At 39.8% G+C, this 287,346-nt stretch overlaps 2 protein-coding genes and 1 long non-coding RNA gene across 6 annotated transcripts; 1 reads left to right on the top strand and 2 right to left on the bottom strand.

Annotated features, from left to right (window-relative positions):
- Nucleotides 1–142,160: 142,160 nt before the first annotated feature.
- CDYL (chromodomain Y like) lies at nt 142,161–248,664 on the top strand. 3 transcript variants are annotated; one of them, XM_065667430.1, is made up of 7 exons: nt 142,161–142,401; nt 193,227–193,893; nt 238,559–238,815; nt 239,419–239,591; nt 241,183–241,393; nt 245,606–245,749; nt 246,761–248,664. In XM_065667430.1, exons 1-7 carry the CDS (start codon nt 142,378–142,380, stop codon nt 246,917–246,919), a joined length of 1,635 nt encoding a protein of 544 aa, XP_065523502.1. In that variant the 5' UTR covers nt 142,161–142,377; the 3' UTR covers nt 246,920–248,664. The 3 variants fall into 3 exon arrangements, with proteins under 3 accessions (XP_065523502.1, XP_065523505.1, XP_065523503.1); XM_065667433.1 differs by lacking the exons at nt 142,161–142,401; nt 193,227–193,893 and adding an exon at nt 222,372–222,415; XM_065667431.1 differs by lacking the exons at nt 142,161–142,401; nt 193,227–193,893 and adding an exon at nt 228,007–228,026.
- On the bottom strand, nt 245,744–256,330 carry LOC136008340 (uncharacterized). Its single transcript, XR_010610058.1, has 2 exons — nt 251,777–256,330; nt 245,744–250,840 (listed from the first exon to the last, which is right to left on the bottom strand). It is a non-coding gene; the product is annotated as an uncharacterized LOC136008340 (long non-coding RNA).
- Nucleotides 256,331–264,439: 8,109 nt separating this feature from the next.
- On the bottom strand, nt 264,440–281,343 carry RPP40 (ribonuclease P/MRP subunit p40). Of its 2 annotated transcripts, none has more exons than XM_065667428.1 (8): nt 277,041–281,343; nt 275,199–275,343; nt 274,001–274,069; nt 272,526–272,621; nt 271,650–271,775; nt 268,132–268,330; nt 267,051–267,185; nt 264,440–265,170 (listed from the first exon to the last, which is right to left on the bottom strand). In XM_065667428.1, exons 1-8 carry the CDS (start codon nt 277,365–277,367, stop codon nt 264,972–264,974), a joined length of 1,296 nt encoding a protein of 431 aa, XP_065523500.1. In that variant the 5' UTR covers nt 277,368–281,343; the 3' UTR covers nt 264,440–264,971. The 2 variants fall into 2 exon arrangements, with proteins under 2 accessions (XP_065523500.1, XP_065523501.1); XM_065667429.1 differs by lacking the exon at nt 277,041–281,343 and adding an exon at nt 276,090–276,982.
- Nucleotides 281,344–287,346: the final 6,003 nt, after the last annotated feature.

Raw genomic sequence — 287,346 nt, 5'->3', positions numbered from 1 at the left:
AGAATGTTTTGGGTTGGAAGGGACCTTAAAGTTGCAACCTCCCTGCCACTGGCAGGGACACCTTCCACTAGACCAGGTTGCTCAAAGCCCCATCAAGCCTGGCCTTGCACAGTGCCAGGGATGGAGCAGCCACAGCTTCTCTGGAAAACCTGTTCCGATGTCTCACCACCATCATAGTGAAGAGCTTCCGATCTGATATCTGATCTAAATCTACTCTCAGCTTAAAGCCATTCTCCCTTGTCCTATCCTAAATTGGGTTAAAATTTAAACAAGGGAAGTTTAGATTGGATATAAGGAAGAAGTTCTTTACTGTGAGGGTGGTGAGGCACTGGAGTGGGTTGCCCAGGGAGGTTGTGCATGCTCCATCCCTGGTGATGTTCAAGGCCAGGTTGGACAGAGCCTTGGGTGACATGGTTTAGCGTGAGGTGTCCCTGCCCATGGCAGGGGGCTTGGAACTAGATGATCTTAAGGTCCTTTCCAACCCTAACTATTCTACGGTTCTATGATTCTGTCCCTACAGGCCCTTGTAAAAAGCCCTCTCCAGATTTCTCTTTGGCTCCTTTAGGCACTGGAAGTTCCTTTGAAGACTCCCTGAGTTCTGCTTCCTTTGGAACAGTTATCTGCTTCAACAATTACCAATAAGTACCAACTACAAGCAGAAAAAGAAAAAAAAAGACAGAACAAACTACATTCTGATTAATAAAAGGGTCATTCCTACTCTCTATTCATCTTGATAATCTCCAGTGCTATGCAAATAGCAACAGCCATTATCATGATTCATGTGGAAGAAGTTATCAGCTGAACACTGGCTCTGGAGGAATTTTTCCTGAATAAAAGTGACATAATTGGAGGTAATGAGCAGCAGAAATATGGAGGCATTCAGTTTCTGGTTCTATAGTGAACACTCCTACAATATTGCAAATGCACATGTGCATCAATACAAGTACCTGATGTGATCAGACAAGTCTAGTAATGTAAATATAAGCTTTCATTCACCCTCTTACTTTCTCATGGCACTGCTGGTCTCAGTCCAGCTGAGGTTAAAGATATGTGTAATTTTCAGCACGTCTGTAGCTCCATTGCAGTTCTTTGAGGGTAAATCACAACTTGAAGTTGTTTTTCCACGTGCTGTAAATAGTATTGAAGTAACATGAAAACAAATGATTCATATGAAAGTTTTGTGTGTTTCTTGTTTCAGCTCACCATACTATTAAATATCAGTACAGAGGCCTCTTTCTTCCACTTTCCACCTCTGCAGTTGATGCCTGTGTGATTTTAAGTGAGCACTGATGGGGGACACAGTACGAAGTAGTTAGCACACTGTAAACGGAAATGCCAGCTTTATTTTACAGCAACATCCCTGTGGCTCCTTGAAGAGGTAGATATACTCAATACCTGTGGACATGAAAATCTACTGAAAATGTGGAGACAATGTCACCACTCAACAGAATACCCTGCCTGTTGTTCAGAGGTCAGGGTGCATGATCTGAATGCCATTGACAAATGAAACTGAGATGTTGACCAACTGGGCAGTAATTTTCATCTTTAAATCATAATGACTTTTTAACAGTAATATATATGCTAGGTCTCTTTGACAGCATCTGTTAGCCCTGGCTTCTTTTGGTTATTTTACATACTCAGTTATAGAATAGTCATGTAAATAATATTAGTAGTGATGCTGGTATATGCGAATTTGGTCCTATGAAACCTCAACATTGTCAGAGACAGAATCTGGTGCATTTAGACCTCATCTAATTAGGAAATTGTTGTTGTAAGTTGTGAATCACAACCTGCACCTGCAGTTTATATTCTCCTTATGCCATAACAGAACCTGGTTGCAGCAATCTAGCTTCAAGCAATCTGGAAGTATTTTAGGAAGATCACAGCGTAAAACATGGCTGTCAAATGGTAGGATTTTCAACAGTTTGCTGCCAGCAGGGTCTGTGTTTTCTGCTGTCAAAGTGCTACAGTGTAACAGGGCTGACCATATGAGATGTCAGACTATTAGGTGAGTTGAACAAGGGCTAAATAGAGTTTCAAATACAACAGAAGATCAGGCAAGGTTTTGATATATATGACCCTTTTGGATCCAGTGTCTTCAGAATTGAAATGTGATAGAACATTATTAGTCAGGATGGGTAATGCAGAATACTGGATGCAACTCCATGGAGCTGCATGTTGGCTAGTGTAGCATGAGGTGAGGAGGTCAAAGTTGGAAGACCATACTCTTTCTTGAGCAGCAAAGTGATAGCAAATATCTGAAGACTGTGCCTGCTAAGTCTAACAGCTTTGTCACTAGGTTGTTGCAGGTCTTGACATTGACAGCCAGTGTTATCAGATGGACAGGGTAAGTCAGGCATTTATCAAGAGAAACTATGAGATAGACCAGATATGGCCTGTATTCCATTGAGAAACTAAACTTGAAGTACAGGAGAAATTACAACAGCAAAACATTCAACTGTAAATGCCACTTAAGACAGCATTACTGCTGAATCAGGTTTCGAGTTATTTTCAAGGTCAGAAAAGTCCTAAGAATTAATGCGCAAACAAATGTCATCAAGTCAGATGATTTACAAGCTCAAGTTTCAGGCAGATCACTGATATACATGTTTAAAAGAGTTGGCACTATTTCAGAGCCAAGGAGTAGTCCTTGGAGCTAAGGATTGCAGAGTGCCATTCATGAAGACTTCTGAACAGTGGTTGAAAGAGGAAGCTGCAGATTTAGGTGAACTATTTTAGGCAGCCTCACTAGAGAATCAATGCGCTGTGCCATGTTTGTAGGCAGAAATCAGAAGCTGGACAGTATTGCATTTTACGTTTTTCACTAGTTTTCAGTGTGGGCTGTTAGTGTAAGAGCTTGGTCATACATACTGCGATCATAGCAAAAATCATCCAGCTCTGCAACAGGGAAGATGCGTATGTTGACAAGACCTTGAAGGATGAGATAGATCCACTCTTTGTAGCAAACAACCAGCAATGTTACAGCATGGTAATTACCTGTCTGGCATAGATGCTACCTGGTTTTTACAAGCTGGTTATCCTGTGTTTAGCAATCTGGGTCTGAGTGCAAGGACCAAGACATTTCAGGAACTGCCTTGCAGAGTTTTTGAGTCCTTGTATGTTTTCATCTACTCATTACTACATGTAATGCTAATTTATAGACTAACTAGATGGGATCTTAAGCTGAGATTTAGAGGATGCACCAGTAATCTGCACCAGTAAATCTTTTCTGTGGCCTCTTGATGACCAGAAGTTAATGCCCTCTATAGGACTTGTATAGCATTTCTGGTCTGGTTACCAGAGTCCCACAAAGAGAATCTCAACATGTTCATTTTGCTAAAAATAAATGTCATGAGTATGGATAGGGAGAGAGCTGAAAGTAAACAAAATACCAGGGCCAGCATTCATTTTAATTATGTTTGCTTTTCCCCATATGGAAAGAGGTAGCACTCACCATCTATTTAAGTCACTTACTAACTGCATAATTAATAGGGCTGGGTTAACCTTGACTGTGAATTTCCTTTGGAAACTGGGTGCCAAAGTGTTTGAAGTTCTTTTGTTCCCATCTGAATAGCCCTGTAGAGGGAGTGCTTCCAGCTTATTTAATGAGATGATAGGTCCTTTCAATTTATTCTAATTTATTTTATAAACAGAGAATACAGTACAGACTAGACTGATCTGGGATTGTACCAAGTAAGAGGATACCATTTGCATGTAAAAGGATTTTATCTTCTAAACTCTTTTCTTGAGTCCACTTATTCCTTAAGAATATAGTCCTGTCAGAATGAGGTGAAAAGAGACACTCCTGAATAGTTCCTTGGAAAGGCTAAAAAAAAAAGGTAGGAAGGGAAAGAAGTGTTTTTCAGGCTATTATGCTTTGAACTATTTCACACATGGCTGTATATGACCATATATATGTCAGGGATTTTCAGCCCAGGTGCTTTTGAGTGGTCCAAGAAAGGCAACTAAGAATCTCAAGGCTGTTGTCAGTCAGTTTGAATTCGTTCTTCAGGGATCTGCATTTTCATGGGAAAATATTGGTGAGTCCAAAATTGGACAAACGTGCCAGCTACTGGTCTATGTACTATTCAGTGTGCAGCTAGGTCAGTCAATCAAACCCTTCTTCTGTTTAGAGAAAAATGGCTGCATAGGGACCTCTAATGCGGATGGGATGCTTAATGTTAATCAACTGATGGTTGTCTGAACATTTTAGAAAATAAGTCTAACCTGATTAGCCTGAGCCCTATCACTCATGACCTCATCAAACCTCTTACCAAATATAGCCTGAAATAGTTTTATATGAGGAAGACAGGCAAATATCTGCTGTGGTTCTGCACAGATTTTTCCACTTTAAGGACAGATTTAACAGTTTCTCTTCTAGCTGGTTGTAATCTTTCTGTACCTTCTCTAAGTAACTGCCTACACGGTCAAAGCTGAGAGTTTTCTTGAAGATTTGGTGGACCTCTCTAGACACAGTGACAGAGCTAAGGGCTTTGGCTCTGCCCTTTTCCTTCTCTATTTGAGAATAATAGATAAACCACACCTATAGCTCTACTGTGGGAGTCTGCAGTTGTTACAAAGCCACCCATTTCCCCTGTGCTATGTGGTGAATCATTTTTGTAAAGTGCTAGCCAGAATTTCAGAAACTGGCCAGTGATTGTTTTTAAGTTAGTAATTACCTTTGTTCTAATGAAAGCAATGTTGTTTTCAGATCTACTGGGTTCTTACCTTTACTCTGTATGGATTAAGACTGTCTTGCTCAAAACTCTACATGATTGAGTTAAAAAAAAAAGGAGGGGGCAACTTCAGATTGGACTGGGAGAAGCCTATTTACTTCGTGATAGTGCTAAACTGTTTGTGAAAGATTTTGTTGGGAATGCCTGAGAAGTCTGGTATCAAGCATTTCCCAAAATCTATGATCTAATCCCACCAGCCCTCCTCATCCTTACTGAGGACAGAACAGTGCCTAATTCTTGTAAACCATTTTTTGCATATCCCATACATTGACATTTGGTTTAGGGAAAATAAGCCCATATTGCCAAAAGGTTAGTCTTTCAAAAAGAAAGAGCGTTAGTTTCCATCTTCCTACATGCTGGGTTTTTCTGAAAGAGAAAAAAATTACAGGACCTTTGATGCACAGGAAGAGATTATAATTGGCTTTATTTCATGATTGGGTACTGAGGCCATTTCATATTCAGGAATGGTGCAAAAGAAGCTAACTTTTAATAGGTAGAAAAGAGGGGTGGGAAGAAAACCAGGTGTTTGTAAAAGGACACTAACTAACATGCTCAGAGAAAACATTTTATGGCATATAAATATTGTTTTGAACAAGACTTTAGTTTATTGAATCCCCTTGTGAGAAGAGGGTGAACTGAAAGGCTTCTCCAATAGATCAAAACTAGCACTGTATTATTCAGACACGAATTTCCCTATGAGTTTTCATTTCACATAAATAGGGTGCATGTTTCCATATTTACAGTAAACCCAGTGCTAGGAAAATGGTTGAGACAAAGCGAAATCACATGTAGAAAGCTACAGGAAGGGTTGACAGTAGTGTGTAGCTGAATTTAAGATGCCATCAAATACAGAATTCTGCCTCAATTTTCTCTTAATTTTTGCCAGTGCACAGGGATGAAAATAAGGCAGGACCAGTGGAACAGGCAGGCTTTCCAATACGGCTTTGCTGTCAGGAACTGTAAGAGGAAGAAGAGAGAACTCAGGGAAATGTATTCGTGCTGTGGATACTCTGACTCTGTGGGTACTAGCAGCAGCTGCTGAAGCTGGTCCGTGTTTTCTGTCTGGAACAAAGAGCAAAGATCAAAGTTTAATCCGAGTTAGCTCCTTCTCCCTACCCATTTGCTCTTCCACCTGCTCCCTCTGCTGGTAAAGTCAAGGAGACCTAAAGAAAGGAAAAAGAGTTAAAAAGGAAGACAAAATGGTGGGCTTATCCTTACAGTTCGACAATGAACTGAAAATTTTAGTGCAGTAGCAACCCGTCTTTTAAAATACTTCATGTCATCTTGTCTTCATTATTTCTGGGGGAGGGGTCATCTGTTGTAATGCTGGATCTCTTTCAAACCTTTTCATAAAGCAAAGCATCCTGTTCTCCTTTTTAAGTTTAAAAGTTTCAGGAAAGAAAATAGTGTAAACCAGTTCCTGACGTCAGTGATGGTTTTCATGTGTTGAATTTTGTCCTCTTTTCCATCATGTTCTCAAAGCACATCATGGCAAATCACCACCCCTTGTCTTTTCTTTGTCATTATTGAATCTTCAATACTTTTTTTTCCAGTTTGAAATTCTCTTATTGTTTTCTGAAATCTTAAAACCAAATCAAGGTATTTGCTGCAAAGGAACAGTGGCTGCCTGCTTTTCTAAAGACGAATATTCACAGTACAGCCATTACAAAATGGATCAGTCCTGCTTGCACCCTTGTTTCCAACACACTTGTTGCATGTCCCATTCCCTCCTTTACAGGGGCTCTGGCATTCCTCCAGGTGCAGACTGAACTGATTCTTCTTCCTAAACAAGCAAAAATTTTGGTTTGGGTTTTGTTAGCTTCATTTTATCCCATTTTAATGAGGTGAATGAGCTGAGCACAAGGTCAGAAGACAGCCAGAGCCAGCTCCAGAGGTAGGGCAGTGGCATGCAGTGAACCATTAGATCTACTCAAGTAGTATGGTGCAATTTCCATGGCAGGTTCTGGTGGAAAGAGACAGTAAACATTGCTAGTAGATAAGACTAATTGAAGCTTCACTCCATGTAAGCAATTGGTCCTTTAATAGGCTTAGGGTGAAATGTAAGGCTCTTGGAACATTTCAGTTGAAGCTAGTTGCCAGTAGCATTAGCTGATGAGAAGCCTGGCTACAAAAGGCTTAAAGATCTCTTGCCCTCCCTCTCTAGCTGCTTCTGCTAGAGATTATCAGGCTGCATGTTCACTAATGATTCACTATTGTCGTTACCATGCCTTTCCTAATCACCAGCTACCTTCCTGGTGCTCCTTTTTATGCATCCTCTCTGAAAGATAACAGTTCTCAACCTGTTTCTCCCTGATCTTTCCCCAATCTCATTTTGTCTCAATAGTACTCTTTCTGGTTTGTTTCTGAAGTCTGTGATACTTCTTTTCACAAGGAGGTTCTATTTTCAGCTTCCCTTGTTCTCAATGACCAACCATGCATGCTCACTTTATTTAACAATTTTTTACCTCAGCAACATCCTCAGATATTTTGTCAAAGTGATTTTTGTCATGAAGTAACACAAGAGGGTCAGATGCTCCTCATTCAGCTATCTCAATTACAAGGAACTGAATAACAGCCTCTTTTTCTGGTGGTGAATCTGGCAAGTAAAGAACTCCCTTAATAATCTTAACAGAAGAGGGAAGGCTGCAGGGAAGTATTTGATCAGTGGAAGATGAAGAATACATGATTCAACTGTATGGATTTGTATGGATTTTAGGAGGCTGAGAAGGGAGCTCTGGAGCTCTGCAATTACTGTCTGCTTTCTATCAAATTATATGTGATTCCTGAGCATCATGTTAATCTTTGACACAATAACTAGGTGAGCATGGAGAACTCTGGAGAGTTTAATGCACAGCACAGAACAGAGCATGGGGAGACTGCCTTTAAAATTCACTTTCTGCAGACAGTATATCACCTAAATGTTCTTAGACAGCAAACATAAAAGGGCACGAGAACAATCAAAGTTAATTCTCTTTTACATTTAAACAAAATGACTCATGGAAAATATTTTCTATGTGGAATAGAAAGCTGTCTGGAAAAACGATTTTGTGCTGTTAGAAGCCCTGTACAGGATGTGCCTTATTATGGATAAAACTGCCATTCTACATGTTGCCACCTGTGTTAGACACATCCGTAATTTAGTGATAATTAACATCAATCACTTTAAACAAGCATGTAAATTTACATTTCTTTTCTATCTCTTTTGTTTTAAGTAAATGGCTGTATCCTCACAAAGCCAGAACTGCTACTGAATTACAGGGGCTAGTAAGGCAGTATTACTCTGCCACCTAATTTTGGATATTTTCAACACTTTCTCACTTCCACCTCCCAATTGTCTACATATCTTCATTGCTTCAGCAACAGCTGATGATGATTGTGTTGAGTTTCCTTGACCTAATTTTTTTTCTGCCCTTGTATTTCCTGTGTGAACTTCTTACAGTGTGTGTGCTATCTCTGTCCCTGTGAATTCCACCAAGGTGGGATTTCTTGGTTGTTTGTTTTCACCTGAGCAGTTTCCCAACCTTCTTTCAATATGTGTTCATCGTTTCTGCCTTCTTGTTGATCCAACTAAGCTATTTACTGTACACACCATGCAGCAAGTCTTAATTAGTATATGTTTTCTAACTTTGAATTCATGGCGATCACGAAGATGAAAGGATGAACCTAACAAAATTATGACCATCTGAGAAGTGATTAAACAGGAAACTCCCCTGCATTGTGATTGAAAGGAAATGAGTGGGTGTCAGCCTAGTGAGTTGTTCCATATGAATCAAGCTATAATGGGTCTGTTTTTCATGCGTCTTAGAGGAGGACTCAGATTCATCCTTTAAATCTCTTGTCTGTTGACAATTTAGAGGAAACTAAGCTCACACCCCTGCACTCCCAGCCATCCAGTAAAAGTTGACATAAGTGTGGAGCAAACTGATGAAAAAAAAGAGCAAAGTATTTTTTGTGGTCCTTCATACTTCTGCTGAGCGATTGCAGTCTCTGCTTATCAAGTGCACTTTCCTTCCTCTAATTGTCTCATGTAATAGCCTCTTGTCCTAAATTTCTTCTGTAGCTCATCTATTTCAAACCTACAGTCCATTGCTGACTTATTTCTCCTTTTTCAATCTCAGGTGGAGAATATTTTCTTTCAGTAAATTATTTCTTTTCTTTCCTTTTTTTATTTTTTGAGGTTCTCAATAATACAGCCAAGTTTCTCTACAGTCTGAGCATTAGCCTTTTAGTACATTTTCCCCTCATATAATATAGGATCAAATCAATTAATTTGATTGCTTTGTGAGTTACCTTAACATCCGGTATTTAGGGGTTTCCCTGACAAACTGTCTCCACCATTGAAAACAAAATGTCCCTTTTTAAAGATCATAGCAATCTAAAGAAGCCTCTGGAGGACATTTGTGTAGGATAGATTGACTCTTCGGAAACCCATACTCTTTCAAACTGAAATGATTCTTACATGAATGTCCTTACTGTGGATGAACACAGTACGTAAACATATTAGGTTTGAAGAGAGAAGCCATGAACAATCCAAAGACTGCTGGAAAATAATACATTATTATTAAGAGGTTAGCTGTTCAGGTCAGTCTGTCCTGACCTGTGTATCATATGTAACAACTTACTAACTCTTGTCTTCCTTTTATACATCATCAATAGTTTAATCGCAAAGCTCAGTTGTTTTAGCTTTCAATGACCTTATTTAAACATAGCAATTACTATTATGGAGAAAATACAGTAATCCCAACGAAATACGAAATAGATTGTGTGTTGACTACGTAAGCAATATCAAACTGATCTACACATGTACATTTACACAAAGAAAATACTTGTCACTAAAATTCAAATTTCAAAGCTGGACAAAATTTCTTTTCAGATTTCCTTCATCAACAATGACTATGTCTTGTGTAGGCCAATCAAACGAGAAGAACACATATTTGGATCTATTTAGCATTCCACATGTTTAAGTGCTACAGATGTAAAATGAGGTACTGCTTGCTATTGTTTTTAAGCATTGCTTAACTAGACTTTATTTTTGAAAAAGAGCATTTTTTCCATTGTCTATAAAAAGCGTACAAATTGTGAAATCACTCTCCCTCTGAAGGACAGATGGAGAGAACGTAAATAACAGGATAAATGCCAGAGGTTCCAACATCTGCATTTAGTGGAAGATCTGGACAGTGCATTTTAAGCAGTGCTTTTTAAATGGAATTGTGATTGAGATGAGATACATGTTGGCAGGAGCTGATTACCAGGAAAAAAGAATCCTACAGTATTAAGAAAAAAAAGTTTGCCATGACTCTCTCTGGCTTCTCACTTGGAGAACTATCTAAAACATGCCAGTCAAATTCTGTTGTCATATGGTAGGAAAATGTGTGCTTTTATGAAAATGGCCTACATCCAGGTAGGCCACAGTAGACAGTGATTTATAGTCTGAATTTAACCTGAATGTGAGCTGGATATTTTAGTGAAAGCAATCAAGTCATGCCTTTGAAGGCAGGATTTCCCAGGCTGTGCAGAGAACTGGTTCTACTGGTTCCTGCGGCTGGTACTCTCAGCTCATATGCCTCCACCACACCCATTCCAGGCTCCCTGCACCTCTGAAACACAAGCAGGGTAGGTGAGAATTTATTGGCTGAAATATTTTCAAAAGCGCTGGATTTTGGTCCTTCAAGTCACTGGTCTCTATTACTGGGAAAGTAAGGCTTATTTGGACAAATATTGCTGTCTGCAGAAATGTTCACGTTCTCAAAATGACCTCCTCTTTTTGAGCACAGCGATTGTTTTCTCTGAAAATACGGATACATTGTTAAAGCATAATATTCATCTCTAATTTAAAAACTCAGCCTTGAATCACAGAGCAGAAGCAAGGCACTTGAAGGATTTGGTCACAGCCTGCCAAATTTTGTTACACAAAGTCCAAGTTCACCCAAAACACATTTTCATACAGGCCGCCTTCCTGATCAGTCTTGTTGACTCATTCTATGGACTGTCATTGCTCATCAACTGTAAAAGTAACCCAAGCAAGATTCAGTACGATAGGTTATAAACCGAATTAAAAATATTTACTATAAAAGGCAAATCATCATCAGGCAGTTACTGATAAAATCTGCACATCTCACAAACTGGGGGGGAGTGCTGAATTATAATAAGGACAGAACATCAAGACAGTGACATGAATTATTCGGCAAGCCAGCTGCAAGCAAACAGGAAAGTGTTTCAGCACATGCGTCTTAAAGGACATAGGCCATCCTTGCAGAAGGTGGGACAGTAGTAAGGAAAGTAATGCCTGGAAAAATTAAGTGTTGTGAATAATAATAAACTGAACAAATGTCCATGGTATGATTCTGTGGCTAACGGAGTTAGCACTGATGTAACCATTGGTAGACTGTCTACCAAAATGCACTCTATCCAAAATATGCTCTTGAGAAAAATGTTAAATAGTTGCTTTGGAGCTATCACCTTTGCAAAAGGTGAGATAATTGAAGAAAGAGAAGCATGACTTACACTGATAGACGCAAAAAGCTCACTGATGCAGAGGTACAGGGGTGATTTCACTGCTGTCTGTGAAGAACATACACTAGAAGGCAGCTTTTATACTTAATAAGGAAAGTGTAAGATGATCTGATGTTGAAAGTCACAGTGAGAAATAAAATGAATACGTCTTGGGATAAGAAAAATCAGCACTGGAACATCTAAGCAAGAACTGTAAGAGATGTATGACTGGAAATTTTCAAAGCGAGAATGCTCTTGGATTTGAAGTAGGTATTAATTATGAGACTTGTAGCCTTTTGTGGCACAGGGAGTCATTAGTGCAATATTGTGTCTTACAGTATTCCCTTCTGTGTTTAAAATCTATGAAGCTATGCTGTTTCTAGATAGATCTACTCTTAAACATTTTGAATAGCCTGATAAATACATCACCAAGTATTCATTGAAGTAAAAATGTAAGAGGTCTCTAACCACTTTCCTGCAGTCATCATTTATTCTCCATAAGCCTGAGTATATTGAAAAGTGCTTTGAAAACATGTTTTAAAAATTATGACAATACATCTTAAATTGCTCATCAATCACTGTGAATATTTTTTAAATGAAGATAATTTATACATAGAAAGATTCTTAAATATTTGTCTTCTAATGAAATACTACCTCATAAAAAACACTTACATAATGCACCAGTGACATTAACCTGTGTTTACCCAAAACTTACATGATTAAGCAATAGCTTAGAAAGCAAGGTTATGGTCTCAGTATGAGAGCCCAAACAACATAAATTCAGCCGGTTAAGCTTGTCACAAAGACTACAGAGATGATGGAAAAGGCTATATAGTAAAAGAAATCTATGACTAGGTCTGATTAATATTTTTGACACAATGTTCTGTTGAAAAATGAGGCTTTGCTGGAATGAGGTTCTTTGTAAAATCTTTCATATGTGTTATGAACCTGGCATGTAGGCGGCTGCCTTTGCAAAGCTGAAGATTTGGCAACCTTGGCAACCTTGGCAACCTTGATCACAGTGTATTATACCTATAAAATAAGCCAAAAATTTGATAAAAGATGGCTCTTCTCAAGTGACTACAAATTGAGGCCTTATTGACAGAATATATGTACTCCTGTCAATATACTCTCTATCTCCCTTCATTTTTACTTTCTAAGAAACTGGAAAAGGGAAATTGCGCAGATATCTCTGAGTAGTTAGTTTGAATGCAACACTGTATAAAGTGTTGGAAAATATATGAAGGAAAGGATAATTAAAGCCCTGAAGGCAAGTACGAAACGGATAATCCTGGGTTTTGTCAAATGTAGATAGTGTTGGACTAAAATCTTTCTGGGTAAGATAATTAAACTTTTACACAGGACAATGTGATAGCCTGAATTTTCACACAAGTTAGAGCAGCACTTGTTGTAGCGTGAAGGCAAATTATTGCTGAAGTGGAAATTATGAGGATTACCACAAGAACTGATTAGGTCGATAAGGTGCTGACTAGTGTGAAACTGCAATGCAGAAAAAGAGAAGTTCTCAAGATGAAGAAGGTGATCTGTTGACATTTCCTCACAGAACAGTCTGGAGACTTATCCTACCCTGTTTAATCATTTTCAGCTTAAGGACAAGTGGTAAAAACGGTAGCAGGTTCAGTAGCACAAAGTCATGCACAGGTTGGATATTAAGCCAGCCAGAACTTTGCAGTGGATCTGCCTAGCCATCCTTCTCGTAGTGAGCTTTCCAAAGGAGGGGAAAAAAAGGCTTCCAGTCTCAAAAGACCAGGTCTCAGTTGCATACACACTAAAACAGATTCTGTTTTAACTTATGACAGCTCAGTGGCTAAGTGAGATGCGGCAGGAATAAGAATCAATTTATAAACAACTCCCCTCCTGCCCACAGTAACGTTGGCTGGATCCTTCCTTCTCGTTCTGATTTCAGTCCACTGAGTGGCTTTCCGCTTTGCAGAAACTCAGTGTGGTCCTTTCTTGGACCATAAGAAGAAGGTATAGAGCTCTAGCCTTGGCTCTGCTTCCTGCTCCTTAGAGAGCAGTCTCTCTGTCCCTTTGCTGCTCTGCAGGAACTTCTTCCTCTGCCAGCCCCACCCTGATGTCAGGAAGTGTCTCTCCTCCAGGCAGTTGCTCCAGGGTAACAGCAGTCTCCCCTTCTCCACAAAGCCCGTATGACTCAGTTCCTTCTTTCTTAAAGGAATATGACATACCAGCACATGCTAAAAACTACCACCCATCCACAGGGAAGCAAGTGGGAGAAAAAGATCTCAGTGTATTGGTTATTTATTGGAGGGTGACTGCTGATGACCATTCCTAAGCAGCTGTGAAATGCAGTATTAGGATGCATTGGCTTAGGTGTTTGTAGTACACACAGGGATGCTGGAGTTGCATTTGTACAAAGCACCAACAAGGCCTTATCTGCCGTATCACATGCAAGTTTTCACCTGTGTTCACGAAGAGGAGATAAAAATGGAACAGCTTCAGAAGAAGGAAGACCAAAAGAGAATTAAAAGATACTGTAGTAGACACAGAGAAGAGCGAAACACTGAAGATGGCATCATCACAAAATCAAAGAACTTCAGATAAAAAATGAGGAAAAAGTCCTAATGCATTTCTAGGGCATGACTTGAAGTGATCTTGCAAACAACAATAGTGAGGGCGAGAAGCCAATGATGTCTTAAAAATTGAACTTCGCAAACTGGAATGAGGGACTATATGGTGGAATGAGAAAATTCCTGGAGATGGGAATTAAGATGTCCTGAGTACCCCAGGTATTGATATCTCAAAAAATACCTGTTTTGAGGGAAGCTGAATCACTATTTTTCTGTACTACCTTTAAACAGTAAAAATCTGATCTTTTGGCTTCCCCTGGTTGCCTGTAGAGATCAGAAAGTTGTGTGTTCTGCTCATGTACTCAGCTATAAACCAGTGGTCAGATTTAGAGTGGAAACAAAACGTTGTGCTTAGGACAGATCGCCAGGGACCATTTGGTTTGCATTTCTTGCCCTTCTTTTTTGTGAGGGCCATTCTCTGTCTTCTAAGATGCTCTAGGAGTTCTGTTATTACACGGTCATAGCACAGTGGTGGTGGAGTAACATTTTTTTTTTGCAGTACACTATATCTGTGAATTATCGCAAGTTTTACATTTGTCACAAGGTTTTGGGAAGTGTTTGTGGTGCACTGTAGTAATAGAGTTCTGCTACTGTGGAACTTTATAAAATAGGCATGAGTACGTGGTTACGACATGAGTATGGTTACTACAATTGAACATAAATGTGATAGGTGACTGCATGATCCTTAAATTCTTGTTCCTGGGTGATACTCTGATCTGGAAACAAGAATGTTTACACAGAGAGTAAAACTAGAGGAAGGGATATGCTGGCAAGAAGTCATACGCTGGTGAGTCCTCCTGTGTAGACAAGACCTTGGGAGAATTTGAATCAGTGCAGCTTCCAAATTATGGGATATGTATGGATATAAATGAACTCAGTAATCCTCTGTCTGCATGTTTATAATGAAACAGAAATTACATATCTGCGCTTCTTTCTGAAGTGACAATTGCTTTCAACTTGTCTCTCAGCTAAAACAGGGGAATAGAAATAAATCAGAGAATCTAAGGCAGAAAGAAGGAAGTGCTGGAGCCAGAAGCAATAATATTTGGTGCCATATTGGAGGACTAAAAAAATACATGTTTTTAGCTACAGCAATTTAAAAATAATTGGGGCCATCAGCTATTCTCAGGACATCAATTATTAAAACTTACAAGAAATTGAAAGCATAGTAGCTGATACCGTCTAAATTGTTATAAATCTTACTCATGCTCCTTCTTCTATCTGACGCAAACAGCTGATCAGCATGCAGCGAAAAGGATTTCATTGAATTATAGTGAATTTAAGGATAAAATTGCAGTTCTTGAAAATAGGTTGAAAGATGTAAAAAATTATTTCAGTATAATTTTGTAATATTAGGCCCACTTATACACAAAGTTGCATTTGTTTATTCAGATATATGTTTTAAAACTTAATTAAGTTCTTACAAAATCCCGTGTGGATATTCTTGATTACATTTTAATCTAGCTTAAATTCATTAGAATTAAGTGAGGTCCTCGCAGGGTTTGAGGTTTTCAGCCATATGCACAAAGGAATTTGCACCACTGTCACTAAATTAAACCATTGATTGTGGTTTTTGTTGTACCATTGATTGGTACAACATTTATGTAGGGAAAAGCTCTCATTTAATGATCAGCCTGAGCTGCCGATTGTAGATCCAATTCCGAGTTTTAATAAAATACAGGTATGCTGAAATACTGGTCCAGGCCTATGTGTTTCTGTGAGAAAGCATGAAGTCAGTCTCTCTGCTAAGCTCTCCTGCGCATTTTTGCAAACTCCTTCAGTGAAAAGTGTGATTCAGTTCACATCTAGTCTATGGGTAACAGTTTTAAACAAATTCTATAAAATTGTGCAATGAGTCTGAAAGTACACATGTAAATTGCATCTACAGCCATGCCATTGAATTTAATGTGTACTGTACATTGTAGGGAGAAGAGGCTAACAAATCTGACCATAGGATTTTCACAAATCATAGCTCTAAGTTTGTATTAACTGGGATTCATCTAAACAAAAAGCAATGTACAGGTAAAACCATTCAATATTCCTAAAATTATTATCTTTGTATTATGACATATGTTTGCTTCCACAAGGAGATAAAAAACTACTCACCTACTCAGGATTTAGGAGCTACTGGTGTTCATCTATAGATAACTCTAGAACTACACTGTTGGTATATTAAAGGGGTTTATGTATACTATTACTTAGTATACTTTGAAACTGTACCACTCATGACAAACCAAACTCTAAAAGCAGTCAGTCACATAAAAAGTATCACATTGTTTGTAGCAGATGAAGAAATAAAACATGGGCAAAAAGACAATTTACAAGTAAAGAATTACAAGTGTAGTTTTAAATCAACTTCAAGATGACTGTTAAACTACCAGAGAAAACAAGAAGAAATTATCAAATATTACAGTATTATGAAGCATGAGCTTAGAAACTAGATGGAATAGAATATTTTGCTGTTCCAGGGCATATTCTCACAACTGCATATGACTGAGCAGTAACTGGTGACAGACAGATGGTACCATCCAGAAAACCCTTCTCAAAGTAACAGCCAAGGTTAAAAATGGGACTGCATTAGAAGCCAAAAGTAAAAAAAAAAAAAGAAACAAGAAAAAAAAAAGAGAAAGAGTAAGTTACTTAGGAACAGCTATAATGTCAAAGTTAAACATTCAGTATATACTACTTGTGTAAGTGTGTATATAGGAGTAAGGCTTCCTTCTGGGTTCCTGTGGTCACCTGAAGTTTTACTTCTTCTTTGTAATACATTTAGTATTTATTATGCCTGAGCAACTAGCTTACTGGTATTTGCTACAGAGGCTCTCTGTTTGAAAGCAGGGTGATGTGAACTATCCTTTTGGACTAGATTTGCAAAGGTATTTCTTCTTCCAGAAATGCTTAAAGCCAATGGACTTTAAGCTCTTCAGCAGAAATGCTAGATGCCTGTTTGTATTATTTAACACCTAAATACCCTTCTAAATCTGTCCTTAAGAGTAGTCTGGTCTGTAGGTGTACTTCTTTGATTAATCAGGATTCGGGCTTAGTTGCCTTTAAAGAAAATCCCAACTTCAAATATGTTGCACTCTCTGTTAGCAAAAGGCTTTCTTCTCCATCATTCATTCCTTGCAAAAGATTCTGAAGAGATCTTCTGCTGTATGGCACCCAATCTTTGGCAGGGCTTCACTGAACTGGCCAGAGCTTTCCATTACAAATATGAACATACTGTGGTGCATGAACAAAGTCTATCACTGATTGTGTAGAACCATTCTTGTCCTACTCTGAGAAAGTATGCCCTGCTCCAATAATCTGATACATGTAATGATTTTCTATACAGGTCTTTATCCTCATGTGGTTTTGCTTCTGAGAAAACAAAGAAAACCCATAAAACAAAAAACAACTTCCCCCCCCCCCCAAAAAAAAAAAACCCTCCACAAACCAACAACCAAAACCAAATCAAAACCAAAAAACAATGACTTCCTGAGAAAAACTCAGTGCTAATTTTGACCATGAGTTCTCATTCAACTTGACTGAGTGAATTGCTGGCTATCATCTCCAAGCATAGACAAACGCTGCAAACCCCTCACATCACCATTTTGTAGTTTCAGTATCTTGAGCTGTAGCTAAAGCCGTTTCCTGATGCTTTCTAGTTGCTTGTGATTACGTTACATGTCAGCCTCACACACAAAGCTGAACTGATGAAATCATCTCACTTCAAAGAGCACAACCAGTGAAAAACTGGAACTGGATTCAAAAAGGATCAGAAAAATTCATAGGGCAAGGAACTATGAACTGCTATAAGCAAGGATAAGTGCTGTGCTCCGAATGCAACTTTGGCTCTGGAAGCTCCTAAACAGCTGAGAGTCAGAAGGCAGGGGCTTGTCATAAGGGGAAGTTCACTCTTTACATCCTTACAGTGTTCTTTTTCTTAGTCTCCACAAGTAGCTGACAGTGGCTGCTACCAGGCACTCTCCCTCTTTCCGTGGCAAAACCCTGCTAAACTAGCAATTGATTTGGGTATTACCTTTGCATAATATGACCCCAGGTCTCCCTGGAGCTTTGCAGGGTTATCGGTCTTCACAAACAGTGTGTCTTATATTTTCTTTTTCCTTTCAATAGCTCACTTCTTTTTTTTGCTGCATTTTGCTGTATCTTGGCATTGCTTGACAAACGTCATGAAGTTTCATTGACTTCTGGTAGATTATTGTTTCCTTTTGGGAACACAGTTGGTCATTTGGGTTAAGTAATTTTCTCATCTTTTGTTCTAAGTATTTTGGCAAAGTTTCATTTTCCTTGTATCCACACCACCTCACTCACAACTGGTAACATTGCTACAGGTTGTGGGGATGACTTACCCATGTTACTACAGCCATGTTGCATCTGCCTCCACAATTCTGCTACAATCAAACAGGTCACTAATCTCACCTCACAGTTGCAAACAAAGCAACTGAGTGCATGCCATTTGTAGTCCAAAAATGTTGGTGCCTTAAACTTGTGCTACAGAGAGTCTCTTTTTCATAGCAAGTTTGTATATTCCTAGTTGGTGTATGAACTGCTTCTTTTTTATCATCATTATTTTTCCTTTTGTCAGCTACAACACTGATCCTGTTTTCAACATCCATAACATCCTGCCCCTGGTCATGTTTCAGTCTTTCTTCTGTACTACTTTCCATAAGAAGTCTACTGGATTGTTGTCTCTCTTCCTAGCCAGTTTGTTCCTGCTGCCTCCGTCCCTTTGGCTTGAGTTGGCAGCTGTTGTTGATTTCTCCCCTGCAGCAATTTTTTAGATGAATTGGACTTATGTCCCATATACTTTTCCTTTATTAATGGAATATTTTAATGCTTTAGAAAGAAAATGTGAATAAACCACTTTAACACTGAAATACAATGCTTTTGGGGGGTAAAAAGTATGTAACCTCCTACAACAGTCAGCAAACACCTTTTTCTAGCACCTCCATTATACTAGTCAGCTGTCTAACCAGCCAGGCTTCATACCTTTCCCATTACTTTTTCCCAGGGAGACAGAAGTAAGTACATTGCTATTCTTTACTATTCGACATGACTGCAGGCTCCGTTTTTGTACCTGCTGGCAATCCTTCCCCCCTGCAGCCCGAGTGTTTCTCCCCAGTGTGCCAGGCAAGTGCCTACTGGTGAACATGAGACAGAACAGCAAGGGAAGCAGTCAGTAAAATGCACAGATTGGGCAATCGCATGCTGCTCTGCTTCAATGACCTCAGCAAACAGCACTGTGCCAGAGGGCACACCGACTGCAAACACTGTGGACCAGAAGGGCAGGAAAAGGAGAAAACCCAAACATTCCCCCTAAGCCCCAGAGGGGCCCCGGTGCCCTCTCTGCCACAGCCCAGGTGGACAGCTGTAGCTGCCTACATCCTCTCCCTCCCTCTTTTTCACAAGCAAGCCTGTCTGCTAAACTCTTTTTCCTTCCCACTTCATGATGGATTTATTTCTGGTGTGTGCGTCTGTCCTGGCTGGGGTGAGCCTACAGTTGCAACAAGGCTAGTCCAAGAAAACCATTTTCCTCACTGGAATTTTTGAAAAAGTGTGGGTTAGAATTAAAACATAACATTTGTAGTAATGCAATGTGAAAGCTCAAACAAAAACCCTAACTGGGCCTTAAGCCACATAAGTATCACTGTAAATTCTTATTTAACATCTTTGGAATTCACTTGTAGTGCCTCTTCATACTGCTCCAAACAGGACAGATTAAATATAATTAGGATAAAGTGGGATGATTAGATATAATACCAACAAAAAATCGGTAAGAATTTACAGCTGTATAATTCCAGTTGATTTCAATAAGGTGGAACAAGATTTGTGTCAATGCAGAATTGAGATATATAGGTCTTCAGCATCCCATATATCACAAATATGCTTAAAAATTCCAATTTTTCCCAGTGTTTTGTATAAGACTTACTAAATTATATGCGTAACCCTAATTTGAGAGCCTACCAGAGCAGTTAGGATGTAAAAACTGGCTATTTTAACCAAGGGTCAAGTCCAAGTTCCCAAATCCCAGCCGAGTGTTTTTTGCTTAGCCCTGGCAAAGTCCAGCATCAAACACAGAGCTGGCAACAAAACTCCCCTAAGAATATAGGTAATTAACATATATGTCACGGCATTGTTAAAGATCAACTTTGCAGATACCTGGAAAATAAAAACTGGCACGGCTACTAAATTCTAAGTCACTCCATGATAAAATGTTCCCATTACTTAAGTTTTGGAATTTGGAAATATAAAGGTGAGATCAAGTCAATTGCTCTTACTAATGTATTAAGAAAAATGATTCAACCTTTCTGATTTTATTCATTTGTTGTCATATCTCAGTAGGAATATTAATTTTTCTTGTTATAGAAAACAGACCTGTTAGGTGTGCCAGTCAAAATTGGCATTAGTTTTTAATTAGTAATTGTTTCATAAACTCTTCTTATAAGGAAAATATATCTTAGCACTCCAGAAAGAAAGCTTGAATCTAGATCCAGCTGGGAATCTTCTCGCTGTTGACAAGAGTATTGCCTTGCCTTGAAAGAGCAGTTATCTTTAGGCACAAGGGTCACTGACTTTGTTGCAAGGATAGCAGAGACCTTAATTAAAAAATTAGAGGAAAAAAATAACAAAATCTAAGAAAATAAAGATCTTTTCACCCTTTCCTGCCCCACATAAAGTTGTTTTCATTTTTGTCCAATATGGAAATAAACTGAACTCCTTAGTCTGACTTTTGCCAAATGGTTTGGATTTGCAGCCTGTGCAATCCATTGTTTTTTGAGTGATTAACTACAAAAATCTGCCTTATGAATCCTAAAAAATGAAATTGTTGTGGAGGAGTTCTCCCTGCCATTGTATTCATTGCCAAGGTCATGGAAGACAGGAAAAGTTCTGGGTTGTTATTTATGGTGAAGTATAATTTCAGAAGCTCAATCTTTCCCTGACGAAAGTTATACATAGTTGTGAAATTAGATTCAGTTAGTTTTGTGAAAACCAGTTTTCATTTTTTTTCTGAATATTTTTCCGTGTTTTTTCAGAATTCACTTTTCATTAATGTATCATCCTGATAATGGAAGTCTCCATCGTGAGCCTGTTATCTGAGACTGCTCTGGGCAGTGCTTCTGAATAAAACAAAACATCTCCCAGTACTCTCACTTTCTGTTACTACATGCATTTTCAGAGAGCAGGGCCACACACAAAAAAAGTATTATTCATTTCCAGTCCCTTAGCTGTCATGATAAATCGATTAAGTTGTAATAATTTCACCTACATGTGATGCTTAGAGAGTAGAGCCTGAATTCAGAGCCTGCTTTCAACCTGTGGCTCCTACAGACATCACAGGAGGGATGCCTGAAGAAAGGATGGAAGGTTTTTTTCCTTGTGCAGCTGTATTATATAGTACCTCTATCCTGGATCTGAAGACAAACTGTTGTTCATCACTGCAGGAAAATGCACTGAGGGAGACTGCAAGTGACAGTTGTAAAATATGGGGTGGAAGATCTGTTCCCAACATGTACTCAAACAGAAGTGTAAAATTAATAAATAATGAAGTGGCTTGGTTCAAGTTACAGATACAGTTCAAAAGAAAACAAGAAAATGAGCAACCCAGGACTTTCTCTTCAGAAATGCCAGTTACTGGGATTGCTTTTTGAGGATGGTGCAAAGCAAGTCCTGTGCCTTCTCCCCCAGCACTGCTTCTTGCTTTTCAGAGTATCCATTTTCTCCATGAGCAATAATCTCTGTTACCCTGGAGGGGTGGTCTTGCACCACTCTCCTAGTTGGCTTTCACTGTGGTCATTCCAAGTGTACCTGCTGAACAAACCAAGGTTACATCTTGATATTGGTCTTCCTAAGTGAAAAGTCTCATAATGGGAGATACACCTGCTAAGCGAGGAAGCACAGCTGATGTTACTCTCAGCACCATCGTTCATATCTGGCCTGCTTTTTCCCTATCACAGAGATGCTGTTAACCCAGGGCTGCATGAGACTATCTCTTGGCAAACCATGTTGTAATGGTGCCTCCCATATGCTTGTTTATAAGATGTTTTTCCCCTGCATGCGGTGGGTAGACTAAACCTTCATTTTGGAGCATTAGTTGTCACATCTGTCTCTTGGAGGGTTGTTTAGTTTTCATACGCAGTTACAAAAATAGGCAATACAGAGGCATTAGTAATTAGGAATAAGTTCCTAAATCGTATTATTTTCCAGTCTAAGTAAATAGTGCTGAATGATTTGGATTGCCAGGCCTATCTTTCACCAAAGGATTTCTTTCAGGTCTGTCTTGAAGATGAGCTGTGCATAGTACTGACCTGTTATTATGCACTTGAAAAATGAGTATTCTCTAGGGCAAACCTGCCTGTTGTCAAACTCTCCAGCAGCAATAGCATTTTTGGGACAGACTGTTACGTTCCTTGAACTTTCTTTCAGAGGCAGTGCAAGCACTTTTCTAGCCAGCATTTTTACTCACTGTCTAGCAGCAAACCCATCAGCAGTAGAACCGCCATAGCCCTGACCAGGGTGCATTGTCTTGGATTCCATGTGTTGTGGTTTAAACCCAACCACAAACCTCGTCCACTCACTCCCCCCACTTCTTGCCATCCCCCTGCTCCTGGAGGGACGGAGAGGAGAATCAAAAAGAACACAACTCCCACGGGTTGAGATAAGAACAGTTTAGTAACTAAGGTATAACACATATCACTACTGCTACCACCAATAATAATAATGCTAAAGGAAATAACAAGAGGAAAGAATACAACACCTCAACACCAGCCGACCAATAACTCGCCCCACTTCCCTCAGCCGAGCACCGACCGATACCTCCTCCAACCCTGCAGTCCTTCCGGGGTAACTCCCCGTTACATCCTGGGCATGACGTGCTGTGGTATGGAATACCTCTTTGGCTAGTTTGGGTCAGGTGTCCTGTCTCTGCTTCCTCCCGGCCTCCCCTCCTCCCTGGCAGAGCATGAGGCTCAGAAAGTCCTTGGCCAGACCAAACATTCGAGCAGCAACTGAAAACATCGGCGTTATCAGCACTGTTCCAAGGCCAAAAGATCAAAACACAGCACTGTACTAGCTCCTAAGAAGGAGAAAAATGACTGCTGCTGCTCAACCCAGGACACCATGGCAAGTTTATTTGAAGTGATTTTCCTCCATCATCTTTGACCCAGTATAAAAAACCCTGCAGAATGCAAATCTGTGTTGCATATGACTTGAAATGGCTTCACTTTTGATGAGTGCCAGTGGCTAAACTCACTCTTTCAAAAAAATAGACTTTTCATTGGTTTCATCTGGATTTAAATAAAAAGAGTTTGACTGTTCCTTGAAGAAAGCACCTTCAGTTCCTCTTCATATTTATACTGCTGAACATGTCAGATGCCAAGAGTGTTGTATCTCAGTACCTGGAGCTACTGTGTTCTTTTTCAGCAAGAACAGCTCCAGCACATGTGCTGTTTCTGTGCATGGCAAATGACATCTGGCATACAAGAATGATTCACAGCCTCTTAGTTCTGTGACTTATGGCTAAATTCTGCTCTGAAATCCATGCAGCTCTGCTTAATTTTCACTACTGTCACAGGGAACACAGTTTGGTCCTGAACAGTTTTAGGGTGACTGTCTGCTTGTTACTAAGTTTGGTTCTCTGCTGTTCTGTTCATGCTGATCTGTTGAATTGAGTGAAGTTGCCATGTTGTAATACTGTGGATTTGATTATCGGAACCCACAAACTAGAGAATACCTCCTGCTCTGTTTTTCATCTTACACTGTTTATACACCGTTGGCTTCTTAGTGGTTTCTTCACACTTTCACTGAGGTGAGAGGAGAATCAAATCCTCAGACTGAATACAAACTTCTGCTTTTTCATACATAACTCTTTACTCTCTGATATTTTAGTGACAACTCTTAAAATGCTGCTTGCTCTCAGGTTGATTCTGCCTTCAGACTTACTCCCCAGAACGCTGCACTTGGCTGATATTATCTTGCATAAACAGCTCAGTCTTTCCACTGCCCTCCAGAGAGTGCTGGGAGATATGGACTGAGCCAACACAAATAGGGGTCTTTCCACATTTTGAGGATGACAAAAACGCCCTAGGTACCTTCTCCTGCGGGTGGAGGAAGTCTGAGCCAGAGCACATCATAAATCTCAAGTCCAGGTATGTGTGTTGGCTGTATCTCAGCTTCATTTTAGAGTGTAAGCTGTCTATCTAGACAGCATCTCTCCCAACCATTGATTTCCTAATGACAGTGGGAAGTCAATGGGACTGTAATAAGGCAGAATAGAGCATTGATATCCAGCCAAGTCTCTACTGTGGAAAATCGGGGTATCAGGACTCCAGCACATGCACTAACACACTTCTGCTGCTTAGTCTAGACACAGGAAAATGTCTGTTTATTTCCCTAGCACAGAGAGGCAGTGCTTCTGCTTATAAACTCATTTGTGAAGTTCACCTTGCACTTCATTGGATGCCACAGTATGATTATCCCCCTTGTCTCTTCTAAAAGAGGAAGGAAAAGTAAAGTAGAATTATCTTGTCAGGCGACCTCGTGGTGGCTTCTCAAATGGCAAAGATCCTTTATGTCTTCATTCTCCCTCAGACACTCACTTGAGAGTGAGCACATGGAAGTCTATGGGACTTTTTGTGTAGTAAATCTGGCAGGACTGCCCCTGCTGCGACTAGACTGGCATTGCAGGAAGTTGCACGCATCAGCAGTTTCTTGTGTATAAAGATCAGAATCACAGTGAGTCAGCAGCGCTATTCCAGCTTCACTATCCCATCAAGGTATATCTTTCATATGAATTTATGAACTGCAAAGATATACTTCAGTCTATGTCGATGACTTACTAGATCTGGTCAAAGCCCTGCAATTTGTTTCTCTCGGGAAATTCTGACATTTCCTAATTTTCTCTGGTGTGAATCAAAGTGAATCAAAACAGAACAGTCTTTGCAAAATGAAACTTAGAACAAAAAAAAACCCCACCATGTGAGAGGGTCAAAATATTTGGCTTAAAGAAAGCTGGAAAAGTTTGCAGCCAGTTGTGTCACATTGTTTTATATTACAGTAGCATATCAGTACGCAACAGAATTTAGAGAATTCAGGAACTGTCAGAACAGAGTACAGGAGAGGTAAGAATAAGAAATTACACTTTTCTAACTCCAGATATTCAAGTGGCAAGCAAAGCATGCTGATAGCATTGCTACAGCAATAGGCAGCGCTACAATTTCCTCATTGAGCTTAAGCATATTGGTACTGCGTGTTTACAACTAGTACACTGAACTGTGCATAGATGTGATATGCTGGTGCAGACACCAACCAAAGCAGCAGAAGATGCAGAGAAGAAGGATGGATGAAACCACACTCTGGACAAGCTTCCAAAATCTGATATTTGATGGTATGAATGTGAGGGCTGAATTAAAAGCTAAAAAGTCAGAGAATAACTAGGTCGTGAAAGTCACAAATAATGTCTCTTTGGCTCTCTTGTGTACATATATATGCATGAAGTCACACGATGTTCTCTAAATGGACAGACCAAAACACACATTAAACACATTATTTTCAGTCAAAGATATGAACAGTCATGGTGGGATGTTACCTTCTATCGAAGTACACACTGTGGTTGTGAGCATGTTCTGTTCCGTTGCTCTGTTCTGTTGCTCTGTTCTGTTCTGCTTGTTCTGGGAAAAAGTAAGATATAGCCCAGGAAGATGATTGGGTGTTGCTGTCTCTCTGGTCCTTTGTAAGTGCAAAGACAGCTTGGCAAAGGAGACATGCAAGGTGAAGCTGAGAGTGCATTTCAGGCCATTACTCTGGGATGCTGGAGAAATCTCACTGTATCTTGTATGGGAAATAGTTGAAAAAGTGGTACCAAAAACTTCAGAGGAAGTTATTGGAAGTCATAAACAAATAAAGACAAGCTGGACAAACAACAGAATAGAATGTTACAAGAAAAGCATAAACAGGCCACGTTTGCTGGCAAAGCAAGAACATGATCAAAGCAGTGAAGAGATCACAAAGACAGCACAACCAAAGACTTGGGAGAAAGAAGCTCAGCAACTAGAGAATACTACAGACTAGTTAGAAAAACAATTTACATGGTGATTAAATAGTACAGGAAAAGAAACTGAGCTGATATTATTTGTGCTAGGATAGCTAACAGTATCTTGACAAGTCATAAAGACATGCTGCAGGTAAAGAAGTATGTTTCAAAAACATGCATTCCCTTTAGTTGATGACACATGCAGTCTGGGCATGTAGTAGGGAGAAGATAGCTTGCAAGGCAAGATGGTATGGCTGTCAGAACAACAAAAGATCTCGGCACTGAATTTTCATCCATAGAAGAAACAGAGCCAACACTGAGGCAAATGAAGTGCAAATGCTGCTGGAACACATGACATTACCACTAAGGTGGCAGAAACATCTGGAACAAGCATCTGGAAGGTACTGTATTTAGAAAGCACTCATGAGGAAAGAACGTCTTCCCAATCCAAATAATTATATAGATAAAATTTATCATCAATACTAGAAAAAGTAATCTTTATAGTACTTGTGAACAGATTAAGGTCACTTTAAAAAGAAAGAGGAGATGAAAAAAAGTGCAGCATGGCCTAGCCAAGACTGTATTGATTTAATATTTGTGTTTTAAAAGCCGAGTGGAAAAAAAAGCAAGAACGGGGTTTAAAGCCTTATTAAAAGGAAAAATCCAATTCTTTTTTTTTCATTGATTTTATAATGACATTAAGTTCAGCTCAGAAGGTAGCACTATGGAAAGTGACTAAATCAGACTAATAGGGGCCACAGGTAGTGACAACAATGCTAAAAGGTATGTATAAGAACTCTTGCAGTCTCATAAGAACTGATGGGCAACTGAGCAACTGACTCATTCCGAAGGCTGATAGAAGAAAAAGGGCCACAGAGCTGTTCTTCATCTTCATCACTGTCTTTAATTGGCTATGATGAAGCTCAGTGTGTAACATTGGATGAGCAGCATTCTTCAAATATTCTGTTGGAAAAGGCTTTATTCCATCTTATGAGGACTGCATACCCCAATGCCTCCTCTGTCCTGCATCTGCAAGCGTGTCACATCAGTGACCAAAATGGAGATGTCCCTGTGGGTCTGGTCCCTATGGGTCTCTAGTTGCATGGCCAGTCATTTTCCCCAGCATTCATGTGTGCTTTTGTCACAGGTCACACAAATTACGTGTTGCGAAAAACCTTACACTGTTGCTGTGTGGCAAGTACAGTGCAGTTGCTTCAGTATCAAAAGAATTTGAGACAAGAGATTAGGAAGTAACAAACTCAAGACATCTGTCTTTCTCCCAGATTGCATCTGAAGGGCCTAGGATAAGTGAGTAACAGGCAATGCACTTCTAAATTAAAATAGTTCTGAAGGGCTGGACTTGGTCCGTAAAACTTTCTGTTGTTTAAGGCTCTCTGATAGAGAGTTAAGCTTCCTAGCTTGTGTAGATGATGTCATACAATTGGCAGACACACTTGGACATAAAACACTTGGTTTGATAAGAGGTTCTTGGCTATCTATGATCTTAGAAAACTGGTGTAGTTGCCTTGGATTCACAGTAAATGCCTAGAAGATGAAATTGTTGTATCGAGGAAAAGGGAGAATACATTAAGTGTTGGAATGGAGCAGGAATAATCTTATAAAACAGTATCTTCTATACACATCAACAGACCTTGGCGAGTGTTGATTTTCAAGGATGAAGTTAACAGAGCATGTTAACAGAGCACAAGAGCTTCACTGGGATTGTCAGAATTCCACATGGGATAAAACCAGGATGTTGTGAGGAGATGCACTACCTAAAGTTGAAGTCAGAGTTTGGGACACAATAGACATCTGTCATCTCATAAAGCAGGCATTTGGCAACCAAACACAAAGACCTTCTTCCCCAAAGACCACGAAACAAATGGCTGCTCTTTCAGAATCAGACTGTTCTATCCCATGTTCCCTCACAGGATTCACTACATAGTTTTTCTGAGGAAGCCAGTTCCAGCACTGTGTAGTCAGGAAGTCTGCAGAAGCACTATATGCCTGCTTCCGTAGCAATGGGAAGAAGACTGAGAAATACAGGAATACTGGAGACATGAAACCCCTGAGATCTAGATTTAAGCAAAATGTACTGTCTTAGAATCTTTTAACTGCAAATTAAGAGAGCTGGGTCAATTACACTTCTGTGCAGTTGTTGGGGTGATATGATCAGGAAGCTAACTTGTAACCTGAGGATAGATAGAGACAGGTCTTTGCTCCTTTGCAGGACTGTATTCCCAGTGGACGTGGACTAAAGTCAAACCCTGAATGTATATTACAGCTCTGTTGTCTGCTGAAGTGAAAAGTCCAACAGGAGTCTGATGATATAGGACTCATTTGAACTTACAAGTTCAAAGGAAAACACTAAAATTCATTGAACTAAAAACAAATGGCTCCTCTGTAGGAGATCCAGTGCTTTGCTTTGAAATGACATGCACTTCACTTGAAACATGACTTTGCAGATGTGGGAGCTTTACCGTGATGTAAACCACCATCGAAATAAGAGGCCTACAAAGACAGCTGGTAAGCTGCACTGAGAGTCAGGCACTTCAAATGTTAAATATTACACAAATGACACTGGAGAGAACTGAGGGCTTTTTCAAAATTGTTCTTGTTGCACTACAGAAAATAATTTCAATTCATTATTAAAACAACAACTGCAATGAAAATCAACCAGTTTTGGAACTCAGACATACAAAGACCTTCAAAGGACCAGCAGTCCTTTCAGATCACTGAGCAGAAGAAAATAACTCTGGAAAAAAACCAACAGAAGTAAATGGTTTTATGAAAGAGTCTTGCAACTTACACAGATCCGATCTGAAAACTGAAAGCATGAGTCATTTTAGAAAGATTGAGTGGCCAAGGTGAGACGTTGCCTTTTAAGAACATTTAGCTTGGTTTTGGATTTTTTGAATTTACATTTGTTCTCAGCAAGCTACACTTTTTTAAAGTACATGAATGAAATGGCAAAGCCCTAAAAGACCCACACATCAAGTCATTAAATCACCTTGAACAGATCCTCAGAGCAACATTATTTTTTTAAAGCACAAAGGTTGTCTCTTGGAGCTCAAACATTCTCTGAGTGGCTGAATGGGAGAGGATTTTCATCAGCAGAACTGCTGAAGCATTCTTAACATGAGGTTTGTTTTCTCCAGTTTTAGGAGTTAAAAAGCTAGGCATTTCGTCTAACCTACTCATTTAAATTGTCTGAACCTAGTTCAACTTTCAGACTTTAAATATCTTACAGCTAGGGAATCTTTACTGTTAGAGGCTTGATTTTAGTAAATACTTGTTAATAAAGAATGAAATATTGGATGTTTCTCTCACAGTTTTGGTATTTATTTTGAGAAATCTATCAGCATTTCCACATTAGGCTAAGAACTTCACTTGTTCAGAGCTCTTTGTTCAGCAAGAGGTTGAAGGCAGGAGCTTGATTCCTTAACCAAATGAGTATCTTCCCAGAAAGAAAAGTATACCTTCTTAGGGCTAACACACAGCAGGATAAATTCACTTAAGTTCTGAAAGAGAGCATGGAGATTGATAATAGGACAGGGAAAACATACTACTGCATGAATCGAGTATATTTTTTCCTTGCTTTTCACTGCAGGTCGCAGCTGAATAGCTTATACTAAATGTTCAATTGTTTTCTTTTCTTTTCAGTAGATGTGTTTGAGACCTTGTGGGCAATATGTGAATGCAAGTGGGAACAGGTTGTTAGATAGTCCTTTAATTCTTGGGTTCTCAAATAAAAGCCTTCATTTAAGTTCAGAATGTTAAACAGTGCATTGCTACTGTTGGTAACTCTACCCCTCCCACCTCTTCTGTACAAACTTGTTAATATTTCTCTTCAAGAAAAAGAAGGTACAGTCTGATACTATGGTGACAGTTGTCTTCTGCTACTTCTTTTAGAATCCTTTACAGATAGATGGTTCATTTATTAACCTAAGGCAACCATTAGACATAATGCTGATGAAAGAATATTTCAGAAACCATGAGTAGTGAAAAGGTTGTGTTTGGCACTACAGTCATACTATTGGGGGAAACTTTGCAGTCATTTCTGCAGATAAGGAGTGAGGATTCAGGCCTTTAGGCTGCATATTCATGTGAGTTTGGAAGGAAATAATCCATGATTACTGTAGTAATAGGAATAGTAGAGCTATTAATAGAGCCTCTCACACAATTTGACTGTCCGCCTGTCTCAAGCATTCTATGAACAATACCTTAGTGATAGTAGCAGGGAATCAGAGTAGCCGTTTAAAATTCTCCTAAATAAAATGCAAATGTTTATTCATCATTTTTTCTTCCAGTTTTACACTGTTGCATCTCTGCTGAAATCACAGAAGTGTAGAGTATTTGGTTTTTCCAATGACAACAGTTTCCAGAGAGTTTCCGGAGCCACGGAAATATACAGACTCTTCAAGATAGCAGCAGAAGGAAGGCAGAAGAGAAAGAGGTTATAGTAGTAAAGACAACAGATCTGTTAAGACTGGGTAGGGATATTTAACCTCCCGTTGCATTTTTGCAGTATTTGTAGAACACTCACATTGATAATACAATCAACTCTTGAGGGAATAGGCCACTGCATAAACAGAAAATTATTTCTGCCTTAATTTCCTTCATGCTTTATTTCATGCTTTTATCATGTAATGATAATGTTTCAATTTCAAAATACAGGTTAAGGATGGAAAACAACAGAAATACGGAAATTCAGAAATCTTCCTTTGAGATAAATGACCTTTTATTAGTACGAGTCTCTTATGTTCTGGACATAAGTATGTTATAAGTCTGCTGTCCTTAGCAGTGTTTATTATTCTACTCTTGGCTGGTAAGTAAAGATCATGCTACCCTTACTCTCAGCTGTTACCATAAGTGTCATATTGACATGTTGCAAGCTGTGGTGCTGAAGTTGGGGCCATGACAACTGCCGTTACTTCTCAAACCCTTAACTATGACTACTTGTCTTTAATGTTCATGATCAATTGTATCATGGGACATTTTTACCCTGCTATCCAAATGTGTTTCGCTAGCACTCATAAGCAATGACAAGAAATTTAGCCACTCTTTCTCCTTGATGGCTGTCAGTGAATAGACTGTGATTTCACTGCTTGTTCCCATTATTCTAGAGTATTTGATGAATATTAGTGCAGATGTCTTTGACTCTGAGACTGGAATGCAAACAGTCTTCCAGGGATTTTTTTCATATCTGAGTATAGACCGATTAAAAAAATCCCATGCCACTGTTTTCATTCTCTAATTTCATGAATATGAAAGTATTCCAGCAATAATACTTGTGCCTGAGTCTGAAATTCCAATCCCAAGATTACACAGGATTCAACATTTTGAAACGGGTTTCTTCTGAACATTTATGCCAGTGAAAGATGATGAGACTGGCTTAAATACCTTGAGTTAAATTCAAAAAATGATGAATGTTTTCTTTGCTTTTTGTGACAACGATATAGCATTTTTTGATCTATCTTTACCTATCCTTGATTTTTTGCTCCTATTTTTTGATCTATCTTTACCTATCCTTGAAGTATTATAGGTAAGACTGAATATTAATCTGCAGTCTTTGACTATATCTAATCAACATGTAGACTCTGACAACCGTGCCAAAAATTATGTTTGGCATGATTTACATGCAATCTTCCGTCTTTTTCTGCGTGTTTTGCCATACACCTAAACTGCAGTTGTATTTGCTTTCCTCAACTTCATTCCCCAGGTTGTCTCTTCAACCAAGATCAGATTGCCTGAATCTGAGAGGACCAATGCTGCATGTACTGTAGGAATTACTGTGTAGGACAATTGCGAATGTTTTGCTATGTAGTAGGTTGCCTTTTTACATATAATACAAGAAGTTTTTCTGGAAAATATTCTATTAGTTACAAATTTCAATGGCTAATCCCTAGAAGTAGTGGGTTGTAGAACAAGGCCAGATTCAGACTAAAGTAAAGCTGGTAGAAACTAATCCTTGGAAATGCTCAATGGATGTTTTATCAATGGATTTGATAATGACAAGACTGGTGTGAAGAGACAAGCTCCTCATATGATACGGGCAGAAAGGTCATCTATCTGTTGCTCAACACTGAGTTTAATGTACTTACACTCTGTTTCCCACATGTCTGTCATTATCTATGCTGTATTTTCCAGGACTGTAAAGTTTTTATTCGTTGTAGTGGGTTGACCCGGGCCAGCTTCCAGACGCCCACCCAGCTGCTTCCCTGTCCTCTTCTTAATGGGACAGGAGGAGAAACCGAATGCGGGAAAGCTCATGGGGCATAATAAAGACAGGGAGATGACTTACAATTGCCATCAGAAAAACCAGACTCTACTTGGGGGAAAATGATTTAATTTACTGCCACTTACAAACAGAGTAGGATGGTGAGAAACAAAGACAAAAGTTAAACCTCTTTACCCTCACCCCTCCTCTTCCTCGGTTTGAATTCATTCTCTCAGTCCCAACTCCTCTGTGCTCCCCTCTGGCAGCACACGGGGGTGAGGAATGGGGGGCTGTGGTCAGTCCATAACAGCTCCTCTATGCTACTCCTTCCTCCTCACACTTGTCCCCTGCTCCAGTGTGGGCTGTCCTCAGGCTGCAGTCCTTCAGCACAGACCTCCTCCTGAGTGTGCTCCTCTTCATAGGCTGCAGGTCATGCCAGCAGCCTGCTCCAACATGTGCTCTCTGTGGGCTGCAGTTACCTTCAGGACACATCCAACTGCTCCAGTGTGGGTCCTGCAGGGGCTATGGTGTAGGTATCTGGAAAGGCCTGCTCCACTGCGGTCTCTCCCAGAAGCTGCAGGAGGCGACCGGAGCCCCTCCTGCCCTCCTCACTCTCTGCCCTTGGGGCCCGCAGGGTTGTTTCTCCCCCGGTTCCCCTCAGCCCTGGCTGCCGGGCACTGTTTGCCCTTCCTTACCCAGGCTTTGCCAGCGACGCCAGCCCCTGGCTGAGGGGCTCAGCTATGCCTGGCGGTGGGGCCGTTGGAGCCGGCTGGGACCGGCTGTGTCCGGCACCGGGCAGAGCCAGCTGCTCCGCCCGGCAGTCACCCAGCAGCGCCCAGCAGCACCCTCCCTGCGGCCACTCGTAAGTTTATATACTCCATTGCTTGCTAAAGTGGTTTTGTTTTCATATCTGAGTTGTCACAGTGTCCTTCATACTTTCCTCTAGCTTTCGGTCCCTTCTTCCCGAGTTACACAAAGCTGAGAGGAAACTCACCCAAAACTCAACAGGTCTCAGGTGAATTAGATCCAGCCTGTGTGCGAGACTGATTGTAGGTGAGTGTGAAGCACTGAACAGCTCATACAACCTTATCCACTGTCTAGTGGGAATGCCTATAATATTAATAGCAGAAGAAAATTTATTTTTCTTTATACAAAGAAATGAATCATTAAAAATCTTCCTGTCTTACGGGACTCAGGCTCCCTGGCAAAAAATGTGTGAACGCATTTAAGTATCTGCCCTAAATGAAAAGGGGATCCTGGTATGCTGTGAGGATGGTATGTTTTCTCTGTTTAATTGAGGCTTTCTTAATTGGGATTTTCACATGTACTCTATGTTTAGCGGCTAGCAAAACACTGTATTTTATATGTTTTCTTTACATGCTGCTTTGTCTTACTGTAGACAAACAGCAAATTAAACATTAAAATGTACATACTTGGGTAAGTTAGCACACCATTAAGATGAATAGAGCAATTCTGATTCCCTTTGGTACTATGAAAATGCCTCAGCAGTGAACTCGCTGGGAGGCTGGAAAACCTGATTCATGTAACTTACTATAGAAAGAAAGCTGTATAAAATATTCTTAATAGAAGAAATAATAATTAGAAAAACCCCAAATCAACACAAAACTTATAAAATGGTAGAGTGTGGCACAGTCTACTTTATGGTACATAAATGTCATAAATTTGTGGAATTGGAACATTTTCCACAGCTGCAAATTTCTATTGCAATAATAACATGTATTAGCAGTATTTATCGCATGATATTTTTCTCTAAGTACAGTGCCAGTAAATTGTATTTTATCTACAATATCTCCCTGTTGCAGTATTTAAGTTGCAACTCTTGCCTACATAAAGTACAGAAGGATGGAAGGATACTTCAGTAGATGACTAAATTGATGAATCTAATGCAGAGTGCTCCCACTAATAACACACAATTTTGCTCTCGTGTTGTTGGACATCTCTCACTAAAATGGTGCTTTAAAATGCAGGTGACCTCTAATTCTACGGTGAAGAATTAATGATCCACTTGATCTCTCTGCTCTGTGGAACTGACTGATCAGGAAAACACATGCGTGAGTGCTAATGATGCAGTATGTCCAGTCTTAATTGTTTCACTTCACTGCTGCTCTCAGCCTGTCCTTCTGCTACAGAGAACTGCAGAATTTTGCTCCCTGGGCACTTATCTCTGAAGCTATAGCAAATTTTGAAGGGCCCTTCAGAGCCTTGTGGAACTGTGAGAGGACAGATTATATCCTGCCGAGTTGCTAAGGAAATTTTCATCAAGCATTGCCAACTCCTTTTCTTACAACAGAGGCCAGGAAAAATGTTCAGCTTTTACTCTGTGCTTGGTGAGGAACAAAAAGTATCTGCTGGAGTTTCTGTACTGTCAGCTGGAACATCAAACTGATGTGGGGCATTCTGGAAGCATTCACTTAGACCCATGTGAATTCAGCTTTGAAACAGCCCGATCTGTACAGTTCTGTAGGATGGTGACATCTATGGCTTTTTGCCCTGGTCAGACAAACATATTTTCAAGTCCTGAGTTACACAGGGAACGTTTTCCCTGGGAAGAGGAAGAAGACATTTTTGTTACCAGTCCAGACATCCAAGATGAGAGCACTGCTAGATTCCCAATAGACTTCAGCCAGTCTCGCCAATGGTGCTCAATGGGGCAGTACTTCAGCATTTTTAGTTACTGACCTGCTGATATGCAAGAGTGCATGGAAATTACAGTGTGCTGAAGAAACATCCAAAAGTTTTCACAGGTTTCTCAAGAGCTGTTGGTGGAATTCATGTGCTTGTTCTCTTATCCCTTGTTTTTTCCATATAAGCACAGAAATACTCCATTAGGTAAGTCATATTAACTAAGAATCCACACCGTTTCATGTTCTGAGGTGGTAGCCGTGACAGATGCTGTGCACAAATACAGCAAAAGATAATTCTTTCTCTGAAGGGCTCTCAGTATAAATAACAACAGTGATGATGATGTAAGTCTTAGTGAATCATCATAGGAAGCTGTTGACTTACACATAGGGAGGCCAGACAGAGTTCATGTTTTCAATGTTTGCTTCCTTTGGGAAAAGTGGTCTTGGCTTCATGTCTGCCAAAACACTGTCATTCATAATGTCTTCACAGTACTGCAGTTCCAAGTGGCCCTGCATACTTAACGTCTTTTTTTTATGAAGGCATGCCTAGATGACATTGAAAGACAGCTTCAGCCGTATATGAAATAAATACCTGGTAGAATGCAGTTTTGGGCAACTGTGATGTAGGAGGAGTTGTCGGACTGCAGTTGAAATTTAATGATTAATTTGCAGCCCTAATATAAAGCATTTCAAATCATACACTTGAAAGCTATGATGGAATCTGCAGGAGCAGCAATAAGGAAGCAGCAACAATCTGCTGCACAGCCATACAAACAACATGCTGATAACACAGCATGCAAGCAGTTTCTTCCTTGGTTGATAGCTACAACACATACCAGCAGTGAGAATATTGTACATGTTTTCAGAGTGTTTCTTTCTGAGGGAGCTGGGAAATGTTCTGCCTATAGGAGATATGTTGCATTGCTGTTGCCTTTCTCATGCAGGAATTAGTGTAGACTAAGTGTACAACCTTTAAGCCAATTTGTTGTCTCTTTCAGTTTGTGAGCAATTCCCAAGGTGTTGTCTGTCTTAATGTGGAAATGCTGTCTGTGAAATAAGTATTGGTGTTATACTGCTAAGAGAAGAGTTGGGCCATGTGTGGTTTATAGCCACTTCATTTCCAGAACTCAAGTTCATATATAAATAATACAAACTGAATTTATCTGTGGTTGCACATGCATTTTCCCAGCAGTAGTGCTTGTATAAACAGCTCCCATATCTCTGTCACTGGCCTCTGTTCCACCCCATTGCTTATCCCTCATTTATGCCGGAACTGCATGTGAGGTTTGAGCTATGAACTAGATGAGGGGATCCATACAACCAAAAATCTCTTTGCACTTTTCCTGAGTTATTTTTTCTTTTTAGCCAATATTGTTAAATGTGGCACTTCACTCGTAGCAGCATGGAGTCTGAGTATTCTCTGCTTTTGCTGAAGTGGGAGATAGGTCTGCAAGGTCCTCACTGTTACTACTGTGCAGATAGAAAGGGTGAGTATAAGAATGTGAAGGAGTGATATTAAAGATGCTGCGCTCATGCACTCTCAAAATGATGATAGAGAATTACGGAGGGTTCATAGTCATCACTTAAGTTAGCAGCCCCTTTTATTTTTTAGGTAGGGTTTTCTCTATGAATATTTACCTAATCTGTAAGGCAGACGATGTTATTGAATGTAGGACTGGGGGATATCAATGAAGTAGTGATTATTACCAATGCAATGGTGGTATAAAATGTTCTCATGTGTTTTGTTTTTCCACCACACTTTGATTTCATTTATATTTATATTTTTAGTCCTTAAAACTGCTGGAAATGGGAAAACTTCTCATAGAGGCACTTGGGAGATTTGTTCCACTTTCAGTAGGAAATATTAAGATGCTTACCCAGCTGTCTCCGAATTACAGTGCAGTTTGGGGAATTAATTGTTGCATTGACAGCACACAGACTGTCTTTTGAAAGTCTGTCATGAACCTACAGTTGTGCAAGTGCAGTCAGCAATGCATTTCTGCTGGTTCTTCAAGCCTGCTGTCATAGCCCAAAGTGTTTTGATTTGACCTTGCTCAGCTGAATCTCGCTTTATTTGTCTTCCCAGTCGATCACTACTTTTCACATTCCTGATAGTGAAAGAAAAGGAATGAATCAATGCTCCTGCAGCTGAGTGCTATGAAAATAAAGTGTGCCATACTGCTTGCGTAGGCTGTAATGTTCTCTTTGATGGTCAATGGGGGAAGGGATTTTGAGTGTTCATGAGCTGGCAGCACTGCTCCTCCTCCTGTCTCTACAGTTGCAACTAAAAACATGACATGGTTCATCCAGAAACAAAGAAAGATGAGAACTCCATATAGTAAGGAGAGTTTGTGCATGTTATTCTGTGCATTGGTACATACACTTGGGGGCAGAATGGCAGTGAAGCTTTGTATGAGATATTCCTCTATGAGTAGATAAAGCCACTGAGCTGTGAAGGCATATAACCTTTTGGTAGCTGTGTCTATGAATAACCAACACTGGTACTTCCAGGGCTGATATTCTCTACTGTTTGGAGAAGTGATTTGTGAGTGTGGTTTTGAAAGCAGAGTAACATACCTTGCAGCCTAAAGCATGCTCTCATTCTGTGACAAATGAAAGTCATACAGCATTCTTGTCAGCTACATACTAGGTTCAGATTTTTGTGGATAGAAGATCCAGCATGCCTGTGTAGAGAACAAAGGTCAGACAGATGGGAAGTGAATGCTGCAGAACCATGATGAGTCATTTTAAGTCCTGTATTTAATTTATTCATGTGAGAACATCATAAACACTCCTATAACTTCCATCACAATGATTATGCATACTGCAAGAGTTGCTTAATGAGGCTTACCTAAGTCCCTGCCAGCCCTACCATTCTGCAACAAAAGAAATAATGGAGCGTTGTAGTAACTGAGACTAAAGATGTCTGTTCTGTAAACACAGAAAATTTCTGTGAACAGAGATGGTTTCTTTCCACTGGAAGGGCAGTGTAGGCTTACATGTGTGCCTGCTTGCACGTATGTGCGCAAGGCTTTAAGGGGGTGTGTGTGTGTTCACCAGAGAACAAAAAGTGTTTGTGCTTGTAATGTGCAAGTAATTAAAGTTGTTAAAGCATTATTGGTGTTGTACACTGAAGAGAGGCTTACTTGGCAAAAGAAAAGATGTAAAGATCCTGGTGGAAACAAGGATACTTTGATACATGTATCACATCTCACAACAATAATAAAAACAGGACCATAAGAGATCTGGGTCAGGAAACTGCACAAAACTCTGCCTTTTAACTGATGTATGTCAGAACAAAATAATGAGAACAGAGGCCAGTTCTGACTACACTTATCCCTTAACAGCTCCATCATACCTAAAAGCGTATCACAGATGTAACCAAGCAAAAAATTCGGACATAAAGGGAAAAACAAACAAACAAACAAAAAATAATATTCGAACTTAGAAGTTACGAAATTGATGGTGATAAGGATTAAGAAGATTTAAAAAGGCTTAGAAGAATTATGTGTTATCTTCAAAACTACAGGGTTATCAGAGATGGCATTGTGTATCCATCCCTGGCAGTGTTCAGGGCCAGGTTGGACAGAGCCTTGGGCGACGTGGTGTTGGGGTTGGAACTAGGTGATCTTAAGGTCCTTTCCAACCCAAACCAGTCTGTGATTCTATGATTCTGTGATTGTGGAGGAGTCCGTTACTGCTGTAGCTGGTGCCACTGGTTTTAGTTGGCAGAATACTGGGAGCACAGCTAGGCCAGGAAGAGGATATTCAACCACAGCCCACCTGACTGACCAGCTGTGTGTTTAGTGTGTACGGTGCAGAGGTATCTCATAAAGTCATTGGCTTTCTTGAACATAGACTGCAGTGGCAAAAGGCAGTGGCAAGCTAAGGAGAGATGTTCACAACTACAGTAATAACCACCTCAGAAGAGGCAGTCAGCATGCCTCCAGCTGAGGCTTGTGTAGAAACAGCAACAGCTACGTAACTGTAAAGAAGTGCAGAATATATTCTTGCTGCAGCCAGTCCTGGATTCTGTAATTGCCAGCCCCACTTTTATTCTCAGGGGAGCACAAAGAGGACAAACAGTCTTTACTTAAGAGTGTAAGAGGGAAAGACTTCTGAGCCCCCTCCTCATTTGCACAGCAAAGCAACAGAAGCCAGCATCTGTTGACATGTAGTGAGTTAACAGTGCTTATCTTCAGTCTGTTTCTGCTACAATCAGAAATCAGAGGATAACCTCTACTTTGACTAATTTAATGCCTCCTGGGTTCCCTGAGGTTTCCCTTTCAGGATCTATGCAGGCAAATGAGGGGGCAAAAAAGGGGAAGGAGTGGCCAACTTACCGTTAGAGATGCTATCAGCTGCCTGCTGACAACGTCAGAAAGCAATCTATTTTTGCTGATTATTCAGAAAGCTCTGATGGTCTCCATGAGTCTGGCACTGTCATGCATGGCAGGAGTCACTATATACAAGAGCATCAACCAAACTGCTTCCTAGGGATTTACACTGTGAGTAACCCACTGTGAGCATGTTAGCTTCTCTGGAAATTTCTGAAAGGGATGACTGTGTATCAATAAATTGTTCCAGATGACTAAAATGAAGTGTTAGAAAAGCCTCGAGGGACTCACGATACTGTCAAGGAGACTCTTTGTTCTTAAAGGTGGCTTGCAAAGAAAAAAAAAAAAGGGTTTTGGCATTTAATGCTAGTTTTATGAAGGAGGAAGAAGACCTGAAAGTTACATGATTTGGTTTAGCCTATCGCTACCAGGTGTGAGTTTCTTTAATTAAGGAACATCTACTACTTTCTCTATTTCTTCCTGTTTTACAGTAAAGCATAGGGGCATGAAGTGCATGCTTTCTTAGCTTGTAATTGGAACTGAGACTGGGGGACTGGAGCTTGAGGTTTTTTTATGCCTTTGAGCTTTTTATGTAGCTATTGCTCAGATGTTTGAGTTGCATAGGTGTTAACCAAAACAAAGGATTAGATTACATAGCTTTTGCAGTGATTTAATTAAATTGATGCAACCCCAATTCCATTTTGTTAGATCAGCACAAAACTCCATGCATGGGCAAGCCCAAAGAATTTCAGTTAACTAAGTGAAACTTTCTTGCTTTCTCTGCTCCTGTTTTATTTCATTGGTTCTTCTGGAGAGACGAGGATACCAATTCACAACTGGTCAGAGGCTTCTGGGAACTACAGTGTAAACAAGACCTGAGTAAAGAAAAAAAGCTGGAAACCACTCATCAGCTTTATCACTGCCCTTTTCACTTTTTTTGGACAGAGTACTGACCCTGTGGGAGAAAGCTGTGGTGAAAGCCTGAGGCAGGGGTCTGGGTGCCTTGTAATGAGACATAGGGTCTGCTCTGGACCTGGAAATCAATCTGCTCTACAGTGATCCTTCCCACCAGCCATGAAGAACAGCTACTGGCAGCAAAGCCAGTCTGGGAAATGGTACTGAGACTGTGTTTCAAGTTGGCGCATCCTGCCAACATGGCATTTATTTCTTCCCACTATCATTCCATCCCAGGTCTGAAAGGACCAGAAAATGAAAGCTGTAGTTCTGTGACGTACTTTTATCCTTGGACAAGAAAGGGGTGATACTTCTTCAGCATGGGAAGCAAAAGAGGTGTTTCTTAAAATTTTTAGATCTCTCAGGGAAAGAGATGACTACACACAATTGTTCTAGGGGTACGCTACATCTGCATCGATCCATCCTCTTTATTTTGTCAGTTATTCTATTTTATTGTCCATGTGGAAAAGATAAATATGGCCATTTGGCCAAGATATCCAGGCCTCTGGCCTGGATAGGAGAGCATGGATAAATAGCCATATTCAGGCCATCCCTTTTATTGCACAGATGGTATGTACTTGCACAATAACAGTTGCAGCCCAGCTACCTCTCCAGTGTGTCAGACTCACTGTGATGTGTCACACAGTGCACGCTCACACACTTCTGCCTGTGAAATATTAGGAATACAGAAACTCTAATTACCTTAGACTTGTGAGTGTTTTGCATAAGCAAAGCACATGTTTTTGTAGTGAGGCAAAGGCCAGAATGTCTCTCCATAAACATAAGCAATTTTGTGCATACTCTGCAGTGCATCCAAAAGCCATCATAAGCAGTATGGCAGTCCACACTCCTTGCATTAGTGGTGATTGGTGATTGTAAAGGAATTAAAAATAGGAACAATGCAAATGCTGTTATATAATGGAAGTAACTGCTCTGTGCAGAATGTGTAATGTGCTGGCTGTAAGATTTTAGTACACATTTACACTCCTTCCTGAAGTTTGCCATTTGAAAATATTATTTGCTGCTTCCCAGACAAAATCTTTTGCTGACAACTCTCCTTCATAAGATTGTAGGATAATTCAAAATGGAAGGAACCTCAGGAGGTCTTTAGCTCTCCCTCCTCAAGCAGGTTTCCTATGAGATCAAACCAAGGTTTCTCTGGATTTAATCCATTCAAGTCTTGAGAAGTTCAAAGGATGTGGACTGCACTGCCTCTCTGCTAACCAGTTTTTCTGCATGACACATAGAAAAGCTTTTATTCCCACCTTGAAGCTCTCATGTTTCGGTTTACGTCCACTGTCTGCCATTCTCCCACCTCACGCTGGTGTGAAGAGCCTGGTGCCACCTCCTCATTCATACTAGCAGGCTGCTAGTTAGGTCCTTTAAAAGCTGTCTCTTCTTCAGGTCAAACAAGCCCCATTTCAACAGCCTCCCCCTCCCAGACAGGTGCTCCAGACCCTAGAGCATCTTGTTAGCCCTCTGCTGAACTTACTTCAACGTACTGGTGAATTTCTTGTATTGGGGAATCCAGAACTGTACAGAGTAGTTTAGATGTGGTCTAACAAGCACTGAGTAAAAGGGGATTATCACTTTCCTTTTTGTGCTTCTGCTGAAACAGCCCAGGATGCTGTTGGCTTTTCTTGCTGCCAGGCAAGTTGCTGGCTCATGCTGACTGCCCACCATGATTCTCAGGTCCTTCTCAACAGAGCTGCTACCCAGCTACTCAGTACCCAGCCTGAATCATTGTGGGGATTATTCCTTCTCAGGTACAGGACTTCTCATTTCTCCTTGCTGAGTTTCATTAGGCTGACCCATTACTCCAGCCTATATAGGTCACTGTGGAGAGCAGCCCTGCCCTGAAATGCATCAACTGGTATCCTCTGTTTGCTGTCATCTGCAAACTTGATAAGAGTTTACTCCATCACCCCTCCATATTACAATAGAGGTGTTAAAGATGCTAAGAAAGATGTTGGATTTTGAAGATGCTATATATGTTTCCATGCATAAGGAAGCCTCTTGAGGGAAAGCTTATGGCAGTTATACTAACCCACTTGCCTATAATCTAAGGAGGTGATGTGAGTTGTGCATGGTCCTCAGAGGGACGTTTCACACAGGGAGAGGGAAAATGGAGGAAAGAGGCATATGAGTGATAGAAGCTTTATCGATATTTACATAAAATATCATCAGAGAGGAAAAATTAGCGCACAAATTATTTATCAGCAATATAGACATTATTTGGGAAATTCCTCTTCAAAAGCATAACGAGAACTTTATAATATGTGTGTCTAAATTTTATAATGTAGAGGCCGGTAATCTCCTATATAAACCTTAAGCTACAACATGTGTGATAAAAAATTCTATCTGCTATTAGTACAGCAATTTTTGACTAGAGAAATTGATTGTTGTTTATTTAAAAATCACATTCTGCTCTTGCCATATGGGTCAACTTCTCATAGTCACAGCTACACCTGCTTTTAACTTTCATTTCTCATTAAGTATAGAAACAAAGCAAAACAAACTCCTAGTGTTGATCCTGACCCTATGCCCTTTGAAAACAAAGGAAGAACAAGACTCCTGGTAACTTCAGAGGGCATTGCATCCAGCCCATTGTTTTTAAAAGTCAAAAGCTAACACAGATTGTTCATTTCCTGGCATTGGCATCAGCAGTAAATGGGATTGCCTCATAAAACGTTTGCTCAGTCCTCTGGGGACAAAGGATAAGAGCATGTTACATTGCTCAACAATGATCTCCTCAACCAGATACACAGCAGCACTGTTTCATTTCAATAGCTCATTACCTCCTTGGCCAGTAAAATGAGACCATGGAGTTGAAACTATGGAAAGAAGAGTGAAAGCCAGCAAGAAGGGTGGGTCTAAAATACCATTCTTGAACATGCCCTGCTTCCAAATGAAACAAGTAGGAGATAGAGGCAAACATTATTGCAAGGCAGCAAAGTGGTAAATTCTTCATCTGAGGAATCATAGGAGCTGCTTGATGGTCACAGCTTCCAAATATTACTTTTAGGGCAGGAAATATCTCTCTCTTTTGTGCCTCTACAGTGCAGGCACCTATACCGTTGCCAGTTGTCAAGACTCACTCCATAGCAAATGGACAGAAATAGGCCTTTCTATTCTATCAATCACCTAAATGAAGGTGACTTGTTTAATCTGTTTTAGCTATTGGAAATGGGATGAGAGGAGCTCTGCCCTCAGAAGGTCTGTTCCCTTGACTATAAAGAGAGCCTAGACAGTTAACTCAGATACAGACACCTACAATGCAGAATCTATATTTGGACAGATGAATCCAACTGCTGGTGTTTACTATAAATAGGGAAGTGCACAGTATATTTAAAGCAGAAAATCCATTGGGTACTGCTGAGATTATTGTTAATGCTGCTTAAACTGTTAATTAAATAACTAGTCAATCACCCCCTAGTGTAGAGAAGACCAGCCATAGAGCTACCGAAGTCAATAGTAAAATTGATGCAGGCAACTGCAGGCACTGGTCTGTCTCTATGTATAACCACACATTGAAGCAAGAGGAAAATCCAGCCTTGGTTCTAGATGCAGTCCTTTTCATTTTTTTATATTATGACAATCCAAATATTTCATTCTTCTGGCTGTAGCAGAAGGGTCCTGCTGCAAAGCTCAGCTGAACAACTACCGCTCACTGTATGAGTGTTCCTATTCTGCCCAACTGCAAGATACAAGACATGAAAGTAAGCCTGTTTCAAGGATGTTCACCACCCCCAAAATATAACTCTTCAGGCTTGAATTGTCATTTATGACCCATCACTAATAAATTTGGGATAATGGCTTTACAAAATTAAATAGCTGGCATTGACAAGTTGCTGTATCATAAGAGTGACAGCACTGAATGTCATTAGTGTAAATCAAGTCAAATGAATGATTCTGGTACCTAAACTGCAAAATGCAGCGCTTGATGCTGCCCAATCAACTATAGCTATAATGACCATAGTAAGAATGTGTTAATTTACTCCTTCATAAATCAATTTTAAACTGTATTGTGGAAACAGTGCGATAGGCAATGGAGGAATTTTTGTGGATATTTTTATAATTAAAAGGAAAATCCCTTTCATAAGACTGACTGCCAGGTGGCTAACTGCCATCTCTGAGAGAATGTGTTGTGAAACATTGGGCGCATTTGCCATGGAGAAAGACTCAACCTCAGCCTAAAGGGTTGGATGGATTGTTTTGATCTTTATAGTGGTTTGTGAAAATCCTGAAGTCTGTTCCTGGAATGTAAATCAGATTTATCCATGACAGCTAGATCAGGATTCTGGGTTTCCTCCTTGCCTTATTAGGGGATTTATTGCTCTAGTGGAACCTCACATTCCAGTAAGCATCCCTGGCTGAAGTTAAACACAATTTGTTATTTACTTGTTGACTCTTCTTACCTTTCTGATAATTGGATAATCAGTGTCTATTGTAAAATCAACTCTGAGAAATCAGTAAGAGTTCATAAAGTGCTGCAGTTAGTTGTAAGAATTAAAGACAGCGGAAGGGTTAAGAAATTGAGACGACAATCACTTATTCAGAGAGGTCTTCCAGATCCAGTCAAGGGTGGTATGAAGATTTTATTTGACAGATAAGGAAAGGGTGAAGTGAGAAATCAGTGATGCAGATAGGTGAATAAAATAAAGAAGGGATGGCCTGTTTGGTCTCAGATCACCCGCTGAACCTTTAAAAAGCAAAATAGTGGGAACCATTATGGTAAAAGAGGTTTCTGAAGGACGTCTTGAGGAAAGGTCACTGGTTGATTCCTCCCTCCACTGGGCAGCTTCCACCAGACCCAGGCTGTCAAACATGAGAGGGTACCTGCCTGTTCCAAACAAACCAGCAACCTGGCAAAAGCAAGGTCCTGCCTTGCCTTTTCTCCGAGTCTCTTTCTCCTTATTATCTCATTTTTAGTGTCTCTTTTTGTCACTCAGCTTTTATGCTTACAGACCAACTCAGACCTCACTTGAGCTGGTCTGTGTTGCTCTACCAAATGTGAGATGATGAGTAGAAGGGAGGAGATCTGACTTGGCCAAGCAGGGGCTATCACATACGATATCAGACAAGGCAATCAGGCTCCAGGCCAGCTGTTACCAGGGGTGACTGGCTACTCTGAATTATTTTTCAATTGTCTTGTAACCGGAAATGCTCGTCAGCAGCTACACCTCCTCTGCTTTCCACTCTCCTACCCTTTCCCCTTTCCCTATCTATTATCAGAAGAAGCAAATCAGTCTTTACTTCTACAGTCATGAACCAAGAGATGAATAAGAGAATTAAATCTTTCTTGTTGTGTGCTAAGAAGGACTTCTGGATAGCACAATGGATTCTAAATGATTAACCTCTATTTAGGAAAGGGAATCTGACAGATTTTGATTGTTAGTCTTGTTTAACCACTTGACTTCAGTTTCCAAATGCTTTTTGTTTTGTTCTTGTACATACTAATCAATACACTTCCCAGCTTTGGCATGAATTTCTAGTGCAGCTGCCATGTGACTGAGCAGGCTAAGCTCTCTGTACTTAAAACCACAAACCATGTTAAATGATTTAACACTTTACATTGGAAAGATCACATTAACACGTATGACTGAGGTCTCACTCCACTGAAAGTAACACAACATGACTCATTACGTTGGATTGCTGTTGGTACTGATGCCATGCTTCATTAAAGATATATTTGTTCAAAATTTCTGACCCCTCTTTGCACCACTGCATAATTTCTATCTAGATTACCAAGCAGAAAGGAAAAGTTGGGTTCCTTTGTTTTCAGCTTATTTGACCATATGAGTATCAAAGGAAAATGTCATGAAGGAAGAACCAGGTATTGATGCTTTGGCAAGTCACCAGTGTAGGGAAAAAATTAAAGCACTGGAGGTTTTTGTCAGCTACTTTATTTAGCATTAACACATTGTGAAAAAAAATCCTTAAATTAAAACACAATTTGTTACAGAGAGAGCAGAGCATGTGTAACCGGCAATGTTTTACTCAGGATAAATGACTGTGTCCTGTTCTCAATGAAAAGGAGCTTGGGAGCCCATGGAATGGCAGAAGATGAATCTCTGTTTCCTTTTACATGTCCTTTCAAGGTGAAGGAGGTCAAATAAAGCAGTCTCTAAGCTTATAAATCACTCTGCTACACTAGTTTGAAATATCATGCTACAGAAACAGAGGTGACAGATTTTTAAAATGAAGATAAAAGAAGTTGCTGCCAAGCATTTGATTTGTTGAAGGCTTTCAGCAAGGACTTTGGAGAGGAAGGAAAAAAAGAAATTCTGAAGAAAATTGGAAAATCTCTGGTGGGTAGAGTTGTTGAGACTGGAAAACTGAAGAAATCCTGGGATCCCAGTCCGCAGATCTATGATGAAAAGTGGGAATGAATGAAGTGTGTCTAAATCCATGTGCAAGAAAAGTGTAACATATTGCTGAAGAGAAAAACCTTTTCATGAATTTGCAATTTATTCAGAGTTTCTTATAGTCTTCATATGTCTTAACAATTCCTGAGACAAACGCTACAAGGACTTTGACAAAACCTCCTGCAAGTTTCCCATGGCTCAAATATTATTTATATAAACATTATTTGACATGAAGCCAATACAGCATGAAAGACATTAAACTGGGTTGTTTTAATAACAACCTTATTAGAGTCAAGCAACTAATGCGTACGGAACAGACAAGAGACTGTTGTCTGAACATTTCAGACATGAGGCATTTTAGGCTCTTCTCCACAGTGAGAAAGAGCATATGTGTTTTCAACTATGCTACAGTGAAGTTTCAAGTAGGAACAGAAAGGGGAATGGTACTTTTATTCATGTTTCTCTTCAACCACTTCACAGGCTAATTCTGAGCAGCCGATGCAGTTTTAAACATTACTGTTCCTTCCTGCAGTATGAGCAAAGCTGTATTTAACATTGTGTTAGCTGACACGTTTTCTATTGTAATACATTTTCCCAAACCAAATTGGGCAAGAGGGCTTTCATTGTCAAGTCTCCACTGGTCTCACTGAAGCGAAGGCCAGGCTGATATGAGCTAATTTTCTGTTGGTGACTTGTACCAATATATCCTATAATCTTTTTTTCTTCTAAAGCCTTATGACAAAGCAAATGAGTTCTATAAGAGTTCACTTAACCTGTTCACTTAACCCTTCTTAACTTCACAAGGGAAGATACTAGGAAGGATTTAGTTTTCTTAGGGTGGTCATTTTTACTAGCAGGAGGTCATCTCTGCAAGAATGACTGATTGAGGGATAGTGTCATTGGACAGGTACCCTGAAGTGAAATGGGGGTAGGTCTGAAGAAATAACTGAGGCTGTGGACTTCCTGCCTTTGTTGCTAATAGAACACCATAGGTTTTCTGATGTGCTCGTGAAGTAAGTTTGACACATACATTTTCTTCTGGTACACTGCTTTGGGTTTTTATACCTATGTTGTGGTTTAAGCCCAGCTGGTAACTCAGAACTGCACAGCTGCTCACTCATTGTCCTTTCCTCCCCCTCAGCTCCTGGCTGGATGAGTAAGAGAATTGAAAGAATGTAAACCCCATGGGTTGAGATAAGAAGAGTCCAGTAACTAAGGTATAATATAAAGCTACTAATAATAATAATGATAAGTGAAATGATAAGGGGAGAGAATATAAAACTAAAAGGGCAAAGGGAAAAAACCCAATAAACATAAGTGATGCACAATACAATTGTTCACCACCCACCTACCAATAACCAGCCAGACCTGTGCAGTGACCTGGGTCTTCTGGGTAACTTCCCCCAGTTTATACACTGGGCATGACATGCTGTGGTATGGAATACCCCTTTGGTCAGTTTGGGGGAGGTGTCCTGTCTCGGCTTCCTCCCGACTTCGTCTCCTCACTGGTAGAGCATGAGGAATCTTTGATCAGGGTAAGTGCTACTTAGCAACAACTAAAATATCAGTGTGTTGTCAGCATTGTTCTCAGACTAAAACCAAAACATAAGACTGCACCAACTACTAGGAAGGAGAAAAAGAGTATTAGAGCTGAGACAAGGCGACCTATTCCAATTCTCCTATATTTTCTGAAAAACTGAAATAATCCAAAATATTACTGTATGGAGACATATTTATAAGTATACATAGGCATAAAAGTTGAAAAAACTTTGTCTGCCCTCCTTCTTTAGCATGTGTAACTTACCAAAACTTCAGCCATGGTATATATGAATCTGTTGGCATAGGAGATTACAGCTACATTGAGAAGCTGGTTTTCAATGTGAAGGAGTCCCTTCCTTGAGCTTTACTCCCTGCTGTCATCCCATCCCTGTGTTTCTTCTCTCCACAGCTCTGGTGAAAGCAATTTCCTCACCCTTGCACAGCTGCTCTGACCAACCCATTCTTGAAAATTTCCACATTGTTTGCATTATCCATGTCCAAGGACATACTGACCTGTTACTTGGCTCTGAGTAGCGATCATCTTCATTCACACTGAAAGTTTTTACTGCTAGCCATCCCAAGTGTCTTATTCTGTCACTAGCATATATAGATATTTGAATAATATAGACAATGCCTACAGCTATCTCTTAATTCCAACAAGATACATTGTTTTAGGAAGAGTGCATGGATAACAGTAAATATTTTGCTAATTAGGAGATGATCGCTCATGATGAACCTGATGTTCTCAGGTTGATCTCTGCTTGTCACTCAATTTAGTTACATTTTCTAGAGCAGGTTTTACACAAAGCCTCCAGTACCTGAGCAGGACAGTGTTCATGTATTTATGCTAGTGGAGGTGTTCCTTCTTGTCTTGCTCATGGGGTGGTCTAGGGTGATACTTAATGTCTTCAGGAGAAATGCTGATTCTCAGAGTCAGCTACATCACTGATTCTTCACAGGAAACTGCCAACTGCCACAGGCATCAGAAAGAAACAAAAGGCATTTTGACTGAATAAAGGAGGAATATATCCAATGAGTTAAAATTAGGTGGTTTGTTTCTTTTTTTTTTAAGTGAGCAAATGCTGTTTCAGAGCAACAACAAGAACAACAAGAACAACAATAACGAAACCCAGGATAGAAGAGAGAGCCAAGTTTGCACTTCATATTTTTAAGCACTGATGATTTGGAAGCGAACCATGAATGCCAATAGCTGCTTATGCACTGTACATGCTGTACTCCAAAAGCATATCCGCTACGGCAGGCCAACCAGAAGGGAAGGCATGGAATTTTCCTTTGAAACAGAAAAGGTCTCATTGCTCACAGGCGTTTTGCTGTCAAGTTAACTCCTTTGTTTCTTCTTTTCTGTGTATGTTTGATTATCTGCGCAGTCCAGTAACACCTCTGTCATGTCCAAGGGTCTTGAAATAAGTCTCTGATGTTTAGCCACTGCTAGAGTATAGCGTTTCTTACTTAATTTTTCTTTTCTCAGTTAATACTGCCAAGACTTCTCACCTTTGCTGAGGACTTCCACTTTCTTTCTTGTCTGATATTGCTGCTGTTGCTGCTGTTCCATGGTGATAAACAAACTGAAGGCAGACATGAGCTGGTCCATGACCTGATTTGAAGCTCAGGTGCTCTGTCCTTGGGGAGTGCATAGGTGAACATGAAGGAGTTACTGTGGGAAGCTGTGCACAAATTCTGTAACTGAAAAAAAGCATAATCCACATTTAAGGTACCAAAGCAAGTTACATTATCCTGAGAAAATAGCAGCATCTTCATTGTTATATTTACTGCTTTCTGTTGAGAACAGCCAGAGAACAGCAAGAACTTTCATATCTAAGGAACAGGATCCTGTTCTTCTATCACCTCAGGTTGTTTTTGCAGCTCTTTGGAGCTAACTCCTGGATGTGAGGAGAGAAACTGGGGTAGAAAACACAGTCACCCTCACAAAACAGAGGAACACCACAACAACAAAACCACTGTGTTTAGTGAACAGAAACTATAAAGGAGCCTCTGGAAATAATCCAAGCCAGATCTCAGTAGGAAGACGTGGATGCTCAGAAACAGAGCCATTAACAAACATTTGCTTACAAAATGGGATAACCATAAGTACCGACTACTGCATGATTTTGTAATGTGGATATGATTATAGATGAGTTTATTATTTTCTTTTACTATGTAATCTATTTATTACTCATGTTTGCTGCAGGAAACTCGAAATACTTTTTTAGGACAGAGGGAAATCTTTGCAACCTCTCTCATTGTCTCCCTTGTGCTTTTACATACTTTACCATACATTAACTTTGTGACTAAATAGTTTTGTTATGTGCAGGTATTCAGCCACAGCTACTTTGGCATTCTGGAAAAAAATAGGACTTCGTGGAGGAGTGCTACTACTATATATTATGGCATATGTATCATTGTGTATGGTACACAAGCCCCAGCCCTCCAAAATGAAGGAAACCAAATGCTTTCATTACGTGAAAATACAACAAGGTATTATGCCTGTAAAGGTAACACTCCTTCTCCTTGCGTATTTGAGGGCCAGGACACCCACACATTTGGCATGTTGCCACACAGTTAGGTAAGGTAATGTCGCATGCACAGCAGGCTGTTTGTATCCTCCATCTGTTCTAAGTCATGCAGATTCAAGTTGTGTGTCCCTCAAAAGTCCACTTTTCCAGCACCATGCAGTCTGTAGCAAACACAGGGGCAAGGATGCCCCAGCATACAGATTCTTTAACATTCGAGCTGTAACAGCAATGGAGTGAGATGGGCGTTTTTTGCATTAGGCCTCAATTGACATAAAGCAGAGAGCCAGACCTTGGGCTACATTTTAATCTCTTGCACCTGAAAAGTGTGTGTGTGGAGAGTGCTTGTTCAATTTAGTATGTGAGGGGTTCAGCTGTTCTATTTGAACAGTGCTTCATGATTTAGGGAGTCTAGCAGAATGGTCTGTGTTTCTCTGAGCTCATCTAGTTTATGTATGTGCTCTTGAAAGTATTTGTTATGTTCCAAGTCTTTATAACAAATACATACCAGTTACAATAGCTTTTCCACTGGGACTAAGTTACACATAAGTGTGGGTAAGGCTTAATATACAGAACAATAGAAAAAAAATAGACATGGTGTTCTTGACAAAAATACCATTTTCTGTATGTTGTAATAGGGTTTTTTTTAACTGCCAGGACAGTGGACGTTGCTTAGAGATAAAAAATGGTGCAGCATTGCTATCCTTCCAAAGAAAAACAACAAATCAGAGTACACTGAAAGCAACCTCTCTTCTTTCAATGTTCATAGAAGTTGACTGCAAGCTGTTATGTTCAGCGGTCAACTTCTTTTATAACATTTCCATAAAATGTCATGTGTATGTTATGTGATCATAGCATGCTGCTGTGAAGAGCTACTGTATCATAAATAGACAAGGGAGATGAATTAAAATTGCTTTAGGGATCCAAGGCAGATTCTGGTTGTATCGGTATTAATACAGAGTTGCCTAACCTAATCCCAGATTTACAGCACTGTAGCTGAAATAAAAATGACACCCCTGTAGCTGCATTTTCTAACTTCTGTGGAATTCTGGTCTGAATCTTGACAGTGGTTAGCGTACTTGCTTCCATTTATATCTTCAGTATTTCTTTCAGATTTCTATTGTCTTCCCTTTTCTTCACTTTCTGTGCAGCTGTCATCATAGCATTTCAACTCCAGTTAGAAGACCAAGGCAGATGTCTCCCAGCAGAGGCTCTGCCAACATCACTCCAGTGACAGCTGTGGGAACAGTGCTGTGATAACAGCATGACCACCAGCGTCAATGGAGAATGACCACATCACATCTGCAAAGCTTTTCAGCTTCCGCTGGCTTAGGGCCTGCGGTCTCAAATCACTCTTACACTTGAGTCTCTCAGCCTGCAGCACTTAATGCTACTTAGTTCTCTAGTATATTGCATACATTTAGGTTTATTTTGTTGGGTTTGTTTGTTTTGGCTTTTTTTTTAAATCTGAATTATCATAGCGCGTTTTAATCCTGGGGTGAGAAGGAACTTTAAACATGCCTCTTCCTGAGCTGACCTCTATAGAATAATAGATTCATAGAATAGTTAGGGTTGGAAAGGACCTTAAGATCATCTAGTTCCAACCCACCTGCCATGGGCAGGGACACCTCACAATAAACCATGTCACCCAAGGCTCTGTCCAGCCTTGCCTTGAGCACTGCCAGCGATGGAGCATTCACAGCTTCCTTGGGCAACCCATTCCAGTGCCTCACCACCCTTGCAGTAAAGAATTTCCTCCTTATATCATATCTAAACTCCCCCTGTTTAAGTTTTAACCTGTTACCCCTTGTCCTGTCACTACAGTCTCTAATGAAGAGTCCATTAGCCCAGCATCCTTGTAGGCCCTCTCCAGATACTGGAAGGCTGCTATGAGGTCTCCATGCAGCCTTCTCTTCTCCAGGCTGAACAGCCCCAACTTCCTCAGCCTGTCTTCATACGGGAGGTGCTCCAGTCCCCTGATCATCCTCGTGGCCCTCCTCTGGACTTGTTCCAACGGCTCCATTCCTTTTTATGTTGAGGACACCAGAACTGCACACAATACTCCAGGTGAGGTCTCACAAGAGCAGAGTAGAGGGGCAGGATCACCTCCTTCGACCTGCTGGTCATGCTCCTTTTGATGCAGCCCAGGGTACGGCTGGCTTTCTGGGCTACGAGCGCACACTGCCGCCTCATTCATTTTTTCATCGACCAGCACCCCCAAGTCCTTCTCCGCAGGGCTGCTCTGAATCTCTTCTTTGCCCAGTCTGTAGCTGTGCCTGGGATTGCTCTGACCCAGGTGTAGGACCTTGCACTTGTCATGGTTGAACTTCATAAGGTTGGCGTCAGCCCACCTCACAAGCGTGTCAAGGTCCCTCTGGATGGCATCCCTTCCCTCCAGGGTATCAACTGGACCACACAGCTTGGTGTCATCGGCAAACTTGCTGAGGGCTCACTCAATCTCATTGTCCATGTCAGCGACAAAGATGTTGAACAAGATCGGTCCCAACATTGATCCCTGAGGGACACCACTTGTTACTGGTCTCCAGCCAGACATTGAGCCATTGACCACAACTCTTTGTGTGCGGCCATCCAGCCAGTTCTTTATCCACCGAGTGGTCCATCCATCAAATCGATGTCTCTCCAATTTAGAGACAAGGATGTCGTGTGGGACAATGTCAAACACTTTGCACAAGTCCAGGTAGATGACATCAACTGCTCTACCCCTGTCCATCAGTTCTGTGGCCCCATCATAGAAGGCCACCAAATTGGTCAGGCAGGATTTCCCCTTAGCGAAGCCATGCTGGCTGTCACCAAGCACCTTGCTGTTTTTCATGTTCCTTAACGTGCCTTCTGGGAGAACGTGCTCCGAGATTTTGCCAGGCGCAGAGGTGAGACTGACTGGTCTGTAATTCCCTGGGTCTTCCATTTTCCCCTTCTTGAAAATGGGGGTTATATTTCCCTTTTCCCAGTCATCGGGAACTTCACCTGACTGCCATGATTTTTCAAATATGATGGCCAGTGGCTTAGCAACTTCATTTTCCAGCTCCTTCAGGACCTGCGGATGGATTTCATTGGGTCCCATGGACTTGTGCATGTTCAGGTTGTCAAGTTGGTCTCGAACCAGATCCTCTCCTACAGTGGGCCCAACGTCTTCATTCTCACAGTCCCTGCGTCTGCCTTCCAAGTCTCGTGTGGTGCGCTCAGAGCCTTTGCCAGTGAAGACTGAGGCAAAGACGTTATTAAGAACCTCAGCTTTCTCCAAATCCTGTGTAGCCAGTTCTCCCGAGAGCTTCCAGAGAGGGCCCACGTTGTCCCTATTCTGTCTTTTATTTGCAGTGTATCTAGAGAATCCATTCCTGTTATCCTTAACATCCCTAGCCAAGTTTAATTCTAACTGGGCCTTAGCCTTCCTAACCTGGTCCCTAGCTTCCCAGACAACACCCCTGTATTCTTCCCAGGCCCCCTGTCCTTGCTTCCACCTTTTATATGCCTCTTTTTTCCTTTGAATTTTCCTCAGCAGCTCCTTGTCCATCCAAGGAGGTTTCCTGGCCCTCCTGCTGCACTTCCTTCTAGTTGGGATGCAGCACTCCTGAGCTTGTAGCAGGTGATCCTTGAATACCAACCAACAGCCTTGGGGCCCCCTCCCTCTAGGGCTGTATCCCATGGAACCTTACTATGTAGGTTCCTGAAGAAGACAAAGTCTGTTGCATAGCTCTGTTTGAAAATCTAACTGAAAGTACCAAAACATTACCATTAACCACAACTTTTAGCTTTCCAAAATGGAAACTAGAGTGGCAGTAAAAAGAACTACCTCAACATTTACTAAAAAGAAGAGAAAATTTAAAGCTAGGAAATGCCCATAGCTTACAGAAAAGCTGCCTGAAAACAATACTTAGTTTATTAGTGTATGTCGGTGTTGTGCTTAAAGGTTTTTATATATAGTTTTAAAATGTATGAAGGAATATACTCATAAGTGAAAACAAACAGGATTCAAAAAGAATATGCTTGCTGTGGAAGCAGCCATGTAAGTTCAGTGATATTCCCACATGCTCCTTTTATATACCAGGCTTTCTGTAGAGATTTTGTCTGTGATAAAATATGTTGTCAACTGAAATTCTTAGTATCAAAGCTTCATACATCCCTCATACATCAGCAGGTCATACCCTTGCTTGCACAGCCCATGCAGGTGCTCCTGTAGTGTTCTTGCACTATTTGATGGGAAAGTGAGAACTCTACCAAGGGCTTCCTCCTCTCCGTGCCTATAGGCAAAGCCTGCAGATTACTGCAGAGAGTCTTTATTTATTCATTACACTGAAAGTCAAATGGTCACTGACTGTTCAGCAAGCAGATATGTAATTACAGTTGCTTATAAAGTTCCTTACAGTTCCTTATAAAGCAAACATGGCATCCATGGTTCTCCCCGTGGCTGGCAGTGCAGCCCAGGAACATCACAATTCTCTTGAGCTGTTAAATTGAACAGAAAGAGTGTCCCAGTCCCTCTCTCCAGCTAGTTGTGATAGTTGTGATAACCTTTATCAGCCACCAAAGAGACTCATTTCTAAGTTACACCGTGCAAATAGGAAGCAAACTCATTGTTTCCTTGGAGATATCCCTTACTCAGTTTGCTGCAAAGGTGCTTGGTTCCGAATGATTAAAACCACTCATTGCTCTAAGTAAGACAGCCCCCAGTTAATACAGATGATGACACAAACACATCTAAACCCAAGCACATGTTACAAATTGCCGGTTGAGCCTTGACTATGTGGTAATGCTTGTAATTGACTATACTGGAATTTGGCAAATAGTATTGGATTAACCACACACATTGTTTTTACAACAAATGCTGTCATATTTTGAATTGACCAAAGTGTTCAACCCCTTCCCCCTGCCTACAAGGTATTTCCTCCAGCTGTGAAGTTTCATCACTTTTCTGGGCTTGTGGGTCTGTCTGACTCGTTGGAGAAGGCACTGTCCGAGGACTGTCACAGGTGCCTCTTGCAACATTTTCATACTGGAGGTTGTGGGAAGTTGAAACTTGCGTAACTGATAATATCTGATAACAGACATTAGCCCAATTTCAGAAAGTCGTCCCTGTGCGAAGAAACTCATCAGCATATGCTGAAGCTCTGCAGCAGGCTGTGAAAAACGTGCACGTTCTTAAAGTTAAGCATGTGCTTTCTTGAGAATCTTAAAGTGCAACTTCATAAGGCTCCAGGCGTGAGCTGAAGCAAGAAGGTGTTTGCTGAGGCTGGTGAAGATAGGTTGCATCTCCCTGTTACTGCTCTGTGGCGGTTACAGAATTAGGGTTTCCTTCCCCCCACCCCCAGAAAAGAAATTTTAAAGAAGAGCATTTGGGACACTTATGTTTCATGTATTCAAAAGGCAAAGTCTGATCTGCCCTAAAAACCAATTGTGATTTATTCGTAATACAAGTAACCAGGCAAGTGAAATATATGGCACTAAAAAATTAATTAATTTTAAACTACTTCAAATTCTTTTTGCTTCAAATGTATATTCAGCTCAAAAATTTGTATGAAAAGATGCTGTGGTGCAAAATTGAACCCTGTGATTAATGGCCAAAATCTTCCTATCCACACCCATTCATCTAACCCGTCCAAGAAATCTTTCAAAAAAGTAAAGATTTATTTGAGATCTTTAAGTACACAGGAAGCAGAAATAAAGTGTTTTTAAAATACAGATACTTGTAAAGCTTTCATTTCATAAGAAAATGAAAAATAGCTCAAATACATATTTCATCCTTTTCTGCTTACCTATCAACAGAGTGTATTCTGTTATTAGTCCCTCATGGATCTCCCCACTTTGCCATCAGTGATATTTTTAGTGTTATCTGAACTTTCTTCTTAGGTCCGTTTCACTTTTCAGACATTCCAGTTAGAGGAACACTTTGGACTTGGAGTGGTTAGTAGGTCAAGAGAGGTTCTCCTCCCCCTCTACTCAGCCTTGGTGAGGCCGCATCTGGAATATTGCGTCCAGTTCTGGGCCCCTCTGTTCAAGAAGGACAGGGAATTGCTTGAAGGAGTCCAGCGCAGAGCCACAAAGATGATTAAGGGAGTGGAACATCTCCCTTATGAGGAGAGGCTGAGGGAGCTGGGTCTCTTTAGCTTGCAAAAGAGGAGACTGAGGGGTGACCTCATCAATGTTTACAAATATGTGAAGGGTAGGTGTCAGGATGATGGAGCTAGGCTTTTTTCAGTGATATCCAGTGATAGGACAAGGGGCAATGGGTGTAAACTGGAGCATAGGAAGTTCCACGTTAACATCAGGAAGAACTTCTTTACTGTAAGAGTGACAGAGCACTGGAACAGGCTGCCCAGGGGGGTTGTGGAGTCTCCTACACTGGAGATATTCAAGGCCCGCCTGGACAAGTTCCTGTGTGATGTACTGTAGGTTACCCTGCTCTTGCAGGGGGGTTGGACTAGATGATCTTTTTAGGTCCCTTCCAACCCTTGGGATTCTGTGATTCTGTGATTCTGTGACTTCAGACTGTAGGCACTGGCAGTCCAAAGGTGGAGGGCTGCTGGTAGGCCTTCAGGAGCAGCCTTTTTTGATCACTGTACTCAAGACATCTTTTATACATCCCATAAACAGCTAATGCAAAATATCCAAGATAGGAATTTGCCCTTGCTTAAATGCAGAATTTTGACTGTTTGTGAATGCTTTTACTTAAATAATGTTATTTTAAAATCCATGTTATTTCACAATTAAGCACTGTTCTTCTGAAATGATAGCACTTATGAAGACCTGAACTATCATAACTGTAAGCATAATATATAAGCCATTTTGTTATTTTGGTTCCCCTTAACTACGTAGGCAGATCCTTATATTCATGTAAAACTAGATATTTCAGCTTATTTTCTATCTGTGAATTTCCGTGCTGCCCTATTTTCTCACTCAGATGATGGGTTCTTTGTATGGGGGCTGAGCTGATTGGTGCAAAACCAAGGACAGTTGAATAATAGTCCTATGCACTGTCCAAATCTATTTTGAATCAAACCAGAGTTAGGATACAGACTCACTAGCTGTGTCTACCTCATTCTTAAAATAAAAATATCATTTTTTTCAAAGTTCAATAAAAATAGCACTGATTAAACTAGAAGTACACTGATTTTCTGTGGTGGTTCTTGTACAATCACCATGTTGAAGTAGAAAACATCTCTTTTTGTGTAAAAAATTATACCATACCAACTCAAAATTCATAGGCTGGGAGACCATTATGGAATGTGATATACAAACTAAAGCTTCACAAGGAACATCAAAATAATACTAAGTTAAATCACATGGTTGTTCCTAAGTCAATATTACAAGTGCAAAGCAGGGTAATATTATTTTCCTCGAGAACTGAATTAAAGACGGCTACTAACACCTTGGCTTTCAGAAATAATACAACAATATATGGATAGCTTTGAAAGAGAAAATATATTGAAGACAAACAAAGCAAAAAAAAAAAAAAATATGTACCTGTTAGACATTTAAGGTCAAATATTGTGTGTATAGTGGATTTCCAGGAATATTTAGGTGTTTGAATCCCAAATTCAATGGGATTCATTCAATGTCCCTTCAGTGTCCTCACCTACATGCTACTCTACCTGGAGTCATATAAAATCTCTTAAGTCCTTGAGTTCTCATACATGATATTTGTTAAGTGGCTAAATAAATGAACCTGGGAGAGTTGATGCTTGAGCCTTGTATTTCTCGAGGAAGATATTCCATCCCTTAGCTTGCATCTAAAATCCAGTTCAGAAAACACACTGACTACAGATATGTTGGGTTGGGCCATGCAAGACACATGGATGAGGATCTCTCCTCACTCTCCCTGCCCTTTTACTCATCAGCTGAAGAGTTTACCTCAGACATGGCAGATGGTATTTATTTTGTTATTGCCTGTGTCTTTTGAATAGGTATTTCTCACCTTCCAAGATCATTTTAACTTCAGGCATAGTTGGCTTTCCAGAGTGAAGATATTCAACTTCCATTCTTTCCATACTTTTCACTGTACAGAGTAGGAAAATATTTGTTAGAATGGAAAGAATACATGAAGGAAGCAAAGGAATATGAAAACCACTGCGATAATATAGCTCAGAGGTTAGCTCCCTCACCTAAGTAGAGATGACTGAATCCCAGTCCCTGATCTCATGATTACTTAATATGGGATACTTAAAATTTCATTGATGCAGGCACTGAGGCTCTTCTCTTGTAGCTGAGTGCCTCGAGTGCTGGGCAATAAAGTATTGCTCTCTCTTTTGCCTAATGAATATTTAATTATTCTCAGTGAAATAAAGCAGCTCCAACAAGACAAATTATAGGTCTTTTTTCTGTCCTCAAAATAACCACTGAGATATTGAATAAAACTGAGCTTCTGGCTATGCCCGTGTTTGAAAAGTGTGAGCCCAACCATGCGTTCAAGGTATTAACACCAAGAGAAAAGAAGTTTCATGTTATAACCTGAGATTAAGCATTTAAATACTTCTGAGAGCTTGGTTCTCAGTATTCTTGCTAGTTTTTGTTGACTTTGTTGGTTTCCTGCTCAGAGTGCTCTGAGTCTTTGAGCTCTACATTGTAGGCAACTAACTCAAGGCTGGTATGTAACATCTGAAAGTCAGGTACTAGAACATACAATGAGGGGCTGCCTCTGTCACCCAGGGATCTACCTTATCATACCCACACTCCTTCAAAAAGACATAGAGGATATATAAGGGCCATATGCATTCAGAGCAGGCAGTGTTAAATGGGAAAACAAAACCGAGAGGAAACAGAACCATAGGGCAAATTACTTTGGTTAATTTTCTTGCTTCTGTCCCTCAGTGCCTGAAAATCCACAGAAACTTCTCACTAAGATAGTCATCTTGTTGGGAGAGGTGTTTGCGAGTTTGCTGCTACTCATGCAGCCACACTCCTGTTGCCTTCCAGTCTGCAGTGCTGATTAGTTCTCTGTAGTCCCTGGCTGATGATCCTTTGAGACCAGCATCCAGTTTACAGGCATCCTGAATTGCTCTAAGCTAGTGTGCGTCTGTAGTACAAGTAGAGTGCAAATCAGACACCCTGCTGCTCATTCTTTGCAACCACAAGAGATAGTGGCTGGCTCAGAGGGCTGGAGCCAACTTAAGTGGACCCACAGGAAGAGAGAGATCTGGGGATTACCTGTTCTTTTGGGAGAGAGGATTTTGAAATCAAACACTATCTTCTTAAAGGGAAGAATCATATTTTGGGAAAAGATATCAGACTTGATTTTTTCTCAGGAAACTAAAAATGTCTGTACCTGAGCCTAAACACTAATCTTCAAATTCTCAGGGACTAAAATGAAGCTAAAAAGCAGCTTGTCAAAAGAAGGCACTTGGAGGTTACCCACCATTTTTTATTATTCTCAGATGTCAAATAGACACAGCTCTTTCGGAACTGGCTGAACTCCAGGTGTGATATTTTGGCAAGGAATATATCTCCTGGGAATGAGCTGGTGTGGAAAAACTGCGAAGATCAAAGCGCTGACTTTGGCTGACAGCATGAGCTAGGGTCCATGAACCATGAACTGCAAGCAGGGCAGACTCCTAGCCACCTAATTGTTCTGTAGTTGCTATACTTAAATATGCTTTATCAAGTTTCAGACCCTAATCCTTTGCCATACAATCTGATTTCCATAATTACTAATTCTCTGTTAAACTATGTTTACAGAATTGACTTGTTTTATTTCTGTTCAGGTTAGTCAGTACTGCTGGTGTGAAGGGTACCAAACACAGTCACTGGAGGTGATTCCTGTAGATTTGATCCCACAGAAAGATTAATTTATCCATTGTCTTAAAGCTTTGCTCATAAGCCATTGTTCTGAGAAAAAAAATAAGAATTTTGTAAATATAAAATCGCATCTCCTACTGGTTACAATAAGTAGATAGTGATATTGTATCCTATACCTCAAAACATGAGTTAAAATAGGTAAGCATACATAGTAAAAACTGTCTAGGAAAAAGCCCAGCCTGCCATGAAAGATAAAGCATCTAATGTACGGAATCTGCAGAAAGCACAGCAGAAAAATTGCTGAGAAATCACAAGAGATTTAACAAAAGTTAACACAGATCTGTTTGTATTAAGCATGAGCATTTAACTCCTACTGGCATAGCTGTTATGTCTAAACTTCAAAAAAATGTAGGTTCATAATAAGAACCTATCAGTGCTTCATTTCGAAAACTAGTTGTGTCACTGTAAGAAATTGGTGTGTCCAGTGTTTAAAGCTACAAATATTTATATTTACCAGAACTTTTTTATTACACATAAAATCCAGTCTTATTAGCTGAGCTAATATATTTGCTGCACACTGGCCATCATATTTGAAAAATCATGGCAGTCAGGTGAAGTTCCCGACGACTGGAAAAAGGGAAATATAACCCCCATTTTCAAGAAGGGGAAAATGGAAGACCCGGGGAATTACAGACCAGTCAGTCTCACCTCTGAGCCTGGTAAAATCTTGGAGCACATTCTCCTGGAAGGCATGCTAAGGCACATGAAAAACAACAAGGTGCTTGGTGACAGCCAGCATGGCTTCACTAAGGGGAAATCCTGCCTGACCAATTTGGTGGCCTTCTATGATGGGGCTATGGAACTGATGGACAGGGGCAGAGCAGTTGATGTCATCTACCTGGACTTGTGCAAAGCGTTTGACACTGTCCCACACGACATCCTTGTCCCTAAATTGGAGAGACATAAATTTGATGGATGGACCACTCGGTGGATAAAGAACTGGCTGGATGGCCGCACACAAAGAGTTGTGGTCAATGGCTCAATGTCTGGCTGGAGACCAGTAACAAGTGGTGTCCCTCAGGGATCAATGTTGGGACTGGTCTTGTGCAACATCTTTGTCGCTGGCATGGACAATGAGATTGAGTGAGCCCTCAGCAAGTTTGCCGATGACACCAAGCTGTGTGGTTCGGTTGATATGCTGAAGGGAAGGAATGCCATCCAGAGGGACCTTGACACGCTTGTGAGGTGGGCTGATGCCAACCTTATGAAGTTCAACCATGACAAGTGCAAGGTCCTACACCTGGGTCGGAGCAATCCCAGGCACAGCTACAGACTGGGCAAAGAAGAGATTCAGAGCAGCCCTGCAGAGAAGGACTTGGGGGTGCTGGTCGATGAGAAAATGAACATGAGCCGGCTTCAGTGTGCGCTCGTAGTCCAGAAAGCCAACCGTATCCTGGGCTGCATCAAAAGGAGCGTGACCAACAGGTCTAAGGAGGTGATCCTGCCCCTCTAGTCTGCTTTCATGAGACCTTACCTGGAGTATTGTGTGCAGTTCTGGTGTCCTCAACATAAAAAGGAATGGAGCCGTTGGAACAAGTCCAGAGAAGGGCCACGAGGATGATCAGGGGACTGGAGCACCTCCCGTATGAAGACAGGCTGAGGAAGTTGGGGCTGTTCAGCCTGGAGAAGAGAAGACTGTGTGGAGACCTCATAGCAGCCTTCCAGTATCTGAAGGGGGCCTATAGGGATGCTGGGGAGGGACTCCTTGTCCGGGACTGTAGTGACAGGACAAGGGGTAATGGGTTAAAACTTAAGACAGGAGAAGTTTAGATACAATATAAGGAGGAAATTCTTTCCTGCAAGGGTGGTGAGGCGCTGGAATGGGTTGCCCAGGGATGTTGTGAGTGCTCCATCCCTGGCAGCGTTCAAGGCCAGGTTGGATGAAGTCTTGGGTGGGATGGTTTAGTGTGAGGTGTCCCTCCCCATGGCAGGTGGGTTGGAACTAGATGATCTTGAGGTCCTTTTAACCCGAACTATTCTATGATTCTATGTTACTTGTTGAGTGTTCCCAAGAGAGATTGAAGTGCCTGTGACATTTAGGATGCAGTACTTATCCTCTCTGTCGTTAACTATGTGCAGACTTCTCTTAGCAATAGCACAGCCTACAAACCACAGACAGTACTCCTTCCACTCCTCTCACAACTGGCAAGGCCTCAGCTGGACTACAGTGTCCAGCTCTAGGCGTTGCTCTTTAAGAAAGGAGTGCACTACCCTAGATAGTCCGGAGAACAGCAGTGAAAATAGTTGCAAGCCAAAATAAACTACCTTAAATGAGCCAAGACTGAAGGAACTGTTGTTGTGTACCCTAAAGGAGAAAAGAATTTTAGAGAGAAGGGTATTCATTATTCTCCTAGTCCATGGAGACAAGACTTCCTATATGACAAGAAGTAATGGCCTTAAATTACAGAAAGAAAGAATCAAGCTAGTTGTTGGGAAGTCTTTGCTGAAGGCAGGGGTACTGACACTCTGGAGGTGGTTTGCCTCAGGAGCTGGTAGAGTCACTCTCACTGAAGGCTTTAATACAGGTTAAACAAACAATCTTATCAAAACCACAAAAATGTGGTAGTCGATGATGGCTGGAACTTGATGACCATACAGCATGTTTCCTACTCTTTTATTCTGATGGCTCTCTGTTGCTTTTATGATTTCAATTGCCTGTTCAAAGTTGTTGAAAGAGTTTGCTTCAAACTCAGTGAAATAATTCGTGTTTGGACAGAGGCCAACTGTGGGAAGTATCTAGGACAAAGTAACACATTTTTTTGCAAAAGATATAAACAAGATAAAGCAGCCGTGGTCTCTAAAATATAACATTTGTTACTACCAATGCCTTAATTAGATGGGTAAAACTGCACCACAGAAATGTACAGAACATTAATATCATTGGATTTCCTACTCAGAAACGTATGATGTCACCTCCACGCATGATGAGCATCTCTGGTGTGCAGCAAAGCTGCTGGAGCAGCTTTTTGAAGTTGCAGCGTGACAGGCTTTTGGCAACTACTTGGAACAAAGCTGCTCTGATGGTTGTTTGATTAAGCAAATCTGCTGTGGTAAATGTCTGAAGCCAAGCTGTTTCTGCAGCTGTTTCAGCCAGAGCTAGTCCTGCAGTTTTTGAAGAAAGAAGGCATTTACAAAGAATGAAGGAGAGAGGTGGAAACAGAAAGAAGAAAGAAAGAAAAGGTTCTGAAACCTTTTAACTACATAAAGCATTAAAAACAGAAGTATGTTTGTTTTCAACCATCTTTGTAAAACAAAACTATAATGCCATCTTGGGGTTTTGGTGATAGTGGTGATTATAATTAGCAAGATTCCTAGGGCTCTGTATATTTGTATAAAACATATTAAATGATAGGCTTTAAGAATGTCATTAAAGCTGCAAAGTCAAGTAATCCAAAGGCAGAAAATGCCAGAAGTCAGGCTGTATGCAAACTTTACTCATCTCCCTGTGCAAATGCCTTTAGTTACATACCGACATGGGGATTTTTTTCTTCAAGATCCAAGCCTCAGTCAGCACTCAGGAGTGACAGGTAGTTTTTAAATGATATCTGATATTTTGTTTTCTTGTCCTTGTTCAGTATGACTCCCTCTGCCTTGTTTATTTCACAATATTAAAATTTTATCTGACAACAGAATGATTAATCTCCTCTTGATCTTTTCAGTGGTTCTTATCACTGTGTTCTCTGAGTACCTCACAAATAGGAATATGTTTACTTTCATGGTACACCTCTAGCAGTTAAAGTGATAGAGCTACTCCTGTTTTATTCAGAGAGAAGTGTAAAACTGTATAATAGTTTGGGGTGCTTAGTTCAAGGTGCATGATCTTGAGACTTCATACAGCAATTTATTTATTCATTCAAGTTGTGATTCCTGCTGACTTCTCAAGTGTGCAACAGTTCTGTAAGCCGGATCATAGGAACTCAGGTGAGGCACTCAAAAAAAGAGGCACCACGTATGAAAAGCTTTTAATGTAGATGACTTGCTAAGAATTACAGAGGGATTTTGAGAGAGAAGAAGGTGTATAGTGCCGTTGTTAAATAAATTAATCAGATAAATAATTGTACAATTAAGAAATGTGTCCACCTAAACACAAAGGAGCCAATTTACAGTCTCCATGATTGTATAGCTTAATTTTTTCCATTTCCTAACTTATGATCTCTTGGTTTGGAGTCTTAAAATTGTTCCATCGTAGTTTTCTATGTGTAGATAAGCTTCTCTTTTTTGATCCAAACTAGAAAATAAATCTCCCACATGTTCCATCTGTTGTGCCTAAATGTGCAGGTTTTATCAATGGGTGCAGAAAATGTAGGTGCCCCACACAGTCTCCTGCCATTTAAGCTAACAGATTAACTAGGAATAGTATTTTCCGTCCTCTATGTGGGCTACAAAAAATTGATAGAACATTTTGATGGACAGTTTCCAGCGTATTTTCTGACAATCACTGGATTGTTGAAGAAGACATGGGCTTGGGCTCCACTACAAGGTCCAGATTGAATGCACATCCACAGGACACAGATGATTGAATTTATTCCTGAAAAGCATAACTGCTTCTGGCTCTAACAGTCATTGCCTCAATCTTATTTTCTCCTTAATCTCAGTCCTCATTCCAGCTCCAATTCCAATACTCAGTACATTTCAGTTCCTTCCACTAGTTCCTTTCCTTTCTAGCTTTTTAATCTGTTCCGTCTCTCCTGGCCCCTTTTCCTACTCCACCATAGATTTCTCTGTAGACTGGTGTCCAGCATCAATCCCTTCCTGAGTCAGACTGGATCCTTCAGTCTTCCTCACAGTTGCCAACATTTCAACAACTCTTCTTATTTTTATTTTTTTTTTCCTGCTGGCTCTGAATCTCTTCACTTCCTTTTCCATGTGCAGTTTACTGTCTCTGTCACCATAACTATCCCAGTTCCCTCTTCTTGCACTGTCTTTACTTTCTGGTATCCTGGTTCCTGTCTGCTCCTCATCTCTGGGCAGATCAGCTTTTTGAAAGCTCTGCTTTTAAATAGTCCAGCTTCCTCCTTCTTGCTTCCTGTTTGGAGTAGGTGGGAGAAATAGAGCTTCTGCACTCCGTCTTGGACTGTAGCCCAGTATGACGTAGAGCTGTAGTTGCAAGGAAAATCCTGCTCAGCCTCATTTTGGAACATGTTCTGTAATTACAGAATCTCTGAGAAATGCAACTGCTGACACCTGAGACTTCTGCGCTGAGCATGTGTGAACTGCTTTTGCCTTTTTTTCCCCCCCCCAAAGAACTAGAACTTAGCCAAATTTCTGTTAAGAGGTGGAGGGAGGTACATCCTCAAAATACAGGCAAGCCGCTGCCGACATTTCAGCCCATTCTACAAGCTGTGGTAGCCTTAAGACAGCTCAGCAGAATTCTGTTGGGTTTTTCATGAAGAAAATGACGTATTTTCCCTTCGCCTTGATCTCAGAAATGGCTGAGTTATTTGTTTCCAAAAAAAACAAATGCAGCCTGGGGCAGATGCTCAGTGTGGAAAATTTCAGTGCAAATAATTAAACTTTGGCTAAGTTACAAATAACTGAAAACAGTCTTCTAATGGGAAATGTTGGACAACCTTGTGAGGCATGTGTGCATCCATGCCTGTCTATAATATAACACCCATTAAAATTTGAAGAAAAAAGTTATCTTCATGGTCATTAGAGAAAAACTCATGGCTCCTCTGTCATTACTACGTCAAGTTGCATACCAAAGCTGTTGTAGGAGGGTGCAATGAAGCTACTTTGAAAGCTATGTCTTCATTTAAAAGGATGTTATTTTCTTTATGGTGAAATTGCTGCAATTATTGCCATACAGGTAACTCCAGCCATGCAGAGATCCTGAATCAGGTCTCACAAAATCAGGAAAGCGATTGAACATTTGTGAGATTGAAAGAAACTCAGGAAAAACTGGCAATTTCTGCTACAGTTTCTAAACTTTGGAGGTGTTTTTCTACTATAATCAAGTACTTTTCTGTAACTGTAAACAATTCACTTACATGTGAAGGGAACATTTACTTACATCTATACTATGTTACGAAGTTAAACCAGAAGCAGAGACTTTAAGATGAATACCAAATATATTGCCAGTGTCAAGACTTTGGATTCAGAAACCTATACCATTGCTGGTCCCTTTTCCACTGCATTTATTAGGATTTAAGAGTCTGGATACTGAGCGCTCAGCTGATGCACAGCCTCTGCTTGTCAAGGTACAGCGAGTCCCTTATGTATTTGAGCTCTTTTCCCTATTGATGTATCAACTGGGTTTGAATTCTGTATTTTTCATACTACTTTAAAAAAATTAAGACAGTTACAGTGCATATTGTATACATTGACAATTGAAATACTAGCAATATTGAAAATGAAAGAAGCGTGTTGAAGGCTCAGCACAGGGCAAACACAAAGCAGCCCTTGAACTCTTCCTCTTTGGCAATCTTAGAATCATAAAATAGGGTTGGAGAGGACCTCAAGATCATCTAGTTCTAACCCCGCCTGCCATGGGGTTACATAACAGTGTATTAGTGGCTGGTACCAAGAAAAGATTCTAAACCCAAGACAGACTGTAAAAGCTCCAACAGTTATGGATAAATTTCACATAGGTCAAAGAGTCTATGACTGTAAATTAGAAAAAGATGGGTTTTTTTTAACTGAATTAGTTTAAGCTAATTTTCTTTTAAGGAGACCTTTTTCAAAGTAATAATTGTGAGGAAGATTGGCTTGGATCACAAGGAAATATTAAGAGATCCACACAGGTATACCTGAATCACCAAGTAGCAAGCATGGTATAGTAATGGCATAAAATCTTTGGAGCATCTAAGCACCAGGAGAAGGTAAGGATTGTTTACTGTTGTAAAGGAAACTATAACGAGAATGAGCAGATTTATAATAAATTGGAGACTACTACATGTAAACGTTAGGGCAACGTTTCCCTGATGATGAGATTCATGAAGATGCCTAGGAAACCAGTAGACGTTCCGCTTCTTCAAATTTTTAAATTGAACAAAGCAATACACAAGGCAGTTGCAGGGAGGTTACTGAAATTATTTGCTCTGATTCTTAATTAACAAAATTACTGAAATCCAGAAAATGTATTCTTTCTCTTCCTTTACAGTGCGTAGTTAAGGTACATGTCTTTGCCCTGACACATTGTGATTGAGATGACGTTAACTAGGTAGGGAAAACCTCTAATGGAATGGAGTGACAAAAGTAACATGACCAAGTAATTCTGAGTATCACTACATTTACTCCCAAATATTTGAATCATAGTACCGTGTATTTCATCATCTAAAGCTGGACAGAAGGGGACAGCTCCTCAGATGAGATACATCTCATTAAACTTTGGCTGGCTGAAACAGACAGCTGCACCTGAGCTACTCTTCCTAAGTTCCCTTTGCTGTCAAGTGAAAGAAGTAAGCATCTTGTGAAGCACAGTCTATTTCATCTAATGTAGATGTCTGAAGTAAGGTAAAAGAATGACACTTGAGTTGAATATTTCTTGGTGTGGCCTGTAATGGCTTTCTAGGACAGCAGCTAAGGTGAGATGACAAAGGCTTGCTCATTTTTGTCTAGGGTGGACATCACAACAGGTTTCTTTGCCACATGTAAGCCAAACTGCTGAAAAGGTCTATGTTGAGTGGAACTACACTAAACAGGTATTTTGGTGATTCTGTAAAATGTAGTTGTTCAGCTCCCGAATGGGAGGGGAAAGGCAGGATCCTGACATTCTAATTTGAAATATGTTTCTTGTGACAATGCAAAGTGACAATGACTGTTTTTAAACCCCTCAGGTGTTTAGGCCTTGTTTCAGCTGTGTCCTGCTGGTGACTTAATTAGGGCCTCCCAGCCCTTCTCAGTGGTCCACCCCAGTCTGCTTTCAGCATGCCAGATAAGGGTGTACCGGCCCTGTGTTTTGTTTGTCATCTGGTCCACTGCCTTTTTTTGTGCATGAAGAGAAGGATCTCAGCTGTCCTTATACCAGCTTGCACCATACTCTCCAGTTAGGCTGAGGGTAAGTTTTCATGCTATAGCTAAGGGACTTTATTGATGGCAGCTGCTGGAAAGCATGGTCTTGTTTTGCCCTTCTCTCTCCCTGCCGTTGTTACCAGATCTAAGTTGTGCAGCTTCAGTGTGACCTGATGTGGCTGCCTGACCCAGTGAGGAGCTGTTTCTTTTTTTCAGAGTTATTTTTCCACAGGATCAACCAGTTGAACTGGCTCACCTTGCAGGTACACTATTGTTAGGTACGATATGCAGGAAGTAGCGATAGTATCTGGCCATAGGCTAACCGGGGTACAGGACTTCTTCCACCCCTTCAGCTGCATTGCTGCATCATCTTAGCTGCAATATAAAATGAAAATAACTTAAGTATGGACTGTTCATCAGTTATTACTCTGTGTGCACAAAAAGTTTTCAGTGTATATATAGTTTTTCATTGGTATCAATCAGGTTTGGTTTTGCTGCTCTACAAATGAGTTCATATTGTTAAGGAAAGCCTTGAAAACCACATGATATTTGATGTTAGAACATTTTGTTCAATATGTTTTAAAACATCTCGAAATGCTGAGGGAACGGGTGTGATTTATAGCTGTGCTATCAGGTTATGTGGTGCCTTAACAGTGTCAGAGTGTGCAAAGTTTGTTTTTTGTTTTTTGTTTTTTTTTTTTTTTTGTTAAGTAAGAGTGAAAAAACACAAAATGGTGGTTATCACATGAGTTGCAGCACTGTCCTTGCTGGTCTGGGCTAGTTCCAAGCAGTAGGCAAATTCAGAGTGCCTACTGGGACATTCTTTGCTGTTCCAGCTACATGTTGCTTGTCAACTTCCTGCTCTAAAATAGTGAGGAATGTTGCTATCAGCATCTAAACATTACTGCTTCCTTCCCCAGCAGCAAGCGCAATCCACTGACAGGCCTCAAAGTATGGAACCTGCCCCAGAAACTTACAGCACCTCAGTAGGTGAATGGCTTGTAATGATTTCACTGCAACACAGACCCTTTTGGTTACAGGAAGCATGCTAATGTAGTTTACTATTATCTTTCACAACAGGAGTTCCCTTCAGGGAAAGACTGATGTTTATTGTAATACTTGGATTTCATGAGGTGTCTTGAGAAAAGTGAATCATTAGGGATCGGAAAGATGTTAAAATCTCTTTAGAGGAAGCAATTTGACCATGACTGGCAATTACCTGAAAGAACATCTCTTATTGGGATTCCTACTCCATGTAGGATTTTTGAATCTTTTAAAATAATTTTCAGTTTTCCTTCTGGCAGCAGTCTCCAAAAATCAGAGAACTTTAGACATCTCAGTGTTAAGTAGTCAAAATCACTACTTGCTTTTAAAAGGTTTGGCGTTATGGTAATACCACACATATAAGTGGAAATGAAATGCTGTATTCTGCTGCCACATCCTTGTCGTAATGCCAGAACAGCCAGCCACAAATTGATTCCACCAGCACTGAAGGAAGTATTATTTATGAAAAAGGAAATTATGTCCAAAGTTTGTGAACGAGCCTTAACTCAGGATTTCCTGTGCTTTTAGTTTTTGTGTTATTTAGGAATGAGAGTCAGCAACCTTAACACCATCTTAATGCAATTTTGTGTGTGTGCTCTGGAATTTCCCTTGGTTTTTTGGAATGTAAGTGAAATGAAAGCATGAATGCAGATGAAATACAATTGAAAAAAAACACTTTTATGTAAGTAAGTACTGTCAATTATAAATGTTTATATTTTTACTCATGGAAGAGAGATTAATAATACCAAATATGTCAAATACATCCTTCCCTACCTGCCAACAAGGAGTTCAACCTTTTTCTGGCATCATCTATGAAGGGAAAAGAGCAGGGAATTTCCTTTAAGAAACCTCTTTGGTCTAGTCCACCACCAGTTTCTATAGAGACAGTATTCTCAAAAATCATCCTCATTTATAGCTATAAATAACTCCCACAGTTCAGTGCAAAAGTAGAGCTTAGCCATAGAATTTATTGGGATTAAGTTGGGCATTATTTTGGAGAAATTGGAATCCAAGGTAGATCAAATGTTTGTGTGCAGTTCTCAGTGAGAATTTGTATAGCAATTGGAGATGGAAAGGACATGCAGAGGCAGCCTGTTAGTGACACTATTTCATTCTGTGAAGGTTGTACCTATTGCTCACATCACAGGGAAGAATATTACTGCACTATGAATGAGGAGTTACATGGTGGACAAAGCACATTAATAGGAGGACTAGTATGACCTGAACCTCTCTTCCCTGGCTGGTAATACAGCCCCTGCATAGACCAAGAGTCATGCACTTCTTGGTTGGTGTTTTTATGGCTTCTGAGTGCTGCAAAGCCATTGGGGTATTTTTCTCTATAATGGCCATATGAGAAAAGAATTGCAGTCTCTATCTTACTGATGGAGAAACAAGTCCCAGAGCAATAAAGAGCTTGATTTTTAACATACTTTGACTCTTTGTTTAGAACCTTTAAACTGCTTAGATACATAAAGATGTAGGAAGGGCTGCAAGATTGCTTCCCAGTGAGTCAGCTGTGTCAAAGTGTAATCTCTGAGTGAAGCATCCCCCTCTCCGCGCTCTGTGCCTTGGTTTCCATGGGAAGGAAAGCTGTGCACACAAGGCATAGAGCCCTGGAATGCAACTGCTCTACAATCTAGACACGGCTATAGGCACCTACACAGGGATTTTGAATGCACCAGGTGCCTAATTTCTATTGTTCTCTATGGCAAACAGGCACTTAAGTGTCTCTGGAAATCCTACTGACTACTTACTGCATTCTTGAGCAGTCACCTAGAGGCAGAATTGTTAAAGATCACAGAAGTAGCCTCTGGCTACCATGCTAACCACTGGGATATTCTTTCTTCTATGCCAATAAGATTCATTAGAATGAGCTAAACTGATGCAAGTTCCCAGCAGGACTAGACACTTCTCCTGATGGGGCAGAAATGGGATGTGAAACCTCTGTCAGATGTCAGGAGTGGCTGGAGCTCCAAGCAAGGCTTAGTTGCCAGGGAATATTTCCACAACAAGGAATTTGGTATTTTTATAAACCTGGCTCTGTTGTACTATCCTGTCCTGTAAATCTTCACACTGGTGCTAAATACTAGTTGGTTTTGCCGCAACAAAATTATTTAAATGGCTTTGCATATCTACAGAAAAATATTTTCATCGATAAATGCATTAGTGTAAATGAAAAGTTATGCAGGAAATGCAAATAATTGAGGCAACATTAAATTCAATACATATTCTTTATAGTAGACATCATCAATGTATGTGGTTAAGTCTGCAGTTTTTAAGTGTATTAAACTAAAACTAATTGTGAACAACAGAGAAAAAGAAGACTTTTTTTAGATGCCTCTACTTTTTGTAGATAAAAAAATCAGTAGATCTGTATTTTGAATAGGCACAATAAATACATATATATATATATGTATATATACTTCAATAAGCTTCCTGCAGGAAAATGTTAAATGTTACCTCAGTGAAAAGACAAGTCTTGCAGTTCAAAATGAATATAATGACCTCTTTTGCCTAGAGTAGCAAGGGGTGTTAACAACTCTTGATTTGCTGGAGATCGGAAGTGTTTGCTAGATTTCTCTTCCAGACTCCCTAAGGCACAGCACATCCAAGAAGGTTAAGATACAAAGCTGATACTTGAAATAGTTGTACTACCCTATTAGCAATTTTTTAGCAGGACACAGGCAAGACTGTCTATGTGGCAAGCAACACTGTAGCACAGAGAAATCCAAAACAGAGTTAAATTAGCTAACTTGAATATGGCAATAATTTTGGTCGTGGCAATAATTTTGGTCGTAGCAACATGGGGCAATTCATACTGTTTCTTAGCAGGGAAACATAGCCTTCAGGAGCTCCATGCCACTGCAGTTTGTTTGCTTCTGGCCTTCAATGTATCTTCTTTCATACTAGCTTGATAACTGCTTAATTACAAAGTGCAGTTGAGAAAATTCGCAGCGCTGGCATCCAAAGGCAGCTATGTGTCTCCAATTTTCATACCATGTTTTGTAGCCTGAAAAGTTTCCTTTGTTTTGCATAAATTATGTTTTCATAGGGCATGTACATTCTGATGTTCCCCGCAGTATGGTGTAGCTGTCTTGAATGCTGCTTCATTTAGACAGTCATAGTCTTCAGCAACAAAAATAACTATGACAGGAATGGTCATTTTCATTACTAAATTGGAAACAATATTATCGGTACAGTGTGCTGGGGCTGGCTTAGCTGCCTACCAGGGTTTAATCCAAACCACAAAATTATATGCAAATATTGCAGAAGCCATGGCATGAAAAGCAAAGTGTCTGGATTAGCATCTTTAGCAACCAGTTATGTGAATGGTAGACACCTTGTTCCCTGAAGATTCATAAATCATAGAATACCATGTTGTAAGGGACCTCAATGGCCATCTGGTCCAACCTTTCTTGCAAAAAGCACGGTCTAAACAAGATGTCCCAGCATGCTGCCCAGCTGAATCTTAAAAGTGTCCAATGCTGGGGAATCCACCACTTGCCTGAGAAGACTATTCCAATCCAACTAATGACAGGTCACCACTTGGAAAAAGAGTGTGGCCAGTCATCCAGTTCCCCAACCACGGCACAGAATTCTCATCAAGATCATAATGCATCAGTTTATTTAGGATGTGGCTGTGGGAAACTGTATGAAAGCCTTGGAGAAATCCCGGTAGACAATGGCCACCACTCACCCCACATCCACGGAGAAGGTTATTTTGTCATAGGAGACCATCAGGTTTGTCAACCATGATTTGCCCCTGCTGAATCCATGTTGGCTGTTACCAGTCATGTGCTTCATTTGACCTGTGGCAGCCCCCAGGAGGATTTGCTCCATAACCTTCCCAGGACTGAAGCAAGACTGATGAGCCTATAATTTCCTTGGATCCTCCTTTGAGCAAGTATTGTAGATGGGGGTGACATTTGCCTTCTGCCAGTCTTCTAGGACATCCTCTGATCTCCACAACTTCTCAAAGGTTATGGTGAGTGGCCTCACAACAGCGCCAGCCATCTCTCTGAACACTCTCAAGTGGATATTTTCAGGGCACATCAATCTGTAGGGGTCAAGCTCCTGTAACAGTTCACATACCAGCTCTTCTTCACTGATGATGATGGGTCTGTGTGCATCAACCTGGATTTTTGTTCCCAAGGCCTGGGGCCCAACAGTGCTGGTAAAGGCAGAGGTGAAGGAAGTGTTGAGAACCTCTGCCTTTTCAGCATTGTTGGTGACTAATACCCTTCTCCTGCTTAACACAGGACAGTATTTTCCTTCTGTTTCTGCTTGTTATTTATGTACCTGAAGAACCTTTCTTGTAGTTTTGTAGTTTGACAACTCTGGCCAATTTGAATTCAGGCTGAGCTTTTGTTTTTCTAACTGCAACTCTGCGCACCCTGGCATTGCCCTTGTAGGTCTCATTGGTTACTCACCTACTTTTCCATGTCTGGTACTTTTCCCTTCTGGTTTTGAGCAGACTGAGAAGCTTACAGTTCAGCCAAAGGGGTCTCTTGCTCCACCTGCTTCCCTTACCTTTAAAGGGGATGAACTGTTTTTGTGCTTCCAGGAGAGCGTTCTTGAAATTTCCCAGCACTCAGTAGCTCCTTTATCCTCTGTGGAAGGTTCCTATGGAATCCCTTCCAACTGACCTCTAAGCAAGCTGAAGTTTGCTGTTCCAAAATCTAAGGCCTTTGTCTTAGTACTAACCTTCAGTGTGCTCAGCAGGATCCCAAGCTCCACAGTATTGTTATCACTGCAGCCAAGGCTATCACTAACTGAGACATTACAAAGCAGGTTTTCTTGGTTTGTGAGTAGCAAGTCCAGGATGTCTCACCTATGAGTGGCACATCTAACATTTGCATGAGGAAGCAGTCCTGCATACATTCCACAAACTTGGATGCACGTCATGTGAGCTGCTGTATTGTTCTTCCAATGAATGTCTGGATGATGTTGGCATAAGAACCAGGTTCTCTCGACCCAAAGCTTGCTAATGACCCAAATATTGCCGTTTTTGATATATTGTCTTTGTTTGGATGTTGGTATCAGATACTTACTCTCAGATACCCCTTGAAGATGACCCCTCTGATTTTGATCCAGAGGCACTCGATAGAACTTCCAGAATTGCTGTAGTTGACTCTATAGATTCAACATAGAGCGCAACTCCTCCTCTGCCCTGATTGTCTTTATGAAACAGCCTATAGCCATCCATCAAGATCCTCCAGTCATGTGAGTTGTCCTACCATTTCAGTTGTTCCTGTGATATCATAACCTTCTGACTGGGTGCAAAGCTCCACTTCCTCCTTCTTGTTCCCCAGGCTGCATGCATTTGTGCATCATGGTTGGATTTTCCAGTGGCTAAGGTGTGGCCTCTACTTACCTATGTGTGAAGCAATCCTGTCTCTCTCCAATATGTGGATTCTGGAGAGGGATATAGTAAAGCTGAACACATCTTCTGTACTTTCACTTTGCAAGTACTTGTTCAGTTTGCTGGATTTCATGAAAATAAGGTCTTAATTTCTGTGAGGTTACTTTTCTGATGTGTTTGGTTGAAATTAATCAACAAACTCAATATGGACATGGAAAGGAAGAGATGGACACACACTCATACACACCTGTGGGATCTGTGAACCTCTTTCCTTAAGAAACCAGGCTAAAAATAGCAATGAACTGATAGCACTACTTAAAGTCCAGTTTGTTCATGACAGCAAAGGACTGCTATCACTACTTTATAAAGTCAAAGCCAAGTATTAACTAAATAACTAGCATAATCTATGAGTGTACTGAAATATACTGGAAATATTATGGAAATACTGGAATGTACTGGAAACAATACTGGAAATATTTAGTTTTCCTGTAGAAGAATCTTTATCATTTTCAGCTGTTGTCAGAATTTTAAATATTAGCTAGAACTCTGTGGCTTTTTTAATTATACTTTTACAATTGTGATTACTGTACATATAACTGTGGGAGGTCTTTCACCCTCATTTGTTCTTTTCTTTCCGTTTCTAAGAAATGTCTTTCCATCATAGTAGTACTATTGCCAGTTTTTCTTTCACAATAGGATCATTTCCAGAACTGAAGCAGACACATCTCTGATGTAATAACTCTCACAGAGCAAGTCCAGATCTAACTGCCTGCTGGAGTCTTGATCCTGAATAACAAATGGCAGCTATACTGCCTTCCAGCTCTGACCAGGGGAACAGCAGCACTTCTGTTGCTATCCCTATTCACAGGACCAGTAAGGCAAGATGTGGGGTTGTACCAGTTTACTTGCCTTAAATAGGGTTTATGTTTGACATGTGTTACAACACTGACTGCCAGTCGGGTCAGTGAATACATCTTTGGTGCTGTGGTTTGTGGCAGGTGAGCAATGTGGATAGGTAAGAAAGACAGATGACGCTGGCTGTCTCCTTGGTCTAGCTAAATGCACCAGATTTCTCTCTCTGTTGAACCCCTAGAAAGGTGGTAGTGGTATGATTTTTAACCTCCTGAATTTCCAACATTGTATCTTTCATCTAGACAAAATCTCTTTTCTATGCATTATCTGTGGCCTCCTCTTTTATCGGCTGCAAAAGTCTCATGTTGAAACAGAAAGTCCTAGGACAGCTAAGTCGAATTAACAAAAGATACAATGCAGTGAATTAAATTAAACCTGGCAATTATCTTCATGTGTGGATAATCTGTGGCAGAGGTAGAATAGCCTTAAAATAAAATTCACCATCAACTGGAGTCAATCTAGCAGCTCATTGCTGTAACCTGCCGCTGTTAACACACACTCACCACTCCCTTGTGCAAGCCCTGGCACTCGTAAGACATGTACTGAACTAATTCCACTCAATAAGTCAGAAAAAATACCAGAGAAGCAAATTATTTTTCTCTAAGGCCAGTGAGCTGAACCACCCCAACACAAGGACATGACAGGGTGGACAGAAACAGGGGCATGGGAAGGGAAGGACTGCCACTTCCCATAGCAGTGAAACATTAGATTTTCCCAGGCATATTATTGAACTATCTGTTTTAAGGCATCATGAAAGAGGGAGATTTGATCAGAGCAAAGGCTGATCAAGCAACTGGTAGCCCTGTGAGCAGCAGACACAAATGAGGTTTTCTTTGGATTTGCATTTCAAGATTGATCTTGCATGGGTGTTCTGTCTAGTTTACCAAGGTCTGAGCTCTCTTTTGACAGAGGGATTTAAAGAGTCTCTGTCACAAGGTTCTGTCTTTTCTACTTGGTTAAATCTTTTTATAAACTTTGTAGGAATTTAATATCTATCAAACGTCCATCCCTTGCAAAAGTTTACTGAAATTGGCCAACTGGATCTACGTTATTGTAGAAAGAAGCACTTCTACAGACTGAGATAGAAAGTACAATATAGAATTTCTTTTCTTAGTAAAAGAAGGAAAGTATCATATTATTAACTTTCCATTTTTAACAATTGAAATGAAAAAAAAAATCACAAAAATGTCAACAATGGAAAAGAAAAAGGTTATTACCATTTTATAAATAATCATTCAAAATGTGTTGCCAATCTAATAAAACTAGAATCCAACATGTATTTTAGGTCTTTATGGATCCTAGAGCCTCATAGACAGTGCTAGTATGTACTTTATCCATATATAAAGTGCAAGGAACAGAAGTATTCATAATATGCATACCTTTCCAGGAAGACAGCTTAATAAAGACAACCCAAGACTAGAGAGACAATTGCACCATGGACCTGTCATCATATAGGTTGTAATTCTAATTTACAGCAGCAATAGCACAGCCTGCATGACACTTACTTGAGTCAATAACATTCTATTATTTCTAAGAGCCGCAGAGTGAACTTTTATCAATCTCCCAATACTAAATATATCAAGATGTGACAATCACTCCTTTCCTTATGGATTAAATAACAATTTGAGAAGTCATATTTGGATCTACTGAGCAACAGGCCTGCTGCCAGGCATTGACAGCAAACCACAGTAGTTAATTTGACTCTGTGGAACATATGAAAGCAGGCAAGCTTGAAGCATGAGCCTTAAGCATGTTTGAGGTTTTACTTACATATTTCAGCAAATTGATCATATATATCTAATAATATTTTCAGTTATTTTTATTTAAAAGTACCTTCATACATGTTAAAGCACAACAGAAAGAAATGCTTAGAGATCCTGTTGCTAATGAAGTGCCCTCAATTGAAATTCCTCTCACAAATATCCTTACACAGAGGAAATATTTTTCCCCCCATAAACTTCACTCTCATTAGAGAAAATTCTATATGTTGACTACGAAATGGAAGGAAATTCTCAGTCTCACAAGCCTTTCCTGATTAACAATTTAATTACCTACCTGAATCGTTAGTGTGCTTCAGTAGGCTGAGTGACAGGTCTCACTCCTAACAGACTATTTTGCTTGTCTACCTGGCCTAGATCATGTACTATGCTTCAAATTCATGAAAAACAAAAGCCCAATCATTTACGTGCAAATTATCCCTGCCCGTAAAGTAGGAAATAAACTCAGGTTGTCCCATTTATATGACCTCAGTGCAGGAATGTTTTAGAGATCCTTCTTGCTTCGATGTTTTGTTGAGGACCTCAAACAGCAATCATAAAGGTAATATCAGTTCTGGCCTTTGGGTTATCTTAAAGTAGGACACTGTCAGAGGTTAGTTGCATGTACCACCCAAGGTTAGAAGGGATGCGGGTGAGGGCAACAAGGACCCCCACTTGGCAGAAACTGCTAAAAGGTAAGAACAGAGAATCTGGTAGTAAAAATAAATACAATCTATAGTCATAGGTCTTTATGGCAAAAGAGGTGGGCATATGGAAGCCAATGTAGACATGACTTTTGCCCATGCTAACAAAGGTTTCCCTGGTACCTATTGTGTCCTAATTGATTTGGCTTTCTCCACAACCCCTGCCATGGCCAAGCTTCACATTTCTCCCTGTTCACAGCAGAAGTGGCAGCTTTGATTGAAGCTGCACTAGGCCTCTCCTGGTGATTAGTGTGCACATAACAAAGTCAGCAGAAGGGAATGGATTTGCATGTCTCAGCCAGTTTCCTACAAAACCCCATGTAGAGTTAGTAACTTCGAGGAGAGACGCTGAGCAGAGAGCTGGGGGCAGTAATTTCTTAAACTGCAAAAGCAAAAGCTGGTTTTACCAGAGCTTGTCTGACCATGCCCTAACTCCCCCATTCGAAGTGCACAACCAGCCTAAGAAGAGCCAGTGCTGCCCATTAAAAAGTCTTTGAAGATACCTTTAAAAACTGTCAGGTTGACTATATGATTATGCATGTGTGTGAGAAAATAGCTGATTTCATCTCTAAAATTAGAAGGGTATCCGAGCTGTGGGTAGTTTTGTATATCAGGAACAAATGTTAATTTGGCAAAAAAAAAAAAAAAAAAAAAGTCTATAAACTGCTAAGAAAGCTGAAAATGGGAGCTAGGTACTTTACATTATAAATCACCAACTGAAACCCACCATAAGTCAGTAACGGGAGCCCTTAGGAGCTCCAGTTGATCTGATGAAGTTCTATATCCCAATATCAAATAACCTAGGAGTTTCAATCCTGGTTTCAATCTAGGAAACAATCTAGGAGTTTCCCCGATATGCATTATTTCCCAATATGAAATAATCTAGGAGTTTCAATCCTACAGATCCTAGTAAGATGTTACCAGCACCAGCTCCTTGCCTTCAGCCACAAGTAAACAAAAAATAACTGCTGCTATTTTATCAGGGAAGGATAAAACAGTATTTCTCATCTGGACATTTTCTATCGTTTCTTGCGGAGGCCTGTTCATGGAATCAGATGAAAAGATGTCATTGGTACTGCACAGAAAGTTCTTGTTCTGAATAATTCAATTTCTGATGTTGCTAATCCAGTGCCTTTCATAAGCACTAAATTAAGTTTCAATTAAGCATGTCTGAAGTCTTTTGACTGTTTATCTTTTTGTTTTCTACTCTATTAAACCACTCCATCTATGAGAAATGTATAGAAAGAAAAAAATCAGTATGCAAAACCAAACAGGGAGCTCTGTCTTTTGAATTACTGGATAACTCTTTTGTAATAGTGTAAAGAAGGTTTTTATTACACCTGTTATTGTTGGGTTTGAGGTTTTTGGTTGTTGTTTTTTTTTTAATAGAAGGTATTTGGGTTTTTTTTTTTCAGCTTCTTTGCACTATAAATAGGCACCCTTTTTCAAAATCTCTCAAAAGTAGCAGTGTTCTGTGCGTAAATGTTAATCAGCTTATACAGTGTATCAACCTCCTGTCCCTTTAATGAGATTAAGCTCCTCTTGCTGAGTGTGAGATTTCCTGAGGTGTTCTATTCTTCTTGCCATTTCTATCAGAGGAAGACCCCACCCTTCCCATGCCAGTATTTTACACACACGTTATAAAGATAACCCCTGCCCTGACAGAAAAAATCTCTTTATGCACTCTTCTACATTGAAAGCTGAATTTCACAGTACATCTTTTACCAAAGCAGTGACTACCACTGGCCAAAATGGGGAAATGCCCCTCCTGGCCATTCACTCATCTTCTTTTGGGAGCATCACTGACATGCAAATGCTTGTAAACTAAGATGCTAAAGTCACACAATGTGAGTATCTTCAGTTCAGCACAGAAAAGGCTATAGCTGATTCACTTTGTGTTTCTTTGGACCACAGGAGCCATCTTGAGCAGCCCCAGTTGCTTTCTAAGTTATGCCTTTGTAACTGTTTCTGGAGCTGCAAGGTAATCTAGTTTTGAAATTTATTCCAGTTAAAAATAACATTCCTTCTTCTCAAATGTTTTGTTTTTTTTTTTGCCTGGTGGCATCATGTACCACACCACAAGTGAGCATGCAATGCAAGGTAGTGCAAGGTAGTGCAAGGTAGCAGGGACAAGCAGAGGATGCTTAAGCTATTGCTGTGGCTGAAGAAAAGTCAAGTCCCCTCATACTATCACCTAAAACTACCTACCTGTGAATTAAAGCAGAATATCTGGCTCTCAGACTTCTGCCCACTGCATCTTTAGTTAAAACAGGCAATTAGAAGTGACAAATTTTTGTGAGTATAGAAGAAATAAAGAATAAAATTGTGATAAAACAAGCCAGTATTAATTCCACAGTGTATGAATGTGTGTAAGTCTATGTACAAGCACACAACACACATGAAGAAACATTTTTCTCCTTGCAAGAGGTAGTAGTCTAATTCTTAGCCATTAGCTGTTCTCTACTGATTACTTTGAAGGTCCACAACACAAAGAAGCTTCACAGCCACGCTCTAAAGTTTCCTTGTGCCCTTGGGTGTCTTATACCAGGAATGGGAAAAGGGAATGTGGAGAGACTCGAAGTCTTGGTTCTTTGTCTTCCCTGCAGCTGGCTTTTGGCACAAATGAAATAGTTGTTTGAAAAGACTGGAGCCATGGCTCCAAGACCTGCTTCGCCTACAGTTAGGTGCCTTTGGAAAGCTGAGTTCTCTGCTGTTGCTGAGAAGGTTGGGATGTCCATGAATCAGTTACCGTGGTGACGTCTTCCCACAGCAACAGATCTCTCTGTCTCCCTCTCTGTCTGCTTATTCACCTCTAAACCATTTTTAAGCTAATTTCCTTCTTTAGTCCAGAAAAACAGTGACAGCAGATACTTAAACCCTTCACCTAAATAACAATATTTTGGGACCAGCCCTTGGAGGCTAATGATGTCAAGCATGTCTCTGCATATGAAAAAAAGGCCACAACCCAACATTTACAAGAAATCTTGCCCTCATAACTCCTTTAATACACAGGAGTCGGACACACTAGGCACTTTCCTCCTTTTCCTCAGATATTGGGGAATCTTGTACCAGAATAGGGAAGACACTGGAGCCTAAATGAAAGCTATAAAGCACTTTGCCATGTCATCCATCTTCATTGTCCCTTCTGGGAGCCACAGAAACAGAGGAGACACTCAATCTGGGAACCAAAGCCACCTAGCAACTGTAGGCTGAATGAGGGCTTGGAATGCTCTGCCGTTTCATTTATCTTTTCAGTCCCTCCTGGCAACCAGCGAAACAGCAGTTGAAGGCACACCCCATCCGGAAACCAGAGACAACCGGCACCAGCCCCTGAGTAAAAGTCTGAAAGAAAACTATCCCATTCATCTCCCGGTTCCCACATGCTGCACTGTACCTGGCACAGGAATCGGTTAGGTAAACAAATGCTGTCACAGCCCCTGCAACTCTGAAAAATGATGTAAGCTCTCTATGCTGATGAGAAATACAGTCTGCGCCCAAGGCCACAGATCAGCTTGTACTTCCCATTATGGCATGAACCAAGCCTGTTAGGAACTGCCTTCTCTCACTGCAAGCATGTGTCTGTACTAACGCACCCCACTTGTGGTGTATTGAAAATTGAGGTTGTATGCAACTTTGACACCGATGATTGAAGAAAAGGCAACAGACATTTCATTAGGCAGTTTTGGTGGGAGAGTAGAAATGTATTCCCTCCAAACTCTCTATTAAAACCACCTCAGCCTACTCAAGTGTATCGTCAAGTATGAGGTCTAATCACCCAGCACTTTATTTATTCTCAAAATGTGCAGACTGGGAGAATGGAGCTTCTAGAAATTCTCACAGAGGAAATATAAGGTAATGAGCTTTTTTTTCAGGTAATAAAAGCCAAGTCTTGGGCTCATCCAGGGAGTGTGTAGATTAAAGACGCAGCTGTACTTTTTCAGGCAATGAATGTAAGACAGTGGATTTGATGCTAAGGGTTCCTCACCTCACCAAGGCTAATATTTGGAGTAGAAGATAAACTACTTTATGTACAAAGGAATACATTTAAACCACATTATTCAAAATAACTAGTGTCTTATCCTGCAATTGCACTCATTTCATGGACAGTGATTCTGGGTTTGGTTTATTTCAGAAACTATTCTTTTTTCTTTAGTTTACTGAATAATAAACTTGGGTGGGTTTAGTTTCAGTTAATTCATTTTGACTTTATTTTTAAAATTAATTTCTATTTTCTTTTGCTATTTTTGTATATATCTCTAACCTAATGTTAAACTATGAAAATAAATCCTTGTATATTCTTCACTGTACTTATTGGAGCCTTTTTACCTTGAGCTGATAATGCTCTGCAAAAATGAAGAAAGAGGGTGTAAAATCAGACACAGAGCATAACTGTTTTTCAATATTTTAGGTAGGAACAGCAAACCATTTTCAGTTCTGATGGTCTGCAAGCACTAAAACCAAGAATTAATTTGGTGATAGTGAAAGCACAATTTATTTTGTCATGTACTGAAAAGATCTACTAGTCTACATTGTGTAGCTTGCCGATAGGGATCATAGGTTGTCCATCACACCATCTGCCTTTCATTCAGCAGGCTTCCAATTTCCTACAGATAGTAGAACAGCTGGGAGCAAGCCAGCCTTGAGTTGCAGAGCTGGGTGCTGTCAGCATACTGCTGCCATTGTAGCTCAGGGCATTGCACATTCTTTCCCAGAAGTCTTGCTGAAGTGCTCTTGAATAGGAATGGTGAAAGGTCATGAGTAAAAGGAGTAACTGAAGGAATGATCAAAGCCATCTTAAAGTATAGCTGTTCATCCTGGTGAGGATGGTCACAGCCAGGTCTGCAAAACCTCCTCCCTAATCAATGGCATCGAAAGCAGCAAAGATGTGGAGTAGTATTAGTGTGACAGTTCTGACTGGATTAATGACAACAGTAGGAAAGTTCTTGTGTGTCTCCTATTACACCAAGATGCTCATTAAAGCCTCTAATGGAATAATGAAAAGATTTCTCAAAAACTGCCTTTTCAAGCTCCTCTTATCAATACTGGCAAAACAAATCACTTTCTCACCATGGCATATTTAATTTAATTCCCAAGCCAACAGTTCATGAGAGTTTAGAAGACTTGAAAGCTTTTGGTAAGTCTTTCCATGATTTTTGATTAAAAATGCTTAGAAAACTGCAAAATGCAAAACAAGTCCATTTCAAATATTTGCAAACCAAGAACAGAAATGTTTTTAAATTTCTGATAAAATCAGGTTTTCAGCTTCTGATAGATTCAAATATTGATGTAAAGTTTGGTCTCCCAGAAGGGCCTTGCTCTGTGACTGGGCATTTTCTTGACATTTGATTCTCGGGTCAGTGCTTCCATTGTTGCTGCAGCTAGGACAACTGGAAATTGGAAACCCATTCGTCATGTTAAGTTGCTAACTAGAATGAAAATACAAGCAAGCTGCTGTGACCAGCCTTTCCATCTCCCCAGTGAAAGTGAGCTCATTGATTTCTCCATGGAAGTGAATGCCAAAGAACAGCACTATCCAGTGGTTAGGGTACAAGACTGGAAGTGACATTTTCTCCTCACAGGCCTGCCTTAGGTAAGTGAGCAGTGTTGGCATTCCTCAATGTGCCTACCTGCAAAAACTTCAGGATAGCCATATATACCAAGGTGTTTGAAATACCTAAACATGAATGTGAAACTGGTGCCAAGTATTCCTTTGCCTAAGGAAGTAAAGCTTATATAGCTGAGGTGTCTTTAATTTCACAGTTATTTTCTCAATCAGATTAGACAGTCACTAAGAGCATTTGTAGTTATTAAGTTACTGAAATTTCCTGAAAATTGTCAAATGAGCAGAAAGAATCAAGCTGGCATTCCTATTCTCTCCTTACTGCCCCTTCAAGGAAATGCTACAGTGTGATCCCAGCAGTTAACTATCCTTGTCCTGACTCTGCAGCTGTTGTGTACATCACATCTAACCTGTCTGCACACATGGAGCTACAACTCAGCCACTGCCTGTGCTGTTTCTTATCTTATTGAGAGGTATAAGAGAAAGCTATAGATACTGTGAGAGACATATAAGGGAGCTGGGGGTTTTGTCCTTATTTCTTAAAGGGCACATAGGATGCAACTGCATAAGAAAGCAGATTTCCCTGGTTCCTCCCCCTATGGAATAGCCTATTACTAGTAATTGGCCATGACCTATCAATAGCTTTAAATTGAAAATCAATTTCTTCATGTTGCCTTGCTCTTATATAGTAGGACTAGGTGAAAGCCTTCAGGTAGAAGTCATGTCCCCATCAAACATGTGATTTCATTTAGTCTTTTCTGTTTCATATTTGTGGTAGGGCATTCACTCCAGTTATTACATTTTAACTAAACAGTCAGTAACCTCCAGTTGAAGGGTGGCAATTCATTAAATTGAACAGTTCTATTACTTAATATAGTCAGGCTTACCCTGAGAAAAAAAGCAATGTTTTAGGGAGAACATGGCAAGTGTCTCCAATTTAAATTAAGGTAATATAACATTTGTGTAAATACTACTTCAAGCTCCTGTTGTTTCAGTTTATTTTAAACCACTTAAAACTGGGATATACCTGACTGAAATAAAGTACCCCTGTAGTAGTTTTCACTCAATTAAATTGGTTTTAAACTGACTTGATGTAAGCAGTGAAGCTTCCTAATGTACAGATATACTGAGGATTTTCTAGCACATGGACTAGAAGGACAAAGTACTTTGCCTAAATTTATCCCCCTTGAAAATGAAAAGCTAATGAACTGCAAAAGAGGTATTTGCTAATCTTTAAACAAGAGATGGAGTATAGAAGAGATACAATGCTCCAGGAACAAATTGTTTAGCTCATTTGAATTGTTTGCTAATTCCAGGACAGAGGCATTATTTTTATATTCCTATTTTTATAGCCTTTTATATTTCACAATAATATATTAAAGATTTTGCAGGTAATCTTTGGGTTTTGGTTTTTTTTTTTTTTAAATGCTCTGAAAATATACTGAAGGACAGGAAAGGATTTAACATCTTCAAGACAGGAGCCCATTTCTTTATGTTGCAGCAGGAATCCAAGCAAAAAAAATTAACAAGAGACACTTCAACTACAATCTTAATTTGATAGCCCTGAAATAATCTCTCCATTAGATTATCTGACAGAGATCTTCCAAGTCACATCACAATGAAATAGTAATTAAATTTAGCAATTCTGGTAACACTACTGAGTTATTTTTTTATAAACTTATTTTTGTGAGCTGGTGTATGTTCAGTAGCAGCCAGTCATAATTGAAGATGTTTAGTGGTTTATGTGGTTTCATGTCAATCAGTCAACTTTTCCCTTGGAATTTACATTGCATGTTTTATTGTATTTTCTCAGCACCCTACAACATGAATAAAGAAGTTATTTTCACAATAGCCTTATTATGTTGCATTAGGAATTAAGACCTAGAGAAATCAAACACTTTAGCTCACCCACACTCTGTGGCAAACAGGGCAAAAGGCTGAAACTGGGAAATGAAGGTTGAAGAATTGAATCCAAGTAATTCTTATTGTAGGCTAGTCGCTTGGCTCAAAAAACTCTTCCTCTTTTCTTGTCTGCAGTGAGAGTCTCATCTCAAGAACAAATCAGCCAAACCACCTTGTGTCTTTCGCTGAACCTGTTTCTTTATTTGCAAAATGAGATACTCTTTACAGTAGTTCAGTGTCACTTCCCCAAAGTAAGTAAACCCAAAATATTTAATATGACTGTCCAAAACAGTAGCTCTCAAATCTTTTTAGATCAGGGCTTTCTGCCACTGTCTTTGGCAACCTAATAAACTACGCTACCCACTCCCTGTTCTTAAAAACAAGTTGCACCTCAGCCTCCAGTAAAACAGAGTCCCCAGGGCAAACCTTTTCTTCAAATTCTGCACCTCAGCTTCCAGCAAAATACCCTTTCGTTCCCTTACTCTTTCAGTTCAGCCCACTGAAAACTCATGTTTTTCCTGATGCGTCTCATCAGTATTCTTGCCTGGTACTCCAACTCAATAGAGAAGCTCTGAGAAAGTCATGTTTCTGTGTCACAGCTGTTAACAGCTGAGCCCTTTAGCTGCCTCTAGCCAGTCAGACTCTGCTCCCACAGGAAGCACATCTCTGTTCCTAGATGGTGGATGCTGGTTCTATCACTGTGGCGCATCCCCAAACTTAGTACAACTCAAAGCACAGGGAAGGATGAAGAGAAAGAGCCATCCATCCACCATCCACACACTGGAGCTAAAACCGCAGACTTTGGCTACCTCCCATTGACTTAGGGTAGAATCACAGAATAGTTAGGGTTGGAAAGGAACTTAAGATCATCAAGTTCCAATCCCCTGCCATGGGCAGGGACACCTCACACTAAACCATGTCACCCAAGGCTTCATCCAACCTGGCCTTGAACACCTCCAGGGATTGAGCATCCACAGCTTCCTTGGGCAACCCACTCCAGTGCCTCACCACCCTTACAGTAAAGAACTTCCTCCTTATATCCAATCCAAACTTCCCCTGCTTAAGTTTTAACGCATTACCCCTTGTCCTATCACTACAGTCCCTAATGAAGAGTCCATTAGCCCAGCATCCTTATGGGCCCTCTCCAGATACTGGAAGGTTGCTATGAGGTCTAATGTAAATGTTATATGTCTCACGTGGTGATTTGGGGAAATTAGAGGAGAGGAGAACAGAGGAGAAAGAGGAGGGGAGAGGAGAGAGAAGAGGATAGAGAAAAGTCAATGACCTTTTCTTGGAATATGTCTCCAGAGTACCTTTCCAGCCCATAGGATTGGTCTGGCATCATCATCTTTCCCTGGGAAGCACAGGCTTAGGTGCAAACAGACACCTATAGATAGCCTGGAACCATTCTGTTCCTGCATATGCAGTTCATCCCTTGCTTAGAACCAATTATAGCAATATCTAAAGCTGGTTGAAGAAGTCATTACAAATAGGAGAAATCTATACTTTGAAATGTTAAAGTTCTTTTTTTGTTTCACAGTTTTTCATAAGATTTAGTAATTAGATCTAATTATTTAATTTGTCTTTTTCTCTAATTTCCTTCAAGTTAGCAGCATGAATAGCATTGCTTCTGGGCATTTGCTGTTTTCCAACTTCTTTTAGTTATTCTGATCAACAGGATTGCTAGAAATCACTACCTTTAATATCATCAGTCGATTACCTTTAAAAACATAACAGTAGACCAGAAATAGCACCCATTTCCTCACCAGCAGAGATGTGAAAACGCAGTTTTTGTTTCTAAAGCTTTATCTGTCCATCCCTTATCCTCTTAATAGATAAAGTTAAACACCGGTAGATTAGCCTGCAGTAAAAGTTCTCCATTTATGATAATGTTAAACATCTTACCGTTTGCCTTGATGTCTCTAGTTGTTGGCTGTTTGTATTTGAAGTAGCTTCTCTTACATCTCTACTACATCTCTCCTAGAGTAGTTTATCTTTCATTCCCCTAGCTTTGTTTTTAGGCTTGTTTTCTCAGGTTTTCTAACCATACGCAATTACACCATCTATCCATCCTTATTTTCTTCCGTCCCTTCTCCCTCCAGTAACTCTAGAACTTCTCCAAAGTCAGTCATTTTTGACAGTCTGCATGTGCACAGCTTAGAGCTCACCATGGAGTGTTCATCTCCTTGCCAATCTGGTGGTTTAGTACTCATGAAAGTGATACGTGTAGGGAACTGTGTAGGACAAATGAAAAGCATTGCAAGGGGGTTATGGGAGGTAGCCATTTTGGAGTGGGAGTGTAAAGTAGCATAAGTAAGAAACTTCTTTAAAGTAATCATATTATCAGATTTATGTTTCATAAGAATGATACTCAGATATATATACACTTATATGTACACATATATATCTTAAAATTGTAAAAAAAAGTGTATATATAATACATATATAGCACAATGGAAAAGTATTTTCCATATAATCAACATAAGTTCCAAATACAAGCAAGTGACTTAAAACTGGTAAATCTTTGCAAAAAACAGTAAAGTAGTTTTTTTTCTATCAGGATGAAACAGATTTTTAGCAGTAAAAGTTACTGGAACAAAAGGCAGCCTTGTTAGACCCTTTGATGAATGGGACTAGCATGCATTATATGAAATTTCTTTAGCATTCTCGATTCATCGCAACAAGGCAGCACCTGCATATACAAAGAAACAACAACTTAAATTTGTGCCAGGATTTGTAATAACATCCGAGAGAGACATGGGAGTAGACAGATAAAAAATGTAACTTTTCAGACTCTATGGCAAGATTTGACAGGGCCTACCTGCAAGAGCTTTGTTATACCATCAGACCTGGAGATGCTTGCCCTTCAATGGCTAAACCAGTGGCTCGGAGTTATGACTGTGACAATATAGTGCCATACAAAGGTATCCAGCTGCACTCACATGGTGGCAATGTGGTTTAATGATAACAGTACACAGGGAATTCAGTGTAACAAAGTAAATATAACCAAACCAGCAGGGAGGACATTCTAAAGGCATCTAGAATATCCTTTCTGCTGTATTACAGATTTGGTATTAATTCCAGAATGTGAAGTGATAAAGCAAAAGACTTGGGAAATTCTAGCACTGATTTTAAATGATTAGCTGAGATTCTGGTCAGACTGTAGCTGTGGCAGTCCAAGATACTGGTGGCTAAAGATGCCAGGAGCTGGACATACTAAGGATATTCAGTTCCATCCTGCAAAGTTAATATCATATAATACACCAACCAGATTACTGTGGTCCTCATCTGAATGAGGCTGAATAGCTGCATGCCTGCAACTATGTTACATGATGCAAGTGATATCTAGATTGGATGGTCCAATGCAGTAGTAGTTTAGGTCTGGATGATCTCCTTGGTGAAGAAAGATGAGCAGGTGGCTGGACAGTTTTCTTCAGATCCACAGCTGATACTAGAGGCAAGGACTAGATTTATGCTTCAATCAAGAACAGTGTCATAGAGACTGATGCTCTTGTTTTACAAGCACATTTACTACGAGCAGTATGGGCTATGGCAGCCCAGAAAGCCAACCATATCCTGGGCTGCATCAAAAGGAGCGTGACCAGCAGGTCGAAGGAGGTGATCCTGCCCCTCTACTCTGCTCTTGTGAGACCTCACCTGGAGTATTGTGTGCAGTTCTGGTGTCCTCAACATAAAAAGGACATGGAACTGTTGGAACAAGTCCAGAGGAGAGCCACAAGGATGATCAGGGGACTGGAGCACCTCCCGTATGAAGACAGGCTGAGGAAGTTGGGGCTGTTCAGCTTGGAGAAGAGAAGGCTGCATGGAGACCTCATAGCAGCCTTCCAGTATCTGAAGGGGGTCTATAGGGGTGCTGGACTAATGGACTCTTCATTAGGGACTGTAGTGACAGGACAAGGGATAACGGGTTAAAACTTAAACAGGGTCAGTTTAGATTGGGTATAAGGAAGAAGTTCTTTACTGTAAGGGTGGTGAGGCACTGGAACTGGTTGCCCAGGGAAATTGTGAATGCTCCATCCCTTGCAGTGTTCAAGGCCAGGTTGGATGAAACCTTGGGTGAGATGGTTTAGTGTGAGATGTCCCTGCCCATGGCAGGGGGGTTGGAACTTGATGATCTTAAGCTCCTTTTCAATCCTAACTATTCTATGATTCTATGATTCTATGAGAGGAAGAAGGAGCAGAGATTAACGTCCAACATTAGCATGGACCTGTCCAAGACCAAAACTGCTAACGTGTTGCTTATAGCATGTCGAGGCTAGAGTCTTGAGTTCACATAGGATAGCTGAAATCTCAGATAAGCAAATACTGGTAAATAAGAGTAGACCCTTCTGCTTGCTTCAAAAAGGTGGATTTAGGAAAGTGAACTAACTGAAGAGCTCTCCAGTGTCAGAAATGATCTCTTAAACATCCGCTACAGAGTATAAAGTAATTTTATTAAAACTACATAAGAAATTACTATGATTTAACTCCATTGATAATTCCACTTCATCAATGATAATGTTATGGACCCTTCTCTCTATGTTCAGACACTGCTGCTGCGCCCTCTCTTTTTTTATCATTTCCTCTTTCCAGTGTCTTTTCCCTGCTCTTCCTCAGATCTCCTAGGTACTTGTGACTACCTTTTTTAGCTAGGTATGGGTAGGTTGCAACAAAATGTACTAAACGTGTGCTTCTGTTTCCCACGAATCATTTAGGTGTATCAATATCAGAGATCCTACAGTATTGGGCAGTGTGATTTTTACAAAAACAGATCAAGGACCTTATTTTCTTCAAGGATTATTATATTTTGAGATGTAAAATATTATTGCTGAGGTTTTGTGTTTTAGTTAAAAATTAATAATTCCAAACACGCTGCTTTTCTCTTTGTTGTTGTGTTTTTCTTTACTTGGCTTTTCATCAGACCTTTGCCTTTTATTTTACTATATATATATATACATATGTTTATATATTATATTATACATAAATATTTATTTCTCACTTACAGGTGGACTTTAACATGCTACCATTAATAGTAAAGCATGCACAATATAGGGCTTTGCCAGAAATCAGGAGACCCGTCAAAGGAGATTTATTTGCTTTTTTGCAACATGCGTATGTTTCATAAGTGACTGACAGGGTTTTGGAAACTTGAGATTCCCTTTTGGGGTGAATAATGTAATTGAGAAGTCTCTTCTTTGCTCATTCCAAGTTCAAGATTAATGAATGGCAAAGATTTCTCATTTTTATTCTTGCTACTTGATCTTGGGATTGTAAATAAACTGCTTTTACTTGGGCAGTTTCTATTATTACAGAAAAGCACAGCCAGAAACAAAGCTGAAATAGGTGCACAGTAAGTATTTAGTTGTAAGCGGTAAAAAAACTTGACACACACGCAGCTTTTCAGTTCTGGTTCTCCAGCCCAGATGAGCACAGAGGAATGTGGGTGGAACTTGCCCTTCTGCCAAGGGTATTACCTAAGCCCTATTTTGATGAGGATTTAAGTGGTGCATAGGCCTTGTGCTGCATAGGGTTGAAATGGAAAATCACAGAAACCTCTGCAGACCTTCCTTCAAAGCAGGGCTACGGAGCAACGTGTGTTGATTTCCAGGACTGGGAGGCACAAAATAAACTGCATCTCTGTCCCAGAAGGAAAGCAGTTGAGTGGTTATAGAGTTACTTCGTGCCCATGTGGTTGTCATGTTGATGGGACTGGTGCAACTGCATCTTACTTATTCCTATCTAATTGGCTCAGAGAGGGCCCCCAAGAAAAGGAAATCCCAGTTTTGCTTTTTCTCAGCAGTTGCAGCCTAAAAAGGTGTGTCTGCATTTTAATATAATTCTTAATGAATGCCAGAAACTGTTTTAATGCTACTTTGCAAAAGATTAAAAGAGAATGTCTGAAGGGGATAATGTGAGCATGGGAGGATTATATTTTAATAAAATTAATCCCACCTATAAAGGAGGCCTGAGTGTCCATCTGGACAAATCCAATTTAACTGTCTGAGAAGCAGTGTTAGATTTGTTCTATGTATTTGGTTAAGAGAGACCGGAAAACCAGTGAAATCCTTCTCACACTAGGTAAAAAGACTTGGAAGATTGAGGATCTGGGAGGACATGGGTAACATTATGCCTCTCATTTGCTGAAAAAAAAAGGATCATAAATCCTGAAGTTTTAAACAAAAGCTGTTACTGATGACCCTAGATAGGCAAAGACAGCAGGATGGCTGCTGGGACTGCTTCTCTAAGTGTTTCCCTGAGACTGAAGATGAGCTAGGAGGAGCAGGGAGGAAGGAGCAGAGTGGGCATTCTTGCTATGCCTCTCCTCCAGAAAAGTAGCAAAAACGTGGTGAAACCCCACTGCTTAAATGTCTGATCGAAAGCACAAAGCTCCTCGTTTCCCCCACAAGAGAAAATGCTCTTGTCCTAGCAGACGAGTACACATGCATACAGGTTTTGGGGCTTTCTCCCAGGCTTCTGAATAGATGCTGAGGAGGAAAATAGCACTCTCTCTCACGTACTCTCTTTGTCTTTTCAAAAATACAAGGAAATGTTGCTTCTTGCCAAGGAAAGAGGTTAGTCAGCTGAAAATGAAGCTCTCCAGGCTGCACCCTCACATGTTGCTGCTTGTGCAGCCCAAGCACCTGTGGTCCCAGCCGCCAAAGGCTTCCAGAGGGAAGTGGCCCTTGGCCACCCTCTCCAAGGCTGTGCCCCGTAGACCCATCCCATCCACCCATCCCATAGACCCATCCCATCCACCCTGTAGGCACCCTTCCTGCCTCCCCCCACACCACAACAGGCTGGGCTCACACATGGTTAGGCAGGCAGCTATTCCTCACAGTTAGGAGTGGAATTCATCAATCTTGTCCAGGGTTTTTAGCCTTGTGTATTTCAGCTGTTAGTGCCAGTCTCAAAGTCTGATCAGCTAAGTCCAGCTGCCCAAAAGTGTCAACATGCCTAAGGGTTCATCCTGTAGAGTCCAGGTGTCTGCCAAGGATGTGAGGATCTGGTTCTTTAAAGATCTGGAGGTGAAAAGCCCACAAGTCAGTAGCTTGACTCAGCTTAACAGAAGGATATATAACTGATGCCTCTCATTTTGGTAGAGCCAGAGGATACCCGGAGAGTGAAAGGTGTCCATAGAGCAAGATGCAGTACTCAACGTAGATAATATATGCTACTTCGTCTTATGTTAAAGCCCTGCATGACTGTTAGCTTGTCAGTGAGTAAGTGGTAACCAATAAGTATGTCACTTGCAGAAACTATGCACATGTAACATATGCTAAAGCCTTTAATAGAACATTTGTGCTATTGAAAGAAAACCCTGTCCTAAGGGTGTGCCAATACATCATGTCTCCCTGGCACATGAGATGTTAGCTCTGTGCGGTGAGGGAAATGAATTTCACAAGAAAATTTCTCTGGCACAGTGAGGTAACCATGGCTGCCATTATGCTGTCCATCAGAATTGAGATCAACTTTGATGTCTTAAAAAAACAGTTGTCATGCAGAAAAAAAATAGCTCCAGTACTTTCATTTAGAGTCATATCTTCCATGTGGATGACATTAGAATGATTAAGAGCTGACATAAATAAATCAGTTTGAGGTAAGCGGAGACTCTACAACCGCTTCTTTCTATCATTGACTACATACAGTTTCTCTTAGAGATAATGACTATTGTCTAGGTATGTTAAATGCAAAGAAAGTAAACTTCCTATAGTCCCAACTACAAATTTGTTCATCTTATATCCAGAAATACCTAATTCTGTGCCACATGAGTCTAGTTTTGAATAATCTAACAATTAGCAGAACTGTTTAAAGTAGACACACATTCCTCAGAGTGATCATAGAATCAAGGAATCAGAATAGTTAGGGTTGGAAAGGTCCTTATGATCATCTAGTTCCTACCCCCCTGACATGGGCAGGGACACCTCACACTAAACCATGTCATAGAATCATAGAATCATAGAATCATAGAATCATAGAATAGTTAGGGTTGGAAAGGACCTCAAGATCATCTAGTTCCAACCCCCCTGCCATGGACAGGGACACCTCACACTAAACCATCCCACACAAGGCCTCATCCAAGCTGGCCTTGAACACTGCCAGGGATGGAGCACTCACAACCTCCCTGGGCAACCCATTCCAGTGTCTCACCACCCTTACAGTAAAGAATTTCCTCCTGGGGACCATGGCTAACACACAATTCATTTGCTGCAGCTTTTCCTCCTGCTTGTCTGTCCAGGTCTTTAGCTAAACATTGGCCTCTGAGTAGGAGAGCAGCTTCCAAACCATGTGGATTTGGTGATAAGATTGATGATATACTTTGAGACCAGTTAGTGGAAAAGGCTGATAATACAAAAGACTCTTACTTGAACCTAACCTTACATATTAAAGGAGGGCTCTTATTCTAGCAAGCAAAATTGAGTTGGTTATTAATAATGCAAGGATGGTTACTGAGGGAAATACTTAGCTCATATGAGTGATTCTTATTAAGAGAGACTGGAAAAGCAGAATTCAAATGTGATAAGTGCAGCTTAGTGCTTCTGCTTAAAGCATTACCATTGCAAACAGAAATTGCCCAGATTTATACTTGTGTTTTCTTTTATCTGCCTGTGGCCACACCACTTGGGTCTGAGATCTCATTAGCTCTTAGGAAGTAAGCAGAGTCCAGCTAGGATACAACTTCTCTAAGAGTAACAAGGAAAGATGTTTCTGGGTTTTTTTCGGTTGCCACTTTTCTCTTACGGCAGCACTGACCCTGTGGATTACTCTGATAGCAATGGCACTGAGCTGCAGGTGATGCCAAATAAGAAAGAATTCCTGATTATGTAGCATTATTTGGAAAATCCCAAGATTGCTTTTTCATGGCAGACATTGGCCTTCAATAGGCAGATGAGACTCTGCTAATATAGTTGCTTTTGTAGAAAGAAGGACATAGTGTCCTTGTACCCCTCAGGGGGCACAGAGCAAAAGATGCAGCCCTGCTAGAGCAGGTGCACATTTTTGCATTCACACCTATGGGGTACAAGCTAAGCAAGGGCCTCAAGAGAAAGACCTTGGAATGAAGGTTAACAAAACAAGTGGATAAATGTTTCAGACAGAAATGAAAGTGCACAGCACAATAGCTGGTCATACCTGGGATGCCTTTTAATTTGCCAGCATTGAAAACACTTTTTCATTTCATAGTCATTAGCTCCTAGGACTATGCCTGAATTCCTTTGGTAAATTCAGAGATATTGATATGTCTGCATATGTGTTCTAGTCAACAGCATGTCGTCCTTTAAAAGCATGATCCATACATGATTTTCAGTATATTTTTAAACACTCAGGTTAGGTTACTTAAACCAACATCAGTTATTCTCATTTAGGTATATCTCAAATTCAAACCATGCCTGTGTAAATGTTTTATCCTATGCTTAGAAAATGTACTGAGTTTTAACATTGATTTAATCTGGGCAGGAGTAAGCTCTGAATGCTACCTGTGCTCATTGTAGCACTGTTAGACATGAAGAACACTTCAGATCAAAGTGGGAGACATTTAAACTGCAAGCCAAAAACCGACTGTGGTCTGCCTCCAACTATTTTCTCTTGCCAGAGTACAGGGAACAGATATTTAACCATAGCTGTGTGACTGAGTTTTCTGTAAGGTAGTTTGAATGCAGGATGTGACACACAATTCAGAGGGAAAAAAGTTAACTTTGCGTTGGTCAAGAAAGCTAGAACAAATATTCATATGCTTATATAGAAAGATATAATAAGTAGGTGAATTTCCTCAAAAGTATTTATTTATCATCTTTTCTGTCCTTCCTACCTCTAAAATCACATCAACTGACTGCTTCATGTGTTATCATTTAAAAACTATTTGTTTGTAGTTTAATGGTACCAAAGTAAAATGTGCAGTATTCAATTAAGCTTTTAAAAATAAGGATGACATGTTAGTTTAAATGTATCTGATATTCAGAAATATTATAGTTATACCTGTCTCCAGTTTATTTGCAGATCTTTTAATGATCATTAAAATTTATTAGCATGTTGTGACACTTTTAAACAGTTTCAGTTTTCTAACAGCCAGTGCCTCCTGCTTTCTGAAGACATGGCCCCCTCAAGCAAATAGAAACTTAAAAAAGTGAATGAAAATTCATTTTATAATCCCCATATCTTTCCCTTACATTCAGATTCTCAGGATTAATATTCTAAAAACCTTTTAACCAAGTAAGGAGCTACCCCATGAGGTTTATCATTCACAAAGCCAGACCATATGCTGCTCTGGAAAAGAAATATTTCCAGCTAGCTTAGGGAGGAATAGACAACTTAGACTGAAAAGAAAGGACACTTTAATGTCAACTGTAAGGACAGGTATCCCTTTTAGACTGTTACATACAGGTTTTACCAAAAAAAAAAAGGGGGGGAGAGGGGGTAGGTAATTTTTAGCAGTACAGAGATGAGCTGTCACAAAATTTTACCTCGTTCTTGCTGATGTAATGTAGAAATGATACCACTGAAATCATGAGGGTTACTCTGCCTTGATATGTAGAAAATTTTACCCAGCCACAAAAACGTTTCTTTCTTTTTGCTCTGCATAGCCTAGCAGATGGTAATGAGGCCCATGTTTTCCCAGGTGATAGGATTGAAATGTAAGGAAAACAAATGTATAAACAGTAAAATAGTAAGCTACAATTAAGGATTCAGTTTGTCTTCATCTTTCTGACAATGAAAAGCCCAGAATGAAGTGCTCTGACGGTGACTGGCACACTAGACTAGAACTTGCCAAACCCTTAGAGGAAAACCTTATTTTCCATTTCAGTAACATCTCAACATACATAATCCAAATTCCAGTATCTTACTTTAATTTTTTCAATTTTCTACATGAATAAGTTACTACAGGGTAAGCAGTGGTGATAACTTACTTTACGACAGTGAAAATGGCTGATTTTTATATCATTATTGCATTTATATATATTGAGTATCATTAAGCTATGTAATTTATCCTTTTCACTGTAGCATAGACTACCTCACATTTACTAAATAATGCAAGTGTGCAATTAACATGCAGTAATAGAAACACTTTAAGTTTGTACCATTGTTTCTTCTATGGTAACTTTCTCATGGGACTGTACTTTGCACTGCAACCTCTTCACTAATTTATTGTTCATTCTTAAGCAAAGTGACCTCTCATGTAATCACATGAAGTAACAAATGTTTCTTCTTCCTTTCTTCTTCCTTTCTCCTTCCCTCAAGGTTAATTTGTAATATTTATTTGTTCTTTCCTATATTTACATAATCTTCCACATCTAATACTACATATTTTTTCTTCAGGACATCAGTGTAAATGTTACATGACTTGAAATATGCAAGATTTCTTGGCTTTGGTTTTGTAAATATAGATTTCAGTTGTCTTGGTTTCTGGGGCTTGTGTTATCTAAGGGTTTAAGCTTTTATGGGATAAGCACATTTATTTTGGGAATGGATGGAAGCAAAAGGTCATTGCAACCAAAGGAACTTCACTTTCCTCCATACCAGACTCCTATACCAGTTGAGTGGCAGCATTGTCTGCTGATTCCAGGGTCCTGCCTCCCCAGGCAAATACATTTCTCCTTCTCCCCATGCTTCTTCTCAGTACAATCCTAGAAATATTTGCACTTCGTGCTGCTCAGCTGCCAGGAAGAGTAGGAACTGAATGAAGGAAAACATAACTTAGTTCTAGAACTCTTCATCTCTCTCCATTGTGGAAGAAATTCCCCAATGCTAGCTGAGTAGTGGCACCTAACAGTTGTTTCAGTCCTGTCGGCCTCCCAGAAAAAAAAAAGGAGAACTCATCAAGCAAGCTCTTGTATCACATCAGTGGGGCCAAGGAAACTACTGTCCCCACTCATCCTTCCTTGTCTTCTCCCCTGCAAGTAATGCCAGTCTAGACACAGCAGTAAGCATGCAGTGGACTGGTTGTATCTGAGCTTAAGCCCTGGCTTTAAATACGAAGTGCAAAAATCATTGGCCAGCAGTCACACAGAATACTAAAATCACCCTCACATCCATCATCTGGAGTCATTCTCTGGGTACCTAATTAAAAATCCATTTCTTAGATGCTGAGGAATACCAACCTGTTTGATTCTCAGGGGCAAAAATACTAGAAGTTAAATAAATGGTAGGTAAATAATCAGGTTGCAATTCCTTATACGATATTCCCCGTCACAGAAAAAGTATGCAATTTATATTTGTCAAGAGGCTGGAAATTGTGGCAAAAGAACTGAAACTGAAATACCTCCTCTCAGACATTGCTCTCATTATACAAAGAGTCTGCAGCAGAGGAAGACACACTGGAGCAGGCTGTCTGCTATTCAGTTGCAAAATGATTAAGTCAAAGTACTCCTCATCTACTCAGTTCAAGACTTACCCACCGGCTATATGATTTTCACTTAGGTTATTTGTTTGTGTTGGTTTATATATATCTTCAAAAAACAAGTGGCATCTGAATTTTCACAATGTGACTTCGAATTATCTCTGCTAAATAAAGCTATTTTCTTTAATATTTTTCTATCTATCTTGTAATGCCCTGGCTTTTTTCTCCCTTCCCAAAATTTATCCTATTTATATAAGACTCAGATGTATTTAACTGATTCTAAATACAGAGCTTGAGTTATAAGACACTCCCCAGCCCATGATCAAGGGGAGATGAGGGGACACTTTTTCATGCATAGTAGATCTTTTCTCTGTAAAGAGAAAGCAGAGTACCTGGAGCTCCCAATTTCAAAAGGTCAAAGATGAGGAGGGTGCATGTAAAAGAGGGACTACTGATGCTAGGTCTACATTAGCAAGTAGTGTGGACATGTAGAGTGGAAGACTGAACTGAGAAGCCTGTATTCTCATTTCAGAGTTCACGGCTCATGATGTAAGCAGGCAACATCATTTTGAGGTTTCTGTATCCATTTCTACAGTCTTCTTCATTCCACTCATTGTTTCTGAGATACAACTGCTAGAAATGCCTGCCTAGGCATGCTGTGCAAAAGATGCTAAGGGCAGCTTCTTCATTATCAGATGGGGTGTTTCCGCCATCCTTTCTGCAGAGTCCTATGCTTAGAATAAGTTCATCAGTGTGAAATTTGGGAATAAAAAGACCCTTTGTTTTGTTGCTCTGAACTGGATGGGTTTGCAGTCCAGTTTCTATGCTCAAATTAATACAAGAGTAGGATCTAATGAGATAGACCTGAAGACATCTCCTATTAATAATGCAGGCATTTGGATCATCTCCATAAAACATTACTTTGACAATCAGAGCCCATGCATTTTAAACCATAAAAAAAATTTGTGAATCTTTCCTGTTATTTTTTACAAGCCCTAGTAAACATTTACAAGTCAGTGCTTTATGGCATATTGTTAGCACTTTCATCATTCTTTCATAGTCTCTTAATCAACACCTATTTGGATAGGTTCTGACACTTGCTTTCAGTTTGCCTCAGCAACCTTACCGGTTTGCAGAACAGTAAGAAAATAGCATCAAATAATCAAAATAATACAAAAAGTGACCTGTGCCTTTGCAGCATCCGATGTGTATTATACTTTTGAGGGCAATAACAAATCTTCTACAATATCATCTTGAATGGAAGAAGGGAAGCAAAAGGGTGATCAATCAAGACTTGATTCAGAAAGTCATGTGTTAACCAGATTTTTTTCAGCCTAAGTGCAGTCATGAAATTAAGCATGGAGCTACAAAAAAAAAAAGTATATAGTTGTTATATAGTTGTTATAAACACCATAAATTTCCAGGGGCTATTTGACAGCATCACTGTGAATCATTCTGGGACATATTTAAATCTTGTGTATGCCAAAAAATTAATACCAATATAAGATAGAATCAAGATGATCACGTTAAAAGGTTCAACATAGACTGTCAAATGCAATGTCAAATGCATTCTTTCACATTTTTTACTCATTATGAAAAAAGTCATGGTTTGCTGTAACACATGCATTGCCTAGCTCAACAGCAGCACATTAGGAGACTTGGATTTTGCTGACAATACAGTTTTTCTAGGGATAGCTCAATCAGCATGCAAGCGAAGATTGAAGGACTACTCATTATCAAAAAGATTGAGTTAAAAAACAATTATGAAAAATACCTAGTAAGAATTTCAGCAGTTCCAAATCAAGTATTATCTTAAAAGGCAAAGGAACAAAAGAAGTAATTCAGTTTGCCTATCTGCTCTGGGCAGCAACCCAAGAATATAAGCATAGTTGTACTGGGCCTGTGTAGCCCAGTATCCTGTCTCGGATGGTTGCCAAGCGGGGGTGGAGGTACTAGGCTCAAAGGTGTAAGTTTCTCTGCAGCGTGTTTTCTGACTTTCTTGTGGAAGCTTGGGTTCATGTCCTCTTGACATCAGAAATTAACAGACGTAGTCCCTCCTACTGGTGGCAGTTCTTCAGGTACACATCAAGGTCAGTGATCAAAAGCAGATGTCTGGGGAAGAGTACAAAAATGGAACAAGCATATGACAATACTTTTCCAAATACTCTCCCAGCAGCCAGCAATCTGAGGGAGCGTCTGGGAGACAACAGGAGTGGGGAGGCTATCACACTCCCCTTGTGAAAGCAGCTTGGCTGGGGGCCCATCTCCTGTGCCTGTACACAAACACAGAGCCTGTGAGCAAATAAGAAGAGTTAGCAGTCCATGCAGTTTGTAGACCTGTGACCTCATTGGGATTACAGAGACATAGTGGGATAGCTCACAGGATGGGAGTGCTACAGTAAAAGGATACAGGCTTTTCAGGAAAGACAGGCTGAGAAGGCAAGGAGGAGGGGTTGCACTATGCAAAGAAGTGGCTAAAGTGCATGGAGCTTTGCCTTGGAATAGGTGAAGAGCCAGCTGAGACCTTACAGCTAAGAACCAAAGAGCAGAGCAACACAGGCACTATTTTGGTAAACATGTGCTACAGCCTGAGAAGACTAAATAGATGAAGCTTTCTTTAGACATCCAGAAGCCTCATGGTTGTACATTTAGGTACTCAACCCCTTAATATCTGCTGGAAAGTTGATAAGGCTGAAGCAAGCAACACAGGAGGTTTCTGGAACATGTAAATGACAATTTCATGATACAGGTTATAATGGAGCTGCTTAGAGAAGGTGGTCTCCTGGACCACACACTCACTAGCAAGTGACTGATGTAAAGATGAGCCACCTTAGCTCCTGTGACCATTAGACTATGGAGTTAAAAATCTTGAGAAGAGATAGTCAAATAGTAGGATCACAGCCTTGGACTCCAGAAGAGCAAGTTTTGGGTCATTCAGGGATCTGATCAGTCGAAGTCCATAGGAAACTATCCTGGAGTGCAAAGGGGCCCAAGACAACTGATTAATCTTTAAGTAGAATTTTCTCAAAATGCAAGGGAGATCCATCTCAATGAGAAACTAGTTGACTAAGTATGGCAGAAGGTAGGTTGGGTGATTGGGGAATTCTTGACTGGGTGCAAATGCAAACAGAAAGTATAAAGAAGGAAAGCTACCCAGGAAGACAATAGAGATATTTCTTGAGTACAGAGGACGGAATTAGGAAAACCAAAGCTCAGCTGGAGTTGAAACGAGCAAGGGATGTGAAGGGCAAGAGTAAGGACTTCCACAACTGCACTGGCAGCAAAAGCAAGGCTGAAGACAACATGGGCCTGGTGCTTAGTGGGGAGAAGACCTAGTGATAAAGGATATAGAAGAGACTGAGATACTCAAAGGTTTTTGCTTTTGTTTTCAGTTTAGGTCTGCCCCTTGACTGCCTCGTTTCCATTGCCTACTAACTGAATCAGTGGGAACGTAGAGGGAGGTACAGTTAGGGAGCTCTTAAGCCAATCCAGCACATACAAATCCATGGGACCAGATCAGGTGCATCTAAGGGTATTGAGAAAAGGCAAACATCATACTCATCTTTAAGAAGTGCAAGAAGTACAGATAAGTACAGACTGGTCAGCCTCAACCTTCCCTGGGAAGGTTAAGGAGCAAATCTTCCTGAGAGCTATTTCCAGACATAGGAAGGAGAAGGCGGTGACTTGGAACAGCCAGAATGTATTTACCAAGAGCAAATCATGTCTAATAAACTGATTTTCTATGATGAGTTTGCTGTCTGTGTGGATAATGGGACAGCAGTAAATGTACACCTTGACTTTAGCAGGTCTTTGACATAGTCTCCCCTGGTATCCTTATAGGCAAATGAGTAAGATATGGACTGAATATGTGCATGATAAGGTGGGTTAAAATTTAGCTGGACCATGGGGCTTGAAGTTCAGTAATCAGCAGCAAAAAGTCTCAACAGACAGCCAGTTACTAGTGATTATCCCTCAGGGGTCAATACGCTGGCAAAACCAGTCAACATCATTATTAGAGTGCAGTCCCAGCAAGTTTGTATATGATAGCAAACTACAGATAGCAAATAAGTTGACTGCCTCCTGTGTACTTTTATAGATAGATAAGCTAGAAAAATAGGCTGAGAGAAACCTCATGAAGTTCAATAAAGGCAAAGTCCTGCACCATGAATAGCATGGTCCCACACAGCAGTACAGGCTGGGAAGCAAGTGGTTAACAGCTGGAGACCAACTCATATATAGGATAGTTCAGGGAGGGTCTCTCTTCTTGTAGGTGCAGTGGAAGGACAAGAGACAGCAGGCACAGCGTGAAACCTGGGAAAGCCTCACTCAATACAAGGAGAAGAATTTTTACCATGAAAGTAGCCAGACACTGGAGCTGGTGTCCAGAGCAGTTGTAGAATCTCCACCTCGGAGGCATGCAAGACTGATCTGGACACAGTCCTAGACAACCTTCTCTACCTGTTCCTGCTGTGAGTAGTGGGTTGGATGAGAAGGTGGTCCCTTCCAATCTATGTGATTCTGTATTCCTAATTTGCAGTTTAGGGACACACTAAGCCCAAGACAGTTTTAATGTAAACAGCAATTCTCACTGTTTCACAGCTCTGCAGCTTAACTACATGTTTTGCGAAGAATCACTTCTTCCTTAGTCTGACTTGGCTGCCTTCTTTTGTTGCCTTCTAATTCTTGTGTCAGGAGAGACAGTGAATAATTAATAATTTCCTACCTTCTCCATGCCACTCAGGATTTTATGAGACTGACATTTCCTTCTCAAACATCTTTTCCGGAATGAAGAGTGCTAACCTACCTATTTGCTGCTTCTATAGAAGCTAGTCCCATGTTGTTTTAGGCTTTCTCTAAACCTTTTCCAGTTTTACTCTCTGCTTTTGCAGGAAGAGGTATTGGTGGAAGGGGTCAGCAGGTTCTCCCACAGTATCTTAGAAGCAAGTTCAACATGGAGTCATACAATGTTCTCTGTTGAACTTTCTAGTATTTCCCTAACAATTCATAATATTTAATTTATTATTTTTGTCTGTTTAAGCATTGAGCTTGGCATGCAAACCAAGAAAGCATCCGAAGGGACGTTTTAAAATATTATAATCTGTATTTACAAGATCAAACAATATTTGGTTATCGAGAACCTAGAGTTTCAGGGACAATCAGTTTCCAGTTGAAAATTTATTCCACCAAAATACATGTATGTGAAAGCCAAGAGGAGTAAAACAAAAAGTCTCAGCCTCAATAGAGTAGTAGGTATTACTTGCCCACATTCATCAGAAGGTTTAGCAGACCCATCTCTCCAAAGTTATGTTGAAAGAAAAATAGAAGTATTTATGGTACATGTTAAGAATGAGGCCAAAGCATGTACCATAGCATATTTGTCACTGAGCAGCTGGAGGAACACACATTAAGAGTCTAAATGAAAAGAGTCCTGCAAATATTACTCAGTGAGGGAAAATCTATGGGACTTTACAATGCCACGTACATATGAAGATCGGTGTGGAGTACTTAATGGCGGGTTTGTGAGCCTTTACTGATTTATAATTTTGCAGGAAGGATTCAAACTCTGGCTGATGACTCAACGTGTATTACTGTGATAGGAAGGCAACATAACCAGCTGTCAGTGAAACTACCCTGTTCACATTTTCTCATTATCAGATCCTATACCAATCCCATGGTCTTATAATCAAAGACTCAATTCTTGCATATGGCTATTGGCAAATGTTGTCTGCTGTATTCGTATATGATAAACTCCAACCACATAAAGGAAATGTAGCAAAATGAAACAGAGAGGATGTGGTTCAAGGTTTGTAGCAATAATGTCACCTGTTTACTCTGTTCAAGCGTTTAGAGAACTTGATAACACAATTAACAGCTGTGGGTTTTGGTTTTTTAAATATTGACTTGATTCCTGTGGTTTTCACGGAAGAGGCAGATCTTAAAATAGGGATTTGAATGAGCAGAATCAGCCACTGTGGTTTCTCCAGCTAGAATAAAATGTTCATGACTGTCAATTAATGCATTAGGTGACTTGCTATTGGCTAACAATCAGGACTTCTATTTGAAGAGGTGTTGTAAACATGATTGGCTGCTTTATTTTATGAAAAAGAACTAGAGATCCAACAGGAAAAAGTTATCTGCCTGCTTCATAACTGCATCCATCATTAAGGCACAGGCTACCTGCTGTCCTCCAAAAAAATGGATCTGATTACTTGTTTTAATATAAATACAAAGTATTTGCTTTGCTTTAGCTTTCACAGAGGCTAGGCAATGCCCAGTTTCCCAGCAGGATAGGAGGCACATTCCACATAACGTTTCCTCCTGCTGTGCTATTCTATTCCTTTATTAGGAGGTAATAGCAGAATTAGCAAAAAGGCAGAAAACTCACTCTTTATTAGAAAACCAACCTCTTCAGATTCCATCAAAGCCAGAGGAAGTATCACATACAGGTATCTGCAGTTTCACACCCACACTCCAAAGTAGATCAAGTGTTTGACCTATCAGTCTTCAGAAGGTACTTTAAAATCCTGTGGTCCATAAGCAAGCCAGTGGAAACAAGTTTGTCGGAAGAATCTGTTCTTCAGCTGGAAGGTCTGTGAACAGTCTGACTTCCTGTGCTACAAACTTATTTTCTCCCTTTCAATTTTGCTGTCTTCAAATGGAACAACTCTACTTCAGTTCATCAGACTTCCACTCCTGTATTCTAGGTGTTTTCTTTTTACCTGCAGCTTGCTTCTTAAACCTTGCCTCTGTTCTGGTTTTACTTATTTCTCCATGGCGGAAGTCACTGGTTTCATCCAAGAGAAAATTGACAACTATGAGGTACTCTTTCCCTCATTTTGGCTAGTCTGTTCTTCCTTTAATTCAACTCCATCTTCTTCATACTAGGATTTCTCATCTGCTGACCTCTGAGCCTGTTAGTGACTCCTCGCAGATCAGGATGCATTCTGCTCTATTCATATTACCCCCCTGCTTTTCTCATAATTTCTCCATCTTCTTTATCTTCCCTTTCACAATAAATATCGGTTTTATTTTCTCTCATTAAAAAAAAAAGAAAATCATCTCTTCATCTTTCCGCCCTCTTTCTACTCTCTAAGTTCATACTGAAATTGCTGTAGGAGTCTCATGCCCCAGTTCCATCCTCCTTTAAATTTAGCTGAGCTTTCAGAACCTTTCTGTTCACCTTTTCATTCAGTTGAAGCTGCAGTCAGTATTACTATATTGACCTACATCTGCTTAAGGCTAAAAATCAGTACCCTCTTGTCACCACCCTCAATCATCTGTTGCCCTTAACACAATAGCCATACTCTTCGTCTGAATAGATTTCCTTCCTTAGCTTCAGCAACTTTGTCCTTTCTGGGTTCTCTTACCAATCAATCTGCTAGTGTGTACTTCCAAGGATATTCTGCCTTCGCAGATGGTTGCATGGAGTTCTGACTTTGGCTCCTTTCTCTTCTTTTTGTCTGCCTGTGTCTCAGTAGTCTCACCCACAAGCACAAGTTTAACTACCATCTCCATACAGAGATACAAATTTATACCTCTACTTTACCCATAACATCTTGGCTTGTCTCTCAGCTTCAGCATCTTCTGATAGCTATCAGCTCAAATGCAGTATGACTAAAGCATGTCACACACTCCTCTCCTTCCTAGTCAGTCCTTACAACTTCCCTCATTTAGAACTACTGTGAATAATCTGATCACCAGGCTTGTCAGACAGGCAGGTGATGTAGACATCTTTTTAGGTCTGAAAATCATATTAAGTTTCCACCTTGCACATTATTTCTGTAAGACAGCTATGAAGTTAGAACACTTCTCCAAGTTCTCCTAATCTTTACCTTCAAAACCACTGCGTTTTTTCTGTTTCTCTTAACAGCAACAGTAATAATAATACTGTTGCAAAGACTATTTCTTTATGCTTCCTTTCTTCCTGTTTCTCTCCACTGGCTCCTTCTTTACCATCACATCAAGAATAAGTTCATTTTTTTTAAAGAATGCCTTTCAGGCATATGCCTACTTTTCAAGTCGTTTCATTAATTCTCAGTATATCAGTTCCTGTCTACAGCCAACCAATTTTTCCAACAGTTTCTTCCATATCTGCTAAATAAAATTACCTACATGAGCTTTCTTCAGTTTTCTTTTATCACTTCATAGGTTTGAAAGGATAACGCTGCAAATCACCACCACAGCTGCCCTAATGGATGTGTTAGGTACAGGAGTCCTTGATGCTACCACGGTGGAAATAGTAATGATTAATTTGTGCAACATGATTTTTTAACCTCCAAAACCAAGATCAGATATCTAAGTATCACTGAATCACCCATCACATAGGCTGGAACAGAACACCAGCGGTCTCTGGCTCAGCTCCATGCCCAAAGCAGACTCAAGTAGAGCAGGTTTCCCAGGATTGTGTCCACATGGTCTCGTGTATCTCCAAGGTATTCTATGACTGCTCTGGGCACCTTCTCCAGTGTCTGGCTACCTTCATAGCGTCTATTGCCTCTCATCTTTTCATTGAGCTCCTTCAAGAGTGTAGCTTCGTGTTTTGTACAACCTGCAGTCAGGTATCTGTAAACAGCAGTAAGGTATTCAACCTTTTCTTCTGAGAAACAAAACTGTAGGCTGAATGAGTGAAAATAAACCTAGTGTTTGAACGTGATACTAGATAAATTCAGGTAGAAAAGGAGATGTCCTTTTCTATTTTTAACTGAAAGGAAATTAAGCTAGGAGGATATATTTGATTCTTTGTCACTTGTGGCCCAATTTAAAGTTAGAAGTCTTTGTATACAAGATGTCTCAAAGAGACATTAAGGTCTTGATGAAGAAATTAGAGGATGAAATTCTTTGATTTGTGTTATGCAGAGTCAAACATGAGGTCATGGAAATGCTTGCTTCTTAGAACAGTTGCCAGATAACATTCGGAAAAAAGTAGGAGGTGACCTTGAAGTCAATGGACTTTTCTAAGTGTACAGTGTTACAGATGATTCCTCACTATCCCTGTTCCAGGCATCTGGTTTTACAACAGTGGAATATTATACATAAGATATAACTTAAAGTAACTCATATAAAGTGTTTATCAGCTCTAAAACACTGGTACTGACAGACAGTTTTTAAAGGAACATTTTGACTAGCAGGGTTGTTTAGTTGAGAAGGCAAATTAGAGGCAAATTAACTTCATTAACTTCTTGTAGTTCAGAGGCAAATTAACTTCATTAACTTCATTACCTTCTTGCGGACACCAGGTGCCCTCCAAAGCTGCTCCACCACTCCCCTCCTCAACTGGATAAGGGAGAAAAAAAATATAATGAAAGGTTCATGGGTCTAGATAAGGGCAGGGAGAGATCACTCACCAGCTGCTCTCATGGGCAAAAGAGACTCAACTCATAAACCTTAATTTAATTTATTGCTAATTAAAAGTCAGAGTACAATAACAAGACATAAAACCATATCTTAAAAACACTTCCCCCCCACACCTCCCTTCTTCCCAGGCTCAGCTTCACTCCCAAATTCTCTACCTCTTCCTCCTCCTGAGCAGCAGAGGGGGATGGGAATGGGAGTTGCAGTCAGTTCATCACATGTTCTTGCTGCTCCTTCCTCCTCACACTCTTTCCCTGCTCCAGTGTCAGGTCTCTCCCACAGGGGACAGTCCTCTATGAACTGCTCCAACATGAGTCCTTCCCAGGTGCTGTAGCTCTTAATGAACTGCTTCAGTGCGGGTCCCTTCCATGGGGTGCATCCCTTCAGGAACAGACTGTTCCAGGGTGGGTCCCCTGTGGGGTCACAAGTCCTGCAGCAAACCTGCTCCATGTGGGCTTTTCTCTCCATGGAGCAACAGGTCCTGCCAGAAGACTGCTCCATCTTCCCAAGGGGTCACAGCCTCCTTCGGGCATCCTCCTATTCCAGTGTGAGGTCCTCCATGGGCTACAGGTGGATCTACTCCACTATGGAGCACATGGGCTGCTGAGAGGCAACTTGCTTCACCACGGGCTGCAGGGAAATCACTGCTCCAGTGCCTGCAGCACCTCCTCCCCCTCCTTCTTCACTGACCTTGGTGTTTGCAGAACTCTTTCTCTCACATATTCTGACTCTTTTCCCCCGAGTTGCTGTTGCACAATACTTTTTTTCTGTCTAAAATACATTATTCCAGAGGTGCTACCACCTTTACTGATGGGCTTGTTCTTAGCCACTGGTGGGTCTGTCTTGGAGCCAGCTGCATTGGCTCCATGAGACACAGGGAAGCTTCTGGCAGCTTCTTAGAAAAGCCACCCCTATAGCACCCTCTGCTACCAAAACTTTGCTGTGAAAACCTGATACACTTCTATTCTGGACGTCATGGTTTGTATCAAAGTAATAGAAATAACACAGGAGCTAACCCTCATGTTTTTATGCATGTCCAGATTTTAATGTAATGTAGGAAATATTCCAGTTGTTGGTAGAAGGTAGGCTAAATATTCTTCAAGTTACTCCTTTGTTATTATTAAGTACTGTTAATTTCACTGATACTTCAAGGAAGTTCTCTTAATTATTTACTTTCAATGTGTATTATTTTGAATATATTTAAAAATAATTATTAGCATTTCCTCATTGTCTTTCTTTCTTGATATGCAGTTTCATATGCACGCTTCACAAGTAGCTCAGTGTCACCAAAATGGACCAAATTTATCCTCTTTGAAACTTCTTTTACATGTCAAGTTTAAGATAAAATGATGTAGAGTAAAATAATGTTAAATCTGTCTTTACTGACCAATGCTTCCGTGTATGTCTGTGTAAACACAAGAAAGAATCTGTTCACTCACATAATGTTCTCTGTTTCGTGACTCAGTATAATCATGCAGTTTGTTATAGGCTCGTTCTTTGTCAGTAACTGACAGCCCTTCTGAGGTATATGGAGAGGTATGTAGAGAACATGGAAGATGTATAAAATATGAAGGTCTACTCAGAGCAAACAATTTGGTAAATGTTTTGCCATTCAGAAATCTTTCCTTTATACTTCTGACACTGGTTCTATGCTCCAAAAAACTGTCCCCTGCTACTGAGTGCTGAGTGATTGGTTTAGCTTGTCAGGGGCTAACAAGACTCAACATTTCTTCCATTGCTTTAACACATACCAGCTTCTCACAAAATCCCACCTTTAATAATGAAACCCTAAAGCTTCATCAACGCTTATGATTAATTCTACCAAATAAGCTTTTCTATCTGAGTTAGTCATATTGGGCTCACTCTGGTCAAAAAAGAAAGAGAATTTATATGGAATGATTCATCTGACCTATTTTAGATATCTACCTTATGCTTAAGCAAATCATATCTTGAGGTGTCATTTTCTCTCTCATTGGTTATAAAAGAAGTCTAGACAAAAAGCTCAGAGATAGACACTGTTGACATCTACTTCTGGTCAGACAAATCCTACCTCTGGTTCCATTTGTATTTCTACAGAGACACCAGTGGTAAAACTGATGTCTCACTCTAGCATATTAGGTCCAAACACAATTTATTGGTATGGTGGACCCTTTAGATATTTTTATTCTACAATGTTTTTATATATAAAGATATAGAATAATAAACCATCCCTTGGCAGTCACCATTTTCTGAGGTGAGTGGATCACTTGTTTTTGATAGTTTTCAGCTGTACAGAATGGTTAAGAAAAATAGATACTTCAGTTAACATTCACAGAGATTTGAAACGGTCTGTTCTATATATCATGCACATACACAGTAAATATTCTTCAAGCACAGCTCTTGAAGGCAAGACTGGAATAATTTCTATCATTTCATATCCTTACAAAATCTCTTTTTAAAGAATTCAAAATTAACTGGAGAGGATTAAGAATATTGAGGACTAAATCAAACAGGATAAGGATTTTGGTTATTTGTCTTACAAAACATATATGTGAAAGCAGCAAGGTTTCTGGTTATGGATACTTTTACGCTATTTCTGTTTTTTAAAGTTAAAAACATGAACACAGCTGGAATAATACACTTGTGTGACATTGACAATAGGATTAGAAGAGAAAATACTAAGAAGCAATAGACTGCTTGCTGTCTTTCTGATCTCTGCGAGGGTGGGATTCAGCTCACTAATATTAATCATATAAGAGCTAGACTCTACCTGTCTCAGTGAGTTGTCAAGGTTCCCTCTATAGTCAACAGAGAGAGACTGCCACTTCCCAACAATGATTAATTGAAAAGTAGAATAAATGTCTGGAGGGCATCAGCTGAGTCCTTTCTGAAGTTCCAAACTCTATCCATTGATTGTAAAGGAAATCTGTATGACTAGCTGAGAGTAAATAAGTATGTCTAGAACGAGAAGAAATTAAGCCAGGTAAAATTTTATCTTATTCATGTAGTAACTTTTACTTGTAATGGCTACCAGCCCTTGGCCAAGGATAAATAACATGAAAACATTTTGGTAATATTTCAAAAAACACCAGATGACAACAGCCATCAGGATGTTAGGGAAATCTTCACAGACTTAGCAATTCATCATGCTTTTCGCAGAAAATGTAAGCAAAATTTAACTGAGCAACCTCTAAAATACCTTGAATTGATTTGTATGAAGCAGAGAATTGAGAGTATCATCTGTTCTCCAAAGAAATAAACTTCGGGATTTTTTTAAACATTCCCTGCTATCTTTAGCTAGAGATCCTTTATCTAAAATATTAGGGAATGCTAATAAAAACATGTTATTAATTTAGTGCATTTTTAACGGGTAACTTTCCCTGGTCTTGTTAGTTAGAGCTTTATCAAAGGAGTCTTACTCTATGAGCATGCCGGTTTAGTTGCAGCATGACATTAAAGGTTATTAAATGTCTGATAACGAAGGTTCCTCAAAGCACACGTACATTTGATCCAGAGAACTGTTAGAACAGTGATCTAATAGTCACAACAGGAGGATGGAAGAACTATTTGCAGCTCTGACGTTGGCTCTCTATGACTTTGCATAAGTCACAATTCTGCAAAGTCAGGGAAAATGACTAAGCCGAGGAGGGGAGAGGCTCCTATCCACTTTCAAAAGCACAGTCTCCATTCCCTCTAGAAAGTGAAAAGACTGAGAATAGAATTCAGCCCCCACAGTGAATCTAGCTCTCAGGCAAATTGTATTCCCCCTAACTAAAGATTGAAAGAGCACAAACAGATTTTATCTACCAGCACTACTGAAATGGCACACCCATGACCCGTTAGCTTTTTTTACAACTGTATTTCAGTTCATCTCTATAATTGTTTGTGATGTCAGTGTTTTAGCTTTTGTAACTGGCATTGCGAATCAACAAGTTCTAGTGGATGGATCAGAATTCTCCAAAGGATGTACAGAAAATTTTATAATGTGTAGGATAATTAAATACCTGGTTATCAAAAAATAATTTCTTTCAACAATACTGACTACGGGGCTGATTCTCTAGGGAGGATTCTTACACCTGCACAAAATCGCATTTATGTTAATGGAGCTTCATGTGTTATCAAGAATCGACCCTTCAGATGGTCTTGCAAAATAAGAGCTTTAAAACAGTCATTTTTAAAGCTTTGTGACCTCGAGCAGGCTGCTGAGCATGTAGATCATAAGAAACAGGCTCTGTTTAATCAATGAAGTCTCCTTACTGCCAAGTTCTCACCCTGCTTCTCCCGTTTCTCATTGCAGTGAGTAGAATACTGGCCACTACCAAGAATATCCTCCTAACTAATTTCTAGATTCAGTTCCTACCGGACAGGTTAGGAACCTCCTAAACTGCTGGTAGGTATCCAAGAGCCATGTGGACTAATGAAGTAGGTAGGATCTCCTCCAGAGTTAGCACTTTGGTTTTGCGTGGATTTTTACCCTCCCTTCTTACTTCCGATTTTTTCTCTGAAGAAGAGAAAGAAGGAGAAAGAAATATTTTTTTTGCTTAGCTGAACTAGGTGCCAAAGGAGCTATATAACTGGCTCACTTACATTGATGAGTCAGAAGACTTCTACCCCATTTTAAATTTCGTGTGCCATTGTTAAATGAAATCAGAAAAAATGATGCTGCAGTCAAATGACAACTACAGTCATTTCCTCACGCACTTAAAGAATAAGTATTTTATTTGACCAGAAACTCCACCAAACCTTTAAAGTAACTCACAGGTACAGACAAACAGATATACAAATGAGACATTAGATTAACTTGCCAAGAAAAAGTCACTGTGCTAAAGAAGCAGTTATTCTTCTAAGACTAGAGTATTAGAAAAATGCAGATAGCATTGTAAGTAAAGTAGTTAGGTAGTTAGGACAGGATAGGGAGGAGGATGGTATTTATTGGTAGCAAAGGGAGTGAAGAGACTATGGAGGAAGAAGATAAACAGATTCTGTTTGTGATTCAAAAGGTAATAGAGGAGACTAGAAAATAGGAGGCAGGAAGAAAAGAATGTCAAAGAATACATCCCAAAGGTTATACCCATAGTTCTGTAGCAGATTCTTCAGTATGTCAGAGAAAATTCGAACACAAGCTCATCGCTCATCCATCCTGGCTTGACTTCAACCTTTTCCTTATTTTTTTTTTTTTCTTCACTATGACATCATGTCCATGACATAAAGGACTCCTGCTTCCTTAGTGCTTCTAAAGTTATGACTGCACTTAGAGTCATGGCCTCTTAATTGTGTTAGCAGGCTATAAATAGGCTACAGAGATCAGTCAGTACACTCCAGTTTCTTGTATTATCTATTTGTTTCAAAAGGCCTCCCTGTGATATTTAAGTAATTATATCAGCATATTAATGGTAAATATTTTTAGCATAAAAATAAAAAAGTTTTCCATTAAATTGTGTGTTACTGTTTGTCCTGGAATCTGTGGATGACTTATATAATGACCTAAGAGACGCAGGCACTGACATCAAAGGGTAGAGAAGCTGACTCAGTGAATACGGCAGCTATCTGTGATACATACCTGATACTCATGCGTATGCTGGCAACTATCCCAGGTTTATGCCTTAAACTCTGCTTTGTCCTCCAAGCTGTGTCATCATTGGGAAATTGTCGGAGAGCTGCTTACTAAAATGGATTATCTATTATTTCAAAATAATCCTGTTTTACTGTAAACACAGATCATTCCATGTCAGGCTTTTTTCAAGTATCTTTACATTTTTGAGTGTTGCAGATGGAGAAATAAACACGAGTTAGAAGTTGTGGCACGTAAGAAACAGCAGGAAAGAAACATCATATGGTTCAGGAACAAACAGGTAACTGCTTTGTCAGAATTGTGAGTGGTATAGAAAATGTAGCTATCTTTGTGCTTGATTATTGTCACATATTATTCAGGAGAGAATGTACATGTAATTGTCCCAAACAAATTATGTGGATGGTCTGGACTGCATGTGTTGTGATGCTACTCTTGGAAAATTGCTAGCCAAGGGCAAAAGGCTAATCATTAGCACTAGTTGTGGTGCTCGTCTGATCACAGACATAAACAAGCAAAACCAGCCATTTATCCCTCTCAATTTGATATAAATTCATACTTAGTTATCTGCATGCTCTAGCATGTTTTTTTTTTTTTTGCATATACTGTTTTCAAATGCACGTTTCTTCGTAGTCTGCTGGGCAACCCAGACTTCTGAAGAATCTTTTTTCTTCATTGGTTCTTATTCCATCTTATCCACAATTTTCCTGGATCCAAGAGACAAAGACTTGCAGAGCCTCTTACCTGTATATTTAGAGACACAGGCATTTCACTATTTCTGCAATGGAAGTGTACCGTGGGAAGGTGTCTTACACTGCAAAGGCACTGCTGATCTTCAGGGATATTCTCCAGACATGAGATAGCATCATGGGAATAGGCTGAGAAACTGAAGGAAGGTCATTCATATGGCTGCTAAAGTATGCTGCGACCAAGAATACATCTGAAGGGAAGTAATTATCTTCATAATTGAAATACGCATAGTATTAGAAAAATACTGGAATAAAATTGTGGTGTGCTTACAGACCTGAGCTTACTTCTTGTTGTCATATCACAAACAGCGTAGGCTGTTACATTATTCCCAGGAAGTAAAAGTGTGAGACAGCATGTCAGTGGGGACCGTCCTGTCAGACAGCAGTTTCTCCCTACCCCTATTGTTTTTGGTTGGAACGGACCTTAAAGATCACCTAGGTATTCTCATGTCTCATCAAGCTATACAAATTATGTGCACAATATACAATATTGGTATATATATACTATATGTATATTAAATATATATAATATATTTGTATATATGCAATATACAAATTATATATACAATACACAATATACAATATATTGTATATATATAATATTGTGTATATTATATTGTATACAGTATAATATACAAGTTATACATGCACAAGTCCATGGGACCTGATGAAATCTGTCCGCGGGTCCTGAAGGAGCTGGAAAATGAAGTTGCTAAGCCACTGGCCATCACATTTGAAAAATCATGGCAGTCAGGTGAAGTTCCCGACGACTGGAAAAAGGGAAATATAACCCCCATTTTCAAGAAGGGGAAAATGGAAGACCCGGGGAATTACAGACCAGTCAGTCTCACCTCTGTGCCTGGCAAAATCTTGGAGCACGTTCTCCCGGAAGGCATGCTAAGGCACATGAAAAACAACAAGGTGCTTGGTGACAGCCAGCATGGCTTCACTAAGGGAAAATCCTGCCTGACCAGTTTGGTGGCCTTCTATGATGGGGCTACAGAACTGATGGACAGGGGTAGAGGAGCTGATGTCATCTACCTGGACTTGTGCAAAGCGTTCAACACTGTCCCACACGACATCCTTGTCTCTAAATTGGAGAGATGTCAATTTGATAGGTGGACCACTTGGTGGATAAAGAACTGGCTGGATGGCAGCATGCAAAGAATTGTGGTCAATGGCTCAATGCCCGGCTGGAGACCTGTAACGAGTGGTGTCCCTCAGGGATCGGTGTTGGGACTGGTCTTGTTCAACATCTTTATCGGTGACGTGGTGTCCTGGTTTAAACTCAGCCATGCGGTCTCTCTTTCACTCCCCCCGCCTTATTTCCCTCCCGCTCCCAGCAGGGATGGGGAGGAGAATCGAAATAATGTAACTCCCACGGGTTGAGATAAGAACAGTCCAGTAACTAAGGTATAACACAAACCACTGCTGCTACCACCAATAATAATAATGATAAGGGAAATAACAAGGGAAGAGAATACAACTGCTCACTACCTGCCAACCAAGACCCAGCCTGACTGAGCAGTGATCTAACCCTTCCGGGTAACTGCCCCCAGTTTATATAGTGAGCATGACATGCTGTGGTATGGAATAACTCTTTGGCTAGTTTGGGTCAGGTGTCCTGCCTCTATTTCCTCCCAGCTTCCCCTTCTCCCTAGCAGAGCATGAGACTCAGAAAGTCCTTGGTTAAGCTAAACATTACTGAGCAGCAACTAAAACCAGCGGTGTTATCAGCGCTGTTCCCAGGCTGAAAGTCAAAACCACAGCACAGCACCAGCTACTAAGAACGAGAGTAAAATGACTGCTACTGCTGAACCCAGGAGACACAGACAGTGTAATTGAGTGCGCCCTCAGCAAATTGGCCGATGACACCAAGCTGTGTGGTTCGGTTCATACACTGGAGGGAAGGGATGCCATCCAGAGGGACCTTGACACGCTTGTGAGGTGGGCTGATGCCAACCTGATGAAATTCAACCATGACAAGTACAAGGTCCCACACCTGGGTAAGGGCAATCCCAGGCACAGCTACAGGTTGGGCAAAGAAGAGATTCAGAGCAGCCCTGCAGAGAAGGACTTGGGGGTGCTGGTCGATGAGAAAATGAACATGAGCCAGCAGTGTGTGCTCGCAGCCCAGAAAGCCAACCGTATCCTGGGCGTGACCAGCAGGTCGAAGTGTGACCAGCAGGTCGAAGGAGGTGATCCTGCCCCTCTACTCTGCTCTTGTGAGACCTCACTTGCAGAACTGTGTGCAGTTCTGGTGTCCTCAACATAAAAAGGACATGGAACTGTTGGAACAAGTCCAGAGGAGGGCCACGAGGATGATCAGGGGACTGGAGCATCTCCCGTATGAAGATAGGCTGAGGAAGTTGGGGCTGTTCAGCCTGGAGAAGAGAAGGCCGCATGGAGACCTCATAGCAGCCTTCCAGTATGTGAAGGGGGCTTTAGGGATGCTGGGGAGGGACTTTTCATTAGGGACTGTAGTGACAGGACAAGGGGTAACGGGTTAAAACTTACACAGGGGAAGTTTAGATTGGGTATAAGGAGGAAGTTCTTTGCTGTAAGGGTGGTGAGGCACTGGAATGGGTTGCCCAAGGAAGCTGTGAATGCTCCGTTCCTTGCAGTGTTCAAGGCCAGGTTGGACAGAGCCTTGGGTGAGATGGTTTAGTGTGAGGTGTCCCTGTCCATGGCAGATGGGTTGGAACTAGATGATCTTAAGGTCCTTTCCAACCCTAACTATTCTGTGATTCTATAAGTTACATATGTAACATAAGTACACAAATTACATAACTAACTAAAGCAATTGTCTTCAACAAGTGTGTGTAACAAAGCTGGATTGTGGTGATTATATGTGTATCTTTCTGTTACATTTGGTGTTGCAGTACTACGGTTCTAACCTACTAAGTATCCAGCTAAAGTTTATAGTAAAAAAATGAGACTGAACAAGACTTTCTGAAAGCACTGTCCTTCTAAAACATTCATATAGCAACAAACTGCCATAGTTATTTTAATACTTTTTGTATCTTTTGGCCCAAATTTCAATGCTGATCCTTCTTAGAAAAAATACATGTTTCAAATCTGGCCACAGCACTCCAAATTCCATAGGGAAATCAGAATGTTATAAGATCCTCAGAAGAGACAAGAGGAGAGTCAAGTCCAGGGAATGACCCAAATAAAATAATTTGCACAGTAGGAGTGGAGTCCAGTTGCAAGCCAAAGTGTTTGCAGGCAGGCTAGCACCAGAATAAATAGGTGGCTTATGGTAACATGCTGAAGCCATCAATCACAAACTGGATAGTGTGAATTTGAGTCTTGCCATTTTTAGGAATTTTTATGAGTGTTGTTTGCATTCTGCAGGAGCTCTTTCAGGACCAATTGCCCTAAAACACTGATTCAGGTTTAAGTGCCAATACTTTAAAATGCTTTATAGTCAATGTGCATACCCAAGGTATTCTGAAAACTGATGTGCCTAGCAAAGGGAGAACTAAAAGTACAAGTTTAAGATACTTTGCTTCAGTTGTTCCTTCTGCACAAAGGAACTTATTTCCATATGCAAGATGCTTGATTTACATACATAAGTGCATTGTCTTTAAAATTGTAATAGTAGGGACTGAAGCAAAATTACTGGTAAAAACTTCAGTTAATTTGACTAAGGCACTTCCAATATGCACTGCCCACAGTACAACATCTTTCAGCTTTAAATGTGTTCTGAAATCTATATACATAACTGAATGCTGGTGTGTCCAGGCAATGAATCATTTTATTCTGCAGGAAAGTTATGAGACATTTAGTCCAGGCATTCCTCAGATGTAGCTCTCCCCAGGAAATAGCTGATTTTATTATTGAAAGTGCTTTAAATTCTATGTTGATAGTGAAGTTGTTTGGAAAAGTGATAGACTTTGAATGAGGGTAGGTGAACACACACCAAGGTGGACAGGTTGTCTGAATCCCCAAGATCTAATGTGAGAATCTCTATTAATTTTCTATTAATTTCTCTTAATGCACCTCCTGTCAGTATGTGTGAGCTATTTTCTATTTACTCTAAAAGGACTAAGGTCCCTTTCTTAAATGCTATCCATTTAAAATCAAGTAAAAAATCTAGGTCTCCCCCATACAGTTCTCTTACTGCAATGATCAAGAGAGGTTTGCCTCATGGGCTGTCAGCTATTGTGAACTTTCCTGTAATCCCTCTTAGGCTTCAGTACACAAGCCTTTCTCATGGTGGAAAAACCAGCTTAAAATGTTTTTACCCTCCCCTGCCCTGGGCCATTCATTCCTGCTTTTGCACTGGAGTTTGTTGCCCAGTCTGGCTATGAGGCCGTGTTATAGCCTGGACCAGTAATATTGTCTGAGGTTAAAAAAGAATCTGTGGGGTTTTTACCCTAATCCAAGTTTCTGGCAACAAGCAGAACTGAAGTGTCATTGGAGATCTGAGCAGCAGTACCTGAATTTACCTTCTGAGGTGAGGTTGTGCTAGCGCATGCATTATCTGAACCTTCAGGGCTGTACATTTCACCTTTGCTCGATTAAGTGCGTGTTTGTAGGCTTCTTTTTCACTCCTCAGCTCCATAGTTACTACAGCTTTGTAAAAAATAAAATAGGGTTACATTTCAAACTGTATGAAAGCTGACTGACATAATGTAAATCATGGCAATACAGCAGATACATAAGTAATGTTAGTGTTGTGACATCCAGTTTCCATTGGGCCAACTTCCCATCCCAATTCAGGTGGAAAAGTTATCACATACAAAAAGTTTACTTAGTCAATTTACTCAGCCGTCTGATTCAAATGCTGATTTCTCCGGTGGCCTCAGTTACAACCTAAACCATCCACTATGTATCGGGAAGCTTTCATGTGACATCCCATATGTAGGTCCCACTTGTGCATCCTCATTAACAATGCTTTACCGAAAAGAAAGGAAACAGATTGCCACAAAACTTAAAAAGGTCAGCCTAAACAGTGGTACTTTACTTTATTCCTGAGTGTGGGATGTACCTACACTTAAAATCCCTGAAAATCAATGCTACTAATAAAGCTTTTAAATTTAGAGGGACCAAAATAATAGAAGATTGAATTTAATGCTAGGGAAAAACTGACAACAAAGGAGTGATTGTTGTTCTCCTGTCAGTATTTCTACATGTAGACATGTATAATACATAGGACAACAAGGAACAGTAGCTTCATTTAGTATTTAGATTTCCCTAAAACTTTGGGCAGGAATGTGCCAAGATGCTTTGGAGGGGAAGTCACACAAAGGAGCTGCGAAACAGAAGAGTGTTACCATATTTAGCTAACAACTCTCTCTAGGCTTTTCCAAAGAATGCCATTTGGCCTAATAATTACTGTGTGAGTATTTCAAGGAAGAGTAATAACCTTGCCAAAGTCAATTCTTTGCCCAAAATTACTGGAATGTATCATCTATAGTTAGTTTTATTATAACACAGGAGAAAAAATCCCATGAAGGTTTTATGTTATGCTTCAGAAGGAACTTCCCCCAGAAGCTCAAACTGAAACAGACCTTCTGGAAAAGGGTAAGTCCAAATTTGAGTCCAGATGGCTTTTAAGTTTTTCAAAATAACAGGCAAGTGAAAACAAACTTGTAATGGAACATGTCAAGCAACTACTGAGGCTGCCTGTAACAAAAATAACTTTTTAAATTTTAATTTGTATAGCTTGAGATGAAGGTTAATCTATGTATGAATAAATTCTTCCATGAGCAACGGGAGTACTAAGGAAGCCTGCTCTTCTATTGGTTTTACTCCTTTATCCCTAGACATCCACACCATAGTAACTTGCCTTTCCCTCAGTGGCGACATGATGGCATTAATTACCTTGCTGCTGATTTTCACTACATTTTAAGGAACTGTGAGACCTCTATCCTTCTCTTAAGTCTGTTTGAAAATATTGAACAGGTTTATAGGTCATTAGAGAGACTCTAATGGCAGACATCACATAAGGTATAATTTATCAGCTTACCAAATATAAGCACTCTTTCATTTCCAAAATGAGGCATTTCCTTTTAGAGTGCTTTATAATACATAGGTATGCTATTGCTGTAATTCACACAAAGGGCAACTTTAGTCCATGTAGACAAACACTTAGGATACAGTCAGGTAACAAGACCCAAGCCGACAAGATCTTGAGAAGCCAGGATACTTCTTAAGAAGCCATCTATCAGCAAAATGCAGTCACTGACAGTTTGTGTATTCTCAGCTATGCAAACGTAAATAAGTTAGCATGTAACTCTCTTAAAATAGAAATGAAACTGTTGTGACAAACAGATATACAATATTTCTGAAGTAAAATACCTATTTATTAGTGACTAATGCAATGTCTCCCCCTCACCATTATAGTGATAAATGTTAGATGGCTACTAAGCATCTTTTTTCCTAACCCCCACTGGAAAAACATATCCTATGTATTCTTTTCTTAACTGCTCCGAGGGAGCTAATAGATTTAATAATAATATAATAATAATAAATAAATATTTAATAATAGTTGTTAAGTGAATCCTTCTTTTCAATGCATTTATTCCAAATTTTTGTGTTGCTTAAAATACTGAAATTATTGAGATGCTTATATGTATTTTTAATGAGGGACTTTAAATTTGGCAGTAAAATAGCTTCTGTGATGGGTATGAGCCTTTTGTAATCTCCCTGATGAATTGCCACAACGACGCGCCCTTTATGAGAACCACTTTTTGCACATGCTCAGCAGTGCCTCTCCTACAGCTACGGTCTCTTGAGAGTCTTTCTGCACTGAGGCGCTGAGCTGGACAGTCCCTGCCACTGCCACTCCAGGTTGCTGGAGAGCACTGCAGAAACAGGCATCGGAGCTGAACACTGTAAGACTCTTCTGTATGGTCTTGGTGTTCTTCTACTGCCAAGTAAGTACTAGAGAAAGAACCTGAGTGAAATACAGAAAGAAAGGAAAATCCATCAGTCTGAAATGCCAAAAAGTAGTAAAAGCTTGGACTGGAGGAGTTCGGGGAGTGTTTGGGGAGCAGGCAGCTGGTTGCTGTTGTTGACAAATTGAGAAAAGGAAATCAGCTTCAGGAAAGAGAGATTTGGGACTAAGATAGCTAGGGGATGGAAAGGCTGAAACGCAACAGGAAGTTGAAGGGGAAGCCTGAGACTAAATGAAGAAACTGGAGCAAGAAGTCTGAGTTGGGGGAATAAAAGTTTGGGACAGGGGAACTAGCAAGGAGGATGGTGAAGCAGGCAAAAAGCTGGTGGAAATTGATAGTGGGACTGGGAGAAGAAACCGTGATCATGTGTGTGTTTGACAAGAATTAAACAGAACAGGGAATGGGGAGCAAGGGCAGCCTGGGAATGGCTAAGCTTGCTGACCAGAGCAGGAAACTGGTTGTGAGCCACAGCCAAAAACTTAGAATGGGAAGTGGGGGGCTGGAGCTGCAAGAAGAATCCTGAAACTGAAGACATCTATTAGTTTGGCAAGAAGTCAGTGACAGAGAGACTATACTAAGATTATGACAAAAAAGAAGAGTACCGGCAAGACAGATATGAGTGAATGGGCACATAAACATCTAGCTGTGGCGAATAAAGTCCTGTGCCTGCTAGATCACACCCTGGCAGCATTTAGACCTGAATCTTAAGTTTCTTCACCGTTAACATCCTTATGCTGTCAGCCAGTACTTGTGAATCTTATTACCATCTGGGTATCTCAGTATGTGTTCTTAAGTGGATTTAAGACCACACTGCCACTGAAAAGGATGAACATGCATTCCCTCCTGCCTCTGGCTGCCCTTTTCTTCCTTTAGCAATAAGGAGTATGGACCCACAGTAAGAACTGATGCAGCTCACAGATCTAACCAGACACTAGATAATATTTTGCAGAGATAGCTATCAGCAAGCTGATCTGATTTACTGTGTTTCTACATGATTACTCATATCAACCAAAGTTAAAATGGTGGAAGCTGCAGAAGAGACAGATGGGAATGCAGGAAACACCTCCACTCCCCTTTTCTTTTTTTTACTACCTGGTCCTACATCAACTTAAAACAACCCTGAAATGATGCTTTCTTTCCCCTCTATTGGTAGACCATATGGAGGTGGATAGCTTACTAACAGTTACTAGCTGAAATGGTAAGAACCTCTTTTCTGTAACTAGAAAATTTAACCCTGGTAATGAACAGTAATGCCACAATCTGCATGATGCCGCACAAGGAGATTTTAGAGTTTTGTATGCTCCTTTATTTCTCTAGAAAAAATTAAAAAGACAAAGCTGCATCAACACATTATGAAACTTGTAGAATAAACTTTCTGAGCTAAAGATTTAAAGTTGTCTTTTAGAAAAACAAAAAGCACGCAATTGTATAACTAAAGGCAGTATCATAATGTCTATAAAAATAGAGTTCCACTAAGGCAACTTAGAGGTTTTGACTTCACAACTTTCATAATGTTCTTTAATGTTTTCTGTGCATGTGTAGTAGTACACAAGCTGCTTTGAGTCTCTGCTTAAGTATTTTAGAAAGGCTGAGGAAAGAGAAGAGAGAGGCATGTGTGTTTTATATGTATAAGCAGGCTAACTAAAGCCTCTATAGCTGAGAATGAAATGAAAGGCACTTATATCATACTGTTTTCCTGCCATAAAACTCTAAACACACCAAGGATTCTTGAATATTCCCTTGAGGTTGCTTATTGGCACCTGCAAAGCAAAAAGAACTCTTTGTATTGTATTAATTATAATGTCTCTGTACCACCATGGTAGAGCAATAGCACTTTCTTTTTCACTCTGAGGCAGAAAAGGAAAAGTCAGTTCTAGCCAGCTTATTTAAATAACTATATCAGTTACCTGAAATTCCATATACAAAGTTCATGTTACTGTGCTCACAATTTGTTTGAATTGTATAAATGTGAACAAATTTTTAATAGTTGTCAAGGGAGAATGTGTAAGGCTTGCAAAAGATGACCCCAAGTTCACAGAATCACTCTGCCTTTATAGGAAGTGGACTTTGGTTTGATAATTAAATTCAAAATCAACAAAGTCAGAGAGGAAACGTTTCCTTTGTACAGGTGTATCTACCTGGAGATTGTGTACTTGCATAATGTGAGTTTGAACACAGTCAACTGGCAGCTGTATTTGCAGAGTAGACTTCTAAGAATTATCTGGCTGGTTGCATTGGTAGACCAGATTTGATGTCACCAAGGGGACTGATAGGTAATGGTAGTACTGTCACGTTGGTCACAGCCTGGCTCGTAGCAGAATACTCAACCAGCTAGTTGTACAGATAAGTTGGTCTTGACATAAGTGATTTTCTTCAGACTGGAACAGACAACAAAAGACTCTCCCTTTGCTACTCTTGATAACCACTTGTGAGGTTGATCATATGTGTGATGGAATGATTTTGAGCTGGGTTGGCAGTTTATTTTCCCCACTTTTCTTAAAGTAAAAGATAGTTGCATTCATGTTCTCAAAGGATATTGCAGATGGAAAAAAGTGATTTGTAGTGATGACTAAGAAGGTTTAGTTTCCATTTCCAGAGCCAAAAATTAACTGGATGAACTGGAAGTGGAAGGCTTTAGGCCTTAGTCATATTTTGCTTTTAAGCAGAGCAATGGGATAGATTCACTTCAGCCTTTGTTCCTAGCACAGGCATCTAGAAGAGGCATATCTTAGGACTTAGCCAAGATTGTGGGTTAGCATCCCTTTCCGTCAAAACCTTGTGCTAGTGTGTTAACTGGGGAAGATGCTCATTTTGTTGTTGTTTTGCAGCTGCTACCTGTGATATATATGATTTATGTGACACAGACTTAATACATTTATTTTGTGGCAGACTACATATTGGAGGATCAGTGCAACTGAATGGGTATTGAACAAACGAACACATTTATTATTATAGGAGCTTACAACAAAAACACAGCCAAAACAATATTGTGGAACGCATAAAGCACTTCAGCAAGAGGAGTTTTTGGTGGATAAGGAGGAAAATACTTACACCAATCCTCACAGACTGTCAGCATTACTGGAGGCCCTCTGAAATAGAATCATAGAATCATAGAATAGTTAGGGTTGGAAAGGACCTTAAGATCATCTAGTTCCAACCCACCTGCCATGGGCAGGGACATCTTACACTAAACCATACCACACAAGGCTTTGTCCAACCTGGCCTTGAACACTGCCAGGGATGGAGCATTCACAACCTCCCTGGGAAACCCATTCCAGTGCCTCACTGCCCTTACAGGAAAGAACTTCTTCCTTATATCCAATCTAAACTTCCCCTGTTTAAGTTTTAACCCACTACCCCTTGTCCTGTCACTACAGTCCCTAATGAAAAGTCCCTCCCCAGCATCCCTAAAGCCCCCTTCACATACTGGAAGGCTGCTATGAGGTCTCCATGCGGCCTTCTCTTCTGCAGGCTGAACAGCCCCAACTTCCTCAGCCTATCTTCATACGGGAGGTGATCCAGCCCCCTGACCATCTTCATGGCCCTCCTCTGGACTTGTTCCAGCAGTTCCATGTCCTTTTTATGTTGAGGACACCAGAACTGCACACAATACTCCAGGTGAGGTCTCACAAGAGCAGAGCAGAGGGGCAAGATCACCTCTTTCGACCTGCTGGTCACGCTCCTTTTGATGTAGCCCAGTATACGGTTGGCTTTCTGGGCTACAAGCGCACACTGAAGCCGGCTCATGTTCATTTTCCCATCGATTAACACCCCCAAGTCCTTCTCCACAGGGCTGCTCTGAATCTCTTCTTTGCCCAACCTGTAGCTGTGCCTGGGATTACTCTGACCCAGGTGTAGGACCTTGCACTTGTCATGGTTAAACTTCATAAGGTTGGCATCAGCCCACCTCACAAGCGTGTCAAGGTCCCTCTGGATGGCATTCCTTCCCTCCAGCATATCAACCGAACCACACAGCTTCATGTCATCAGCAAACTTGCTGAGGGTGCACTCAATCCCACTGTCCATGTCACCGACAAAGATGTTGAACAAAACCGTTCCCAACACCGATCCCTGAGGGACACCACTCGTTACCGGTCTCCAGCCAGACATTGAGCCATTGACCACAACTCTTTGTATGCGGCCATCCAGCCAGTTCTTTATCCACCGAGTGGTCCATCCATCAAACTGATGTCTCTCCAATTTAGAGACAAGGATGTCGTGTGGAACAGTGTCAAACGCTTTGCACAAGTCCAGGTAGATGACGTCAACTGCTCTACCCCTGTCCATCAGTTCCGTAGCCCCATCATAGAAGGCCACCAAATTGGTCAGGCAGGATTTCCCCTTAGTGAAGCCATGCTGGCTGCCACCAAGCACCTTGTTGTTTTTCATGTGCCTTAGCATGCCTTCCAGGAGAATGTGCTCCAAGATTTTGCCAGACACAGAGGTGAGACTGACTGGTCTGTAATTCCCTGGGTCTTCCATTTTCCCCTTCTTGAAAATGGGGGTTATGTTTCCCTTTTCCCAGTCATTGGGAACTTCACCTGACTGCCATGATTTTTCAAATGTGATGGCCAGTGGCTTAGCAACTTCATTCGCCAGCTCCTTCGGGACCTGCGGATGGATTCCATCAGGTCGCATGGACTTGTGTGCATTCAGATTTTTAAGATGGTCTCGAACCAGATCCTCTCCTACAGTGGGCCCAAGGTCTTCATTCGCACAGTCCCTGCGTCTGCCTTCTAAGAACTGGGTGATGTGCTCAGAGCCTTTGCCAGTGAAGACTGAGGCAAAGAAGTCATTCAGAACCTCAGCCTTCCCCAAATCCTGTGTAGCCAGTTCTCCCGAAAGCTTCCTCAGAGGGCTTACGTTGTCCATAGTTTGTTTTTTATTTGCTACGTACCTGTAGAATCCCTTCCTGTTATCCTTAACATCCCTAGCCAAGTTTAATTCTAACTGGGCCTTAGCCCTCCTAACCTGGTCCCTAGCTTCCTGGACAACATCCCTGTACTCTTCCCAGGCCCCCTGTCCTTGCTTCCACTTTTTATAAGCCTCTTTTTTCCTTTGAATTTTCCTCAGCAGCTCCCTGTCCATCCAAGGAGGTCTCCTGGCCCTCCTGCCGCACTTCCTTCTAGTTGGGATGCAGCACTCCTGAGATTGCAGTAGGTGATCCTTGAATATCAACCAAGAGTCTTGGGCCCCCCTGCCCTCCAGGGCTATATCCCATGGAACCTTACTGAGCAGGCTCCTGAAGAGGTCAAAGTCTGCTCTTTTGAAGTCCAGGGCAGTGAGCTTGCTGCATGCTCTTCTCACTGTCCTGGGGATCTCAAATTCGACCATGTCGTGATTGCTGCATCCAAGGCTGCCCTGGAGTACCACATTCTCAACAAGCCCTTCCCTGTTGGTGAGCACAAGGTCAAGCATGGCACCTCTCCTTGTCGGCTCCTCTATTACCTGCAGAAGGAAGTTGTCTTCCACACAATCGAGGAACCTCCTGAATTACTTGCGCCGTGCAGTGCCATCGCTCCAACAGATGTCAGGGTGGTTGAAGTCCCCCATGAGAGCAAGGGCCTGAGAGCATGAGGCTTTTCCTATCTGTCTGTAGAGTGCTTCATCCGCAGGTTCTCCTTGATCAGGCAGTCTGTAACAGATCCCTGCAGTAATGTCTCCCACAGCTGTTTTCCCTTTAACCTTGACCCACAAACTCTCTGTAAACTGCTCACCTGCCCCCAGACAGAGTTCCATACTCTCCAGCCTATCCCTAACATAAAGGGCAACTTCTCCTCCCTGCCTTCCAGGCCTGTCTTTTCTAAAGAGCCTGTAAGCTTCCATTCCAACACTCCGGTCATAGGAGCCATCCCACCATGTTTCTGTGATGCCTATTATATCATACCCCCATAGACATGCATACATCTCTAATTCCTCTTGTTCCCCATGCTACAGGCATTTGTATAGAGGCATCTGAGCTGAGCTCCAAATGAAGCCAGCTCATTGGCTGGGTGGCTCGAATATCTCTACGTTGCTCCGAGCATTTATTGTAGGTGCTGGCAACTGACTGTGTTGGGATGGAATGATGCCCCCGTCCCCCAACGTATCTAGTTTAAAGCATCCTTGACCAGTCTGGCAAGCCTTCTACCAAAACCACTCTTCCCCTTTTATCAGAGCAGCTCCACCAGCTCCCAGTAGATCTGGCCTACAAACTTGGGTCCCGTGTTCTAGACACCCAAACCCCTGACTATGACACCACCCTTTTAACCATTTATTAATCTGGCCAATCCCCTTAGCTTTTTTAAGGTCCTCCCTTTTATCTTGGAGAATTGACGAAAAATGGTAGTGGAAATACCTGTGTATATTAGTACATTTTAGAAGATGGTTCCACTGCTAGAGTAGTTGCTCCAAACGAGTAAATGCCCACTTAACTAGGAAAAACCCCTTGACTTTCACACATTTGAAAAGCTTGTTTAGCTGTAACTCGAGACCTGATTCTGTAGGTACTACTGTATCACAGAGTGAGATAGCAAAGGCTCCAGGGAAAGTACCACCAAAAAATATACTTGTATTTTTTTTTGCTGCGTGTCATTTTTTCCATGAATGCATTGCATTAGCTGATAAAATAGTCTGAATGTGTCACCAAACATGTCAGGCTCACCTGCACTTGGAGATTACGTCTGAAGATAAAAATAAGATCATCAGAAAGTCTCTGAAGAGAAAATTTGACATTATTCACACTTTGAAAACCATAAATGCCAAGGCTATTTGGCATAAGTGTATAGCAACTTGGTAGTATGACAGTGATGGCAATCTCTTCTACATATTTCTCAAGTCACTCTATACATAGCAAAAGTATGAAAAATCCAGTGTGAAAGGAGTCTTAGTAACAAATGATCTATACCAAGCTGGATTAGAAGGGGGGGGTGGGGGTGGGGGGAGGAGTGGGGTGTGTCTAACAATTAATTCTATGGTTAGGTTTGTAAAATAACATGAGATATGTTCTCTCACCCCCATGCAGTTATAAATTAAACTGAATTAAAATATGCTGTCTGAGAAAAATCATATAAAGTGGTATCAGTGTAAGCTTCCACAGATTGTTAATGACTTCTGAAGTGTAACTGAGTTGCTCTAGAATTTAATGGACTATGTTTCTGAGATCAGAACTATCACCTATTTAAGATGCCACAGTCTAAAGTGAAGAGGAAGAAAGTATCTGAAAATTTTATCCCTCAAATCACAGCTGGAAAAATTAACTTTTTTTTCTGTGAATGTTGTTGTTGTTATTATTGCTGCTGTTGTTATTTTTATTGTTATTATTTCTCTTTGGATTGAAAAGATTTCATTAAATTTATTGGAGACTAGCTGCCAGTTGCAAAGTAGGAAACAAAAGTAGAGCCTTACGGAGCTAGTGAGGTTCTCAAAACTTAGAAGTGACTGAAAAGTATACACAATGAAATCTGACTGGGCATGTTCAGCTATGAATCTAAGTCAAAGCCGACAAATCTGAGTCATTTTTATATCTCTAATAACTACTGTCACTAATTAAAAAACTGTAAGATTCCATTTACTTTATGCTGTTGCATGCAGGAGAAAAGAGATAAGAAAAAATTTAAACAAAGCTAACATGAATCTCGATGACAGGATTTGTTTCACAAATGGCAGGAACTCAGGATTGGTGCCAAAGAAGACAAGGTAATAGAAAAAAGAAAGAATGAACACCCCACGAGATTACAAGAATTGTCATCAAGCACAGATACTGAGCTTTTGGATTGTGGATGTTAGTTGACTACTCAGGAATAAATTATGTTATTACTTGATTACCAGTTAACAACAATACAAAAATGTAAATTCCTTATCAACCTTTACCTTAGTGGACATTTAACAGCCAGAACTTAAAATTCCCCAGAGGGATAGAGTTTTCTCCCTCTTTTCAGGCATGTGCTTGTTTTCTGGAATAATAGCCATGTGGGGACTTTTTATATTGTTTTTCCTTCCCCAAAAACATTTATAATTCCCTAACAAGATTTAAATAGAAATTGCATTACTTCAGCAAGCCTGAATCAGCAGGGCATTAGTTTTCATGTTGAAGACTATTTATAGTGAATGGGAAAATCCGTGTATGTGCATAGGTGTCTTGCTTTAAGGTTTATGTTCCACTTACAGCAAAAATTGTTTCCTTTATATCCTAAACTGCAAAACAAATTCTTAGGTTGGGCAAGTCTTCAAACCCCAAGGATCCTAACAGCTATGCGAATAGCGTTTAAAATATTTTTCAATGTGTCAGGAATAGCACAGAGGCTGGTTATTCATCTTCACCTTCATAAATTTCCTCCATCCCTTGAGATTCCAAATTAGCCGACAGGTTTGAAAATTCTCCTCAACCAGTCGGACAGAAAATAAACCTACTCGTACCTTGTTCACTGCTACGTTTTCATCATCTGGACTGTAGCTGTGTTTCATGTTACTGAGAAAGTACCCATGATGAAAGCTAGGAAAGACTCTTATGGAACAGAATAAATAAGGTGGAAAGCAGACTTTGAAAATACGTACACGTATCTTCAATAACTGTTGCGTTGTTTCATCTCTGTTGAGAACATTCTTCCAACCATTCTCCTCTTCAACTTTCTGTAAGTAAACTGGTAATATATTTTCTTATGTGACATTTCCATGATAACACCAAACACGTATTTTAACTGACCTTAGAATATCAGATAAATATGAAAGTATTGTAACCAGCTCTGTTTCATTTATGTGCCTCTGTTCATTCTTGCCAGATATTGTTTTCTTCTTACACAATGCGATAGGAATGTAACTGTGACAAATGTGGGTGTGCCTTTGAGTAATTTTTTTATGCTGTATTTGGATCTGGTCTTAATATAAAGTTTCTGTGCTATACATAAGGCACTGGACATGTGATTTTCAGGTCTTTGAAGTGCATCTTCACTTCCAGACAGGTGACAGACACATACATATGGACACCTGGGCTAACCTTCTGTGGATGAGAGTATTCCCATAATGGAGTAGTACTTTCATTAATATCCCCACTGGTTTTTAAAATCACTCCTGTAACTCAGGTTATTTGACCTGAGATACTCTTTCACAATTGATTGTGTCAGTTGTTAGAGGTTGCCTGTCCCTGGGGATGAGGGAGAATTGTGAGAGACATTTGATGACTATCAGCATGACTATGTTATTCCTGCGTATCCCTATGAAGTGGATTGGTTCCAGCTGGACCTTAACCAAAATTAAACTAATTATGGGCTTAGGCTCTTTGGTGTTTCTAAAATCCCCTTTTCTCTCATATTTTATTCCAACTGCTAAATAAAGATGCTTTCTTCTAAGGGAACTGTTTGACAATATCAAAAGAAAAACAGGTGCCTGAAACCAGTCAGATCTGCAGGATAGACATTAGTATATACAAGATAGAGCTTGCCTCCTGACAGAAAATAAAAGCAAGATTGTACACAAACACAAACCCAGGATCAGACAAGTCAGAGAGGAGCCAGAGGTGAAGTCACTCCTGTAACATTGAAAATGACATGTTTGGATTCTGATAAAAGCTGATACTGAGTCTGCTATCTACTCTTAGGCCTACAACTCTCTGCAAGAAAAAAAAACGAAATCCAACCCCCTTTTGAGTTTTTACCCCTTGAATACATATACATTCTCTGTCTGAGAATGAATACTTCTCTTCAGCAAAATTATGTCTGCTGACTCTTAGGATTTGCATTATAAAAATGTGACCCTTTGAAGTCAATGAGAGTTTTATCACCTGACTAATGAAGTATGTAGACAAAGCATAAAAATCTGTTTTGTCTTATTATATTTAACTTACTGATGATTTTCTTTAGTATGTTTCAAGTACGCTGAAGAACAATTAATGTAAAGAATAGGATTTGAAGTAGGCCCTGAGCCCTTAGCTTCTCCTGATTTATGCAGAAGCAGGGAAGTTTCTTCTGTGACGCCATCTCCAGTTTCCTTGACATGTTCCACATGACAGATTCTCTGAATAGAGCCAGGGAGTTGAACAATCACTATTCTCTGCTCTAGACTTAGATACTTTTAATAGAAATATAACTGATTTCTGATACATTTTTGATGGTTGACAGGGATTTTTTCCTTGCCGTTGTGGAGAGCTTTGAGTAAAAAGTCTATTCCCATGGAAAGTATTGGTGTTCCAGCCTTTGTAAGTGTGGAAAATCCTTTATTGCACTTCAAAATTCACACATACAGAGACAATTTTAAGTGGATCTGAGGTCTTTTGCAGATATTACTCTGAAGTCTTCATCTTATCTGCTGAACCTTGAACTATTACAGTCATGTTAATTTCAGCAGCCTTTATAGGTTCGAAAGATATAGACAACAATTGAAATACTGGTGGTTTTTTTTTCAATTTTAAGAAAATATTCTTCAGGTAGTTCTTCTCTGTTATATGTATTATATTGAAAAAAATATAACATTATGATGTGATATATAAAGATGTTATCTTCTGTGCTCATTTGGGATGACCTGTATGAATAAATAAATATTCTATTTCTGAGCAACAGAATCATCCCATATTTATTTTCAAAAAACTTTATATTATGCAGTGTTTATGCATGCCTGTGCTGATCTGAGACTGCATCTCTGGGGAGTGCATTCCAGGCTATGTTACACTGATGTTATTATAGCAAATACAGATAATAATGCCTATAGTTAATGTTGCTCAACACTTTCTATTACAAGATACGTTACATTGTTATCTTTGTTGAGTTTAAACCATTTTCAATGTATGCTTTTTGATGAATCCTCTCAAAGAATATTTTACCTGAAAAGATTCAGTTTGAATTTGTGGGGTTTTTTTTCCCCAGAACAATGTTCAGGAAAAATATGTTCTTCTTTGAATAGCTTTTGTAGTGTCTCATTGTTGGGTTGTGCCAACAATACAACTTGACAGGTGCTTGACTCCTTGAGGAAGCACCCACTGGAGTGTCCTTGTGTCTCCTTTGCTCACTTCTTTTCCTTACTGTTGCATAGGGATCTACGGGTAAGACTACAAAATGTAGATGTACGGAACTTTTAACGGCAAGAAATCCTTTCAAATTACAGCAGTGATCATTTTTGGAATTTCAGTACACCAAACTGACGTAAATACACCAACACAGTTGACAATTAGTTTTTCAGTTTGATTAGATGTGACTTTAGACCATTTTTGTTTATTAACTTTTTTAATTTTTTTGTAATAATAATTACTATTATGCTGCAACATGAAGTTTCAATGCCAAAATGAAAGACAGGCATTGTTCCTATATTAATGCTTGACCTTCTAGAGGCAAAGTCATTCCCTATTGCATTGCTGTAGAAAGAGTGATAAAAACATATCCATGCCCTGCTAAAACACAATCTCCTTGTGTAAGGACAATGAACACAGTTCAAGTCACCATAAAGGCTTGGTGGCACAACCTAGTAACGTGTGTACTAGTGAATTAGCCTTGTCTATTGACAGCAAAGCTTGAACGATGATACCAAATGATCACCAGTTAGAAGCTGCTAAAATTTAACAAAGGAAATCCAGTAGAATTCAGCCTATCCTAATACAGGCAAACTTCTGGAACAAGGCCTTTTGTTCCAGTCCTGCCAGGCTAAACAACAAGGCTATTGACTGTATGTGCCAGCCTTTGTTAGTGGGGGCTACCTGAAAAGATTAAAATTGCATGGATCTGCAATTTCAGACCCATTAATTCTCATCTGTAAAACCTCCAACTGTAAACTGACCCAAGAAGAGTAGTCATGTTGACTTAAGCTTCTATGTTAAAGGATCATAATGCCATTGTCTAGCCCTAGGAAATAAATTTATTTCCAGTGGCAGTTCTGAATAAGTCTCAAGAAGCCATAGCTTAATTCTGATCTTTGTTATCACCACAATTATTGCAAAAGATCATTAATTCATCTATGGACCACCAGTCTGATCAATAAGCCATACGGACAACTTCAGAGAAAGATAGGAAAGAAAATGAAAGACATTCAGACCACTACCTCTTCCACTTTATCACACTTTTACTAAGCTATATACTGACATGAAAACACTTCCCCACAAAGGAACTGTTCACAAACCACCTTCAAGGAAAGACATTAATTTTCTCACTAAATATTCCTTACCTTCCGCTCCCCTACATTTACAGAAGATACTTTATTGTTGCTGTTGTTGTTCAGGCTATATTGAATTCACAGTCAAATCTGCAGTATAATGATGAATCAAGCAGATATTATATTTTCCCTATGCTAAAAAGCAGCTTGCACAGTTTCATGTGAAGTTTCTCAAGCACCAGACCTAACCGATTCGCATAATATTCTTACATACATGACTAAAACTTTTGGTAAGAGGTACTAGTACAACTCAGCTACACTGCAGTGCACTGGATAGACCTACTTTATGATGATTACAGAAGTCTAAATTTAATCCACTGTATAGAAAATGTTCTGGATATTCAAGGGAAATCAAACCCTGGATCCCACGTATCTACATCTATATTCCCAGTACTAAGGGGAAGCGGCAGGGCCTGTTGAATTCCAAGAGGCAGCCACAAAACCAGAGGATCAGACCTAAGCGGATGGTCCCATGGATGTTTATTTCTTCGTCATCTACTTCAGAAGACATGTCGCAGTCCTGTGAACTTGAGGAAAGAAAGGAACACAAGCTGTAACATTCTGCCAACAACTGTGGCTGAGACATCGCCACAGCATTTGATATTCTGAGATCACCATATTAAAATAAATTTACTCTTCCAGTCACAGAATAATGCAAGGTTAAATCTTGAAGCTTAAAGAAAAACATAGATCTTTAACCAATTTCTGATCTCAAAACTTTACTGTTGGATCCAAAATTTCTTTTTGTTCATAATAGTGCATTTCTGTTGTTCTAGAAGATAGCTTTCCTTTGCATTTCTCAGTTTTCCCTTCTTCAGTTATTTAAGGAGAAAATATAGTTAAGCTTCTTATTTTTCTTCTCTGAATGGAAAAAGCAGTTGATGTTTTCTAGTGTTTCTACAATTCAGAAGGAATATCTGGTTCTTTCTCAATATCTACAAATATTCTTATAATGGAAAGCAGCTAACAGTTTACCACCCAGCCTTTCTCTTCACTTGGCACACTGGTTATAGGATTTTGAAAAGGCTTGATACATCATGTTGAGCAAAAAAAGAAAAAAAGCTGGAGATTTTTTAACTCTTTTAACTCTTTTAAACTCTTTAAACTTTTACAAAGCCAACCTGTAAATACCATAGTTGGCGCCAGAAAAAAAAAAAAAATCTTTTATGAATAAATCTCCTGCATGAGCTGTATCCCAATATCTACTTCATGAAAAATCTGTAGAGCTTGCTGCACCCTCTATAAAAACACAGAATTCCACCTGTCTCTATTCTCCACATACTTATTCGAAAACTGCATTTAGTCAGGAGAACGTAAGTTACAGATTCCAGAAAAGAAGCAAAGAATGGATCTCTCTCAGACATGGTACCTACATTTACATCAGTTCTCCACCTACTGCTTTCATAGCTTATGACACCTCCTTTCAAAACCTGAAGAGGACATCCCCTAATTCAATTTCAGGTTCAATTTTCTTCATTTCATAATGATCTCTACTTGATTATGAGAATGAGCAAACTGTTATGGCTGATCAGCCAACTGAAGTGTTCCCAACCCAACTATTAAGCTAGGATTTTGTTTTCTCAGCTGTTTTATAAACTCACTCATTCTCATGCTCACCAAGGCAAGGGAAGCTACATTCGAGTGGTAGACAGCTCTACTTTGAATAGAGCCAAGGAGATTAAGGAAGTAGCTACAACTTTTATCTCTGATATGGACCTAAATATCTAAACTCTGCTGGTGACCCATAGGGTGAGCTGAAAGGGTGAGAACATGATTGCACAAGATCATTTTTATTTTATTTTGTATTTTGGGACTTTTAAACATAAACTTCTTTAAAGTTAGGCAATACTTGTATACCTTCACTGTCTGTGTGTGTTCTCCTATCAGCTATTCACATTAGCTCTTCTAAGGAGCTTTTGCCTCATTCAAGGCACAGAGGACCTTCTAGGAAAATATCAGGAATGTGTAGCAGACAGATTTACCAGAGACATAAAGAGATAGATATTAATCTCACCTCTGTTACCACTGACTGCATGGCTCTCATAGTCACAGCTATCTATGTCTGTTTCTGTATACTGCTGGAAGCTGTCGGTTTTAAGGTTCCAGTTTCATGTGTTGAAGAACTAGAAAGGTGGGTGGTGGCAGAGGCAGGAGAATGGAGGAAGATAAAAGCAGGTTCTCTAGATGAACCATGCATTTTGTCCTGTGAGATTATAATTTAGTCATACTTTCATCACAAAGCTTCCATTTGATACTAAGCAAGTAATTTATAACACGTAAGTCATGGATGGCTTCTATATATATTTTTTGAAACTCAGTTCAAGGTACTGGGGACCTAGCTGGAGCCACAGAAGCATCCAGTATTTACACTTGTGAAAAATATCAATAAAGATGTCACTTTTAAAATAAAAGGTACTATATTCTCTGAGGTACTTAAATCTAGGCCTCTTTAATTGAAATCAGAGAAATCAGTGGACATCTCTGACAATATTTACTGTAATTTCATGTCATAGTTTTAGAGGGGTAGAGGTTGGATGACAATATGAACTCGTTTCATGGGCAGAAGGTGAAGATGAAAAAATGGTTGTTAAAAAAAAATTCAAGAAGTCTATCACTGAAGTACACAACGAAACAGGGGAGTATCTGCTAGCATTCTTTGAAAGCGCAAATTTACGGAAAGAAACTATACTTTTATCAGTAAAAACCGACGTAGAACCATAGAATCATAGAATAGTTAGGGCTGGAAAGGACCTTAAGAACACCTAGTTCCAACCCACCTGCCATGGGCAGGGACACCTCACACTAAAACATGTCATCCAAAGCTCTGTCCAACCTGGCATTGAACACTGCCAGGGATGGAGCATTCACAACTTCCTTGGGCAACCCATTCCAGCGCCTCACCACCCTTGCAGGAAAGAATTTCCTCCTTATATCCAATCTAAACTTCCCCTGTTTAAGGTTTAACCCATTACCCCTTGTCCTGTCATTGCAGTCCCTAATGAAGAGTCCCTCCCCAGCATCACTATAGCCCCCTTCAGGTACTGGAAGGCTGCTATGAGGTCTCCATGCGGCCTTCTCTTCTCCAGGCTGAACAGCCCCAACTTCCTCAGCCTGTCTTCATACGGGAGGTGCTCCAGTCCCCTGATCATCCTCGTGGCCCTCCACTGGACTTGTTCCAGCAGTTCCATGTCCTTTTTATGCTGAGGACACCAGAACTGCACACAATACTCCAGGTGAGGTCTCACAAGAGCAGAGTAGAGGTGCGGGATCACCCCTTTCGACCTGCTGGTCACGCTCCTTTTGATGCAGCCCAGGATACAGTTGGCTTACTGGGCTGCGAGCACACACTGAAGCTGGCTCATGTTCAGTTTCTCATCGATTAACACCCCCAAGTCCTTCTCTGCAGGGCTGCTCTGAATCTCTTCTTTGCCCAATCTGTAGCTGTGTCTGGGACTGCTCTGACCCAGGTGTAGGACCTTGCACTTATCATGGTTGAAATTCATAAGGTTGGCATCAGCCCACCTCACAAGCGTGTCAAGGTCCCTCTGGATGGCATCCCTTCCCTCCAGGGTATCAACCGGACCACACAGCTTGGTGTCATCGGCAAACTTGCTGAGGGCGCACTCAATCCCACTGTCCATGTCAGCGACAAAGATGTTGAACAAAACCGTTCCCAACACCGATCCCTGAGGGACACCACTCGTTACCGGTCTCCAGCCAGACATTGAGCCATTGACCACAACTCTTTGTGTGCGGCCATCCAGCCAGTTCTTTATCCACCGAGTGGTCCATCCATCAAATCGATGTCTCTCCAGTTTAGAGACAAGGATGTCGTGTGGAACAGTGTCAAACGCTTTGCACGAGTCCAGGTAGATGACGTCAACTGCTTTACCCTTGTCCATCAGTTTCATAGCCCCATCATAGAAGGCCACCAAATTGGTCAGGGAGGATTTCCCCTTAGTGAAGCCATGATGGCTGTCACCAAGCACCTTGTTGTTTTTCATATGCCTTAGCATGCCTTCCAGGGGAACGTGCACCAAGATTTTGCCAGGCACAGAGGTGAGACTGACTGGTCTGTAATTCCCCGGGTCTTCCATTTTCCCCTTCTTGAAAATGGGGGTTATATTTCCCTTTTTCCAGTCATCGGGAAGTTCACCTGACTGCCATGATTTTTCAAATATGATGGCCAGTGGCTTAGCAACTTCATTTTCCAGCTCCTTCAGGACCTGTGGATGGATTGTGATTCTGTGATTTCATCGGGTCCCATGGACTTGTACACATTCAGGTTCTTAAGATGGTCTGGAACCAGATCCTCTCCTACAGTGGGCCCAAGGTCTTCATTCTCACAGCCCCTGCATCTGCCTTCCAAGACTCAGGTGGTGTGGTTGGAGCATTTGCCAGTGAAGACCGAGGCAAAGATGTCATTCAGAACCTCAGCCTTCTCCAAATCCAAGGCAGCCAGTTCTCCTGATAGCTTCTGGAGAGGGTCCACATTGTCCCTAGTCTATCTTTTACTTGCAATATAACTATAGAATCCATTCCTGTTATCCTTAACATCCCTAGCCAAGTTTAATTCTAACTGGGCCTTAGCCTTCCTAACCTGGTCCCTAGCTTCCCTGACAATATCCCTGTACTCTTCCCAGGCCGCCTGTCCTTGCTTCCACTTTTTATAAGCCTCTTTTTTCCCTTGAAGTTTCTTCAGAAGCTCCTTATCCACCCAAGGAGGTCTCCTGTCCCTACTGCTGCACTTCCTTCTAGTTGGGACGCAACACTCCTGAGCTTGTAAATAAGGTAAGGTATGATGATGTCAGTCAACAAAAATTACCAAGAATCTGTTTATAACCATAATTACAATTCTTTTCTTCAGATATTTAAATCTGATTGTATTACTGCCTTAATCTAATCTAGAAGTCATAGAATCATCATAGAATCACAGAATGGTTTGGGTTGGAAGGGACCTTAAAGATCATCTAGTTACAACTCCCCTGCTTTGGGAGGGACACCTTCCACTAGACCAGGTTGCTCAAAGCCACATCCGGCCTGACCTTGGACACTGCCAGAGATGGGGCAATTACAGCTTCTTTGGGCAACCTGTTCCTGTGGCTCACCACCCTTATAGTAAAATTTCTTCCTAATGTCTAACTGTTATTACAATCCACTCTCCATTGTCCTATCCCCACATGCCCTTGTAAAAAGTACCTCTCCAGATTTCTTGTCAGCCCCCTTTAGGTGCTGGAAGACTGTTACAAGGTCTCTCCTAAGCTTTCTCTCCTCCAGACTGAACAAGCCCAACTCTCTCAGTGTTTTGCAGGTCAGTGAAAGAAATGCCATAGAATCATAGAATCAGCTAGGTTGGAAAAGACTTTTAAGGTCATCAAGTCCAACTTTTACCCCACGTTTGAGCATGTGTAGAAATGTGTTAGTAGTTTAGAGAATTAGGAGGCTCTTTCTTCTAGACTTCGATGTAAAGAATCTTGTTTTAACAGTTATTTCTTCAGGTGATCCCATTTTCCTCAATGTGGCACAGAACTAAATCTGTTTTTCTTCCTGAAATGGTACCTGTTCAAACTGCTCTCATTACAAAATGGGAAAAACAGTTCTTAGTTTTGTTGGAAGATATGGAGAGCAAGAAATGCTTTTTTTTTCCTAGCATTTTTATTTCTTCATTTGAACTTAAGCATCTTGGACCACTCAGAAGGTGAAAGGCTAAGATGGAGATGAAGAAGAGATGAGGAAAGGAAGAGGGACAGAAATTAGGGAGAATATCAGAGGGCAAGGATAAGCTACATCCTGGGTGTTGAGATGAGGACAAAGGAGCATAGGATCAAAATAATAATAAAGAAAAAATAGGTGCAAAGGAATATTACGTATTTCATATCTAACCTGTCAACATAGTTTGGCCAATATGGAGTTTTAGATTATCCAGTTGGTTTAGATCAAGGAAGCCTGGAAACATGAGTAGGGTTAATCTCAACTATCTTTAGGCAGTTGCGGAATAGGTGGCATACTTCCAATTGGTAAAAATTGGAAAAAAAAAAATAAATTGTTAAAGTTAACAAAGTGACTCAAATTTAGGCTTCAATTCATCTGATCAGACAGAGGTGTCTACTTTAGAGTGAGATGTAGCATGCTGTGAATTCCGTTGACTATGCTGACTAGCTTGCCATTGACTATGAAAAGATAGCATAGGATGATTTGATCAGATGTTAAGGCCTATAGCATAGACCATCACATTTAGCCTTATCATTACTGCCTTTTGAAATCCTTTAGCTGATCGCTGACTAACTCAGCTACTAAACCCTTAATTTTCAAGTTCTACTCCCAAATACTAAAAAGTAGATAACCACTTTAATATAACTGATTGTAAGTTATTGATAGTCACTTTATTATCATGAGTTATGATCTTGTGGATAAATACCTGCATATCAAATAAGGCTGTGATCCCTTGGTTAGAGCAAATCATGGAGATGGAGACCCATTCCCATCTAATACAGATCTCTATAGTGTTTCCAGTACTATAAACTTCCAGCCAGCTGTGGCCTGCCACCATTAACTATCTCAAATTCAGCTATTCCACCATCCATGAAGACCTTTATAGACATTACAAGGGCACACAGTGGTCAAAATGGAGTTGACCTTTCAAATGAACTTTATACCATGATCTTCTGTACCTTAGAACATTCTTCATTCTGCTAAATAGAAGAATGACTGTCCTCCTGTCCTTACCAGGACTGTCATTGTAGGCGGTTTTCCACTTCAGACTGGAAGTGCCATATGTATATGGCAATGCTTCCCGCTCAGCTGACATGGCTCAATTCTGTCCAAAGCTAGATTAACCGAGGCTGTCTCAAGCACCTCTAGAAATATTTGCTGCCACTGTCAAAACTCAGACTGGCCTGGCTTTCCACTTCTCCTAGACTGCCTCCTTTCTGTATTCCATACAACTTCTCTACTAAAAACATCTGTATGCAATGTTAGTAAAGCCATTTAGGAAGCTGGCATGAAGATGGCTTTCAACAACCAAAATATTGTTGAAAATTGACAATCATGCCTCAGTGAGTAAAGGCGAAATACCTTAAGAAGCAAGAAGGAAATGGTGATCTAGACAATTCACCATACAACCTTTGGACAACTTGACTTTTTTCTAGTAAAAGCAAGATGAGAGCAAGCTATAATGGAAGTTAGTGAAGAGAAGCCCAGCTGGAAAACCTGGGCACCACTATTGCATGGTATTTTACAACAGCATGGTTGATTCTCCTGAAAAGTCTTATGAAGCAACAAGGACAAAAGGTTAGAGTAGAAACCAGAGAGGAATTAAGTGGCAGTGCAAACAATGAATATGTGTAACAGAACTTCTTTCACTGAAGATGAAACATGGAGTGTGCTTGAAATGTTAAAAATTAGTAATAGCTCTGAGCTTTTGTTTTTTCCTTGAAGTACTAAAAATAGAGCAGTACTGATGAATTGTGGGTTTTTTTAGTCACCCAGAAGATCAAAATACCTAAGACCTGGTTTACTGCAACAGTAAGACCATTAGTAAAAATTAAAATGTTCTATTCTTATGCCGTGCAAGCAAAGTAATGTCTTTAGCAACCACTGCTGCCGTCTCTTCGCTAAAACACGAGTACCTATTACCTTAAAAGATTGTCCTTCAGAAGGTGGGTACAATGATGGCATGACATGTACCGCTCAAAAAGGATTCAGACCACATCTTAGGAACTGTGATTAAATGCTCACCTCCAGAAGGCAGTCACAGAGGTCCTAGATCTTAACTGTCTCCATTTTTTACAGGCCTATCTTTTATCAACAATCCTCTTACTGTCACAGAACAACCCCCTTTTGCACCACTCAGACTTCAAGACTCGGTCTTGAAGATCTCAAGCAGTGGTTCAAATACCTTTTAATAGGCTGGTTAGGAAATTAGGAAAGTATGAAAAGTATGAAAGTTGTTAGGTGTCTTATCTGCACAAATTATGTCTGTCTAGCAGTCCAGAACCAGAATTTCAGTTATCCAGAAGAAGGATGTTGCCTTTGGAGACATGATGTATTTGTCACAAGGAATGGCCAGGTTAACCACCTCTGAGATGCGAATATCCAGCTCTTTCTGCATAAATCATCCAAAGCCTACAAACGGATCAACGTCTTCCAAATGGGTACTTGCTGGACAATGGTCCAAAACATGTTTATCAAAGTAGAAAGCTGAGGAGTTTCTTGGCTTTTCAGAAATGTTTTTGAAGGACTTTGACAAAATAAGAAAGGAAAAAAGAAAGAGGTAACTTGATAAAAATTTAGTTGAGCCAATGGGTTCGTTGATCACACAAACATGATGGACTCTTCTTTAACTTGTGCTGTTCTGCATCTTCCTGACATGGTACAGAATAGGAAACACTCACTGGAACAAATGACTTGGTGTGATGAAAGGTGGAGTAAGTCACTCCTCTCCTGACACTGGTTTTGTCCCACCCTTGCGCCTTTTTGAGATCAGAAACTCTGTCACGCAGAATCTGCTCTTGAAGGAGTAACTTGTCACATCTGCCTTTGCACAACGATGCCTTCAGTTCGTTGCGCTAATGGGTTACTACACGGCACCTTGCTGGCCCAATTTCCTATGAAGCACTCCCAGATGACACACGAGGTGACAACGGCAAGTTTTGTGGCGTAACCAGTACTGGACTCATAAGAAAGTCAACAGCTCATCTACTTTCTGTTGAGCCATCATCCAAGGGAGGTCTCGGTGTAGTGTCTTCCTGGCTCTGCAGACACGGTCAGTTGGGAGATGTAAGCTGTGTGCAATGATCATGTGGGGCTGCTTAGTCCTCATGCGGATTTGCCCACGTCCGCCACTCATTTATGACAAATGCATTCCACCAAGCCAGTGTGGACGGAAGAAAACGTGGACAGATGCACTACATCGTTGCTTGTCCATATGGTGCTAGAGTTGGCCAACGGGTTGGGATGGCCCCGCTGTGGTGGTGAGGAGAGGGTACCAGGAGCCCCGGGGTAGGGCAAAGGGGAAGCAAAGAGGGCCCCGCACGTGCGTGGGCCCCGTGTCCCAGCACACACCACCCCCCACACGCCCCCCCCCGCCCGCCTCTCCGAACTCCGCGGCCGTCCCGCACCCCCCCACCCCGTCCCCGGTTCCCCGGGCGCGGCCCCGCCGGCCCCCGCGCGCCGCCGGGGCTCAGCTGAGCAGACAATGGGAGATCAAAGCGGGGGGAGGAGGAGGAGGAGGAGGAGGAGGAAGAGGAGGATGGTGCCGGGGGCGGCTGGAGCCGGGGCGGGGTGGTTGCGTGTGGCGCTCTCTGAGCTCGATTAGTGTTCCTGGGGAGGGAGCGAGCGAGCCGAGCGAGCCGGGGACGGAGGGGTGGCGGTGGTGGGGGTGCGGGGTGCAGCCGCCGTGCGCGAGTGCGTGTGTGCGCGCGTGAGAGAAGTGTGTGTGTGTGTGCGCGCGCGAGGGAGAGAGTGTGTGCGTGCGTGCGTGCGTGCCGGCCTGCCGGGGCGTGCGAGAGAGGCAGCGCGAGGCAGCGGGCGCGAGCGGGGAGCCAGCGAGTTGCGCAGCTGCCGTGCGCGCAGACCCGCCGCCACCAGCAGCAGCGGCGGCGGCAGCACCGCACCGGCTTCTAGCGACCGGAGCTGCGAGTTGCGCTGGAGAGAGACGCGCAGGGAGGAGGAGGAAGAAGAAGAAGAGGAGGAGGAGGAGGAGGAGGAGGAGGAGGAGGGGAAAAGGAGGAGGAGAAGGATAGCGGGAGGAGGAGGAGGAGAAGAAGAAGAAAAAGAAAAAGAAGAAGAAGAAGAAGAAGAGGAGGAGGAGGAGGAGGAGGAGGGTGAAGAGGAAGAGGAGGAGGCCACACGGACACCAACTGAAACAAAGTATTTCCAAACCAGCACCCAACTCCACCTTGTGAGGCTCCCCAGCATGGCTTCCGAGGAACTCTACGAGGTAACAGCCCCCGAGCGCCGGCCCTGCCCCCGGCCCCGCCGGCCACCCCACCCCACCCGCCTTTTTGTTGCTCTCGGGAGAGCCGGCGGTCTTGTCACCCACACTTGCTGCGGCTGCCCCTTCCCGCTGGGCCCGGCGCCTGCGTGTGTGCCCCCCCGTCCTCCCCCCGCCGCCCCTTTCCTCCCCAGTTTTGCCGGAGGAGGACGGAAATGTGACTGAAAGGAGACGGCAAAGTGTTACCCGTGGCCTGCGCTCTCCCCTTCTTCCTCCAACCCCCCCGTTCACACAGCACTTTGACTCTAGAAGGAGACCGGGGCGGGGGGGAGAGGATTCTGGATGGGGTGAGCAGCGCTGACAGCCGCGACTTGCTCCGGGAGTGAGCACGGCGAAGTGCGAGCCCGGCGGTGTGCAAAAATGCGTGCAAAGCCGAGTTATTGCATGTGTCCGGAGGGGGAGGGAGGGCAAGGGGGGCTTTCCTCCTGGATTGGTGTCTGTACCGAAGTCCTGTGCCACCATCCTGTGCCTTGGCCATGCAGCAAGCTGCGATGATGCAAAATATTAAAATTTAAACTCCTCGGCTCTCCGTGCTCTAACGATACGGTTAAGGTTGCAAGAGAAGCCAAAAATACTCAAAGTTAAGGTTCTGACATGCCATCCTTCGCTCATCACTCGGGAGCTGGTCAAAGGGTGTGCTGACGGGAGAGGAAGGTTTTGGGGTGAAGAAGGGAATGAGGTGACAGCGTAACTTTGAATTTTCTGTCTTATGTGTGGCAATCTCACATCCTTGCCCTTAGTTGAAAAGCATTATGGCTCTCTTGGATTTAACTTCCTTGTTTTTATTTTCACAAGAAGTCTTCCCTAGGAGTGAAAAGCTGTTGTTTTGGAGCCATTCTTGTCTTCTGGGTGAAGAAGTGGCCACCCAAACCCAGAACTGCTTTATCTCCTAGTTAATGTACATCCAGGCAGTGTTCTATCAAAAATATTTATATCCAGAGGCTGGAAGGATAAGGTCAAAGGGAGACAGGCAGCCTGTAGGACACTTGACAGAACAAGATGTCTTTACTGTACTGTTGGTGCACGTGTGTCTTCCATTAATGCAGTTACATTTGTGTTGCTGTGGGTGAACACACCCGCAGAAGCCAGTGGAAGGTGCCCTAGATGGCCTTATGTTTTAAGCAAGTTGACTGCCGAGCAGAGGTGCTGAACTGATAAGGCAGGAGACTGAAGGCCTGTATTCCCAAGACAAGATAAATCTTGGCCAATTGCTTTGGCAAGGTTCCCCATCCTCACAGTGTGGCTTAAGCCAGTCTTGAAGGGATCTCTCCTGGAAGCAGGAGAGAAATTTAGGGACCAGTCTGTGTGTGACAGGATTGCCAACAACTTGCTTTGACTTTGGATAAAGTTCTGTTGGGTTTGTGGACTTGGACCCATAGGCTGTTCTGTGGCCAATACTTGTTCTTTGTGTGTTGCTGTGTTTGATCAAAGGCAGAGAATGGGACGTTGATCTTGATAGGTATAAGAAGTGACCAGAAGAATTGCATTTGCTGGATATTGGGCTGAGGTTTAGAGTGGCCAGTGCTCATTACTCTTGTAAAATGTTGACTTGTGCAAAAGGCTCAGTAGGTTGTTGAGCATGGCCATCCTCACTGGGCAGGCAGCGTGTGTAGTCTGCTGGGCAAACACCTCTTCTGCAAAATGCCTGAAGTTGATAAACTACTTTTTAATTTTAAAAATCAGACACATTCTTTAATTGCGTAAGTGCAAAGTTTATGTGCATGTGGTCAAGCTGTCTTTTTTGCTACTTTTTTGTTTTCTAAATTGCTGTTCATTTTTGACAAGTTGTGTCTTGTAGTGAAATTTATAGCCATGGCTGAAAAATCATAAAATAATAGGTAACTGAAATATAGTGAACACTAATTTAGGAAGTGTGTCACTGCAAGTTGATCTGAAATCTTGAATGTTAGCTAATTTAAACCCTTCTGTGAACTGCCCATGTTGGTGACTGGGCGTTTTCTTCTGTTTCGTGGATATTTTCTTTGTGATTAATACCATACAATATTCTTTGAATCTGGTGATTGAAATCCAGTGCCATTTGTTATACCTTCATCTTTCCTTCTGAATCTTGATCTTGTGTCTCAGTCAAAGTGTATAATCTATTTGCAATTGTTAGACAAAGTATGAATACCAACTACTCCTGCTGATATGTTCATGGTTCTTCCAAAATTCAAATGAGAAATCCTCTTATAAACAATAAAAATGATGGTAAGTTCAATTTTTTTTTATTTTTTTTTTTTTTTTAATGAAAATCTTTATGGATTCGTTTGTTGTTTGTGGGAGAGAAGGAGCCAAACTGTAAGCCAGTGAGGTGGAATTCAGAGATTGAAACTTTGAAATACACTACTGGGCTGGAAGGATGACATTGCTGGGCAGCCTGTATATCCTGTATGTCATTCATTCCCAAGCACTTTAGAGGTTGTGGTAATGATTACCTGCATTTTTGAGGCGGGAAGAAGATTTGAAGAAAATATGAAACTTTCATTGAAAAATGCTGGGGAGTCTCTTTTTTCCTAGATGGAAAGTGAAACAAGTAGTAATGTTGCCAAGCTCCTTGGGTGAGGTGAATAACATAGTTTTTCTGTTTGTTTGATTCTTTAAGTGACAATATGTTGGTGAGGTAGACGGACATAGAGAAACTGGTGAACAAGATGAGTAAAGGAAAACATATGAAAAGGTGCCACTGGGAGTTGTTTCCCCCAGGTTTCTTTCAATAGGCATTGACATCTTACAGCATACTTCTTTGTGGGTGCCTGCTGCCATCTGCATTACTGTAGCTTTTGGAAAGTCCTTTGTACAGCTGCTTGGGCAAATAGTAGGGCTACTTTCTTTTACACTGTGGCAAGTTTGCCTTGCTTTACTGACTGATTCCCACCCTCTGAAAGATTGTTGCTTACTGTCATCATCTTCACTGGAGTAACTAGAAGTGGGGTACCCACCTCATTTAGAAGGTTCTTTTGGAAGCAAACTATGTTTACTTACTCTGCAGTCAAATCACTTGATCTCCTCTGGCAGACCCTTGCAGTGATGTCCAGGACTGAAGTCATCCTGAATTCTGGTTGGCATGATAAATTTGTTTGATGAAATGTGGAAGTGATCCCACTTTGTACTAAGTGCAGTGGAAATACATGGAAGTTCTCTGTGTGTTGGAGATTGTATCTAATCAAACAGCCGAGTGTTTCCATCTTTCCTCTGACAATTACTGGTACAACTGATATACAGGGCCCACTGGATCCCGTTTGCGTAACCAGATAGACCTGGGCCGTAATTGCTACTCATATCAAAACCACACTTTTATTGGGTTTTACCAAGAAGTAAGCAAGACTGTGAACTTTGCAAGTACATCGGTGTCTTTTCTTCACTCTGTATTTCCACCTTGATTGCTCATAAAGCTACTATTTTTAAGGTGACTTAATTGATTGCCATGGATATATTTGAAGTCCTGTAGTTCAAAATTATGTATTTTGGTATGTTTTATAGAATGGAAAATGTTTGTTTTAATTCTTCTAGTGTCTTGTAAAATACATGTGTGGATATTTTTTTGCATCCCAATGTCTAGTATTCTCAAGGTGATGCTTCATGTCCAATGCTGATTCAGTGGTTTTGGTTTTATTTTTATAATTAAAGCATTTCACATTAAATTATATAGATACAGTAAAATTACGAACTGAAACTAATTTCAGGAGCTTATGGCTGAAGTTCTATGGCCTTGCATTAGGCTATATGTCGTTTGATCACCTGGTAAGTAAGACCTAAAGAAAATTTAAACTTTCAGGATACAGTATTGGGCGGAAGTAAAAAAAAACCATGATCCCTTGTGCTGTTCTTTGGCTACTGTGCTAGTTTTTGAAATGATAGAGTGTAGAAAACTGAGGGAGAAATGCTGTCATTTGGCTGAAAATTTGATACTGCATGGGAATTACCCACATAAAGCTAAAGTTTCTCTCTCAACCCTGGAAACACTTCAGTGATCAGATCTTCATCATATTTTGCATGCATTTACTGTAAGGTGTAAACATTTGTTTTGCTTAAGTTAACTGAAGGAGTAAATCCAGTCTTCAGTGTGCAGCTTGGAGTTTGTTGTAATTTCTTTTGGCAATTTGATAATAAGAATTGCTATTAACAACAAATTGGAATTGCCTGTTTGGGCAACAGACATTTTTCTTCCTCATTGAAACGGGTTGTTTTGATTCAACCTGTCTTTCAGGAAGTCCGAAATATCTTGGGATGTGTCTTCTGCTGCTTATTTCTGATGTGCTGATTTCTAAGATCTTGGTTAAACATCAGTGACACTTGTTCATAAAGGGGGTCTTACAGTTGTTGAGCTGTAATGCCTGAATCTTTCCGATTTTATTTTGACAGCAAGTGGTGCAAATGTTACTGCATGTTTCAAAAGAGATAAAAGACTAAGACTTGCTTGACTAGCCCTTGCTAACTAAATAAGACTAGAAATTTACATCAGACCTGTTTGCATTGCTTCCACCCCTTAGGAACTATACATCTGACTTAAAATAGAGTTGAGGATTAGATGTTCATCCCTTTCTGCTGACTTTCACCTCTTTAAACCAGAGCATGAATGTAAGAGCACTGCAAAAATGGAGCCACCATGTTCAGTGCAAGAAACTTGGCTTTTTTCCATGTTCCTTGCCACGCTGCTTTTTGCCAGCTTGAGTTATCTCTCTCACCTCCTATCCTAGAGCTTCAGACAGAATTGAGGAGGTCAGGTGTCCCATCTTCTGCTGCTGCTGGGGAAACACCTGAGCCCCTGGGGGTTTCTCTGGTGTGTCCTGCTTTCTGCAGTGCCACTGGCCTGACATGGCTCCCAGAGTTCAGGCATCTGTGGCCAAAGGAATTAAAATCTGATGGGGTCCTGTATAGGATCGCAAATGGTTCACAGATAAGAAGATGTTTTAGCATTTTTCATGCATTCCTTTGTACATACATGTGTATGTCATATTTTTCTGTGTAACTTGCTTCAAATTGCCCATGTCTATCACAGAAAGAAAGGGTGGGAAAAAACGAGGAAGCAGGAGAGGGGGAGAGATGTCCCGTCCGTAAAGCATGTGAGGTTCTGCTAATTCTTACCTTTACAGTCTCTGTCTTTCACAGCAGACTGTGATTTCTTGAGTTTTTTTGTCAATTTGCTAAAGTGGTGCCAGTCACGTTTAGAGTTACAGAATAATTACTTCCAACTTACAAGACTGTACTATTGCAGAAGGTTGCTCCTGCTACACTGACGTTCAGTACCTCTTGAATGAGGATAAATTACTGGACACAAAGGACTTAATGAGACATGCTACAACCCCTTGTTCCCCAGGAAAGTTGGTGTAGCTGGAGCAGCATCACCAATGGCATGTCCCTCTGACTTCCCAATAGGTGCAGCTTCATTTCTTCCTGACTGCTGCTGCATGTTTGACCTGTGCCAGAGGGCTAGAAAAACAAAGTTACTAGTGGTTACAGTTTCATCTCTCTCTGATAAATGCTCCACACTTGCAAAACTCTGTTTGATTTAAAACTTTTGACAACCAGAATGATTTCTTAAATATGTGCTAAGTGGATGTGCAGATCTGTTGGATATGACTGATAATGCAGGCCTGTAATGCCACTCTTCTGTAATAGGATCCAAACCTGGTGTGACTGGGTGATGTATTATTTTGGGGTGTCTGTTGGAAGCATGAGCTCCACAGACTGTATGTGCAAGGTGAAAAAGGATGCACAAGCCTCTCCCTGTTAACTTCTTTTGTGCCTTTGAGGTCTTGAGTGGCTGTTTGGCACGTGATAACCTCATTTGTCAATAAATACAGGGTTGTTGGGTTTTTTGTTTCTCTTTGAGTTAAGCAATAATAATTCCCATATTAAATATACCATGTGCTTTCTCTGGCAGTTTATTGCTAGCCCAGAAAATTTCTCAAAAAAAGGAAGTCCTGTATCTTTCATTATCAAATGCATTCTCCAGAGTCATAGTATTTCTCTAAAAAGAGCTTTTATTTATCTAATTTTTGATAGTCTTTAAATATTTACACCAAGAATTTCATGTTCTTTGAAATAATTTCTTTGAATTTCTCTCCATATTACCTAGAGGAAAAGAAAACTGGCATGTTACTGGTTCAGAACACTATAAAGACAAGAATATTTACTGTCTTCATAAATACCCTCAAAAGATTTACATGTGTCCCTTAATGGTGACCTGCTGTAGATCTTTTTCAAGGAATCTATGAATATGTATGAATACATAAAATGGATATGGGAAAAAATTAACTGTAGATTTACATTTTTAAACGATTTTCAAGTCACTTTGCCAGCATAAAATGCAAAATAAGTCAACTATTTATTGAATGTCTTAGTTTTACTGAATAACGCAACAAAGTGGCTACTGTAACTATCAGGTTGTGATTCTTCAGTGAGGCTTCACATTTTATAATCACACTTCGTAAAATTAATCAGTATAGCTCTGATCAAATCTTTCTTCTTGGCCATGTTGTATCTGATGGTTTGTTTGTTTCATTTTTTGTTTGTGGGGAAAGATAAGGTATGTGTTTTAAGTGGCCTAACCACATTTGTAATTGTGCCTTTCCAACTCTTCTGCCCCCACAGTTTCTGAAAGTTTCACTGCTTTTAAGGAAAGCAAGTCTTAATGTTCAGTCTTTGCTGTTTGGCGTAGTAGCATCTGAAAAATCAAACCCCAGGGTTTGGGTTGCTTTTTTGTGGGTGTTTTTTTTGAGTATCCTGGATGAAGAGGGAAGGAAGGAGATGTGTTTGGTTTTTTTGGGGTTTTTTTTGTGTTTTTTTTTTTTGTTTTTTTTTTTTTTTAAGTGATTGTGATTTTCGTTTGCAAAGACATTTAACTACTTCTTTAAGCATTTCCACTTCAGGTAAGACATTGGTTTATGGGAATCTGCGTAGCTTAGGGAATAATAAAAAGTTTGGCTTTAATTTGAAGATGCCACAGTTTAAAGTAAATTATGGGAAATACGTTGTGATGTGTTTATCACAGAAAAATGTCAGGTGTACATTTTGTAAATATGTGCGATGGGGACCCATTAAGGTACATTCTTAAGAGTGTTGAAATTAATATATCTTAACTCCGAAGTACTTCCCTGACACAGTGATGTGTTGAACGTTGCATTTAGTAGATATTCAAAAGTCTGTTTTTTTGAAGTTCTTAACATAAACCCAAGTTCTTCAATGCAACATGGTCTGTAGACTGATAACTTTTTTGTTACCAGTAGTAATGTAGATATATGAAGGGTGCAAAACAATTCAAAGTAACTTTGGAAAAGTTAGCTGTATTATAGTTTGGCTGGCTGCTAAATCAGGCTCATTTGTTGTGCTTTGATTTCAGCACCTGATTTTCCCCAGTTATATATATATAAAATATAGCTTGTGCTAGCACAGCATGACTCTTGCAATGTATTTTAATGGCTAGGTGCCTCAGAAGGTTAAAAACTAACCTCATGAGACTGTAAGTCTATACATACTGGCACAAAAATTTCCATCCAGTTCAGCACCCTGATTCCTATCACAGATCTGTAATGTCTTACTGTAGGGGGGGGCAGGGGGTGGAATGGGAAACGTGGCACAGCAGTAATCATCAGGAGCTTTCCTGGTTAGTTTTGTTGGGACCAAGGCAGATTTCAGCCTTGTTTATGAAATGCCAGCAGCGTGACCTGAGTTCCCTAGATGACCGGAGCCCACCTTCAGTCCCTGCGCATGTCTGCCGGGGGGTCGTGGCTGCAGGCTTGGGCAAAAGTGGGCATTTCTGCAGAAAGAGCAGTGCTGTGCATGTTTCTGTTGATCCTGGCAGGGTGTGGTGAGCAGGAGTACGGTATGACTGCCAGGTCACTCACTCGTCTTAGCACAGTGCTTAGTCAGGCTCAACTGTCATCGTTTCTCTTCAGACAATATACTAAATACTTGCTGGGGTCTTGTTCAAATGGTAGAATTTAAGGTGTTTGCACAAGTCTTTTCTGAGTCATAATCACTGAATACATTGCTGCTCCTGAACAACGTATTAACTTGAACTGTAGTTTTCTAGAAGAGGATGTTAGCGTAGGTGATCAACCAAAACAGAAACACCAACTCTGAGTGAAATCTGAAATAATCAGCAGTGTACGCTTTAGATATCAGCAAAGTCTTCAGTGCAGACTTCACATGCTTAAGGTCTCTATGCCAAAATAAGGCCCAGCTAACTGCTTTGTGTGAGCAGACTCCTGGTCTAGAAAATCTACAGAGAGAAATATGGCCACAGAATAAAACAAGTTGTAATAGCATGTGTAATAATAATTCTAAGAATTAACTTCATTATTTGAAATTAGTACTATTTTGTGATACTTAAGTGTAAGCTATAGTAGATTGTACTGGAGCATAATCTTTCTAAAATTAGGAAGATTGATGGAAAACTTTTCCTTAAAGAGTGGAAAAAACAAACAAACAAAAAAAACAGATTCTTTTTTTCTTTGTAGGTTTTTAGCCAAACAATAACTCTATACTCTTGGATGGACCTTCGTGTTTTCAAGGCTGGCACATTTCTTCTCACTTGTTTGGGTCACAGATAAGGACTAAACTTGATCTTTGATTAGCAGTGCTTTCTAAGAACAAAGAAACAGAAAGACAATAAAAGTAGTGATGTTTACACCCGACTGAGAACCTTGAGCTTTTTAACTTAGTCTACCTTTTGTGGAATTAGATTGGAAGTTATTCTAAATAGATGTATTGAAAGCAACTCGACAGTTGGTTGAGTGAGCATTTCCAGTTAAACAATTTCTCATGCTTCCTCATAGTGATACTGTAGAGCTTTTTCCTCTGGAAGACTGATGAGGCGTCCATAGGAACAGCTCACCATCATCCTTTGCAGCTGAAGGGATAACTAGATGTCCAGATATTCCTAAGGGCAACAGAAGTTCTAAATTAGTGCAGTTTTAGAGAAATCAATCTATTTTCAGTTATGATATAGTAAGGTCAAAAGTTTCAAAGTTAAAACTCAAACTGTCAGTGCACACCAGGTTCTTTACAGTTTATGGAAATGGCTAGAGAAGGTTAGAGCCCATCTCACAAATTGTTCTCAAATTCTTCTTTCCTTTGTGTGGTTCATATGCTCTAGTGTTATGTACTTTGTGTATTGATCTGATAGCATCAATCAGATAGTAATGGGTATGTGTTGAGTGGGAGAGTAAAGGACACTTCTCTATCTTTTTAATCTGGAAAAATCATCCATTAGACAATGTAATATAGAAGGCTAGGATGAGTTCACTATCATATGACTTTTGAAAAGCATGACTTCCTGAGAATTAACACTGGAAAAAGCTGTATTTTTACCCAGTTGTCAAGGAATCATGATCAGTAACAACAAAGAATTTTTTTCCCTATGCTGATGGCAAATAAGGTAGTGTCCTGTTTTGGAAGATCCATTAGTGTTTCAATTTCACGCATGTTAGAGGCATCTCTCTTGTGTAAGGGCAGCTCCTAAATTGATTTGTTTTGTCCCACATTGCGCTCATCAAATCTCCTGAGATTTGTGCTTTATTTGTGCATTTTATTCCAACTATCCAAGAATAAAATATTAGGTTTTGAATGAGAAGATGAAAATTACTGTATTTAAGGATGATTCTTTAAAATGTAGCATTGTAGGAGTATTAAAACATGGAAGCCAGTGCATTGAGCAGTTTTTGAATTGACAGCTTATGGCTATGACTACAGAAACCAATGGACATGGACTACTACTCCACAAATCTTTAAAACCACACAAACATGAGATCTTGCTCATTTTTTCATCAGCAGGATACATGTGTCATAACTGTATACAAACCATGCCATGCTTCTCTACTTTCTTATCGGTAAAGATGTAGTAGCAGGGTTGTTTGACTATTGGATTTTTTTTTTAAGAAAAGGCTTGTTGAGATAAATCATTAAAATGCCTTATCTTTAAAACCAATTCTTTACCAGGATCAATTTCAATTTTAAGTTCAGTTTTGCCTTGAAGCTGGTACAATGCAGAGCAAGCATATTGAGTAAGACGGTGTTTTTGGAGGTTTCTTCTGCTGCCATTAGTGACAAAACATGAATTTAGTAAGAAGATAGAATGAGCACAAGGACCTCATATGGTTTCTGTCTCCGTGAACATTAGGTCTTGATCCACCCATCGTGACAGATGATGCTACTTTTATTTGTTTATACCTATTCCTGTGTTATTTTCCTCCATTTCTCAGATAAAAATGTTTGCTATGCTCTAGTTCTTCATACCTTTGGATACTCTTGAAAAGCAAGGAGTGATGGACAGCTGTCATTGAAGTTACACTTCAATAGTGTTTGCGTTTTTTCTGTGCAAGTGAAGATGTAAGTTAGTCATTGTTTACTGGTATTGGTCTGTGAAATGGGAAGTTTCTGTTTTAATTGCTCCATGTTATTTGAATATATTCAATATTAATTGAATTATTCAACATTGAAGTTCTTACTCAAGTAATTACAACCTAGTTTAGTCTAAAGAATTTAATCTTCTGCACTTGAACATATATATTTTTAATCAAAGCTATTAAAAGTAACAAAATGTAACAAAATGATTCCTTGTGTGAATAGAAAATAATTTTCTTTATTATGATACTCCGATTGTCAAGTAAAAATGTCCTTTGACTTTGCTCGCTCATGATGGATGTTTTCGTAAATAATGGGAAATAATGAGTCAGTATCTTGACCTATATATATACATTCATGTATTTATGTGGTTTTATTCTTTCCATTAGTAGAATAATGCTTTATTTGGCTCTCTTATTTTTCTTCTATACGGCTGTTTATGTTTATGAAGCTTGAACTAAGATGTGATTGAAGTGATTAATTTGGGGGGAAGGATTTTAGATCTTTGTATGCTAATTAAAGTCTTAAAGTATACTGAGATGTAGTAAATTATGAGAAGTGGAAGAAAGTAGTCATTGGACTGTGAAAACATAATTTTATGTTCTGCTTTTTACTAAATGAATGCTCTCTTTTCATCTTTTGCCCCTTTTGTCCATTGTTTGAGCTCTACCTTCCCAGTGCCTTCCCAATACCTGTCTCTCTAGTTTTCTGTCAAACCACCAGAAAGATCTTTTTCCATCCAGCTTCTTCAGAAAAGGGCACTTTCAGTGTGGAATTAGTTGTCTAATGATTGTAAAGTAAGGATGATTTTTATTTTTCTGAGCAAGAAACTGGAACTTTGTTATGTAGAGGGAAAAAGGCATATCCTGGTCTAACTGCCTTATCTTCTGTATAATGGGAACTGGTCGTTCAGGAAAAATGGAGGATCTCATCATTAGGACACGTGGATACTCTCTTAAAAAATATAATTCTCTTTCCTCTGTCACAGTCTGGCACTGAGCATATCACTCAGACTGAGTATTTCAGAGGTGATTGCTAATCATTTGCTCATCTCCCTGACAAAGTTTGAATCCCTGCGCCAAAGCACAAGCAGAGTAAAGCCTTTTTTCTCCTCCCTTTTCTCCCCCAAGTAAGTACTGTCAGAACATCTTAGAATAAAGGCTGACTGGGTCTTAGAGAGAGAAACCGTGCTGGAAGTACAAGTGACAGACAAACCTGTCTCCCTTTTATGTTGTTGGTGTGGTTTGGTTTTGTTGGAGCTAACCGCAGAGAGATATTTAACTAGAATCAAGTGTTATCTTTGATATCCTCTGTAATCAGTGATGAGTATCATCCAGAAGGCTGTTCAGACCTTCTAAGTAAAATTTCTCTGGAAGTTCATCAGACTTCATGCCCTTTCTCTACAGAGAGGTATAGAAAGGCTAATCAGGTTAATTTAGTTAAGTTGAATATACTTAAATGTGACCTCCTAAGCACTGCAGGATTTGGTTTTGGTTTTGTTTTGTTGGGTTTTTTTTTCCTTTTTCTGCTGTCTTCTGAACCTAAAGGATAATACCAAATTTTTCATTCATTACAGCCTTCCCTTGGGACTGTAAACTGTGTTAGTAGGTGAAAGTTTTTAAGGGATTTTGCTGTTGAAGTATAAAGTGTTTAGGCACAGCACTGAGCTACTATGGTCTGTTTTAAGGTTTGTTTACTGAGTGACAGTAACTGATCAACAAAACTGAAGTTTTGCTTTTAAACCATAACTGTTGTATTTTACTTCATGTTACATTCAATCTCAGAAGATGTTTGGGTGGCAGTGCTTTGTAATTGACTTCAGCAGGTCTTTCCTCCAAACAGCCAGCTGTTCCTTCTGATGAGCCAGAAGAGCAGCTTGGTCATGTGCTAAGAGGATTGGAGAATCAATCTGGCATAGTTAAACCCAACCAAACAAAAAACCCTGCCTCCAAAAATGGTTCTTTGGTTGAATCAGTTCCTCAGTCTGGTTCAGTGCGTGTCCATGCACATACTTGTCAGGATGACGAAGCAGGTGTGGAAGGTCATTCATGCTGTTGAGCCACAAAGTGATGTCCACAGACCTGCCTCAGTAAGCGACTCCTAAGGCTTGGGGAAATTTGTGTATACTGACAGCATTTGTGTCAGTTTTCCTCTCTTTCCCTTAACATTTCTTTGAGTTGTGTGATATGTAGAAGTTGAGTTTGAAACTTAAACATTAAGGAAGAAGACCCTCTATTCGTTGTCCACTTTCAAGTGGGAGTCTGAGGGCTCTGTTTTCTACAACTTAAGCAAATTGAAGTGCTATGGGCCTTGCTTGTCACTACTGCCTCCAACAAGCCACTCGTTCTTCCTCCTCCCGTTGCACTGGCACTGATCTGTGTCACAGGGTCAGGTGAATGCCATTTAAGGAAGGCTGTCTAGCAGAAGGCTACCCAGTGCTTTTGTAGAAATAGTTTGCTGACAGTTTTTTCCACTGACTTGAGGTTGAAATCCAGCCACTTCAGAGGTGCCACTTCAAGTAGAGGAGCAGGAGTACATGGCATAGTGGAAAGGAGGCAGGAGGAAAATCTGGGTAAATTTGGTGGGTGATGCAGCAATGGCTTGGCTCTATTTTAAAAAGAAAAAAAAAAAAATCCATCAAACTGCATGTGTAATTTTCAACTGGATCATCTTGCTGGACTGACTTGTAGCGTGGCTGCACAGCTTCTTGCCCTTGGCTTGTGCTGAATCACAGAGCCCATATTCCTGGGCTGCACCTTGAGGTCATGCCGCACCATGCAGGAGAGGAGCAGTGCCCCTGAGGAAGGGATTGCACTGCGAGATAGGGTGATCATGTTCAGAGCAGAAGACGCTGTGCTGTGTAGTTTTAATAGCTAGTTGGGCTTCCACTTTAACCTGTAAATGGAAAAAATCCTGTTTGCAACAATTTGGGAGTGTAGTTACTTCTCAGCGCCAGGTAACTGCTACTTATTAACAATTCTCCGCATTTTATTTAAGTGTAGCAGTTACAAAGCTTGCTAAAACTTTTTGTTACCTTCAGTGTGCCACAAGTGATGGATGTTCTGCAGCCCTGTAAGGTTATCTTTTGCCTGCCCACCTTGGTTGTATTATAATTATGGTCTCGGTGCCAGTCTGGAGATGGGGGTGTGAAATACATAGTTAAAAGTATAATTTATTTCTAAGGATTCTGGTTATTCTTTAAGTGGGCAGTGTGCATGGAGTGGGATGTCTCCTCATAGCTGAGCTCCCTTTAAGCTGCATTTCATTTGAAATGCTGATATTCATAAAGGTTATTTTAGCCCCTTCAATGGAATTAAACTTCAAAGTATAAGTGCTGTCAATATCTATTGGGTAGAAAAAACTTACGCTTTAATTACTTTTGGTTTCGGTTTCATGGGCAGGAACAAATTACTTTCACTTTGAACATGTTTATGAGAAGGTGGGAAAACTGATAAGGCGAAAGTAAACTATGTTGCTCTTCAACTCCTTGCAGCATATAAATATAAACTGGTTAGGAAAGAAAAATATCTGTTAATACTAAAGACTACAAGGCTAGTGATGTATTATGGAAGGATTTGGGAACATAGAGCTAGTAATTGAGTGAGAATTTAGAAAACAGACAAGTAGTTTAAGTGCCCCAAATCCAATGTTCTCAGTTCTCTCTATGTGTAGGACACTTATTTTTGTTTATATTAAGCAGAACTATTCTGTGAATTGTATATGTGTAGCTAATAGTTAATTAAAAAATGTATGGTTTGGTGTGAGGTGTCCCTGCTCATGGCAGGGGGATTGGAACTTGATAATCTTAAGGTCCTTTGCAACCCTAACTATTCTGTGATTCTGTGATTATTTCTAAATATGAAATATGTTGATAAAAAGAGATTATGTACTCAGCATTTAGAAGACATTTTTCTCTTATTAAATGATTTTATATACTTACTACAAATGTAGTCTGCATTTGCATGTGGTATAAAAACATAGAATAGAATATTGGTTATTTCAGGGGTGTAGCACACAAAAATTAAGATTGCATGAATGTATATTCAGATGACTCATTGTTTTAACAGGTGCATGTAGCAATAGGTTTAAAAGCTGTACTTTGCTTCTAAACCAGTACAATTTAATGGCATTGCCAACATTGGCATTGATCCTTCATTTGGTTAAAAAAAAAACAAACCCAAACCAAACCCCTCCCCCCCCCCCAACCCAACCCAACAAATTATTAAATAAATAATTTTAAAGTACAAACCAAGATTACAGCTAGTTAAAGAAAAATAAATTCTGTTGATCATTGTCTGGAAAATCAGTCCAATATATTCCAATTTATGTACTTGCCAATAAAGCATTTTAAACAAAACCAAACCCCAACAGCGAACACTTTAGACTACATATGTGAAAATTACTAAGTCAAACAGAATTCCACTGTGCCAGTTTTTATTGAGTGCCAGACTTCATTAAGAGCAAAACCAAATTATAAAATCAGACCATTATTGTTGGCCCTTCCATTTTTCCTTTGTGGTTCAGTTCTGACATTGTTTTAACAGTCAGCCTATGCACCAGGTTTGTTACTTCCAGAAAGCAAGGATAAAAACATTGCATTCTATTTTGTTTTTTTACTATTTGCAAGATATAAGCAACTAAACAAAGTATACGCTTAAAGGTAGAAAGTTGCCTTGGAAAGTTCTGTAAGGTCTGAATTTTCATATTACAGAGATAAAGGCATAATTTCCTGTGATTTATGTGGCAGGGGAATCTTTCTTTAAATATCTAGATGCAAAGAAACTATGCATTATTATTTCAGAGTGATTACATTAGGTGATGGTTAATAAAATTTTCCTGGAATTTCTAATATGTGCAGGTCATTCATCACACTTTCCTGAGAATGAGAAATTCTCTTCTCCTCAACTTTATTCTCCTAGCAAAAATGAAATTAAATGAAAGATCACTTCCATGAAAACAATCAGCACAAACAACTATCATTTTTTTATTTGAATCTGCTCTGTCCATTAGAGGCCTTGCCACTAATATGTAATCAGTTTTCCTAAAAAGATGATTTCCTAAAAATGACATAATAGAGATTTTGCTATAAATATGAAGAAAACAGTTGTGTCTCAAAGTTATACTACTTTAAAACGAAAGTTACCCATGGAATTTGTAACTCTTACAAAGAAAAGTCATTAGAGGTAGGTGTGAAACTGTGAGTGTAGCAAGGCAGAGGCAAAAAATTGAGATGTATGAAGATTCAGAGAAAACGCTGGAGTGGCTACTAGCTGTCTCAATAAAAAGACCATTCATAGTAGATTATAAGGGGCTGGAGCACCTCCCGTATGAAGACAGGCTGAGAGAGTTGGGGCTGTTCAGCCTGGAGAAGAGAAGGCTGCGTGGAGACCTCATAGCAGCCTCATAGCAGACTTCCAGTATCTGAAGGGAGCCTACAAGGATGCTGGAGAGGGACTCTTCCTTAGGGACTGTAGTGATAGGAAAAAAGGGAATGGGTTCAAACTTACACAGAGGAAGTTCAGGTTGAATATAAGAAGTTCTTTACTGTGAGTGTGGTGAAGCACTGGAAAAGGCTACTCAAAGAAGTGGTAAATGCTCCATCCCTGCCAGTGTTCAAGGCCAGATTAGACAGAGCCTTGGGCAACATGATTTAGTGTGAGGCGTCCCTGCCCATGGCAGGGGAGTTGGAACTAGATGATCTTAAGCTCCTTTCCAACCCTAACAATTCAATGATTCTATATAGGCACTAGTCATAAACTTTCTATAAATGGGGTTAAAAACAATATGAAAAATTTCTTATTTATTTAGAGCAACAAAATGCCAGTAGTGATATGCATCTACTAGACAGGCTAAACAATAACAGTTGAGAAGAGACTAAAATACTGCTAAAAATAATATTCTATGATTCTTTAAAAAACATGCTGTGGGTCAAGATATTACTGTTCTTTGGTGAATATCTGGATATTATATTCACAATTTCCAGTGACTTACAGAAAAATATTTCTTTATTCTGGTAGGAGCAAACAGATTTATTTTTTCTCTAATCTACAGCAGTCAGGATTTTAAACAAGCAAATATACACTCAAGGAAATAAAGGTATCTAAGGTACTGGGTTTTGTATTTTGTTTTAGTTTAATTGTTGTAGAAGTGTAAATGAGATAGGATGGGCCAGGGTATAATATAGATACTAGATTGGACAGGTTGATAAGGATCACAGAAAGTACTGTGGGAAGACTGAAATGAGAATTGCTTAGCAGAAAATTGCAAAAAGCAGAGTCACTGCTTGCCCAACTGTTTGTGTTGGTTTGAATGTGTCTGCATTTATTTCTTTATTATGAGGCTGAAAATTTTTGGTTGACAAAGATACTTTTCGTAGGTACAGTAAGCTTTCATACTGATGCAGTACTGCGTGGTATTCTGATTTTTAAAACCTAGCTTTTTGCTAAGTCAGCATGGCCCTTGTTAAATATATCTCAAACTGGTTAATTGGCAGATCATAAAGCAGTAATAGATGAAGGTCGCTCCTGTTGGATTTCATACAAGTTTTTCACAGCCCATTGCTTTAAGGATTTGGATAACAATCTGGAGGAAAATAGAATATAATCTCTGGTAAAATGCATTCGTGCAAAAAATGGATGGATTAGTAAGTGTGAAGGATGGTCTGTACTTAGTTAATGGGGATCATTTCAACATATGTTAATACAGCTAAATATATCTGTCTAGACAGTAAGATCATACATGTAGGATGGAGACTAGTACTTTGGAAAGGAGTAGTACAGTGATATAATGCAGTAGCTAAAATGCACAGTGCAGTTTCTTGGTATGGATATAGAGGATCTCAAGTGGAGTTAGGTGTGCTTTTATTTTGTTGTAGAGCTCAAGTGATGTTAGAAAATTATTACATCCTGCTTGAGCTTAAGATGCAAAACCCCCTAAAACCTAGATAAACTTCAGAAGATGCAGAAAAAACATGTCAAGCCTTAAACATGTGAGGCTTAACATGTAAAAGCCTTACAAAGAAGTAAATGAACAAACGCTGGTGTATGGTAAGAGCCTGGAGAAGCTAAGTCTGTTTAGTTTTAGCAAAGGGAAGTTTGGGAAGTGACTGACTTACATGAGGCAAAGATTTCAGACAGATCAGTCCTTCAGGTATAGTAGGCAACAGTATGACAAAATACAGGAGCCGAAAGCTGAAAGGTGAATTTCTTCTAGAAACAGAAAAAATATGAAACTGAAAGCAGTTATCTATCAGAACAGCTTATTTAAGGATGTTCTGGATAGGTCATTGAAAACAAAGATGTGAATTTGTCAAAAAGATGCCTTTAGTTCAAGCACAATATAATGTCCTGTTGCAGGAGTTTTGGAGTGAAGTTATCTGTTATACAGGAAGGCAAACTAAACAGTCATCGTTCACACACGTTGTCTACAAAATCTGACAAAGGTGTTTTCATCATGAAAGGCACCCTGCACTCAGTTGTAAAGTGCATCTGTGGTTTTGAAGGGAAGGCTGAAAAGAGAGGGGAAAGGAGGGTTGGGGATCTGGGGAGAAGGTATAATAAAAATAAGTTTAATTTTTATTTTACACATGCAGAGGAATTAACAATGAGGTTTATTAAATCAAAATATGTGATTATCCAAGCAGTTCATACAGCATTTTGAAAGATTTTTACATGATAATTGTGTGAATTAGCAACCAGCTAGGAACAATACCCCGCTATTTGTTAAAGGAGAGACAATAAGGTTCTTCTAGACAGGAAAGAATCTACATTGTTAACAGATGACCTGAAAGTTCAGTTCATTGAAAAGGCAAATATTTTGACCAGGAGAGTAATTCTTCCTGTGGAGCAGTATGAGTTGCCATGCTTAAGCCATACAGCTATTTTTAACCATGTCACAGCTATTGAGCTTAGTCTTCAACTTCATAAACAGTGTAGAAAAGACTAAGTAGGTCTTTCTCTTTGGTGAATGCAGAGGTGAATATGTCAGAATCCCTTTTGGTTGCAGTTTTTGTTTATTTTGTGCAATTTCTGTATTGGTTTTAACGGTTCGGGTGCAGATTTTTGTCTTCTGTTGTCACATTCTGTTTTGTTAAACTCCAGGAGCGCTACTGCATTAGAGTAACGGTGGACAAAAGCTGGAGGTGCATGTAGAATGAACTTTTTTGTTATTAAGTAGGGGGGAAAGTTAATGCTCTGTACAAAATCCTACTTTCTGTGAATGGCACAGATAAAGTTTTTCAGAAGTTCTTGAATACTTCTGTGGTTTAAAAGACTTTATTCCACTTTAATGGCAGTTTTACAGTAGAATTTGAGTTTGATATGTAGCTTTTCGGATTGTCTGGATTCTTTCAGATGTTTTGACTTCTTTATAAGAAAATCTTTAATTTGATTTCCAGAATTCTAGGTTTTTCTGGTTTGAATGGTGATTTTATGTATTATGATAAAGGTGTCTGAACTGCTGTAGTGTTATCTAAGAGTAAAGTTGTGCCTAAATTATGTTTTGCAAGATTCTTCATTTCACAAGATGTGCTAGTAATGCAATTAAGATTGTATTGAAAATATTTAAAGGAATGGAATTCTGCTTTCAAGACCTATGCTTATCTTAGATTGAAAATGTCTCATTTTTTAAAGACAGTATGGTGGAAAATGATACATCAAGGAAAATCTATTTTAACTTTTTAAATGGGCATGACTTAGTAGACAGATTTATGTATCTTGGTAGTTCTTTGTGGCAATCTCCGGATGTTATTTTGTGATATGCCTCTTGAGATTGTGTGTTGTGTATCAATTCTATGTATCTTTCGGACATGCTATAGAACTTACGCTTACTCTGTGTACATACATTAGTGTGTACTGCATCGTTTGGGAAGAATACAAGCATCTTGCCTCTCTAATTGCCATGCCCTTCCTTGTAATGTGGCTTTATCTTCTCATGCTCTTTAGGAAAACACGACCAAATAGGAGAAACAACAATGAGTTGGCACAGAGTTCAGAGCTCTATGAATTTGGGTTTTTTTTGCAATTAGTGAGTATAGTCACTGTATCTAAATAGTGAAATTTGGTCAGGCCTAATCTTTTCCTTCTTTCCACCACTTCCCTGCACACCATCATTGTGGGGAAATGTAAGGCAGGCACAATATACTACATTTTGTGATAACTTGGTGATTTGGTGGCAGGCTGAGAATAGACCAAATTACCTTTGAATATTATTCATGGAAATAAACTAGGAAGTGTAATCACACACACAAATATTCCTTATGTTAAAACACGTCTTGGTAACTCACCGTAACTTTTAAAATAACTAATAACAGAATCATAGAATTCCAGGTGGTTGGAACCTGGATCTTAAGGATCTTAAGGTCCTTTCCAACACTAACCATTCTATGATTCTATAACCTCAAGGATCATCTGGTCCAACCTTTCTTGGCAAAGCATGATCTAGACAAGATGGCCAAACACCTTGTCCAGCTGAATCTTGAAAGTGTCCAACATTGGGGAATCTGACACTTCCCTGGAGAGATTATTCCAGCAGATGATTGTTCTCGTTGTGAAAAATTTTCCTCTTGTGTTTCAGTCAGAATCTCCTTAGGAGTAACTTGTGCCCATTACCTCTCATTTCCGAAAGGCAGTCTCCATTTTCTTTGTAGCCACCCTGTAACTACAGACAGAAATATGGTGGTAAGGTCTCCCCTGAGCCTTCTTTTCTCAAGGTCGCACAAACTCAGCTCTCTCAGCCTCTTCTCTCATGGCTTCCCAATCCTTTGATCATCTTTGTGACCCTTCTCTGGACCTTCTCCAGCTTGTCCACATCTTTTTTACATAGTGGGAACCAAATCTGAAGACAGTATTGCAGGTGTCACCTCAGAAGAGCTGAGTAGAGTGGGATGATGACTTTATCTCTGCTGGTGATGCCCTTGTTGATGTAACCCAGCATCCTCTTGACTTTCTTCACCACAGCTGCCCACTGTTCTAAAACATTTAGTTTGTTGTCCACCAGGACCCCCAGATCCACAGAGCTGCTCCCCAACCAGATCGATCTCAGCCTGTGCTGCATTCTTGGATTGTGTTTTCCCAGGTGTAAGACCTTACACTTGTCCTTGCTGAACTTAATAATGATTACGCCATTATTCCAGCCTATCCAGGTCATCCTGCAGGGTGACTCTCCCTTCCAAAGTCTCCACTTCCCCCTTCAGTTTGGTATCCCTCGTAACTTGGTCAGGGTACATTTGGTCCTGTCTGGATCTGGAGATCACTTATGAAGATATTAAAGAAGTGTTTGGCCCAAAATGGGTCCCTTGAGGATCCCACTAGTGACAAGTCAGTTGTTTTTTGGTTGGAAGAGGAGCCATTTGCCACAACCTCTGGGTGCGGCCGGTCGGCCAGTTCCCCACTACCGCACACACCACTTGCCTAGACCTGTCTAATTGACAAGTTCAGACTTGTCCATTTTGACCCTCTTTAGAAAGACTATTTGACTGATTGAAAAAAAAAAAAAAAAAGAAAAGGTGACACAATATAGTTGAAGCTATACCCAGTGTGCTTCTTTTGTATCTTATTTGTGCACAGACTGGATCATGAGTCCTGTAGCCAGGGAAGAAAACCGTTTGCAGTTGTAATTAAAAGAGAACTAGAAGGTACACAGCTAATCTACCCTGTTGGATGAATTCAGTGGGAAGGGGTACTTCCCTTTTGTTGCTCCCAGGAGAGAAGTGTAAGCTACAAGCAAAAACCAGGGTACTGATATGTTTAGGTTCTCCTCTTTGTCCTTATTCTCAAGGACTAGACATTCCCATATATTTCCAAGAAAATGGAAAGGCACCTCCTCAGCTGGGTGTTTCCTCTATCAACACTGGCACTCAGGATTTCACATAGAGTCAGTTTAGGGAGTTTATCCATCTGAAAATTATTCTGCCTCACTACCTCTCACTTCTGGGTTTTGTTGGGTTTTTGGTGGTTAGTTTTTTTTCCCCTTCTGTTTTGCTCAATAAGGTTAATTTGAGGCCAGATTTTCTCTAAGAGCAGGTTCAGTTTCAGCTTTGGCAATCCCATGAGTATTGCTTTAAGCAGCTGTGGAAGAGCATCCTTGGACAGTTCAATCTGCTGAGTTTCAGAAGCTGTTGGCAACTTGGAAGTTGTATAAGCTCTGCAGTTGTAATTAAACTTTAATATGATTTCCCCACCAACTCCCCTATAATGATATTTCTTTAAAGTAACGTGCAAAATTGTATTAAAGTTGTAGCAGTTGTAGTTGAAATGCCAAGTTTTTGTATTTGTACATGGAAGCGTCTAGAATGAATATGTTCATTAAAAACTTGAGTTGAATCTACTTAAGACAAAAATGCAATGCCCACATTCTCAACCTGGAAGTTAAACCCAAACTTTCGAGAGATTTATTGACTGCCTGTTTTTTTGGTTCTTTATCATAACAAAGCAGAGTTAAATTTGGGTTTTCTTCTAGCATACGATCCTTATTCTTTGCTCAACAGTTTTCTTAACTTGGAATGTGTATGAGGAGCTGAGAAAAATTATGGGGTATAGGTAGTACTTTCAATGAGCATTTCTATGTTCCCATCAATAACTCTTTTATCATAACTATAAACCTTGTATCCAGCTGGACAGGTAAAGAGTCATTTGTTTTTCCATACCAACAGACCTATAATTCATAATAATGATTTTTTTTTTTTTTATCTGTATACATGGACTCCAGTTAGTGTGCTTGACTCTATGTGCACAGGATCAGTTTTCTGGGCTCTTGCCTGCCTTCTAGAAGTCATTGCCTCTTGCCTTTGCCCAGTTGGATTTAAGAGTATATATTTTGAAGAGAATAATGCATTCCCTGACCAGATAGCTTTTCTTTCTGTCTTTTATCAGGCTTAGAAAACAATATTAACCTGCCTACAATATATACATGTTTACAGTCCCCCTTCAACAGTAGCTTTATCAATGGAAGAGAAAGTTCACACCAAAGCATTCGTCACTGCCCTCTACCTGGGGTTACTGCCCTCTCTGGTCTGCTAGCTGAGCTGCTCATGGGAGCTCTCCCTAATCCAATTCAGTCAAATTGAGCCATGTTAGGAAAGATTTGTTATTTAAATTACTTAAGCTGATCTAGCTTATTTTGACTGACATGTTTAGGGAGTTCTTACATACACAGCTTAGTCAGAAGATTTGGGAAGTGGTAACCATCAGCAGGATGTGATGAGGAGCTGGGGCATGGGTAGCAAAGAACAGGTCTTTCCCAGCTATGCTCAAAGCGATTGAGGTTATGTTCATCTGCAGCCTAAAATCTGAGATCCTGCTTTTCTTCATGGAGCACTTTTAAGTTTTTTTGGCCATTAAAAAAGAGAAGATTACCAAATGCCAGTCCCTCTTTGAGTGCTCCCATTAGCCACAATTTCATTGGAACCACCTAGGGTCTATTGGCCAAGAGGCTTTGATGGTCCACTTTTGAATGACTCCTGCCAGCATTATTTCATAGTTGAACTAAAGTGCAGGTCTCCCTCTGGTGCCTACTTTGTAAAAGCACAAGATTTTATAATTGGACTGAGCGATTGAAAACCAACTGTATGAAAAGAGAAAGGTCTCTTTGTTATCCTGGTAATAACAGTTCTGAGAGTGCTGACAGTAATGTTCATAGACTACTTTTTCTCTCATGGTACATAGTGCTAATCTACACATAAATTCAGAACTGCATATTCACTGTCAGCTGCAACAGTGCTTGTCCTCTGTACCTCTTCTAACAGTAAAATCTTCTAATTGGGATGTATGTTTGTTAGTAGATACATGGAAATAAAGCCAGAGGATTTTTGTCAGTTTCTAATCTTTTTCACTTCCTTACCAATTCCTTTTAGCTGTTCATTTTGAAAATTACTTGACCACACAAAAATTGGTCTTTTTTATAGAAATAGAAGTTTTCTGCCTTGATGGATTCCAAATTGTGACAATCAAGATCTAGTTTAAGGTCCCTACCCCACTGATGGAAAAGCTTAGACATCAGAGGATTGATAGGAGCACACCACCACACATCCCAACAAAATGCTAAAAACTGATGTCATCACTGAAGGAGAAATTTTTCATACCCTAGATCACCTTCCACCTCAGGGCCTCTGCCCCCTTCGGAGAACCACGCTTTACATAATCAGTCCTTCCATTCACAGCTTGCTATGTGTAAAATTTTCCATTCATTTTCTGAAGAGCACACAGTGCAAATGTTTCTCAGAAATATCCCAGTTATGCCATCCATCAAAAGAAATCTGTACATTTTGGACTTGGTTGTACCTTGCTGACTTTGAGAATATCTTGACAACGCCTAGTATCAGCAGGCAGCTCTCAAACAACCACAAATGATGTGAATGACTCAGTTCTGCATATTGGTATTTCCAGAAATAAGCCTGCTTTAAAAATGCTCAAACCAGTTGTTTAGAAATACTGGTTAATATTTCAGACATGTGATTTTCTTGTCCTTTGTTGTGAACCAGCATATTTCTAAAAATTTCCCTGGAATAAGAAACATAGCAACATAAAGGGCTGATTTTTGACTCCCCCAGCATGATCAAAGTCAGGTTAATGCATAGAAACGATAAGCTGAAAGCAACCCCCATCAATTTTGGCAGAGAAGTTGGAACTAGATGATCTGTAAGGTCTCTTCCAACGCAAACCATTCTGTGATTCTATGATCCGATCCATTCTTACAGAACAGCAGTCTAATCCTGCATTTGAACCTTGGGAGTATCTCTGTGAACAATGTCCAGCACAACCTGGTCAGCTGAGGTTTAGGATACTTTGCTCTAAAGCAGAGGAACAAGGAACCATGTGGAACCAGAGTTCTTTGTGGGGGGTCCCATCTTCTCATGATGTCCATTGCTGTCTATGTGGGGGACAAGCTGCTAGCCCTGAAAAGAAGTCTGGTAGTCTCTTAACTCACTGTGCTTTAGTGCTCTTTGGAAAATTGCAGAGGATGATGAACAGGTTCTTTCAGGTTTTATACAGGGGCAGGAATGGTGTCAGCCTTTGGTCTCCCTATATTTCTCTACTTCATTGATATAAAACTGGTGTTTCTCCATCTGAGTGTTAGGCTGTAGTTTTCACATGTATTAAGTCAGTTCTGCGGCAAGAATGATGTGGGGGGAGGAGGTGACATTGGCTTTTAGGGGCTGGGGTTTTTTTTGTTTAGTTTTTTTTTTTGTTTGTATGTTTGTTTTTTCCCCAGTGCATTCTCTTCCATTTTACTGGCTCATCTGTTTTCGTGGCTGAATGTGAACCAGGTCCAGAAATTCAGGCAAAACATAAATATTATCCTGATCTGCTTCTCAAGAGAATTAGTTGTCCAAATGGGTACAGTATGTATCTGCACAACAACACTGCCATCACAGAGGTAGGGAAGAAAGAGAGGGGAACTTAAAGAAAAAAGAGCCCTTTTCTTCTTATTATCTTATTCTTAAAGAAGATTCTTAGAAGGAAGGAAGCAGGATGACCAGGTAGCAGGTCACCCAGTGGGTAACATTTTCCACAAGTTGCCATTAAAGGGCTCCTGTTCATTCTCAGTAAGACGAATTCTCAGAATGAACATCTGGCTGTGACTGGTCTTTCTGTTGTCCTCCCATATTTTTCTGATTCGTAGAAAACAAAGCCAAGTGTTGAAGAAGCTCCCACTCTGCCATTCAGCTTTCAAAAGGAACAAATTGGCTTCTAAATTCGTTGTAATTGTGGTGCTGTCCGAGGCAGTTCAGCAACCTCTTCTTAAGAGCAAACCAGAGTAGTAGATAACATTTTCACTGCTAGCACTTAGTACCTCCTTAAATTCTGCCCTTGCGTTTAGATATCCTCTCAAAGACAATCTAGGTCTCAGTGGTAACAGATGTACATGGAGAGATGGCAAAAGATTGCTTGCAAGGCTCTATTATTTTCACAGTAGTATAAAAAATTGTTTTGTCCTGGCAGCACTGACAAAGGCTTTATAAGGCTTTTGAATCTTACTCCTCCATTTTCTTCCCAAGAAAACTTTCTTTCTTCTTGTAATTGTTTTGCTGTAAGAATTTGTTTGTTTATAATCTGCAAAGTGTCTTGTAATCAGAGAAACCTTCTCAAGAATACTATGTTCTCAAAATGCACTCAGTGCTGTGGAGGAATATTGCTCCAAAAGACTTCATAATCATTATAATAAAATAAAGAAGGCACTAAAGATTACTGGAAGGTTGCCAAGTCTCTGTCAGTGCCAGATTATGGGAAAGCTTGATGAAATGTATTTGTCCATCTATCTGTTTACACCTGCAGTACATTCTTAGGCTGGGAATGACCGTAAAGGTTGTTCTGCAAGGCAAATAATGAAAAACATTCTTTCATGTTGAGAACTCAAGTTCAAACCTTAGACCAGTTGCTGAGGACAGGAGGTTTTGAGAAGAATGTAATGCACCACCATGAAGATACTTCAGAACATCCAGCTGCTTCTCTTGAGAAAAAGAACACCTTTCTGGGAGGCAGTACTTCATGATTATTCCCACAGTGCCTAGTTCCACTGTAGGAATAATTCTTGTTTAGCCTGAGAGAAAAACTAAGTGATGGTTTAGTGCTGTATCTCAAAATTGCCCTTTTCCTTTTCTTTGGTTTTGGTTCTTGTTTTTTTTTTTTTTTTTGTCTGAAGTGTGTAAATGCAGTATAAACAAATCTTGAGCAGTTGAGTTTTGTATAGACTTTGGTGAAATCTGGCTGTTACTTGTAGTCTGACCATAGCTTCTAGACCACAGTCGTCACTGGGGCTCAAGCACATCCTCAGTCCTTTGCGAGTCCTGACTGAGTTTAACTAGGAGCTATCATCTAGATTCAAAATCCACGGTGCTGCTGAGCCTCAGCAAGGCAAGTGTCTTAACAGCTCTGCTTGCAGTGCTGTAGCCCACTTCACCCATTATGTTTTTCCTGCTTTTCCATTTTGGCCATTTTACTCCCACCTTCTACTCCAAGTCACCTTCAAATTTGTTTTTGCATACAGAGCTAAAAAGCCACCTGCTTGTCTTTTTGATGAAACTACTTTTGTACAGTAGCTTCTGTGTGCAACCTCTGTAACCTCTGTTCGATCCTAATCCTCACCTTCTTTTTACTTGGCTTCTTTATCCTCACCTTCTTTTTACTTGGCTTCTTTTTTAGACTGTGTTCCTTCTTCCCTTCTGCTTGAATCCTTATTCGCAAACATTGTTTCATTAAGCCCTTATTAAAAAAAAATCATCTATTCTTCCACATTGAGAACTGAACACAGCGAGGGATGCAGAGTTGTCCTTTAAATAATGCTCTTTTTCAAAGTGTACTCTTTACAGTGCCTTTCTGTTGGCCCTCTCGTCCTGTCTACCCTCTTCCTTCTCTTACTGTATTTTAAATCTTTTTGGATCAGCTATGGAACTACGCACTTACCAGGAGGATTTCAGGGTTTTTGGCAGGTGCCAAGCTGAGCATTTTTTTTAGATTTCCTCTGGTGTCACAGAAAGATCTGTTTCTGCTGATTTTGATGTATTAGTATTGTTGGTAGTCAGGAAAATGCCTCGCAAACTGCGTTGGCATGATTGAACCACACCACTAAATGTGAAACTTGGTAGTTAAAATCGTATATATTCTACTACACTGATCTTTAAATATGAAAGCAGATACTGTTGTCATTAGGCCCATTATACCTGGATCCACCATTAAGAAGGGTTTTTTGGAACAATTCAGGATAAAGTAACTGCTGGTGCCTTGCTAATTAGTAGGATATCCACTTCTGGTTTCTAAAAGGCAAAGGCAATCCTGCAACTTTTACTTATGTGGAAAATGCATACACAGGAAAATGGTCCTTTAGACTGAGTTGGGTTTTTTTTTTTTCCAGACAATTTTAAGATACAATCAAAAAATTGTTTGGTGTTTTTTTGAAGTCTGAAGCATATATGTATGTAGATTTTTAGGCCAGATGCAGTGACAGAGGTGTGTACGTATCAGGTACACTTCATGCTATGTGAAAGGAGGGTATGTTGATTCCCAGATCTGAAAATGGTTATCTGAATGAATCCTCATATGCTGTACTTGGGGCTCCTCATGTTCCTTAACAAATTTCCCTAACTGAGCTGTTCATTTCCTAGATTTAAATAGCTGTCCCCAGCTGTTGTGCATTAGCAGATACCCACTGCTAGTCTAAAAAATTGGCTGAAACTGTTTTTTAAATTTAGAATTTGGTCTGAGTTTAATTTAGCTGGTGTTTACTACTAGAACTTCTCTTTCTTTGGAGAGAGAGGCTTAGGCAGTGAAGTAATAACATCTAACAGATACAGTAACTCTCGGGTAGCTGTAAGAAAACTGGATCTGAACAATTTTTTTAAATCTCTTCTTGTCAGAACATGAAAGTGACAATATACTAGATCAGCAAATAAGATACAGACTAATATAATATTCTGAATATGTGATGATATGTCCACATGCATTTTTAAAATGCATGTGAAAAACTCGTTTAAGATAGGATACACCTGTTAAAGACTGAACTTTCTATAGCCTACCAAGGTACAGAAAACTACAGGAAAGTATAAAACACTATATTTTGCTGCCGAAGAATTACATCACTGAACCAGTCATGGGCTGAGCTTAAGTGAACTTGAGTTTCAAGTACCTGATCCATTCTTAGCAGTAGTAGAACTTTTATAAATGCACAGAGATGCTTTCTTCATTTCAACTTATTAAAGCATCTCAGGTAACTTATCAAAAGCTAAGAAAACATTTTGGATTTCAGAAATCAGTATCATATATTCCTGTCTAAGTGAAAGAACAGGTATGAATTAAGATATTTTGCTTCCAAAATCATGAAGCATAAACAAGAAACCAAGTTTAGCTCCCTGCTACTGACTATTTTCTTAAAACAATTTATAATAGAATCATGTTAAATAAAAACAAAAAAAACCCAACCAAGCCAAAAAACAATCAAGTATTTATGTGCATAACCTATTTTTCATTAAATAATACTAAAATAAACAATTGGAAAGGTAAGCTCAAGCACTATAGTTAAATTTTAGTTTACATCCAGATAAGAATCCCTGTAAGTTATAAATAAAACCCCAGAAAGTCAGTTTCCTTAATTCATTTAGGATTAAGAATTGTTCATTTCTTGTCTGAATTTAAAAAAAAGTCAGGTAAATCTTTTCACACCTTTATCATCACACTAATAATTGTGAGCAATGTATCATCCTGTTCTGCAAAACCTGCCATCTTTAGTTAAAATACGGCATATATCATTTTGACTTAATACCAACCAGTGAAAATGGGCCTCTTATTAAAATGCAGGATGCATCTGCTGTCAAAATGTAAGATTCAAGCAAGCAGAAAACCTTGATTTAAACCAGGATTAAAACCTGTGGTGGTCTTAGATTGTTTAGTTTTAATTTTTTTTAATCTTCCAATGAATCCATTCTGCTGCTCCCATGCCTCTTGAGTTTATTCCTTCTTGTTAAGGCACCTATGGTGCAACAGGGAAGGGTATCTCCAGAAAGGACAACTGAACAAACTGAATTATAAAGGAAGACAAAACTGGACTCTTGAATCTTTGGAAGCTGCAGATGTGCTTAAAGAAAAGGAGTGATATGACTATTGAACTGAGCTGGAGAAAGCAACTCTCACTAAACCGATCTTAATTTCCATTTCACATGTATGTCCAGGGGAGTTAAAAGAGAAGGAAAGAAGGTGGGAACACATCTGAGTTAAAGTAAATTTGATCAGTGGCTAGATGAAGAGAAGGATAGAGTGAGAAAAGTAAATTTAAAAAGCGGTTGAGCAAGAGCTAGCTGAACTTTGTTCTATCCCATTTGTAGTACCTGGAACATTCTTGTATTTTCTCCGTTAAATTTGACTTTCTATTTGATGTGATTTGGTTTAGTTCTTATTCTTTGTATGCTGTTGTTAGCCTTTTTCTGACAAGCAGAAAAGCCCACCTAACTCATTCAGCTGATTTGAGAAAGCAGGTGAAGAGTTAGCTACCCAGCAAAAAGTGTAGGGTGACTCAGGAGTCTGCATTTGAAAAGGTCCTCAATTACTGGGGGCTGGACTGGTGTATCCAAACAATAGGAGTTGGAAACGAGCAGCTTCAAGGTGCATTTCCACTGCAGCTCTTAAGCTGAACTGTGATGGGACTCTGTCTGTTCTCCCTCTTGAGCTACCCCAAACTACAGTTTCCTGACTTGTATGAATGCTGCAGATGAGCTGATCTATTGGCAAGGCAACTTGGACAGTTGGTGAATTTTATACCAGGTGAGGGTACAGGTGGGAGGAAAGGTTCCTGAATCCTCTCCTTCTGAGATCAGGTGTACTCCAGTACTATTCCCAAGGGAAGGGTCTCAGACACTCTGGGAGTGGGAAGGACTGTGGCAGAAATACTTCAGCTGTTATCATGAAACTTCCCTTATAGGAAAGCCGGAGAAATGGCTATGTGATGTGGTAAAATAGCCTTTCGAAAGCTTTGGCTTTATTTGCTTAAAAGGTAGCAACATAATAGTACTTAATCATTTAGTTAATCTAAATGGCTCAGTTATTAGGAGGTACTTGATTGTGGAGAGGAAGAGAGGAAAGGAGACAGGGAAGATAAAAAGTGGCTGTAAGACAGAATATACTGTGACAGTGGGACAGAATGTTCCATGACCCAATATAAGATGTTTTTGGAGATTTTGGTATCTGCAAAAGAATGGTTGTGATAATCAGCGAGTGGTGCCGTATCTTGCAGTCACTGGGCTTGTCAAATCACATCAAGCAGAAGAGAGATCTTGTAATTTCAGGGAAGAGCTGTCTTCAGTGGAAGCTGTATCTGTTGTCTGCAAAGGCCATCAAACCCAACAAAAAGGTCTCTGATCTGGACCCAGTTATCTTTTGAAGAACTTTCTCAGTTTCAGTTTCATCATGTAGTTACTGTCAAAGTTCTTGGTTTCAAAGTAATTCAAAAAGCCTTTCTGATGCCTGTTATATGATGGGGGGAGGGGGGAAGGTAAAAGGAAAGATAACCCAGATATTCCCCAGAATGATTAGCTTTAAATTGATCAATCAAACTGATTCTTCAGGAACTGCAACATCCCTGTAATTGATATAAGCAATGGGGAAGACAAATAGTGAAATTATGACTGCCTGCTTCAGTAATAGTTTATAATTTACCTGCAACATAAGACCTTACCTGTAGACCTTCATTCTGTTCCATCACACCACAGCTAAAGTTAATGTTGTATCAGCATAAGTTAGCACTGGTGCCACAAGAAGCAGAAAAGTTATTTTCCTGTACCTGACTGCTCCTTTCTGTCCCTGTGTATGGCAAAGCTTTTCAGAAATAATGGTGCAACACGATACTGGAAAATATTTTTTCTTTAATGGGGTGTTTTAAAGCTAGATCTGTTTTTCAGACTGATTTATTGTATATCTAAAAAAAGCCCTGTGCTAATGGTGGGGGGAGGGTCCAAAGAGCCAGGACTGCCTAAATTGCATCAGTGCCCATTATCAAAAGAGAAGCGCCTCCTGTCGTTGTGTTAGATACTGTCTCAGTTACGCTGGTATTTTTAATATATTCTTATGCAAATATATATGTGAAGTTGCGTGGTTTGTTTTGTTTGAATTTAGAAGGCAATGCTTTTGCATTGCCAGTCATCTCTGGCACTAGTATTGTAGTTATGTGATTGCCTGAATATCACCTTGCTGTAGGGTATGGTTGAATTCTATTGAAGGTGTTGAATCTGGAGACTGTAGCAAGCTGTGTATGTATAGAATGTCTCACTTTTGGTGTCTGGGGAAATCTGGGTTTTATCTGTCTCGTGACTTTCTGCTCTAAAGGTGTTACATGTTTTCAAATGTCTTCTGCTTTGCTTCCTTGGAAGCTAATCCACCTGGGGTCCTTGCTGAAAGTATTTCTGTGAAGACCTAGCTAAAACTTAGAATTTCCAACACAGAGAAATTCTGAAAAACAGGATTTGTTTGGGTTTGGAGGGAACAGCGGAGAACAGTGGGGCTTTCTCTTGGTGGAAGTTAATTGACATTAACTGACAGTAGAAATTCTCATCTTGCCTTTTTGGGGGGGAATCTTGAAGTTGAGCTGAATTTTGGTACTTTAACCTGCATTTTGCCTCTGTGGCATGTTGTCTTCAGGGTGCTGTCATTTAGGAACCCCAGTATATTATTTACCCAAATGAACCAGGATCTTTGGCCAAGTTATTTATGCCAGTATGCACTGAGAGTTATGTATGTCTTGTGTTTCCTGCAAGCAGATAGGAGACATGCCTGTATAATGTGAGGAATTGCATCATCTTCTGAGAAAGGGCTTATCATCCTCTGAAAAGAGTGGGAACAGGAGCCTGGAGGAGAGGCCATCATGTCAACTTCTGTAGGAAAAGGAAGTTAAATTGGTTTTGAATTGCACTAAAGCAGAGTGCATTGAGGTGTTCCAGCTCAGATCAGACAAAGATTGAAAAAATGGTTTTGTTGATTGGAGAAACTTTCAGGAGAACTGAAATTCAATGGAAACGTTGATTTAATGAAAACTGCCTTACTGATAAGAAAAGACTTTATTTGAAAAAATCCTGACAACATTCAAATTTAATAACTACTTATCTTTATGTAGCCTATACTTTCCAAAAGGCCTCTGTCACCCTGACTTTAGTGTCGCTGCTCTGAATGAAACTGAACATAGCAGCTACTACTCCAGTTCAAGTACTTGATCTGCTGATAGCCTTGGCTTTTCCATAAAGCTTCTTTATCCTGTTGTCAATGAAGTATCAATCCCCATCTTTCTACTTAGAAAAGTATACTGAGTGGCTTTTGATATAAGAAATGCTCTACTGGACTAGCCTGAATATCCACCTAAGTAGTGTCCTGTCTTGAAATGACAGTTGTGAATGGATAAAGAAGAATAGGTCAGCACAGAGTGACTCTTCCTTTGGCGTATCCTTCTTGTTACAGGGAAACTAATTTAAGAACTTCCTGAGCTACAGTTTGCATTCAGTATTTAGCAACCTATAATCGACCTATCATAAATTTGTCTAGTCTCTCTACTATGTGTTGTAGCAGTATGTTTTGCAGCTTGGTTTTATGTTTAATTCTTTTTTTCCCCAATAGGTATCCTCTGCTTTTTGTTGTTGTTGTTATGGGAGGTACAGGAAATATTTCCTGTACATTTTCTCAGTCATATCCTCCCCAGACTGAAGAGTCAGTCTATCTAGTTTTTCCTTCTTTGAAAACAGTTACAGTCTTCTGATAGCTCTTGTTACTTGAGATCACCTGCTCTGAAAGAAAGATGGAGAGACAACTGCACATGTGATGTGGGTAGTATTCAGGTTTATACCATCTAGTATTTGAGAAATTCAAGCAAACTGCAAAAAGTTCATTTATTGTGTTCTGGGGTTTTCCAGGCTGGAAAAAAGTCTGATCCACAAAGCACATTTTCATACTTGTGATAAGCTGTTTAAGCAAAAAGAGACCAATGGCACTGTGAAGTAAACAAAAAAAAAAAAAAAAGATGGTGTTTTAGATGTATTTCTGAGGGGAGGTGCTGTGAGCTGTTGGAAAAAGGGTAAGACAAAAGCAAACTCAGGTAGACACTGATCCTTCGAATGATCTGTCTGGAGCCTTTGAGATCTAAAGCCTGGTTCAGCAGAGGGTTCTGTTGTTTTACACATAGTGTAACTCAACTTACCAACCCTTGCAAATAGCAGGAGTTCAAAACTGAAGCCCCTCAGAGTGCCATCTGTTCTAGGAAGTTGGACTGTAAAGTTATTTGTCTTGCCTGTCCACCCCCACCCATATCAAACATGAGCATTTCTGTCCCACAGACACTTAAATTTTAAATAGTCAGCAGAACCTTAATTTCAGCTGTTAGTTTAGGAAAAACTTGAAGGATTTCTCTTTAATTCTGGATATTACCACTCTGGTTCATCAGAGCTGGCTCCAAGCTCTTTGATAAGGAGAATAACAGCCATTTGTAGTACTTGCTGAATAGGACAAGTAAATCCTCTCCCCCAGTAATTGGTAACAGTTGAAAGTATTGTCAATTAACATTATTAAAGTGACAAATATTACTGCAAAGCATACTACCATGGTTAGTAGCTTCCATCGTATTTCTCTTAATTTTATCTGTCACACTGAATTTATCTAAATTTGTTTGCAACTTTTAATAGGATTTTTGTTTAAGACTTGATATCTTTTTCAAGTAAGAACTTACTCCACTTTGTTAGAACACATTTCCTAATTTGTGACAGTACTTTAAATGCTCGGTTTCCCTTCCTTTTTACTTAAATACATATATCAAATTCTTCAAAATACCTTTGATCTAGCAACCCTTCACAGTTCCTCGATCTAGATAGTACTATACCAGTCTGATAATATGAATCAGCTATCCATCATGGTATCCAAATACCCCCTTATCAAAACTGATGCTCACATCTAAAACAGCAGTAGTAAGCATTTCACTGTCAACATATGCTGCCTTGGAAAAATCCTCTGAGGGAAAAGGAAAAACTGGTGAATCTGTTGTTTGGTTTTTTTTTTTGTGAGGAGGAATGGTGATGTAGGCTGCAAAATGGATGCCTTGGTCTAGACAGGATACTAGCACTTGGAAAGCTGTGAAGGTATTAGAAAGAACTAGCAGAACTTATGCAGCAGTGTTTTAGGATGTAAGGAAGCAAAATGAGACAGGCAAATTAAGGCTAACGGCAGAAGAAAGCTTACACTGCTTCCAGTACACACATTACACACAGCAAAAGAGCTGTCGCTCTCATAATATTAAGCAGAAAAAAAAAGCAAAATAAATGTGTGCTCTAGCACATTGTTGGTCTGCAAATGTATCTCTTTAATATCTTGTGATAGGTAGGAAAAAAAGCATCCCATTATAAGTTGTGGTGCTACTACCAGGGTGTCTCTAAGGAACATAGAGAGAGATGCATATAAAATCCTTTAGAAGAAATAAACCATTTTCCCCAGATTTCTTTCTGAAAGTGACACTCATTTGTGTATAGTGGAAACTGAAATGAAATTTCACATTCATCAGTAACTTTATCATTTGGGATTAAAGAGGAGTCTGTTTCTCTTTCCTTTCTCCTCGCTCCAGTGAGGTGTCACAGAGTTCTGGAAGTGTCAAGAAGAATAATGCAATTCAGAAATTGTCATCTGAATAGCTGGATTTTTAAAAGAAGAAAAACAAACAAAAAAGCTTGACTTAAATGCTTTTCTGGTTTGGAAGTAGTTATGCACTGGTTTCGGTTTTGGGGTTGGTTGGTTGTTTTTGAAACAGAGCACTTTGAATGACAGTTCCAGTCTGGCCCTTGAATAATTATGTCCAAATGTGAGATTGTAAGTTAAAATGACATTGTGCTATAAACATAAAGACTTCGGATAGAAAAGCCTTTGCCTTTTCAAAACTGTGATATCATCCTCATGTAATTGACAATTTCAAAAACAAGGAGTGGAAGAAACGTATGCAATCTAGAAATTGGAAGGTTTTAATTCATACACTTTTCCGTGGCACAAGCAATCCAGGAAGTTCCTCGATTGTGTGGAAGACAACTTCCTTCTGCAAGTAATAGAGGAGCCGACAAGGAGAGATGCCGTGCTTGACCTTGTGCTCACTAACAGGGAAGGGCTCTTTAAGAATGTGATGCTCCAGGGCAGCCTTGGATGCAGCAATCATGAGATGCTTGAGTTTGAGATCCTCAGGACAGTGAGAAGAGTGTGCAGCAAGCTCACTGCCCTGGACTTCAAAAGAGCAGACTTTGGCCTCTTCAGGAGCCTGCTCAGTAAGGTTCCATGGGATATAGCTCTGGAGGGCAGGGGGGCCCAAGACTCTTGGTTGATATTCAAGGATCACCTACTGCAACCTCAGGAGTGCTGCATCCCAACTAGAAGGAAGTGCAGCAGGAGGGCCAGGAGACCTCCTTGGATGGACAAGGAGCTGCTGAGGAAAACTCAAAGGAAAAAAGAGGCTTATAAAAAGTGGAAGCAAGGACAGGGGGCCTGGGAAGAGTACAGGGATGTTGTCCAGGAAGCTAGGGACCAGGTTAGGAGGGCTAAGGCCCAGTTAGAATTAAACTTGGCTAGGGATGTTAAGGATAACAGGAAGGGATTCTACAGGTACGTAGCAAATAAAAAACAAACTATGGACAACGTAAGCCCTCTGAGGAAGCTCTCGGGAGAACTGGCTACACAGGATTTGGAGAAGGCTGAGGTTCTGAATGACTTCTTTGCCTCAGTCTTCACTGGCAAAGGCTCTGAGCGCACCACCCAGTTCTTAGAAGGCAGACGCAGGGACTGCGAGAATGAAGACCTTGGGCCCACTGTAGGAGAGGATCTGGTTCAAGACCACCTTAAAAATCTGAATGCACACAAGTCCATGCGACCTGATGGAATCCATCCGCCGGTCCCGAAGGAGCTGGCGAATGAAGTTGCTAAGCCACTGGCCATCGTATTTGAAAAATCATGGCAGTCAGGTGAAGTTCCCAATGACTGGGAAAAGGGAAACATAATCCCCATTTTCAAGAAGGGGAAAATGGAAGACCCAGGGAATTACAGACCAGTCAGTCTCACCTCTGTGCCTGGCAAAATCTTGGAGCACATTCTCCTGGAAGGCAAGCTAAGGCACATGAAAAACAACAAGGTGCTTGGTGACAGCCAGCATGGCTTCACTAAGGGGAAATCCTGCCTGACCAATTTAGTGGCCTTCTATGATGGGGCTATGGAACTGATGGACAAGGGTAAAGCAGTTGATGTCATCTGCCTGGACTTGTACAAAGTGTTTGACACTGTCCCACACGACATCCTTGTCTCTAAATTGGAGAGACATCAATTTGATGGATGGACCACTCGGTGGATAAAGAACTGGCTGGATGGCCGCACACAAAGAGTTGTGGTCAATGGCTCAGTGTCCAGCTGGAGACCAGTAACGAGTGGTGTCCCTCAGGGATCGGTGTTGGGACTGGTCTTGGTCAACATCTTTGTTTTGGAACAAGTCCAGAGGAGGGCCACGAGGATGATCAGGGGACTGGAGCACCTCCCGTATGAAGATAGGCTGAGGAAGTTGGGGCTGTTCAGCCTGGAGAAGAGAAGGCTGCGTGGGGACCTCATAGCAGCCTTCCAGTATCTGAAGGGGCCTATAGGGATGCTGGGGAGGGACTCTTCGTCAGGGACTGTAGTGACAGGACAAGGGGTAACAGGTTAAAACTTAAACAGGGTAAGTTTAGATTGGATATAAGGAGGAAATTCTTTCCTGTAAGGGTGGTGAGGCACTGGAATGGGTTTCCCAGGGAGGTTGTGAGTGCTCCATCCTTTGCAGTGTTTAAATCCAGGTTGGACAGAGCCTTGGGTGACATGGTTTAGTGTGAGGTGTCCCTGCCCATGGCAGGGGGGTTGGAACTAGATGATCTTAAGGTCCTTTCCAACCCTAACTATACTATTCTACTATACTATACTATACTACTGTACTATACTAATTAATTAGTCTTTAAAGAATTCTTGAATATGCGATTACTTATCTTTAATACTGATATACAATTCATAATTAATTTCATGCATAAAAATTCAGCATTCAGTCTTTAAAGTAACATCCAAAAATAATGTATTCATTCAGGTAGCTTCCTCATCCCTGATTTTTTGTCAGGTTGAGGGACTCTGGATTTAATTTGTGTTCATTGCAAACCCATATAAACCATGCTGCTATGGAACTGCAGCAATTTTCACCATAATTCCATATTCTCATTTTTCCAAAAAAACTCGCCACTGCTGGTAAATCTCCTTCTTTTTTTTTTTTTTTTTTTTTTGAGGAAAAAGTAAGTAGAGTGAATCTCCATTTATGTCGCCCATCTCTGTCCCACTTCCATCACATAAAGGTATGATTACACAGTAAACCAGCTGAAAACCGAAAGATTTGTGATGTACTTATTCTAGGCAGATCCATTCACCAGTGTAATTCATAATGTTGCTTCTTTCTGGAAAAGGAAGGAGTCATCCATGTTCTTTACAGTAACAGAGCCATCTTCTCTGATCAGTACTCACTCAATATAATGAAACACATAGCCTTAAAATCAAAGTCTAAATTTGTCAGTGGTATATATCTTGGTCACTGATGAGTAATAATAAAAATAGCTAGGAAAAAGCAGAACCTTTGTGTTATTCAAGTAGCAAGGTGTGGAAGATGCAGAATCATGAACTACATGACAAAGTAGAGCGGTTTGGACGCAATTTCCAGGAAAGCCTTTACAAAATCACTGATGCTTTGGATTACATCTGAATTTGTGCATTTGTTTTAGACATTCAGTTCTATTCTGTAGCACCACTGTAGTGGTAACAATATCAATTAATTTAGTTTAATTTTTGAGTAACTATAGAGATAAGACTAAATCCTGAGCTGAGTTGCACTAATTGGACTTTATAGTGCTAAAGTATTAAAAAAGCTATCAAAAAATATCACAAATGACTTTTAATATGCAAACTTCCTTTTTAAAGGTATAGTTCCAAATATATTCAAGTTAACAAAAAAAGCTCTTTTGAATTTGCAGGCAATACTGGACATTGCCAACAGATTACTTGATTGCCAGTATTGAAAGAAAAAAAGGAAATTATCTATTTTTAAAGAAGATCCTGAATTCAAAAGATTTTCAAAATATGTGACTATTTCGAGAAACAGATGGACTCTTGGCAAGGAATTTTCAGCATAAATTCTTTAGATGCGGTAGAGATATGCAGTAATAATGCTAGATATAAAGAAAAACATGTAGGAAGAAAGGAGCGCTCACCTGCACTTCCAGTCAAATTCGAAAGTGAAATATGCTTCTATATTTCAATGTTATTTTAACTGTGCTATGACAAAATAAGTATAATGCCATATTTCTGGAATTTGGCAACTTGCTTTTAAGTACATTGTTTCTGTTTTGTGTAGACAGGGATTACTAAGGCTAGACAGTTGGAAGACCAACATGCTACACATTGCCTGAGCATTCCCAGAATTTGAGGACTTTGTGTAAAGAAACAGACTGGCATTACTAGTGAGGGAAAGGTGTTTAGTGAGGCAGTAGCTATTTTGGAAGGGTAACTCCCCCCTGTTGACACTGGCCTGCAATGACTGTTTCGCAGAGCAGGCAATCTGTAAATAATGTTTGTGTTGCAATGTGAATTTATGTGAATTTTACATTCTTTTTATGGCATTAGTTTGGATATCAGTTTGGATTTTTTTTTTTTTTTTTTTAGCTGAGAAAGGGTAATAATGCTGAGATGTTCTATACCAAACCCAGCTCTTCAATAAGAAAGTGCATATTTAAACTGACTTTAAATATGAAAGACACAGTGAAGGGGAAAATAGATGCCAGGGTGTTTATTACATGCTTAAGTCTTCTCTGCACACCCATTAGTGAATTTGTCTATTTCATAAACACAAGAGGTGACACAGTCATTTATTCTCTACAGCTTATACCATGTAGAAATAACAACTTGTGATCAATCAGTGAAGTTGTACACATAACTATGGCAAAAAAAAAAAAAGGTTCAAACCTAACTTAAAGTACTTATATATAATAAAAACCTGTTTGTGAACAGTGACTGTACCACAAACTGCTGCATAGATTAGTCTACACAATGATTTTGTTTTTTAAAAGAAAAGCTCTTATTTTGCAGGATATTTTGTGAATTACTTCCATATTGAAACTAGAGAAATTAGTAAGGGTTTAATACACTGTTATAGAATAAAATCCTCAAGGCATTACTTGGAGAGCAAACTACAATGTGGGATTAGGAAAAGTACTGCAAGTTGTGTCAGATACAGACAGGGACAAACACAGAGAAAGGGATAAAAAAGCAACTGAAACTGAAGGAGATGGCATGAGAGATATTTTTTATTTTTTTTTCCCCCACCAAGAACCACTCTTTTAAACAGAGTTATCTTAGAAGTGAGTACAGCGGGAGGGTGAGGATGCACCAAAATCCTATACAATGTTCATATCTGATGGAAAATACAGAAAAAATATGTGCTTCCTCTGCAAAAGATCACGTGGTAGTTTACTTGAAATATTTTCATAATAATAATAGAAAGTTGACAAATTATTTTATATGACATCTCTGCTGAGGGAAAGACTTGGGTGCAAGGAGAGAAGGAAATTTGTGCCTGGTTCCTTTGTTCTTGAGAGTGGATTTCGGCAACTTGCAGTGCATATCATTTCTGCCTATATGAAGATTTCAGCCATGGTTCTTTTTAGTGAGAAGCTAAATGCACATGCTTTGAAGAGCATTAGCAAAATCTGTAGAACAAATAGTTTAGGTTTCCTTAATGTCTGCATTATGACCTTAAAGAGCACAGGTTTTGAGTGTTCTATTAAGAGATCAATGGCTACTTCATGCTATGGCCAGTTTTGAGACAACGTTTTCTGAACAAAAACAATGGACAAGAAGTGTTTTGAGTAACAAATAACTTTTTGTTTGCTTGTTTTATTACCCAGTTCTGGAAGTTGTGTATTTTTCCTTATTTTATTTCATTCCAGAAGATAGTGAATAGAGATTCTTCTGCAGAAAGTTTTTATGTCTATATTACCTCAGAAACTGTTAACCGTGTAATAGAGGAGTTGCAGCTACCGAGCTTTTTAAAAAATATCTGAATTATTGAAAAATGAGTTTAAATTCTGTTAATGAAGCTGCCATTTTCCAAACCTAAACCACTTTTCATGCTTGTTTGTTGGCATTACAAAGCATGGGGGATTTTGAGATGGAACATGTTTTATGGACCAGCATCAAGGTGATCAGATTAATACCTATTGTATGTTACTTTTACCATGCACGTAAGAATGGTTGTTGGGTAGGATCAGTAATTAATTGAGCTTAAGACAGTGCATATCTTCAAAAGACAGTAGAAGAAAATCTTGTAGGCATCAGTCCCTTTAATTCAGGATTTGTAATGTCAGTGTTAGGCTGAATGATGAGTGATGTTAAAATGTATCTATCATACAATTTGGGAAAATCGTAATTATTGGAAATGTATTTTCATTCAAATTATGCTATCAGGAGGTTAAAAAGTGATGAAACGTAGGCCAGTTTTATTTCCAATTGGCGTGTTTGAAGGATGAAAAGATGAGGTTTAAGAAAGTTACAAACATGGGTGAAATAAGAAAGTAATTTGAACACCTTATTGCGAAACTTGTACTATTAATGTGTCATGTGCAGGCTTAGTTAAAACTTAATTATGTGCCAAAGATCATGGACTTATTTGTATGTACTCTGATTTTGTTGTTGTTAGGAATGTACACACTGGAAGGACATTATAAAACTTCCCTGCTTTTTTGAATAAACTTTAAAGTGTGCAAGCTGGAAGAATCTTTGCCAAGCAGAGTTACCAGTGATCACATGGCTTTATTGGTACCACACAGCCTGGTTTCAAAAGAAAATTATAGTGGAGTCACACTTCACTGCAGTGGTATTAAATAAGGAGCAAGAGTTTGGGTTAAGACTAAAAGCTGGGGAGGTAGAGGGACTTGAGGCCTAAATCAGAGAAATGCCTTTTTCCAACTGGAAAAATAATTCATCTACTAATAAATCCTATAGAGAAACTTCATGTCAGAACTAAGAGGCAGATGTGCAGCACTGAGGTTGATTAATTAGGGGAAATTTCCATATCACTAGCTTTTCTAGAGGGGATTAGATCAAGTACTGAGGGAAGTCATATTGCAGGCAGAGTGACTGGAGACCTGTGCTCATATAGAGTACATTCTAGAAGGTGGTGGAATTGAGGTAAGGAATTCAGAAAGACCCAGTAAATAATGTTGTTCTTTACTATTATCTGGAACTGTTTAATGTGTTTTTCTGTATTTGAAAACAAAAATGCAGTCATGGTCTTTTATCTAGAAGCCTGAATTATGTCTTGCTGAAATAAGCTTTTGGTGCAAGGGTGAGAGGAGCCTGGTAGGAGGTTGTAAGTGCATATTGTGTCTTCTTGTATGCAGTGATTCCCAAGAACGCTGTCTCTACTATCTTTATTTAGGACAAGCATCTCAGGGCCTCTAAAAGAAAAAAGGAAGAAGAGCTTCCTAAGAAGCTTCAAAGAGCTTCTATGAGGTTTATGTCCCTTCTTACTGAGGTTTGGTCAATTGACCTACAGTAGCAGACTCATGCCACTGTCCCTTCTGCAAGCACTAGGCTGCTAAAAAGCCTTGTTTGGTGTTGGTGGATAGAAGTGTTATTGTAGAATTAAGTGGAATTTGATAAAGTGGGTACAGCATACCAAGTTTACTCTTCAACTGTCCTGTGATTTTTATTTTTTCTTTTTTTCTCCTGTTCCTCTTTCTTGTTACAGTTCCTGTTTCTGAAGTTTGCTTAGCTGTGACAGTGTTCTCTAGCATATTTGGAGTGTGGTTTTGCTGTGACCTACTCTCCCTGAAGCACTCTTTTTAGATAAAATATTTTGAGTCTCTATCAGTCACTTGCCTTTATAGAGTCTGTGCTTTAGCTCTGTTCAAGATTCAAGGTTCATTTTCTCCTGCTTTGAAAGCAAAAGTCCGTAATCTGGATGCTTAATGTTGACAAATTCTTCATCTGCTACTCTCTATTATTCTAACTGAAGGATGAAGTGACAATGTTTCTATTGGTCTTATACTTTAAATAGTAATCAAGCTGTTGAAGTTCTTACTATGAAGTAGCTTTAGTTTATTACTACATTTTCCTGAATTATCACATCCAAAAACATGATCAACTTTGGGTGATAATTTTGTCTTTTGTGTTGCCAGTAATAAATACATGGTATAGTTTTCTATATTTTTTCCTTGGTATAGTGTTGGTTGTGCCATGTTAGAGACCTGTACTTCTCATGACTGCTGTGGAGAGATACCAGCAACAGAATTTGACAAGTGCAGGCAGATATTTACCTTAGGGGCAAAAAAAAAAAAAAAATCCAGGATTTGCTTTCTGTGATATAGCTTTTACAAATGAATTGAAGATGGGAAGCATTTCCTTTAGAATTCTATGTGTGGGTGGTGCTGAGATCTTCTAATAACGAGCAATGAGAAATTTTTTAATAACTTAATAACACAGTAATACCTGTGTAATGGCTTTGACTGCCCAAAATGTATATCTTGAATCAAATGCTAGTGATTTTTAATAGTTCCTTCTGATTAGGGCCATTTCCATTTAAGACGACAAGCCTATTTGATGCTACTTGTTCTTACTTCAAACTGTGCATGTTTGGTGAGAATCCAGTGTTGCAGGTGTTTGTTTATATTCAGTATTTGCACAGATTTTAATGTATTTTCAGTCTGCTTTTGTGCCCAATAGAAAATGTGTAAGTCTGTTTTATCTCTTTGTAAAAAAAGGTTTGAACAATTATGAACAGTGAGTTGATGACAATAAGATTTTTCTAACCATTTTTGTAATAGATAACTACAATTAAAGCAGTTGGTCAGTTCTGTAGTAGGCTGTAACTTGCACTGCAACTTACTTGATTATTTTGATGTAAATTGTATCTGGAAAGATTTGTGATGCTGACATTTTAGCATAAATTATGAGCTGTGACTTATGAGGAAGTAAATCTCAGCATTCTCAGTTAATTCTCTAAGGCAAAATGATTGTGTCACAGGCCCTCCCTCCCCCCCCATTTCCCTGGTGTCCTCTACGGAAAAGGCTCCTTACTAAGGCCTTTTTTCCTGATTGCAGACTGTATTTTTCAGTAGATCATAAAGGAGTTGCAGGTACAGTGATACTGAGTTTGTTGACTGTAATTACAAGGCATAGAACTTCCTAAAGTGCCTTTTCAGGAGGTGGTTGTGCAGCCAGGCATGGCACACACCACAGCTGTGATTCCCTGGAACCACTGGCTCGTTGGTGAGAATGCGGTAATTATTTTGTCTATTGTCTTTGTTAAGACTTTGGAAGGATATAAGTCATAAAGTTGATGATAAATTAAGAGCTTCACTGAAACAATTGTGTTTTTGTAGGCAACTTAATTAGAAATTTATACAGAGTGTGAATTAAAACTTTGGTTATGACCTGCAGGCCAGGATAGTAATTGAGTGTTGCAGAGAGCCACAAAGTTAGCTCTTGCATGACTTGTGTCCAGGAATCCTAAAAGAATGGACATTCTTTGAATGAAGTAAAGCTTGGGGAAAAGAGAAATCTTGAAATTTGTTTTAGCACAGTTTGGAAGGAAGGTTGAGATATACGGTTCTCTTTATTGCACTGCTAGCATCAAGGACTACCTAAAGTGTATTAGTCCTTTATGTGACTCGCGTTCATGGTCATGAATGTGTTCCAGCTTCGCTACACACACTGCCTCCTCAAAGGCAAGTTAGGAGTGGCTGCGGGTTGCAAAGCAAGGATCCTGTATGAACTTATGCTGCTGGTCCCAATTGCCAGAAGACAGTTGAGCATGTGAACTCTGTACTGGCAGGCCTTAGGCCAGATCAGGTATCATCCCTCATCCCAGAGCTATCACAAAAGAAACACAAAAGCTGTATCATCTGCTCTAGCTATTTTGACACAAAGGCAATAATCTGCCCACATTTGATCTATACTAATTTTGTACGGCTCTGGTTTCGAGAACAGTATATATGTACTACGGTCATCACCATAGCCAGAATCCTGCACTGTATAGACGCTGTGGCCAGTTGTGCCATAAGGATGCAGTGGCTCAGTTTACAACAGTTCATCGACTGTTAATCCAATCATTCTGTCCTGCTAATCAAATCAGTCAGCTCCAGAAGCATGTGCTGGCAGGCTGACATATACACCCCCAGGCTAGCACAAAGGGAGTAAAATATTGGGAGTTACAGTAAAGATGAACTCCAGGATGTATATGGTATCCTAGTGTAATTTTTATATGATGTTGTTTGAACTTAAACCACACTATGATAGTTTTGATATTCTGAACATATGTGTGTTAAGCTGTTTGTAAAATTTACCTGCCGGTGCAATCTGCTGTGACCAATGAGCAAAACTCAAGCCATACTCTTGTAAATTATGTATTTTCTAATACAATATATAAATTGAAGATTTTAGTGCACATTCTGCAGACCTTCAGGTATATTTTGACATCACCATTAAATTTCTTTTGAATAACTGTCTCCCCAAAACTACTTTCTCCTTTTTCTTTAAGCAAAACTTGGCACTTAACTGTTTTCATGCATTGTATGCTGCTATATATGAGTTACATTTTTTAAATGTTGAATGCATTTATTTTATTTATAGTGAGAAGTACTTGAATGCTATTTATCATTGACCTCTGCAAGATTTTAGTAAATAGAGGATATAGTCATTCATAAACATTGCTGATTTGTTATGGATGATCATTTAGGTCCCGTTCGTATGTGGAATAGTTTCCAATTTAACCAAGGGTGACTGTTCACATATAGTACACACATGTGCGCAAGACTTGCATATATTCTAGATTCAGTATCTGAACTGGGGAAAGTCTAGAGCAGTAATTTGTCTCAATTGGAGAAAATCAGCTAAGTATTGTAGTTGGTGCTGTGACCTCATCTCTACATATTCTGCTATGTGGCACTTCTATTTTGGCCTAGATTTAGTGGAGCCTCTCAAGATCAAATATACATGCTAAAATGTGTGTTGAAACTGTGCAGAGCTGTTATTTGCTCAGACTTGCATGGCCCGTTAGGGATTAAAGCATGACTGATAACACCATTGCACTGGTACGTTTCCATTTCCAGTTTATGTTTCTCCATAAAGAATCATCAACACGTATACAAAGACTGCTCTGTAAACAAAACCATTACACAGTAAGTGGAAATAGTGTGGAGGAGAGAAGGATTTGCTTCTAAATTGTGCTTTTGCTCTGAACCAAAGCACTAATGTAAATATAGTCTTGTTATGTTAGTTGGAGACTTTCTTCTGTATTTAAAGACAACAGACAGAGTATGGAGTCAAATAGATACTATTCTGTTAACTTATCATTAAATTAATTTAGCCTGAGATGAATATGATGACAGAGAGGAACATGATTGTCCTTGTCTCTAAATTGGAGAGACATCAATTTGATAGGTGGACCACTCGGTGGATAAAGAACTGGCTGAATGGCCGCATGCAAAGAGTTGTGGTCAATGGCTCAATGTCTGCCTGGAGACCGGTAACGAGTGGTGTCCCTCAGGGATCTGTATTGGGACCGGTCTTGTTTAACATCTTCGTCGCTGACATGGACAGTGGGATTGAGTGCACCCTCAGCAAGTTTGCCGATGACACCAAGCTGTGTGGTCCAGTTGATACGCTGGAGGGAAGGGATGCCATCCAGAGGGACCTTGACACGCTTGTGAGGTGGGCTGATGCCAGCCTTATGAAGTTCAACCATGCCACGTGCAAGGTCCTACACCTGGGTCAGAGCAATCCCAGGCACAGCTACAGACTGGGCAAAGAAGAGATTCAGAGCAGCCCTGCAGAGAAGGACTTGGGGTGTTGGTCAATGGGAAAATCAATGTGAGCCAGCAGTGTGCGCTCGCAGCCCAGAAAGCCAACCGTATCCTGGGCTGCATCAAAAGGAGTGTGACCAGCAGGTCGAAGGAGGTGATCCTGCACCTCTACTCTGCTCTCGTGAGACCTCACCTGGAGTATTGTGTGCAGTTCTGGTGTCCTCAACATAAAAAGGACATGGAACTGCTGGAACAAGTCCAGAGGAGGGCCACGAGGATGATCAGGGAACTGGAGCACCTCCTGTATGAAGACAGGCTGAGAAAGTTGGGGCTGTTCAGCCTGGAGAAGAGAAGGCTGCGTGGGGACCTCATAGCAGCCTTCCAGTATCTGCAGGGGGGCTATAGGGATGCTGGGAGGGATTCTTCATTAGGGACTGTAGTGATAGGACAAGGGGTAATGGGTTAAAACTTAAACAGGGGAAGTTTAGATTGCCTATAAGGAAGAAATTCTTTCCTGTGAGGGTGGTGAGGCACTGGAATGGGTTTCCCAGGGAGGCTGTGTGTGCTCCATCCCTGGCAGTGTTCAAGGCCAGGTTGGATGAAGCCTTGTGTGGGATGGTTTAGTGTGAGGTGTCCCTGCCCATGGCAGGGGGGTTGGAACTAGATGATCTTAAGGTCCTTTCCAACCCTAACTATTCTATGATTCTATGATATGAATAGAAAATGTGTTTGTAATAAACAAGGCAGTGCTCATTGAATATTTACATGCTTACTTGTATGTTTATTTTGCTCTTTCTTTTTTTTTGTTGCCCTCCCTCAAGAACCGTACTTTTAGTTTAATCTCTTGAAATCTTAAATGAAAGTATGATCTTTTAATATATATAATGCATGCATATAGACTTACACACAGAGAATATGCTTTTTATAGAGTTTACAAATATGCCCAAATTGCAGTGCTTTAGACTGAGAAGTACCTTTTGAATTTTATGCTTACTTTTATTGACCTGAACTAAAGATCTTCCACCATCAGTTAAGACTGCATGTCATTTTTCTGACCGCAGCTTAATGAAGTGGCTTCTGTGCCTGTCCTGCCCATAGGTGTTTGTTGTCCTCTGCTGAAAGTTGCAGTGCTTTTAGATGCGTCAGAAAATACTGCATACGCGGCTGCTCTCCAAACTAGTTATTTCAGGATGCCTACGTTAGCTCAGGTATTCTTAATATCTAAACCAGGTCACTTTGACAGAATTACATTAGGGAATAATTACAGAAGTGCTTACAGATGGGGAGGAGCTGTTGTCTCAGTAGAGGGCAAGGAGGAGCAGTTACAGTGCTGCCATTCTCACCTGGCGTAGCTGTTGCCGAACAGCAGTTTGGCCTGTAACCTTATCTTGTTCTTCTCTGGTTTTTGAAAAAGTGTAAATGTGGTATATTTTGCTAATGAAAGCAATTAAGATTGAAGTATCTGCTTCCTTGGGGAGAGAAAGCAAAAATGAACCAGTTCTCACCACATTCATGGAAGGGAAATTTACTGTTTTACAGGTGGGAAATCTCAGATATAATGATGGTATGTGGGATTATAATTTGGGCACTCCACTGTTGGATTATACATCTGAGCAGCGTGTTGTTTTTCTGTTAGTTTTTCTGTTGGCTGAGGTTTTCAATGTTATTGATCGCTACCCCACGTGGGGAAAGTGAAAATTTAGCATGCTAGAATAAACTGGGAGATGTTATCTTTTGCCTGATAACTTTTTCTTCATACTTTTTTATCTTTTATAAATAAAATTTTTATATATTTTTCCATTCTATTTTGATTCTACTACAACACTTGGAAACTAACCATTAGTGGCAAATCCTGACAGTGCAGGATCTTTTAGTTGCTGAAAAGAAATATTACCCTATGGCACAACACATTGGACGCTTGAGAAATGGTAGTTTATATGAACTTGTTGTTACCGGCATTTCTGCCGCGATTATGGCAAGGATGTGGTCTTGCTCTTCCCCTGGTGCTTAGGGGCACTCTGCCAAGTTTTAACTCTAAACTATCTTGGCATAAAATCAGAAAAGCACCTGCTCAGCTCCAAGGTAACTGTAGTGGGGGGGAAAAGCAATACTACCCATGCAGATGTTGCCTTGGTGTTCCAGCATGTTAGCTGACTTTAGACTTTTTTTCCCTATCCAGTTAGATTCCTTTTCTTTTTCTTTTTTTTTTTTTTTTTTTTTTTGGGGGGGGTGTTCGTTTGTTTGTGGTTTTAATATTTGAATGTAAGTTGTTAGTATCTTCTAACATAAGACTATGACATGTCTTGCATTCTGTTTCATATCACACCACTGTATACCAAAGTAGACGTGGAAGACTTGGAAAAGCTTTCTTTTTTTCAGTAGAAAAAGAGAAGTACAAGTTTGTAGTCACTGTTTTTGCAATGAAAGTTTAAGTAAGCCACTAGCTCATGATGGATATTCCTATTCCTGTTCTATACTCAAACCGTGTGTGCATCATGGAAGCATTCCAGTTTCCTCTTCCCAGCTCTGGATGAGAAACACTTATGGAGTTGTCATCATCAGCAAAAGTATTGAGGCAGAATATTCGTAAGCAGTTTTTCAAGTGGTCCTAGGGGAGTTAGACTAATCAAGCCGAAGCAATCCAAAAAGTCCCTCACTAAAGCTCTAAAGCCACAGGATAAATTGTGTATCACAGGTTAATTGCTGTAATTTTTGTGTTGTAAATAAAATAGAAATAAGTTGTCTTCAAGGAGAATTAGTGGGTTAGGAAAAATACCTCCTTTTGATCAAAAGAAGCAATGTCAAAGCAGTTTTTTTTGGAGGCTTGGACAATACAGCTAAATATAATGGTTTTCTTTATGCATTTCTGTTTGCTCTATAAATCATGGGACAGAGAATGGATTTTTGCACTTCCTGTTCTAGAGTTCGTCTGTTATCTCTGCAAGGTATCTGTTTTTTTGGATGAGAAGGACGGCTTCGTACTTGAAAAGGGCATGTCGTTTATGGGTGGCCTTTCAGTATTGAAAGACGTTAGTAGAACTTTGTGCCTAGTAATCAATGATGTTTCTTACAAAGATTTCCTGCTAGAAAATAAAACTGCCTTAGAGATCTTTCTCTGAGAATCATGGTTTTAAAATCTATTTTAGAAGGTTGAGAGAGGATGACCAAGACTATAGTAGTAATTGGGATGTTGGTTTTTTTTCTTTTACAATATATCAAGTTTGATTCATTGGTTTGTTTGTAAGTTTTAATTTAACATTTCTGGCTTAATTCTTGAAGATCTTCTTACGCAGTGTCTACTGAAAAAAAAAGAATGCGTATTTCTCCATAATCACTTTATTATTAGGGGTAGCATTTTTGTTAAGATGCTCTTAAATAACATATCATGGAAAAACAATAGTTTCTTTTTTCTAGCTGCATGTTTTTTTAAGTCCAGTGACTTTACTAAAAAGTGAAATAACCAGAATAAAATTTTTTTACATATTTTAACATTTTAAATAATGTTTGGACAATTTGTGTTGCATTATAATACATGTAAAATGGATTGTACAACTGAGTAACAAGGTGAAGGTGGAGCTAGTTTGTCTTCTATTTTATTTGTGTGTTGCTGTTTTGGTTGGGTATTTTAAGACCTATTCAAAGAGAGCTATGCAACATGCTAGTGATAGGACAGCATAGTACAACACCTGCAGGGTATCACATGAATTTGCAGGATGTGTAATTACTGTTATATTGCCGCTGAGATTATAATAATCATTTAACCTCACTGTAGAAAACCAGGCAGTACATTATGATAACATGTCACATGTTAGAGGTGTACTCCTTAGAGAATCTGCTGTTACCAGTCATGTGATTTGGTAATGAATCATATTCTGTATGTGTATACCATATATATGTATACCATACGTACTCATGTTTTCCACCCTTCCAAACATTTCTGTAGATGCTCCATTTTGTGAGTGCCACTCCAGTAAATGTTACTGGTCTTCAGAGGTTCTTCTAGGTATGTGTGGTTTTGGCTTACATGCGTGGTCTTTGTTGATCAGGGGCTAGGAGTTAAATTAATAAGTGAAAGAAGTGATAGTCCTATCCCTCCCCCTTGCTTTTTTAATAACCAAAAGGAAGATGGAGATGGAGAAGAAAGCTGTATTGGTCCCTTAGCTGAAATTAGATGGGCTGGAGGATTTACCAGAGGTATCAACTTGAGTAGCAGAAATTAAATGAGAAGGGGAAATCTCGAAACTAGCTTTGCACTTACATCTCTTTTCTGTAGAAGAATACCCTTTCTCCAGGAGTAGCAAGATTGGCATGAGTTTTGGGACAAGGCATGAGACTCTGTCCCTGCAGCTGCTGCTGTCTGCCCTGTGGCCTTTGCCCCCCAGTGCCTGAATTCCTCTAGCCTGTGGCTCCCACATGCAGGTGTAGCATGTGCATGCTTAATACTTGTGACATAAATACCATCTCTATTTGCAGATAAGTGAGGCATGATAATTTGTTCAAGTACGTGTATCAAAGACTGGCCAAAAGAAGTTCTCTGTTTTCACGAGAGGAACAGCCTCAGAAAAAAAAATTTGTCCCAGTTTCTGAGCTGTACTGTATTGTCCCTGGTAGGTCATTGTAAGTAAGGGATACTCTCATATGCCTTGTGCTAAGCAAGCAAATTATTCAAACAATATCAAATTGATAAGTTTAATAAGGTAAACATGCTGTGTTTATACAGCGTATTTAAACATGATCCCTGTATTCAGAGAGGGAAATCCTATCCACATTGAAGCTGATGCAAAACTTTGCTGGGGCCAGTGCTGCTTCTTGGCTGTAATGTCTCATATTCAGATTCTTGTGCATGCAAAATACTTTGTAAAGAACAATTTTGGTGGTTTAGAACATCTTTTATGAGATGGAAGTAACAATTAGAAGTTTGTTTAAAGAGAGGAATTTCTTGTCAGCAGTGAAAGACTGTAAGCTATAGTTCACCAATACAGAATTACAGAACTATAAGAATACCTTTAAATCTGTCTCCACTTAAATTATTGGCATGCAAGTTACTTACATCTGTCCCTGCCTAATGTTTAATTTTCCTTTTTAACAGGTAGAGAGAATTGTTGACAAAAGGAAAAACAAGAAGGGAAAAACAGAGTATTTGGTGCGGTGGAAAGGATACGACAGTGAAGATGATACTTGGGAGCCAGAGCAGCACCTTGTTAATTGTGAGGAATATATACATGAATTTAACAGACGCCACAATGAAAAGCAGAAAGAAAGCACATTAACCAGGACAAACAGGACCTCTCCAAATAATGCCAGAAAACAAATCTCTAGATCTACCAATAGTTCTTTTTCAAAGACATCTACTAAATCTTTAGTTATGGGTAAAGACCATGAGTCAAAAAATAATCAACTTTTTTCTGCCACCCAGAAGTTCCGGAAGAACAGTTCACCATCTCTTTCTGGAAGAAAAAATATGGACCTCGCAAAATCAGGTATTAAAATCCTAGTGCCCAAAAGTCCAATGAAGAGCCGGACAACAGTTGATGGCTTCCAGAATGAAAGCCCGGATAAAATGGACCATATAGAACAGGATCAAGAAGACTCTGTAGCACCAGAAGTAGCAGCAGAAAAACCGGTGGGAGCTTTATTAGGACCTGGTGCAGAGCGCGCTAGGATGGGCAGCCGACCAAGGATACATCCATTAGTGCCACAATTGCCAGTGCCAGTAACAGCCACAATTGCATCAGCATTAACAATAAATGGAAAAGGTATGTGTACGAGTTGGTCATTTTTGTGTAGATTTTTCATTTGACTGACCCTTTTTGCTGTTCAGATGCAAAAAAATTACCACTCTGTTTCAGCCATGTTAAATCAAGTCTGGAGAACTTCACAACTTCATTTTACATAGCTATGACTACAAAGCCATTTTGAATTTTGCCAGCTTTTGTTTTCCTCGCAGAGATTCATTGGTATTTGTGTTTTCAGAATCACCATGAGATACATCTGTGTTTGCCTTGACATTGTGTGGTACACACAATGAGTGTACCATTTCCAGAAATTATCTCATTGCTTTATTTAAATAGGTCATATTTGGTATAAATATTAGAAACATTAATTATGGGCATAGATCGTAGAATCATAGAATGATTTGGGTTGGAAGGGACCTTAAAGATTATCTAGTTCTAACTGCCCCGCCATGAACGGGGACACCTTCCACTAGACTAGGTTGGTCCAAGCCCTGTCCAGCCCGACCTTCAAAACTTCCAGGGATGGGGCATCCACAGCTTCTCTGGGGAACCTGTTCCTGTGTCTCACCACCCTCATAGTGAAGAATTTTTTTCCTAATATCTAATCTAAATCACCCTTCTGTCAGCTTGAATCCATTCTCCCTTGTTCTATCCCTACCTGCCTTTGTAAAAAGTCCCTTCTTGTAGGTCCCCTTTAGGTACTGGAAGGCTGCTGTAAGGTCTCCCTGGAGCCCTCTTTTCTCCAGGCTGAACAAGCCCAGCTCTCTCAGCCCATTTTCATAGAAGAGGTGCTTGAGCCCTCTGATCATCTTTGTGGTCCTCCTCAGGACTCACCTGAACATTCTTCATAACAGTTGACGTATCTATTTTGTTATAAATATTGCCCAGAAAAAACTGTGAAATGATGTTGCTGAAAAAAGCAAAGTTGGTAAGTTTTGTTTCAGTGAAAATTTGAGCCAGTTGTGGAACTACATATGCCTTCTGCCTGGGTTGAATTCTGTCTTCATTCTATTTTATCAGTATTTTGTTGTTTATACTTCATTTGATATTGAGAGCTTATCTAGGTTTGATGCCTGGGTTGCTATTATCTCAGTAGATGACAGGTTATTCAGCTTGTGCTGTAAATTTTGTGATACCAGTGAAACCCAAACTACTGTGGTGTGAGGAAGCTGTTTTTTCCCTTTACCCAGGTGAGACCCTCATTTAAGACTTCATGATCCTCATTCTTGTGCCCCAAACCTTGGCTCTTCCCTGACAGACCCAGGTTGTTGTGTAGTCACAGGTGTTCTTGTAAGCATGCTTTTGAGGCTCAATTTTGAAGTGTAATTCTGTGTCCTTAATAAAATGCAGGTATGCTATTGATGATGACTTGCTGGAAAAATTGCTTGAAAACCAAGGACAGGGCTTGCCAAAAGACGTGCTTAGAGACAAACTATATGGGCAAAAAAATGTGTTGAAGGCTTTGGGAGAGTTTGTGTTGGGTGCCTCACTGTTGCATTCAGATTTTCCGAGAAAACAGCTGGGGAAAAGCAGTGGACGAGGGAGGAATATGCTCTTGGAGCTGCAGTGTCAGGTCATGGACCAACCCATTTTGCTGCAGATGAACTAGGTAACCATGGTAATGCACACACAGATGCCAGGAATATCTCTTCCTTTGCATGGGCTAAAGAAGGAATGTAAATCTTAGAGGATGCAAACAAAGCTGGAGGGGAAAATGCAAGAAATGCCAGTACAAGAGTTTTCTGAGTAGGTGAGGTAGAGGAGTGTATGCAAGCACAATAGTTTTATGATAATCAATATGCATTTTGGAGTATGGTGGTGTTCCTACTGAAGTGATTGATAAGCTCTGCTTTTGCCTCATGGCGTTCAGAGAAGAAAAGGTACACAAAGGGTCTTTTTGGGGTAGATGAGTAACCACAAATGAGTAAATCATTCCCACCAATTTTTTGCTCAGATAATAGTGGTATAGTGAGGGCCCAGTTACAGGTCATCAAGTGGAAGTGGAAAGACCTGCACAGGAACAGAGGTGACACATAAAATATTACCCAAGGTTCATTTATCCGTTTCACTGATACGTTACAATTTCCTCAATTGCCACCACCTCCTTCAGCTCTTCTTAGGCATTTGTCTGGGCAACTACCAATGAAAGCTATCAATTGATCCTAAGGATGATGGCAATATGAGGTTTTTTTCATACATTTGCATGAGATCTTGAGGTGTAGATCAAAGAAGGAGAGCCACCGAGATAGTCATGATATGCAGATGCCCAAAAGTTTAGAATATGTTTCCACCTTCTGCCTGCTGCTGGAGGCATGTACAAGCACATTAACTGAGGCTTTCCCTCTTTGTCCTGATACACTGTCACTAGTCCCCAAGCTGAGCACTTCAGTGCACTGGGAGACGGAAACTAAATACCCAAATTTACTAGAACTTTGCAGGCAGTTATGCTTATCTGCGACACTTTTGGGGGTACCATCCAAATCGTGCAGTAATTCTCAGATTATGAAATTTAGAAACAAAGTAAAAACAAATGAACAAATAAAAAACCCCTTTATATTTATATCTGACATCAGCCTTTTTTTACTAGCTTTTTTTACTAGAACAGATACTTTTTTCACAGAAGCCTAGGCTCCAATTCAACTGTTCTGCATGGCCAGAGTGGATCTTTATTTAGAGAAAAGCCAAGAGAGGCAGCCTTGTCTCCTACAGCTAGCTTGGCCTTGGAGCTTCCTAAGCTGATCCATTCTCTATCTCTTCATTAAAGCTGTGCTCTTCTTGCTGTTTTTATTTTTAACTTCACACTGCTATTCATTAAAAATGTAGCAAATCAATGCTTTGTTCCTTCCTCTGCATGGGGCTGTCATGGTGCAGGATCCCATTTCACTCCTTACTTAAGACATTCCGTCTCTCTTAAATGGACACCTATCACATTTTCAACACCAACTTCAGGAATCATACATCGTGAGAGGTATTCATTGAGGGGAAACACCATCAAATTCATACCTTCATCTTCATATGCACCAGGTCTGGCATACTAATAATACAGATGATAGATCTGGCATTTGGAGCACTCTTTCCAAATTTCCCACCTCCTCCACATACACTTTCTGCTAATTTTAAAGAGTTCCTACTTCCACGAGGAGCATGTTGTCAGGAAGACAAAAGCATGTTTTGAAAAATAACTTTTTACTTGAGCTGGTTTAGGAGTTATTATTATGATAATTTTGTTGGAAAAACCCAGTAGTCAAAACAGAAATCATTAATTGGAAGGCTTATCTTTAAGAAATTCTAGAAAAATATATACTACACCTTAAAAAATTAGACTTTTTTAATTAAAGCCAATTTAGGTGTTGATTTTTTAAAAATAATGTTGGAAAAATAATTTAAAACTTTAATATGAAAGGAGTGTTCCTAATCTTGAGATTATTGCTATGACTGCTTTTGTGTGACTCGTGTTAGTTTTTTAATCCCAATTCAGGATAATGAAACTCTTCAGTGTTTAGTCTGTTCTGGTTTTTGTTTTCCCCAGCTTTGATTTTTATTTTTATTTCATTTAGAGTAAAAGTACATACCAGGAAAAAAAGAACTTGTATGCATAGGAATATCCCATGACTGCTGTCACTAGGAAATACTGGTGTTACTGTAATACCTAGTCTGGCTTTTCATGAGACAAACTGCCATGATGCAGTTCTTGTTCCAAAGTTCCTACAGTCTCAGAAAAGGCACCAGCAAATATTTATACAAATATGCAGGGGTACCAGGGGAATAAAATAACAGTAATGTTTGCTCTGGGAGTTGGTGCTTTCAGCACACTAAAATCTAGCTGCTATCCAAAGTATGTTTTTTTAACAAAGAGAACGGTTGTATTGAATGTTCGTATTTTAAAGGCTTGGCCTTGAAAAGAGGGTCAATGGGAAAATATACTACATACAAGTCTAAGAAGGGTGATATATGGAAGAAGTGGGAATGGGTCACTGAATGAATGTTGCTGTGCTTCTGGTATTTTGAGATATGTGTTGATCATCAGCTGTTATGAAAAGCTAATAGAAGTGATCTTGAAGTGGATGAATGAAACAGAAAAACACCACCAAAGAACTGAAATGTTGCGGAAAAGATGTTAATGGCACCTACAAGCTATGCATGTTACTCAAAACTAGGCAAGAGAAAAAGTGGCCTTATGTCTTAACAGTAAGTTCTGATACCTTCAAAGTTTGTGAAGGCTTCCTTCATCAAAATTGAATTAAAAACTAGCTTTGAAATTTTATTGCAAATGTTTTAGGCATAGTACACTCTTAATATATTGGGAAGTTCTATTTAATAGAGTGCACAAGTGAAAATATAAAGGGAATCTCATCTGTCAGTCACCCAGGGCTAGAGAGCTGTCTTGCCATTTTAGAAAGGACTAAATGCCTGTATTGATTGTTCACCTTCTGCAAAGCCTGACCATAAACCAGATGCCACTGCTTGGCAAATTCTAAGTTTTCTGTTTGTTTTCTGGGTCACTCTATACAGTTTCTACAGTGCCTATTGCTGTTTCTAGCTACAGTTTCTACTCAGCTAACAATGTCCAACATGTGGATGCCATTGAGAATAAATGCCACAAAAAGGGATATTTTGGGCAGGAAAGCATGCAAAGCTTAAAGTGTAAAACGAGCTTGAAGAGCACATCTAGCTGCATATGTTATAATTAGAATAAGGCAGGCTGGTGGCTGGCATACGGGAAGAAAAGGAATACAAGAAATGCAATGAATTACATCACTTGTTAGGCAGACAAGCACCACCAGTGTGCACAGTGGCATTAGCATCTCCCTTCTTGCATGTATTAATTCAGATGAATAACTTGCAGGCGTATCAGGCTGTCTGAGAATACAAAGATGATTGCAGTATCTCACCCTACAAGGTGTCTGCTGCTTTTTCAATTGGATAATGGTGCTGCTGTTATCGCGAAACAATGGTATTAGCACCAAAAGAAAAGCCAGGCATCAAGAAAAAAATGAGTCAAGATCTGTTTCTTACCTGTTCTCTCCCTTACCTAAAGCAGTTTATGGGATTAAAAACCACAGATTCAGAAAACCAAAAATCCACTGTAGCACCCAGGGAAAATAGTGTCTGTTGTTTGGTTAAGTGTCTGATAGCTTTAGCTTCAACAGGAGCCAAGCAAGTGTAGAAGTGCTTATGGAGGCAACAGGAACCAGGGAGAAATATACATTTTCAGTACAATACCAAGCCAAGCTGGACGGAGTTTAGCGGCTCCCTGTTCCCTAGGGTGATGGGAGCTCACCCATTTCCCTCCCAAGTTCTCCCAGTTACTTTCTTCCCTCACTCTTTACGTGCCTGGGACTGGGCTTTACATGCGGAACAGTTCACTGTCACCAGCACAGCTCATTAGGCCACTCTTGAATCTCATGGGAAGAGCATAGCAGTTGACAATGGTGTATTGGGCATGAACCACATTAATTGTCCAAGTGGACCACGAGCTATATGCGTATAACCCTCTCAAAAAGTAATATCAAGAGGAGCGTTGTAGAAGTTCATTGCTGTGTGAATTAGAGTGGACAGTACAACTAAAGGAAAGTTGAAGTTTTTTGGATTTCTTTTTAGCATCCTGGAAGGACAGAAGCAGTTTTGAGCTCTTCTTTTGTTTTTGTTTTGGTTAAGTAGTAAAATGTGATTCCAAAAAAAAGCAGTAAGACAGGAACTTCCTCTTTCGGTGTGTTTATAAGTTGCACTTGGATGGTGGCTTGATCTCTGCTGAGTGATCTGGAAAGCAACCAAGTATTTTATTAGTGCAAACAAAAGCCTATGAAATGGGTTATAGTCCTTTGTAAAGCCTGTCTAACTTCTGAAATTACTGGTTAAGCTTCTTTGTCAAACGCAGCAATGTGTAATTTTGTATCTTCTATTGTGTGTGCATTTAGCAAATCACTAAGGGTAAAGAGTAAAACAGTTTTCATTTAATCAATCTTAAAGACACCTTTGTGTTCTTTTTCTTCAGAAGTTGCATTTCATTTAGATTTTATTCCTTAAAAGTTAACATTATTACTTCTCTAATGCACTGTATTGCAACATTTTAACCTACCAGCAATTCTTCCATCTGTATTACTATGTCATTTTCAAGTTCTACAGCTTATGTATCTAAAACAGTATTCAGAATTGCTCCCAATTTCCTGTTTATCTGTATTTTCTGGGTTAATATAAATGCAAAAGTGTGAAAAATTGTCTCTATTGTGTGAAAAATTGGTCTGTTATCCCACACTGTTCTGGGTTTTGTCTTGCCCCTGCCCCATTGCTTGTGCAGCTCTTGGTACAGATTATTATTATTTTACAGGGTGCTTGAGGGTTGACAACTTCTTGTGAAAATCTCTCATATTCAGGGCCATATTGGTTTATGTCAATAGATTATCATAATAATAAATCAGGATTTAAGTGCAGGGTTTGCTTGAGTTCTAAGGCTGTTTCCTAAGAACATAAGGCATAAGTGACTGGTTTATTCTTTTTTCTGCCTTCCTCCAATGCTTAGAACAGAGATGCCCCAGTTGGACGCTCTGCAGTGCAGACTTTTGTTAAAGCTAAGCTGGAATAAAAGGTAGCTACCTGGAAAAGAGTGGTCCTATTCCTTTCCCCTGCTTCCCTGACCCCAAACCACAGGTTATAATAAAGCCTAACCAACTGCTCCTTTAAGGACAGGCTTATTTTTATCAACCTTCTGGAAGTGACAATGAGGGAGAGGATGTGTCCCTGGAGAGGGAGACAGAAACATGCTTTTTCCTTGTTTTAATTCTGTTCCTGAAAAACCTTTAATGAAAACTGGATAAAATATATTAAAACAAAACAAAACACACATGCACATAAAAACCCAACAAAACAAACAGAAAACCCCAAACTAGGCAGGAAAGTTCTCAAAAAATACTCCATTTGCATCGAAAATCCTCAAACCTAGGTTGATAGAAAAATTCCTGTTATTTTCACTGATATTTGTATTACACCTGCAGGCACACTGGTAAACATAAAGCTCTTGGCTGTGCAGTTCTTCCGATGTTGTATTAGTTTACACAGACTGAGGATCAGGAGTACAAATCTGTCTTGACTGCTCTGGTGAGGTCAATAATGATCAGCCTTTATGTTCTCCTGCAGTACTTGTACCAACATGAGACAAAAGTAGTATCTGAGGACACACTTGTCATACCTGCTGTGTCGAAACTCAGGAAAGATGAAGTACTGTGAAGCAAAGGCCCTGTTTACACGGCTTGCTTCATCCTACTTTGCATACATCTATGCAGAGAAAATGTGTTGAAGATCAGACTGAGCAATAGAGGAAAAACGTTGGGCTACTTTTTTTTTTTCTTCCACCATTGTCAAAATTGTAGAATTTCAGGACAACTTTTGGTAATGCAGTAGAAATGTGAAGCGCTGTCAGAAATACTTGTGCAGTGCCTTTTGCAGTCGTGCCTGGCAGAGTAGCCACCAGCTTTTATGGTCGCTTGCTCTCTCAGTTCTTAAAAAACTGAAATCTCCCATCTCTGTTAAGTCTGTGAAGTGGATGGAGTGCATGTTTGCTAAGGAAACTGTCATCATGAATCTGTGTTTTCTTGAAAAGAAGATTAACCCTAATAAGTTGATACAAAAATCCATCAAAACCAGATCAAAACATTCATAATATGGTTCAGAGAAGATCTGCCTTGATCACACCATCTGCTTATAATAAAAGGTCAGCAAAACATCCTCATAGGTGGACTTCTATAGGTGGGATAAAATGTTGTAGAATTAGTACACAAACTGGTTTGTTTTTTTTCTGTTTTTTTTTTTTTTTCCCCCCAGTGCTTGTGAAAGAGAGAAAATGGTTAGATTTGAGGAGATGTAAACCTAAAAATTTTAAATTTTATTTTATTTTTTAAGCTAGCTGCTTGGATAACAGCTGGAAGAAGGTTTGTATCTTACATGTGAGGGCAAAAATATCTTTTTTTTTCATAATGACAACTAATAAAATCACCACATTCCAGACTGCTCTAGGATAGCTGTACTTCCTACCCAACCAGAAAAGTTGCAGTACTCAAACTGGCATAGTCATGATCCAAAACTGCTGCTGTGAGTTATTGATAATAATACAGCAAAGTACTATTCTTTAAAGAAAATAAGTACAGAAGGCATACATTTGTGATATTGTATGCATTTTTTCAAATCAAGTAAAAAATACCTAAATTATCTTCTGTACACTCTATTTATATTGTAAATGTATTTAAGAACACACACTAAAATGCATTAAGCCACAAATTATCAAACAGTTGATTCTGCTCTAGTAACTGTTTTCTCTAATTTTACAATCTTAGAATGCATAAAAATGCTTTTGGATTTTGTTAAGTAAGTATTAATTTAAAATGCTTTAAAGTTGTTATATTTTAGGTGCCTTTAAGAAACAAAGGCAATTTATAAGCACTAGTGCTTTGAACTACTATTTGTCTATATTTGCACACATCTGAAAACTGGGAATTTTTAAGATTTGCTGTGGAGGAAGGGGAGGAAAGAGCATCTTAGTATTGAATAAAGAGTTCTTTGAACACCGTAGTGAAACATGAATAAAGAAGTGCAGATTGTAATTTATTTTCTTTGAAACTATTCCTTGAAAGAGGCAATCAAATAAAGTAAGTACTTGTGCTTTAAAAGGCTGCTAAGAAAGGGCTGGAAAGATCAAAATGGAGTATGCTTCATAGTTCATTGTAGTTATGTCAGAGGTTAACAGTGGGATGTCAGAAGACTCTGCAATAGTATCTGTGCTTCCTTATATTTATTAGTGCTCTACTTAAAAAAAGGTGCAGTGAACAGCAAAGGTACAACACTTACAGAGAAATACTTCGTTATTTATTACTTAAGATGTAAAAAGATAGAAACTTCAGAGAGACATATCTAAAGCAGGAGGCAAAGCAAAAGTGATGAACAGCAGGAAGATGACTTGAGAAGATTGTTTTCCCTATGGGCTCCTAAACAGCTTTTAGCCTGGGATACAGATACGAGTAGCTAAACACTGCTAAGAGCAACTCCAAGAAAACTTAGCCTAATATCAGACTAGAGACACTCTCAGGGTTTCTCTGTCACATACGTTTGTCATTACTCTTCAATCAAGCGTGGTGTATAATGTGTCTGTAGATAATACGTGTTGGCTGGCATAGTGTCTTCCATGCATTAGCACTACTGTCCCGCAGACTTCAACTTGGATTACTGTATTGTTTTTAAGATGGGCTAGAATAAGAGGGAGTGGAGAAACTGGCTGGATGCCTTCTCAAGAGTAGTTCATATGAAAGGGGTCCAAATGGACTTCCGATATGTATGTCATTGAAGAATCTAGGCCAATCCATTGATGAAAACTGAAACAACAGAAACAAAGAGGATATAAAATAATGCTGAAAATATTTTAGAGAATAAAATGATTATAGTCTTGAAATAGTGATTGATGGAGTTAGAAATGTCTGTTCTGGAATTTAGTAAATAAGACAAGGGAACATCTAAAGAAATCAAAGAGTGTCAGATTCAGAACAGAAAGATAATGTCTTTTGATATGGCTTCCATTTAGTCCTGAGAGCTGTTTGCTAAAATGTATTTGAGTACAAGAGACAAAGAGATAATGGTTATTTAAAACAATTGTAGGCCTTTATGAGGATAATGGGAGTAAACTGTATAGGAATTATATGGTTTTACAAAGGATGTCTTGCTTTAGAAGTAAGGAAACATTTTGTAACATACCTGAAAATTGTAATTCAAGGACTTTTATGCTTCTTTCTGCACTTTTAGCCATTATTATTTATGAAATAATTCACTCAACTATTATTTATGAAATTACTTTCATACTGTGCAAACATTCAGAAATTCCAATTGTTGCCCTGTTAAGATAGTAGCATAGGCACTGAAAAAGCAGAAAGAAGCTGGAGCTGTGGTCTGGTTCCTGCTGAGGTCCTTACTGTGAAACACCTTTTTCTACTCTAGATTCATACAGGACATCCTTGACAAGATGCTAAGAGAACTGTATGAAACAATCATCTGGGGAAAAAAAACCCAACCAACCAAAAAAAAAACCAAACCCACAAACAAACCCCATATTTAAGTGCTTTAAGTAAAGAATAATGATGTTCATTCATCCTTTTGTGTTTTGGGATAGTTAGCGCAAAACCCCTGCAGTGTAAACAGTTTTGTTACATTGTATTCTTCCCTCCTCCCTTGGTTTCTGGGGATTTCAAACTCAGTGGGCACTTCTGAATGAGCTGAAACCAACTGTAAATACAAAGCTAATTGTTATTTTACCAGGCATAACATTTTATTGACATAGATAATTTAAAAATAATTTTCAGCATACGGAAAGAATGTCCTGCTAGGGCTTCTCGTAAAGTTGGTGACCGCGTGGAGATGTATTTGTGGCAGTGCAGGGCGAAACCCTTTCACCAAGGAACCCAGAGATGGGTTATATAGTACAAGCAGGAAAACTTCTATGGTAATAATGGGTATTTCAAACAATTTACCGTGTGTTTTGTGATTTTCTCCATTAATTTCTGAATACAAACAACAACAGATTATTCTGTGGTTTGGTTTAGAGAACCATCTATTTTTACTTGTGGTGCATGTGTAGGCAATTAGCTTGAAAACCTGGTTTAAATATTTAAAAGTTTTATACAAAACACAAGTCACATCTTTGATTAGTGTTACTGAAAGCTAGTGAGACATTTTGTTTCCTTGTTTCATTGCTTTGTACCTTGAGAGTGCTTTTTGTTCCATTAGCTTTATTGGGTTGTGTATAGTCAGTTAGTTTGAGGGGTGTTTTTAGAAATGACCTTTCTGAGCACAAACAGTAGAGCAGCAAAAAATCCATTTTAAATATGTGAGAGAGAGAAAAAAGAAATTTAGACATATTGCTTATCTGAGGTCCTTGTAGGAAGTGGAAAGTTTTCAATTTCAAAAAGGTATAAATAAGTAAATTTTAGAATGTGTATTTTATAATAAGTGAGAGAATGGGTTTCCTTAAATGATCATGGTAGTGTAAGACAGTGATGATAGTAAATGAAGTAGTTGCCCAAACTGTGGGTCAGAATTGAGGACCTATTTTGGAATAAGTGCTTTGAAATGAGTGTTTTCTGAACCTGATTTAGTTGTACTCGAGGTTTCTGCTCTTAAGAATCGGAGGAAATGCCTGTTTCAAAGGTTTTCTTTTTCTGTCCAGAATGCTAGATTCAACAGCCCTTTAGATGCTGTAAAATAGATAGAGAAAGTAACAATCATTTTATGTTTAATAAGCTTTGAAAGCAATGGGTAAAATTATCCAAGCATGAGTGCTTTTAAGACACATGACAAATCAATGGCATGCTTTTTTTCTTTTTTTTTTTTTCCTTTTTCAATTGACCGTTTAGATACCTGTTAATTTTATTGACCTCATGGGGAAGTGCTGAGGCTCTGCATTTTTGGAAATCAGATTTCTTTTGATTTGCATTTCCAAATGCGGACATAGCTAGCATTAAAGGCTGAGCTTTTAAGTCTTCTGGTAAAGTAACACAAGCAACACCAGTCAGTATCCCTCACTGATCTTTGCTTTTTGGCTGGGTGTGAAATGTTGAGGAAAAAAACTGACTTGTACAATGGTTTGTTAAGATATTTTGCTCTTAAGTCCTTTCTTTTCTAGTATTGTTTTACTCTCTCACAGTGGTCATTTTCAGGAAATCATTATTCCTCTTATTATGTCTTGTCATAGTTAAGGGGTCCCTGTTTTTTCATCATAGGCCGGTTTGAAATGTCATCTTAAGATTGAATAAGATATAGAAGTAGATTAGTGATTGATGCATAAAATGTTAAGGATCACTCCATGCTCCATTAGAGGTTTTATGCATATGAATACTTATGATAGAGTTGCATTTCTTTCCACTTTTAAAAAATTATTTTGTTTTTTTTTATTTTAAAATTCCTGGTATGAAGTTTGGTACCAAATTACTTTGTATCTTATTTTAGATTGTAGCAGGTGTTATTTAGACCCCAGTAAAATATATCTCTCTAGATTCTTTTCAGTTAAAATGTAATATGAAGAAATTATTGCTGCATTATTACATATTATAAATCACAAACCTGGTATAGTAATGTAATACAAATAGGCCATATACTTACATATGTTCAGGTTAAAAAGGGTGGGACTAATACTAAATAAAATTTATTTCAGGACAAACCTGTATAAAAGTCACTCAATTGGTCTGTGGTTGACCTGGCACTAACATCTCTGTACTTCTGCTTAAATTTTGCCAGTGTAAGAATTAGCTATGCTATGATCTTCTGGCAACTTAGTTAAACTCAGTGATTACATTTTCAAATGTTTCAGTCTTGTATGTGTTGATATTTTTATATATATATGTATAATATACTTAAATAGTAGCCTACTTTCTATAATTATTTCATATATTTTTGGATAGGCTTCTTATCCTTTGAAGACTCAAAAAAAGAAAAATCCTGTACACTAAGACAATTTTTGATGGGTTTTAATTAGTTTGGTTATATATTTCTATCTCTAAAGCACTTACCCTCTTCTTTGAATGTGCTCACTGGTTTCTCTGTTCCCCGGCTGAGTCCTGCTATGATCCTACCACCCTTGCTAAGGTGCTGTACCCACTCTCCCCATGCCCAGGGAGGAGGGATCTGCACAAGACTGGATCTGGCAGTACTGCGTCAGGGTTAGAGAAGGCCCTTGGCGAAGCTGTTGGAGCCCTTGGATGAAAACTGACATACTCCAGCATCCCTGGCAATCCTCAGCAGTTAAGGAGGATTTCTGTTGATTGCCGAGTGGTATTTATGTGATCGTTGTGTACTTTCACAAGTTTGTTTACAGGTCAGTAAGTTCCTTGGTGTATGTCCAGTTTTCACAGATACTCTTTGACTCTCCTCTAATTGTACTCTGGCTTCACTTAGAAGAGTGAAAACATTCTGTAGGGTTGAGATTAGGAAGGTAAATTGGTTTGGTGGTTTGTTGTTTTAGGGGAAGAGGGGGTTGTACATTTAGATTCTGCAGAAATTGCTGTAAAATTGTAGAACTGCTCTGCCCAATGTTAGATCAGTCTTGTTTACATCAGTTAGATGCTGTGAAAAGACAATTAAATACAGTACTGCTTTGCAATATCTCAGTGATAGCCTTGGCTGCAGTGGTAACAATACCATGGAGCCTGGGATCCTGCTGAGCACACTGAAGGTTAGTACTAAGACAAGGTCTTAGATTGTAGAAGAGCAAACTTAAGCTTACTGAGAGCTCAGTTGGAAGGGATTCCATAGGAAGCTTCCACAGAGGATAAAGGAGCTGCTGAGTGCTGGGACTTTTTCAGGAGCGCTCTCCTGGAAGCACAAAATCAGTTCATCCCCTGTAAAGGTAAGGGAAGCAGGTGGCACAAAAAACGCCTCTGGCTTAACTGCGAGCTCCTCAGTCTGCTCAAAACCAAAAGGGAAGAGCACCAGATATAGAAAAGCAGATGAATAACCAATGAGAACTACAAGGGCAGTGGCAGGGTATGAAGAGGTGCTGTAAGAAAAGTGAAAGCTCAGCCTGGATTCATATTGGCCATAGATGTCAAAAACTACTAGAAACAGTTCTTCAGGTACGTAAACAACAAGCAAAAGCAGAAGGAAAATATTGTCCTGTTTAACTGGAGAAGGGAATTGGTCACCAACAATGCTGAAAAGGCAGAGGTTCTCAACACTTCCTTCACCTCTGCCTTTACCAGCACTGTTGGGCCCCAGGCCTTGGGAACAAAAATCCAGGTTGATGCACACAGACCCATCATCATCAGTGAAGAAGAGCTGGTATGTGAACTGTTACAGGAGCTTGACCCCTACAGATTGATGTGCCCTGAAAATATCCACCTGAGAGTGTTCAGAGAGATGGCTGGCGCTGTTGCGAGGCCACTCACCATAACCTTTGAGAAGTTGTGGAGATCAGAGGATGTCCTAGAAGACTGGCAGAAGGCAAATGTCACCCCCATCTACAATACTTGCTCAAAGGAGGATCCAAGGAAATTATAGGCTCATCAGTCTTGCTTCAGTCCTGGGAAGGTTATGGAGCAAATCCTCCTGGGGGCTGCCACAGGTCAAATGAAGCACATGATTAGTAACAGCCAACATGGATTCACTAGGGGTAAATTGTGCTTGACAAACCTGATGGTCTTCTATGACAAAGCAACCTTCTCCGTGGATGTGGGGTGAGTGGTGGCTATTTTCTACATGGATTTCTCTAAGGCTTTCAATGCAGTTTCGCACAGCCACATCCTAGGGAAACCTATGTGTGATGGTCTAGACAAGTGGTCTGTGCAGTGGCTGGGGAATTGGCTGATGGGCACCACCCAGAGGTGGTAGTAAGTAGCTCCTTTTCCAGCTGGTGACCTGTCACTAGTGTGGTCCCCCAGGGGTTCATATTGGGCCAAATGCTGTTTCTTATCTTCATAGGTGATCTGGACGATGAGATCAAGTGTACCCTGCTGAAGTTTGCTGGTGATAGCAAACTGAGTGGGGAAGTGGACAGAATTCATACATTTTAAAAACCCCTCAGTTTTGCTCTTTTAGCCATGTTCAGGCACAACAAAATGAAGTGTAGTCAAAGTCCTGAAGTCCTTTCCTTTGCCTGCATCCCAGGGATCCAGGGTTGCAGCTCCTGCGTGTGGGAAGGAAGCTGCTAGCAGAAGCAGCTACCCTGTTCTTCCTGCAGCATCTGTGTGTCTTGCCCAGCAGCAGCAGCTCTCCCAGACCTGTTGACTTTTGACCGATGGTTTAGCAGTCTCAGGATGGTGTGTGCAGAAGCAGCTGTTGCTGATGGAAGAAATTAAAAGCAGAACTCGTATAGGAGAGGGAGAGCAGGGGGAAGGACCTCCTTCCACTGAGAGTGGAAGGTGCTGATCTTGGGTGGGGGTGCAGGGGAGGCATTGAAAAGAAAATGGAAACACTGGCAGAAGGGGAAAGGGACCTTAACGGTTGGATGTGAATTCAATGACTGCTGAATTTGGATGACCCTGAAATAGTGCATAAACAGAAAAATTCTTTCAGTTAGGATTAGTATTCTTTCAGCATGCTTTTGTTCAAAAACAAAATTGTAAATTGTTAACTTATTGGAAAATATTAGGACCATGCATGTTCTTCATGCAGAAAATTCTAAAAACACTTTAGTTTGTGGGAGTCCCTTATACTTTAATTGTGTGTTGTATGAGGCTGTAATGAGAGGATGACTCACTTTTGGTGTAATACATTGTACTAATGTGTAGTAAATGAACCTCTGTACATCAACACACTTGGATATATATGACTATTAGAAGGAAACCATGCAGTATCTATTAAAGGTGACACACAGTGGTCTAAGCAATGAGTTGTGGAGTGGAAAGGGTCAGGAGAGGAGGCAGTATTTGGTGGTATTAGACTTCCATCTAAATTCTGTTTTGTCTATGTGTAGCGATAACAGTTTCTTTAACAAGGTATCTTTCCACAAGTCTTTGTAGTGGTTGCTTAGGCTTTGCAATGAATGCAAATTAAAGGTTATGATTCTGGAGAAATTACATAAAAACATAATATGAAAGCTATCAGCAGTGTCATGGAGACTCCTACAATACAGTGATTGCATGGCAGTATTACTGACAATGCTTTATGATAGGATTTCTTGCCTCTTGTTTTCTTTTGTGTAAATACAAAAAGTTGCATTAAGGCACTTTTGACTAATCTTGGGTCATGGGGTTCCTCCATCAAATGTGCTCATCGGCATGGAGGCTGCAATTTGTAATTTTCTCCCAACAATTGGAATGCTTTTTTTTATACAACATCCAAGTCAAAAGACACTGAGGTCATCTAGTCTGCGCTCCAGTGTATTACAAGTCATTACATTTCATCACTTACTGCTATATCCTGTGTTAGCCTGAGTTAGCCTGGAGTATTACCAGACTCTGGAGACTAAATTTTTGTTTGTCATTTAATGCTGAATAGCAGGGAGTTGATTAAAAAAAATATGCTCAGATGAAAGTACTTGTTTTGTGTGTCATGTTCTGCATAACATCTTGAGAGGATGCCATCTGCTTCTGAATAAATAAATAAATTGGGTTCCTATTAAAAGAGCTTGCTTTCAGAAAAGCAGCTTATGTTTCAGCCATGTACACATAGCCTAGCCCTGGTAATGTGTCCTCCAAACAGTTCCTTCTGGCAACCTCTGCTCTACCCACCAAGACCTATGCAGATTGTTGTGTCTCCCTGAATGCCTGAGTGTGCTGACAATGAAAAACTGTGTGGGCTGGTTACTGAAACTTCTGTTGAGGTCATCCCGATAAAGTGTTTGCTTTTGCTATTAGCAATTTCTTCCTTTAGTGTCCTTCTCAACCGAAGAAGAGAACAGAGGTGGGCTCAGATGCTTCCTTGCTAAACCTCTGATACATAAACTTTGGACTTTGTCTTGAACATGGAAGCTGAGTTGGCATAAGGGGCTTTATGAATACAAGAGAAGTACAGAGGAGGTTTTTTTTGTGGTTTCTGGTTTAAACAAAAATGGGTTGGGGTTGTTGGGGGGGAGAGGGAATTTGTCGATTTTGTTGGTTGATTGATTGGTTTTGTTGCGAGTGCCTATGGAGTAGCATATTGCCAAAGAGATTTTTTTAATTGTGCATGTGTCAAGCTGAGCTGTAGCCTGGAGAAATACCAGTAGGAACTCCAAGCCAGAGAGATCCAATGTGAACAGATTTTAAGATAGGTCTCACAAACACATTGCATTTTTTCTTGCATAATTAAAATTTTGCAACTTAAAATTTCTGGAAGTTGGCTTCAGGAGTGTCCTCAGGTTCCTTGTACCTGAACCCTTGCAAAGGCAGGAAAGGTCCTGGCAAAAAGAATGGGTTTTTTCTCTAAAATTGCTTGGGCTGTTTTTCCTGTGCCTTGCTTAAGTGCCTTCTCCAATTTCATTCTCTCTGTTGAACGCAGCTTCTGCAAAATCCTCAGACTCTACTGCTTCATTGAGGGCAAGGAGAAATACAACCACAGACTTCTTTTAGACAACATAGCCCAAACCAGCTATACTTTTCCCCCAGTTAAGTACTGTGATTAAACATTAAGTAGAGGTGCTTCCTACGTCTTGCACAATGATGTCTTTCGTTCTGTCTGTTCCTCTTACAGCCTCATGGTTTGGCTTCTTGGTCCTCTCCATATCCTTTAATTTATGCCAGCCTACTCAAATGGGCTGAAACAAGCAGGCCTTGGGCAGAGGAGGGTCTTGAAACTGGCACTGCTGCTTGCTGAAGCATGGCCTAGATGTGTCTTGAAAAGACTTCTTGCTAAAAAAAACCTGGTGAAGTGGTGGGAGAGTAGTTAGGAGGTGGTTTCTTCACTGAGCAAAAGCCCCTACTACTATGAGTAACTCCAAGGTCCTCTAATTATTGATACCAGGATGAAGAGAGGGACTCTTCATCAGGGACTGTAGCAATAGGGCAAAGGGGAATGGGTTCAAACTTAAATGGGGAAGTTCAGGTTGGATATTAAGGAAGAAGTTCTCTACTGTTAGGGTGGCACGGCACTGGAATGGGTTGCCCAGGGAAGCTGTGAATGCTCCATCCCTGGCAGTGTTCAAGACCAGGGTGGACAGGGCGTTGGGCAGCATGGTCTAGTGTGAGGCATCCCTACCCGTGGCAGGGGAGTTGGAACTACATTAACTTAAGGTCCTTTCCAACCCTTAACATTCTATGTTTCTATGATTCTATGCTTATAACCCTGACGCAATAGAAATCTGCTATCCCCTTCACAAGAGCATGCAGTGTCACTAAGCAGCTTCTTCAAATAAGGGCAGCATGTAATCCATGAACATGAAACCCTCTGAACTGAGTTTTATAGCAGTGGAAAGATTACTTTATATCTCAACTAAGCTAACACAGAGCCTTTTTAACGGCAATTTCCTGTAGTCATCTCCAATCTCATGGCAGCCATGTCCCTGTGAATGGAAAGAATGGAAGTAACTGACCTGAAACTTCAGCCAAGTTTTAAATTCAGACCAAGCAAAATGTGGTCTGGGCCATTAATCAGCATGACTTTTTGGAACCAGCTGAGGAGGGAAGATGCCTTTTGATTTCATTAGACTAGTGTGACAGCAGGTCACAGGGAAGATAGAAGCAAAACAAACTTTAAAAGGCAGTATTTAACAAATAGGTCCCTCAGCTATATAGTAGGAATAATGACCAAGATCAAGCAATGTGTTCTAATAGAATACATTGGGTTGTATTTGGTTATTCAAAAAAATTATGTGCTTCAGTCTGTGCTGAAATTCCTGGTTTATTGGTTTGCTTCTCCTCAGACATTTATATGTGCTTGTGAATGTTTACTCAGGGCTCGTTTAAAGCATCTACAAGGATGGAGACTGGACACCTTGGGGATGCTTGCTCCAGTGCTTGACTACCTCTTTGTGAACTTTTTTCTAACCTATTCTCAGAATGTCAGAATTTTCCCAGTTGCAATCTATTTCCATTGCCCCTCATCCTTTAATGTGCACCTTCAAGAATAACCTGGATATGCTTCTGCGGTGCCACACGTTAGGTAGTTAAATACATTAGTAAGATCATCAGCTCTGGCTAGGTGCTTATTTCTAATATGTCATGCCATCCTACACAGACCGAGGGAACCAAAATCGGAATAGTTTTTGCTTGTTAACTTTCAGCTTTGGAAGTCTGATTGTGGTGGGGGAAGAGGGACTTTCTTAGCTCTGAGAATCTCACATCTACCTAATCATATAGTCAAATTAAGCTTGTAAACCACAATCAGACCTTGTAATTGTTAAGTACTAGTCATGTTGGAATCATTTTGTTATTTGGACATGTAGCCTGACAGTCTCTGTTACAAAATTGGAGGATTTGGGAGATCAATAGGGGTCCTCAAATAGATGCTGTTACCAGATGGGAATTCTGTGGTGTGTGTTCTGGAGCTTAAAGAGTTAGTGACTGTCATGATCTCTGTCTTAATTGGTATGTATGGATTTCTACCAATAGCTTCAAACTAGCAAGATGACATGTGTTTTTAGAAAGCTTGTTCTTGAACACTATTCCTCCATTTAGAAATGCCTAACATCTTAAGAGCTGTATAGAACAACATGTCACTGGAGCAATAAATATTGGCCTTTGTTCAAAATACTGTAGCATTGAAAACAGGACTATGCATGTGGAAAGCAGATTTTCTTATTTATTTTTTTAAACCTCAGGGATGTTGTTTGGAATGCAGCTTGAGGTAAAGGAGATGTTGATCAGCTTTGTCTGTCCTTGTACTGAGGCAGAATTGAGCAAGTATTTGTTTTCCCTGACAGGGCTTGCATAACCTGTTCTTAAAATTTACGATAAATTCATAATGGGGATTAAACCATCTCTAACTCACCTTTCATACTGCTTTGATCAGAAAAGTCCTCTTCCTTTTCTTTCCCCAATATATTCTAACTGACACAGCTTAGCCATTGCTATTTAGTAGTCATTCTTCCAAAGAACAATTCAAATTTTATTTGCACATGCTGTAGAAGAGCTGTCAGATCTCCACAGTTTTAGTACATACTAAAATTACCTTATTCCTTTCATCCTTTCATCTTTTCTCATATGTCCTGTTTTTGAATCTTTCGCCAATGCTGATCAACCATAGACAGTCCAAAGTATCTCCCTTTGCATATGGTACCCCAAACTGGATTTTTTCAGCAGTTATTTCACAAGTACTTAGTAGGAAGCATCATCTCCTGGCACATGCAGTTTTCTTACCAGTGTACCTCACAATTGAACTTTGCCCTTCTTTTTTACAGCACATTGTTAACTGGTGTGCACTTTGCAACTGATTATAACCCAAATAAACTTTTCTGTGTTCTGCTTCATAGTCTGCAGTGCCATGTTTTTAGTGCATGCTTTATTTTTCTTCCATATGAGTAAACATTTTATTGAAAAAAGGCTGTGGTCCAAGTATATTTACAGGGGGAAGTGTAATACTTAAGCTGGGTTTTTATGCATTAGTCTCCCCTCCATGTATTCCTATAACCATTGCCCCAGGAACTGTCCTGATCTGCCACAGCACACCTTTTTCCGCTTGTCTTGTCCAGCAGTGATGACTACCTTCCAAGTTTTCCTAACCTCATTTTGCTCTTTCTCAAACTTAGGGCTGATGTTGTCACCTGAAAGACTTTCTAGATTCTGCAGACTTTCTGATTTTATTGTTCTGAAGGGGAAAAGGTGCTAAAGGCAAGTCACACATTCCACAGCGCAGCTTAATACCCTATTTGCATCTACTGCACCAATCCCATTATGGGAAGAAAATGTTTCCCTTTTTTGTTTTGTTTTGGTTGGGTTTTTTTTGTGTTTCCCTCAGTGAGATTGCTAGGGTTGTGGTTGTGGGGTTCGACTGGCAGCAGAAAGGCCCAGCATTTCACTGCCTCGGTGCAGGATTGGGCTGCGCTCACTGTCCTACCTTCCTCTTCTGTCACGAGGAGCAGTGCCTGTGGGCTGTGAAATTGTAGCCCCCTCTCCCACACAAGGTCTTTGCATGCACTCTATGTAAGTGGGCTGTGTGTGTGATGACAGCCTCTGAATTGCCCCAGGTAAGGTGACCTTGGTCTGTTTTAATTTATGAGTGCTTGCATTTTGACCAGGTTCAGTGAATTTGATCAGGTTTTGAAATCCACATGTGTGCTGTTCCTGAATTGCTCATAAATTTGAAATGTTTTGCCTATAAGATTTTAAAGATCACTCTGGAGATTAGCAGATCTGTAGGTGATGTTGTTTGCATGCATTAGCAACATACATTAATTCACTTCTTTCTTTTTTTCTTTCTGGGTTTCTTGTTTGTTTTGTTTTTTTTTTTTTTTAACTCCACACATACTTTTATTTAAAAATAGCATTAACTACATGTTTTGACCAAGGAACTTTGTAATTATAGTTACTTTAAGTATTGATTTTGGAGGAGTGATTTGCAGTGCATCTCTTTTCCATGGAATACTTCCTAGTATTCATAGTGCACAGATTCTTTTATTGCACAGTACTGGCAGTTTCAGTAGTTGACAGTGCTGAATCAGTTGCACTTGCTGTTTCATTTTTAGCTCCAGACTTTCCAAGAAGTTGTGCACTGCTTCTTTGAATAATCTGGGGTTTATGCTTGTTCCTCCTCATAACACAGCCGCAATGCCTATTTTCCCACATATTTCCTATCCTCTGAGCTGCGACTTTGTAGGTAAAACCAGGCATGTCTCATGTTTTCTAATTGTTTCAGGCGGTGATCCTCATCCTTTAAACAACCAAACAGTCCCATAATTAGTGAAGGTAAATGACTTATAAATCACTTAGACCCTAAATACATGAATTATGAGCCTTGTTACTGGGCTTCAGTTCCTTTAAATTAAGGGGGAATACTGATGCTCAAAATAGCTCACATTTATATGATATTAAAATATGTACTGAAAGAATGCCTTCAGCATTTATTTTATCACTCCTAGCTTGAAATAATACAAGAATGTCAGCATCTATTTCTAGATTGTTTGCTGACTGTCCAGAATCATGGATTTTTTTTTTGTGCTCAAACAATATACCTGGTTAGGATTTTAAAAAAAGAGGTGTAATGAGTGAAGTCACTAATTATAACTTGGTGGAGCTTCAGTTCAGTGAATCCCTGCTAAACACTTTCAGAACTTTTCCTGTCTGAGCTCTGGCTTCCTATCTCAGACTTAAAGAAACAATACCTGTTTCCTGAAAACCTGCTTGTCTTTTTGCTCCACATGCTTTTCACTTTAAAACTGCTAGAGTGATTTTTATCCACCTATTTAATGCCATAAGCAATGAAGCATTACCTTGAGACTTCCTTGAAAAACTTTCGACTCTGTCTCAACACATTCCAGAAAGTTGACAAATCTAGCCTGTGTTGAGTTTTTCTTGTTTGCAAGGTAAAAAGGACCTCAAGCTTTTCAAGAACCAACTTCCCATGGCCACCACTCAGAAGGGTTAGAATATTTTGTGCTTGAATGTAATGACAAATTATCTGTGTTTCAGAAAAATAATCGGTAGGTTTTGTCCTGTACTTTTTATTTCCTTTTCATCAAGCTAGCAAAAGAGACCACCTCTTTTCAAATGTTTGCGCAACGGATTGACAAATAAAAATGCACATCTCCAAGCTTAAATGTAGCCTGCAGTTCATGGGTTATCACAGCATGTATCGGAGGATCTTTATACTTCTGTCAGAGGTAATGTTTTCCTACGAGAAATAGGCAATATACCTCCAAGAGCAATATACATTTCTAACAGATAGTAGTTTCTGCAGTCAGGAAAGTTTGGAGCGTGGAGTGATACTTTTGACACAGGACAGTGACAGGAAAGGTATCCTGGTTCACTGTGTAAATGAGAATCTTGTCTTAGTTTCTAGGTTGACTAGAAATACTTAATTTAGGGCCTTCTGTGGCTGCATTCAATTGCAACTTTGCTTTTGCTTTTGTCAGTGGCAAATCGTGACTACTGTGATGTGAAGGCTGTAGTGGGATAGCTTCTTTCTAGTGCACCTGTGAGGGAAGTGGCATAAAGCAATTCTTCAATGTGGATTTCTAAGGAGAAGTCTTTCATATATTTATTTGATAGTGTAGTTTGCGGCTAGAAATAGAACTGAATTTCAGATGATGTGGAGAATTAACTTAACTGTGGCTAACGTTAAATATGTCTAATATTACCTGCCCCATAAAACTCCCAACACTGATGCCCAATTCTGTAATCAGTCCTGTGCTTCAGAGACTTCTGCCTTATAAATTCACAGATCACCACTGTTACTGATGTGATACATGTCCAAACTAGTCAGGATTTTTTTTTTTTTGTCTACAGGTAATAAATAACTGGGGGAGGTGGGGAGTTGTTATTCCTGAGTTAGATTAAATCCTCTTTAAGCAACAGTATTTGGTTTTTATTGTCAGTGTAACAGGGTTTTGCCAGCAAAATGTACTGGCCAAACTCTAGGATCAAGTGTTTTCTTTTTTTACTAAAGTTAGGGAGAATTCAAATTTCATTGCCTGAGTCTGCTGCTCTGAATTAACAACTTGATAAAATCTAAGAGGTAATAATCTCCATATCTCTACCTTAGATTTTGGACTCTCTAGAATTTGATAGATTTGTTATTGCCTTTTTTTCATGTTAATAAAGGTAAGGATAATAAGATCCCCTGCGACTGCATCTGTAGGTACATGGAAAATCTCTGCTGTCTGGTCATGCCAGGGAGCTAAACTCAGTGTGAAGTCAGTAAGACAGCTCTTTAGGTTGACAGTAAATGCTGCAAAAGTATCAGGCTGATCTAAATCCCTTCATTTGATGAAGACAGTTATGCTCAGCGAAGAGTAATTTCATTTGTGAACATTAAGGGGTTTTGCTGCCTTTTCCATATCTTTTGAATTCCCCATGGTTTTCTCGTGTGATTCTTGCAAAATTCAGTCTGGTGGAAGAAAGGCTCAGTAGCAAATCGTTGAATGATTTGTGGCCTGTAAAAGTTACAGTTGTTTTAAAAAGGAAAGATGTGATCCTGACTACTATTTTTTGAGAGCATATCATCAACGTTTTCCTATGACACATGTGAAATTACTTTTCTGGACCTAGTTTCAGTACATAATATAAATAAAATAGTTTCAGCTGAGAGGTGGAGCTGTCTTGTTTGCATTACAGAATATAAGTGAGCAATTTTATAAGCTTCTTCCAGTCACCTGCCATAATGGGTAATTAATTGTAGCATTCCTGAGATCTAGATTTTGGTTTAAAACAGGCAAATACCAAGGGCATAGTACTTCACTGTCACATAGCTCATCTTATTTTATGGTTATGTTCTTTCTCACAGAATTTTGTGCTCATTTCCAGTATGAACATTTATCAACACACTGGCAGGTGTTTGGTTTTCTCATCATTAAAATGCATAATTCTAGTCATTAATTGCTTTAGAATGATTCTGATAGTTTACCGTGCTCTGATCTTTGCATGAAAGAGCTAGTATTTCTTCAAAGCTTTCTTTTGTGTTTTAATAAAAAGTTGCATTTCACTTGGGAAGATATGCGGAGATGGTTTAGGGGCTTTTTGGAACTTTTTTTTTTTGTCTTTGAAGTCAGTTTATTCATTTACAGGAGAGGCAGATACTATGATACTGTCCTAAGCTTACTGCTTCTCAAACAAAAAGCCCTCCTCTGATGCCTCAATACTAAGTTCACATTTATACTTTTTATTTCTCTGTGTGTTATCTTCAGTCTTTCTGTTCTGTTTTAGCTTTTCAATGCAATTCGCATGTAAGGTTTTTTGGTACTAATAGGATTCTTAGCTTGTTGGTTGGTTAATTGGTTGGTTGGTTGGTTGGTTGTCAGGTTTGCCCTCATAGTGGTGCACAGTTTTTCAGTTGCTGTGAGGTAAAAAATCATAGGGTGGGATAGAAATGAAACCTGCAGAAAACATGTTATTCTTTAGTTTCTAGCTTACTTGGAAGGATTTAAACAGTAAAATCTGTAAGAGGACAAGGAACATTTAATAAGAGCGCCCCAGGCTTCACTGAGTAACAGTTTCAGTAAAACATCTCCTGCTTGGAAATTTTATTCCCCCAAATCTCCTTAAGTTTCCTGAGCAAAGATACATAAGCTTCATCTTATGATCACTGTTCCGTAGACCCCCTTTTTTGCCAATTAATTTTAGCGTAAAGGCCTACAGAAGGATGTTCTTTATTTTGCTTGTTTGGTCCATCTTCAAAATATTTAGATTTTTCTAGGATGTCAGTGTTTGTGGTTGGTTTAGGGACTATATTTGGCTTTTTCCTCTTACAACTATTGTTAGAGTTTTTAAATTGTGAAACAGGTTAACAGCTAAAAGACAAGTATTTTAAAGTTTAGAAGGTATTTATTTTCTTTGTCTGTGTATCCTTCTCTCAGAACATTGTACATTGTTATAAGTCAAAAGAATTCCATAGACAAATACTCTGACCAAATGTGTTTGCCTGGAATAGCCAGGATTCTGTTACAGTAATTTTATTGCAGTTGTTACAAGCACAACACCAGTAATATTCCATCTATTCTCCACTGCTTTAGTGACTAGGACTGCCATAATGTTGATGCTGTCATAATGTTCATATTCTTACTCTCTCATCTCATAAGGTTATGGTCTGGCTAGTGCATTCTGAGTTGTACTGGCCTTTTTGCTCTAAATCTCCTGTTGATGTTCAAGGACAATATTTAAATGTTGGGAGGTTTTATTGGTAATATTATTAATAATAGTAATTCATGAAACTTAAGCACATGGAGCTTTCAGTAGGGATGTTAATATTTACTTTGACTGATTTTCACAGTATAGTATGTTCGGGATAAATGTATATGTATGTGCAGAGAAATATCTGCGTGCTTCTGATTGTTTATGTCTTACTACATTTCATATTTGCTGTTTTATAGCAATACTTAAGAATATGTATTTTACATAGATATATTTCATTGTATTTTGTGAAAGAAAGTAGGCTTTAACATGGTCACATTGCCAAATTAACCAAGAAACGAGTCTTTGCCAAGAGATAACAGAAGCGATTTTTGAAATATAGCTTATAGGTGTAAATTAGATAAGCCAATGTTGAATGATTTTAACGAAGTCTAATACTAAAATCCATGTAGTAAATGAATAAATGAATCAGTTACACTGGCAAAAAACAAATATGCAAAAACGAAATTTAACAGTCATTGATTCTCTTGAATCATAAATGCAGCTTTGCTAAGCAGATGGGAGGGAACAGTTTTCAGTGCAAACTAACATAACTTACTATGATAAATAAGGCAACATCCTTTCCAAGGAGAAATTTTGAAACAAAAGAAAGTTTACATGGAATTTTTAGTGCGTATATGTTCACGTAGGCTGACTTTCAGTGGCAACAATGTCTGATGGGTAGATTTCCATTGAAACTGTAACAGGGAGTCATCGTTATAAATCACGTTTATTGGGACTGGAATTGGTTCTGGCCATCTTACTTGCAGTATTTAAACTCTGGGACAGTGGCTTGAGATTTTTTGCCTTTTGGGAACAGGAGGGGCATAAACATCAGGCTCTTCATATATCACCCAAACTTAAGCCCATTACCAGAAAGGTAAAGGAAAAGAAAAGCAGCGGAAAATGTCAGTAACAGAATCTTCTGTGGTGAATATCAGGCTTGCGTTAGAGGGAATTACATGGCAGAAATGTATGGGATGTCAGGAATTCCCATATCCTGAGAATGTTGTATATTGCTCATCAGTTTGCTTTCTGAATACCTGAACTGTCATGCCTAGATGAGCCTTTGTGCAACAACTTGCAGTTGAACAGAGCTTTGTCCTTTGTGTCAAGAGATGTGTTTTTGCTATCATGTTAAAATCCTTTCAGACTTGGCCACCTGTTATGTTTTTCTAAAAAGACTTGACTGTGTGCACACTCAGCAAAACCTTCTTCATTTTTTATCCATTACATTGCCTGAAGATTGCCTACACTGAACATAGTTTGGCTTGGAGAGTAACAACAGCACCTGCAAATGTTTCCTACTAACAGGATGCTTACAGTAGAGGAAGCAGTCTCCTTTTCAATGAATGGATATTCTCAGCATAGAAATGCTGCACTGCTAGCTAGGCTTCTTTAGAAACACCTTGGGGTGAGTTTTATAACCATCTCCTTGTGCCGGGAGGGCTGTGCGGGCTGGAGGAGGGACAGCTGAGGCTCTCTCTGACCAGGCCAGGTGGGGAAGGGGCTGCTCTCCAAATTACAACCAGCTGTGGCTGCCTCTGGCTAAAGAGGCACGCACCTAAATACTCTTTCTGCTTCAACTCCTTCCCCACTCACCCCTCCCCCACCCCCTTTCCTTCTCCATTAATTTCATCAGCCTTTTCCATCTCTCTATAATGTAATCCTGTGCTTCGCTGTAGAAGAGTGACTTCATGCCCTTGCTGCATCCTTGCAATATCTGCCTGGCGGGGAGCCCACTGCCTCCTGCCTGCCAGCCTGGGACGGCAGCTGCAAACTGGCAGAGGGCCTAAAGCATCACCAGGGTGATGAAACTCTTGTTCAGCTACTGAATGCTCTTTTTGCTCCCCTTTATGTTTACCTGCAAAGTATTGCTTGATTTAGTTTGGCGTGAAAGGAGGAAGTGGAAGCCCCTCAAGAGAGAACTGGCTCTGCTTGGTTGGGACTATGGAAAACCTGTTTTACCCTTCCCCCAGTATGCTTTGTATGGCCAAGTAACTTTCAGCATTCAGGAGTAACATAGTAATGGTGGGCAACACTGGAGACACATGCAGACACAAAACCACTGTAAGTTCAAGAAAGGAAAAAAATACCTTCAAAAAGTAACTGTAGGCATCCCTCCTCAATAACTACAGTAAGCCAGGCAATCATGTTGCTCTTGAACTCTCTATGTCCTCTCTTGCCATTGTTCTTTCAGATAGATATTCCTGGCTCCCCCACATCAGGGGAAAGTTGATTTTACTATGGTCCGAACTTAAATGCCAATAATATCAGAAGAATCAGGCTAGCTTTACTTCTCTTCCTGCAACCCTGCCAAATTCTAGCTTAAAGCCAAGCATTGCAGAAGGTCATCTCAAAGAATGACTTCTAGAGTTGGTCATAAACTCCCTTGAGCAGTCCAAAAGGTATTAGACAAAGTCTATCCAATAATAGCACCCATATTTAATTTAGATAGTATTTTGGTTATACTGAAACCAAAGCAGATTAGCAGTTTCCCCTGATGAATGGCTGTGTTCTTTACCCTTAAAGAAAAGAGAGTTGTCATTTTTAATCTGATCACTTATTATTAGAAATTTTGTCTTACCACTGGCTATTTTTCTCATTCTTGTGAAACTATTAGAAGGCTATCATTTCTTGTACTCAGCCATAGAGTCCAGTCTCTTGATTTGGAAGTATTTTACAGATAATGTCTAAAACAGGAGTAACTGTCATATTATTACAGAAATGATCAGTTTGGAATGGAGACTGCAATCCATAGGAGCATTCTTACAAAGATCTTACATAGCATCAAACCCTAAGCAGAGGTACAGATACATATTGGAGCTGTGGTTGCTGTTTCCCAGACAAATACATGAGCATCTCCACAGAGGATGATTTTTCACCCTCAGGGTTCATTCAAGGACACAGGTAGAGAGCTCCCCATCAGGACTGAAAGCAGCAGCTAAGAATCTGACTGTCATTGTCTACAGTTTGCTAATCTACACAAGCTACCATAGATCTGGGTACCTTGCCTTTGTATTCCATCTTGTTGAAAAGCAACTGCTTTTAGGTCAGGGCAAAAGGCATAAATGCTACATAGAGTGATCACATATACCTCACAAAATACTGAAAAATATGGCTGGAAGAGACCCTTGTTGTCTAATCAATCGTCCTCCCCCCAGACTGCTCTGCAGATGTTGTTGTTGCTTCAGTCAAATGGTTTTCACATGCAGGGGAATCCATCAGGGTTACTGGGAAACACCTGTAGCTCTGTGGTTAAAGAATGTGCCAGCTAGTAAAAAGACTAGTAGCTGTTATGTCACTGTGCAGAAATAAAGGCAAGGAGCTGCAAAATGGAGGTAGGTTCTTTCTGAGGGTCGTCTGTTAGAGGAGAAGGTGGTTTTGGTAGTATAACAAAGTCTCAATGCCATCTGCTTTTGTAGATGCCCTTGGGACATCAGAAATATAATTCTAGCTAGTCAGGGATGCAGGGCAGAAGAGTTTTAATGAAGGCAATTTTCAGTGAAAATCACATGTCTCTGGAGGTACTTGGCTTGTTAAGCTAGTTTTGCTTGTGAAGACTACAAAATGGGAAAATCTTGTTTTGCTTTCAGAGTCTGGGTTGAATTGACTTTTTCCTGAAGTATTTAGTTGTATGAGAACATTAAAAGACATCTCTAGGGCATACAATAAAGTGGAATTGAAACACAGAGTAATGGATGTCTGTTATTTTAAATGGACCATACTTCACCCTTTTTGCTTATGGGTCCTGTTTATTTGCCTGGTTATGTAGTGTGGCTGTACAGCCCTAGCTCGCTAGTGAGGCTGTGTGGGACAAAAGCTTTGGGTTTTGTAGAGGAATCTGGACTGGAAGGGAGGTTTTTCTCCAATGCTTTTGGAAGGAAAATGATTGTGAGAAGTCGTTGTTTCCAATTGCCTTGTGACCACTGACACATGTAGTTTTTTATGTTACCAAAGCAGAGTAAAATCACTGACAGACCCTTTCAAAGAGCGATCTTGAAACAGCACAGGCCTGAATTCAAGCCATTGGTGTCCCTTTACCACATGCGAGAAACATCTTTACAATCTCAGAATTTGAGATTGAATCATTTCTGGCTTTCAGCTAAACACATGTGGGACTAAAGTTGTGATAAATTTTAAATCTATCTGTAGGATGTAGTGCTGGGTTTGTTCTGCTTGAATTTTAACCTTTCTCAAGGAGAAGATAGTGAGGTAAATGCTGTGTTAGTGTTTGCAAATTTTATTATGTTTCTTATTTATCTTTACTACAAGTAACATCAATAATACGTATTTGTGTTCATACAGCAAAGTAATTAGAACAGCTGCATTAACCCTAGTAATAAATGCTATCATTATTTTACTTCTGAATGGATATGAGCAACACTTTAACAGTAGAAGTTGCAACAAAAGCAGAGCTTAGAACAGGGAAGAGCAGGATCCTCTTTACAAATGAGTCCAATTTATTAAATACACATCTGGCTTTGTTTTGAAGCAGCATTTTAATTTTGGTTCAGAACAGTTTGAAAGATGTTACTTAGAAGGAGTAAATCTGAAAACAAAAGAACCACCTGTTGAAGTTTCTTGTTGTGTCTCGGTTCACCTTCTGGACCAAAATCCACTGTTTGCCCACTTCTGTTCTTGATTGCGTCCTACTTCATGGTCATCGTATTTGTTTTTCATACATTATAAGGAGCATATATAAGCTAGATGAAAAGGAAGGGGGATTCTAAACTTTAAACTGTACTGTTTAAAACCTTAACCAGCATAAAATAAAGGGAAAGGCTCTGCTTGCTGGCTGGTATATGCAGAGTGGTGCATGGTGAAGGACTTGTCTTTTGAAAGAGCAGTTGTGAGAGAACCACCCAGAGTGGCACCCTGGGAGTCTGTCTGAAAACAGAGCTGTTTCATGGGCTGGTAATCATAGAATCATTTAGGTTGGAAAGGACCTTTAATGTGATAGAGTCCAACTGTTAACCTGACGCTGACAAATCCACCACTAAACCATGTCCCTTTTAAAGGACAGGCAACGTCATGGCATCTAGTAGACTTCATGTCAAAGCGCATTTCTTCTGTTTACCTTAGCCACTAGTTTAGAAAAAACAACTTTCCCAACAGCTTTAGAGGCTTTATCAGTTGCAGTGTTTTCTGTGTCCTTCAAAAGGCTGACAAAATCCTCAACTAAACAGTCCCGAATCTGCTTTCTGAGTATATATTGCACTAATACAATTCTCAGAGATGTCAGGGCACTCTAACATTTTCCAAGGGCTTACTGGAGCATTTGTTAGATTAATTTATGGAGCCTCAGCTTGAATGTTAGTCTCCTTTCCTATTCTATGCATTTTACTCTAGAATTTATTATGGTCAAAACTCATGCTACTGGGACAGTCCTGGACCTAGCAGACAGGGAAGGCCCTGCTAGTAAAGAGGAGGTGACGAGTAGTCACGCTTCCCTTATGTCCCCTGCTTGTTCTTCATACCACTGCAGATTATAGCACCCTCAGCAGATATGTGGCTTCACCTCCCCCCTCACACTCTAGCTCATGTCTCAGCAGGACATCCTGTCTGCTTCTGATGCCATTTTCTTTTCTGTGATAACTTTTCTAATTTCTTTGCTCTGTAGGTAAGCCTCAATAAACTATGACTTGATGCCAGCAATGAAGTGTGCTGTATTTCCCTCACAGATACCCGCAATGGTTTTTCTCATGATTTTTCTAACTGGGAAAGTTTAAAGACTTTACATCACATGATGTTTTCTGCAGTACAAATAAACTAGTCCAAATAAACTAGTTCACACAAATCTGCTCTGAACTGGACGTTGCCTTATGCTTGCAAAAGTAGTTTATAATTTCAATTTTAATGTAGCAATGTTATTGAAATATTAGGAGGTAGATTCACATCAGGTGGGTTTTTTTAAAAATGCTTTAGAGTGTAGAGCATGAAAGGGTATGGTAGCACTACAGTGATACCTGTTCTCTGATGATTTCAATTCTTCCACTTCCCTGTGCAGATAGATCATTTTGTAATACTGGGACTCAGTCTCATACTTTAAATGCTTTACATGAGGAAATACCTGCTTTTTTCTATAATTCTTATGTGCTAGTCAGTGTATTATTTGAACTGGAAACATGTTGCTGTTCTCTTTAGACGTGCTTTTCACATTACTCTCGGTTATCCTGTCCTCTTTCCGCCACCCCTTCCCCACACATTCTTGCTTCCTGCTTGGTCAGCAGCAGCACTCGGGAACTGATCAATCTGAACACTACCCGAATGCACCTCGCAAAAATGTCTGGCTTGTTCCTCCTGTTGAATTAATTTTGTCAGGTCTTGTGGTTTCTTTGGCATGTCTTCATTTGTTTATGTCAGTTTATTACTCATTTCTTGCTACTTAGTCATCAGTTGATATTTCTGTCCAAGTAGTGAGCCCAGAATAGGAAAACACTAATACTTTTGCCAGGCTATTCTGCTGCAGTTGACCTGTATTTAATGGTTTTTGTAAATTTAGGTAAGGATTCCAGTTGTCTTAAAACTGGGAAAATCAAAGGGGGTAAAAACACTGGTGATGGTAAATAGTTTGAAACTGGAATTTGGTTTAACCTTGGAAGCTCTGGTGGAATTGTTCAGCAAATCTGTCAATGGAGGTTGAGAAGGTATTAAGAAACCAAGCTGCCTTGTTTCTGGGTTAGGCAGAAATACCTGTGATGAATACTTGCTTCTGGTCTGACAGACTATACAGGGAAGAAACAGAGCAGCAAAGGGGAAAAAAAATCTTAATTTTCATGTTATGTAAACTATATGGGTATTTAAGTAATGATAAGTAATTCATTGTGTGCTGCCTGCCCAGATCAGAGCGGTATGGAGAAGCTCATGGAAGAAGGCCCTTGACTGATTTTCCTGAACTTGCCAGCGAAATGGAGTGCCAGTCTGCTGGCAAAGACAATTGAGCACAAGGCAAACATGCAGCAGATTTCTTCCTTCTTGTAGCAGGGGTGAGCTTGGTTAGTACGTTTGAAGTGTTGGTCTGATCTGAGCCAGCATATGAATGTCCTGCTGCTTTCTCGTAGTCTCTTATTAGTTATAATTTTTTTATATTAGTAATATTTTTTTGTCTTTTAAACAAACCCCACAATCCTTCTTTCAGAAATTTCAGTAAGCATGTAATTGTTCACAAACTAATGAAAAAGAGGATCCCACTGTAGCATTTTTCTTAATTAGAATGATTCAAAAGAACAGCTTGAAGATAAATTCCATTGGGATATCAATAGTATTTTAATTGAGCTGTGGGGGGAATATCTGATAGGGTGATATTTTCTGTGATGTTGCTACACTGGGAAAAGTAACCTACCACAGTAACTAAAAGTGGATAAGGTGTTTGGGTTTGTAGATCACCAATATGCTGATATATAGATAAATAACAGAATAGAAAGCTATAAGCAATATCATTGTTTCACTTAACTATTGACCATATGGCAACATATTCTGAGATCAAATGGAGATACAGGGTTTATTACAGCTTTGTATATCAAACTCCCAACAGCAGAGAACGTTATTATTATCGTGCAATAACCCTGAAATCTTTGTTGTTACTAACTCCCACTTTTTGACATCAATAAGAACTTTCATGTTTTAGGACTTTTATAAAGTAAAATTAATTTTTGATTAACTTTTACTTTTTAATGTATTTCCAACTTTATATCACTACGTTTTATATATACAACTTTGATGCTGAGCAAAATAGGATTGCTCCTGTGTTGAGATATTTTCAAAGCCTGACATTTACATTAGATGCGAGTATATGTGATGGGGAAGCTTCTTTCTGTTGCTTGTTTTTTGATGGTATGGAACTGCAGAATATTGGTAAAAATATGGCACATGTATTTATGTTATAACCATATAATCTTCCTCATAAGAAGATGACATTTCTTTACAGTATCCAGCATGGCTTTCCCGGGTATTGCTTTGAATCTCCAGTAGGTTTTAAATGGAATGACACTTTTGAAACCTGACTTTGAGAGGAGTCTTGTTTATGAACGGAAATAAACTGCAGAGGTTAAAGGCTTTTTATTTGTTGCCCCCTTTTTTGTTTTAGGATTTTGGTGGGTTTTGGGTCTTGTTTTAGGTTTTTCCCAACTGTCTCTAAAATGAATACAAATTTTATGACTCAAGGTTCTTTCCAAATTTTCTAATCTATAAGCAAGCAAGTCTCAGAGGTATTTCACTTACTCTGATGCATTTCCCATATAGACCATCACATTTGTCTGTTTCTCTTTTTTTACTGTCGCTCAGCAATCTTGCCATGTTCAAGACTTGTAGCCTGTCATTTGTTATAAGTACAATATATTCATACTCATTATAAAACTTTTCTGGTTTCTTATAGCATGCTGGTTTCCCCACTAATATTTTAATTGACTTTGTTACTTACACTACATTTCACTCTTATTTTTGGCCAAATTCTTCTGTCTTTTTTTTTTTTTTTTAATCACTGGAAAAATTATTTGCGTTTAGCATCTGTAACTATGAGAACTTTAGAATTTTGCTTTGCATTTCTAATACCCGTTCTTTATCTGTTTTAGCATCTCCCTGTATTCTTCCCAGTGTTCTTTACTTCCTATTTTCTTGTAAGTATAGCATATTCTCTTTCCCCCCTCAGTTCCTATTGACCTGTTTAACCATGTGGAGTTAATTGAAGCTACATCTCACTCCTGAAGAAATTAATTCAATTACTGTTCTAGTTCCATTTATGCACCCTCTCCTTATGACTGTGCTATGTTGCTATTTGTCTAAAAAGTATTTAATGCAATATCTTTTTACATAACACGTTTATACAACACATTTCTCTAAAATTGCACAGTATTCATCTTGGTAGAAATTAAATTTCAATTGGGTTTGCTGATACTCACCTGCTTCTATTTTCTGTATTCTTGGTTTAGCTTTGGAATCTGTCTGGAACAGGTGGGTCCCTGGCAGGTTTTAGGAAACAACCAGTTGTGTAAGTCGTCTGTCGTTTTGTTTCATCTATGACATGTTTTAAATGGATCAAGCTCTCAACTGTGACTAGTTATGTACTAGTCCCATTATTTTTGTGTACACGATCTTTGCTTTACTCAGTAGTAGTTCTCCTGTCTTTTATGTAGTGACTTCCTCTGATATTTTTGGTTTCTCTATTGTGTTGTTAATGGATTTTTTCCTAAGGCAAGATTCAGCATTTTAGGTGCCTATTGTATCTAAAGATGTTCAGAGCCTGTCACCCATGAACCACTAAATGTAAGTCTGAGCACAGCTTTATGAACTTCCTGCTGAATATCTGAGGCTCCCGTGCTGGGCTTTGGAATTACAGTAATTGGAGTCGCAACAATTACCAAGGCCAGAATTCAAATGGAGATTTTTTTTTTTAGGATTATTTGTTTTACTTTTCCCCTCTTCCTTCCCCTGCTGTCTCAAATTACCAGGTTTGGGGCCCAAGCCCTTCCATGCCCTTGCAGTGATAGCATTGTAAAAAATCTACAAATTGACTCTTGAACTATGATCACACCAGGACAACTTCTGTGAAAAGATGTGCTCCTACCTCCACCTCCAAATGCACAAATAAGTCTTCCTTTCCTATTGCAAGCTACACAAGCTATAAAATTATCTCTGAGGCCACGGCATACTTTGATTCAAAGCATCAGATATGTTATACTTTGTTCTTGGTTTTGTGTAGTAACAGGCATTATGGCACCTAAGTAAGCCTCCCTTGGTTTTGGCACAGTTGATAGTAGGTGCTAAGTCCTGTTTTCTGAAATAGATCTTAACTGATTTGGCTTTTTTAAACTTCTTCTGAAATTTGCCTTAAACCACGTTGGTTTTCCTGCAGGGGTTGTTTGGTTTGGTTGTTTTTATTTTTTTCCCCGCCACATCTGTTATTTCCTAATGCATTGAGTATTTTGTCCCATTCAAAATTTCAGCCTTCTAGGATTGGTCTTCATAATCTCTTCGAGGCTGTGGTTTCATATTAATATATTGGCGCTGCTGAAACAGTATGTCCCACTTAAATATCATAATGCTTATTCTGTTGCTTCCTTAACTCTCTCTTCTGCAATAGTATCTTGTACTTAAATCTAGACATATACAGCTTCTTTATAAAAGCAGATTTTTACAGGGAAAAGGAGCTCCGGGGGATTGGGACCACCTGTAACTAATAATCCTGGTGGCTTCTATACTGACTTGTTCTGTCGCCTGAGGGAAGACACTTGCAGCTCTGCACCACTCTCTATGTAGGGCAGCAAGTGTTAACTACTTAATTAGTGCTTTATGAAGTTATCAGTTTAGGGGTTTTGTCTGTGAGATTTTCCCTTTGATAGACTATTCATAAACATGACAACAGTCAATGAAGTAGAAACACTAAGGTCTTAAAGAAAAGCTGATTGTTTTCCTCTGCGATATGAAAAGTACTCCCTCAAACCCTACCCATGATGTGTGTGATCCATCCTGCTGTTAGGGCAGCTCACTGCCTCCAGTTTCTCCCATCTGCTGGCCAAGATTGAAGCATTGCTTTCTCTGTTCCCTGCTTTTGGCTGTGGTTGTTGTCAAGTGATTTACCCTGGACAGTTTTATGTAGTTTCTTGTCTGCCACTGTATTCTTGATTTCAAAATTTGATGAAAAGGGGTTCGTGTGATGGGTGTTTTCCCAAAACTCATGGCCATGTTCAAGATCTTCACTGTCTCTGCAAATCCTGAAATGTGGAGAACCATACCACTTGTCCTGAGGTCAAGCTGTGGGGCAAGGTGTTGTGAAGACAAATGCCACCTGTATTTTCTAGTAATTGCCTGCAGTGATATGGCACAAAGCCTAATCAAGGGAGGATATATTATAAAAGTTTTCCTCATGCAACACATCTGATCCAAGTCTTTTTATTCTCATTAGTCTCCTGTTGACTTCAGGACTTCCTTTGGTGGGTTTTTTTGTTTGTTTTAATTATTGTTGTATAATACAGGAAGAATAAAGAGTTCTGGACGCTCTCTGTGGCTGCTTCAATTTGGGCATATCCTCACATGCTTGCTGATCCTAGCTAGTATTGCCAAAACCAGGAAAGATCAGGTTCAGCGCGAGAGCACAGGTTTCATTTACTTACTCCTTTCTATTGTACTCCGTTTCAGCTGTTGCCTGTGGATCATATTTGGGATTTGTTCCTCTGCAGCAATATGAAAGGACAAATTTGGCTAGGTGATACACTGCTCTGAGTTACTTCTTGAGTTCAGAGCACCTAGCTATTCAGCATCTGTAGCATAGGATACCCAAAGATACCTTTCATCATCCTGCTCTTAACGTGGGCTTATTTTCCAGACTATTGGGAAAACTGGTGGAGAGATTGCCTCTAGAACAGTTTTCAAATGCCTCTTTAGATGTGGTTTAAACAACAGTTGTGTGCTTTGCCTAAAGGCAGGGTCTTTCAGAAATCATCTTGGCTCAAATCCTGGACTCTCCAGTGGAGACTACTTTCTGTTGAGTACCTCTGAATCAAAAGTAAGAACCTGCCTGGCACAGGCATTGCTGAATGTGCTGTTCCTCAAAGGGTTCTAGAGCTTAGACTTCCTTGAGACCTCTCATCTTCTTTTCACCCATATTTCCTCCCCCTGGTGTCAGTGCCCAATTCTTGATTTTTTTGTCCACAAGCCTTGAGGCAGCGGAAGTGCTCCAGAAGCTAGTAGCCCCCTGGCCCAAGTGCAAGGCTCAAGACTAAACACCCATCACTGCAATATTTAGCTTTTATCTAAGAGGTACCCAAAAGGCCTCAAGTGAAGACTCAAGAGACTCCTCCTTCAGGCTTCCCCTTCCAACCCCAGTCAGTTATTTCTGTCAAGGTCAGTAGTTTCTGTTAGAGGGTGCTGCTGCAGAATAGATCACCCCATATTAGTAGCAGCCAGCAACACTGTGTATTGCAGGTTACCCGAGTATAGGGTGTTAAGGCACACAGCTGTGCACACATGGATACTGGAAGATGGCCTCTCTGCTGCAAGCTAGCTACCTGTTGACACCTCTTGATAAACCTGTAGGTGAAAACCCCACAGGAAATTGAGACATTTACTGTTAATAATAGACGTTAGACAGTAGCTGGAAAGACACGTGTACTTCCTTGAGGTAGACAAGTAAAACCAGAGGTGCTTCTTCCCAGCAGGGACGGTCACTCTGAGCACTCAAGGGCTGGGATCTCTTGTAAAGCTTAATATCTACACATCGGCGTCCTGAACTCAGAAAACCCTCAAGCCCCTGTTGTCTGCTGCTTTTTGCATTGAAATGCCAAATGTTGGAGCGCAGTTGTGAATGGAGCTCTTGCAGACTCTGGTAGCGAAAGCCTTATGTATGTGATAAGAATGAAATATGACTGTTGACATGTTTTTAAAAGAAGTAAATGAAAGTATTCTGCCAGCACAGTGGTGCTATACCCATCTATATAAATCTCACTGATAATTTAGCTAAAATGTTTCAGAAAATTTTGATGTCATTACAAGAATTTTGTCATATATATATGGCATGTGTATGTTTATGTCCACACAGCAAGCTGCTGGGGATGTCTTTGGGCGGTATCTGTTCTAGGCTAGCCTTATGTTAGGGCACTTTTATTCCACAAGAAGAAAGCAATTTTTTAAATCACTTTGGGGATTGGATTGGATTAAATTGCAGTGAAGTGTTCTTAATATAGAATGTGTTCACCTTAGGAGTTAGTGTGAAATAGCTGCATATATTTCAAGTGTAAGCCTTAGCCTATTTTGTGATATCTTTCCTCTGTAGATGAGCCCCGAGAGATGTCCTTACTTAACTCTCAAATTTGAGAGCATTTCGAATGAATGCCGTGGTATCATAACCTGCAGCTCCAAGAGTGTCAAGATAAGAGGGTTCTTCCTTATGAAATGTTTCCAGTATTAAAAGGCCTTCAAAAGGTGTCTGTAACCTGGGGAAGTTTTTTTCTTATTTGTACTTATTTGTGAGAGAAAGAAATACAACTCTTTGCTTCCCCCATCAAATACATTGGTGCATACTGTGAAATATGGCTGGGATTTCTGGACTGGAGTAATATCAGAGGCTCTTAAGAATCTTTACATATGTTTTTTTCCCTGCAGCCACCTAGAGCAACAGCTAAAATGGTGAGAATTATGTGCACTGTTTTCTATTGTCAGCCAGTAGCATCCTGAGTCAATGGGAGAAAAATCACTCCCAGATGAGTCTAAATCTGCAGCGGAAAGGTGGAAGAGAACAATCCTAATTTATCTTGATGCTACGATTAAGGAGAAAAAGAATTTGCTCACCTGAGGAGTGTTTGCTTATGTATTTCCAGTGAAATAATAAGAATGGAGATGCATTTGGAAAGCCTTTTGCAGTTGTTAGGAGGGGGACTTTGTTTCCCACTTTAAAACTATGGAACGTTTATATAACACCTTATGCATAAAAATGCACGGTTCATTTTTAAAGGCAGTAAAACTTAAACTTTTTAAAACACTTGTTGCCAAATTGCATATTATTAATGTTATCCTTTGGTTTTTATGGGCATGGTCTTAAGTGTTAGGTCCAGTATTTTGTTATTCTGATCTTTTACTAAAGTAAATCTATTTAACTTGAGGGTGGAGAAATATCATTTTCTCTGTAAACATATAGATGCATTTGACTGATGCTGTGAGTAATCAAAGAAACAGAGAAAGCTAGCTACATAAGGGGGGAAAAATGGCTACTGTAGACTATACTACTCAAAATGTGACATGGCAGCAAAGGTGAAAACTGATGTAGGATAGAAAGACTTTTAATTGAGTAGAGAATTGTTACTAAGGGGGTGTGTGTGTGTGTGTGTCTCCTTGTGTTAATTTTATTGGCAACAGTGTTCTGTAAGAACTGTAGATTTTTATGGGAGCAATGTTTCAAAGTGACATTCAAAATTAACAGCCATACAAAATATATGGTAAAGAGTAAACATTACAGGGCATGAGAAAAGGTGGGGGGGGGTTAAGGAATTGAAGATACACATTGGCAGTCAAGCCTGCTGGCTGCTGCAGGACTGTTTACTGTGGAGCTGACGTCCCACCAAGTACTACTGCAGTAATTTGCCACTTAATCTGTGCTTAAAACCTACATGTTTTTCAATACGGGAAGGTGACATGTTTGCAAAACCAGCCAAAGAACATCTGATTGTTGCTTGTGTGACTATTTCTTTGAAACAGAATCAAGAAGTGGTTGAAGCTTTATTAGAAATGATAAAGTTACAGCACACACACCCTCCCAATTGAAAGTGTGGAGGAGGTTTCAGCACCAGCAGCAGGGTATCACAGTGATCAGCAGCCCATAGTTTGAAGAAGTGTTGCCCTTTCCCCACCCCTCTCCTCCCTGGCATCTTTGGGGATGCCTGTGCTAACACTAGGGTACATGCAGCTAATTATGGATCACACTGTGATTTTTTTTCTGTGTTGCATCAATACAGCATCATATTCTGGAAGGATTTAACTAAAACATACCTTTCTTTTGTAAATGACATGTACCTTCTGAACATTCTTTCAGAAACACAGGGCAAAACAGGAATTTGAGGTGAAACGTACAAGAAATTAAGATTATTTTTTTTTCTAACAAATATTTATAGTGATATTTCAAAGGATGCTGGAACTTTTGTTTGATTCCAAAATGTAAGTGCTATTTATGCTATAAATACATGTACTGAGACAAAAAATGGGTACATACATAGTTTTTTTACAACTCTCATCTTAAATTTCTATAATCTGTGCCAATACACTACAATTGTGAGAAATACTTTCTGTGTAATTGCTGAAGCAGAGGTGGAAGAATTACTGGAAGGTGTTACATACTACGTTTGCACTGCGGTATCACTGTCCAGGGTCGGCATCTCATTGTGTGAGATATTCGATGTCATGCAGAGTTAACACTGGAAAAACTTAATGGCATTTATAGTTAGTTTGCTTGTACATATGAACATATAGGAAACTGCTGTTTATAGGCAAAAAGGGCACATGAGACAGCCGGCACTGGACAACTAATGGGGATTCTTGTGGCTTATGTATACAGGAGACTGTAAAGCAGTGGAGTATAGAGAGGACTTTGGAAAAAATACAGCCAACTTGTAGCACTTTTTGTTTGTTTAATTTTACAGTTTTTCCCCAATCAGTTCTGCACATCACGTTTTCCCCTCTCCGTTACTTGAGTCATAACCGGTTACAGTTACAGTGTTATTTTTGCAGTTAACACTGTAAGAAATTGTTGTTGCCACTGTTTCTCACTTGCTTATTCGGGTAGGACACTTATTAACCATTTTGTCACCTAGTGTAGGGGAGGATGTGCGTGGCGCATGAAGGCATGGGGGTCCATGAAGCTCCTGGTGGGCACTGCAGACTTAAGTGAAAACACCAAGTGGTTTTGTGATTTAAAATGAGAGACTGCTTTCAGCTCAGATGAATGCCAAGCGATGGGGAGGGACAAAGCAGACTTCCAGGCAAAACTATGCCCATAACAAAATAAAAACCCGTGCCTGAACAATGGCTGGTTTCTGAATCCATGCTACTGCTCAGGATAAGGGCAATGGGTTTGTTTTGGGCAGCTTTCTGCAAACACCTGCCCGGTGCTGGTTAAAAAAAATAATTAGAAATTATTATGGAAAAGGAGTAGAGGACAAAAGGCTTGAACATACCACATTATAAATCCCCATCTTGAATATTGTGTGACGTTTTGGACCCTGTTCCAAGATTTAGTAGAAAAGGAGAGGCATGGAGGAGAATGACAGCCTTGGTCTGCTTCCAGAAGAAGAAAGGGTGAATAAGATTGGGACTAATGAACCTGGAAAAGGAATGTGCTGAAAGGGATAAAGTGAAGATGTATGTTGCAGAACTTACTGCCAAAAGACACTTCAGGAGACAAAACCATAGTGGTTTCAGAAGTACATTGGACAATCCCAGTGGGAATGGGGCTTTAATTATGTGGGCTTGGGTGCAGCCAGTGGTTCTGGACATACAGATTTTAAGAATTGCTAAATTTCTGGTGGCTGGAGTTGGGGGAAATACTCAGGCAGCACGTTCACACCTCCCATCTTCTTGTGCTTGTTCCTTAGACATCTGTGCTAAGCCTTTCAGAAACAGCCTACCCTGTCAGACAATCCTTTGAATGGAGAGTACCAGCACTCGTACTTGAAAATAAGCATGCTAAAGAGGCTTAGCTGGTTTTGGAGCACCTGCTTGGATGTGTCCCAGTATTGTTGGAGGGAGGGAAGTGTCTGTATTCAAGGCTTGCTATTTAAGCTAAACTGAACTTCTTGGGAATTCAAGAGGCAGTAACTGGGAGGCATGAATAGCTTAGAGAGGAGTGTGGGATTTTGACTTTTGGATTGTTGTGAGGTTGCATGTTACTTGGTTTGGTTTTAACTCTGTTTATCTAGATGTCTGGCATCGTGCATTTTCATTGTTACCCTGCTCATGTTTTGGAGAGGTTGGTTTTTTTTTTTCTGTTTTGTGCCAGTGGAATGGGAATGAAGACACTTTTGCTGTTCCGTATTTTGTGTCTTTGAGTAAGACCAGTTCCTTTATTATCTGTTGGGTTGATGTTTGTTTTTTTTTCTCTTCCTCAGGAGAGCAGCTGCATGAAAATGTGACTGTTACAGCTGCAAAACCAAGTAGTTCTCTTAATTTCATTTTGCATCTGTATGGTGAAGCTTTGTGCAGTAGGAGTATGGCTTCAGCTTTGAGAAGATCACATTACATTAATAGTTGGCATTGGAAGGGGTTTTTGTAACTATACGAGCAGTTTGTTTACCTCTTAAACAACATAGTTCTGCATTAGTTTACAATATCCAGGGTAAACTGCCTTTTTTTCAAGCCCTTATTGTTTTGGAAGGCTCAGTTTAAAAGAGGAGTGCTGTGGTGTTTTGTTTGTCTTTGCTACGCTATCTTTATTGAAGTATTAAAATGCAGAACTGCTTTGGGTTTGTTACGAAATCTATATTTTAACTTTATAAAATACAGTTGTAATTAACCTGAAAATAAGTAACCTCACTGCAAAAGTTTCGTGTGGGGGAATCTGTGGCAGTAAAGTTAAATCTTCCAGTCTTAAGAAGCCTGAAAGTGTGTTTACAAGACTGGATGTAGAAGACTTCTTCCACTGAACTGCAGCTGTCCTTTGTCTGTGGTTTGAAACTGCAACTATTGACAAGTGCAGGTAGAATTCATACAAAAGATCGGAAGGCCTCTTTGCCAATTCAATAAGCATGAAAAGTGGTGTGGGGTGTTTACGTCTTGGTCTCTTGCCAAAAGTTCTGTCTTTCAAAATGTATAATCATTGCCGCTTACATCTCAAAGGTAATCTTCTGGTATTTGAGTATGTTTTTGGAAGTATGAGTCGTGGGAAAAGACCTACTCATACCTCTTATACAAGTTCACTGACTCTTAGGGGGTTTTTTGGCTTAGTCTAGTCTATTGTGCTCTCCTGGTTCTCTGCTTTTTTCACTATGACAGAAGCCGTAAAATCTTGGATCTGGTTTACAAATTAGAGGCAATTTCAGTTGTTTCAATTTACGTTTTCTATGGCAAAGCAAACCATTGCAGCCATTTTTCCATTTAGTCTTGTGTTCCTAGTGAAATACAATGGTGCTGTTCCTGCAAATTCTGAATTCTTTTAAAGGAATGTAATCAAAGTAAGGTGGTTTAGAAGAGAAAAGTATCAAAGACATCCCTCATCAGCTGCTTATTTGGTCTGCATCAAATTCTGATTGATTCTGCTGCAATGAAAAAACTTTGATAAGAGGTGAAAATTTAGGAATAAACACGAAATTTCCGTGATGGTATTTAATATTAACTTTACTTTTCATTTTGTTTACCTGACTCTGATCACAACCTGAATTCAATTTCTTGCTCTTCACTTTAAACAATTGACAAACCTTGAGTTGTCTTCACAAATGCTAAGGATTAAATCACTAATTCACCAATAAAGACCCTAAGAAGGAAAATAAAACCTTGTTATTTGTATAGCTCCTTTGACAGACAACTTGCCTAATTAATCCTAACAGATTTGTAACCAAAGTTTCATTTATTTTAAAATATTTGATATAAGGACTTCATTTATATCTGCGGGCAGTTCCTGAAATAACAGGAAAAACATGTGATGTTCTAGGGTTTAAGTTAGTTTTTCTTTTAATATATCTCTCATACTTCATGTGGGTCGAAGTAAGCAACATTTGAATACAGTTGGAGTGTGGAGATATAGGATATTCCAGTTATTTAAGTGAGCCTGATTAATGTCTACATTGGACACACATTTGAAGTCTTTTAGTTAAAACTCACAGCACTGCATAGTATTAAAACGTTAGAAATGCAGCTTCTTCATAAAAATAATACTGAATTAAGCAAGATCCATCAATGGCATTTAATTAACAATTTCTGGTTTGACTGTACTTTTTAAGACATCATATGCCTGATGTTCTTCAATACCTGTTTGTGAGACAAGGGCTGCAGGATTCCAGTCGGTTTTAACAGACTCAGACCTCAGTTTTCAGGAAAAAGCTTCAAAACTTTCCTATCCTGCAAGACATTTTTCCAGCATTTTAACTCTACTGCCCCCTCCCCCAGTGCATACTTCCATTACTTTAATCTGACAGATTGCATGGAGACTTTACCTGAAGACTTTAACATACAGATGGGTTATACATCTAAGATGTTCTCCTATTCTCTCTTACAAGTGCCAGTTATTTGGTGTTATGTTTCTAATGTGGAATACAGGAAAACCTGTCCCTTCTGTGTCATGAGGAATGGGCTGTTTACTTGCATGCCCTCAAATTCTGTCTATTAAAGTAACTGGGAACTAGACCAGAAAGACATAATGCTCTATTTGCCAATTCTAATAGCAAAAATTGTTTAGACTTGAGAAATACCTCATTGTCTGTGAATCCATTAAATATCAATTACTGCATGGGTCTTGTTTCCCTCTCAAAGAAGGGTAGTCAGTATTTCTTCATTTCCATTTTCCTTTAGAGTATTATGCTTTATATGATCTTGTCAATCAAGTTCTTTATTTGGCTTTTTGTGTCACTTTCTTCCATCTATTAACTTCTCGTGGCATTTGAAACAAAAGGCTTCTGCTTTCTCTTTGCAGTCTTGGTGCTGCTAAAGGAGTTAAAGATGTCGGAAAGGGAGAAAGCAGAGCATCAACATACTGAAGTGCATTGGTATTAGGAAAGTTAAATAAACCTTTCCCTCCTTCTAAAAATAAGTATATGATGATTGGTGTGTTGGGCTTGTTTAAGATGTATTTTCTTACAACTGTAAAATAAATTTGTTGGATCCCTTTGTCACTTTAATTTTGCTCTGTGCATGGAGTCTATTTCTGTAACATTTCAGTTCCAGGGGACTGAGTTTCATCTTTACTGTGTGTTCTTAATATGACTAGCCTGTTTTCATGCTAATAGGGATTTTGCAGTTGTTGACCCAGCATAATGTAATTACTAGAATGTTATTATTTAAACTATTTCCAGGTACATCCACATTTATGGAAGCATTAGCAGCCAATGGTACAACCAACATACAGACATCTGTAACAGGCGTCACAGCCAGCAAACGAAGGTTTATTGATGACAGGAGAGATCAACCTTTTGATAAAAGGCTACGATTCAGTGTGAGGCAGACGGAGAGCGCGTACCGGTACAGAGACATTGTTGTCAGGAAACAAGATGGATTCACACATATTTTGCTATCGACAAAATCATCTGAAAATAATTCACTAAATCCAGAGGTCAGAACAATTCCAATTTTGGGGGAAAGGGTGTTGGGGTTGTTCCAAGTCCTTGCCTCTTTTATCCCTGTTATTTGGGCACAAACATAGACAAAACAAGATTCACATTGTTGCTTGCAAGATGTTACGCTGAACTGAATTACACTTAAAATCAGTTGTTTGTGTAAGAACTGTGTTATCTGAACATGGAGATGTACTGTCTTTTGTACGACGTGGTGATTTACGAAGTGCAACCTGAAACAAGCTTTAACCTGATTTAAGGTTCTGGTTTTTCTGAACTGGTTGCATGTGCCACCTGCTGTTCAAATTACAGAAATGCTGAATGAGAGCTTTAGTGACAGATAGCATCTCATAGATCTGTTCTTAATGACCTCATTATCTTTGTCTAATTACATTTTTGAAATGCAAAGCTTCTCATACCATGTATTTTTTATTTATTTAACGTTCTTATGTTTGGGTAATGAAAAAAGTGAACTTTTCTAATCTGCTGGTTGAGTGGATCCTGAGGAGAAATTAACGCTCTCAGAGGGAGGAGGGGAGGAGAACAATGTGCTACTTTTTAATAATGGAATAAAAAGATTCTAATGAATTTTTGATTTTCAGGTGATGAAGGAAGTCCAGAGTGCACTGAACACAGCAGCTGCGGATGACAGCAAGCTCGTTCTGTTCAGTGCAGTTGGTAGCATTTTCTGCTGTGGTCTTGATTTTATTTATTTTATACGACGTTTAACGGATGATAGAAAAAAGGAAAGCACTAAGATGGCAGAAGCTATTAGGTATGTAAGATTATCTTCAGTCGTCTGAGTGGGTATTCTTCATGTAGTGGAGCTTGTCTTATCTTTATTTCAAAAGCCTCTAATTCAACAAGATCACAGACACCCCCCTGGTATATGCTATATTGTGCTGCACTTCTTTATATTGCCTGTCCCTTCTTATTTGGGTTGCCATTTAGTGCATTGCTATTTTTACTACTAAAATTTACCCATGAAAACTGTTTGTTAGTATGGTAATACTCCTCCAGTTGAAACCAACTTTAAAAGATTTAAACAGCTATAAGGCTTCAGGAAAACAAGTTTAACACATGCAAATACAAGATATGCATTGACTGTGTAACTTGGTATAGTTCATTCAGAGCAGCGGAATGGTGGATATTTTAGAGGAGTAGACTAAAACTAGTGACCATCATCCCAACACTAGCTACCAAACCTAATATTTAAAGAAAATTAACTGAACTGCTACAAACTAGAAGAATATATATGGAAAAAAGCATGGATCTTAGGGACATGTTTAAATGGTACAAACAAGTAGTTTAGTTTATCATTTGAACACTAGCTTTGAGGGCCTGGGCTCTTGGATTAGCTCTGTTATGTTTCCAGAGCATCTGTATTCCTTCAGAGACTAATATTCTGTTGTCATTATCAATATTCATGTCCCTAAAAACGGCCTTCTGACATGTAAAGCCTGTTTCATTGGAGGCACGTTTGGCTCATAGAGATGATAATAGATGAGATTTGTTGTTTCTGGTTGCTTGGGTTACGTTTGGGGGGGGTGGTGTTGCTTTTTTTTTTTTCCTCCCCCGAAGGAAATATTTCAGTCATTCCAAGTAAAAGTTGCTCATGCAGTGACTTCAGATGCAGCCAGAGGACAGAGGCTCTTAACACTGAGCTTCTGTCGTTAGTTCTAATTCAGTCCCTTCTAGAATCCTGATTTGTCACCTATTACTCGTTGTTAAGAAAATGGATAAATGGAACTTAAAACTCCCCTTCAAACACAGGAATGGTATTTTTCATACATATGCTAAGATGGTCATCTCCAGAATATTCAAACGTGATTAAAATTATCTTGAGTCTCTGAATTGGGAGTTTTGTGTGATGGATTGCGTAAGATTGTTCCAGCAGTTTTTCAGCATTCATCTACTTCAGCTCGTCAGGATGAGTTGAGCACGATAACCTGTAGTGATGGACGCAATATAGTAGAAGTGTTCTGTTTCACGGAAATGCAGAACCAGCCATTGCGACACTTAATTACTGGCCTCCATCTAGTCTTGGTGCCTCTGTTCACCACCCTCTGGGCCAGCCATTCAGACATTTTCAGTCCTCCTCACTGCTCATCTAGCTCATACATCAACAGCTTGACTGGGAGAGTCCTGTGGGAGGCAGTGCTGACTGCCTCACTCTGAAGCCTATGTAGACAATACCCACTGCACTCTCCTCATCCAAGCTAACCACCTCATCATGGAAGGTTATCAGGTTGGTTTTGAAAGTAATGTTACTGTGGAGATGAATTCTTACTAAGTGAGTTTTCAAGGGCTGCTATATTTTACTCTCTATAAATACATAGTGAGTACATGTTTCTGTTTCTCTTCAGGAATTTTGTGAATACTTTTATTCAGTTTAAGAAGCCTATCATTGTAGCAGTAAATGGCCCAGCCATTGGACTTGGAGCATCTATATTGCCTCTGTGTGACGTGGTTTGGGCTAACGAGAAGGCTTGGTTTCAGACACCATACACTACTTTTGGACAAGGTCCGGATGGATGTTCATCCCTTACATTCCCTCGGATAATGGGCCTGGCTTCTGTAAGTAGCTTGCAGAGTAGGGGCAATGCAGTTGTGATGACTTATCCAGAGTGATTTCAAGACTTTTTACCTTTGCTGAGTTGTCTTCTTTTTCTCTCATGAAAACCTTTCATGAGAATCCAGTACTTACAGCTTCTCTGCTCCATGCTGTTGCAACCTAGTCTTCACCTGCACACACAGAACCAAAAGCAGGGACCTAATCCTATGTCATGGGCACCTTTAACCGTGACAGTGGCAGAAGGGTTATATCCTGCATGCCAGGACACACCTTCCTTGCTGTTGCCTTGTAAGGACCAGCCACCAGTATCTTGCATTCAGCACAGCATCCAAGCGTAGCAGAGAATGGGCTGCTCTGCACTCAGTGTCATTACACAGCAGAGCACTGTGGCACCAGTTCTCAGTAGTCTCCTGCTGATCTGCAAAATAAGTAATTCTGCTTTTGTGCACTCGTTCTCAAGAATCGTGTTGAGCTTGCTCACTTTGTACATCTCTGCTGATGTTTCACACTAGTGCATTATGGAAGAAATACTCAGCCCAAATCACCTTTGGAGGGTTATTTACTGGGTTTTTTTTAGTCTTTGGACTCAATTTCCAGTATTGCTAGATTGAAAAATGGAAAAGCTTTGCACTGCTGCTGAAAACATAAGCCACGTGTTTCTTAGTATCCCTTTTCTTGCTTTTCGATTGGATGTGAGAATCAAATTAACAAAACGCTATTTAAAAATCTCTTACCTACATTCTTTTCGTGTTATTTAACTATTTTTATGCTGTTTTCTTTGAAAACTTTGACCTATGCCCCATCCCAGTTTGAAATTGCGCAGTAACAGTATGCAACAGAGCTTGTAGCTACTCCTGGTTTTCCGAAATTACTGTCTATTATAAAAGCAAATTTTTCTCTGTAGGTATTTACTGATTTAAAATACAGATTTTGATACATTAAAAGCATCAGTTTCTAATGCACTTGATCTAATGACTAACTGAATGTATGATGTCTGGATTTAGTTATTAGAAGAGAAAAGGTAACTGAAATAGATTAACAGTTATAAGAGTAGCTTTAATATCTTAGCAAGTTTCAAACAACTGATTGTTCCTTTCCCTTTTTATTTGGCCATCCATCCATTCATCCATCCATTCCATCCATCCCCGTCCTTTAGAGACTTGTGGTTGTAGCTTTTTGTTTCTTTAGAAGATGTACAAAAAACACAAGAAGCTCTTCCCTAGTATACGCTTTCATGTGTGTTTGTGAATGCTCTCATTTTTAAATGTAAAGATTTAAACTGAAAGCTTCCAGTGGCAACAATTCCATAGTTAGTGCGGAAGGGGACGGGGGGGAATGTTCACTGTTGTACTATACTCAGCTCTCTGCGGGGTCAGTTGTGGCTGATGAGCAGCTCTGTTGTGAAGGGGTTTTCCCACAGAACATGTTCAACAGATGATTGTTGTTATTACAGGATATCTGAAGCCCAAACCTTAGGATTCAAAACTGGTGCTGTATTGAGAATACCAAGGATTTTAGAAGGATTCTTCAACTTAGCTTTTGAAAGTAATCTATCGTAGGGATTAAGGTGGTGCCTGTTTGGGGAGATCTGTTATTGTGCGACTGCTGTGGGGTTCTTGCTCTGGTTTTGTGGCCCTGGATCTAAAGCACAGGAGCCACATGCTCAAGCTTCCCACGCTGGGTTTCCCTGCCTGTCTCCAGCTCACTTGGCAGTGTTTCTCATGCTCTTCTGTCAGTCAGTCAGGATACGCACTTCCACAGTGCCTGCAGTCCATATCACAGACAGGGGCTCAGGTGGTACAGAGCCTCCTAATCATAGTGCAAGAGAGTCAAGATGCTCCTCAGCAGCTAGTGCCTGTGGGCTTGCACAGAAGCTCTCCTATGAGCCTCAAAACACTTGCTGCAAAAGAGAGACCAGAGAATGTCCCTATGAAGTTCCTCTGTGGAAGGAGAAGACCAAGTAGAAAATTCAGGTTGTTAATGAGAATCTTATATTTATGAAATATTTTTATCACTGTCATTTCTATTGCTGTATTACGTGTCTTGCAAGGTAACCACCAAGTGTACTATTTTTCACAGCAGACACAAGGTGTGATTATTCGCTTAAAACTTGTTTAGCAGTGGGTCTCCAGCACATGTTGTGCATAGATCAAAAGCAGGGATGCCAGAGCAAAACATTTCCCTTCAAAGCCTGTCAACTGCAAAACCCCATAGGACCACTCATTTTGTGTGAGGCTTCCTGTGACTGCTGTGTTACAGCTGGCAGAAGACAGGCATCTGCCCCACTATCACTTGTGGGGCTTCATGTTGCTACTGAGTTCTAGAAAACAAAGGTCCTCTAGCATTTGTTTTTATCCTGGTTACCAAAAATACATGTGAAGAATGTGCAGACCTGACCAGCTGATTTAAATTTCTGACTTTCCTAACTCCAGTTGGATTGATTTCACATTTGGATCTTTGATATAAATGTGGAGTAGCTTTTAAAATTATTTTGGAATAACTTTTGTTCCCCATATCTCCGTAGGAAAATAATTAATTCCTGGTTTTAGACAAACTTGTGTGTAGCACAGATGGTTTTTTAGCTAGTGTTTCAGGTTATTCACATGTAATGTGGAAAATTAGAAGGAGAGTCATGATAGTTAATAAACCTTGTATATTTGATTTTGCTTTCAGAGAAGGTAGAACTCTACAGGCAGGTACTTTGTATCCTTAGAGCGAGGCTTGTTTTTAAAAACGGATAATTATGAATCCCAACTTCCCACATTAACTTCTGAGAAATGTGCTGCTGGTAAATTTTATGGACTGGGAGTCAGCAACCCACCTGCCAGTAGAACCCAGACTTTGTATTTTGTTACAAAGGGGCAAGTAACAGACCTCCGAGTTTCCAACTTGCTTCATGTGTAAAATGGCAAAACTGGGAACAGTTCCTGCAGCAATTAGCTCATTTGAGATCCTTAACTGGAAGTTGCTGTAATCATTGCCAGAATTCCCAGTATTAGAAAACATTAAAAACCTCCAAATTTTGTCCTCAGAAATGCTGCACTTGTCAGGGTCAGGTTTCATTTCCCAGATTTCAAGAGTCCAGTGTTGGTTTTGGCATATTTTCAATGTAAATTAGTCATAAAGAAACTGTCATACTCATTTTTATTTGGGGTTTTTGAGGCTGGCAGTTACTCTGCCTTTATCTTCACTGGCTGTTTCCATGCAGATGTCATGGCAAACAAAATGTTTAACTATGTAAGAAACTTCATTAAAGGTAGAATTAAAGTGTAAGTGGTTGGAGGTTGAAGCTTTAATGGGGAAACCGATAAATAGTCAAGTGTAGTATAATTACGTATAAAAAAAAATCTAGAGATCACCTTGTTGCACAGAATGTAGTACTCTCCTCTGTACCTTTCAACTATGGACAGAGCTCTTAAATACTGGTTTGGGGTTTTTTCTTTTTAGTTAAACCGATAAGTCAGCTTCTGAAAGGATTTATCAGTTCCATATTGAGCTCCTGAATAAAATGGGAATGTTTATTTTCCATAAATTTGATCAGAAATTGGACTATATCCTGCTCAGTGCGGGGGGGTTTGGAGGTCAAATTCTAAGATGATCCAGGTATTTTACATGTTGCACTATAAATGAAATCCTGCTGCAGCCTTTGGAGCAGTGCTGAAAATAAACCACATTGAGTAGTCAGTACTAAAAAACAATTTAGTTGCAAAAAGTTACCTGTTCTTATCTACCAAGACCAGCAGTTCCCAGGAGGTCTGCTACCAAAACTGGGTCATCTTTATCATTTACAGATAGCTTTTAGCAAAGATTTCATTGCTGCAATTAACACTATTACAGAGGGCAAGCCGATGTCTTCGTTATTGCTTTACAGATCTGCCAGGCATTGTAACCTATTACCACATAGTTAATCAAGTGAGCAATGCTGCAAGATAGCTAGAGCTAATGAATGCTCAGTAATGGGAAACAAGCAAAGCCGGTTTCACATTTAACCCTTGATCACAGACCTCTGCTTTTTTTCCAACTCCTGCCATAGTATTGTGAATACCACCAGCTGCCTATCTATAGGCAAGTCTTTATTCGTTAGAAGTTGGAAGAGCTATAATAAAACTATTTCAAATAGTGCAGGCATTTTCCTTATTTGTTTTGAACATTTTTCCTTTAATGAGTTTTGTCTCATTACATTTCATACCAGAAGTAACTTTCTATCCCTTCAGGCCAATGAAATGTTGTTCAGTGGAAGGAAGTTGACTGCACAGGAAGCTTGTGCCAAAGGACTCGTCTCTCAAGTGTTTTGGCCGGGAACATTCACACAAGAAGTAATGGTTCGAATCAAGGAACTGGTCACATGTAACTCAGTTGTAAGTTTCCTTTATTTTCTTGCAATACATGCTCATGATTAGATTAATAAGTATTAATCTAAGTATTACTAGGCTACATCATTACATCCTTCTGAGAAAAAGACCATTTTCATGAAATAAGTACAGCACTTTAGTATAGCACTGTCTTTTTATTTCCTGGGTTTTGAGGACTGCTTTTTAAGTTTGTATCCGACTCTTATCATATGCCATAGTACACACTGGTTATGAAATTGAAAACAGCATTGGACTCTTTACAATATACTTGTGTTTAACAGAGTTGCCAACTTATTCTAATCAACAGTGTAAACAGTTGCTCTAAGTACTGCACAGAAATCTTTGAGTTGTAACGTAATGTCTTGAGTTCTAATAATATAGATTACCAGGAAAGTAAATGCAGTCTTTGACATTATGTTGCACTTAATTTTACTACAAAACGCCTAGCACATACATAGAATCATAGAATAATGTGGATTGGAAGGGACCTTCAGAGGTCGTTTAGTTCAGACCCCATGTTTGTTTGCAGTAGTGGCTGTTGCACAATAGCCAAAACTGCCCATATTTAATCTTAGGAGAAGAGATGAAGTACAAATTAACTGTTCTGTGCATTGGAAATTTTGGGGTTTGAAATGGATCAATAGCTTTCTAAATGAAAAAGCAAGTGAGATTTTTCAGCCTCCTTTGAATGCCCAAGGTTGTCAAGGTCTCCCTGGCTATTGGAACAGTTCTGGATAACAGTATTATGATTAGACGTCACCAAAATGAAGTTCGAGTTTTCTCGAGAAAACCATATATTTTTTTTTTTTTCATGGTTACAATTTTACTATTTTCATAATTTCCACATTTTTGTGTACTTGTTAACTGGGAAGTGTTTCTTAGGCTTGTAGTGTGATAAGCTGTGTATGATAAGCTTAGGTTCATAATCAACTTCAGGATCAATCCACATAACCTGTAAGTACACATGTAACACTAACACAACACCCCTTTTTTTGTTTGTTTGTTTGTTTGGCCCAGGTACTTGAAGAATCCAAAGCTTTAGTACGGAACATCATGAAGGTGGACTTGGAACAAGCAAATGAAAAGGAATGTGAAGTTCTGAAGAAAATCTGGGGCTCAGCACAAGGAATGGACTCAATGTTAAAATATCTGCAGAAGAAAATTGACGAGTTCTGATGAGATGCCCATTGACACTGGAATTGTATTTCTGGGACATCAGGGCAAACATAAAGTGCCCATTAAAAAAACCTATATAAACTAACCCCTTGCTCAGCTTGGGAACAGGAGTGGACACCTTCCCCTTTTATTGTCAAGGGGTTTAAAAGTACTGTATCACTTAAATCTGAACAAAACTCCTTTCTCCCTGATTGTTACATATAGATATACACACACACACAAGTGTATGTGTGTGCATATATATGTCTTTTATATATATATATATATATAAAATGTAATATGTGTGTGAGAGTGTGTATGTAGACACACGCACACAAGCTAAAAAAAAAAAAGATAGAGTGCACTACCAAACATCTCTTTAAAGGCTCTAGTTTTTGTTATCTTTGGCTAGTACTGTATCAAATAGAGAATGGATTAAAAAGTGAATGGTGTTGCATTATTTTCTGTGTGGCAGGGAAGTCTGGAATAATGCTTTTCTTGTTCATTAGATTACAGCATTGAAACGGGTATTAGCCAGCCCTTACTTTCACTGCCCAAGGAGTCAGCGAAGATAGAAGGCCTTGTCTCAGAAGAAGGTTGAAATACCTCAAGCAATGGAACATTCTAAAATATGGGGGAATTAAACCCTGTTAAGCTTACATCACATATATCCCCAAAAAGAGAGTGTGCTCAGGATTATTGCTAAGAAAACACTCTGTCCTTTCTTGGGGGGAGGTATGGAGGGGTGGGAGGAAGAGGGCAGGAATACGTTTAATTCTTACCCAGATAACATGAAGAAACCACTGTCTCTTAGGGAAGGGGGATGAGGGGAAGTGGGAGGGAAATGGAAGGGGAAAGAAAGAAAAAATAAAAAAGAGCTTGTTTTGCAGTATTAGTGAATCACTGAATATCTTATGTATGAATATCCTAAGTTATAAGTTAGTTTTAGTGGGGTTTTTATAAATCTCTCTGGGTTTGGGGTATTTTTTTTTTTTTTGTTTTCTTGCTTTTTGAGTTTGGTTTTTTGTTGTTTTGTTTGGTTGTTGGGTTTCTTTTTTAATAACTACATAAGTGCTTCTGTTGCTGGGTGAGAATACTACTTTATATACAGTTTGGGGTTTGTTTTGGGTTCTTTTTTCCTATTTGCTGGTTTAATTGATGTATTACACCAAAAATGCATTTTATGTTCATAAATTTTAGGTTCACTTAGAATATATTATTTAATAAGTTAAAATTCTTTTGGCACACTATGACGTAAAAAAACAAAAAACTCCTTTTTAAAAAAACAACTACCTTATATTAGATGTTTAATGTTCTTTGTCTATGCTTTTTTATTATTTTAAATATACACTATATACGGTATGGTGTAAAAGAGTGCCCTGTGTAAATAGACCTATTTTGCATTCCTTTCAGGAGTGGTTATTGATTCCTGACTGCAGATATCTATTATTACTTGGATATCTGTGCTTGCAATCTTATTGAATGTATTATGAAGAATGAAAAAGAAATCAAACCTTATTTTTGTACAGTTTTGAAGTTTTTACTTGGAACTGACCCACCTCCCCTTCCCAGTGGAGAGCTGTACAGTGTGTAAATCTGCCTTTACCTTGGATTGGTACAGTATTTTTGCATCTGTGGGACCTACTTCTTTGTTCTTAGTAGTTTGAACTATATATAAACTGTACAATCTGTAAAGTTTTTATAGAATAAATATTCAGCTGTGAAAACTGGTTAAATAAAACTAATATTTCTTAACACATTTTAAATGTGGCTCGGTCCTAGAGTTGTCTTTTTCAAAGACATTTCAGTTCTGATTTCAAAGTAAGAGTTGCTGGAACAAATCTTACAAATGACTTTGATGTTTATGTTTTATTTTGTTAATCTTTTATCAGCTCTTAATTTCCATCAAATGAAAAGTTGAAAATTAATTTATTGGTGGTAACTATATAGATGTTTTCTCCTAGAGGCGGTAGATGGGGGAAGATGATATCTAGGTAGTCATTCTGCTCTCAGTTATTTTGTTACACTTCCAAAATAACATTCAGGAAATGTTTCTTTGCACTCTCTTAGAAATGGGTGATTTTCCCTACAATGCTGTGGTAAAGTGAGAACTCCTTAGTTAGATTTGGTTTTATTGAAAAGTAGTAGGAAAGATACCTTACCTACAGTTCTGTATAGTTAAACCGTGTGGAGTTCAACTCATATATAAAGATCTCTCCTCTGGCATCTCTAGGAAGCATTTGGGCATAGATTGCACCTGGTTTGGAGTCACAGCCTCCCAGCAGTAGTGGTACTTCAAAAATGGCTTTTCTACATTGATTCTAGTACTGATGTGTGAGCAACTTGTACCTGGAGAATTTTGGAGTATTATGAATTATTGGACCTGGGTGCAATGCAAGAACATAGAAACAGTATCTTTCTAAATTGTGCCCAAGAGAACTTCTATATACTTTTGTAAACAAGGAAAATGTTTTCCCCAGTTTTTAACTCCTTCAGCTATGAAAGCAAACTAAAGCACCGGTTTGGGTGTCTGAAGCCTAATCAGTGGATAGTAGAATTAGGAATTAGTGATATTGGAATACAAAATTTAGCTAGCTTTAGCCTTGCTTAGTCCTGATGCTCAGGTCTCTTATCAAGACTGTTTGCTATCTTGATTGCACGACTACTACCCAATCTGCGTCATTCCTTATGGAGTGTATAGACATGCTGTAAGGTAACTGTCAATGTTGGTGCCGAAATTTGAAAGTACTGGAGGAGCCTTGATAATGCACTGTAGAAAGAGAACTAGAACATCATATATTCCTGAAATAGGTAATGGCTCACCTATTACTAGCAAACAGCAAATTGACAAGCATTGACAATTGGACAGCTTTGAGGCCATACATTATGCTTTCCCCACAAAAGTTCCAGCACATTCAAGTTTATGTTTGGAAGTAAAGAAGAGACCTTTTCTCTGGGTCAGGAAACCAGAGAGCCATGGGTTGAACATACTTGGAACTGTTTGAAAGCCATTTGTGTGCACTTAACCACAGCTTCTGCTGATATTGTAGCTTGAGTGAGCAAAAATAGAAAGCAGAGCAGGGTTTTAGCTCTGCGTAAGCTAAGCTACAAGAGGTATTTCAGAGTAATCTGAAGATTGTCAGATCAGTCAAGCCAGCATTATACTGTGTCTAGGAATAACTGAAGTCGCTAAGTCACACTTTTATTTTGTAATGTTTCTGAAGGAATTACATGTTCATTCATACTAACAGAAAATCATTTTCTGGAGAGAAATGAAACAAGCCCATGCATCCAAGGGAAAAGAAAGAAAAAAGATAGGTCTTGACACCAATTTTCCTGAAGCAAAATTAACCACACCAGCCAGTCTGATGGATGCACCAGGGGCAACATCTCCACAAACTTTTGGATATTTTGGACAGTCTAATTCAGCTCATGAGAACAGATATTTTCCCCCAGAATCTCAATCATCAGAAGTTGCTGCTATCAGACTGGGGGGCAGTAGAATTATCTGCAATTCCTTCAACAGAAGATCTTTGCAGATGGTTAGTCTTAATGATGTAAAGCAGGAAGTCTGGAGACCTTAGATAACCCAGCTCTGAAGTAGAATAAATACTTAAAAAAATAATTCAGATGATCCCCAATGCTTCTGAAGTGTGCTGGCACAATATGATAAGCCATTGTGCTTAATCCTTAAAAAGATGCCCGCCCAAGGTCTACAGTTCAGGTTCCCCTGCAGCGGATACCCCAAGCAATACTACCACCCATGGTGTAGGGGGAGGCATCACTGCCCATGGCAGGGAGTTTGGAACTGGATGATCTTAAGGTCCTTTTCAACCCAAACCATTCTACGACAGTAGTTTTTCACACTTACTCCTTTTGATACTCTCTTACAGATTTAGCCGTTGTGCCTCAGCAAATAGATTCTTCACAGACATTAACCTGCTTAAACATAATTGGTTGAAAAACAGGTTTTAATTAAAAAAAAAAAAAAAAAAAGGATGGAAGAATGCTATGAAAGAGATCCCTCCAAACCTGAAAGTATGCGAGTTTCTGGAAATCTCTGGTTAGCCTGTATTAAAATGCCATTCAGTTCCCTCACTACGCTTCCTAACAGCAGAATAGGTCTACCCAACACTCACACGGTAAGATAACGCATTGGGAACAAAACTTGCTGAACAAGAGATGTGGCACATCTGCCTCTAGACAGTTCCTGACACAGAGGCATTAAAACTGCAATTTTGCCACTGAACCAGGTATCACTGATTCTCACCATGTCCCTTCACATATCTCAATTCCCCTCTGGTAAATTGGTTTTGATTACTGAACTTTCAAAACCAAATAAGCAAGTAAGACAGCAGTCTAACAGTAATATGTATAAAATAAACAAGTAAGCCATATAAAAATTGTCCAGAAGTTTCTGAGAGAGGTTGGTTGGCTGAAAATAAATGTAATTTTGCCAGTGTCTAGAAAGAGAGACACACAGAGACATCTCTGACTTCACATTCAGGCACCTCAGAAAACCCAGAGTTTCATACCCCAAGAAGTTGGTTTGAACCCAGGAAATCCCCTGATAGAAGATTCCTGGCCAGCAATCCACAAGAACCCGACATGCTATCATTATTTCCTTGTCTCTGACATTCCCAGTGCTCCTCCAAGTCCTACCAGCGAAGAGGAACTGCAACCTGAGAAGAGCTACAGTACTAACAACAGGGAGCCATGGCATGTTTCACGGAAACGTGTTATCACTGAAGACACAGCAGTGCAAGGCACAAGCAAGATAAGCGCTGGATTTTCTCTCCTCTCAGACCACTGCCTCATCACAAACTGAAAGCACTTGCACAGAGAAAGGAGAATCAGAGCATCCCACCCAGAATCTACCTGAAAAGCAGGAAAGACGAACAGCTCCTCTGCAAGGACAGCGGCTAAGATCAAGAATCTTTTGCATCTGTTTTTCCTACCACGCACAACAGGAACCCTGTCCGGAGAGCTGCGCAAAGGCATGCAGGCACTGTGCTTGGACAGCTGCCACGCTTGACCTGGCAAATCACTGATGATAAACCAGCAGAGTACATTGCGAAGTTCACAGACTTTCCCAGTTTCCCCTCTAGATCAACATACTATCACCACCCCACAGGCTTTCTCGTGAAGCAAGCCGTGATCCCAGCTCACACCAACATGAAACTGCACCATCCAGCATGCTGTCCCTGATAACTCAAACCATCCACATCTACAGCCAGCCAGCACAGCAGGCTGGAAAGAGCTGGAGAAGAGCCTGACAGAAGCAGTGGCTTGTTCCTCTTGGAGACTACAAGGCCAGCGGCAACAGCGCAGTAAAAACTGCCTCACCAGAAGGCCTTCAAACCATAGGTACCTCAAAGTACTTGCAGTCCAAAAGCTGCTGGGTGGTCAGCACCTGGTGCCAGTTCTTTCTTTTCGATTTGTGCTCTGTGGAGGGGCATCAAAATACCGCAGAAGTGTTCATTGACAAACTGCTAGTAACTGCCACAGAAATGGTGCAGCCATAAATGAGGAATGGTACAAATACCAAAGCCTCTCAGCCTTCAAATTAGATGTATATTTAGAAATTCTGTGTCAAACCATGAAATTAAAAAACCCCAAACACTCTGGGTCTCGTAGCAGCAGGCGCTGCTTTGTTGGCTGGGGCCAGCAGGGATTTGATCCCAAGGAGCAACACTCTTGCCTGCTGCTGCCTCTGGAAAGATTACATTTGTCAGAGAGTGGGAGAGCTTCTGCGACACTGTGTCTCTGTTGGAACCCCTAAGGGGAAAATAGGGTCTCCTCAGAACTGACAGGAAAATTTAAGACTTCCTCAAAGAAGAAAAGAAGCAAGGCAGAAGAAATCCAAGGGAAGAAGTGGAACTATTCCTAACAATCACGATAATTGCAGTTTTGTAAGTTAGGCTGGCTAGGTGCCCAGAACGGGTAAGCAACCCCAAACCAGTTTAACTGAGAAGCATACTGCAGTTCGCACGGCTCTGGAGTGAAGCAAAATGATCTCCAACTTTTCAAAAATCACAGCTACAGATCTGCCCTCATCTATACTTTTTTATTTGTGTAAACTAACAAACCTGTGCTCTAAGGTAGTGGTGAAGTTTGATATTTCTGAAAGTAACTGTGAGCTTTGGACACAGCTCTCAGTAAAAGCAAACAGGAATATTAAAAATACCTTCTTTAATATATTTACAGTATATAAACAGTATGCACATAATGCACCACATAGAGTCTGCATGGACAACTTACCCGGTAAGTTTACAACACTGCAAAACTTCTTTTTCAGTAGCTTTTTTAAACGTTTTACTAACAAGTCACCCATTTCCCGTTGTATCAAGACAACTTTAAATTCAACTTTATCCCCTGTCACACTGACTTAACATTGTTCCAGCACGATTTGTGAATTCAATACTTGTGACGGTCAGAAGCATTTGTAAAACTACAAAACAGGGCCCGCCAGCATCGCTTTGGGAGCCTCACTTTAGTGGTTCTTGGTCCAAGATTAGGTATGATGGGAGAAACCTTCACAAGCAATTCTAGGAATGCTGGAGTTAGATACCAGGCGTCCTCAATGTCCTGTGTTGTGAGCAAAAGAATTACTATGGTTTTAAACAGAAGATGGAACAGTGCAATGATTTTGCACTGTTATTTGATCTGCACAGGCTCTTCTTGCCTAGAAAGAGTTAATCTGAACAGTAGCTTTCTTTCTTTAGCAGGAACTATGCATCATCCCCTAAGCAAATCTCATGAAAATATAAAATTATAAAAATGGTGTCCCTCAGGTCTACTGAGGGAACAGACAGGAGCCACAGGAAACAGGAGCCCCTAAAGGCTGTGCACTACATCCTTCCCCATCTGTCAGATCAGTACTGTGTTCAGACACATATTTAACAACCTTCATCTCTCTCTGCTGCGTTGCCATTATCCATCAGCAACCTTGAAGCAGAGCTGTACAGACACCCAAAATAGCTTTTGACAAGGACATGTAAAACCATTCACTATCTGAAGAGGTCAGTAATACCTGTAATAGGAACACAGGGGCGCTGGATTAAGTCTGGCACTCTTCTAGCTTGACCTACCCGGAGCTGCTACTATACCGCATTAAAGATCCTGTTCACACATAGATGAAGTATATATAAAGCATTTTTTGCTAAAATCTGTCCCAAATTATACTTACTACCTATTTTTTAAAAGATTCTTTTCTTAATGATCATCTTGGATCAGGAAAAAATTAGAAGTCCCTCAGGATCCAGCTTGTTTCTCATTAGGACATTTTAAATGCCTAGTTTCTCAGCCCTTGATGCTAGCTCCCCACATACTCAGAATTGTATAAATCACAATTTCATCTAATTGCATATTTTCTAATAAAAGAAGGTCCATTTCTATCCTAGCATTATGTCAGTATTTCTCTTTGAAGTCCCACGGAGCTGCATCCGATTCCTACTACTGTACAAAAATGACTGGAGCACAGCAATCTTTTGGTCACCTTTCACACAGACCCTTTAGTCTCTTTTGCTGCTATCCATCTTTCCCAAATACAACTTGATCCCTACTAACACAATGCACAGCACAACTAGCTCAAGGCTTGCTGTTTATGCTAATCTTGACACTCTTCTTTTTCCCTGCCCCCTACCATCTCAGTGCTTTATTTATTGTTCTGACTTGTGCCAGACACTGAAGTCACAGTCTGAGTTTTCAGTTTACTCGCATCCCTAGCTCTTTTTCTGCTTGTATAGCTGCCTCCTCTCTTTCCTCATAAACGTTACCACATCTGAATAACTCTGTTTTTTTTCCATACATGCCATGTATTTACATAATGGACAACTGTAATTTCTTTTCCTTCCCCCCACCCAAAAAAAAAAAAAACAAAAAAACAAACCTGGCAGCTCACAATGCTCAGTCCTTGTGCCTTTGCACATCATCTGGGATAATCTGGACCCCACAGTAACAGGGGGTTAAGAAATACAAAGCTTATTTTGGCTCTGCTGTGATTCCGACTCCTAGCAGCCAAGTTGCCTCATTCGAATTGTCATTTTTCAACAAAACCCACAGGCTTTAAGACCTAAATTCATCCAAAAAATACATGCAGATGAACAGGCTCCAGCCAGCTCTCTTCATATTGCCACGAAGCCAACATGTTAATAGCACTTCATCTTTGCTTTCAAAAACCTCATGACAGGCTAATTACTTTAATAGTCCAGACTTCTCTTTGGTTGGCTTCCATTCCCTTCCCAGAAAGCTTTCCCCAGCTCTTTACAATATCTTGAAACTGGTTTTCACTATCTCAAACCATTACTGTTCCTGACAGTCCATCTCAAGGTTTTCTATGTACCAACCTTTTCCATCACCGGGACAAGCCAGATGCTATTGGGAGAGAAAAATATAAAAATAAGGAGTGACAGACCCCTTTAGTAATTCCCCAATACCTCTACAGCCTGGTAAACAGGACATTATTTTGCTGGCAGTAACACCCCCACAACAGCTACAGGGACACAATGCAACAGGCTACATGCCTAACCAGAGTACCATGACACAGGGACAAACTTTCTGAACCTTCTTTAAGATCAATCAATCAAGTTTAAAAGCATCAGCCTGGGTGAAACACTGCAGTGCATTTCCCTCTTCTGCAGCTTCCCTAAGAGCAAAATCTTTGTGCAACTTCATCAGTTTTGTCCACTACTCTTGTTTTTTGGGGTTTTTTTGCTTTGGTTTTTTTTTTTTTAGTAAAATGACTGGAGGCATTGGAAGGCAAAAATGGTCTCTTTTTATGTATCAGTACAAGTGCTGGACGTAACGCTGCTAGCAGACGATGGCACTTCACATCCAATATACGAACTGGTTAGAAATTCAGTGAAGTGCTCAGAAGTTGCACTGTTTCCCTCCAAAAGTGCTACTACCAATAGTAAATCCTTCACTGAGGACATCCAGACTGCTCATACAGGAAGGCTTTAGACAGCAGGAATCAAGCTTATCCTCTCTGTAATAAAACTGACTGTAGTAATTTCAAACTACAGATACAGTGAAACATCTATAGGGGTTAGAAACAAAACAATAACAAAACCAACACACAAAATATCGGTGCAGTTCACAGATCTAGTGGCCATCAGATGATGCCATTCCCACCACTACCTCATTACAAGCCAACATACTTGCTGGCTTGCAAGTAACGTGGTTTAACAAAGCACAGTTTGAAGATTCTGGTATTTGAACCTTCTCTTAGAACAGGTCAGTATCTCACCTTGTTTGAGTGCAAAGGGCATAAATTTAAGCATGCTTAGAGGTAAACTATTTGCTCATTAGGAAGAAAAAAAAACTTGTGTTTTTACCAAATTCAGAACACTATGGAAGAACGTGGGAGTTCTTAATTTGCCCTGAAATCATCCATCTTCACACATTCTGTGTTCTTCTGCATGCAAGACTCTTACTAAGTTTGGAAGAACACTCCCACCCCCCACCCCCCCCCACCCCCCCCCCCAAAGAAAATGTATCAGAGCCTCTACTTAGTCTTAAAATACAGTATCTTTTTCTATATTTCTATCTAAAACATCCAGGGCAAAAAAAAAAAAAAAAAAATCATGTTTAGTCTCCGTGCAAGACCAATTTCTAACTTCTAGTTCTCTTCTTTATCCACTTTGGCTTTTTTGTTGAAACTGAATTCAGAGGGAAGAAGTGGGGCACCACAGCCCTTTTAGAGTAATAACTGTACAAGCTGGCACACTTTTCTAAGAACCTGATGTGCTTCTACCATGTCCTCACAATTTACAGGGACATGCACCTAAAACATAACAAAATATGGTTCATGAAGCAATTTCTATGTATTGAAAAAGCCTCAGCCAAACATCTGTCCTACGTTACCACTGCAGTTTTCAACCCCTTAACTTTGTTTCCAAATCACATTCTTTGGGTCCTTCAGCAAATGGCAGGTATTCCTGAAATGACTGATCTCAGGGAGGACTGAGGGGGTGGAACAAATCTAAGCACCATCTTGGAGGCAGACCATTTGTGACCTAAAGAGCAGAAGCGAGCTCTCAGTGCTGAGGGCTTTGGATGACTGTTGTCAAGACTACTCTCCTAGAAGAGAAGCCAAGAACTCCCCAGTTTATATTCCCTGGAATCAATCCTGCTTGCTCATCCACACAAGCTGTGGCAATTGCTGACCAAGGGCAGGATCTGGCTAGGCAAGCAAGGAGGACACTGAGCAGGATCCCTGCCTGCAGCAAAGCCCATCTCCCTGGCTGATTTCTTGATTTCAGCACAGCAAACATTTTTAGAAAGATATGCCAGTAAATCCAGGAGCTTGAACTTTCTGAACCAACCCACCAACACATTCTGGAGTAAGAGAGAGCTACTCCAGATTACAAAGTGCCAAAGCAGTCCTGGATGGGGCAGGTCTACCTTCTGACAGACATGAAAAAATGTATTTTCTTCACAGCTCCTCTCCCTAGAGGTCCTCAGCATACAATTCGCTTGCTCAAGCCACACACTGAAGAAATAAGGAGAGAACAGTACCTGGATCTAAAAAAGTCTCACATTTAGTTGAAATTTAGCAACTGTACTTCCAGCCCTAGGGAGGAAAAGTCAGTGTAGATTGTCATTCACAAAAGAAACAAATCTACAGAATAAAAAAAATCACTTTTCCACCCAACCAATACCAGCAGAGCTTTGCATAAAGCATCTGTGCTTTCTTACATGGAAGTGCCATGGCTATGCCTCCAAGCTCCCGGTTCCATAAGAGCTGTATAGAGAGGCTCCCACGGCCAGCAACACCCTGAGACTTGAAAGAAAACTACAGAAATTCTTTGCTATTTAAAAATGCATTTCTCTTCAAGAGAAGGCACAGAGAGGTTCCCATGCAAAGTAACACAGGTGAGCTTGGGCTGGAATCCCTTTTGAAGCTACATCTAACACAGCTTCCTGAAAACCATGTTCAATCCCTGCTGAATCTTGCCCCTCTAAATCCTCATGCAAGGCATGGAGCTTCGAGTTCACTCTCATTTAATCGGTTTCAGTGTCTAATGCTTTGAGCATTGCTTGGGGAATAACAAAGGAAACCTGGCAGCAAGAAGCTGAGCAAGAAGGAAAGAAAAAACTAATTCTCTGATCTTTTGAGAAATCAGGGAATCAAACAAGCATCGCACTGATCCTGCAAAGTTTAAGGGACTTCTGACACCAGGGATCCAAACCTCACTCCTAAAACTCATGTATAATCTCCAAAATAAAACTCTGGCTGCTTCCCACTAAATGCATCAATTTCTGCCTACTTCACATAGAACTGACATGGATATAATGGAAGCCATAATTAACAGTGTTTCAACAAAACAATACATGAGAATTTAGTCATGTCTCCCTGCTTGACTGAAAGGGAAGTCCTACAGCTAAAAACCCCAGCCTTCCTCTTGGGGAGAGCAAAACAATGAATCTTGCTGCAGAGTGATATACTCCAGGCAATTACAAGAGCTTCAGAGCTCAGAGCCACACTCTGAGCATGACTGGAACATAAACAGATTAGCAACTGCTAGGGATTGCTCTCCTCCCGATTTGGAAAGCATGTTCCCACTTCACTTTTGTAGCCTTTAATGATGCACAACCGTTCTTTAAACAAGAAAAGCCATTTCATATTTTTACAAATATTCAAATACTTCACGTTATCCTTAGTTACCCTTCATCCCTCTGTTTTCTACAATGCTGCCAACAAAATGGACTCATTTTCTGGCACGTTACAGTCTTGCCTGAAGCAGAGTAAACCCCATACCAGTTCCTTCACTTACATCAGCCTCCAGACAGGTAAAAGAGAAAATTTGTTTTGTCCTGCAGCCTTGGTCAGAATCATCCCTTTCTGATCAGCAGTCTTCAAAGGAAAATGGATGTGGCAAGAACTGATTCTAGGTTCTGAAGTGAATTCTGTGAACACTAAATGATAACCTATGACACTCTCCAAGTGCTTTACAAAGCAAGCAACATCTCTAAGTCTGCTGCATTGAACGGGAAAGTGGAAGAGCAGCACAGAACTGTGATGTTATTTGTAGAAGGTCATCCAGCAGTTTGTTAGCAGAGCTACAAGTACATCCCAGTGTCCTTCAGGCAACCTTGCCTTTCAGTCTCAAACTGAAGATGCACTGTAGTCCTTCAAACAGTCTACCAGCTGGCATAGGTAGCTCACTACTCAGCACGCTGACTTTCCTGGATCCCTGTTCCAAGAACAAGAGTAAATGCACTTTGTGGGACTGGTTACCCAGCCTGAAGACCATTATTACCATTGGGCAATTAACTGCCTGCAGGTAGGCACCACAGGCTCTGCTTTCCCACATCTTTTACAAGTCTTCAAAATTATGTAGGCACCACTGCTTTTTACAGATCTAACGTGATTGCGCCTACACAATTTTGAAGGCTTAATTCATGGACCTTGCAAACCCACGCTGGTCACATGTATACCTTTAATCATCTGGCCAAAGCATCCATTATTCTGAATTGCTAAATGCCTACTATTCCTATAGACCTTTAACAGCAGCACAGATACAGAGGTTCCTCATGTTTCAGACTGTGATTCCATAGTATTTAACATTAAATGCGATATCCTGTGTAGTATGAATTTCAGTGACATCTGACACACACAACTATCTTTCTGTCAAATCTGTCACAAGTACACAATATGGCATTTAAGTTCTCTATGGGAAAACAAATGACACCAAGCTTACAAACAAATCTCATCAAGCTTACAAAAATATTTGAGGCCATTTACGTAAGTTTATGGGGTTATAACATCTTGCTCTGACACCAGGAGTTCGAAAGTTGAATTTAGTACCCAACTGAAAAACAGGCTCAAGAGCCAATGTATCACTGCTTGGTTTTGTGTCTGCCTTACAAAAGCTGACCATTTAAACTCCCAATTTCTTTCAACAATAAGGAAGAAACCTCTCTTCGTAAATTGTAATCAGTGTTCCAACATCAGTTCAGCAAGCCTTTTATCCCATGCCAAACTACAAAAGCTTTTGAAAACTACAATGTAATAACACTAGCTTCCAGTAAAGCCTTACACTGTCCTTTTGAAATGCATATTTGATAGCACTGAAGGGAGGTACAAACTTTCAACAGTGACAAAGATTAGAAATATTTGCCTTCAGGATACATCAATGAACACGCTATTTTCCACCTGTAATCACATAACAAACTTAATCCCTTTGCATTCTCTTCAACCCTACCAGCATACCATGCAGAAAGACTTGATATCTAGTGAACCAAGACATCTGGCTTAGACAACAACAGTAATATTAGCATCAACGGTTATCTATATTTCACAGTACGGGGACAGAACAGCATATACCACTGCTTAGGATATTCTCCATTTACCCATATAAAACATAACCATATTCTACTAACTAAAGCCCACTAAACTGCTTTAATAAAGCCAGCTAAAAGAACCTTGGCATAGCCAAGGCACCCTTCACCTTGCTCTCTGGAAAGCTGAAAACTGCTCAAGTCACTTCAGCTCATCCTTTTTTGCTCCTATATACAGCTGCATTAAAACAAGTATTTTTAAGTAGTGATGGAAGCAACTTCCAAGGACAAAACAGAGGCCACTCATTTATTAAGAGTTGCCTTGGTTTATAGTAGATATTTCTGAAATTGTTGTTAATATTCAGAAGGTGGTTATTTATTAGATAACTAATTGAATTAGTCTCTAGTTTTGTTCTTTGAGCCTTACTCTGTGAATAAAAATGATTAAGAGAAACAGTTCAAGCATATTCCACTATAGATACCACATAAAGAAATACTAAAGACAGTCAATTGCATGCATTAATCTTTAATTAACAGCATCAGAGGAACTATATATAAACTAGTACCTAGAGTACTGGACTAGCTATAAAAAGCCTTCATTCTAATCCCAGATCAGCCACTGATTTGCTATGCCCCTCCCATGACAGGAAAAGTAATACTCCTCTAAGCTCTCGTTTTCCTTCTTAGCTTTTTTCTGCCTACCATTTCTTTTTGCAGTAGTTTTAGCAGGGGTGTTCTCTCCATGAGCAAAACCCCACAGTGGCTCTACAGCACTGGGTTAGCACCCCAACTTCTAATTGTAATTAACAGCAATATCAGGGTCACCCAACCTATCTCAAGACAGTTCTAAACCTTTGTTTCTATAATGCTCTCCGAAACCTTACAGATAAACCAAAATCCCTCTCTGTAGCAAGGGATAATAGAAAGCACACAAATTATTTCCAACAAGAATATTATTGCCCATCTTTGAGCATTCTCCCTCACTCCCATGATTGGTATGCAATCCCCAGGCCGATGACGTATTAACCTGTTTCTTTCTTGTTGGCTTTTTTCCAAGACATCCAACTTTACATCTTGGCTAGCCTCTCCAAAATGGATATTCCCCAGTAAACAGCAGCATGATGCAGCCAAAACGAAGCTTAGACTTATTCCATTAAGCCCTGTCAACTCCCTTTCAAGCAGCCTTAGATTAACACTCATTCTTGTCTCTCCTGCATTCCCCAGATCTAGGCTGTGCTGAATCATGCTGCTTTCTCTCTGAAACAACAGCATCTTTAGAACCTGATAGTCAAAGTTCTTTTTGGCATCCTTATCTCCCCTTCCTCTCCCCCTCTGCTGATATTTCCTTCCTCACACAAATAGTGCTACCCCCATTAGGCTCCCATTCCTGCTGTTAGGGGACACAATACCTTTATTTCCCCAACAGGTTCCTGAGTCAGCAAACCATAAAGGCAGATAAATTCTATTTAGATTGATTTTGCATAACACACACACTATCCAACTGCCTCAGCTCTTAGTTCCCTTTGTCAACATGAAAGTTTGCTCTCTATTTGTTCCACACCCACCAATTTCTGAATATACATAACCATGAAGTCAAACATGTAGCTGGAAAAGCATGCAATCTTTGCAGCCCATTCTCAGCTGGTTTCATCTTCTCCCCCAGTAACCTCCGAACAAAATTGCCTTTCCTTCCACCAGTGGAGAGAAAGGAATGCACAGCTCAGCAAAAGAGCTGAGGTTAAAGCAAAGCAGTTCCCCAGCTCTCGAGAAGTGTCTTATCACTGCCTGTCCGCATACCAAGACAAAAACCCCCTCTACTCGTCATGCAACCAGCTTACCCCAGGCTTGTCTCTGCATTCAGGTATTTGGCTTTCCTTCCCCATGCTAGATAAAACACTCCCCAGAGGCAAAACTTCTTAGTAAGCACTCAGCCCTTTGATCTCAGAAGCAGCTGGTGCACAGCTGCTCCCCATTACTTTTGCAGCTCTTGGGAACCTTTTGCATTTTCCTGTCCTCTCTCACAAACACACACAAAGGCCAAGAACACCAGCAGCCATCTTTCATTCTCAGGCAAAGGCTTTTATTTCCATCTCACAGAGTCATAGAATGATAAAATCCATTGGGTTGGAAAGGATCATGTGCCCTGCCCAATGCATCCTGGAATTACTGCTCACCTGCCCCAAACCCATACCATCCCTCCTAACCTGCTCCCCAAGGAGGTGAGCAATGCCCCCTGTTCCTTTTCTCAGGAAGGGTCTCCTCCATAATTGACTCTCCTGGGGAGACACAATGCTCCCTCTATCCTTACAGACCATAAAAAACAAGCTCCTATCCCTCATCCCAAGATGATCTTCCCTCAGGTCACAGTTGTTTGCAGGTGGTACAAAAGAAGTCAGTTCCACCCCCCACTTTCTCTTCTGTGCAACTACAAAGCCCAGCAAGCACGAGAAAAGCTAGAAACTTACTCAGCACCTCAAGTTACAGGATTCAGAGACAGCATTTTAATCCTTTACTTAACTGGAAAAGCCATTTAAAGCAACCACCATAAGACAACAGGGATTGTAGGAAACAGCATAGCCAAATGACTGCCTGTAACACTGAGCTTTGAGAAATACAGCCCATTGCCTGTGTAAACAGGAGGCAAAGGGAACTGTTGACCAATCTCATTTCCCAAGATTTCTGTAAAAGACCCACATTAATACTCACATGCTGGGGAAAACTGATATTGCTGAAATACCTGCTCCTCAGCTTGCCTTCCAGAATCATCCTAGTGAAGCTACCACCATACACCCACTAGCACTGCTGCTGCAGCAGCTACTACATCAACAATCCCATCTCTGCAATCAGGTGCCAATTAGAAAAGTCATTTCACCTGCTCCTACTGCTGCCATTTCAGAGCCACAGCTGCTGCGCTCCTGTTGGGACTACTGTGAAGCATATGCATAAGATTTCACTCCTTTCTCCTGTTCCAGGTAGCATTTTTCTTTCCCCAAGCAGTATACATTATGCTTTGTCAGAGAAAAAATTTGCTAGAATCTGACGGAAAGATGAGTGCATTCACTGGAGCAGCTACAAACGTCATTCAACTTTTCATGAAGATTGAAGATTTTTAACTTTGCATTAGAACTTTTGCTTCCAGGAAAGCCCAAGCTTTTAAAAGACCTTGTGATAAAGAGGAAAAAGGAAGACACTTCTGGTTATAGTCTCTTTTTTGTGAAAGTTGACACATGGCATAACCTCTCCACAGACACTTTCAAAAGCAGACTTTAGCCGACAACTGAAGCCATTTCACTGACACATAATAATGAAGCATTGTGTTTGAGCTAGCCATGTTAAGTATTTACTTGTAAAGGGTCAAGCCAAGAAGTTTCCCAGACTCTTGTTCATTCAGTTTGTGACCATGTGACTTTGTCTGTACATGAGACAAGGTGGCACTTCTACTCCTGATAACCTACTGGGAACATCTCGTGGCAGGATAGTTTTTAAAAACAGCATAAAGATTTAGAAAACTGTTTGCTGATTCATCAGAATTGTGTTTGTGAAACATGTTACAAAACTTGAGCAAAAGGGGTTGTGTTTAGTGGAAGTGTATGACTAATACTATCCAGTAAAGCATCCAAGGTGATTCTCCTACTGAATGAAGCAAATAAACAGATGAAAAAATAAAGATCAACTGCTTCCCATGGTCCTTCTGCTTTTCTGTGCTACTCACCCTTATAAGAGATCTTGATGTTTCCACTACAGACATGCTCTAACTTCCACTACCAATCTCTCGCTCCATCAAGTGGACAACTTCCATTTTAGCACTGCATTGGTACTTAATGATACACACCCATTCCATAAAACAAAAAACAAAACGACCCCCATCTGCGCCCATCCTCCAAACCACCATCCAGCCTTTCACTGATTTCAACAGGCACTAACCTGCATTCCTTATAGCTGCCTGTGCACTCAGCATTATTGCTTATTGTTAACAAAATCCATTTCACTTCAACTGCATCGTTTGAGGTACTTGTTCCCAGAAATGTGCCTTCAATAACATGACAGTGAAATCTCCACAAGTTGTCCTGTAAGCAAGAACCATAAGCTACTTAAAAAGTAGTGTTGTTTGGGGTTTTTGGGGGATGGTGGTGGTGTGAGTGTGTGTAGGTCAGTTAAGAAAGGAAGCAGCAGCCTTTTGCATTCCTGTTAACAATCAACTTCTTTCTGATGACATTAATGTGCTAAATAAAAAAAGCAGGTCAGCAGTAAGCCTTCCCTTTTTCCATGTTTAATGGGTGCTCCTCCCACTGTCACATACCTCCTTCTCCTCACCTCCTTTTTTTTTTTTCTTATTTGCCAGCATGTAGGCTGAAATGTCTAAAACATGAATTTGAAGGGTTTACAGATCTTTAATGTAAAGAAAGAAAACACTAAATCCCAAAATGAGCTTTTCCCCACAAATATTTTAGCTAGCAATCTGTAAAACTAACTCTCAAATTCCAAAATTACTTCTGGATAAAGGGAAACCACCTACAGTCAATTCCCGAGTACTTATAACTCTCCAAAACATCTTCTTAAAGCTAGAATTGTGAAGTCTTTCAGAAGGCACTGTATGACAGTGAAGAAGCAAAATTCCACTCCTTCCATTGTAGGTCATCCTTTAAAGGCTATAAGTAATGTAAAAACATATACAGCCTCTCCTCAGTACTTAACTTGTTACCTGATTCCTTTTATAGAAATTATCTTATTAGGTTTCTGTACAGTAACACGGGATTATTAGAAAACAATTTCTGTAGATGTAGCTTTATGGAGGACAATCATCATTAGTTCCTACAGCCATCTGAAGCCAGTAGTCCAGATTTCTGAAAATGACAAAGTTGTACAAGTTTTCTCCTCCCTTGTGGAAACCATGTTCACTTTCTCTCCAGGAAACAGGGCTGTCTGCAAAGCCATGCACAGTTAAGGTCAGCCAATACGCCAGTTTTGGTTCACCAAAATAGCAACTGCAAGGAAGAAAACAAGGTAATCAATAATTATAATTGAATAGACAGCATGTTCAAGTATACAGTATCAAGCACAAAAAGTCAGAGACAGGCATTGTAGCGGAGATTATAATAATTAACAGTTAAATGAACCTATTTTAGTCCATAATACATTAATTCAAGAGAAAATATTCCATCAGAAGACATCCAGAAACAAAAGAAGATTGACTCTTGATTATTGCTACCACACTTTTAGACATGGCAAACCTGCAAATTATAGCAGTAAGAGAAAGTTCTAAGTTGTAAAGTAGCTGTTCTCAATTTCCTACAGCATGCAATGTCTTTCAGAAAATTAAAACATTGACTATCAACAGTTGCTATCAGGGAAAAATGACACTGGAGGAAGAAACATAGTCAGGCTCTGATGACACAAATATTTTTACCACCAGGAAGAAAATGGATTACAAATAAGCAAAGCCAGACATTACCCATTGCTCTTAAGAGGAGAATAAAAGCCAAGGAAATTTGTGTTCCAAGCCTAGCCCAGGGAGGCCTTCTGCATAGGATTTGAAAATTGCTCAAAGAGTAATGATCATATTCCAGATAAAACAACAGCAATATTGTCATGAGTCAGTGCTGCAACTGTTAGCCACCAGGTATTTCAAGCACTGTCTCACACATGGAGCAAGGAGCTTCCAGAATTTACTATCAGGAGCACTAATACACAATACAGACAGATACCACATTGATCCATGATGCACTAATATCAGGTAGTTTGGTACTGAATTAGATCTACAGCTACCCTGTTCATCACTCTCTAGTGTCCTATGTTACACCTGATCTTGTGATACTCTTTTTGGTATCGTAAAGAGATTTCTATCATATTTTCCACCATGTCATGGTTTAAGCCCAGCTGGTAACTCAGAACCATGCAGCTGCTCACTCACTCTCCATCTTCTTCCCACCCTCCCAGCTCCCAGAGGGATGGGGAGGAGAACTGAAAGAATGTAAATCCCACAGGTTGAGATAAGCACAGTCCAATAACTAAGTATAATACAGAACTACTACTACTACCACCAATAATAATAATGATAAGTGAAATAACATGGGGAGAGAATATGAAGCTAAAATGGGAAGGAAATTAAAAAAACCCCACAAACCAATAAACACAAGTGATGCACAATACAATTGCTCACCACCCACCAACCTATACCGATACCCCGCCCAACCTGAGCAGTGATCTAGCCTTCTAGGTGACTCCCCTCAGTTTATATACTGGGCATGACGTGCTGTGATATGCAATACCCCTTTGTCTAGTTTGGGTCAGGTGTCCTGTCCCTGCTTCCTCCCCACTTCCCATGCCCCTCCTCAGTGGCAGAGCATGAGGGACTGAAAAGTCCTTGATTGGAGTAAACATTACTTAGCAACAACAAAAACATTCATATATTATAAGCGTTTCTCAGACTAAAGCTGAACACACAGCACTGTACCAGCTACTAAGAAGGAGGAAAATAATTGTTATAGCTGAACACAGGACACATTAGTAGTTAAAAATACTAAATGAGACATATTTGAGATCATCTGATTTTCATAGACAGGGAATTTGAAAAATGCAGGAGCTCAGCAGAGTCACTGTTTCTTAGAAATTAGGATGAAAAGCAAATTTATTATTAGAATACAGGGCAGGCATTTTCAAATTTAAGTATCCAAAATTGTTCATTGCTTTATTATAACAACATTAAGCTACCTGCTCATTTCCCAATTAAAAAACCTCTTCATTTTGTGTATTTCGCTATTTACCTCTAACAGCGCTACTGAAAAGAAGAATTTAAGAGTGATTTCAAAAATTAAGAAGTGTTAGAGTACAAGTGCTTTAGTAATATACCCCTGTCAGTCCTTACCACAGCTGCTCTAATAACTGAATTATCTTCTCAGGAATTATAAAGCCCGTGATTGTGCACAAAAAAGCTTTTTCCACAACTGTGTTCGGCTGAGGACAGCAATAGGTTGATAAGAAGCTAGACGATTTGTTGTCTCTGGGGCAAAAAAAAAACAACACCAAACACACAAAAAACAAACAAAACCAACAGTTACTTTAAATCTTCTACAGGAAATCTTAGTAATCAAAACTTATACCAAATAAATAGTAACTATGTATATCATGTAAATTAATATTGAAGCAACTAACGGCCAAGCAATTAATACACAAGATGTCATGGTGCTGTGGGTTAACCCTGGAAAGCACCTAAATACCACACAGCTGCCCACTCACTCTCCCATAGTGCAATGGAGGACAGAATCAGAAGGGTAAAAGTGAGAAAATGCATGGGTTGAGATGACAATGTAACAGGTAAAGCCCCAGTTGCACAAGAAAGTGAAACAAGCTAACAAATTCATTTACTACTTCCCTTCATCAGGAAGATGCTTAGCCATGTCCAGGAAAAGTAGTGCTTCATCCTGTCTAACTGTGACTTGGGAAGACAAATATTGTAACTCTGAACATTTCCCACCCTTCCCTCCCCAGCTTTTATTGCTGAGCATGCCACCATATGGTGTAGGACAATCCTCTGCTCAGTTGAGGTCTGCTGTCATGGCTCTGTTGCCTCATAGCTTCTTGCCTACTCCCAGCCTACTCACTGGCAAGGCAGTGCGAGAAACAGAAAAGGCCTTGACACTGTAAGCACTGCTCAGCAATAGCTAAAACATCACTGTGTTATCAACACTGTTTTGGTCATAAATCCAAAACCCAGCACCATACCAGCTACTACGAAGAAAGGTAACTCTCTCTCAACCAAAACTAGTACACATGGGTACCCCTACAAACACAGGTAAGTTATTCAAGACTTACAACAAATGCTTAAGCACGTAACAGACTTCCCACTTACAAATGTGTCTTAATTCTTATTCAACTCTTCCTTAAAATAAATTGTGGCTTTCCTTACTTAAAATGTATTTAAAGATCAAACGAATCCAAATACTTACAAGCTAACTTGATTCAAGACAGCACCTAGCCATTCAAACAGCTCCTCTGTACTGCAGGACTCCTCCGGCTTTCCATATAGTTCATTACTTTGTAACAGTGGGCACTGCAAGTCCCTTAATGTGCTGAATGTTATTTTTGGCTTCAGGGTCTCTATTTGGTTTTTTGAAAAGTATGACATCAACGTTGATCCCTCTGCACCTTAACAACACAACAACACAAATAGCTGTTACAAAACTACAGAAACAAAAGGAGTACTGACTACATGAAACTATTGTATATGTATACAAGAAAATGTGGTGTGTAAATCTGCTTACACGCTGTTATGTCTGGCAAAACCCATACAATCTTCAGCTACCTTATCTTCTTGGAAATAAAAATTAGTGTAAGATCCAGCAACTCAACATAGCTCAGTAAATTTACAATTTAATTAGCAATTATAGTAGGGGGCCTATAGGGATGCTGGGGAGGGACTCTTCATCAGGGACTGTAGTGACAGAACAAGGGGTAACGGGTTCAAACTTAAACAGGGGAAGTTTAGATTGGATATAAGGAGGAAATTCTTTCCTGTTAGGGTGGTGAGACACTGGAATCGGTTGCCCAGGGAGGTTGTGAGTGCTCCATCCCTGGCAGTGTACAAGGCCAGGTTGGAGGAAGCCTTGTGTGGGATGGTTTAGTGTAAGGTGTCCCTGCCCATGGCAGGGGGTTGGAACTAGATGTCCTTGAGGTCCTTTCCAACCCTAACTATTCTATGATTCTATGATTCTAAGTATAGATCTGACAATAGGAAATTCAAGCAGAATTAACTGGCCAAGTAATAAAGTGGACTCATTAGAAAGAGGAATTCAGAGTGTTCCTGAAAAGGATGGCATGAAAGGGTGCATAGAAGGCAACATATGCAAACTGCTTCCAAAACGTACCCGAGACTGAAAGCCTAACCTAAGCAAGCATACTGCAAATTCAAAGATATCAACCAACTTTTTTTTGAAGCAGTAAGACAACTGATGTAGAATCAATTCTCCTAAATTTGAAATTGCAGATAATGTATTCTGTTTTCATAAAGTAACAATGGGTCTCTAGGAGACCAAGAAATAACACCTTACTCATAAGAAGTCTGAAGTCCAGCACAGTATTAAATACTGCAGGAAATACATGTACAAACAGAAGAAGTTCAAAAACAGGACAGAGTTCTGTGGAATCCTTGTTCTATATCCACATACAGAGACTTGGGAACACAATATCCAAGAATTGCTGTCAAAAATTATGGACTGCCTAAACTCCATCAGCCATATTTCTCTCAAGGACAATCATTTAGGGGAGTAGAAAAAGGAGGCTAAACTGATCCCTTTTAGTCATCCTTCAAAAAAGGCTGTCCAAGCACCAAAGGGCACAGTGACAAAGGCAGCCATCAAACTCTTGTTAATTTAGTGCTTTTATATAGATATGTTTAAGTCTCAAGTCTGCTAGATCAGATGGTTTTCCTTCAGCCTGTACTTCCTATTGGCATTTGTTAGACCAACAGGTTCAAACGATGCATAATATTAGAATTCTTTGTCAAATATAAAAAGAAATCTACATTTTAAATGTCTGCTGCACATAAGAGCCTCAGCTATAGCCCTAACTTAAGGAAATACCAGAGACTACAGTCAAGACTCAACAGAATAATTCCACTAGCTACAGCAAAGCTTTCCATGTCAACAACCAGCAGGCACACTGACAAAGTTTTCTGGAGACCAGTCAACTTCAGCTAATAAACATTTAGAATTGTCATAGAAATTGCAGAAATAGAGAAGAAACGATTGTTTTCCCTCTGTCACCGAAGACATGAGACACTCCATACTCCCTTTTTCTGTTCTTCTTGGTGCCAGGACTACTAAGTGGGAAAAACAGGTATGAAAACAAGAAGTCGTGCTTTTGGAAAGTGACGCAAATATTTATAGGTTTGCAGTATTGCTGGCCATAGCAAAGAACAGCAGTTATCAGCAGGAAGGCTGAACACGGAATGCTCACAGAGGACATGGATTAGCTCAACAAAATACAGCTCTTTTCCCCTTCCAGCAGAATACACACAATGTCTCATGTCTATTAATAAAAAGCTATAAATGTCTTTCATGTGTTATGAGGACAAGATTCCTGCACTGAAAGGCATGCAGATTTAACTCAATATTCAGGAAATTATTTACCTTACCCCTTTTTTGGATATAAGAAAGTGAGGGAAAATGAATGCTGATCTTCCTGAATGCTGCTAACACTGGCAGCAACAAACACAAGAAACTCACCAGCCTTAGAGGCATTTTGCTCTCTGCCTAGGATCAATAAATCTAAGCAAGCTGAGCCTGAAGGTACACCACCTCAGGTGGGTTTATGTAGCAAGTCTTGACTATGATTCTTTCCTGAAGACTACAAGGACAAGAACTGCAACCCCTAAACAACTGCTGTATGACAAACAAGGAAGAGTCCTTACTGTATGATTAGTACTTAAAAAGGGGGAGGGGAAATGTGAAGAACTAAAGTGAAACATGGACACTACTAAAGGATCTTAGAAGCAGCTTTAATTCCTCAGATCAGTTAACTCCCTGTCAAACTTGGTCCCGAAGAACGAGGAAAGTAACAATATAAGGAGCAGATGGGAAAGCATTCTTGGGGACCTCTCTAACATCCCTTCTCACTAGTGTGGAGACTCAAAGCAGAACCACACTAAAAGCTACGCAACCATGACAAAGAAAACCATTTTATTTTTCTTTGCAGTACAGACTCATGCAGGTTGTGACAATTCTATGTAAATACTACATATCCCTAGATACAGCCAGTTCTGAGGTAATACAAGGAACTGAGGACTTCGAAAAGGGCCCTCAGAGGAAGAACAATATTTGAATTCAGAGGAAAAGTAATGTAACCAGCAAACAGTAGATAAACAAATAATAGAAGAAAGGTGATTTGAGACAATAACATTTTTTATAACAACCTCTTACTCTCCTCCAGTCTCAAACAAGTGCTTGAGAATATAATGATAAAAAGGGACTGTGTCCGCACCAGTGTACACAGAACATGATGGAGATAGGGACTCTGTACATGTGCTATAGCTAGTGATGAACTGAAGTTCCCCATCTTAACTATTATACCAAATATGTAAGTTACAGATATTAAAAACTCAAAAAATTTGTATTTTTAATGGTTATATATGTCACAAGTTTATAACAATGAGTCAGCACTATGAAATAAGGAAAGTTACCCAGAAATCCAGGGCAATCCAGAGACATGGAAATGAAGTAATTAATGTATCTACTACAAATCACTGTTGCATTCCTGACTGAAATGTTCTGCTGTTTAGTAAGGAACACACACAGAGCCCCAAACAAATAAACGAAACAAATAAAAAAACCCCCACACAAACATATTTTAGTCTAACTTTTCTCTCCACTAAAAATGCATTTGGACAATCACTACAAAAGAACAGTAAACTAAAAATGTTTGGATTTCATGTCAGTTAGATTTTACTTCTACATTTAGTTCTTATTACCTGTATTATACCAAGCCAGTAGGAAGTCAAACTCTAAAGGTTTCTTTTCTTTTAAGGCCCAAAGCACTCTGTTATGTTTCTTGCTATCAGGATGAAAGCTGGAATCAGTCAAGTCAATAGTTATAACTGCAAAAATGTACAAAAGCAACTGTTAACTAATTGAAATAAACATTAATATTAAATTCATTAAAAATCATAGAACGGTTTGGGTTGGGAGGGACCTTAAAGATCATTGTGTTCTAATTCCCCTGCCATTGGCATGGACACCTTCCACTAGACCAGGTTGCTCAAAAGTTTATCATATTAAAAAGTTCCAAAGAAATCAAGGAACTTTAAACTTACTTTTCACCTATTATATGCACCTTTACATCTTTATGCAAATATGACTCATTATGTAAACAAACATTTACCTCCTGCTGTCCTTATTTTGATATAATCTGAAACTGCCTTCTAGTGGCTGGAGGGACAGATTCCTTCTGTAATGGCACTGACAGAAATCCCAAACCAGAGCCTTAGAAATACCTTGGTAATTAGGCAAGACATTAGCAGCAAGAAAAGCTAGAATTTCTGACATCAAAAGCTACATATACAGCAATGACACTTCTTCAACTGTTGAATGGATCCCAGGATAAAGTTACATTTATTTTTCAGACGGAAATTTCATGATACATTTTATTACTTGACAAACTGAACGGTAAAATGATGTCCCATTTTGCCAAAATTCTTATTATTGATAGCAAGTTTCCTCTACAGTTTTATGTAACTACTCATCAACTAGTGTGAATTCTAATATATCTGAGATATCTGAAGAATAATAGTAACAAAAATCACAACAAAAGATCTGAAATAAGCACTGTTAATATAAATAATACTTACTATATCTCATTACTTTTTTTCCAGAATACTTAGAAGGGCGACCTTGCAGTCCAAGCTCCTCGTAAGTATCCTTATCCACTGACAGAATTAGATTTCCTATAAACAAAACAAACCTTAATACAATCTTCTACTTAGTTCCCTTTGAAGTCTTGTGAGAACCATACACTTTATACAATGTTAGCTTTGGATCAATGGTATTATTAATGTATTCCAAACTCTTCAGCTCCATATAAATAGATTACCTGACTAACCATTAGAAAAAAAGAAAAAAAAAAGTGTTGTAACTCAATTACTCTTTTATTAAAGAGGTCTTATGAACTAGAATGAGAAGAGTGTAATCTTATTACTGAGATAGCCATACCTTTTATTGTACTATCTCCCTTCATTGCTCAATCCTTCCTCCACTTGTACCCTGTTATTTGCTGTGTTGTTGGTTGAACTCTACACTACACCTGGCTCTGATTTAGTAAACACTCATGCACACTTCACTCAACTAAACATACAAAAGCAGTTCCTCGAACTCTAGTGGGATTCCTCACATTCGGTAAACTATGCTTATTAGCGATGAGCAGATACATGCTGGAACAACTCCACTTCCATGCTCATAAACCAAATCTGGCAGATGCAACTTGGTACAAAACTTTGTAACAGATCTCTACTACAGTCTTTCGGTTCTACTGTACAAGTAACATTATAACACAGAATACAAAAAAAATAAGGCCATCGCTGAAGATTTCAAATGGTGACATCACCAAGAACTGTAGTGCTGTCTCTGCATTAATTGTGAGTAGCTTGTAGTAACTCTATCATACAAACTCAATCACTGTCTCCATTTTGCTAGGACTGTGCTAAAAGAGCACATAAAGAATTCCTCCTCTGAAGAATGTGAATTTACTTATGCCCTGATGGGCACCTGGCATATTACAGCGCCTGAGGCTAGAGGGCTGACAGACTGATTTGTGTTTCTATTACATGTAATACAATGTTAAACAGAAATAAAGACATATCTGAAGCCCAAATAACTTCATTAGTTTCTCTGCATGCAAAATACCACCTGACATTTTGTCATAAAACTGTGACGGAACGGAAACAGAGCATTTTAACACATTACATAATTCTCAAAATAGAAAAGTGTTCCCAAGCAGTGCTGAAATTTTATTTTATTTTTTTTTTTTTTTTACAAATTCCATCATTAAGACCAGTAGGAAACAAGAAACTGAAATGCAATGTTTTCGTAAAAACAATCTTCTGTAGCATTCACAATTACAGCCGAAGCACTGACAACTGGACACTATACATAAGTGAAGCTGGTTTAACAGTATGGAAGAAAAAAAAAGTTAAAATGAGGATTTTCCTGATCCAAATGTATTTCTGGTTAAGTTGGTAAGTATAACCACCATTATGTTCTCCAGTTCACATTCAAAAAAATCCCCAAACCATAATCAATATGTATTACTAAAAACAAAAAAACATACCATTTGGTAGCAGAGCTGCAGTATTATCTTGATCAATTTTTGTTTTATAGGTAAGCGCGTAGCATGAACCTTTAATAGTAAAGCAGAAAACAATGACATTGGAGTCTCTAAAGAGAGATGACGATATGAAAGATTCACCTTAAGATATTCTAACATGCCAAATACCATTTGAATCACTCGAGACTGTGGTGTTTTCATCAGCTTTCTTTCACCCTCTCAAGCAAAAGAGCATTTTGTTATTATTTTTATGAACTATAAACCTTGAATTGGCACTGTTTTGAAGGACCTGTAGTACAGGTAACATTATCAATATGTCCCAATATTAAAGCAGTTCTTTTCTACCCGCAGTTCTTTTCTACCATTCAGAAACTGAAAACCCCATTTTTATCCCCAGACACATTTCTATAATCAGTTCATATAAAGACAAGGGTCAAGTTGCTCACATTTCTATTTTGCTGCATTATCTGCCACAACCAATGGTTTTTCAAAATACAAGCATCAGATCCTGTAAACGCTGTGTACAAATGTCATATTGGTTCCATAAAACTACTGGCATAAAAAACTTTAATGAGACTAAAGGAAATAAGAAGACAGTCCCACAGCCAGGAAGTAAACATCTATTCTCTTGTTTCATATACATGTTCTCTGTTCTCCTTTCTTTCCCCTTTCAAGCTATTTTTTCCTCCCAGGCAATCATCTGAAGGGTACGTTAGTTATCATAAGCCAAACAAGTGGGCCCTGCTAGATTAAAATAGCATGCTCTGAGTATGCAATAGTGAGCTGGCTGGGCAGAGCCTGCATCTTTTCTCTTTTTCTACTGCGTGTTGTGGAACACAGCTAACACCACTCTGTGCTGAAATATGAAGAAAAGGAGAAGGGAGCAGATTTCTGCAGGAATCAGCATAAAGATGAGATGTAGAATAAATGGGTATGAGGACGCATGGAAGCCCTCTTGATAGCCGGTTTGCAAAACTAAGATGGCAAAGGGAGAAATGAAGAGGGAACAATCATAAAATGTTTGGACCCAGCAGGTGCAAACAAACGTTGACACATAACAAAGCAGAATAAAGCAGATAAATTAATACAAAATTTTCTTTGTACTTTTCCTTCCTTTAAAGGAAGAAATATAAATAGATTTTATTGTGCTATGAAAAAGAAATGTATTATTACTGCATCTGTCATGTTGTGATTTCCTTACCTTTCTTCACAAAAGCATCAATGAAATCATGAGCGACCAATTCATGAACCGGTAAATTCCTCACCAGGTAGTACTCTCCAATATCCGCAATAGTGCTTTTCAGCACCTCAGGTAGCAAGCCACATTCAGGGATCAAAAAAGACACCTATTAGGAAAATATCTGTAATATAAATCATATCCTAAAATCTATTCTAGAAGAAAACCAAGAAATACAAAATAAAAACTCTACTTTTCAAGGACATGAATATATTATACCAAAATGAGATGAAGAAAAAAACAGTATCAGGCTATTGTCTTCAAAATGTATCAATTTGCACAAAGTCTCTAGGTTCTCTAAATACATTATTTGGGTTTGGGCTGGGTTTTTTTGCATTTTATATGCTATACAATAGCATTTGAGGTGTTAAGTAAAGGCATGGCTTTACACAGCATGAGTTAAGATCTTGTTTCACGTCATTATAAATTTAGCTTGATGTTGCACTGAAACATTTCCTTCAGCCTTTGCTGCAGGAAGCAGTTATAACTAAAAATGTAGGCTAAGCATTTATGTAATCTCAGTGGAAAACTGAAGACCAAAGTAGAATTTCAACTAGTTTTTAAATCAATGCACTCTCCTGTGTGGAATACTTTGGAGGTCAGAAGAGCGAACAGACTATCAGAGCAAAGCCTGAAGATGGGCTCACAAAAAAGGCTCTTACTTCTGATTAATTTAAGGCAGAAAACTGACTTTCAAAAGGGACAAGTACCTAGCTTTTCTTACTACACTCAACATTTTTGTCTTTTGGTCCCATTGCCCACCTTTAATTTCCCTTTTGTTTAAAAGCATGCCTGTATGTGTTTCATAGACCAAGAGAACTCTTAAGCCCAGGAGACCACAGAAAACGCTATTACCTGAGCAAGTACCATGCTTCCCAGCAACTGTGCCCAAGCAGCATAAAGGTCAGCCCCCCTGATCCTTCTCCCTCTATCCCTCAAACGTTTTTCCCCAAAAGCTCTCAGAGAACAGGTCTGCATCTCCCTTTGCACACATACACAACAGAAGTAACAACTGACAGACGGGCTTCCTGCCACACAAGTAGGAACCTTTCTAATTAGCTGCTGAAAAAAATTACTAAGGAAATGGCAAGAGGATCTGACTGGAACTTGCAACAGTCGAAAAAAAGAGAGCAAGCTGTCAGAAACTGGGCTTTGCACATTAAGTCATCCAAAACAAATAAGCAGCTGATGAGAGCATGACAGGATACTCTGGCAGAGGCAGGGACAGCATGAGACCGAGTGCTTTCAGGGTACACCTGCTGCCAGGTCCCTCCCGGCTGAGGGACTCCCTCAGGCCCTCTGCTCGAACTGGGAATTTGTGGATGCTGCTCCCTGTATGACTTGGCGGGCAGCACTGTCACCCCCCCACCTCTCTTCTAGTTTGTGTCTGCATGGTCTTCCCCTCTTCAAGGTGCTGTGTAACCCTGCGAGACCACCAAGCCAACGGGGCCAGTTTTCCTTTTTCTTCTCTTTCCCCCAAAAGAGGCACACCGGCCCCCTGACAAGGAGGAACCTTCCAGAAAGCAACCTGGCGCGGGGTGAAGCGCCAGCACAGCGTCCCGTTAAGGGCTGCCAGGGAGAGCCATGGGGACCCTCCCGCCCGGGGCGCTCCGGTCTAGGCCGAGGCAGCACGGACGCCCCCATCCGCCCTTCTCCCGCGGCTCCCCAGCACCCCCTCCCAAGGCCGGGGCAGCCACCGCCTCAGCGGGGTCCCCTCCTCCCGCCGCCCACCCGCGGCAACGGCCGTTAGCAGCCGCAGCCGCGCCCGCGCGAGGGGCGGGCAGGCGGCGAGCGGCGCGCACTCACGCGGCAGTTGTAGGCGTGGTCCCGCACGTGCGCCGCGTGCCGCGAGCGCGCGTGCCGCGCGTGCCCCTTCTCGCAGACCAGCAGGTGGCGCGGCGCCCGGCGCAGCCGCTGCAGCGGCGGCACGGACATCCTCGGCCGCGGAGCGCTGCCGGGGACAGCGGGCCCCGGCCACGCTGCCCGCACACACCGGCCAGCAGCACGGAGGGAAGCGGGGAAGAAGCTCTGCTCTGAGGTCACTTCCGCCTGCTTCGGTAGCGCAGCCGCTTCCGGTGCAGTGTCGGCTCTGAGAGGGTTTAGCATGGTGGTGGTGGTGGCGCCGGGAGCCATTGCGAGCTTCGCCCGCCGCCTTGCGTGTGCACGCTCGGTGCCTTTGGCTCTCGCGTTTTCACAGCAGCGCCGGCACGGGCCGGGCAGCGATACCCGTGTGGGTGCTGCGCTGCGGCAGCTGTGTTTGACAGCAGTTAGAGCGCTGAATGCTCCATGGGACGCTGGGCTCAGCCCAGGCTGAGCCCATGCACAACAGCTGCTGTGATGCCTCGTCCTGTCAGTATTCAAGGCCGGGTTGGATGGGGCTTGGAGCAACACGGTCTAGTGGAAGGTGTCCCTGCCTATGGCAGCGGGTTGGAGCTGGATGAACTTTTAGGTTCCTTCCAACCCGAACCACTCTGTGATTCAATGATATTCCATCATGTATGGAGACATAGTCATGGACAAGGCAACAAGGACTGAAGATGGGTGGACCAATCCCCTATGCAGCTGGTACTGTAGTGAAGTAACGTTGTCTTTCTAACGTCTCATTCTGGTTGGAGGGTTTATTTTCCCGGTTTTCGCTGAGAATTCAAAGCCCCTCAGGGACAGCATCTCATGGAAGAGGTGGAATTAACCATCCCTGGAAGTGTTAAATAAAACGTTTAGATGAGGCCCTATGTGACACGGTTTAGTGGTGGAGTTGGCAGTCCGGGGGTGATGGTTAAACTTGATGATCTCAGAGGGCTTTTCCAACCTAGCTGATTCTATGATTCTATGAATTTTGCAAGCAGGAGCTGGGCCCCACTGGCATTGAGGGGAGAGCTGTATGTGTCCAGGGCTCATGTTCTGACATGGAATGGCTTTAGGAGAGAGGGATGCTTGTAGGGATAAAACAGACGGAGAGAAGTGTGCCCTGGGGTGGATGATGGCACCAGGCAGGCTTTCAAGACATCAAGCAACCTGCTTCCTTCTACCCTACAGCAGATGTGAGAAATGCATAAACCCAAGGAGCTGCAGGGGTGTGTGTGCCCTGTGAGGCAGGCCACTGCTGTTGAAGATGGCAAAAAAATAAAGGCAACTTTGTAAAAATAAGAAAATAAAGGAATGTCCTTGGGTAAAGAGCCCTGATTTTGGAACATTTCATTAGGGCCTTTACAGAGATACATCAAGTATGTGAATTCATACTGGAAATTTGTCATCTGTTAAATCTCTGAGCATGTTTGTAGCAATAGCTGCAGTTTTACAAGATCACAGGATCTTGCATCCCTCCGAAAGGGACTGCCCAGGTTAGCAAGCACAGTGCACAAGGGCTGTGGAATTGGGCCCTGCCTCTGATGTGCCATCTCACTGCTTGTTCTGTACATTGTATATTTTATATAAAACACATAAAAATCTCCTCTTTCCATCTTCCTGCAGTATTTCTCTTCCCTGTCCTCTAGATTCATGGCTCCTAATTTAGTTTAAAATGGTACCAAGCAGCTTTCTTCGTATTTGCTGTTTCTGTAGTCTGTACAAGGCTGTATGTAACCTTACTTAAAACACAACTTGGGTCAGTTCACCAAACATCCATCAAGTTGGCAAAGCTGATGCTTGCCTTTGATGCCAGTTTGACAACAGTAGTTCCAGAGATCTTAAGCTTGCACTAGGGATATCTTGACTTGCTGTTTCTAGATGAGAAGTTCAATATTAACACTTAGGGGTACATAAGTTTGATTATTCCTCTCCCTTAGCTAGTTGGATGCAAAGAGGAAAAGTTTGTTCAGTATAGATCAGTGTAGGAACTTTATATAGAAAAGTATAGGTTATGGTAAGGTCATTTGTTCAAGTACTGCAGTGTTACACAGACATGAACCATCATCATCATATGATTTTACTCAATCATGAACTACATATATTTGTGGTTTGATATCATAACTGGGTACTCTTGTTCACTACCTGGTCAGTTATTGGCTGTTTGGCTGAGGTAAATAGGTAGCACTTTAGTTTTCTAGATCTGCATTTCTAGTCTGGTGAATTTCTGTTACAGCTCCAACTTCAGTGTCGTGCTCAGGCTTCACTTCTAGCATAGACTGAACTTTTGTGGTGCTCTGTCTATGTTTGGGTCTGCTTGATGTTGCTGACTTCATAGCTATAAATAGCTAGCAGTGTGAAAAGGCTGGTTCTTGCAAGGGCTGTGTTACAGAACCGTGCTTGTTTAAATGAAGGAGGGATGCTACTGAGGAGTTACTAGTTAAGGGCTTCTGGCTTATTAAGGTGATCCAGACCTACTTGTTTCTGGCATGTGCTTTCCAAGTGCTTGTTTTCTGAAATTACATTGAGACACTGCTGCTGTGAAGCTCAGTGGCTTGCGTCCTCCAGCTCTCAGTGTGAGACTGAGATGAAGCTACCCGTCACAAGGTCACTGGCTCATTAACATTTGTGGAGAAGGGCTGAATTATACACTTACATTGCCCGTATAAATTTGATTAATTGGATTATTATGAATAAAAAAAAAAGGCTAAGCAATTGCAGTAGCTTTCTCATTTAAAACATGCAAACATTAATGGGAAAAGCATTATGTGATTAATGTTAGTCATTATCATACCCGCGAGCAGAAGCCTCTGTGTGCAGATGAGCATCACGCTGAGATGATCAGAAAGCCTGTTCTACTAAAGGGGTGAAAAGTTCAAGCCTGTGATCAATAAACCCAGATATCCAGAGAGGAAATTTGGCTATACTCAAAGCAGCCTGTGGAACTGGTTTTTCTCTTCTCCTTTGTATGTAGTTTTGTTTTTTATTTGGTTTGTGGTTTTTTTGGTGGAGGTGGTGGCAGTGGTTTTGGGTTTTTTTTGTGAGCCTCTCTATGCTTAATACAATTGATGCTTTTCTCTAGGGATACAAACAGATAAGGACAAAATATGCTGGAGAAGAGTCAAGAGAATCAAGATTTGTGGCTACGTATTCAGAGTTAAGTCAGTATTTTGGAGATTTTGGCAGGAGTGTACTTCACTGCAACGCAGTGGAACACTGAGGGATTCACATCACTCTTTAGTTAGATTGGTTCATATGTCAAGCAATTAATTTTAACCCACCCTTCTCATGTATATAGGCTGTCCTACTATAGAGTATGTATGTTATCCCTGAAGATACTGAACTATTTAAAAAAACAACCTCTTAGCAGTCCAGTAGTCTGTGCTGTAACACACAGATTTTCCCTAACTTTAAATGGGCTGTATATATGTACATTAATTGTTGGTAAATGCTGGCATTTTTATAGTGTTGTTACAGTTTTGCGAGTAATTGGAAATGGGGTTTCTGTATATCGTTAAAAGACATTTTATACTTTAAATAGTATAAGTGACAGAGCCCCTGTAAAGCGATCACAATTTTCCCAAGGATTTCAAATGCATGACAGAGTAGTGCAGTTTTACAGCAATTCAGTTTTTGTATGCTTGAAGGCAGTTAGAGGCTGTAGTCAAAAGGAAAGCAATGCCTTGAGGCAAACTGTGGTAATAGCTAGGGATAGGGAAGGATCTCTAAAATATTTCGAAAACTGGTGAAATTGGATTCTGTTTTTGTATAAAATGGCTTGAGTTTGAAAGAAAAGTCTGATCTTCAAATTATGTACAATATCTCTAGTTGCAAAGCACAGCTGCTTCTTCCATGTATTTTTCCCTATTCAAGATCAATCTTAAATAATTTTTTTTTTCTGCTGGATTTTCTGCTTTAAAAAAAATCACATTATTAAAATACCAAGAGTTTCATAAAGTCAAATCTAAACAGGTATTTGTCACAGGTATTTTGAAATCCGTTTGTGCCTTTAAGATGAATTAAAATGTTTTTCTTTTTAGTCACTATTTTTTTTCTTTCTCCGATATTGTTGACTGCAGCAGAGAAGGAAGGAAGCTGTCTAAATCTTGTAACCTTGGCTATTGTAATTAGTGCTTTGCAAAACAGAAAACAAACAGATACTTCTGGTGCTTTGTTCATCTGAAATTAATAAGGTATGTGAGACTGAAAACCAGTAATTTACTTGATCAGCGTCAACTGTTTTTTTAATTAAGGAAAGTAGAAAGATGGTGAAGACGTGGATACTTAGCTTTATATCCTGTTTTTGTGCGCTTGGGTCCAAATATTCAGAGCCGTGATGGACTGTAAAAAAAGATGCCACTCAGACTTGTTTTTCAAGGAAATTACAAACAAAGCTTCTGCCAAGCTACTCCCCAAAGCAGCTGTTCGAGCCAGGAAGAACAGTGAATGCTAACCATGGGCTGAGTTGCTGCATTTGGTTTAAATGCAATTTAGAAAAAACCCAACCACCTGGTCTGTTTCTTTTGGACTTAAAAGCCAATGTAATCTGGGAAACCTCACATTCCTCACTTTTTTTACTACAGTGGGAGAAGAAATTAAAATAATTCATCTGACAAGGTTCTGGGGAGCAGGAGTGTATTTCATCTATATTCAAGAAATGTCTTTACCTTGTCAGGATCAGATTTTGGCTGGGCCTTCCATGGTGATGGGAAATTTTCAGGCATCATCTCTCTCCCTCTGAACAGATCAACTGTTGTTCACATTACGGATAAATATGTGTCCCTCCCGTTGTCCTATAACAAGACAGGGATATGCTGCTGCGTTTTCCTATGCTAAGGTCTCCTCCTCCAGCTCTACAGATACCAGCCACCATTTTTGTTCAAATTGCATAGCCAGTTAACATTATCATGTTAAACTTGTCATAGCAGTCTTGTTCACAACCTGTAAGTAATTTTTCCAGTTACATGAATTGGGCTGTTACTGGATATTAGCTATCCCTGTAAAAATGGCCTTGATAATATCGTTAGAGCACTGTACTTCTAGGAACATTAGTGCAGCTCCTAGGATTGCAGCAAGTCACACTATAAACTTTAAAGCACTGTCATGAAGATACACACCTTTAAATAAAACCAAAACAATTAAGTAGAAACCTAATGTTCAAAGTAGGATGCATTTTCTTAAGATCAGTGCAGAGTAACATTCCATATGATCTTTGGAGGTCTCTTCCAACCCTAACAATTCTGTGATTCAAGGAGAGGATTTGTCATTCCCAGCACTAAATCAGTAATATTTCCTTTACCTGTTATTATGCACTCCTTTGTATGTTAGTGCATCATGGCCCTGCAAGTTAGCACAACAAAATCTCAATCATCCTTTTGCCATGCAGCATCAATATCTTGTGGTTGCTTGTTTCAAGCAAAGAGAAGCTGAAGATGGTGCCAACAGAGGAAGAAAACTGTAGCAAGAGGAGATTGTCCTCTCAGCCAGCTGGAAGCTTTTTCTGTGCAGCTGGATGGTGAGGTTGGCTCAGCCACTGAGCCTGTACACAGGTAGTGAAAAAGCAGTTATTGGAGTGCCTGGATATATGATTTCTCTCTTTAATATTAGCTATGAAATCAAGCAATGGAAGCTGTGTAGTAATTTTAAGTAACCCAAGATCAAACAAAAAGCTACATATAAGAGTAGTATTTGCAAGAGGCTCTAAGGATTTAGGGACCAGTGTGGTATTATCAGAAGAGAAGGACAGAAGTTTAAATTTAGAATTGTTTTTCATTCATTTAAGCAAGAGTCAAAGTTTAAATCTAGAAATACACTAAAAGAATTATTCTAGAAAACCTAGTTAAGGATGATTTTTTGCACATAAGCCCCTGTTTGGAGTAAATCCTCTTTCCAATTCCACTTAATTCCTGTTATTAGGATTAAGAATATTTACATACCAAGTTGTTATAAAATGTGTATTTTATTATATTTGCAGTTACAGACATAGATTTTAGTAGTCTGCCATATTATAAATAACTTTCAAAGATATGACTTAAAGTTTCAAATCACATTCACTTAATTTTTTCTTTAAAATGTTCTTCTCTATTAGCAGGCTCTTCTTGTCATTCCACTTCTGATGTTTTTTTAGTGCTTGGAGTATTTTGTAGACTACACCTGTAATGCCCAAGCCTTATTCATACGTTGGCAACTTGATGCCAGCACAAGCTGCACCAAAGTCAGTGTGCGTATCCCTGTGTCATTTAGAAAGCAGTCTCACACTGAGACTTAAATGTGAATTCAGACTTTCAAATTTAGGTTCCCAGTTTTAAGTTTTAAATGTAAATTCTTTGCAAAACTTTTGACATTAATGTTAAAGGAATACCATAACCACCTGTTAATTATGCATGTTATATTTATAGGCTTTGAACCATTTCTCTGCAATCACTTGGAAGCTCCAGTGTAAGGAATGAGTTTTATGGAGCCCTTAAAGAGAGTGGTAAGGAACAGGAGCGGGATACCTTCATGTAAAAATCTGAAAGTTTTATATATCACTAAAAATATTATCCCTGCCCCCACCCTCCAACTGTGTTTGACAGCAGCTAATATTAAACTGGATCGTAGGATAAATGGAAGCAAGTTTTGTTCAGGAAGTATTACAAAGACTATATAAAGGGTAGCTGTCAAATTACTATAAACACTCATATATATGACTATAGACACTCACATATATGACTATAAACACATTAAAGTATTTGAGAACACAAAAGAGTATATAAGGGTATAAATATGTGCGTATATGTGTATGTGGTATATATAGTATATATAAGGTATATATATGTGTGTGCATGCATGAGTTGAAGCTTGTGTTTGACTTTCTTTTTCCTGAGGTCCCCATGATTTTTAAGACCGGAAGTGTCCCAGGCATCTCTTCAAGGAGTGTACATCATGATGTTATGTGAGCAGGCTGCTCTAGTCTGCTTTTCTTTCTCTCGTACTTCCTTGGGATGTTCATACATGCAGTCTCATTTATTGGGTTTTTTTTTTTAGAATTACTTTAAGACCTTTTCTATTGTTTTAAGTACATATTTTGAATGAAATATTAAAAAAGCCACTTTGAAAGACAAGCAGTCTGTGAATTTGGTGAATTTAAAACAACTCTTTTTCCTATAAATGGATTTGTGTCCAAACAGATGGGGAAAATGTGGTATTTCCTCCATTATTTTTTCATGCATAAAGTATTTGAGAAAAAAAGAAATGAATAAAAGCTCTGCCACTACAGGTCAGATCTTTACCTGAGGTCCAAGGAGCTTCTGCATCATTTGATACACAACCCACTCACAGCAAACCAGTTGCTAATTGCCATGATGGGAAGGAAAAATAGTTTTATCTTTAGAGCTTGTGTCCTTGTATTCTGCCTGCTAGCAGTTTGTGTTCAGATTAACTTCTTGCTGAAGTTGCTGCTACTGCTTCTGGCCAAACATATTAGGGAACAGGCAAGTCTTTGTATATGCCTGGAATTTTGTTTTAGATGAAAAATCCAGACAAGAAGCTGAACCATTCATTCAATCAAGCAAACAGCAAAAATTAGATCAGTGTGAAGGCACAAGCTTTTAGACCTCACTGGTTGCCTGGAGGATTAGAGTTCTCTGCAGAACATACTGAAAGGTCACCACCTCACTGCTTTTATCCACTGCGCTTAACTGTGGAAAATAAAGCGGCATGCATCTTGTTGCAGTTCAGTGCCAATACCTTATGGGTCTTACTGTTCTGTAATATGAATCAAGAAATGATGACTACATGGATTCGGTCGTAAACCATAATGGTAAGACACCCCCTGAACATATGGCAGGGAAGAGACATAGAATTTTACATGGAGTCATTAATCTTCAAATTTGAAAATAAGAAAGGCTTCACAGTTAAAAGAAAGCGCTCTGCTTTTGGCCAAGATAAACATTTTGTTCCAGGAGTGAAAAGGAAGCACCTTCTGTCGGGAATGGATGCATCCTTCTTGCGGGAGGAATAAGAAATGACTTTTTTTTAACCTGGGGGATAAGACAATGGATAAAATAGGAAAACTGGGAAGGAGAGAAAATTACTGTTGAACTAAGCCTTTGGGGTAGTTTTAACTTAATCATTGAATCCATTAAATATTCAGAATGAAAATGAAACCACTGTTCTTAAACTCTTGCTCAGTTCATTAGTTCATTCTTCACCCTTGGTTGTTAAGCTGCTCTTCCTCGTGACTCCAGCCTGATTAATAAATCATTCCATAAGGTAACTAAGGCTCCAACTTTTGGTTCCCCAGGATTGGCCTGGCTACTCTTGATCTTGTTGAGTCATCCTTACATCTGCAAGTAAAATGCTCGAATAGAAAGGATCTGGGTAAGACTGCTTATATGACTAGGAGAGAGTGGTATGTAGGCAAGAGAGACATTAACTACCAGAAATCAGTTCACAATTGAGACTCTGCAATCTGTAATTTACTTAAAAGATTCAGAATTATATCCTGTACTCATTTACAGCAGTGCAAGTTTGGAATTATAACCTTAACACCAACGATGTTATTCATGGAATAAAACAAGTCCAGTGTGATGAGCAGACAGTGACCTACTTACTACTATTGAAAACATGGTAACGTAGAGCAGTAAAAACTTTCTTTTGACTTTAATCGTGCTCATGCACTTCAGTTGTTTGTTTGGGAGACAGAGCAGGATGTGAATGACACCACTTCTTATTCAGGGGTGTCTTTATTTTGAAAATGAAGTGTCTTCTTTCGACTGAGTTGTTTTCAAGCTCTTTACAGTATGGTGCCTTCTTGAAATATTTTCAAACTGAAGTGAGTTGAGTCCTTCTGCTTCACCAAGTATAAAGATAAACAACACAGTTTTGGCACCATTAGGTTGCATTTAGAGTCTATCATATTATAGAGACATTAGAAATGATCTACTGAATCATGGAAGTAGCAGCTTTTAAATGTCTCATCAGTTTGGGAGTGAAAAGAAATAGGAGACATGTGTGATTTGTCTTTTTGTTTTAGTTGGGTATGAAAATGGAGACAGAAGCAGTTACAGCAGATTAGTAGTCCAGATACCAGCAAAGAAAACATATTCAGCTAAACTTAAATATTTACTGAATGATAATGTGAACTATGTATTATCTGCGGATGGTTCATAAATGGAACTGCCCTGAATTATGCCAAGCCAGTAGCGTGAACAAAGAGCCTGAAAGAACTTTATTAATGTCGCAATCCCAATTCATGGTGATATGAATCATGATAATGTTCTTTGATAAGGTGTTCATCCATGATCACATGCTACCTACATGGCTGGTGGACTTGGACTTGATTTGATTCAAATTGCAAAGAATTCAGGAAGGGAAAGGAGGGTCCTGCCATGAAGGCAAGTGATTTCTAGCCTAAAGAGACTAAATTTTATTGCTGTTAATGCACCTAGCAATCCTATGGAAATTGCTTAAACTAACTTGGTTACCTGTTGCATATTGCTAACTTTCTACCCTGAGATCTCAAGCAGTCAGATTTATGAGGTACTGAGCACTTACATCTCTAGCTGAAATCAAAAGTGGTGCTCTGAACCTATGAAAAAATCTTCTGTACTGATAAGCAACCTTAGAAGTCAAGTTGCACATTTCCAAAGTGAGCACTTAGAATAAGTGGACACTTTTTACCTTTACCTCTGCAGCTCAGCTCACTGATGATAAAATCAGGAATAATACCTCATCTCACTCAGAAGTCTATCAGAAGTCTCACTCAGAAGTCTACACACTCAGAAAGTCTACTCTTTCTGAAGCACTTGAAAGATACTGTGGTGCTGAGCACTGTGGAGTATCACATGAGGACATTCGATCACACCTCCAGAGCAGGACTCGAATACTATTCAATAAATAAGGCCTATAGCTACACATTGAGCAATACAGGGAAAAGCAATGACACAACCATTGAGTAGCAATCTATCTTGTGTGCTTAATGAGGCAGTCTAAGGGAAAAATGGCCAAAGAATTTGTAATTAAAGGCTGTAACCTAAATGATGTACTGAAAAAGGCTTCATTAAGGTAATAAAGACAATGTGACTTTGGACAATTTCTACATATCGTTTCTCAAATCTGTATTCTCAACATTCTTTTAACATGGATTTTTCTGTGGGTAATTAATATAAAGCTTTGTTATACTCTTTAGAAAAAAGTATCAATGCATTGATTTGAAGAAACAGCATACAAATCCATTGAAATGTGGACACTACAAAAGAGTAGACAGAGTATATTTTATTTACCT

This window comes from Lathamus discolor, chromosome 2, assembly GCF_037157495.1.
Source record: "Lathamus discolor isolate bLatDis1 chromosome 2, bLatDis1.hap1, whole genome shotgun sequence".
NCBI classification, from domain to species: domain Eukaryota; kingdom Metazoa; phylum Chordata; class Aves; order Psittaciformes; family Psittacidae; genus Lathamus; species Lathamus discolor.
Note: the sequence above shows the minus strand (reverse complement) of the source record. Positions and strands in the feature narration are given on the sequence as shown.

What these genes read in the sequence shown, in the direction of transcription:
- CDYL (XM_065667430.1), top strand. Translation starts at nt 142,378, where the DNA reads ATGGCTTCCGAGGAACTCTACGAG. An exon ending in CTTCCGAGGAACTCTACGAG is followed by an intron (nt 142,402 to 193,226) that starts GTAACAGCCCCC and finishes CCTTTTTAACAG; the next exon opens with GTAGAGAGAATTGTTGACAA. An exon ending in ATAATTCACTAAATCCAGAG is followed by an intron (nt 238,816 to 239,418) that starts GTCAGAACAATT and finishes TTTGATTTTCAG; the next exon opens with GTGATGAAGGAAGTCCAGAG.
- RPP40 (XM_065667428.1), bottom strand. Translation starts at nt 277,367, where the DNA reads ATGGCTCCCGGCGCCACCACCACCACCATGCTAAACCCTCTCAGAGCC. An exon ending in AAAAAAAGTAATGAGATATA is followed by an intron (nt 271,776 to 272,525) that starts GTAAGTATTATT and finishes ACATTTTTGCAG; the next exon opens with TTATAACTATTGACTTGACT. An exon ending in ACTGGCTTGGTATAATACAG is followed by an intron (nt 268,331 to 271,649) that starts GTAATAAGAACT and finishes TGTGTTGTTAAG; the next exon opens with GTGCAGAGGGATCAACGTTG.